The sequence below is a fragment of the Crinia signifera genome, chromosome 9 (assembly GCF_055691185.1).
Source record: "Crinia signifera chromosome 9, ASM5569118v1, whole genome shotgun sequence".
Lineage (NCBI taxonomy): Eukaryota > Metazoa > Chordata > Amphibia > Anura > Myobatrachidae > Crinia > Crinia signifera.
In genome coordinates, this window is record NC_139225.1 from 9,871,771 (window position 1) to 10,081,621 (window position 209,851).

Below are 209,851 nucleotides of genomic sequence, written 5' to 3' on the forward strand. Positions count from 1 at the left end.
ACATGCGCAGACACAAAACATCGGCGGCACGAACGCACGCGGATATTACCGCACCAACCAGAATAAGGGCCATAGTCATACTTGCCTACCTGACCCTCTCCTTCTGGGACACAATGTTCTGTTCCTGGACTTCCCTGGTAATGTAGGATTGCCAGCACCTGTGGGGAGCTAGGTAACTGATAAGAAAGGTGTCACCACAGGTGCTGTCAATCATACATTACTAGGGAAGCCCAGGAATACTGGGATACCGGTGGGATACCGGAAGATTGCCTGCTCTCATGGGACAAGGGAGAGGATCCCTAAATCATGAATCTCCCAAACATTCCAGCAGAGAAGGAAGCTTTGTAGTAGGCCCTCTCTTGCTGTTATCAATGCTGTAGTAATATTTAGGCAATGTAAACCTCAATGCCACCAATGCATACTAACCAAGCAGCACCGATTTCTCCACCTGCGCACTGGGCCCTCGTTTAGTGGTTCTACAGTCATTTATAGGCAGTGCAATATATTGTACGGTCGTTAGCAAAATTGTGTTTATTGAATATTTCTTTTTTTTTTTTCATTTTTAAGATGGCATGACCAAATGTATACAAATAAATAAAAAGTACATGAGTAACATTGACTATAAATATATATATATATATATCTTTATCAGTTAGGTTTGCATTTATAGTGTGCTAACAAAGTATTACTGTGTAGATTATTAATAAGCTTTAGAATCCCTTCTGCACGAAAATGCTGCTAGATCGTAGTTTTACCAATATTGTCATTGTTGACAGAACAGTTGTGATCCAGAAAAGTTAATTTTCATTTTATTTTCAATGCAGCCTTCTAGAGTGCTATGCAGGGCCGGCGCCACCATTAGGCAGCTTTAGGCATTTGCCTAGGGCACCGGCCACTGGAGGGCAGTACTGAGCTGCTGGAGGAGCAGCAGCAGGAAAGGTACCGCCAGCGCCGAGGAGAGCAGGAGGAAGGAATCTGAACGCACCTGCCAACTTGCCAAGTTATTGAGGTGAGTGAACCCCCCCAGGCTGGTCATCGGACACTCTTCCCCCCACTTCCACCCCTGGTTGGTCATCGCACTCCCCCCCCCCCCCCCCCCCGGCTGGTCATCGGACTCACCCACCCCCGGCTGGTCATCGGACCCCTCCGACCTAAACCCCCCCTCCCCCGCTGGTCATTGGATTCACACACACCGCTGGTCATCATTAGTCAGCAGTTGGGCAGCGGCTCCCTCCTGCATCAGCCGTCCCCGCAAGAGTCTGTGGTAATCTTCGGCGGGTGGCCGCAGCAGAACCCCACCCCCCACCCCCCGGCTAGTCAGCGGCAATGTTTGGTGGGTGGCGGGCACTCTTACCCCCCCCCCCCCCCCCCCGGAGCAGGTGAGTGTCAGGCGCTCTCCCCCCTTCCCCCCGCCTGGGGCGCTGTCGTACCAGGCACCGGCCCTGGTGCTATGACATTGAATACATTGGGTGAAATGTAATAGGGTAAGAGATTCTGGGCCAGATTCTCTAAGCTTCAAAAGTGATAAAATGGAGAGTGATAAACAACCAGCCAATCAGCTCCTGTCTGACATTTTTCAAACACAGTCTGTGACATGGCAGGTAGGAGCTGATTGGCTGGCTGTTTATCACTCTCCATTTTGTCACTTTTGAAGCTTAGAGAATCTAGCCCTCTGAAAGTGAGACATTTGGGAAGAAATCTCCAGTTTTTTTTAAATTGGCAATCATTTACACTGCAAAACCAGTTTGATTTGTGAGGCTGTGAGGGCCCCAGAGATATCAGTGTACTGGGCCCCAAGATTTTTGTTTCCGGCCTTGACTATTCCACTAGCTGTAGTGCATTCAATGACAAATATCATGGAGGACATGATCTCGCAGTTCCTGTCATGCAACACGCACAGCCAATCTACTGACAGCAGCTGGTTGCATTATATATGAACTTATTTTAAACCAAAGGGAAGGATGGGGGATGACGTAAGGATGACCGAAATGAGCATAGTAGGGATTAGAAATCAGTGTAATTTTAAGTAACATAAACATAACATAAAACAAAAAAAACATAAAAAAATAACTCATGATGAAAAGATAAAAACCGTAAAACAGCTGGATCCATAGGAGGAGGCAGAGCCCCTATAAATATTCAAAATAAAGTCATGGGAAACAATGGGCAATGTAAAATATACAGTAGGATACTGATAATTAATAGCAGTGCTAATAAATGAAATAAAAAATTAAAATATCAATAAAAATATACCCAATGATCTGACATATCCAACTATGCTATGATCTTAATAAACAGAAAAATTCACGGAAGGCCCAAACACACGATTTTGAGCACAAATTAGCAAAATTTTGGTGTTTTGAGCTACTTGAGCTCAAAATCTCCTAGTGTTTATGGCTGTACGTTGACCGGTGAACGCTCCCTCATCATCGCTGGCCGTCGGCTTGTTTTGCCGTCTCCTACCGTGGAAAGTGGTTCACCCCTGTGAAAATCGCTGGGCCAAGTATAAATCGCTCAGTGTGTATGCACCATTCGAATCGTGATAGTGTGGTAGTTTGTATTCACCGCCCATTGGAAGCTGGTTCAGAAGGTCTGTCCCATCTCCCTAATGTCCCAAACCATATGCACTGCAGGTGGGGCTGATGTAACATGTGCAGAGAGAATTAGATTTGGGTGTTTTATTGTTTCTGTGCAGGGTAAATACTGGCTGCTTTATTTTTACACTGCAATATAGATATCAGTTTAAAGTACAGCCCCACCCAAATCTAACTCTCTCTGCACATGTTACATAAGCCCCACCTGCAGTGCATATGGGTTTGTCCATTAGAGAGTGAATCAGAATAACCCCCATAGTCTGTGCATTTACACTTCACTTTATCGTATATAAAAAAAAAAAGAATAAATCTATATAAACTTATTCCATTTTGGGGTATCACAGGCTGCTTATAAGTTATAACTGCCTTTTTAGACCTGCCAGCTATTATAGGATTTTGTTTAATTAGCACAATAATGTCGCACGTTCTGTAAGTCACACAGCAACTCTCTTTATACAGAAGGTGGCAATTGGTTTTCACAGCTCCACACGCGTCTGAAATATTTTTGTGCACACATTGGGGGGGAAAAAAAACCTAACATGTGATATTTGCACATTTTAAAACGGAACACATAACGAGACCACTAAAGTAGCTTTCACATCACATAAAACATTTTGAAACGTTTTGAGAAACTGTAATTTTAAATGGTATTTTAAACGGGTCTAGTGTTCATATTGCAGCAGATTACCATTTAAAAATACCGTTTAAGTACCATTCACATCACCAGTCAAGCCGTTTAACCTCTGAACACGTTTCTACCCACAGCTTATTTCCTGGTTCAGGGAAGGGACACAAGACAAGGGACAGCCTATCACAGTGCTCTAACCTTTATTTTTTACTAAATACCATTTCAGTGCCAATCAGACAGCACAAAAAACGGCTCTGAATTGGCTTTAAAACGGGTAGGACTCTGCTTTTTAAACGTGTTGAAATACCGGTTAACTTTAAATGGTATTTCAACTATGACACTTTCACACTGCAGCCTTAAACGTTTTAAAAGGCAAAAAAACGGCAATATACCGTTTTAAAAGTGTGATGTGAAAGCTACATAAGATAGCAAGGTGTCACAATAATGGAGCTGGCCTCACCTGCCAGGACTTTACAGACCGTAAACCCTATTACGGCAAGCTGCTCACCTGTTCTCCTATTAAACTGCGACTACGTGCTCCGTCCGGCTATTATATTCCAATATAATGCACATATAACTAGAACTCCTGCAGTAACTGCATTATTGTTTTATTATACCATGACATATTGTTACAATTGAATGGAAATGCAATGGACATTCAAAGTTCCCTTTCACCTTAATTATGATTAATATTGCTCACTTAACCTTGCCCAGATTTTGACTCTTTATACTTTTGTGTTCTCTTATAATGTAAGGCTGACTCATCTGTGTTTTTTTTTATTGTGCTCAAGATGTTTAAGTAAAGAGGCATCATTAAGAAGCCAATGCTTTTTCTGCTATCCTTACCTCTGTAACTGACCTAGCAATGTCCTTGAAGAAAGGGAGCAGATGCATCTCTGTAAGCTGCTGCAGAGCAGTGGGACAAGTGCACAGTGCCGCTCCTGGTGAGGATTTCTACGCACTACGACAAAACCCTGCTGTTTGGAACCACTGAAAATTGTCAGATATTGGGGATATATGTTCTGACTATCGCTTAACGGCGTTGAGAATCTGCAATAGATAATATTCCTTACAGTAATGGAAGTTAGCTTTGCATTGCAGAAACGGTTAACAGCTAATGCTATAAAAAACAGCTATTTGACAAGCATAGTTTGATACATGAGTATACAGTAAACTAAAAAAAAACTATCAAAGAAACAGCTGTCGCTACAACATATGAGATGACCTTAGCAATACAGGAAACTAATAAACAAAATTGAATCAAGCTTCTATTCAATGAAGACAATTTTTCAGCTCCCGCAGCAGAACTGTGACCTTCGCAAATCCTCCCAATGCCGCTTCCCTATGTATCTCTATTTACCCTGAAGCTTTGTATTGTTTATCGTCTTACTCTTCCTTCAATGTGGATGTTTGACATAAACGACAAAGCGACAACAAAAACTCACGTTCTGCTGCTCTCTGAAACCTCCCTCACAAACAAACTTTCAATTCAAAACATACTAACCTGCTCTACCGGTTCCTGCCGGTCACACTCATACCTTCCAACTGTCCCACTTTCCGCGGGAACGTCCCGGTTTTTGGGGAAGTACCCGTGTTGCGCAGGGCAGTGTCCAACGACGAAGGGTGGTGGCGGTCGGTAGTCCCCCCTGTCATCAAGTGGCCAGCAGCTTACAGACTGGTGAAAAGGGGTCTAATTTCAGATACGCGCCTTTGCCGCGTGCAGCTGTGCCGCTTTTGTTGGCTGAGAATTTGGGCGGTATGCACACCTTATTTATTAGGTATCCCTCCCCCACCCCGGTAGAGTGTGCATCCCTCTGGCATTCTCCCAACTTCCTAGGGGTGGGGCCTAGTTACACAATTCTATGCTAATAGTGTCTTTTTAGTCCCACCCCTATACAAATAGGATCCAATCTTGCAATTTTGCCCCATCATCGCACACTTGCTTCTGTTTTCTGGACATCCTTTCCAGAGAGGAAAATTCGGGGAGGGTAAGTATGTCACCAACTCCAAACCTAGAACATCACACACTAGCAGACACAAAGACCAAAAGCCAGATGTTCTCAAATGCCATCACTACAATCTAGATTTGAAGGATATTCAGCACAGGTGACTTATGCCCCTTTCCTACTGCAGCCTTAAAACGATATTTTGCCGATTTTTGAGGGCAAAATACCGTTTAAGGCTGCAGTGGGAAAGCGCCAGAGTTGAAATACCGTTTAAAGTTAAACGGTATTTCAACCCGTTTTCAGAGCAGGGTTTTACACGGTAATCTATCGTTTAAGAGGCAATGGGAATGCCTCTTAAACGGTAGAGATGATGGCTGATTTTTTCAGCCATCATCTCCGTGTGTGTACGCTGCCGGGCTGAAAGATTAACCACTTTCAGCCCGGCGGTACGCCCCGCTGCCACCTCCCGCCCCCCCCCCCCCTCCTGTTATACTCACTTGTCCACGCTGCCCCGCTGTGTCCGGCTGGCTGCTGCTGCGGCTGGATGCCGTTAGCGACGCTGGCCGGGTCCGGCCACATGCCCCGCCTCCCTCCGTCCTGCTCCACACGGAGCAGCACTGGCCACCAATGTTTTATTTTGTAAGCCAGTAATATATAGATTGCTGGCACATGCCAGCAATCTATATATTTCTGGAACCACTGGGCACCAATGAGAATCCTAAGCCAGTAATATATAGATTGCTGGCACATGCCAGCAATCTATATATTTCTGGAACCACTGGGCACCAATGACAATCCTAAGCCAGTCATATATAGATTGCTGGCACATGCCAGCAATCTATATATTTCTGGAACCACTGGGCACCAATGAGAATCCTAAGCCAGTAATATATAGATTGCTGGCACATGCCAGCAATCTATTTATTACAGTCACCACTGGCCACCAATGATTTAGTTATTAGGCAGTAATATATACATAGCTGGCACTGGCCAGCAATGTATATATTACTGTCCACCATGGGTTAAATTGAGCCGACACATAGCACAAATGTTGACGGCTGCGGGATTTGTACGCACCACTGGCCCCTCCCCCTCCTTTTATTATGTGAAAACAACTGTAGGTGTGCACCTTTTTAACCCTGAAAAGCCCATTAAAGTCACAGGCACTCATTTGTGCTGTAAAAACGTTTTGAAGAACTAAAACGTGGGAATGGTACTTAAATGGCATTTAAAACTGTAATCTGCTGCAGTGGAAATGCTAAATACCGTTTAAGATTACCTGTAACTTAAAACGGGTCTGCAGTGGGAAAGCAGCATTATATCCCTTTTACACCCAAAGCCAGGTCAGATTCGGGATTTGCACCTTTTATACTGCGGTACCTACTTGCAGTGTAAACTGAGGAGGCGCTTGGATATTAAATCATCTCCAAGTGACGGGACCGCCGATCGTTGTGCTGGGGTCAAGCCCCGCACCAAGTTAAGCTGCTGGGCTGCCCCAGCCCCTGTGCACCTCCCACCCCCCCAGCCCCTGTCCGCGATGTGAATGGATACCGCACAAAGGCATCCATTCACCTCCTCCCTGCCTCTGCTGCTGTCGGCAGAGTACAGGCTGACAGGTTGATTTTGTTATGTAATTGGTTGCTGCTTTAACAAAATGGGAAAACTCTCCCAAAAGCTCACACTTTCTGATTCTCACACCCTATTACATTCGGCACCTTGTCTATGTATATAGAGGACGTGATTTTTAGTAAGGTTCCAAAATCGCACCTTATTGCATTTTTCAAAATCGCATTTTTTTTTAAGAATTCGACTATTTAATGAGATGCGAATTCGTGGCAAAAAAAATGCAATATGGTGCGATTTTTAGTCATGAAAATGTGCGAATTTGAGGACATGTGCGATATTAGAGACATGGCAATGTGCATTTTTGTGTACAAAAATGTTTTTAAATGGTGTGGGGTCCTCCCTTCTTAGTATAACCAGCCCCAGGCTCAAAAAATTACGGGGGAAACCGGCTAGGGGTCCCCTGGATATTTTAAAACCAGCACCAGGCTCAGGGGCCAGTCCTGGTTCCCAAAACACAGGGGGACACACTGAGTAGGGGTCCCCCATATTTCAAGAACCAGCACCAGGCCCAACCAGCCAGCAGAGTAATGCCACAGCTAGGGGGAGAGTTTTTATACAAGTCCCCCCGGCCAAAGCATTAACCCCCTGACCGATCAGCATGGGCAGGGATCTTGGGGAAGTGGGGACCCCCCCCCCAATGAAGGGGTCCCCCCATTCCAGAATTTACCTGGCCAGACTGAAGCCCGGGGCTGTCCCCGATGCCCCTTGGGCGGTGAGCATCTGGGTGATAAAATGTGTAAAAATAGAAATAACTATTGTGTATTGCTGTGAACCAGCATGCGGGGCATTAAAGGTGTTCGCACAGATGGTTTGCACATGCAGCTGCCCAGAGCAACAGCGGCACAGTGCCAAACCCCACCCCCGCGGCCGCACACCGCCTCCCCCACCCGGCGGGCCTCCAGCCAGGCCCGCACAATACACAGTGCAGCCTGCAGAGTGCCGAGCCTAGGACACAGAGGGGCTCAGCGCTCTGCAGGTTGCACTGTGCAGTGTGCGCTCCCGAGGAGACGTAGAGGCATGCAGGAAGAAGGGCGATGCTGCAGCTAGGTAAGTAATAGTATGGGGTGGGCGCCTGAACTGAAGGTCCTGTGGCGGCCCTGGCTTACTGGTTGGTGGTTTATCACTCTCCATTTTATAATTTTTCAAGCTTAGTACATCTGGCCCTATATTACTATAAGAAAGTAGAATATTAGGTTAATAGCTTTGTATGGTAAGTCAGAGATGCTAACCTGAATTATTGCATACAACTTTACGCAAGTAATGCATTTAGCCTGGGTGTGACTATCATATCTTATCAAAAATATTCCATATTTATGAGGACACTGTAAGAATTTATGACTGGTTAAACCTGATTGCTATAGTGCTCACAAATAATCATTTCAAACAGGAGGGGCTAGCCAGGTGAATCATTATGTAAGACTATTGCCATAGTAAAACCAGTCTGTGCAACCCTTAACCTATATACAATGCGTTCTCTTACATACTATAGATGCAGGATCGCCGACTTCATCGTCTGGGTGTGAATCCTGATTTACAAAACATCTGTCACGCAAGTGTCATCCTGAAACTCTCGCCAAACAAGTTTCATACTTCAAAAGCAATAGTAAGACACTGAAAGACAAGGCTTGTTTGTGTCTTAAGAGCAGTCTCAGATTTTAGCAGAACATACAGTATGATGTATGAAGTAACAATAGCAGTGGCAGAACATTAGACCCGCAGACCCCGTGGTAGTAGCAGGGAGGCGCTGTGTAAGTGCGGGCGCTGGGGGTCTGCAGGGCTATTGTAATGCCGCTGCGTCTGTGCAGTGGCCGGGACCCGCAGATTTACTTGTCTGCGCTGGGCTCCCGGCTACTGCTGCTTTGGAAACGGACAATCATAAAATGTCCGCCACCATACAGCAGACAGTTCTGTGAAACTGTCTGCTGTATGGGGGTGGACATTTTGTGATTGTTTATTTACTAAGATAGGAGTTTTATTTCATATGGAATGTTGCTATGGGAAACCAATTACTAGACTGTAAGCTCTTCAGAGCAGGGCTCTCTTCCCTTCTGTTGTCGAAGCCCTCTTCTCTTCACATGTCACTCACAGCTCTCCTATACTCCAACACTCAGCGGCCATCTTCGTCCGCATACTCATCTCCGTCTTTGGCCACCAACCCCTAGTAGCACATTGGTCACGTCCTCACTACTTACATCTAAGCTGTAATGTGTCTTGAATTGTGGCGCTCTTTTTACCTGTACTCTATTTTTGTTATTTATTTAATGCAATGTTAAGTTTTGTCTCCCTTTCTCTGTGTACGATGCTGCAAAACACTTGTGGCGCCTTATAAATAAAATTATAATAATAATAATAATCAGATTCTATCTATTAACTTACACCCCTTTTACACCGCCGAAAAATCCGGGTCAGCGGCGGTGTAAATGGGGTCAACCCGTGTCCATTTACACTGGTCCTCTACCCAGGTCCTGACCTGGGTAGAACACGGTTAGGACCCGTGTAGAGGCCGGTGTAAATGGTCCCGCTGCGGGTTGGGACATACAAGCAGAACGGGCAGTCAGGGGGGCTGAATCCGAGTAGCCGCTGCCCAATCAGGGGGTAGGGGGAGGTACTGGAAGTGATGTCAGAGGCGGGAGGCTGCGTGGTCCATGGTGGAGGCTGGCGGCAGAGCAGGGAGACAGCGCCGAGCAGCCACTGAACACAGCCAGCCAGCTCCAGCCGTACGCTGTGAGTAGGGAGTGGGGCACAGGTAGTTTGCTCCCATCCACTCGGGAGAGCTGCCCACCCCGCAGTGCTGACAGCCTGACACGCAGATGAGCCTTAGCGGCGTTTCAGCGTAGGGAGTGGGGGACCTAAAAGAGTTGACCACGCTGCAAAAAAGCAGCTGCAAGTTCTTCATGCTCTGTGCTGTGCACTTTCCCCACTGGCCATTCAGCTTGTCACTATAACCTGCATACATAGTGTTCCCACTAAACTATGGGGGAAAACTATTGACACCCCCAGATTTTCAGCAGCCCCCCCCCCCCTTTCTTTTTAGTGTTATCCCTGCAGAATTCACTGTTTTATTGCTTGACTTATAGTGGACATTAACCACGTCTTTCTCCAGTATATTACAATTAGTGTATCGGCTTGAAGATGCTCAGCACCCTGGGGGAAGGGGGGGGGGGGATAAAGTGTACCCTTTGGGGGCCCATTGCCACCCTATTGTAATGGGCATGTAATCTCCCTGGCAACGAGCATGGAATCCCTGGCATCCATAGGGAAAAGCAGGCTGACCCAAGTTCAGTGTAAACAGCGCAGACCTGGGTCGGACCCAGGTCGAAGTGCTGTGTAAATGGGGTATGAAGCTGGGTCTAACCCTGGATACTCCCGTGTTCGAAGACCAGGGTCCGACCAGGGATTTTGGTGTAAAAGGGGTATTATAGAGAAGGTGCTAAATAAAAGATCTAGGTTCTGATTGGTTGCTCATTGCAACATTCCATCTGAAATAGAACTCCCTATGGCTTGGTGCACTAGTACATGGTATCGCTTGGTGCACTAGTACATGCTATGGCTTGGTGCACCAGTACATGGTATCGCTTAGTGCACTAGTACATGCTATGGCTTGGTGCACTAGTACATGCTATGTCTTGGTGCACTAGTACATGCTATGGCTTGGTGCACTAGTACATGCTATGGCTTGGTGCACTAGTACATGGTATGGCTTGGTGCACTAGTACATGGTATCGCTTAGTGCACTAGTACATGCTATGGCTTGGTGCACTAGTACATGGAATCGCTTAGTGCACTAGTACATGCTATGGCTTGGTGCACTAGTACATGGTATCGCTTATGGCACTAGTACATGCTATGGCTTGGTGCACTAGTACATGCTATGGCTTGGTGCACTAGTACATGCTATGGCTTGGTGCACTAGTACATGCTATGTCTTGGTGCACTAGTACATGCTATGGCTTGGTGCACTAGTACATGCTATGGCTTGGTGCACTAGTACATGCTATGGCTTGGTGCACTAGTACATGCTATGGCTTGGTGCACTAGTACATGCTATGGCTTGGTGCACTAGTACATGGTACCGCTTGGTGCACTAGTACATGCTATGGCTTGGTGCACTAGTACATGCTATGGCTTGGTGCACTAGTACATGCTATGGCTTGGTGCACTAGTACATGCTATGGCTTGGTGCACTAGTACATGGTATCGCTTGGTGCACTAGTACATGCTATGGCTTGGTGCACTAGTACATGCTATGGCTTGGTGCACTAGTACATGCTATGGCTTGGTGCACTAGTACATGGTATCGCTTGGTGCACTAGTACATGGTATCGCTTAGTGCACTAGTACATTGTATCGCTTAGTGCACTAGTACATGGTATCGCTTAGTGCACTAGTACATGCTAAGGCTTGGTGCACTATTACATGCTATCGCTTGGTGCACTAGTACATGGTATCGCTTAGTGCACTAGTACATGCTATGGCTTGGTGCACTAGTACATGCTATGGCTTGGTGCACTAGTACATGGTATCGCTTAGTGCACTAGTACATGCTATGGCTTGATGCACTAGTACATGGTATCGCTTAGTGCACTAGTACATGCTATGGCTTGGTGCACCAGTACATGCTATGGCTTGGTGCACTAGTACATGGTATTGCTTAGTGCACTAGTACATGCTATGGCTTGGTGCACTCGTACATGCTATGGCTTGGTGCACTAGTACATGCTATGGCTTGGTGCACTAGTACATGGTATGGCTTGGTGCACTAGTACATGGTATCGCTTGGTGCACTAGTACATGGTATCGCTTGGTGCACTAGTACATGCTATGGCTTGGTGCACTAGTACATGCTATGGCTTGGTGCACTAGTACATGCTATGGCTTGGTGCACTAGTACATGCTATGGCTTGGTGCACTAGTACATGGTATCGCTTGGTGCACTAGTACATGGTATCGCTTGGTGCACTAGTACATGCTATGGCTTGGTGCACTAGTACATGGTATGGCTTGGTGCACTAGTACATGCTATGGCTTGGTGCACTAGTACATGGTATCGCTTAGTGCACTAGTACATGCTATGGCTTCGTGCACCAGTACATGCTATGGCTTGGTGCACTAGTACATGGTATCGCTTAGTGCACTAGTACATGCTATGGCTTGGTGCACTAGTACATGCTATGGCTTGGTGCACTAGTACATGGTATCGCTTAGTGCACTAGTACATGCTATGGCTTGGTGCACTAGTACATGCTATGGCTTGGTGCACTAGTACATGGTATCGCTTAGTGCACTAGTACATGCTATGGCTTGGTGCACCAGTACATGCTATGGCTTGGTGCACTAGTACATGGTATCGCTTAGTGCACTAGTACATGCTATGGCTTGGTGCACTAGTACATGCTATGGCTTGGTGCACTAGTACATGCTATGGCTTGGTGCACTAGTACATGCTATGGCTTGGTGCACCAGTACATGCTATGGCTTGGTGCACTAGTACATGGTATCGCTTAGTGCACTAGTACATGGTATCGCTTAGTGCACTAGTACATGCTATGGCTTGGTGCACTAGTACATGGTATCGCTTAGTGCACTAGTACATGCTATGGCTTGGTGCACTAGTACATGGTATCGCTTAGTGCACTTGTACATGCTATGGCTTGGTGCACTAGTACATGGTATCGCTTAGTGCACTAGTACATGCTATGGCTTAGTGCACTAGTACATGGTATCGCCCCCGTACGCCCACCACCCCAACCCCGCATTGCACCCGCATCGCAAAGCCCCCCCCCCCCCCCCCCCCCCAGCACCATCCCTGAATATAACTTGTAATATCGCTCAGTTTTTACTTTGCTTTACTATCTTTTTTTTTTCTTCGTCTTTGCTTTTCAGATCGGGGGCAGCACAATGTCTTAAGTCACAAAACGTAGCCATCAATCACTGAAGCATTGATGGTTTTCTGTCTATTTTTTAAATCGGCTGCAGATAAACGTTCATTGCAAATGGGCGTAATTTTCATTGTAAATGGGAGAGTCTAAAGTTAGAACTTATTTGTACAAAAATAAATCTGTCCAGCATTTATACATGCAAAAGCAGCCAGTATTTGCCCTGCATGTAAAAAAGCAGCCAGTAATTACCATGCATGCAAAAAGCAGACAGTATTTGTCCTGCTTGCAAAAGGAATAACTGACAATCTGCACCTTACTTCTAATTTTGACTTGCTCCTTCTTATCAAACTGTCTGTCTGACAGCAATCCATGGCCCTTATTCTAATCGGCTCGGTACGGCCCGCGTGCGGCCGTACCGCCGATGTTTTCTCTCTGCACATGCGCAGAGGTCACTCTGCGCATGTGCAGGGGAATTCTCCGTGTTAAAAATTTAGACGCCGCAAAGGGGGCGTATAGGGGCGTGAGGGGCTTCATCCCCTCATTTCCCTATGTGTACGCCCCGCGTTTCATGGGCGTTCCCATGCAAACGCGGGGCGTACGCATGGTAATGAGGGCATGACGCCACTCATGGGGGCGGAAAGCTGACGTCGCCGGATGTCAGCTTTCAGCCCCCATACAAGCTACCACACGGACGATTGTCCGTGTGGTCTCAGCTTGCGGGAGCTGCCGCGGCGTGCGGTCCTGCCTTCGATGGTCGTCGACCATCGAATGCAGGGGGCAGCTCCCAGCATGGTGGAGGCGTACGCCTCCACCATTTTCGTGCGGTTCGCCAGCCGTCCGTGTACGGACGGCCGTGGCGAACCGTATGGTGGGCGGGGATTCGTCTGGTGCGGTCGGAGCCGCATATGCGGCTCGACCGCACCAACCAGAATAAGGGCCCATGATAGGAAACACTCTCCTCTCTTCCTGCATCCCCTGTAGGACAGCTGCTGTAGGAATCTTCACAGTATAGATTTGCAACTTCTCTCTGACTGACGCACTTCTGCCTCTTATCTGTGTCCTTTCCTGACCCTGATATTGGCTCTACATACTAAGCACATAACATGACTGTGTACAGGTCACACTAATTGGCAACCCTGACACATATTTCTCCTGGGTGGCCAATTGATGTTGGAGAAATAACATTACAAAAATATTTTTATATGCATTATATACATGTTCTTTTCTCTGAATACTAACAGACTTCTTATCTTTCATCTCCCCCACAATACCACTGTCCAAAAAGGATTTAAAAAAATGCAACTCTCCTCCTTGTCCTATTCTTTCATTATCAGGAGGAGAGAAAATCGAAAATTATGTGCGATTGTCTGCCAAATAGTATTCGTTCTTCACATCTTTCATCGCCTTATTTTAACCATACAAATTGGCCCTTATTCTGGTTCACTTGCAAAGGCAAATTCCTTTTCAAATGGAGAAAACCATGTGCACTACAGGGAGGGGGGAGCAGATGTAACTTGTGTAGAAAGAGTTAGATTTGGTGAGTTATTTTGTTTCTGTGAAGAGTAAATACTGACTGCTTTATTTTTACACTGCAATATAGATCTCACTTTGAAGTAAAACCCCACCCAAATCTAATTCTCTCTGCACAAGTTACATCTGCCCCACCTGCAGTGCACATGGTTTTATTTATTTATTTAATATTTATTAACAGTTTCTTATATAGCGCACACATATTCCGCAGTGCTTTACAGAGAATAGTTGAACATTTACATCAGTCCCTTCCCCAGTGGAGCTTACAATCTATATTCCCTACCAAATGTACACGCACATACGGACATTCTAGGGTTAATTTTATTAAGAGCCAAATAACCTACCAGTAATATTTTGGATTGTGGAAGGAAACTGGAGTACCCGGAGGAAACCCATGCAAGTACGGGGAAAATATACAAACTCCGCACAGTTAGGGCCACGGTGGTAATTGAACCCATGACCTCAGTGCTGTGAGTAATTCTAACCATTATACCATCCGTACTGCCCTGGTTTGGTCCATTTGAGAAGGAATTGTCCTTTGCGAGTGAACTAGAATAAGGGCCATTGTCTATTTTCTCAATCCCACTTTTCTTCCTATTGATTCTCTTAAATCCATTTCTTCTCATGTAATTCTTCCTCTCCAAATATTTATCCTTCTTTGACTTGATCATACAATTTTTCTTGTAATGTTGTCCCAACTTGCCCCAATGTTTTATGTATTATTTTATTCCTTGTAAACAATGAAAATTAATTATTATGATTAAATAAGTGATTTTTCTATGTTAATTTTTTTTTGTTTACTATTTTTTTTACGACACTAAGGTGCATTTTACGAGCGGAGAAGCCTGGGTGCCGGTGCACCAGAGCAGCAGAAATCACCAGGAGTAGTGGCCATTTCCCCAGAGATATGCGCATGCACAGTAGAGAAGACCCCAGGAGCATGGTATTGGGGCGCATAAAGTAGAGTCTATTGTGCTGCCCAAAGGGTGTTGGCCTGCAATGAGCCTGCACATGGGCCCTCTCCTCCGCCTCATCATAATTAGTAATAATATTTCCTAATATATATCCTTTCGCTCTATAGGACTCAGAACTTTTCGTATTATTGCAGAGGGAGAGACAGAACAGTAGGGTGCATTTTGTCAGAAGTCATATAACCCACAATACCAGTGGTTTTTTGGATTGTGGGAGGAAACCAGAACCCCTAACAAACACACAAAGTAAAAAAAACTTAGCAGAACCAATTGAGGAGTGTCTGGGAAAATCCAAAAATGTGGGGAGTTTATGGATATTGAATGCTCCACCAGTGAAATGGGCGCTCCATGGATAAAGATATTTTTGTTAGAACGCATCATCATAGCCCCACCCCAGATTAATTTTTCCTGGAGGGTTTCAAGTGGGGGGTTTTCACCTACATTTTTTTTTTTATACATTTAAGTCCTGCTGGCAAAATTGCCCTAAGAAATGAAAACAGTTTTTTTTCAAACTTTTGATGCTATTAGATTTGATCCAGCATCTTAAAGCTGTGCTGCAGCGTAGAGAACCATATTATTACTATTATTATTATTATTGTTTATATTTATATAGCACCACAAATGTTCCGCAGTGCCTAACAATACATAAATGAGCAAAAAACAAGAAAATAACGTATTGCAGTACAGGGCAATTTAGGACAAATACATGGTAAATAAAAACAGTTCCATTAGGAGACAGGACACTGAAGCAATTATCAGGGTGGCATATATATACATATATATATATATAAATATATATATATATATATTCTAAGTAAAGCACATGAGGAGGGAGGGCCCTGCTCGTAAGATCTTACATTCTAATGGGGGAGGGGCAGACAGACAGGAGTGACACAGAAGGGGAAGAAGTGAGCATAAACAGAAGGTTAGGATGAGAGAAACAGAAGGTTAGGAGGAGAGATGGGTTTAATGAAGAAGTGGGTCTTGAGAGTCCGTTTAAATTTTTGAAGAGAGGAGGAGAGTCTGATAGGGAGGGGTAGAGAATTCCATAGATAAGGAGCACAAGTCAAAATCTTGGAGGCAGGAATGAGAGGCAGTAATCAGTTGGCAGGAGAGGCGGTGTGCATTTGTCAGTAGCGCACGCAGGGGGGGTTTACGAGTACCCAGAAACCCCCCCCAGGAGTCTAATGGCCCTAGGCTGAAAGCTGAGGGTCTCCTCTTTCCATGAGTACAAGAATTTTTAAAATCGGACCTTGGGAACCGGAGATATCTGACTTCAAAGAAGTGGTCCACATCCAAGCCTTTTAATTGCTCTTCCCAGTCAGATATTTCAGGTTCTGTCTGAATTAGAGTTTATGTGAGGGTATATTACAAAAGCTGGGACTCTCCCCCTATGAAGACACTAGCATCTTGTCTCTCCTGTTCCCAGAACCAGAGATATCAGCCTTCCAGCAGCTGGTTACTACTCCAGCTCCACACACCTGGTATGTAGTTTTATATACTCGTTGGCAGATTGCTCTGCCTCCTGAACTCTGATCCCCTAGTCCCTAATACCATTTGGTAGGTGGGATTCTCTAGTTTTTAATTACATTAAAATCTAAGAAATCTATTTCCGGGAACTGGAGATATCTGCAGTCAAGCAAGTTGTCCTCCTACCAGAAAATTATGATTAATAAGCCCACTCCACTATACACCCCTCCTCTGCGTATTAAACATCCTCTACCACCCTGGAAGTTATGTATCAGGGCCCCTTCATTCAGCCCAATGCCCCCTTCTCCCACCTCATCTCCCACCATCTGTGCAGTAAAGGGGTAATTAGTGGAAATTACTGATCCAGGCCCTACATGCTGAGCGGTTGATATAATACCCCCTACCACCCGTGGGACATCAAAGCATATACTGGGTCACCTAAGTGTCCATCTTCGTGCTTTGCTCCGCCCCTCTGGAAACCCCCTTCTGAAAATCCTGCGTTTGCCCCTGTTTGTGGAGCAAAAAGATACACCATGTAATACTTTACATAGTGCATTATACTTTACATTCTATCTATTTCCACAATTGTGATCACTACAGTCAATATCAGAATTACAATATTACATGAAAGTGAACTCTCTGACAGCATATTAAATCTACTTATTTAATTCTTGAAACTTTGCTCTCAGAGATCGTGTATTACAAAATACATTTGGTTGCTAAACATTATGCACTGCACTGATTCGCTGATTTTTTTGGTGAATTGGGCAGTTTTCAGGCTCTGCGGCGAATCTGATTCACCCTATACAACGATCACTGTTCACTGAAAGCGAACAGTGAATGGCGGCCAGTTCTCCATTTCATGCTCGCTGCAATTCACTGGTGTCTTTCAATGGGGTTTTGACTCTAATTCGCCGAGAGTGTTTTCAATGCTAGAATGGAGAACTGCATTCACCATAATTTTCGCAGAGATTCACAGTTTTTCCGTCAGGATGCCACTGATGCAATGAATAGGGGGAGAGGGAAGGCTGGCTGTGAATCCTCCAGCCCTCCGGATGATGGCGAATGTGCAGCGAATCCTAAACAGGATTCGCTGCACATAATGAACGCCAGCATTGAATACTGGCCTACTGTATGTATTAAACTGTGTTAAGGTAGAACATTTTAGATGTTCAAAATATTTATATTCAAACATCAAGTTACTTATTTTGTTTAGTAATCAAGACTGAATTTACACACGGGATATTTGCTGAGTGTTCTGAGCAATGCTAGATAGCTCAGCAAGATCGCTCAGCAAGATCGCTCAGCACACAGCGATGTGTAAAGCGCTGTGTGCTGAGCGATCTTTAAGGCCAGTGTTCTCCAGTGAGACCACTGGCCCTGCTGGATGATTAATTTGATTTATCTAGCATACTGGATATTAATCGCCGGGCGATAGTGACTCGTGGGTCCACCCATCGCTATGTCCCCTGCATACGGAGCAATGTCAGGCCATCTAGATCAGGCATGTCCAAACTATGGAGCTCCAGCTGTTGTGAAACTACACGTCCCATCATGCCTTGCCACAGTTTTGCTATTAGGGAATGCTAAAACTATGGCAAAGCATGCTGGGATGTGCAGTTTCACAACAGCTGGAGGGCCACAGTTTGGACATGCCTGATCTAGATAGATTGCTTAGAAAATCGTCCTGTGTGTAGTCCATTAATGAACTACTGAAGTACAGTAAATGTATTATAATGAGGTTATGAGGCTGCTGGAAGAGAGGGAGATAACTGAGCATTCTAATGCACTACAGCCTCTATTTGACTCCTGGGGATGTTCCTTATCATCACATGTTATGATACTGGAGACGGAGCTGAAGTGGAAGCTGCCAGAACTGACCTTGATAGTAACCAACCATGTAAAGATGGTGTCATTTTTGTAATGCAATACATACTGTAATGTGATAGGCTACATCCTGGAATATGCTACATACCAGGGACGATCCAAAACACAAAGCAATTAACAAGGCATCTTATTTACATTAAGCGATTGATGAAGTCTGTATAAATTACTGCACCTACTTGTAGCAATATGACTATAATAATAATAATAACATCTCCAATATGCTCTGCAATTTGATACTTAACACGGGGAAGGTTTACATTAAACATCACATAAACATATGACATATGACATATCTATATATATATATAAATCGATGTGTGTATGTTCCTTATGGACTACAAAACGGAGTGACTGATTTTGATGAAATTTTCAGGCAATCTTCAGATTAGCCCAGAGGGTGATCCTGTGAAGTTTGGTAGCGATCGGATCAACAGAAATTAATTTTTATTTTTTGGGGGGAAATTTTTACCAAAGTTGTGCAACGGAACCAGATTGACCATCAAAAAATTGTCACCAAATCTAATTGAGGCAACAATCATCGGTGGCAAATTCAAAGGCGAAGACGTACTGATTCCACGCATACTGATGATTTCCAACGATTTGCAATTCGAGCGGCTCCCGAGTTGGCACACCGAAAAATGTATACGTTTTTACTCCAAATAAAAAATAAAATAAAAAACATTGTCTATGCGCTGGCCTTAAGATGAATTAATAAAAGAAATATAATTTCCCATTTTCCTTAAATACATGTGTTTTTTTTTTTCCTTGGGCGTAGTAAGGCACTGTACCTATAGATATCTGCTAAAACTTCGTCACATGACCGCCCCCATCCATCCACCAGAAGTCATCTGGCTATAGATACAGTAATTAGTGCTTCCCGTGCGAAGCCGGGACGGGTCGCTAGTTAAGAATAAAGTCAATGGGGTATATTCAATGCCGATTAGGCGAGCTATGACGGTGAGCAGTGCCTATTGCTCACCGTCATTACTTCTTGACTGCAGTAATATTTCCATACTCCATTGCCATTTTGGGTTTAAAAAGTGACAGTTTGTAGCTGATTGGCCAGTGATAAAGTACCAGGCACTTTATCACTTCTCCCTTATCACTGTTTCATAAATCTACCCCAAACTGCCGTGTTAACACAGGGTTTTCTTTTCTGCAGTGTTAATGGGTCAACCCATGTCTCCAACCGGGTTAAAAGCAGGGATGGAGACCCGGGAATATCACTGTCCCTTATACTGTATATATATAGATAAAATGTGGTACTTCCTCACCTTTGCTGCCACCGCTTACACTATGGAACTTACGTAGCGTAACCTGCACTAAGGTGGGTCCACGCCACGCTCCTGTGTCCACGGCACCATCTATACAGGGCCGGCGCCACCACTAGGCAGCTCTAGGCATTTGCCTAGGGCGCTGCAGGGTGGCAGATTGGAGCAGGTACCCCCCCCGAATGACTAGGCGGCCGCCGCCGCATCAACCGTTCCCCCTCCCCACCCCTGGAGTTACTTGCCGCATCACCCAGCACACCTCCCGCCCCTGGAACGATGCGGCGGCCTGTCGCTGCATCACCCGGCACACTTAGTGGCACCCAACACCCCCCCCCCCCTGGAGCGACACGGCCTGCCGCAATACCCCCCCGCGCGTGGAGCTGCCGAATTGCAGCACTGGAGTGCTCTCCCCCCCTCCCCCTGCGCGCCTTGCATCGGCCCTGCATCTATAACCTTTAGTAAAGTTGTGGCAAGCGAAGTGGAGTGAGCCACCTAGCCCGTAGTGTGGCGAGCGAATGATGACGCTATTCTGAAGGCGGCAAGCTTAACTGATGAAAGCTGTGGCCACAAAGATGATGAAGTACCTAAAATTCTATATATTATAGTGTATTATACTGTATTATAGTGTCTGTATAACAATATAGAGAACACACACACACACGGGAGAGTCGGGTGTGCAGGGAACAGAGGCAGCAGCTGTGGCCCCCACCACCCGCTTTCTCTCTCCTCCACCGATAGCTTCAGGCGCAGAAGATTCAGAGAGAATCCCCGGGCACGAGCCCGCGCGCCTCAGGTGCACCGGTCCCGTCTGCGCGCCCCCGCCCCCTCTCTCTTTCTCTCAGGTGCAGTAGGAGGAGGGGGGCGGGGCCTCGCGCAGCTACCCACGGCCAATGGGCGCGGGCGCCGCGCGGTCACGTGCTCGGCGCTGGGGCTCGCGCCCTGCCTGCACTACTTGGTGTGCTGTGTGAGGAGGATAAGGAGGAGGAGGCGGCGGAGCGGAGCATCACCGGGATACCGGTAACTGCGGGGGGGATAACCGGAGGGGAGGGGGTGACGGCACCTGGTGAGGGATTCACAGGAGGGAGAGGGGAGCAGGAGCCGGTGGTGTCGGTACCAGCGGAGAACAGATACCGTATGAATAGAGTTCGGACGGGTTCTCCTCAGGGTCACAGGAACACACACGGAGCCGGGCTCGGTGTGAGGCGGGGAGACCGGGCGCCGTGCTGTGTGTGACCTGTCAGTGTCCCTCCTGCGTGCTGCAGCTCATACATAATACATGGCTCCGAGCATAGTAGTGATGCGCATGTGGTATTGTTGTGCTGCTGTCCCCGCATAGTGCTGGAGGTAGTGTGACACCGGGAGTGCTGCTGTCCCCGCATAGTGCTGGAGGTAGTGTGACACCGGGAGTGCTGCTGTCCCCGCATAGTGCTGGAGGTAGTGTGACACAGGGAGTGCTGCTGTCCCTGTGACACCGGGAGTGCTGCTGTCCCCGCATAGTGCTGGAGGTAGTGTGACACCGGGAGTGCTGCTGTCCCCGCATAGTGCTGGAGGTAGTGTGACACCGGGAGTGCTGCTGTCCCCGCATAGTGCTGGAGGTAGTGTGACACCGGGAGTGCTGCTGTCCCCGCATAGTGCTGGAGGTAGTGTGACACCGGGAGTGCTGCTGTCCCCGCATAGTGCTGGAGGTAGTGTGACACAGGGAGTGCTGCTGTCCCTGTGACACCGGGAGTGCTGCTGTCCCCGCATAGTGCTGGAGGTAGTGTGACACCGGGAGTGCTGCTGTCCCCGCATAGTGCTGGAGGTAGTGTGACACCGGGAGTGCTGCTGTCCCCGCATAGTGCTGGAGGTAGTGTGACACCGGGAGTGCTGCTGTCCCCGCATAGTGCTGGAGGTAGTGTGACACCGGGAGTGCTGCTGTCCCTGTGACACCGGGAGTGCTGCTGTCCCTGCGTAGTGCTGGACGTAGTGTGACACCGGGAGTGCTGCTGTCCCTGTGACACCGGGAGTGCTGCTGTCCCTGTGACACCGGGAGTGCTGCTGTCCCTGTGACACCGGGAGTGCTGCTGTCCCCGCATAGTGCTGGATGTAGTGTGACACCGGGAGTGCTGCTGTCCCCGCATAGTGCTGGACGTAGTGTGACACCGGGAGTGCTGCTGTCCCTGTGACACCGGGAGTGCTGCTGTCCCCGCATAGTGCTGGACGTAGTGTGACACCGGGAGTGCTGCTGTCCCTGTGACACCGGGAGTGCTGCTGTCCCCGCATAGTGCTGGAGGTAGTGTGACACCGGGAGTGCTGCTGTCCCCGCATAGTGCTGCTGTCCCTGTGACACCGGGAGTGCTGCTGTCCCTGTGACACCGGGAGTGCTGCTGTCCCTGCATAGTGCTGGACGTAGTGTGACACCGGGAGTGCTGCTGTCCCTGCATAGTGCTGGACGTAGTGTGACACCGGGAGTGCTGCTGTCCCTGCATAGTGCTGGACGTAGTGTGACACCGGGAGTGCAGCTGTCCCTGTGACACCGGGAGTGCTGCTGTCCCTGCATAGTGCTGGAGGTAGTGTGACATCGGGAGTGCAGCTGTCCCTGTGACACCGGGAGTGCTGCTGTCCCCGCATAGTGCTGGACGTAGTGTGACACCAGGAGTGCTGCTGTCCCTGTATAGTGCTGGACGTAGTGTGACACCGGGAGTGCTGCTGTCCCTGTGACACCGGGAGTGCTGCTGTCCCCGCATAGTGCTGGACGTAGTGTGACACCGGGAGTGCTGCTGTCCCTGTGACACCGGGAGTGCTGCTGTCCCCGCATAGTGCTGGAGGTAGTGTGACACCGGGAGTGCTGCTGTCCCCACATAGTGCTGGAGGTAGTGTGACACCGGGAGTGCTGCTGTCCCTGTGACACTGGGAGTGCTGCTGTCCCTGCATAGTGCTGGACGTAGTGTGACACCGGGAGTGCTGCTGTCCCTGCATAGTGCTGGACGTAGTGTGACACCGGGAGTGCTGCTGTCCCTGCATAGTGCTGGACGTAGTGTGACACCGGGAGTGCAGCTGTCCCTGTGACACCGGGAGTGCTGCTGTCCCTGCATAGTGCTGGAGGTAGTGTGACACCGGGAGTGCAGCTGTCCCTGTGACACCGGGAGTGCTGCTGTCCCCGCATAGTGCTGGACGTAGTGTGACACCGGGAGTGCTGCTGTCCCTGTGACACTGGGAGTGCTGCTGTCCCTGCATAGTGCTGGACGTAGTGTGACACCGGGAGTGCTGCTGTCCCTGTGACACCGGGAGTGCTGCTGTCCCCGCATAGTGCTGGACATAGTGTGACACCGGGAGTGCTGCTGTCCCCGCATAGTGCTGGACGTAGTGTGACACCGGGAGTGCTGCCGTCCCTGCATAGTGCTGGACGTAGTGTGACACCCGAAGTGCTGCTGTCCCTGTGACACCGGGAGTGCTGCTGTCCCTGCATAGTGCTGGAGGTAGTGTGACACCCGGAGTGCTGCCGTCCCCGCATAGTGCTGGACGCAGTGTGACACCAGGAGTGCTGCCGTCCCCGCATAGTGCTGGCCGTAGTGTGACTTCGGGAGTGCTGCCATCCCCGTATAGTTTTGTATGTAGTGTGACACCCGGAGTGCTGCTGTCTCCGCATAGTGCTGGAGGTAGTGTGACACCGGGAGTGCTGCTGTCCCAGCATAGTGCTGGATGTAGTGTGACACCGGGAGTGCTGCTGTCCCCGCATTGTGCTGGACGTAGTGTGACACCGGGAGTGTAGCTGTCCCCGCATAGTGCTGGACGTAGTGTGACACCGGGAGTGCTGCTGTCCCCGCACAGTGCTGGACGTAGTGTGACACTGGGAGTACTGCCGTCCCCGCATAGTGCTGGACGTAGTGTGACACTGGGAGTGCTGCCGTCCCTGCATAGGGCTGGATGTAGTGTGACACCGGGAGTGCTGCTACAGTGCCCTGTACCACAACTTCCTCCTGTACCCCTGTACACTGCTGCAGCCTGTGTGGCACCTGGGCAGCAGGGGGGGGGGGGGGGAGCATGTCCCGCCAGTCTCCTGTGTGGCACCTGGGCAGCAGGGGGGGGGGGTTGTCCTGACAGTCTTTTGTGTGGCACCTGGGCAGCAGGGGAGGGGGGGTATGTCATGCCAGTCTGTAGGCTCCTGTGTGCATGATGGGGGGGGTGTGCATGTCCTGCCAGTCTCCTGTGTGGCACCTGGGCAGCAGGGCGGGATGTCCTGCCAGTCTCCTGTGTGGTACCTGGGCAGCAGGGCGGGATGTCCTGCCATTCTCCTGTGTGGCACCTGGGCAGCAGGGGGTGGGAAGGGGGGCATGTCCTGTCAGTGTGCAGGCTCCTGTGTGGGGGGGTGCATGTCCTGCCATTCTCCTGTGTGGCACCTGGGCGGTGGGGGCATGTCCTTCCTGTTTGTAGGCTCCTGTGTGCGGCTGACAATAGTGGGGGTTGTGGGACTTTGCTTACAAGCACCTCCCTGTAGGTGTCCCAGGCAGATGGGCAGCTGTGGTGCTCAGTCCTGATCTCCGCAGCAGCAGCAAGCTTGGGATGCTGAGCTGACCCAGGTGAAGGTTTGCAATGATAACACTCTGCCCTATGTATAAGGATGGTGTGACCTGTATCAGTCATTCATAAACGCTGTACATGGTGGTGTTTGCCTCTGCTCCCCTGCAATGTATGTGCCTTTTGCACTCTTGTTAGGCTACTGTTATGGGATATGTTGCCATGGTGCCTGTAGCAAAGTTATTGCTTTAATCTATCTGCTGATTACGTAGGCTGACAATATTGCACTCCATTACGCTGTACAGGGAATGTGATGTAAGTGAAACTTTTTTTTCATCATTTAACATGTGCACGCTTATTTACTATTGCTTTGGTGCAGGAGGTGTTTGTTTATCTGTCCGCTGTCCTCATTGACTGGATTTCTCTTTATTATTATTATTATTTGTAATTGACTGAAGGACGCAGTGTATCCAGTCATCGGACGGCTGAAATGCCTGCAGTTACCTAGGCATGGTCCAGGCTGCTGTTTGTTTGGATTCCATGCCCTTATGCCTTCTTCTGAGTACCTCTCCATGAATAGGGATTTGTTCGTCCTGCACATGCGCTGTGCGAGCCCCCAGCAGCCCTGCCAGATGGTGTCCCTCAGATTCAGACTAGTCGGTCACGTTGCTGCAGGACAGATTGTGCTCGGATGAGCATGTAGAATGAATGGAGTTGGAAGCCCAGGTATCTGCTTTGTGATCTTTATGTATTGTGTGGAAGCTGAATGAATACTGTAGTTTTAGGGAATATTCCTGGACTTCTGAAGCCAGCTATGAAGTCAGCCATGGGTGAGGTAATGTGGCTTTTAAACCGCCCTGGACTTGTAGCGGTTGGATTAATAATTTAAACTTTATATTTTTATGGAGCTATTTGTAAATCAGCACTATATATATATATGTGTTTGTTTGTTTTCTTTTATATGTAAATGTTATGGTGCATTCCAAACTTCCATATATGATATACAGTATATAATAATTGAATTGCTTCGTATCGTGTGTACATATTCAGTATTCCCAGCATATAATTGCTTTGCTGGTGCTGCTCTTCATAGTGATAGTCCTAAAGGTGTGTTTGGTATTTAACATCTTTTTATTGTCTGATTTGGGATTCTGCTTATAGGGGGGAAAAATATTTTGGACATGCAGGTCTGTGTGACATCTGTCTGGCGTAGCACAAGGCATTACGGATCCCAGCTCGCAGTTACATGCGCCAAAGCTTAGTACATAAGGGACTATAAATGCAATTTTGTCGGAATCTCTTGTTCCTTGCTATTTCTTGCACAGTTAAATAGTTATCCAGAGACGTTTAACCTATAAAAAGCAAAGACTAACCTTTATAGCATACTATAGAAGTGGCTACATAAGATCAGCTGTAAGTAACAATAAACTTAAGCTGTTTTGAAAGTTTAATATCTGCAACTTGGAGAAGAAAAAAAATGTAGTTGCTATAATCACTTGGATTGTTCTGTCACGTTGGCTGTGGTGCTGATGTATAACTGATTAAGGTGACATGGTTTCATCAGTCCGAACGAAGTGTTCAGATGTATGACATGACGACTTGGAATGTGCTATCTCTCCGTTGTATAGTGAGGGGTGCGCAGTGTGTATTTCCTTATTACGTTCCTTACGTTTATATGCTTGTATCTTTGCCAATGGTAAATACTATGTATGTAATTGTTAAACGTTTAGGCTAATCGCCTCTTCCGTTCCTCTGAAAAATGTTTGGAGTTGGCGTTCTATCAAAACTTCCTTCCCATTAGACGTGTGTAATAGAAGCTGAGCACAGGCGGCACATCTTGGTGTAGCCCATTACACTAATATGTTCATGTCAGAATACAGCTAAATTAAATAGCTGCCTGTTTTCACATTACACTATAAAATGTGGGCTTTTTGTGTTCCTTTAATCCAGAAATTCTGTAATCGTATGGTATATAGGAAGAGAACGAGACAGAATGGCGTATAACTGAATTATACCTTTTTAGAAGCTTTGAATTTTTTACCTATTCATCATAATCCAATTACAGTTGAATGTGTGCGGAAAGGGGACCCGCTGCTAGGCTGGCCAGCTCCTGCCTCATTGATGAGGTACTTCTGTCACAGTGGGAAGGACTGAAACTTCAGATGACAACAGACGATTAAAGAAATAGAACGGCTTATCTTTATTAGGTAGACTTCCGCCGTGACCCGTGCCTTACAAAAGTCATATTTAAGTTTTTATGGTAAAGCTAATTATTGTCACATTTTAGTCCTGAAGATAGGTACTGACAATATAACATTAATGCACTATAAACCCCTTGATAGACTACTACAGCCTTTTTTATTTTGGCTTTGGAAGATACTCGCGTGTTTTCATCTGAAAGCTCAGTACTCTGGCCAAACGTCACTGACATCTTGATGGTGATTTATATTGTTTTTTTTTTTTTTTCTTGCTCTGAGAGGCTTAAGATGATTGACACGATTGTTGTAAGTGATATGGAGTTGAAACGGCTGCACAGTGCTTGTCCATGGGAGTGCGTTGTTTACGTGCAGCTTGCAATACTGTATATCCCTTTCTTCTGCTAATTTGCTGTGTTTTCTAAGGTGATCTTTTAATTATTCGTCACACAATTTTTATAAATTGAGCAAACTACGAGTAGCAGATGTATTTACTGTTGTGATGTGCAATATTATTATACCCATAGTAAGTATGGCTGCTGTGAGCACATTTTCACTTAAAAGGTTAGTAATGCGAGATTTCATGGGATACGACCTAGGTCGACCCTATTTATTATCAGGTTCTTATATAGCGCACACATATTCCGAAGCGCTGTACAGAGAATAGTTGAATATTCACATCAGTCCCTGCCGCAGTGGAGCTTACACTCTATATTCCCTACCACATGTACATGCACACACAGACATTCTAGGGTTAATTTTGTTGGGAGCCAAATAGCCTACCAGTATATTTTTGGATTGTGGGGAGCCAAATAGCCTACCAGTATATTTCTGGATTGTGGGAGTACCCGGAGGAAACCCACACAAGCACGGGGGAAATATACAAACTCCGCACAGTTAGGGCCATGGTGGGAATGGAACCCATGACCTCAGCGCTGTGAGGCAGTAATGCTAACCATTTCACCATCCGTTAGGTTGATGCCTGACAGGTAAGCGGGGTTGTAAGGTCCAACAACACAAGCATTAGATCTACAATGAGAAGGTCAACAGTCAAAAATGTTTGTGCCAACAGACGATATTTCATCCGCCACCACCCAATATGGAGAATATAATAGTGTGCTGATAGCAGCAGTACCCTTAGATGGTGTCCATGTCAACATTGGTGACAAAAAATGTGAAATTCATGTCGACCGATTGCTTGTGTTGACTGTCCAACCCTGTCGGCCTTAGTCATGTTCTATTTTAGGTGTCAACCGAGGCCACGTAGACCATTAGTGTTCGGCCTGATGTATATACAGTAGACCTTCTTTGCGTCAATCCTATTACCCATTCCCAGGTTTCCCAGTCATCTTTGCTTTGCATGTATTTCAGTGTTCTGGTGAACGAGGATGCATTAAGTGGTTGTATGTGAATCTCTGGAAACTTTGTGTTTAATATTGTATACAGGAGAATTAGTTCAAGATGATAGTGTTTGAGTATATAACCCAAACAATTGTAAGAGCTTTATAATTGATGTTGAATTGCATGTTGCTAGACTGATTCCATATTGTGTGATCATTCAAATTTAGACCAGGTAAGGTCAGAATAATGTTTAATTCCGGAATGATTCAGTAAAATCAAGGAACCAACATTGTTTGTGGAGCCAGGCAAGATCTACATCCTCTGACATCAATATAAATGACTCAATGCCGTACACTGACAGTTTTATTTTGATTTTTAACCCCTTCCCGACATTGGACGTACATTTACGTCATGGTCGGGAAGTACTTCCCGACACATGGCATAAATGTACGTCATGGGTTTAAACTGTCACCGCGTCTATAGACGCGGTGACAGTTTGGAGATGTCTGCTGTCCCTGACAGCAGACATCCCCCCTCGCCGCCCAGGGGGGGCAGGTGTGCCCCCCCCGGTCGGCGATCGCTGCGATTGGCTGTTCAAATGTGAACAGCCAATCACAGCTATTTCTGTGTTACCGGCGGCTACGCCGCTCGGTAACACAGAAATCGGTGGTGATCGGTGCTGTTAAGTACAGCACCGATCACCACTTCCCTCCCTCCCACCCGGCAGCCCTGCTCGCACTCACCCCGGCAGCTCCGTCTCAGCTCCCCCGGCAGCAGCAGCAGCGCACGCAGCGCTCCCCCCCTCCCCCCCCCGCCAGCAGCAGCAGCAGCATCATAAGCTGCTTGTACTGATAATAAACTGAATTTTATATTTTATATATATATATATATATATATATGTATATATACAGACGTGGGCGGTCCGGCACTCTCCCCTCTGACACTGGCGACCTCGGTGCCCTCCAAACAGGTAGACAATAGGAACGAAGAACAAGGCGGCACTCCAAGGATTTTCAATTTCAAATAAGTGTATTCAGGGTAACACCAACGTTTCGGAGCGTGATATGCTCCTTTGTCAAGGCGAATAAAACAGTGAATGACAAGATATGTACAGTGTCTTACCTTAAGTAAGGTGAGTTACCGCCTCCTCTTCTCCTCAGTCAGCGCGGGTTTCCCGTATCCGTCCCTGTGTGTTCACGGCGGAAGTGACAACGTGGTATCCTGTCAGAGGGCTGGAACGCAGCGGTGACTGGGCATGACACGCATGACGCTGGGACCAGGAAGTAGCCGAGGGTGGTTGCTAGGGAACCAGTTCTGAGGCTAAGTGTACACAGGTGGATAACGGGAGAATCCGGCTGCTGTAAAGAGATGGCGTATACATTAAAAAGGAGTGAACAAATATATACCAGTGCTCAAAAATTAAGACATGATCAGAAAACTAGGACATGATATACTGTGTAAATAAACAAAAACGATAGGTATATATAAACACACCATAAGTGTATGTTATAAATAAAGTTAAAAACGGATATATTACTACTATGCAGATATATATTAGATGCTAATTCATATAATTTATGAGTAGGTATTAGAGAGATAATCAATAGTCATTCGTGTTGGAACTACAGGAAAACAGTTAATGGTAATTTGTCATTAAGACCGTAAGGTTTAACCGCATTGAGTCGGTGAATCCATGTTGACTCTAATCTGAGGAGTTTGCCTTCTCTGTCCCCCCTGCGTATAGACGCTGGCACATGGTCTATGGCCATGTGCTTGAGGTCAGCCAGTCTATGATGTGCTACAGCGAAATGTTTGGCCACTGGTAAATCTGTATTTTTTGTATTTCCATTTAGGGCTTTTTTTATAGATGAGCGGTGGTTTGCCATTCTTTCTCGCATGGGTCTGCTAGTCTTGCCCACATATATTAAGCCACATGGGCACTGGATCACATATACAATAAATGCCGACATACAGTCCAAAACATGGTTGATTGGATACTTTTTATGTGTTGTCGGGTGGATGAATGCTGGTCCTGTGAGCATATCAGTGCATGTTGTGCACTTTACACATTTATAACATCCTTTTTGTTTAGTGAGCATGTGGCTACTCATTTCTTTCTGATGTTGTTCAAATCCTGTTATGTCCCCATGTACTATGGTGTCTTTGATGTTTTTTCCTCTCGTATAACATAGCATGGGTCTTTTCTTTTGGAAACATGGTAAATGTTTATCAGATTTGATAATAGGCCATAATGCCCGAGTGGCTCGGGGTAAAACTTTGCTGATGGGGGTGAGTCTGGTGACAAATGGCATTTTCTCCTGTTGTTCCTCTCCGCTGTTGGCATCTAATGTGGATTTTGGCACAAGAAGTGTTGCTCTATCCATCTTCAGAACTTCCGCTTTTTGAAGTTGTAGCTGATGAGTTGGATATCCTCTGTCCTGGAATTTAGAGACTACAGACTCCAATACAGTGGGTAATGTCTCAGTCTGGCTTGTGATCCTGGCTGCTTGAATCATTTGAGACTTGGGCAAGGATTTTTTCAAGGCGGTGGGATGAAAGCTGTTAGATTTTAATGTTGTATTTCGGTCTGTAGGTTTTGTATACAGACTAGTATGGATGATATTATCCTTAATTTTCACGTTCACATCCAGGAAGTTAATTTCACTTGTAGAGTGTTGGAATGTTAATTTGATGGGGGATGGTCTGATGTTAATTTTATTGATCAGCTGTACCAGTTCATCTTCTTGTCCTACCCAGATCATGAACAGATCATCTATATATCTGCTGAAGGTAAGGATCTTGTTGGTGGTCTCTGCACTTTCGAAAAACATGTTCTGTTCTTGATTGAACATATATATGTTAGCGAATGAGGGAGAGACTGGGCTCCCCATTGCACAGCCGGTTTTTTGGCGGTAAAACTTTCCGTCGAATAGGAAGTAGTTTTTTGTTAGCGTAAGTTCCATTAGCTCCATATATAATTCAAGTTGTATATCTTGCATGTTGTTATTTCTTAGGAATCTTCTCATAACTGCCAGTCCATGGTCCTGGGGTATGCTGGTGTATAGACTACTCACGTCTAACGTCACCAGTCTAGCTCCCTCTGGTACCGTTTTAATCATGGATAATTTGTTGAGAAATGCAGTTGTGTCTTTAATGTAAGATTCCTGTTGAATTATGATGGGTTGTACAATGGAGTCCAAGAATTGGGAAATGGGTTGAAAAATGGATTCTGATGCGCTAATGATGGGGCGGCCTGGTGGATCTTGTAGGGCTTTATGTATTTTTGGTACAGTATAAAAGATGGGAACCTTGGGTGATTTTTGGGTTAATGCTGATAATAATTTGTTAGATATGAGACCATTCTTGTGTGCATTACTCAGTAGTGTATCAACTTCCTGTTTGTAGAGGTCTGTGGGGTCCTCCTTCAGTCTTTCATATACGTTTTCATCATTTAATTGGCGGTAGGCCTCTTTTTTATAGTCCTTTAAGTCCTGGATCACCAGACCTCCGCCTTTGTCGGCGGGTCTGAATGTTACATCCTTGTATTGGCCTAATTGCTTTAGGGCTATTTGTTGATCTTTACTAAGATTCTGGTGTACAGGATGAGGGGCTTGTTGGTAACGTTTGACTGATTCGTCCATCAGTCTGAGATAAGCTGATATGGAAGCGTTATTAGATGGTGGGTCAAAAGTGGATGTGCTGCGGCTTCTCAGGAATTTGTGATAGGGGGGTGGGTTATCTTGGACTGGTGCTGGTTGATGTTGAAAATATTCTTTAAGGCGTAGATTTCTCCCAAACCGATGTAATTCTGTCTTCCATGTCAGGTCATTGTGTCTTGTCGTGGGCACAAAAGACAAGCCATGGTTTAAAACCTCCATTTCGACATCACTAAAGGTCCTGTTAGATAGATTGTACACTATGGTATCGTGGTGCCGGCTGCTTTTCGCGCTCCTCGTGTTTTGGCCTCCCCTACGGGTGGTCGGCCGCTTGCCTTTCTTGAGGTACTCTTTTTGTTGGTAATAGCTGGGCCTAAAGGGCCACTTTGTTCCGGGGCATCAGATTCCACCAAAAAATCGCTGTCGCTGTTCGATGAATGGGGGGTGGTTCTGGAGTTTGAACTGTGTGCCCGTCTAAACGGTTTTGATCTTGACCCACGGTAGGAGGAGCGTTCTGATGTAGAGCCTGTTAGCCATCTGTAGACCATATTATGCTCATAGTCTTCTCGCACTATGGAATACTTGTTGCGTTTAAATTGTATTAGCTGTTTTTGATATGCTTCAATCTGGGTTTCTAGCTTATTCAGCCAGTCCTGTGATGTATCTGCAAGGAGATTAGCTTTGTGATCGATATCAAATTTTGCCGCTTGTTCTTTGGCTAAGGCTAATTCTTTGCCGGATTCTTCCACGACCAACACCATGAGATCATGGCTACATTTATTTAGAATTCCAAAAATTACATTTTTTTACACAAAAATGCAGATCTGGCTCAAAATTTTTCATTTTCACAAGGAATGAAGGAGACAAAGCACCCCAAAATCTGTGCCCCAATTTCTCCCGAGTACGGCAATGCCTCACATGTGACCAAAAAATACCAGTTGGGTGCATGGCAGGACTCAGAAGGGAAGGAGTGATTTTTGGATTTTGCAGCACAGATTCTGGTTGAATGACCCCTGAAGCACCTATACAGTGGAACCCCCCCACAAGGGACCCCATTTTGCAAACTACACCCTTCAGGGAATTCATCAGGGGGTATAGTGTACATTTCAAACCCCCAGGGGTTTCACCAACTTTGATACAACTGGGCAGTGAAAATGAAAAATTACATTTTTTTACACAAAAATGCAGTTCTGGCTCCAAATTTTTCATTTTCATAAGGTACGAAGGAGAAAAAGCACCCCAAAATCTGTGCCCCAATTTCTCCCGAGTACGGCAATGCTTCATGTGTGACCAAAAAATGGCAGGACTCAGAAGGGAAGGAGTGATATTTGGATTTTGCAGCTCAGATTCTGGTGGAATTTTGGTGGGTGCTATGTCGCATTAGCAAGACCCCCCAAGCACCAATACAGTGGAACCCCCCCACAAGTGACCCCATTTTGCAAACTACACCCCTCAGGGAATTCATCTAGGGGTATAGCGTACATTTAAAACCCCCAGGGGTTTCACCAATTGTGGTACAACTGGGCTGTGAAAATGAAAAATTACATTTTTTTACACAAAAATGCAGTTCTGGCTCAAAATTTTTCATTTTCACAAGGAATGAAGGAGACAAAGCACCCCAAAATCTGTGCCCCAATTTCTCCCGAGTACGGCAATGCCTCACATGTGACCAAAAAATACCATTTGGGTGCATGGCAGGACTCAGCAGGGAAGGAGCGATATTTGGATTTTGCAGCACAGATTCTGGTGGAATTTTGGTGGGTGCTATGTCGCATTAGCAAGACCCCCGAAGCACCAATACAGTGGAACCCCCCCACAAGTCACCCCATTTTGCAAACTACACCCCTCAGGGAATTTATCTAGGGGTATAGTGTACATTTCAAACCCCCAGGGGTTTCACCAATTTTGATACAACTGGGCTGTGCAAATGAAAAATTACATTTTTTACACAAAAATGCAGATCTGGCTCAAAATTTTTCATTTTCACAAGGAATGAAGGAGAAAAAGCACCCCAAAATCTGTGCCCCAATTTCTCCCGAGTACGGCAATGCCTCACATGTGACCAAAAAATACCAGTTGGGTGCATGGCAGGACTCAGAAGGGAAGGAGTGATTTTTGGATTTTGCAGCACAGATTCTGGTTGAATGACCCCTGAAGCACATATACAGTGGAACCCCCCCACAAGTGACCCCATTTTGCAAACTACACCCTTCAGGGAATTCATCAGGGGGTATAGTGTACATTTCAAACCCCCAGGGGTTTAACCAATTTTGATACAACTGAGCTGTGAAAATGAAAAATTAATTTTTTTCATTTTCACAGCCCAGTTGTATCAAAATTGGTGAAACCCCTGGGGGTTTGAAATGTACACTATACCCCTAGATGAATTCCCTGAGGGGTGTAGTTTGCAAAATGGGGTCACTTGTGGGGGGGTTCCTAACTTTTAGCATCTTATGGTGCCTAGAAACCTACATGGTGCCTAAAAAATAATCTCATAAAAAGGAGGCTCCAAAATCAAGTAGGTGCTCCTTCTATTATGAAGCCTGTGGTTTGGTCACCGTGCACACTAGGGCCACATATAGGATATTTATGAAAACAAAAGAATTGGGGGAATCAATTTTTAGTCACATTTCTCTAGTAAAATCTACTGTATTCGTTAGAAAAATTTATTAAAATTGAAACTCTGCAAAAAAAAAGAAATTTTGAAATTTCACCTACACTTTGTTTTAATTCCTGTGAAACACCTAAAGGGTTAACAAACTTCCAAAATGCTGTTTTGAATACTGTGAGGGGTGCAGTTTTTGAAATGGCATCATTTATGGGGGTGTCTCACATACAAGTCCCTCAAAGTCACATCAGAACTGAACTGGTCCCTAAAAAAATCAGTGTTTGAAATTTTCTTGAAAATTTGAGAATTTGCTATTCATATTGTAAGCCTCCTAGTGTCCCAAAAAATTAAAAGGAAGTTGAAATAATGATGTCAACATAAAGTAGACATATGGTCTATGTTAGTTATTCACTATTTTGAGTGGTAAGATTATTTGTCTCACAAGCAGAAAATTTAACATTTTGCAAATCGCAAAATTTTCCATTTTTTTCCGACATTTTGGTATTTTTCACAAAAAAACACAGACTGTATCGACGAAAATTTACCACTAACTTGAAGTACAATGTGTCACGAGAAAACAATCTCAAAATCACTGGGATAAGTAAAAGCAAAAAAAAGTTATCCCCACTTAAGTGAGACATGTCAGATTTGAAAAAAATGGCTCTGTCAGGAACGCAAAAACTAGCTCTGTCAGGAAGAGGTTAAAAGCACAATCACCGGGTGACGTCTGGAATTGGTTCAGCAGTGACTTAAGATGGCTGCGCTCTGGTTTTGTTAAAGCGGATTGGTCATGGGAATCACCACGTTTGGGCTTATACGTTGATCAACTCCAGCAGGATGGGGTGAATGTTTACGTCTACATGGTTATAAAGTTTTCAGACCAAATGACAATATCTGCGTATGAGAGAGGCTTCGCTTCTGTTCTCTCTGATTTCTAGTATCTTACACTTTGGAATAATCTATTCGGTGGCCTTCACATAACTTTTTGAAATGTGATGGATTTACTTTTTAACGTGTATGGAAAAAAAACATGATTTTTTTTTTTTACAGTAATCTATTTTGTATCCCATTTAGTTATTATTTGTGAAAGTTAGTGGCTTTTATCTAGAAGTCAAGTTGAATTTTAGAGTTTTCAAAAAGGGGCTTTAGTAATCCACTTGTGGTCTGTTGCATTGTGCTCTGTGTATTGTGGTGAACATTACTTTTAAAATGTTTGTAATCGAGACCATTGATTCATTGATCTCCGCGTCAGAAGGGAAATGTCTTTTCGTGGAGGTTTTAGAGAGAATATGATCCCGCTGAAGACATATGCTTTTACTATTGGCTTGTCACCCATTGTCGTCGCACGCTCTATTCTGACATATGTTGGGCCGTTTAGAGGATACCGTGGTATTATTTATATTGTAAAACAATGGTACTGTACCGTTTAAAATGTGTTTACGTGAGTGGTCTACGTTCAAGAGATTTAAAGCTGTACAGCAAGAATTTATTGTATTTAAAATGTTACTATGGTTAAGAATCTTCACGGGCGTTTCTGTGGAACTCTGTTATCATGAGACATCAACACTTAAGTGGTCGATTTTTAGGACCTTTTGATTTGCGTGCACTATGCTTTACGGGGGGCTGAATATTTGTCATACCCAGTGCCCTTGAAATCACGGCTACATACATTAACTATTTCTATGCACGTCTCTATGGTAGCAACCAGAGGTCAGAGATGTTGGCAGGGCTAATGACTGGTTACTGTAAAAGTAGTCTGAATGGGTACATATACCAGCAGCGTATGCCCCAATACTACCGCCACTTTACCCACTAATGGTTCTCACAGCGGGGGACAGAGTGGACGGGTGGGTTGCAGTGACTGGTAAGTGACATACCACCAGCTCACTCACTCACATTCCTGTGACTCCACTTTACTTAGCCAGGCTTTGGTCTCTTGAAAGCAGCAAGTAAAAGGTGCACATGCTTGTTTACTATGATGTACAGTGCGCCTACATGCTGCTGAGCTGTGGGTATGCTGCATGTATTCTGGTGCAAGGTTGTACTGGATGACCTGAATCTAAAGCTAGGTACCTGTATTTTTTATTTATTTTTGCTCACTAATCCCAATATACAGAGAGCTGCACTCATTTTGTGGTTCACTTTGTTTTGGTATCGTTCAGAAAAGTGCAGCCTGTATGCCTTGGCTGATTTCTGTTGTATTATGGGACATTGATTGGTTAGATCTTAGATCTAAAGGATTGTCTAGAACAAGAAGTAACATACTCATAGTAAAATGTAAAGCAATAAACGTGATGTATTATGGAAGTACTCATTAATATATCCGCAATAAAGGTAATGTACTATAATAAGCCACCATTAATGGCTGTAAATATTGCATAGTAAAATGCCTTAACTTGTAGTAATTACTAATAAAATGGCGCTAGTAGTTAAGTAATGTGCCTGAAGTTGTATAGCCCTTCAGTATGCCAGCAGTAACAGTCATTCCTGAACAATTCCTGGGCAGCACGGACGGTGTAATGGTTAGCATTACTGCCGCACAGCACTGAGGTCCCACCATGGCCCAAACTGTGTGGATTTTGTATATTCTCCCGTGCTTGCGTGGGTTTCCTCCGGGTACTCCAGTTTCCTCCCACAGTGCAAAAATATACTTGTAGGTTAATTGGCTCCCAACAATAATCAACCCTAGAATGTCTGTGTGTGCGTGTACATGTGGTAGGCAGTGTTCCCTCTAAGCTGTGCACACGTGCGCGCGCACACACCTTGACGAGCATGCGCACAGACATTACAACTGAGCGCACAAAGCAGCAGTGGTCCCTTTTTGCAGTTGTGGACTCAATTAATGTGTGTTTCACCCATTAACTACATTGTGTGCTGTATTTTGAATGTTTAAATGTTTAATATAATTTTGAAGTAAAGTTAACACAGATGCTGAACGTCATTTTCCAGTGACGCACAAACATTTAAATTTCATTCCAAAGTTGCACAGCCAAAATCTTTAGCCGCACACAGCCTTCGTAAAATTAGAGGGAACATTGGTGGTAGGGAATATAGAGTGTAAGCTCCACTGGGGCAGGGACTGATGTGAGTGTTCAACTATACTCTGTACAGCGCTGCAGAATATGTGGGCGCTATATAAGAAACTGATAATAATAACAATGAGAACTGGTCATTGAAATTCCAGCAGTAATATAAATATGCCACCACAGTACTCTCCATTGATAAATCACCAGTAGTAATGCCCAATTATAAATAAGTGTCTGTGAGATTCCATTAACAACTATAGTATAGTATTGGTACTGCCACAAAACTGCACTAGTGCTCATTAATATTAGTAATTGTGACAATGAATAAATTGCCAGCAGTGCCCAGTAATAACCAGGCATTAGTATGGCATTTAATAACACTTGCTTCCTTTTGCACCATATGCCATAAAATCTGCAGGTTTCAGTGCTTCTAGTATTATTACCCCAGCAGCTAGGGACACTGACCCATCTATTTGCCTATTTATTTGCTTGCAGCATGGTCCAAGCAGATAATGACTCTTACCTGTCCACCTGCTAGTGTGGCCCCCACAGCTAGGGACACTCACCCTTTCATTTGTTGGCAGCATAGAGGCACTAACATTCCCACTTCTGGTACCATGACCTCAGCAACTCGGGGGAACTTTCCACCTACTGGCAGTGTGTGCTCAGGAGCCGGGGACACTTACCTTTCCTCCTGCTAGTTATAAGGCCCCAACTGCTAGGGGCACTCGTCCTTTAACCTGCTAATAGCATGGACTCTGCAACAAAAGGCATTCATTTATACCCGCTGCTAAAGCTGCGCACACACCTAAATATTTACCTGTCCAATCTATCTCGTGGGAACAAAAGTCTGCTAATGTGTGGGATTAAAAGAGAATTAAACATTAGCTCTCAAACACTGGAAAACAAAGGGTGTAATATGATGAGAGATTCCGAAAGTGAGAGATTTGGTAAGAAATCTCCAACTTTTTTTTTTAAAGCCGCAATCATTTACACTGCAAAATGAAACTGGGTTTGCAGTGTAAATGATTGCCGCTTTAACAAAAACTGAAGATTTCTTCCCAAATCTCTCACTTTCTGAATCGCTCATCCTATTAAATTTCACCCAGTGTCATTCAGAGAAATTTTAGTTTTTTTTTCTTGTGCATTTTCCAGCATTTGGGAGCTAATGGTTGATTGTCATATGCCCCCATACATTACCAGGTTTTGTTCCCACCAGATGCATTGTACAGATAAATCTGTAGGTGTCCAAGGTCCAGCTTAAATGGACCTTGGAAGCTAGGGGAACAAGCTTTTATTTTGCTAGAATCTGCACATTCTAGAATTGCACCAAATTTCACAAATTGCTCACTCAGATTTTACAATTCTTGTTCCTCCCATACATCTGACCCTCACTCAGCCTTGAAATCTTTAGACTCCCCGAGGACCCAACAATGCTTCTCATTCTGGTATACCCTTGCTACTACACAAATCTTGCTTGGCCCTCCCTGGTTTTGATGTCTGCATTTTCTTCTTTCATCTATGCTTTGATTTTCCCCACTGTCCCTTGTGTTGTAGAGCACTGCCTCACGTTGCAAATCAATAATAATAATCATTAATTCAAAGGGGATGATTTTAACTCTTGCACAGGAGGTTACCTGCTAGGCTAAGTGCCCGAGAGTTCTTTGGTTACTCTCTGTGACTAGGGCAGAGGCTGCACCTACCGAGAACTTCTTCTCTTTCGCTATTGCGGTACCAGCTGAAAACCGTGGTAATTAGAGATTTGAGGCTAATCTTGACCTGATCGCTGCATCGTGCCAGGCACTAACAATGAAGATTAATGCAAGAAGTAGTTCTGCCCAGGAGCTAATGCCACCTATAAGAACTGAATCCTCCCCAAAGTATGTTTAAAGTAGACTAAAGCTGCATACACAAGATGCTATAAAGGTAGACAACAATATTGTTACCGATTTCTACTTGAACTCCTCGGAGCTACAGAATAAATGATATAGTGCACACACATTGAATGAAGCAATAAAGATAAATTGTTTGCTTTACCACTGACCATCTTGTTTTAAAAAAAAATGTAACTTTATCGTTCGTACACACTGAACGCCATGCACCTAGTCATAAATGACATAGTCAAAGTTTGACTGCATGTACAGAGGAGAAAGGGGGTCACTAATGACCCGAGGAAGTCGTTAATGTTTATACATACATTAATATGCATGATGCGTTATAGTATCATCTGCCTTTATCGCATAGTGTGTACAAGGTTTAAGAGGTTTTCTTTACTGGATGGGATCATGCATTGTCCCAGATGGATATGGGTTAGTTTTTAGAACTTGTTTCAGTCCAAGATCTAGAGAAATAGATTTTCTATCTCACACAATCTGTAAAGGGGTGTACACACTGCCTTGCTTTTTGATACCTATTCAATCGGGATCGAATCGCGCGGCAAGGAAAATGCATTCGATTTTGACTATATAGTACAGATATGTACTATTCAATTTCAATAGCCTTGGGGCTGGGCATCGTGATTGATTGTGGCTGAAATCCGTTAGATGTCTATGCGATTTTCACCATATAGTCAAAATCTAATTGAAACTAGTCAGAATCACGCTGTGTGTACAGGGCATAACAGTGAGGACAGCCTTGCTCTGTAATGTTCTAGGTTACCAAGACCTATGGCTAATACTCCTACAGTGAACAATTGATTTAGACTACAAGAAACAGCTGTAGAGCCATTTACCACAGGTTTTTGGTTAGTACTTTCTATAACTGCATTGATGGCATCAGTTTAATGGAATCCTTGTAACTTTAGCATCTGCAGGAGTTGAATAATGTCAGTCATTGAGTGATGTACTGTTCAGGTGGAGGCTGAATAATAAGATGGACAATTTTGAGCTTTTAGTTTTGACTCTGGATAAGTGTGTATGTTTTTGTAAGACCATAATGTGTGAGTTAAAGAACATTGACTTTGGGCTATATCAAAATGTGTTTGCAGGTTTCACCTTCTCACACGGATAGTTTTGTCACACAGCATTTAAAGAAGTTGAGGGAAGAAAGGAAATTCTTAGTTAAATTGAACACAAATCTTTCCATATGGTAACCAAGGATTAAAGGGCAGAGTGTATGGTGCGTGCACGTGTGTTGGAGAGGCACAGCAGATGAAGTGATGGCTAAGATGATGAATGTCCAAGAAGGCTTTGAACATTACATAATAAATTAAACAAACTTAAAATGTGCAGAAAATTGTTCGAATTGATTGTTGACTCAGCGTCTGAATGATAATTGAATTTAAAAAACTGACAAACAAGCATTGTTTTAAACGAACTACACCCTTTTAATGATGACTTTATTACCTGATGACAGGTTAAATGGCTCCTGACAGAATTAACCATAGAATGAATGTGTCTGCGTGTACCTACCAGTATATACCAGCAATCACAGGGAGAATATACAAACTCCGCACAGTTAGAGCCATGGTGGGATTGGAACCCATGACCTCAGCGCTGTGAGGCGGTAATGCTAATCATTACACCATCCGTACTGCCCCGTATATATAACACATGGTGGGGATAGAACCCATGACCTCAGTGCTGTGAGGCAGTAATGCTAACCATTACACCATCCGTACTGCCCCGTATATATAACACATGGTGGGGATAGAACCCATGCCCTCAGCGCTGTGAGGCAGTAATGTAATCATTACACCATCCGTACTGCCCCGTATATATAACACATGGTGGGGATAGAACCCATGACCTCAGCGCTGTGAGGCAGTAATGCTAACCATTACACCATCCGTACTGCCTGTATATATAACACATGGTGGGGATAGAACCCATGACCTCAGCGCTGTGAGGCAGTAATGCTAACCATTACACCATCCGTACTGCCTGTATATATAACACATGGTGGGAATGGAACCCATGACCTCAGCGCGGTGAGGCAGTAATGCTAATCATTACACCATCCATACTGTCCCGTATATATAACACATGGTGGAGTTAAAACTTCATATTTATTCAAACCTTTAAAATATTGAACATCAGGTTGTTGTCAACGTTTCGGTCCGCATTTCAGACCTTCTTCAAGACAGACACATGCAGCAAGAGATCTTACTCCAATAGAGACCTAATTATTACTGGTTCCATGGTGAACTTATATACCCACCCACTCAGGAAATGCCTTATTGTGACCAATAGGCAGTCATTTAACCTAATTAGGCTGAAATCTATAGAAACAAACTTGCTTAAAACAAATCCCCAATAGATATCTAAAAGCTACATCTCCAAAAAATCGCATCACTTAATCTTAGCCTGTTAGATCACAAACTAGCGTTGTTACATCGAATAGAACATACTGGCGTGCGTTCCAAATCAGTGGAACGCACCGCCATATTGCTTCCGTTATTAACCACCAACACATATGTGTATATTATTAACTCCATTTCGCCCACAATCAATTAACCAGCGCTCCACTTAAGCTACTTACTACATCTTTAGTCAGCGCAAATATAGATGTTGCGGTATATCCCCGCAAATATACTCCGATGCTCGCGTCACATGAAAATGCCGCGAGTCTGTTTAGAGCCGGAAGCCGCCTGTACTATGTGTACAGCGGTCTCCCAGCAACACACTGAGTCCCCGCACGTCGAGTCAGACAATCGCGTCACACAGTGATGACGCGAGTCTACTCTAAACAGGAAGCCGACTGTACTTTGTGTACAGCGGTCTCTAAGCAACCTACTGGGCCTATACTTTTAACCCCCAATGTATATATCAGTAACTAAGCAACGGGCTGATCCAGCCCTGTTGTATTTCATCGTCAAGGGGTGGCACCAGTAAATACAGCGTTGCCTAGCAACGATCAATACGCTATTATGAAAGGCATTGAGTCAGTGATGATAGTAGTGGTACCTCATAGTATATTCATGAAAAATATGTATCTCTACATTGTCAAAAGTTTCTAGACACTACAGTTTCGGCAATTTTGAATGACATGATTATAAAGAGCAATGGATCTCATATACTATTGTTTGTTCCTAATTGTGTTATCATATGGCAAAGGTATATGGTTCACCATGGTCCCAGCTACATATATATAAAACAGTTCAATAAAGACACACAATATATAAACATTACAAAGACAAAAAGAGTCACCCCATGGGTATATTGACCCAAAGAATGAGAAAAATTGTTCAAGAGAGCAAAAAAACTGTATTATTTAGCTCTCCCTGCTTCATTGTGTCCACCTACAAAAAAGGGGAAGGGGGGATCAATCAAGAAAAAATATATATGAAAAATATGTTGTTTAAAACAACTTTTTATGTGGAAAATCCTTTAGTGTCCAGCATATACGGCATGAGTGTCCCAAGTCACTGAATGTGGTAACTTCCTCATCACACTTTAAATGCCATCCCAGTTCACAGAAACACACTGTAGGGTAGATGTTCATTGAGTCCCTTTGGTGAACACGTATCAAGTCGCTGTATCCATTTCAGCTCCCTTTGTTTCAGGAGCTTTTCCCTATCACCCCCACGTACTGGGGCAGGAATGTGGTCGATGATCATACTCTTCAAACTTGCCACTGAGTGACCCTTTGCTAAAAAGTGGCGGGCCACTGGCTTGTCTGAGCCTTTCTTTTCAAATGCCTCCCTAATTGACCGTCTGTGGTTGGGCATTCTTTCACGAAATGTCCTCGTTGTGAGACCAACGTAGTAGAACCCGCATGGGCATAGTAAGAAATATACAATATACGTTGACTGGCAGGATACTCTGTGCTGTATCGTTATTCTCTGGTTGGTATGTGGATGTGCAAATGTTGATCCAACCATCATAGATCTGCACGTTATACAATCCGCACAGCGGAAGCACCCCTTCTTACCCGTTTGGATCCAATTTTTTGTTTCTCGAGCCGGTATCATTGTGGGTCTCATCAGCATCTGCTTATAGGTAGTAGAATAAATCCTCCTTCTCTCATCGAAGGGAGTGGAGATGACCAATAGATTTTTGGCCAGAGGCTATAAACAAGAGATAGTGGACCGGTGCTTGGTCATCTCCACTCCCTTCGATGAGAGAAGGAGGATTTATTCTACTACCTATAAGCAGATGCTGATGAGACCCACAATGATACCGGCTCGAGAAACAAAAAATTGGATCCAAACGGGTAAGAAGGGGTGCTTCCGCTGTGCGGATTGTATAACGTGCAGATCTATGATGGTTGGATCAACATTTGCACATCCACATACCAACCAGAGAATAACGATACAGCACAGAGTATCCTGCCAGTCAACGTATATTGTATATTTCTTACTATGCCCATGCGGGTTCTACTACGTTGGTCTCACAACGAGGACATTTCGTGAAAGAATGGCCAACCACAGACGGTCAATTAGGAAGGCATTTGAAAAGAAAGGCTCAGACAAGCCAGTGGCCCGCCACTTTTTAGCAAAGGGTCACTCAGTGGCAAGTTTGAAGAGTATGATCATCGACCACATTCCTGCCCCAGTACGTGGGGGTGATAGGAAAAAGCTCCTGAAACAAAGGGAGCTGAAATGGATACAGCGACTTGATACGTGTTCACCAAAGGGACTCAATGAACATCTACCCTACAGTGTGTTTCTGTGAACTGGGATGGCATTTAAAGTGTGATGAGGAAGTTACCACATTCAGTGACTTGGGACACTCATGCCGTATATGCTGGACACTAAAGGATTTTCCACATAAAAAGTTGTTTTAAACAACATATTTTTCATATATATTTTTTCTTGATTGATCCCCCCTTCCCCTTTTTTGTAGGTGGACACAATGGAGCAGGGAGAGCTAAATAATACAGTTTTTTTGCTCTCTTGAACAATTTTTCTCATTCTTTGGGTCAATATACCCATGGGGTGACTCTTTTTGTCTTTGTAATGTTTATATATTGTGTGTCTTTATTGAACTGTTTTATATATATATGTAGCTGGGACCATGGTGAACCATATACCTTTGCCATATGATAACACAATTAGGAACAAACAATAGTATATGAGATCCATTGCTCTTTATAATCATGTCATTCAAAATTGCCGAAACTGTAGTGTCTAGAAACTTTTGACAATGTAGAGATACATATTTTTCATGAATATACTATGAGGTACCACTACTATCATCACTGACTCAATGCCTTTCATAATAGCGTATTGATCGTTGCTAGGCAACGCTGTATTTACTGGTGCCACCCCTTGACGATGAAATACAACAGGGCTGGATCAGCCCGTTGCTTAGTTACTGATATATACATTGGGGGTTAAAAGTATAGGCCCAGTAGGTTGCTTAGAGACCGCTGTACACAAAGTACAGTCGGCTTCCTGTTTAGAGTAGACTCGCGTCATCACTGTGTGACGCGATTGTCTGACTCGACGTGCGGGGACTCAGTGTGTTGCTGGGAGACCGCTGTACACATAGTACAGGCGGCTTCCGGCTCTAAACAGACTCGCGGCATTTTCATGTGACGCGAGCATCGGAGTATATTTGCGGGGATATACCGCAACATCTATATTTGCGCTGACTAAAGATGTAGTAAGTAGCTTGAGTGGAGCGCTGGTTAATTGATTGTGGGCGAAATGGAGTTAATAATATACACATATGTGTTGGTGGTTAATAACGGAAGCAATATGGCGGTGCGTTCCACTGATTTGGAACGCACGCCAGTATGTTCTATTCGATGTAACAACGCTAGTTTGTGATCTAACAGGCTAAGATTAAGTGATGCGATTTTTTGGAGATGTAGCTATTAGATATCTATTGGGGATTTGTTTTAAGCAAGTTTGTTTCTATAGATTTCAGCCTAATTAGGTTAAATGACTGCCTATTGGTCACAATAAGGCATTTCCTGAGTGGGTGGGTATATAAGTTCACCATGGAACCAGTAATAATTAGGTCTCTATTGGAGTAAGATCTCTTGCTGCATGTGTCTGTCTTGAAGAAGGTCTGAAATGCGGACCGAAACGTTGACAACAACCTGATGTTCAATATTTTAAAGGTTTGAATAAATATGAAGTTTTAACTGCGAATTGGTGAGTGCCCTCCTTACAAATATTTTATGTGATGGTCCAGTGCCTTGGAGTGAGCACTACCTGGATGAACTATTGTCTGGAGTGCGGATTTCTATGTATATAACACATGGTGGAGATAGAACCCATGACCTCAGTGCTGTGAGGCAGTAATTCTAACCATTACACCATCCGTACTGCCCCGTATATATAACACATGGTGGGGATAGAACCCATGACCTCATTGCTGTGAGGCAGTAATGTAACCATTACACCATCCATACTGCCCCGTATATATATATATAACACATGGTGGGGATAGAACCCATGACCTCAGCGCTGTGAGGAAGTAATGCTAACCATTACACCGTCCGTACTGCCCAGAACATGACAAAGAGCACAAGATGTTGATTTTGGCCACTACATTTTCCAGATCTCAGTCTGATTTGAGCAACTGTTGGATGTGTTGGAAAAACAAATCTAAGCCATGGAGTCCCCACCTCGCCACTTAAAGGATCTTCTGCTAAAATATTTTTGACAGATGCTACAGGAGGCCTTCAAAGTGTTGTGAAGTCCATAGGATATATTTCACTAAAGGTTGTTGTGTCTGTTTTTTTTTTTTGTCACTGTTGATTGCTTTAAAATCTGTTGATGTTGGACTTCCAGGGCTATAGCATACATTTACTAATGTTTAAAGATTAATATAAAAATGTCGGTAAATGTGTGTTTTTAGCCTTGGAAGTCCAACATTGACAGAGAGCGATATTAAAATCAACATTGACCCAAAATCCACCGTAAGTAAATATACTCCCCTTCCCCAACGGGTGAGAGCTCTTATGGCCGTACAAGGAGGTGGTTTGTAATGTGATGGGAGGTGGGGTGTGTTCTTTTATCATGTTATACAAAGTCCTCTTAAGCTTTATAAAATACCTTTTATTGTTTTTCTGCAGTAGATTATTAATGTTCTGGCATCATCTACTCTATGGACTAACCTCTTTTGTTGGAAGGCCCAGTTTTTCCAAGTACACATCTGCAGGATGGCTGCACTTCAAAATGCATTAGAAGAGTACAACCTTTTATTTTCCTGGAAATTAATGAAATGCCACAATAAAGATACAAGGCATGAATACCTCTCAGGGTTTTTACTGTAGTCTGCTGTACAATATGTATGAAACACTGCTCAGGAACATAACCAGTAGTGCTTCAGATTGTTTTGTACGTAATATAGACTTCATCTAATTAAATATCTCTATTGTCTCTAATAGGGGGTACACACGGTTCGATTTGGAATTTGATTCGATATGCCGTTCGATTCAAACTGGCATTTAATTTGACCAATGGGCGGCCAATCCTAATCTACTTGTGATTTGATTCGCACCCTCTGGAAGATCATACAGGATCTGATTCGGTTGGCCATAGAAACATCACATTACCTTTCTAGCACTGGGTAAGACCCACCATTGCCCTCAGAGCAGCCTGAATTCTGGGGCATTGTATACTATCTCTTCCCTCTCCCCCTCCATGTTTCACTGTATAAAAGTGAGTATTTAAGTTGACAACTCTGATAATGGGACCGTGATGTGCACAGTCCAAGGTTATTTAGACACTGCCCTGTGGAACTACTGCTCTGTATAGAGTGATGATGGGGGAATAGCTATGTATTAATAGTAGGACGACTTTTTTTTAGGAGTGCCCTACAGTATACCTGTAATGCCATTGTCTGAGTAGGGCACATCGTATGCTGGCTGACCTGGAACATGGCACCTGCTGGGCGGTTTGGAAACGATAACCATTATTTGCAGCAACCCACTAATGCCGTGTTCTCACTGCGAGCGAGAAATACCAGGCTTTTACCCGGCATTAAAATGCCGGGGACTGAAGGGACGGACCCCCATTCTCACTGCAAGGCAAATTCCCGGGTGAAGAAGTTCTACCCGTTAATTTGCCTTTTAACACGGGTTTTTATGCATTGAGAACTGGTCAACCCGTGTCTGCATACCCGGATCTCAAACACAGGTAAAAAGAAGGGTTTTACCCGTGTATGAGATCCGGGTATGCAACCCGTTCACACTGCAAAAAACCTGTGTTAAAAGGCAAATTTCCAGGTCGACATGATAGACCCGGGAATTTGCCTGCTGTGAGAAAGGGTTATTAGCATGAAATTTGGCTCTCAAAATGGAAGGGCTCGATCGTGGAAAGGGGTAAATTGTCCGCTACTGTAGCGTTCGCTCTAGCAACATGCATCTTCCTGTGTGGTCTATATTTCTGCACGGATATGCAGAGCACACCTGTGCTAGTTGCCCTAGGACAGAGAGCTACGCCCCAGGCAGGGAAGAGGAACTGCGCAGATGTTGCCAGAATGAACACCAGCTAGTAACATTAAACATACCCACTCCCACAAGCCAACGGTATAATACGTTCTATTTGTTGTATGAATTGCTTTGTGATGTAACATTAACATTGAGTTTGCAGTGATTTTTGATGACTGCACTTTTCGCACACTTATTATTTGCCGTGCGACGGTTGCTCTGAAGATAATACTATCTCACACCTGTGTTTTAGCAGATGCCTATTACTGCCACTTATACATGCTAGGAACATTTTTAAGAGCAGCTGAATGAGGCCTGCAGTGATTGTTCTCAATCTGACGAGGAAAATGCTGCTCGGAAAGTTTCTTGCTTGTCATTAACATACTGTAGAGTTTACGTTGAATGACTATATACATGAGAAGTAACTGCATTGATCAGATTTTTATTGATTACCTGATTTAAGCTGTGTACACATGGTGCAATTTTAGCTATGGATTTTAGCTATATAGTCAAAATCCGTGTTCAGACGCGTAGAGTGCGCAGAGTTTGTATCACTTGGCTAAATACACTGTGCAGGCGAACTTGATTATGTTGTCTGTATTTGTCCTAGGGCAAATACATTCTACATTCTCGATTGAACCAGGAATAGACAACCCCCCTCCCCCGCCCTTGGTGCGCCGCCTCACTCTGCAGGTGCCCGGCGGCTGCCGCTTTGCACAACGTGTACACACATCTTTTAGCAGATTAGTGGAAGCCCTAAACCCTTGATGGCTAACCTTGTCACTCCAGCTTTTGTCGAACTACACATCCCAGCATGCCCTGTTACAGTTTTACTATTTGGCCATGCTAAAACTGATGCAGGGAATGCTGGGATGTGTAGTTCAACAACAGCTGGAGTGTCAGGGTTAGCCATCACTGCCCTAGACTGGCACAGATGGAAACCCTTTTTATTTTTTTCTGAATGGATTGCTATTTGCGATGTGTGTTTTGTGTCTGTGCAGCAGCTTTCTGCTTGCAGTCCCCTGTGTTTTCTCTAACTGCCAATCCGTGCTGAATTGGGCATCATGCTCAGTACACAAATATCTGAACGATCTGTGCACAACTTGTGTGTGCGTCTCCAGATTGTCATGCCAATGTACACGCAAACCGTAGATCTGATGATAGAACTGACCACCACACACCAGCCCACAAAACACTATAGGCAAGTGTCTGTCTCAGGATAAGCTCCTTTCCCTTGGTGGTGGAACACGGACAGCAGGCAGCTAATGTGCATGTTACTTGTCTGCGAGACCAGAAGATTCTCCCTCACAATCCCGGAATGGAGACCCACCTTCTCGCCTCCATTCACCTTCGCCTTACACTACAGTAGCCCTTGAGGTAGATTTATTGGAAATCTGTCTTTCTAACACAATAAGCATTCCCTTACGTTATAAATACACTACGTATACACCCGGAGCGCGCATGTGCTGTTTCCAGTGAGTATGTATATCTGATCCACACCGTCTACATAACACATTACAGAATGTTCCCTCTGAGTTGTGAACCTGCAGCAAAACGTATCCATGAAATATTTTAAGCAATTCTAAATGGTATGATTATTGGATACGTAACTTGTTCTAGAACCACGTAGTTCCCAATTCTCATTGTTGAGATACATGGGGAGATTCTGAATTGCTCGGTGCATGTTGTGCTTCTTCACCTTTTATTGTGATCTAATCTCCAGTCTACGCGGTGTAGGCGAGGGTTAACAAATTAGTAGCTGACTGCACAAAATGGAGTAGCCATTTTAATGAAGGCCTCCTGGGTGCTGTTTCAATTTACTAGTTTCTCCGCAGCCCGACCCTGAACATTAATAACAGCCATTGTGTTTCCTTGTCCTGTTCAGACATGTTTGCAATAGGATAGACCGGAGAAGCCGACATCTCTTCAAATTTTGAGTGTCGCAGATTCCATTTGTAACAACAGCGTGCAAGTCCTTTCTGTAGTGACATGTGCTGAGCGCTTCTCTACAGTAAGTGTGAGGAAGTTCTTGTTTCTTACAGGCAGCACAACATATCTCACATTGAGGGATATTGAGAAATGGCTTTTGGTTTGTATTCATATGCGCTTATTACGATGTAGAGCATTATGCGTATAAAGGTGGCCATACACACCCAAATTTATCTGCAGATCTGTCTGGTTGGAACAAAAACATGGTTATGGATGAGAGCAAATGACAGTTGACCATTTGCTTGGAAATGCTGGAAAACTGACAAACTGTCACTCATCTATAACCATGTTTTTGTTCCAACCAGCCAGATCTGAAGATAAATCTTACTAGTGTATGGGCACCTTAAGGCTGTGTGATACACCCTTGGTGAAATAATGATGGGATTATTATCCTTAGGAGCAATATTATAGCACAATATTTGTAAAATTAATGAATGCCTGAGACAAAATGTAGGAATAGCCTTTTTTTTAACACTTCACTTTGTTTTCCTTTTACGTGAATATAATTTGATTACATAACTATATTTGTAGTATATGTGCATGTTTTATCAGGGATCCCATGTTTGGAGTCAGTATGGAGGTTTATAACTGACTAGCGACCCGCCCCGGCTTCGCACTGGAAGCACTAATTATCTATAGCCAGATGGCTTCTGGTGGATGGATGGAGGCGGTCATGTGATGAAGTTTTAATAGATATCTATAGGTACAGTGCCGATTATCAATCTGGTTCCGTTGCACAACTTTGGTGCGTTTAAGTTGCGAATAAGCATCACCGGTGATCCAACCTTCAATGTTGGATACAGGCGGTGGCATTCCGGGTGGTTCCAATGAATTCAAAAATTAAATTGGATAATTGACCGCTTGTTCTTCATCCATTACAGCATCGATTGATTTGTATTTGTTTTGCCGGGCAGTTTCAATTGAATTTGCTCATTGAGCTTGTTGACATCATAATTTTTGGGTGGCAAAATTTCACGTTCGCACAGCCGATCCGGATTTTTGTAGTTGGTTGTTAGATTTGGGAATACGTTGTCGACAACGTCTTGAATATTCAGTTGCATTTGACAGAAGTTCGGCGGGAACGAAATCACATTCGTGGAGCGATCAATTAATTGCCAACCCCCCCCCCCCAAAAAAAATAAAATGTTAATCTGATCGCTACCAAACTTCACAGGATCACCCGCTGGGCTAATCGATTTTGATGGAATTTTCAAGCAGTCTTCAGGTCAGGCTGTTTTTGGAGTCAATAGGGAGCATACACACATCGTTGTTGTTTTTTTGTGTGTTTTTTTTAAATATATATATATAGATAGATAGATAGATAGATAGATAGATAGATAGATGTCCTAGTAAGAAATATTGCATTATTCTATGGTACAAACCCAAATATAGTAAGCATTGCATTTCTTAGCATGGTGAAATGCCAATTCGCCACTGTAGACTTGAGAAAGTAAAGTTTATTTTATTCAATACTTAAACCTATTGTGTTAAGACATGTTGGCACTTTTTATAAATATGGGATAATTGTTTGACAGCATATACAGTGATGTATTCTGGCTAGTATCTCTATAAGTAAATCTCCTTTATGTTTGTCCTACAACATTGCTATGGTATGTGTTTTCTTAACCATGAGACTGGTTCTGAATAGATGGAATGGTTACATCCACGATCTCTGCAAACATGGAACCTGCGAATATCGATCTACTTCATACAGTAGATGGTAATTCCAGCTACCGATGTGGTGGTCTAATTGTATTTGTGAAGGACGAGGCTAATTCTCATCCGTTACTCTTCTTGTTTCTACATGAGGAAACATTTGCCAATTAGTGTGGGAAGAACAATTAGTCCTAATGAAAACCACTGCCGCACAGTGATAATAGGCGCTTCCCGCTAATCCGCTCCACCTTACCCAGAATAATGTGGAATTGGAGACTTTTGCTAACACCACAAATTATTATTAATGAAGATCAGATATTATTAGATTAACTGTAGTTCTTGTAGTGTTAAGCTCCCGTTCCTATGAGAAGTGCTGAGAGCTTTTTTTCCCACCAGCTTAAACTTCCAAAACCCTAAACCAGCGTATAGCCATGTATCAGACACATTCTGTTCATAGAATTTTACCTTTTTCCCCCCTCTGCTAATACAACAGTTTATAACCTTTAAACAAATCTCACTGTTAATCTAAACTTCGATGTGAATTGCATTTTACCAGATGCACAATTCCCAAAGTTACAGTATAGCTGTCTAGATTAACATTCATCCTCTTTACAGTAAATCACCCTCGGTCCGAAACCAGAGCACTGCCACGGTTCTCTTGTCATTTAAAATGAATGTTTGTTTAATCTGTATAGCGGTGTTTACTAAAGCTATCCAGCCTCCTCTTAAACAGGAACAGCGCTGTGTTCTGAGTTCCCTAAATTCTTTCCTGTTAGTGAATCGACTTGTATCATACTTGGCCTTTTCTGGCTGCTGGCTGCTGCTTGGATCAGATCCCTACAGTAACTACAAACCTTGTCCATTATTAAATATGTTCTAGTTTCTTACATCTCTGTCCGAACTCAGGGAAGCCATTATTCCTTATGTTGGGTAGTTTAATGCTGTATAGCTGTGCATACTGCAAGGTCAACATGGGTCTAGGTCGACATGGGACAAGGTCGACAGGTCATTAGGTAGACATGGTCTAGGTCAACAGTCAAAAGGTCGACATGGGGGTTTTCACTGTTTTTTTACCCGAATTTCGACACAGTTGATATGGACACAGGGTTTTTCCAACTCCGCACCTGCAAGCTGTTGTGCCCCCGGTACCCACTTATCTACCCAGTTTGCTGCTTCTTGTGGGTTAGAAAAGAATACCGTTTCCCCCCTCGCCACCACCCTCAACTTAGCCGGATACATCATAGAGTATTTCAACTCCTTCTCGCGTAGCCTTCGCTTCACTTCTGAATACTTTGCCCTTTCTTTTTGTACGTCAATTGCAAAATCAGGAAAGATTGAGATCCTTGTCCCGTTATGTTCAAGTGGGCCTTTGACACGCGCGGCCCGAAGGAGATTGTCCTGATCTATAAAATGCAATATTTTTATTATCATTGTACGGGGTGGCGCTCCTGGAGGCAGTGGTCTGGAGGGTACTCTATGTGCACGCTCAATGGAGAAGAAGGGGGTAAAGATGTCACTACCCAGTTTTTCCCTAAACCACTTCTCCATAAACATTGGAGGGTTGGCTCCCTCTTCTCGCTCCGGCAGTCCAACCACCCTTACATTGTTTCTGCGACATCTCCCTTCCAAATCTGATATCTTATTTTTCATGTCTCTCATTTGGACAGAGATACCGTCCACTTTTGCTGTTAATGCAATGTTACTGTCCTCAAGTTTCGAGATACGGCCCTCTGCTTCACCGATTTGATCTTGCACCACCTTAAGGTCTTGTCTTAGGCCTGTCACATCTATCTGAATGTCCGATATTTTGTCTGTTAACCTCTGTTCGCTTCCTCTAATTGCCTCTAACACCTGCTGTAATGTAATATCAGGCAAATCTTGAGGTTCGCTACCTTTTACTGGCGTAGAGGCCGGGGTATTGGTTGGAGTTTGTGCCCTGGTGGTGGTTTGGGAACGGGAAAACTTTTCCAGCCTAGCTGCAGCTGTTGCGTTTCCAGTCTTGCCCATGATGCACTGAAAACACTGTGCTTTTTGATATATATTTTTTCCCCTGCAGCCAAGGACTTTTCTAGCCGGAGGGTGGATATCCACAAGGAAAAAAAAAAAAAAAAAGATTTTGTAGGAGATGTTACTTTTTAATTGGTCATTTAAGTCAAGGGGGTAATACTGTATTCATAGCAGCTCCTCTTCTTCACCATAAGATATATCTGAACCTGCCCGCCTCACTTGATCTTCTCGGGCCAATCCGAGGTAAGTTTGTGGCGTTTCTATTGAGCACACTCAGGCGCCTCCGATATCTTTAAATGTTAGAGTGCGAGTAGTCGACAAAACAAGTCCAAATACGAAACAAAAAAAAAAAGACAAAAAAAGTTTCTTCAATATTGCACACTCGATATATCAAACATGGGTAGATCTCACCTTGTTCACCCACAGTGCTTATCAGGGAGTCACCAATTCTCCTAGTCTGTTGAGACTTTTCCAGGATCAGCTTGTGTTTGTTTTCCCTTTTCAGGCCTTTCCGCTCCGGCACCAGAAAAGACTGCAGGGTCTCTCACCCCTGGAGGATTCAGCTCAGCTTTGGGCCTCACTTATTTCTTCCGCCCTGCTGCACTCCTCCCGGCACAGGCCGTCTCCTCACCCGGCCCGAGTGCCCGGAGTGTACTGCTAGGCGCTCTTGGCGTCTGCCCGGTGTAATGGTGGGCGGATGGCCATCTCTCTCCTGTCTGTGCGTCTCTGCGTTATGCAGCTCTGCGTTGGCCCCGGCGTCCGGCCGTCTCGTCACCCGGCCGGCGCTTCAGGCTAACGTTTGCAGGGGAGCTATTGTAGGTTACAGCTGGCAGCTCTGGGCTTCTTCCCCCGTCACGGCTGCACTGGCGTCTGGCCGTCTCGTCACCCGTCCGGCGCTTCAGGCTACCGTTTGTAGGGGATCTATTGTAAGTTGCCGCTGGCAGTTCTGGGCTTCTTCCCCCGTCGCGGCTGCACTGGCGTCTAGCCGACTCGTCACCCGGCAGGCGCCGCGCCGAGACACCGCGTCACTGTCAGTGCCTTCTCTGCCGGCGTGTCCCGGAAGGTGCTTTCCAAGCGACTCAGCCCCCACTCGCTAACAGCTGCCGTGGGATCTCCTCAGTGCCCCGGACCGCAACAAGGAAACGGAGGAAGGGGAGGTAAGCGATCGGGCTTTGTGGTTCTCCCGGCGGGCAATGATCAGGCAGGCAGACCCGGAGTCATTTTACGTGCAGGATATTCTCCAGGGAGCTCCCCTGCTACCTCCTTACTCCCGCGCTGCCGTGGTCCCGCCCCCGCTTATTTGCTGATCTTAGTTGTCTTCCTCCTAACGCTGCACATGATGCTACTTACTTATATATTTATGGCCCTGTGCATTTTAGGACTACACTGCTGCCTTTTAGTTATTGTTATTCTCTGGGGGTATCACTCAGTACTATGCAGTAGAACTTCACCCCGAACAGATTGCTTCTGCTTAGAATAAAGATCATTTTGTGTACACAAATATGCTGATTTTGGAACAGTCTGTGCCTTCCAGAACAAGAATATAAAATTCTGCGACATGAAAAGCATTAGTTTTGTCCCGATTTCTAGTTCATCCATCTCTTCCTGAAAAGATTTTTGTTGTGAAGCTGGATTACTAACGTGCAATGGCGTTTTTCTAAAGCTTCTGCCAAAGTTTAGACACTGCTTGAAATATTGTCGTTTTCATTGACTGAGGGAATAGAAGCTGGCACTATGTCATCATAATATAAAAACTGGACGTTGCTGACATAACTATTTCATGGCCTAACACCAGCATCATAAAAAATAATTGTACTGGTTAACAGTCATGCCGCTATTGTTGGTAGCTGTGCCCCTTGTGTATATTTATTTGTCTGTTCCATTAAATTACTGACCCTATTGTGTATGTAGCAATGACTGGAAGCTCTTTAACCCTGTCTGTATCCAGAAGTATTTAATATATTTGGGAAGAATGTCACTATTTAAAGCAGTCTCATTTTTACACCAATATTTTTAAAATGTCAAAGAATTTCACATTAGTTATTGGAGACAGATGGGTTAAATTGAATATTTTTTTTTTTCAGCTGGCGGCCCACTTAACATTTAGAGCAAATATTTGAGGGCCACACTCTGGAAAAGGGGGTGTGGCCACTCAAAAGTGGGTGTTCCATTGAGTGTAGTGTACCACTCCATGTACCCCTTATACACACAATGCCCCCATTAGTTTTGCTTACACATATAATGCCCCTGTAGTGCTACTTATACACAGAATGCCCCGCTTACACGAATGCCCCGCTTACACGCATACACAACACCTATAATAACCCCTGTCCTCTTATATCTTTTGTTAATCACACACATACACTACACACACACACTTTGTATACCGTATGCCTACTACACCACCCCACTCTTATATACTTTAACCTTCTCCCCCACCTTAAATACTTATACACGATTATATAACGTAACCATACTCTCCCCTTCTTATTATAATACAAAATCCTGATGATCAATGATTATTTAAATATCATTTTTGCTTGTGGCGGTTCCTCATCTTGCAGGGACAGGACTTGTAGGTGGAGCTGGTCCAGGTCAGGCAGAACTTGAAAGGTAGCAGACACATAGTACAGCTGGGCAGCCAGCCTGTGTCAGCCTCTGCGACTGAGCTGCTGTGAGTGGCTCTCAGGGCAAGCGGCCACACTGACAGTATCGTAGGCCTTGGCCTGAATGGCCCGCGGAGCATCGTCACACTGACTGTGGGCACACCAAGCATGTGAAGGTAGAGCAAGGAGTCCTAGTTGTTGGGGAAGACCACATCATGCTGCTGCATGTACACCAGGGACGCCACTGCCACCCGGTGACAGAGCCGGAGGGGATCGGGCAGAGGCAGCTGCGAGGTGGTGGGAGAAAAGCAGCAGGGCATCTGCATAAGAATAGGGCAGCCCATCCTCGCTTGTGCCTTTTTATGAATTAAAATGCAAAGTGAATGAGCAGAAGAGAAATGCTGGTACTTGTGTAGTTTAACGGCGGCAGGCTACGCTACGTTGTCAGTGTAGCACAACGGCTGCCTAGTGTAGTCAGCGTAGTGTCCCAGCGGGAGAATATAACCTGTGGCTAACGTAGCGAACCACCGGGGCTGCAACGATCCCGCAAGGGGCTTCACCCCCCCCCCCCTTGTCGAAGAACCGGCAGTCGGCATCCCGACTGTCGGAGCCCTATACCACACCCCATACACCATGGCAAGACTGAGCACAACAACAAGACATAGGCCCTTATTCAGATCTGATAGCAGTACAAATTTTTGGGGAAAATGGGCAAAACCATGTGCACTGCAGGTGGGGCAGATGTAACATGTGCAAACTTTGCATCATTTTTTCCACACCTGCATAATACTTTTATTATTTTGTCAAGTTTCTTCTATAGTGCAGCAACTACAGTTGTGCTTTACAAATGGAAACCGTAATCAAACAGATTGGGAAGTGACAGTCAGTCATAGAGGTAGGAAGGCCCTGCTCTCAAGTTTACAATCTACAAAGATTGATGCAATTAAAAGACTGGACATCCTTCCAGTTGGTTCTTCACACTTGGTCCAGTTATAGTTTAAGTGCGATCTAGGTGATAATTGCTTGCTCTGGATTTTTCCCTCAACCCAGTATGAAGTACTGTACTATGGTGTTTAGCTTTTGCGAAATTGAGCCATGTGTTTGGATTTAATCCTCACTGGTGCAGAGGCTGGAGTGAATATTCTCCGTAAAGCTGTGCATAGTATGTTGGTGCTGTATAAATAAAGGATATGAATAAACGATCAGTTTACAATTGTTTTTGTTTACTTTCAACAACCATATTCTCATCTGTTCTCTTTGAGGATTTGAAAATTAAGATGATTCATTTAAGACGGTAAGAAGCTTTAATAATTGAATGCTTCCAGCCAGCAATTACTCTTGGCAGAAACCTTGTGAAGAAGTTGAAGTTACATTAAAGTCAAATCAAGATGAAACATCTGTAGAAAATATGCCTAGAAAATCTGTCTGGGTCTACACATCAGAGGAGTATTACCTGCTGAAATCTACTAGGGGGAAGAAGATAATGATGTCATCTGGCAAAACAAAATAGTTGACTTGGATAGACTGTTGACAAATTGTCGACGGCTAAAGTATGGGAGCCCAACCGTTGGCTATTCAAAAAAATATAAGAAAAATGAAAAATTCCCCTTTTTATTAGATCGCAGGGAGGGAGTGTACGAGAGGCAGACTCCACAGGCATATGTATACAGATGAAAAGAGAATGTGTGTTTACGTATACAGAAGCTCTTCCTCCCGTTTACTGGCATTCAACACTAAGCATAGGTTTAGCTTTACAATCCGGTCAACCAGTGCGTTTTTTTATTTTTATTTTTATTTCAATTTTATTCATCAAAATACAAGACAATACCTACCGTAATTGATAATCTGGTCTGCAGTACCTTTTTAAAGGTGCGCTAATTAATATATACTAAATATTCAAGGTCTCAAATATGAGTTGACCTAAGCGCTTTTTACACCCAGGGCTTTACAGCAGCGGGGGGGGGGGGGAAGAGGGGAGGATTCAGTTGTTTCTGCGGCCACTACCCCTGTCTGAAGTCACCAGGTAATGTGCCTGGTTCAAGCCTGCTTGCTGGGCTGTGAGTTTTTCTGAGCCCAGAGTGCAGGTAAAGGCTGCCCCACCCGAGGGGAAATCCCGCCTCTGTGCACTGCTGCAAATGTGTTCGTAGCCGTGCACATGAGGTGAAACTGTCCCACCCACCGGCCGGGGAAGCCTGCGTATTCTGGGACACTCCCAGGAAACACATGGCTACCGCCCCCAAATGGCTTCAGGGTGTCAACCACACCTCACCCTGCAAGTACCCAGCGGAGGGTAGCCTTCACTGGCTGTCTTCGCATAGACGGCTCAGGCATGCGCACAGTGCACCTCGCGTGGTCATTTGATTATCGCTCATGCTTCAAATTCGCAGCACAGCAAGAAGGTCTGAATTGGGCCCGGTTAATCCATGGCTTGTGTAAATGGGCAGGAGCACCGCAGGTGACAATTTCTGCTTACGCCCTCCTGACATGGCGAGCAGAAATACACTCAAAGTTGGGCTTTACGGTGCATGAGTGAGAAGGCGGCTGAATTCTCCGCTACAAATGACAGAGGCATTCACCGTGACTACAGATTTACTACCAACATACAAATAACTTTAAGGGTAGTTATATTTGGAAATCCATTGCAAAAAGGGGCACTAATGGCAGATTTTTATATGAATGAAAACAATGTGTAAGAAATTGAATCCATTGTTCTAATCACCAAATGAAACCATTGGGAGTTATTGAGGGAATAATGTGGTCAGCATATACTGTATATGGAGATGTGGATTCCCCCCCCCCCCCCCTATAAGATTAATTTGCCAGATGCATTGTGCTTTAGTATTCGCTTCATCTAGAGCAAAACACCAGATATGTTGGTAATTCTTAAAACGTGAGGTTTTGCAAAGGATTTCCTGAAAAGGACACACCTCTAATGTGTCACCTTTTTTTTTCTTGGTGTGAATAGATAATAATGCAGGTAATTGCCCAGATTAGCAATTCCTTTTTTGATTTAGTTATATTTGTTGTTTAGAACTTGTACAGGGCAATGTAAATTGTTGCTTTTTATCGTGTGTGTATTCTCAGAAATATTTACATTTTATAGATCTGACTCTACTATTGTGTACATTCTGTGTACATCTGCATATACTGTAGCCGTACCTGTCTGCCATATAATATAGGATGGCAGTTCATTAGAAATCAATCATCTTTACTAACTGTAATTCATTGATACCCCTTTTTTCCCCTCTTGTTTTAGAAGAAATTAGATTAATCAGAGGTAGAAATTAGATGAATCATTAATCGGAAGTACCATATTGCTCAAACACAGAATTAAGCAGGATTGTACTGATTTGATTGTTTGCAAAATAAATTACTAGAGCTGTTTATGTGGAAGAAAGCAGGCGATCATTTTATTCCCATTACACTGTAATCCTTTGATTCTAGAGCAGAGTTGTGGAGTTGTCAAGCCCATGCTTATTACTGTATATCCGCTCCATTTGACACTTGTCATATCTGACAAGGCTTTTGATATTCCCTTTGTGATATCGGGGGGTGTAAGAAAAGATTTTGCGAGCCTGTAAAATATGCTGCGCTTTATAAGAAACTGTTAATAAATAAATAATAGATAAATTCAGTAGAGTGAATGTGTGATGCTGGAATTTCACCAAAATAATGTCCATACACATAGCTGTCGGAAACGTAGATCGACTCATATTTGCCTGCTTTACGATCGATGCTTTTGTTAATTACTCAATGTAAAGTTTCTATTCCCATCCCACTTTCCACTTTTATTTAATTCCGCAAAGCTGTCAAAAACCTCTCAGCGATTTAGGAGTCAGTGAAGGTACTGTAGGTAGTGACCAATTTACTATCTACTTTTGTTTCATTTAAATTAAAAAAATAGCCTTTTGTTGGAAGTCTTCTGTTTTAGCTTCTGTGCATAATCTGACTCCCAACAGATTTGGCATTTCCCAAAAAGTCCTTTAATTTATTAGACGCATGCCTGGAGCTGATATTTTGCTTCTGCTTAAAAAGGGAGTCCTGTCTGCAGCGACTAATAAGTAGTCACTGCTGTAGACTTAAGGTCCATATACACTGGGCGACTATGCCCAGCGTGTATGGACAGCGATGATAGCGTTCATCGCTGGGGGAAAGCCGCTCAGTGCATACACACCGAGCGGCTTTCCCCCTGTCTGGCCCCGACCGAGGGGAGAGGGTGGCTTTGCATAGCACAGTGCTATGGAAAGCTGTCCACAAAGCCGCTCATCTGCTGGTATAACCAGCAGATGAACGCTTTCCAGGCGATTGATGCGGGAGCGCGCAGCAGCACTCACCGCTCATCATTGGGGCATACACACTGAGTGGCTTTGAGCTGAAAGCCGGTCAAACCTGCTGTTTTGAGCGACTTTCAGCTCAGTCGCCCAGTGTGTATGGGCCTTTACACCTTTGCCTTGTGGACCCGGGTCCGTGTCGGTGTAAAAGGTAGCTGAAAAAAAAACCACTGGTCCATTTCCCCATGATTCCTACCCTAGTCCTGACCAGGGTGGAACACGGGAAGGACCTAGGTAGGAGGAAGTGTAAACGGGTATGCCGGGTCTTCCAACATGGCACCCATTTACAGCAATGGGGGAGCCCAACCTCCGGATCCAAGCATCCTGCGGTCAGTATGGAGGTTGGCGGGGGTTGCACACAGCCTCCGCTGCTGTACTGTGCAGACAGCAGCAGAGGAAGGAAGGAGGTGAATGGATGCCTGTGTGCGGCATCTGTTCACGGACGGGTTAGGACTAGCGGTGCATGGAGGCTGGCCAGGTAAGCAGCTTACCTTGGTGTTGGGCTTGCCCCCAGCCCAGCGATAAATGGTCCCATCGCTTGAAGATGTCATTGGGTCGGCACCGCAGTGTCAACAGGAAAAATCCCGGACCCGACCCGGATTGGAATAGTGTTCCAAATCCCGGGCCGGTTATGGGATTTTGGTGTAAAAGGGGTAGCGAGGCCTGTTTCGTCTGTGCACTTTCTTTTCTCCTGGGCTTGCACACAGATGACTATTTTTTTTTTTTACGTATATGATGTGAGCTACATCAACAAATACATCCAGTGTGCACAGGCAGCGTTAACATAACTGCTTCTCATTCCTATACCAATGTTACAAGTGATACATTCTTCAAGGTTGAGCAAACTGAGGTTTTATTATCCATGTCAGAATATTGAATATTTGTGAAGAAAGGCAGCACACATGGAGAATGGAATGAAAGGTCTGTATTATTTACCTGAACAGAGGTTCCTTCAATTATGTACTGATGAAACGTAGTAGATTTGTACATACTGGTAGTTTAATATGAAAACCTATGTATGCAACCAGATTATATAATGTTCCGGCCTTCACCACAGTTTGTAAACTACCCCTGTCCTGATGTATTTGATACACTTGAGGGTACAGGAAAGGAATTGGGGAAACAGAGTTTGCTTACACTTAGGTGGAAGCATTGCGCTGTCCACTGCCGCTATAGATGCCGGCTGTGCGTCAGTTGCTAGGGGCAGGAGCCGGAGACAGTGGTCGTTAGGAGATCCATGCTTGCCCTACTCATTGTACAACACAACCTTGTGCTGTGTGAACAGTTCAGTCGCTACACATAAACACACATGCTAAACTATTGTTGTAGTGAGAGGTGATGTGTCTGACACATTGTAAAGTAAAATGTATCATTCGGTTGCTATGAAGTCCCTTGATGTCCTGTAACATGATCCCTAGGGCGATGCTGTAGTGGAGCCTGACGTTCGCAACGGTGTTGTCACGGGTGGGGTGCAGTGTTGTGGAAAAGCTGAAATTCAATGTAACACAAAAACTATATTCCATGTGAATGGTCCAACCTGTGTTCTCTTTGGCTGTTTATACCACTTACTATGTGACAATTCATATTTGTTCTGGTTCCTATCCATACACTAATGTTGCCTTTAGACTTACAGTAAGTTGCAGTGCCCCTTGTTGTATAAAGAAGGCCCAGGTCTGGGAAGCCTTTGTGTACCGACTTCTTCTGTTTAATGGGCACCAACAGTATAATGCCTGGTACACACCAGGACGACTAGGGCCCGATCCCCTCAATCTAGATCCAATTCCGACCAATTGGATGTAGATTGTGTGGTGATTGGCCCCTTTTCTGTCCTGGTATGGACCGATATCGATCCGATGCGCGGTCCCGCGGTCGGTCGTTATTGAGATCCTACCTGCTGCAGGTAGGATCTGAATGACGACCATACAGCCGGGTGCGGGTCGCCATCGGATTGGACCCGCTCACGGTGCACATCGTGAGCGGGTCGTGCCCCCCCCCCCCCCCCCCCCCCCCCCCGCGTCACCATGAGCGGGTCGGACGAGACACTGACGACCCGCTCACTATGTGCATCGTGAGCGGGTCGTCGTGGTGTGTACCCTGCATAAGTTTACAGAGTTACCAGCGGGGTAGCTGTCTGTAACCCTTAATACGCTTATTACACCAGCACGTACCTCCCAATTGAAAGAGACCCTTTAATGATGTGTGGATTTTCAGATTTCTGTTTTACACTAAGATTTCTCATGATGAATCCAACCCACTCATCTGTATCCTTAAACTTTATTTGCTTCTACCCCCCTACAACCCAGCATTGTATGAATATGATTAGCATTTAATCTTTCATACATGTAACTTGGAAGTATTAAATAATTAGGCCGGGGGAGACAACAGTTGAATACCATTATTCTACGTCCAGGTTCTTTGGGGGTTGTTCTAGTTCACTCACAAAGCCATAAACAATCTCTAAATGGACAAAACCATATGCATTGCAGGTGGGGCAGATGTAACATGTGCAGAGAGAGTTAGATTTGGGTGTCTTTTGTACTTCAAACTGATATCTGTATTGCAATGTAAAAATAAAACAGCCAGTATGAGCCCAGCCCTAAAGTAGACAGAAAATGTCCGCCACTACTCCTCGTGAATCACCTCTCACCTCTGTCTCTTTTGCATGACAAAAAAAAAATACAAGCGAGCTCATTTGTTTCCAGCTGAATTCTATGCAGATTTTTTTTCACCGATATATTGCGTTTAGTATAATTTAACGTATGCTGTGTGCACAACACATTAGGCAATATTTGAAACGATATGCATGATCGTAACCATTGTTAACGATCTTTGTACACGTCGTCTCGTGCGTGCGCACTATGGAGGTTATTCAGACCGGATCGCAGCCCTGTGATTCCGCAAGGCAGACGATTATTGAACAATTATATGGTTTGTCAGTGAGTTCTAGGGAAATCCCGAGCAACATTGCATTGTTTTGTCGTCTAATGTGCAATAATAACAACAAGAATATATTCAATTATTTTTTATTTTTACGATTTTTTTTTTTTTCTTTGAGAACTTATTTGAAGACTGAGGTTTAGTAAATATATGAGGAGTCGTTCCAAAGGTTACAGAACTTAATCTATAGAAACATGGCCCGTAGCCGCCTGATTTATTGCCTAGCTGTAAAAGTGGTATTGGCAAATGATAACACAGCAAAGATGAATGCAGTTCATGCGTTCTTTATTTATTTTTCTCCCAATATTTATGGAAGGGCTTTTTTTTTTTTTCTTCATAGATTGTGGCTGATGGGTACTTAAATATATGGGTGCCAAAGTGTTACATGAAAGATGAGCTGTGCTGTTCTGTACCACTTCCTGGTATTTATATTTTCTTCACATGCAGGCAGATTTATACATGTTTCAGTCACTTTGCGTGCTCTGAGAAAAACACGACCGTCTGCATGTACTGCATTTGCGGAGTTGCTGTCAGCAGGGTTTGGTATCCGTCATATCCCTGGCAGCGGTGCCGAGGGGTGGCAGGGTACGTTTTACCCTCTCCCAATACCACCGCTTACCTTCAGCAGCAGCCTCTATCCTCCGCTTAGCACATGCTACTGTGTTCCAGGCTGTGGAAGATCCAGGGGAGCTGCTATCGGTCTCCCTGCATTGTCTGCAGGAGGGTCCCTCACCGCTCTCAAAAGTTGTATCTTCGAATCCACTTCTATCCTAATAGTCTGCAGTTCTATCTCCAGACCCCATGACACACTTATCCTACGTGTGAATGCCCATTACAGCTCCGTTACAGACACTAAGCCACAAGTTGAGCTCCATAGGACTGAATCTTCCACAATTCAAAATTGCATGTTTAGGCTCTGCTGCTTGCTTAGTGGTTGACAGTCTCGCAAGCGATCTTCCCACATAACTGCATCCCTGAAATTACATGCAGAATTCATATTCAGACAAATCCTCGGTCTCCGGTACAGCATCCGGATAATTAGGAATCCGCTACGGGTTTATTGCGAATTTGCTGTATATTACAATTTTCATGTTTTACTAAAACGGTAGCAGTTCATGCTCCACTACAAAAGGATTTTTTTTTACTTGACAATGTAATTTGTAATTACCTTACTGCATTATTCCATTGGAAGTATTGTAAAATGTCTATTGAGTGCAATTTAAAAATTACTCACTATAGCCACCTGTGATTTCCTCTTTCTAGTGGTTTTAATTTCCAATTTTCAGGTTCCTTGCATTTTGCTTTTGCTCATTTAAAAATAAATTATTGTCCGTGGAATCTCTCTTGAGGATATATACATTTGGCAGTGACTTTTCACACTCCAAAATCTCCTAGGCATAGCTAGAGGAGATACGTTGGCATAAACAAAGGGTGCCTGGACTGGCCAATGTCAAGGGACCCATCTGGATTTCCAGACATTCTCGCGATTTCCTGTCGCGGCCATGTTGACATTGCTTTGGGCTGACCCCCTTCTGTTTAACGGAGGTGGCTCCTCTGTGGCTGGGTGTCAACATGTTGCGGTGGTGTCCCTGCAGGTATACCTGCTGCCCTTTGGGGTGTGCGTCCCCTGGAAGCGACTCCCTCCTTGTCTGCCGGTTCCCCGTTTCGCTCCTTTGGTACCTACACAGTACAGCTGCTCATGTAGGCATGAGGGTTTATAGAAATCAAATTGTAGCTGCTTTGGTGACTCCAGATGAGGAAACCCACCTGCCCGTATAATTTCCTAGTAGCGAATCATTTGTTTATCACGCCTGATCTCCCATGTAAAGTGATGCTGTTTGTACACAGACAGCCCAGGTTTAGCTGCATAAAACCCAACCAAAGTGCTGGACGCCAACCAAACGGGTCACTTTTCAAATATTTCAGCTCACCAGTACAGAGGGCTGCGGCTCCGAGCAGTCAAACACAATTGAGTTCTCTGCAGAGTGATACTTCTGTTTCCTTTATATCCTAGCAAGCCGCTCATGTAACAGAAGTAACTAGAGAAATGTGTTACTATTAAGGTGCCCATACACAAGTCCGACTTGCCTGAGGTACAAGTCGGACATGTTTTCCCTTGAACTCCCTGGGAGGGCTCCATCAGACTTGTCACTTGATGTGATTTTTTATTTTTTTTTACACGCAGTAAATTGCATGCAATTTATCGTATGTAAAAGAACTCCAGGGGATATCGATGGAAATTAAATGCTAAAAAGCACCCGCGATGTACTGCTGTTGGGTCTGATTCCAGTTTATTTTATGTGCTGCACATATAATCTTCAGGATTCGATGTGCACGGAAATGCCTATACCTCCGATTTGGGCCGATTTAACCCAATATATTGGCCCAATCCTTCGGAATCTGGTGGAATCAGTTCAAATAGGACCTGTGTATGGGTACCTTAACAGAGGGTAAGACTTTAACTACCTAATTTCATATGCTCAGGGATGGACTCGTGACAATGCATGCACTTACTGTTATAGGTTTCCTTTTTGTAAAGCAGACTTGAATTTATTTTGCTTATGTTTTCCCCATAGAGGTAACTACAACATTTCTCTGCTACGCCTTCATTATTGGTCACTGATCACAAGCAGGATTTTGCTTGTTCTTGTACATCCAGTCTGGCAACATTATTGCACACTCCTAAACGGCATATTTGACATTAATTAGGAGAAATAGTCATCACATTTTTCTGTAATGGATTTCTGTTGAGGTTCTATTGCCAACCAATTAACCAATTGTAGCCCAGACCATTTTACATAATGATTTTTATTCTGCCATGTGCACTCTAAAACTAGATCGTTAGGTGATGTCACCGGGACCTGCTGAACATGGGGGTCGTTAGATATATAGCCAAAGTCGACCTGCATGTTCAGCAGACAGGAGGGGTCGTTAACAATGCGCGGAAGGGGTTAATGATACTGAGTGCACATGCTATCGCTCAAACACCTGTGTGTTCAGAGAATATCATGCAAATATTATTTGATAAAAAGGCCGCCCCAGTATAACAGAAAAAAATAACACTATTCTCCAACCATCTGGCCAGCTTTATACCACACACCTGTGTTTGTCCGAACTCTGCAAACCAACGCTTCTTGTGCTCACATAGTCATCATAAAGTTAAGGAATGAATGTGTTGAGGTTTGAAAATATTATGGTTTAGATTTCAACTTTGCTGTGCTCCTCGGTAGTTTGATAATAAACTGTATGATACATTCTCCCATAATCAAACATTATGCAGCACCATAAATCCAAGTGTGCCGAGCAATAGGTACAGGAAAAGGAGAAAGAAGAGAAGGAGCACAGTCACCTGACACCACAGACTAGCAGTATGCAGTGTCTGGGGGGAAATGCTGCAAGAACACTGATTCTATCACACTTTTTACAGATATACACAGTGGCGGCTCTTACCTTCGTGGAGAAGGGGGGCTTATTCAGTGCCACCCCCTCCTCTGTTGCCGGACCCCACCACCGGTGCCTGCTGGTCCCCGCCGCTGCCTGCTGGTCCATGGTTCCATAACTAACGCATGCGCAGTAGCTTCTTCGGTACTGCGCATATGCAGGCCCCCAGCCTGTATGAGCTGCTTCGGCTGCAGTCCATAGAAGCATATTTCCAGGTCCGGTATCGCCCTAGGTACTGCGCGTGCGCATAACTAATTGTTATGGGCTGCCGCTCAGCAGCCCGTAAGGGTATTCCAGAGGGAGGTAACGCCTCCGAATGGGACTGCCTTGGGTGACTGGCAGGTCGGACTTCCAATAAGAAGCCACTGCCAGTCACAGTGAAGCCAGAGCAGTCTCACACACTGCATCTGGCTTCACACAGTGGCGTATTTTTCCTTGGGGGGCTGCAGCCCATAGGTAAAAAACGCCACTGGGTATACAGTATATACCGTGTATGTACAGTATATAATATACATACATACACGTCTAAGTGTGCAATTAAAAAGGCCGTATGGGGGCCCAACAAAATTCACAAGTCATGTCGACCTATTTCATGTGTTGTCCTTCAGTGATCACCTAAATGCATGCCAACCTAATATGGGTCGGTCCAATGACCCATACTCAACTGCAGCCTGCTTTTGGAGAACGTGGGTCCTGCAAAAAGCCCATGCGAGGAGAATGAGCCAGGAATGGTAGAGGCAGTCCTTCCAGCATCCTCACTACTGTAGGTGAGCTGATCTAGCCTCTGGCAGTTCACTATGCTTACTACCTGTGCCCGCTGCCAGCCTCCAGCACACCCTCTGGGCCTATATACATTGGGGGGCCTGGAGCTGCAGCTCCTTCAACCCCATTGTTAATCCGGCCCTGCCTGCATTGCCCTTCAGACAAACTGAATATACAGAGTGTCCCTGCTCTTTTCATCTTTCTCTTGTCAGGTTTGACACGATGATACAGGAAAAGTAACCCACATTCGCTAAACTGCCACCTAGCATGTGGATCAGGTCAGAGGAGCTTCATTTCTGGAGTTGAACTTGCCCCGTGCACTTCATTTTTTGTTTTAATATTTATTGGACATATTAGCAGTTATTGTGTGCTGGAGGTTTATTGTTTTCCTTTCCCCTTGTGGAAACCATTTGTTATATTTATTAATGTGTATATTTATAGAAGCGGAGATGTTTCCCAAAGGAACCAATCAGATTTGGGCTTTTGCTATCTCGAATGCATTATATCAATAAGTAGAATCTGGTTGGATGCAAGAGGCAGATCCTCCACTTCTATAAACCCGTACTTGATGTTTCTGCGTTCTACACCATAAGAGGAAACAAAAGTGTTTACACCATAAAGAGAGTATCAAAAAATAAATAAAACCGATTTACATATTATATTACATATAGTTCTCTATTACCTCTAACCTTTACTTATAAATCGTTGGGTCTACACGCCTTAGATGTTCTTTCAGGAGACCTTTTCCTAAGAAATGTCAAATGCATTCCAATTAATTTGCAAGGCACCCTTATCCCGTGATTTGCAATAATCCCGCGCTGCCGATAAGCAAGTGTTAAGGGCCTACTCTCTAAAAATAGATTTAATGCATTTAAAGCAATTTGCGTCTGTCACATTGTGTTAGTGTGCATAGCTATTAACGTCTCAGAAGCCGACTGTGTTCCTTTATCTGAGGTGAGAACTAGTCATTTTTATTGCTGACCGTTCCCCCTGCACTTTGGACATTGTTTTGACAATCTAGTGCTGCGTTAAAATAATGTTTCTTATAGTAGATACAGTTGCCCTATACTTATCTCAACAATTCTATGCCATTAGAGGCTAATTTGTATTGTGGTAGAAGTACAGTATTAACAATTTGCCTGTTGCTTTTGCACGAACACAGGAAATCCTCTTACGGATACTGTATGTTATGCTCTTAAAAGAAGGTGACCTATATATAATATTGCTTTCAATCACACATGATTACAGTTTTCTGTTGCTGACTGCTTGCTCAAATCAGATTTGAATACATCTTTTGCATGTGAGCAATGCAGTCCGGTCAGACTGCTAGAAAGAATTTCTGCATATCTATACTTACCACCTGCGTGTTGGGAAATGAAGATCATTACTGAATCTGGTTCCTCACCTTCTCGGTCCAGACCGATTCATTCTTGGTTGATTCTAGAATAGAGCTTCATTCTCAAGAAGTCCTGTGGACGAAATCGCTGCTGCTTTGGTAAAAAAACAAAACACAGAAACGGCACTTGGGGAAGCAAGATATAACGGAGTCTGTACTCTCATTCCAACGCATCAAAATATACTGTTCCAAATATTATATATATATATATATATATATATATATATATATATATATATATTATATATATATATATATAACTTTCAAGCGTTCCCTGAAAACTCACCTCTTCAGGCAAGCCTTTCATATTTAAGTTCTACAAGCATAACTCTCTGAGGCACTTATGTATTATATGGCTTCCCTTCTGGACTTGTAACTTGGTGGGACTGTTATCCTATTACTGGTGCTTGTCCTTATGTTTCCCTCCTAAATCCCTATAGATTGTAAGCTTGCAGCAGGGCCCTCCTACCTCCAAGTCTGTCTGTTGTTACCCAGTTTGTTTTATCACTGTCTACTATTGTAAAGCGCAACGGAATCTGCTGCACTATATAAGACACTGTGACGGAATCTGCTGCGCTATATAAGAAACTGTAAATAAATAAATAATAATAATAATATATATATATATATATATATATATATATATATTATTATTTTTTTTACCAAAACAGCAGAAGCGTAACATATTTTTTAGTGCTCTATACTCTGATGCCTTCCCGAGGCACAACATCTGAACAGTGTGTAATAAAATTCTTATACCCATAATCCAAACAAAATGTACTGTATCAATATACCTGCTTGTGAGTGGCTGGATTTGGTTTTTGATCCTGTCACTCAGTGCATGTGCTGTGTATCCAATTTGGCCTTCCTGCTTACATTTATGTAACATTACAAGGGTTCAGAGCTGACGGATGTAATCGGTATGTTGAAAAAAAAAACATAACCACTTTGTACATAGCTAATGAACCATCTACTAGTAAACTAGTAGGATATTTATTCAAAGAGGAGTTCTGTGACTTTTTAGAGTGAAGCTTAAGGCTCCAGATCCACACCGAGATAGGCAGTCACACAACCTCTTATTGACAACCTGACACTCACACTGATAGATGCCCTTTTAGACATCAGCTCTTCCACTTTGCATTGATGACAGCGATATGTGGGACTGAGAGAAGTTTAATCCCATGATCCTGTTACTGCAGTGGCTTAGTATGTGACACGCTGCATATAGGCAGTAACTTGGTGAATTAAACTGAATTACAGATATGTCCTCCTACATCTTTGCTGCGGTCATGCCAAAAAGCCCCTTTTGGCATGCCGGGTCGCATGAGAATCTTCTAGCGTAGGGCCTCTTTATTTGATAGTTTTTTTGCTGTATTTGCAAGAGGCAAAAGGAGACTGCACTGATTAATAGGACACTTCTATATCTGTGTGCGACTGAGGGTGAAATGTAATAAGATGAGAGATTCAGAAAGTGAGAGATTTGGTAAGAAATCTCCAGTTTTTTTAAAGTGGCAATCATTGACACAGCAAAACCAGTGTGATTTTGCTGTGTCAATGATTGCCACTTTAAAAAAACTGGAGATTTCTTACCAAATCTCTCATTTTCTGAATCTCTCATCCTATTACATTTCACCCTATGTCTCTGAATCTGGTTCTGGTTGTCAGCAGGCGATAGGTCCTAGTTTTCATTCTAGCACCAGATATGCAGTTATGCGCAGCTTGAGGAAGAAGACCGGAAGGTCTCTGAAATGCGTTGCTGCTTATCCATGCCGTTTGCACTTTGAAAATACAGCACTTTGGCACAGGATCCCTTTATTTGGACGCACCTTACTTTTGGAATCACCTGCACTTTATCCACGGGGGAATCGATTACCCAAGCCTACTGTGGTGGTGCCGCAGTCTTGATTCAAAGCATAGCCCACCGCAGTATCTACACATGGTGAGATACTTCATGCCATATATGCGCTTGTACCCAGACTATAGAGTGCACTCCATAAGTACTGGATCAGTTCCATTTGTTTTTTATTTTTTGTATTTTATCCTTCATTAAATATTCTGTTCTGCTTTATGGCAAATAAAATTTGCTTCTTATGCAATAAGTGTCATGGACAGCGTTTAAGAGGGTTGCGCCACACTATACTGTCCTCTGTTGTACAAATCTCTTCATGGTCAGGATACAGAAGAGTCCTAACAAGATCGGCCACATTCAGGTTGACAAACTTCCTACAGCTCAAGCATGGAGTTCAGGGAAGCCATGGGCGCATGGCCACCAGTCTGGGTTGTCTGCATCCTTTCCTTGATGGTCTGTCCTCAGGAACAACCACCCACCCCCTGTTGCAGTGTATGTAATACTGTTAAATAAAGTAAAATGCGCTCTCTCTCTTGAAATTATATCAACCAATGAGGTGCCTAAACACTGTGCACCCCCCCCCCCCCTTTTTATTTTTTGCAAAATCAAGATCTCCCACCTATACTTCCCATGCCACACTTGCACCTGCAGATGTTGGTTTATTTGGGCCCGCACTGGGTTCCCAGGGCAATCTCTAGTAGGCATGCATGAATTGCTGTGGCGGCCATTTTCCAATTATATTTTTTACCAATGAAGCTAGCACCGGGCTGATGAAGATGCGAGTATGGTTAAATGGGTGCAGGGTGTGTGAATCCACCCTGGACCCAGGGGACCATGTACTCCGCCCACCTTGTATTCATTATAGATATGACCGTGACCTAAACTAATGTAGAGCTACAACTGTCCAAATATCCGCTCCATCTTCCTATTCAAATGTCAGGTTCCTCTTGTGCTGGATCCACCTTGATGTCTGCATTGGTACTCTTTACCTAGAACGGTGCCCATCGCGGGCATTGAGTGCACTAAAAAATCGGGTGCGATGCGACCAACGCGATGCCCGCGATTTCCCATAGGGAACAATGTTAAATTTCTCAATTGACCCGATTTTCCTGTTCAATGCCTCAGTTGACCCGATTTTTCCATAGGAAACAATGTTAAATGGCCCACAGAGGCCAAATAGGCACCCTGAAGTGTGAAATGGCCCCGACAATTGTTAACGCCACCCCACGATCAACGTGAACCCGAAGCGTGGCGAGCGGCGGCGGTACGCGTCCTACGACCTTTTCATACCCCCACTATCCACGTCGGCGTGGAGTTGAGAATAGAATAGTGTGGCGAGCGCAGCGAGGGGACGCGGATCCCTGTGAAGCCCGCGAAGGGACGCGTTTACCTGTGAAGGTATCCGCGTCCCCTCGCGGGGCTCGCTGCGCTCGCCACGCTTCGGGCTCGGTGGCTCGCTGCGCTCGCCACACTATTCTATTCTCCACTCCACGCCAACGTGGATAGTGGGGGTATGAAAAGGTTGTAGGACGCGGGCTCGCTGTGCTCGCCACGCTTCGGGTTCACGTTGATCGTGGGGTGGCGTTAACAACTGTGGGGGCCATTTCACACTTGCGTGTGCCTATTTGGCCTCTGTGGGCCATTTAACATTGTTTCCTATGGAAAAATCGGGTCAATTGAGGCATTGAACAGGAAAATCGGGTCAATTGAGACATTTAACATTGTTCCCTATGGGAAATCGCGTCGGTCTCATCGCACCCGATTTTTAGTGCATTCAATGCCCGCGATTTTTTTACCTGCGATGACCACGATCAAAATCGTGGGCGCCGTGCTTGGTAAAGAGTACCTCTGCATTTATTGTGTCCACCTTTTGTGTCCTTTTATGTACTGTATAGATGGGTCCTCCCTCCTCATTGTCACAATATGTGCGCATGCATCTCTGCATCGACTAGTCACACCTGCTGGCGTATAATTGCACAATGCATTCTTTATGGGTTGCGAGTGCACACATGCCCATACTTGCATCACAGCGGTCACAGATGAGACTAGTCACCACCAAGATAAGGCTGAATATATCTGTAGATTTGCCTTGTTTTTGAGCACTGTGGTGCTTACGAGTATATAATAATATAATAATGTATTATTGTTATTTAACAAATGATTTAAAAATATTTAAGTGTAATAAGTTTCTACTAGTGATGATGATTGATAATACAACATTTCCAGATAAGTAGATTGACTACCATTCTACAGTACATGGTACATACAGTGCAAGCAGGCCAGATATCCAATTAGCCCCTTCAGTGGTGGGTTGTTTTCTTCTTAGCGCTCCCCACTGGGCAAGGTTTTTTCCTGTAGAGCGCTCCCTAAAAAAACAAAAAACACCTCTAACTTCCGGGTCCAGGCAGCGCCGCTGAACACTCAATCAGTCGCTGCCCGGTCCTGCCCCCGGCAATTCGGCTGTGTGCGGCCTGACGTCACAAGGTCACGCAGCACACAGTCGGGGGAAGGAGGCAAGACCGGGCAGTTGCTGAAGCTGGGCGCAGCGCTGACCAACGCACAGTGGTGCTGCCAGGCAGGAGGGAGCGCAGGCATTGACACTCCCGAGAATTTTATAGGTTTGCCAGTCTATGCACTGGAGCATAACCTGGAAATTTTGCGGGAGTGCCATCGAAGGGGTTAATGTAAAAAACAAACAAAGCATCGTCAATTTTGCTGCATTTACAATTGTCTGGAGCTGGGCCCAAGGCAGGGGCAGGCAATGTTTTTGTTTTTGGGAGCCATATGTTCAACACTACAGGCCCAAAGAATTTCTGTTTTACCACCACTGTAGTAAAGCTTAGTGAATCTGGCAAACGCTGTGGAACCAATCACTTGATGCGCAGTAATCACTGTACACCGGTCACACTGCCGAGTGAGCACTTCAAGGGTTCCTGGCAGGCCTAGCATTTACCCTCACCGATTCAGTGCGGCTGGGTCAGTTATTCCCTGCTGCTCTGTCAAGTGTCACTCATCCTCCTATCAGGGCTCAGCACAAGGTTCTCAGAACTACTGCATAGAAGATAAATTGGTTTAATAATAGGAACAATTATTAAATTGGGTCCTACTATTTCTTGACAACCCCTGTCCTAAATTATTGTTAAGAACTACACAGAATGTTTTTTTTTTTTTAAAGCAGCAACTTGGTACCATATATTTATTTTTGTAGATGAATGTAACCCATAAACTCGTATACATATCATGTCCATTAATAATTCAGGGCTGTCTATTACCTCTGCTCTTGTTTGCTATGCAGTGGCATTGACCGAAAATTCTGAATACTCTGGTAATTATGTATGTAGGCAACGGGGATTGCAGACTTGCAGATTATGTTTTCGATTATTTTGTGCCAAGATACCTCTGTCCCCCCAATAATTTACCTGATGCACTTGTTGGGTTTGTCAGTTGGTTTTAAAATCGATATCAACAATTACAAAATCCTCCCCTCGAGCTTCAGATAGATGCAAATAAACCCTCTAATAATGTGTCCCAGTTGAAGATGGCTAGACAGAAAATAAACTACCTTGGGATCTTGCTTCCAACCTCATTACAAGATTTATACAGATTTAATTACAGAACAGCGATTAGCAAAACAGAGTCTATCCTTGCAAATTGGAAGCATTTGAACCGATCCTTATTAGCCCAAAATGCAGAAATTAAAACACTTGTTTTGCCAACACCAAAGTACCCATTGCAGATGCTTTTAGTATACTTGTCCAGGACAGATCTATTCAGATGTACGTGGTTTACCAGCTTCTTTTTCCATGGCCGGAAGATATAAATACACAGTACTGTATTTAAATAAGTCGCAGAAAAGAGAGGAGAGATGGGATTCCTTTTACATTGCTGCATTAGTTTAATATATTTATCAATGGCTTTTAAACGAGACTGAAACAGTCAAAACATGGCTAAGGAACTTTTCACCCATATTCTTCAGTTGCTGTATTATACTTAACCTAAATATTTTGAATATAAGCTGTCACGAGCAGGGCCCTCTTCCCTAATGTGCTTTTGCTTCTCTTACGTAAACCATCTTTGATGGCACCAAAGTCTGTGTTTTTTTTTGCCACTCTTCTACTTATTCCGGTGTCCTCTGCTGAGGCAGTGATGTTTATCTAACCTGTACTTGTCCTCTACTGTATTTACCTGTAAGTCACTGTCTCCTGGGTTATATACTCTTTAATAAGGTGCTGCAGATCGCTTGTTATCTGATCCTAAAGGCCGCCATACACTATGCGATTTGGCCCCGATTTCACCCGATCCAGATGGATCGGGCAGTGAAATTGGACCAAATCGCAGGTTTTGACACCCGGCGAGGGAGGGGGGCGGCCGGGGGAGCCGGAGCAGGGAGCTGTCATGCTCCGTCCGGGTAGGGGGGGGACACGCGCCGCTAGTAGTGCGGACGCTGCGGGGGACACAGGCGGCAGTGACATAGAGCCGGGCGGGGGAGCCGGGAGCTGTCAGCACTGAAAAAATTATAAGTTATATACCCTGTACTTGTCCTCTATTGTAAATAACTGTAAGTCACTGTGTTCTGTCCCTGATACTTCTGTCAGTGCTGTCTGCTGATGCAGCTATGGTTATATACCTTGTACTTGTCCTCTATTGTTAATAACTGTAAGTCCCTGTGTTCTGCCACGCTGACACTTCTGTCAGTGCTGTCTGCTGATGCAGCTATGGTTATATACCTTGTACTTGTCCTCTATTGTTAATAACTGTAAGTCCCTGTGTTCTGCCACGCTGATACTTATGTCAGTGCTGCCTACTGATGCAGCTATGGTTATATACCCTGTACTTGTCCTCTATTGTATATAACTGTAAGTCCCTGTGTTCTGCCCCCCTGATACTTATGTCAGTGTCCTCTGCTGATACAGCTATGGTTATATACCCTGTACTTGTCCTGTATTGTATATAACTGTAAGTCACTGTATTCTGCCACGCTGATACTTATGTCAGTGCCTCCTGCTGATGCAGCTATGGTTATATACACTGTACTTGTCCTCTATTGTATATAACTGTAAGTCCCTGTGTTCTTCCCCCTGATACTTATGTCAGTGTCCTCTGCTGATGCAGCTGTGGTTATATACTCTGTACTTGTCTTCTATTGTATATAACTGTAAGTCACTGTGTTCTGCCACGCTGATCCTTATGTCAGTGCCGCCTGCTGATGCAGCTATGGTTATATACTCTGTACTTGTTCTCTATTGTATATAAGTGTAAGTCACTGTGTTCTGCTCCCTGATACTTATGTCCTTGTCCTCTGCTGATGCAGCTATGGTTATGTCCCCTGTACTTGTCCTCTATTGTATATAACTGTAAGTCACTGTGTTCTGTCCCTGATACATATGTCAGTGCCGCCTGCTGATTGATGCAGCTATGGTTATATACCCTGTACTTGCCCTCTATTGTATATAACTGTAAGTCACTGTGTTCTGCCCCCCTGATACTTATGTCAGTGTCCTCTGCTGATGCAGCTGTGGTTATGTAAACTGTACTTGTCCTCTATTGTATATAACTGTAAGTCACTGTTCTGCCCCCTGATACTTATGTCAGTGCTGCCTGCTGATGCAGCTATGGTTATGTGCCCTGTACTTGTCCTCTATTGTATATAACTGTAAGTCACCGTGTTCTGCCACCCTGATACTTATGTCAGTGCCGCCTGCTGATGCAGCTATGGTTATATACTCTGTACTTGTCCTCTTTTGTATTCAGCTGTAAGTCACTGTTTTACTTATTCGTTATGTACGCTATAATTGGGCGTTGCTGATCCCTTGAAGCACCATATAAATAAAGGATAATAATAATATAGTACACACACACACACACGCTTTCCCTTAGTATCAATCCTGCAAAATAATGAATTCAGAGAACCAATTACCAAATGGATAAATGTCAATAAGAAAATGAAACCTTTTCAGCGATCAACTAAATAAATTCGGGTTCATTCCGTTATAGGAGCAAAGTGAAACAGGGAGGAACTTCGCTCCCGGACAAACCATGTTACAATGACAGGGATGGAAATATATCTTTTTTTTATCAATTCAAATTAATTGTCAAGTTTCTCCCAAAAATTGATTCTTATGTAAGCCAATAGGAGAAGTTTCATTAGGAGATGAGGGTTAGACCTTAATAAACGAATTCAGAAATACTGTATGACCAAAAGGATTCCAGCGGCCAGTACACTGACATCGGAATCCCGACTGTAAAATGCCTGACCGTCCGGTCCTGACTGACTATTCATACTTGTGTGGGACTATGACCCCCATAGAGGGAGAATAGTAGCTGGGGTTGAACACGGCACTTTGTTGCACTCGCCCCCTGTCGGAATACCGGCAGTCGGTATTCCGATGTCCGTATACGGACTGTCTGAATCCCGGGTATCGGGCCAGCATACCACACCCGTATTCTTCCCTTCTTTTTGCTTTTCTTATTACACAAGATAATAGCACAAGTTAGTCTCAAGAGTTACACTATTTTTATTTTGTAAAGGTTTTATTTTGTAATTTTTTTTGTTAGTCTGTTAACTCCGTTGAAAATGTCAAACACTTACAACTGTGAAGGATACATTATAGGGGTTATTGTAATGTGTTAGGTCGCGTCTGTACATGTACTGGCGCAGGGTGACAACGGTGGGCGTTCCTATGGTAATCACCTGGTGGGCAAGCAGCTGACATCAGCTTCCCACACAGGGCGCTTGCAGGTCAGAGACCGACCATAGAGGTGTCTCAGATCTGCGAGCGCTGGAGAAATAATTTGATGTTCGCCAACCGTTGATTGATTTCTCCCCCGCATTCGAGGCTGCAAATGGATGATTATGCAAATCATCCATTCGCAGCTGTGGGGGGGATTGCGGGTGTGTGTGTGTGTGTGGGGGGGGGGGGTGCTGGCACGTCGGGCGATGTTTTGTCCAGACTCAATGCGTTGCGTGTGGACCAGAATAAGGTCCTATATGTATACCACTGTATTTATAATATCCTGATCGCCTTTTGTATATTCCAAGACGTTTTAGTAACGGTGTTGTTTTTCTTTTCCTAACGGATTTATACGCTGCATATATATATTTTTTAAACCTTTAGCTGTTTACTTGTTTATAATTGTATTGACAATTACCAAAATCTGTACCCCCCCCCCAAATAATGAATTCCACTTATTTATACATGCTTTCTGTTTTGGTGTTTTGCAGTGACCCCTAATGACAGTGGAGCAATAAATGAATGGATGCGTTTCTCCTTCTGTAACATAAAACCAACTGTGGGGAGATCGTTTTATATACAATAAAACCGTTTCTGGTAAGTACAAATTTACCATTTGTTCAGGTTTGTTATATAAATAAAATAAAAAATGTATAAAGATTATATTTCCTTTATAAGGTAAACATTACAATTCAATATGATGAAAAGAAATGTCAGCTTGCCAATTTTCGCACCTATTTTGACATTCGCTTGGCACTCAAAGGGTTAAGGCCCATACACGCTATCTGGTTGGCTGATTTTAATTTGTTCCCTGAAATTTACCAGATTTCATTCCAACAATTTGCTCTCAAATTCTGGAAAATAGGCATAAATGGATTTAACCAATCTGAATTACATTTTTTATTCTCTCTTCCATGTTTGGGAGGAAACGGTCTATTGTCATTTGCTCACAGAAATCTCCAGATTGTCATCCAAAACAGCCAAATTGGAAAGATGATCTTGTAGTGTGTATGGGAATTTACACTGTGGGAGGTTTGAGTAGTTAAAGTTGAAATGTGATATGGAAAAATAATGTATTTGTATATGTGCAGATACTTATTTTTGTACACTGCATGTTTTGTGATCGGTTTATTATTTGCTTTGAATATATGTCCATATGTATCAGTAATATAATGTACATTATCCTTGAGTGCGAATGTATTCCCGTGTTCTATTCTTCTATACTTGTGTATACGTATTGGCAGATCATCAGTCTCTGTCCAGTCTGCTTCAATCAGCATACATAAGATGTTGATTACTCTCACACCAGGAATGCACGTGCAGTTTATGAATAAATAGCCGTGGGGGGGGGGGGGGGGGGGGCTTTTCCATTTCCTGTAATGTGGTAGAAAATGTATCCATGGTCATCATCTTCAGCAATACTATATATTTTTTTTCTAGTTTACCGCTCACATGCTAATAAGTACGGTGTAAAGAGATTGAATTGTTCATACAGTGGAACAAATAGCAAAGGATGTGGAGGAATATGTTTATTTTTGCAATTTCACAATGACTCCCTTATCATCTAGTCACACATTCCTTCATTTTGTCAGCAAGGTTATCACCCTGACACCTTGTCACCTCACTCGTCAATCACACTCCTCCACAGTATTCTTGTCACTTTTAGATCATACGTCACTTTTCTACCAAACTCTCTCATAGCATCATCTTTAGTTGGGTTGTCTGTTTTTAAATCTGCTCAACAACTGATGGTGTTTATTTTATTAGTTACACATTTTTGAACAAAATCAGGTGCCCAAAACAGTCCTTTTAAATATATGGCACAACCACAAATCCTTTGTTTGTTGTATCCTGCGTTTGCCCTGGCGTAGGAGTAGTACCGTCATCGTGTTACAGCGCTCAAAGCTCTACGTCCCAACAACTATTACTACGGTATTGAAGGAATGGAAAGTTTTAGCTGCATCGTAATTTTTACGGTGCTCTCTCCTTATTACAAATGATTCAAAACATACAAAAATAAACTAAATAAAGATGCTTTTTAAACATCCGACAATATTTTGTTCAGGTACAAGCAGATTGTGGGCATGTATCTTCGCAATCTCAAGGTGGTCACAGGGGAAAAGTAAATGTGTGGGGATTTGCATGCAGTAATTTATTGTTCATATCACATCTGTAAATGTTTAAAGTAATTTCTTAACAGACAAATGGATCTTAACAACAAATAGCATAACGGCTATTTAAGATACGTTTCTGTGGATTGTTTTTCACTCTAAATACAACCTTAACTGTTTATTCTTCATTTACTAAATATTTTAGAATGTTCACTGTATAAAATGTGGGTACTTATGGAGCACATTCTCACTTATACCAAAGATTTCCAAACCAATTTATCGATTTTTCAAACATTGGTGCGTATACAAACGATGATGTTTTGAACCTTGTCAAGACCACTTGTTCGCCATCCAGCAACCCCAAGTGCAAACTTGTGCCCAAAAGATCATACTTACGCCTGTAGCTTACCTGGTATGTCCAAATATGTTGGATGTTACTGGAAGAAACATTATATTACTCCCACATTAATCTCTATTGCTCTAAACCGTTAGTTCCTGTCTTTATTTTAATCTACTTTGCGGTGGTCACCAGTACACCAGACCATGTAAAATCAAATCTAGAGCTGCTGCCTCCTGATAGTAGCTTAGCCAGGCATCAATGACACCCCCCCCCCCCCCCCTTCCCCAGTAATGCACTGGACCGCATGGCTTGTCGGAAGCCTCACTGTAGTGCCGGAACACCTCGCCAACATCTAGTTCAACACATTATTCACTATGACGCCGGTATAATACACAAAGTAGTATCATGCGTTCCATCGTAATCGCTTCAGAATAAGTAACGCCCCTAATGTAGGGCACAGAACTTCAAACGGTGTGGAGTATAAAACAGATGTTTGTTAGATCTTATTGTACGTATGATTGAAGAAGTGGAGAATGACCTGCAGAAACTACAGGCTGAATCGAAAAACTTTTCAACGAGATTTTACACCTGTGTTGGCTGCTGATTTAAATCTGATTTATTGGCGAACAAGGACTGAATCATTGGTTAATACGGTTAAAAGAAATGTGATCTCGTTCTAAAGGAAGAAATTGGAAAGTGTAGACCAAGATAATTTGGCTGAGCATTATTGTCCTGATGACGGGGACGCCGAGCCCCAAAACGGTGAATTCTTAGCACATGGATTAAAGCTAGTCCCATCTTTTCTACAAGTCTCCACGTGCCGCTTTCATTCTGTATGGCTGTATCCAGGAGGCAGCATCCCCTCATCACTGAGGTCCATTCGCACAGGGCTGATGTTTTTTGCGATTTGCATTTCTGTGCATGCGCTTGCTGCGCAGGTGCGTCCACGGCAAATAAACGGTTCACTGGATGCAGGCACCCTGGGAGCAACCATCAGCATATGGGAACACCCAGCGTTTCATGGGAATGCCCATGCTAATGGCCCGACGTCTCGGGCAGCTGACCTCACCATATGCGTGCCCGTTCCACATCATTCGTTACTCGGTGACCATCGAATGATGCGGGTGTTCCCCCGCAGGCTGCGATTGGATGTTTATGTTTGTGGGCTGGTCCTGTATCACTGGCCGGAAAAAAAATCAGGAAAATTGTTCGCGAAATTGGTAGGCACAAAGCTTCGCAACTTGTTTAAATAGGCAAAAGAGGAAAAAAAGAAAAAGTTGGGAGGAGTGCCCACTAACTGGCAGCTGCTACGAGGGTTGTCAATCCCAATATAAGGTAGTACCAAGAAAGAAAGAGATGTACCAGCTCCGGCTGCTATATAGTGAATAAATATATACAATCAATCAATATATGATATTTAATCCAAAATAAAATGTTAATACATATGGAATTCCATAAATACACATAAATTCATATAGACTATAAAAACGTGGTGGAACATATTACCGCTGGTGCAGCTGGTAATGGATAGGGATAGTTCTTCTTTAGTTGTACAGCGACGAGTAATTAACCAGGTAGCCAACCAGTTCCAATGGGTTTAGTGGGGAAGGTGGAATCAGATGGTATTGTCCACGGACCCAGTTAGGGTGTTTTGAGGTAAACCTGGATGAACGTGCGGTTCTTGTGGTCGCCTCGGATCAGCCTCCGGATACAATTGTTTATAGGAATGTGAAGGGTAAATTTCCATAAAAATAAGAGTTCTGATTGGAAGATGGAATATCCACAGGAATAGAGTCACCAATTTAGTGGCAAGGTGCTCCAGTAAAATCACTCAGTTACTTGAGCTACTACTGAGTGACTTTACTGGAGCGCCTTGCCACTAAATTTGGATAAAAGGATATCCGTGGTAGTAAAAAAAATGACATGTAATTAATTTATATGCTTTGGGAGAATGCAAAAAAATAAACACGCTTTCATTTTTTTTTATCTACTCAAACAATAATTTACACTACAGATGCCTCTCATGTCATTTTTTGGCTTTCTCTATTGGAGGAGAAGCCGATGCTGGCAGATCCTGGGAGATGCCGATGCTGCCTGGTTTCTTTAACCAGATAGCTCTAATAGGTCCATGCATAATGGATTATTTAACAAATGTATGTTCTAAATAGGTTTTTTTTTATAATAACGTTGTTCCATTATTCCGTGCCAGTCCAGAGAACTATTTATGCTTCTGTATAACACATTCATTTACATGTCAACCACACTGCCGCTTCCATTGAGTCATTTACAGATTTGTAACTTTTTGCTTTTATTTTCAAACTTGGAAAAATTGGAACATAGTCTTCTTTCCTTTATAGTTCTATATGATCCCGTTTGCTCACTAGCTAGTGAAGTGAACATGCCCAAAGTCCTTCTGGTTTGGAGTTTTTGCAGATTTACATCTGTTTTGAAACTTAATTTGTTAATGTAGCATTTCAGTAGAGCAGCAGGAACAGACATTGTAGCAAAGGGATCTAAGTGCACAAAGCTTAATATTTAATAAAGTAAAAGCATAGATTTAGTGCATCGGCCAACCTGGATTTGCAATATTTAATAGCTTGCTTTTTATATCGTTCGGGCACAAGAGTCCTAAGTGAAAAATTGTCAGGTCTGTCCCACGACAAAGTATTTATTTGTTACATTTAATGACAAACAGTCCGTGGCTTTTAAAAGCTTGCATGTTAAACTAGTTTTCTCTGTGCAAGAATCGGGGTGTAGACTGACTTACTGCATCCTAGAGACAGGTTTGCCAGAAATGGCAGAATATCAAAATACATTTTTGTCTTGTGTTTTGTGAACATAAAAAAAAACAACTCTGCCCAAAGTGCATTTAGCATTTCATGTTATTTTAGATTCAAATAATCCAAACTATACTGGTATGTATACATCCCGGATGATTTCTCGGCTACGTCACTTTGTTTTCCCCGGGGACTACCATCGCTGATCAAGGCGTCCAGGAATACTCATAATGTATTTAAGCCTGTCCCCTGGTCTCTTATTGGCCTGGTGGCGGATTTTTCTAGTGCACTTTCTCCAACAGGACTCAAGGCGCTTATAATGCACCTTGCATTATATGCATGTAGTCTAATACAATAGAAGAATACACTTGAATGCAACCTAGAATACACTAGGTTAAATTTTATAATGAATTGAAATAAGACCATTCTGGTACATAGCATCCTGGCATTTGGTGGAGGTTACTCCTTACAGAGCTCCTGTAATGATGTAGCTAGTTGTCAGCAGCCTATTTATTGTAAGCATGCTAGGAGCGAGGCCTGACTGGTTCCCTCGGGAAGGCATCTAGCTCTGGGCTGAAAGCTCTTTTATAATAGTGCCCTTCGGGCATTTTATTTCAGTGTGAAATGTTTGGGTAATTTGGCCTTATGTCATACGTGAATGACCTCAATCCATACTCGAGTAGTGTACGCTGCTGAGACACCGGGCTCAACTTGTGAATATTTCCCTTGCATGAAGTGGTATCGGATGAAATGTGAGCATGTTATCAAGGACATACATGTGACATTTATAGTAGTGCTGGCTGAAAAGAATCTCAAAGTGCATTTGATAGTCTAATCTTGTGTTATATATAAGTACTGAGAGTTCAGTGTTGTGCACGTTATTTTCCTTCTGATCGTTCTGCGTTCCACTACTTTAGTATAATACATTGCACACAAGGGAAGCAACAAAAAACCTAAACACCTGAGTGTTTCACTGAGTAGAACAGACACTTCCTCTTAAGCTCTGTAATATAATCCCGCGGTAACACTTTGGGGAAAGCTATTAAATTATTATTATTATTACATTTTATTTATAAGACACCACAAGTGGTTTGCATCTCTCTCTATCTATATCTATGTATCTATATATCTGTCTATATATATATATATATATAAATGACAGGCAGGGCGCCGCTGCACAGGGGCAGCGTAAGGGGGGGCGGACCTCACAGTTGTGGGCAGTCCCGGGCCGACAACGGCACAAAAAGGGGCGTTCCTGGGCCGCGACGTTATGAAAAGGGGCAGGGGCCCGGCCACCACCGTCAATAAAGGGGGTGGCCCCACCGAAGCTGCTGTGCTGCCGGGGAGGCGCTGGACTTCACCGTGCACACCGTCGGGGCAGGCATCAGGCTCTTTTAGCGGGGCGCTGCTAGAGGGGCAGGGCGCATATTGCCCTTTAAAAAATGGCCTAGGGCAGTGGTTCCCAAACTGTGTGCCTAGGCACCCTGGGGTGCCTCAGGACACTTGCTGGGGTGGCTTGGGTTGGTGGACCAGGATTAATTCATATTAGTTATGTGCAATGTAACAGGCAAAAGCAATGCTAGTGGCTGCCAATTATAACATATGTGGACAAACAGGAGCAAATCCTGTCCCTCACCAGATAACTGTGACAGAAAAAAACACAATGCACATAATTTTATATTTTTTTTCCTGAATTTCTCAACAAGAAACATTTGGCCTAGGGGTGCCTTGAAAACATTTTGATGCTCTAGGGTGCCGAGATTCAAAAAAGTTTGGGAACCCCTGGCCTAGTGGGAACACTATATCCACTATTCCACCTTGCGTGCTGTGTACAAATATGTATAGTACTGTATATATCAAGTAGTCAGCTGCCTTAACCACAATGTCCCCTGAGGGCTAGGGAACAACCCAACAATAATAGAATACCCAGTTGTGGTGTGGCGCCTATAACTTATAAATAATGTATATATATATATATATATCTCCAGAATTCAGTAAAGCAACAAGCAATGTTCATCCAATATTTTTATTTGGTTCTTCAGCAAGTGGAACCAGGCAAAATCAGAACCCCCCCCCCCCCCCCCCCCCCCCCTATGCGTTTCATGTAGACAGACTTAATTTGGGGGAGCAGATCTTTAAAATATAGTTGATGTTCAAAACTATTTTTGGTACTTGTTTCCTAGCACGGCCACAACGATTTAGATCGTTGTGGTCGTAAGATAAAAAATCGGATCGATCGCATCGCATGCGATTTGGTCGCATACGATGCGACCGATCCGACCGACCGATTTTTCACCCGATTTTTTTTTTTTTTCACCAGATTTGTTTCAATTGCCCCCCCAAATGTTACTAAGTGGGCTAGACCCCACGATAGACGTCAACCCGAAGCGTGGCGAGCGCAGCGAGCCCGCGAGGGGCGGCGGTGCGCGTCCTCCGACCTTTTCATTCCCCTACTATCCACTAGGGCGTGGAGTGAGAATAGAATAGTGTGGCGAGCGCAGCGAGCCACCGAGCCCGAAGCGTGGCGAGCGCAGCGAGCCCCGCGAGGGGACGCGTCTAACTTCACAGGGATACGCGTCCCCTCGCGGGGCTCGCTGCGCTCGCCACGCTTCGGGCTCGGTGGCTCGCTGCGCTCGCCACACTATTCTATTCTCACTCCACGCCCTAGTGGATAGTAGGGGAATGAAAAGGTCGGAGGACGCGCACCGCCGCCCCTCGCGGGCTCGCTGCGCTCGCCACGCTTCGGGTTGACGTCTATCGTGGGGTCATGGCGGGCACATAAAAAATGTGAAATGGGTCATATTGGGCCATTTCACCTTTTTTATCATTTTACCCTATGTGAGATGGACTTAATCAAGTCCATCTCATCTTGTGCCATTATAATGGCACAAGACCGACGCGATCCTCCCGATTTCAATGTTAAAAGTTTTTTTAACATTGAAGTCTATGGAAAAATCGGGTCAATCGGTCGGTCGCATCGCGGCCGATTTTAATTGGTCGCGACCGACCGATTGACCCGATTTCTGTCAATCAAAGTGAAAAAATTGTAAAAAATCGGCCACATCGTGAGGATCGTGTCCCTTAATTAAGAGCCACGATCACTCACGATTGTGGCCGTTCTAGGAAACAAGTACCCTATTTTTGATAGCTCTAGATAAGGATCCTGTTCCTTTAGGGAATAATTCTGTGCTCCGAACTTCCACTAAAAACTCTGGACCAGGTGCTGATAATTAAATGCTGGTAGTATATATAAACAGCAATAAAAATTGGTCTCTCTTAGACCTCTGTCTCCTACAGGGAAGGTAAGCATACATACATATATACATATATATATTTGTGTGTATGTATCCTGACGAGAAACCTTGGTGTAGTTTATACCCCCCTGCTATTGCTACAGTTGCTGAATACAACATGTTCTTCATTATAATTTCCAGCCATGTGAATGTCTAAATAGACAGTTTATTGTAAATGTGCTATAGGCCAATCTGTTAGGTTACCATGGATATACCATTTGTGAGCAAAGAATCAAATCTAGAAAATCAGGATGTCCATGTTCTAACAATATATATGCTTGTTTCAGGTTAAGGGCAAAAATACCTTTTTATATATAACAACCAGGAAAATCCATTAACTTTTGCACAAGTGTTTTCCCCCTGCCTCCATCCGCTATAGACACCCCAATCATTTTTGGATGTTGTTTCTCAGAGATACTAATGGAAATATTTATGAATCTTGGACCCCTCCCCCACTTCCTTCAGCAAATAAGCCAGATAAAGAGGTTATCTCTGTAAATGGGGGTAAAGCGGCAGCGATGTCGCTGATATTTCTAGCGGTAACCCTCTGTGCACCACTTACCTCCATCGACCTATCACAGTGACTAAACATGACTTTAACGAGCTGCTAGGTAACAGCATCTTGGGAATCTATGGCCTATTTCCGACATTGCGTATCAGATGAAATAACTGTGCACATATGTGAAGTCCTACCGCTGTAATGTTATGCTGATGATGATCGGGATAAAATCTCAGAATACGTACAATACAGAGAATCCTGTATTCTCTCGCAGCGATACACAATACTCACTGACACACCTGGGATGAATACAAATATCAAAGCCTATTTATGTTCATATCGCTGCCAGTTATCCCAAGTGTGACTGCGGCGTTCTGCAGTGCATGTGAAGAACTTGTAAGCTGGGTTATTGTGCATATCGGTAACCCTTATCTTCTAGTGTGTACGCATCTCTATATACCAGTGATTCGCACTTCCCATACCGAAGAGGAAGGTATATTTGTATCAGCCTCCTAATCAGTGTCTGATATCTTTTATATGTAGAATAAATCTCATGCTGGGAATAATGCTAAATACTCGTCCTGCACAACTCCATTCTCAGGACCCTGCTGTAACTGCTAACGAATAATGCAGTAGGTCCCACCTGAGTGCTTCATTCCTGAAGAGGTTGTCTTTCCGCACATTAAGGGCTGATACGGATCATACACCACGGCAACACCATACACCACGGCAACCACTTCAGCGTCTTTTAAAGTAGTTGTGTCTGTGAATATACTAGTATCATCCCTTCCCCTGGATTACAAGTGTGTGTCTGACTGCTCAGGTACAAAGATGCCCACGTTCACCATCTGTACTAACGCTTGGTGCACTTTTAAATCCCACGATTGTTCACATCATTGACACGTGCTCCAGCCCCGCACATATCCATGCATTTCTGATAGTGAGTCTCAAACTGCACCTAAATGCATATAATGATTTTGTGCACAAAAATCTAATCTACGAACGTCAACATTGCAATCAAATCTGATCAGTTTGTGAATGTCAGGGTTCTATTGTAAGTTGCGCTCACACTTGTCCGGTTTGTAAGTTGCGCTCACACTTGTCCAGTTTGTTAGTTGCGCTCACACTTGTCCAGTTTGTAAGTTGCGCTCACACTTGTCCAGTTTGTTAGTTGCGCTCACACTTGTCCAGTTTGTTAGTTGCGCTCACACTTGTCCAGTTTGTAGGTTGCGCTCACACTTGTCCAGTTTGTAGGCTGGGCTCACACTCGTCCAGTTTGTAAGTTGCGCTCACACTTGTCCAGTTTGTAAGTTGCGCTCACACTTGTCCAGTTTGTAAGTTGCGCTCACACTTGTCCAGTTTGTAAGTTGCGCTCACACCTGTCCAGTTTGTAAGCTGCGCTCACACTTGTCCAGGTTGTACTGGTTTGGGAGATTTGGGGCACCATTGATCGGTACAGAAATAGGTCTCTGAGCTGCTACAGGTTTGGGCCTCACGGGTCCCAAGATGTTGGTAGTGCAAAGTGCTTCCAGAAACACAGGTCCCATTCATGGTTCCCTCTCTGTTCTGTGATGTGAGAGAGGTCAGACGGGGAAATGTTACACCAGAGAATCAGTAAATTCTGTGAGCACACGAGGAATACATGATTTACTACCACATAACAGCTCCCAGTCATTTTACTGCTTTCACACATTCATTGATGTCTCCTATATTCACCCAAAAAAATCTAAGTAGGACATTGAAATCCTCTGGATTTTTAGTTAGTAAATGTTTTTTTCCCTGTAACCTAATCACTAATCCTTCTCATGTATCATTCTTCATTTTCTAATCAATGAATATATTCTACATGGCAGTAACTTTGGGCCTTATTCTGGTCGGTGCGGCCGGATCCGATTATGCGGCCAGGACCGTGCGTGCGAAACCCCGCCTTCCATACGGATCGCCAACTCCGTCCGTACGCGGTAAGAAGCTGGCCGAACGGACCGCACGTGTATTTTACACGGAATACGCCTCCTCCATCTAAGGGAACCTCCCCCATCATTTGATGGTCGCAGACCATCGAATGCAGGACAGAGTGCTCCACCAGCTCCCGCAACCTCAGACCACACGGACATTTCTCCGTGGAAAAGCAGGGATCTGGGCGGGCAGCTGACATCCGGCGATGTCATATGTCCGTCCCCTACACATGCGTCACGGCCGCATTACCATACGTACGCCCAGCGTTTGCATGGGAACGCCCATGAAACGCGGGGCGTATGCATATGGTAATGAGGCCAAATAGCTCTTCATGCCCCTCTCCACCCCCTGTTCGGAGTGTTCACATATCATGCGGGATTTGGCCGTACGCCCCGCTCGCACATGCGCAGAGACGCCTCTGCACATGCGCAGACACAAAACATCGGCGGGCCGAACGCACGCGGATATATCCGCACCGACCAGAATAAGGGCCTTTGTCACAATGTCTTCTCTGCATGTACATGTAAACAGAAGTGACCACATACACCTATCCTCCATGCAATACAGGACAGTGTTGTACTGTAAGTCACTGGTTTTTGTACCTTGTTATTGAACCCTTGTGGCATCCAATAAAAAGTATAATAATAATAAAATGAATAAAAATAATATACCTGTATACAGGAGTCAAAATGTGTTTCCACACAGGCCGATCCGGATGCCGCCGGTATCTATTCAATATATGTGGCCTGAGAGTGCCAGTATTGGCTGGCAGGGAGGGATGGCATTGGGAGTGGCTGTGCTCAATGCAGCATCGTTCCAAGATAGTAGAAATAGATTCTGCTGCACAGTCAATTTCTAAATTTGGGGACATGATATGTAACTGGCACTACTGGGGACGTGATATGTAACTGGCACTACTGGGGACATGATATGTAACTGGCACTACTGGGGGCATGATGTGTAACTGGCACTACTGGGGGCATGATGTGTAACTGGCACTACTGGGGACATGATGTGTAACTGGCACTACTGGGGACATGATGTGTAACTGGCACTACTGGGGACATGATGTGTAACTGGCACTACTGGGGACATGATGTGTAACTGGCACTAATGGGGACATGATGTGTAACTGGCACTACTGGGGGCATGATGTGTAACTGGCACTACTGGGGGCATGATATGTAACTGGCACTACTGGGGGCATGATGTGTAACTGGCACTACTGGGGGCATGATGTGTAACTGGCACTACTGGGGGCATGATGTGTAACTGGCATTACTGGGGACATGATGTGTAACGGGCACTACTGGGGACATGATGTGTAACGGGCACTACTGGGGACATGATGTGTAACTGGCACTACATATGTGTAAGAAAATGGTTGCTTGACATTCAGATTCAGTACACAAACTTTAGTACACAAACAGTAGATAGTACACAAGCTTTATTTTATTTGTGCATGAAACATACTTGTTACGGGAATACCACCGATCCTGAACCCTAACTCCGTTGCCTCTTATCATGGCGGCGGACGTGTGCGGTGCTAGGCTTCGCCTTTAACAACTGCGTTCGATGGAGCTGGTTATGCCGGCTCCGTCCCCGATGCCGCCAGGTCTTAAGTGGGACAACGTGTCCACCGAGATGGAGAGAGGACAAGGGGTGAACCTAAATAATGACCTAAACAGAATGGGGTACCCCCAGAGTCTCAAGGGTGTAACAATACACAGGACTTTGGAAGTGGTTTGAATACAGAGGATGGAAGTATAATAACAAGAATAACAATAGCGTAGATGCAACAATGCACAATAGATGACACAAAAACAATCAAAGATATATGAGGACCAAAACAACTCCTGACTTATCTCACTAGATGGTAAGATGGAGACCAGCACAGGAGTTCCTCCAAACAGGCTGACAGGCGAGCTGGAGCACTGCAAGATGGCACAGGCACAGGACCCTGAAGAGGACAGGCAACTGGAAACTGCAGAAGGGCTGTTGGGACCCCGGGAACACTCTGACAGGAGAACACTACCAACAGAACTATAACCGACATCTGTTCCCAGCAGACGCCGGCTATTTATTAAAAAATGCTGCCCCCGGCTAATGACGTCAGCCGCCGGGCAGAAGTTCGGGAACGTTGCCGAGCAACGCCCCGACGCCCGGCCGCTGTCGATCACGGGGTGGAAGCACAGGGCGTTGCTTAGCAACATCCCCAAGGCCTCCCCGCAGTGTGACCCAGAGCCTGACGCCTGTCCCTGACCTCCAGGCAGCAGAAGGAATCACAGGACGGCGGCGGCTAACAATACTTGTGTGTATATTATGTGTTTGCAGTGGCGTAACTATAGCCATGCAGCCCCCGCGGTGGTGGGGAGGCTCTCATACTGCAGACAGTTTTTCAGGATACTGGAGGAGGCGGCGGCAGTTTTTGAGGATGCTAGAGGGGGGGGTGTTTGTTAACCCTACTTTGGGGGGGGGGGGGGGGGTGCTGGCAAAATTTGCGGCAGGTGGGCGCATAATTAATAGTTATGCCACTGTGTTTGATTTGTTTCTACAACGTAAATTCAAGATACCTCATTCAAATATAAAAATATTCCAAAATACAGAATAATCTGTTAGCCAAAATTCAACCTGTCTTCCTTTTTCTTTTTATATATTACTCCATTTTTTTCTTATAGCCATCTCAATCTCTCTACAGTCATCATTTAGCTGTAGCGTGAATAATTTGAAAGGCTAGGCATACACACGTTGAGATGTGCGCTAAGTGTTTTTGCTAAGCTCTTTACAGTAGGCTATTTCCCGGTATCTAAATCGCCCAAAGAGAGCCTCTACACATGCAGCGATGTGTGCTAAGCGATTTTACTTAAGGGTAGTGACGTCGATTGCTATTACAATCGCTCATTCTGTACACACAGGGAGATTTGCAGTCACTTGCTAAGCAATTTCACTAGATTTTCACTGCATATACTGACGTTACTAGCGGGCGATAGCATCCGGCGGGACCGCACATCACCGTCGCTCGGAGGCATACACACGGAGCAATCTGTGCTTACTTTCTAAGTGATCTAGTCAGATCGCTTAGAAAAGAGCACAAACTCGCTCAGCGTATATATGCCCTTTTAACAATAAATATACATGTAAGATTACAATGCCCCCTTTGAAGAATACTACCAAAGCACAGATCTGGTAACACACAGTAACTATTACACAAGACAGGCTGTACGCTACATTTATTATTGTAACATGTTACGGTAAATCGCATGGCATGGTTAGCATTTATGTACTATTTATATCATCATAAAATGTTGCCTGATGGCGCGGCTGGCATCCTGGTCACTTTCTCTTTGTTTAAAGTGTTTCTGCTCGGGGCGCACCTTTTGCCAGCTGCCTGCCGCTCAATGGGGACTCTTGTTATACAACAACTGTTTTTAGAAGTGTAAAATATAAAAAAGTTGAGTTAACTGGACTGAAGCTTTCAATTATTTGTTATTACAGTGTTGTAAATGAGTGGTATCGGTGATCAGCTGCATCGTAAAATATAAATCGCTGAAAGGCTTGATTAATACTCATGCCAGGAGCTCTGAAAACCTTCTTGTCTTCGCTGACCTACTTATACAGTTTCCTACAGCGGTGGATGCTGTTAGAGCGAATGCTGGCGCCAAGCCAGGAATAAAATTATACCGCAATAGAACTTTGCACATTTTATTTTTAATTCTTCGGCAGCAATGCGTAGTGTGAAATATTACCTGCAAAAAAAAAAAAGCTTATGGTGCCAGCGCCAAGAGGTTGTATTCAGACTGCTTCTAATTAGCGTGCCATCCAAATATTTAAATCTAGAATGAATTGCTTTCTAGAGGGTGACGTTTAGAATGAGCAAGTTTTTTGTTTTGAAGCTGTGTGTGTGTGTGTGTTAAGTCTTCGCACAATAGGTGGATTTCCTGACTGCCTGATTGTGACACACTTGCCTCGATGGGCAGCGCATCATAAGAGGCTTATATTTTTTTACTGATTGCTTTAGAGATGCATTTCTGCTTTCCACATATACTGCGATTTTAGAACCGGCTGCCTCTTAATCTAGTCAGCACATCCCAAACGGAATGTTAAGACTATGGGTAAAAGGGAATTATGCGACCGTAAATAGGGCAGTGTGAGGGAATTATGGGACCATAAATAGGGCAGTGTGAATTCTCTATACACAGTAGCGGTATTCATTTTTTATTCAAGTAGGTCTTCTGCTTATTTTTTATAGAATATGATGATGAATGCCTGTAATATTAAACACTCTCTTTCCATACCCACATTCATTATTCCATGTTCATTCTTTGTAATCGGATCTTTATTCATTTTCTTGTGAACATTTGTGCTTGCTGTTCTGGTTTTCTCTGCTTGCGATTGTACATGACCCTTGTGATGTGTGACGCCATCAAGGTGCCCAGGGCCTGACTGAGTGACACACATACTGGCCCTTATTCGGGTTCACTCACAATAGCAAATTCCTTCTCAAATGGACAAAACCATGTGCACTGCAGGTGGGGCAGATGTTACTTGTGCCGAGAGTTAGATTTGGGTAGGATTTTACTTCAAAGTGAGATCTATATTGCAGTGTACAAATAAAGCAGTCAGTATTTACCCTGCACAGAAACAAAATAACCCACCCAAATCTAACTCTCTCTCTGCACATGTTACATCTGCCCATCCTGCCGTGCAGCATGTTTTTTTTTTCCATTTGAGAAGGAATTTGCATTTGCGACTTAACCAGAATGAGGGCCACTCTATTGCCTGCTTAAAATGAGCAAAAGAAAATTGAAGTCAAGATCTGACAGTAATCCAGATTTATTCACTATTTACAAAACTGTCCAAGACGCAAACTGGCTATGTGGAATGCACATGCCTTGTGCGCGATTGGTGCTGGCTATATGGAACGCCTATTAAGGAAGTGTAATCTATTATTTATCTGCACTTTCTTCCTTCGTGTGCCATTTATTTATTAATAATGATATAAAGACATCGGAAGGGAGACAGCAAGTCCCCTGTACTGTTAACAATAAGCTTATATAATAACCTTTGGGACTACTGCAGTATTATTGTGTAGACCAGGCATGTCCAAACTATGGCCCTTATTCAGATCTGATCGCAGTACAGTTTTGTTCTCAAAATGGGAAAAAGCATGTGCACTGCAGGTGGGGCAGATGTAACCTGTTTAGAGAGAGTTAGATCTTTGTGAGTTATTTTGTGCAGGGTAAATACTGGCTGCATTATTTTTACACCTCAATTTACTTTTTCAGTTTCAACACACCCCACCCAAATTTAACTCTCTCTGCACATGTTACATCTGCCCCACCTGCAGTGCACATGGTTTTGGCCATTTTGAGGACAAATTTGTACTGCGATCAGATCTGAATAAGGGCCACTGTTCAGTATGCAGTGCAGCAGATATGGGACGTCTGTTCGGTTATGACATTTGTGGTACTGGCATTTGTGGTATCTGCCTATTTAAGGTATAGTTAGGCCTGCATTTAAGATTATTTTACACACTGGTGACTAGATATCATATCTGCTCTTGTATGGGTACTTTTCTTAGATATGGATATAGGTAGCGCCAACATGACTCAAGTTTTGCACATTATTTTTGTCAATACTGTTGTTATTATTATTAGTATTATAGTTTGTGTTTTGTTTTTATTCTATTTATTTATATTTCAATGTGATACCCCTTTCACATCGCACTTTTAAAACGGTATATTGCCATTTTTTTTCCATTTTAAAACGTTTAAGGCTGCAATGTGAAAGTGCCAGAGTTGATTTACCGGTTAAAGTTAACCGGTATTTCAACACGGTTAAAAAGCAGAGTCCTACACGTTTTAAAGCCGTTTTTTTGGCAGTTTGAACAGCTCTTTTTCAGTGGCTTTAAACGTGTCCCTTGGGGGTTAAACGGGTTGAATGTTTGAATGGTATTAAATGATTTTTAAAACGGTTTTCACCTGCAATGTGAAAGGTCTCAAGGCTCAAACCCGTTTTAAAGTCCCATTTAAGAATACCGTGTCATTACCCATTTCTGCAATGTGAAAGCAGTATAGGTACTTATGTATTATCTGGGCTCCCATGTTAAATGCACCCCATTTTTTCATACCCCTACTATCCAACTACGCATGGAGTTGACTTTATATAGTGTGGCGAGCCACCGTGCCCGAAGCGTGGCGAGCGGACGCGGTCTCATAAGAAAAACAGGAGCCCAGATTTTACATAAGTACCGCAGTATGATACTGGGTGCACACCATACAATATTTTGGGCAATCTTGAGATTTGATATAGAACATGGTTTAGTGTGTACCCCCAATTCAACAATTATTATTTGGTCGCCTCGCCCAATCTAATGATTGGGACAATGCAATGTACAATTACATTACTCATGTTACAATATCTTGTGGCTGACATTTAGCGTGTATGCAGACGATATATTGTTGCATCAGATTGGTCTGTCACAACATTGTCGGGTTGTTTGAGTGTACTCCTCAGTCTCCATTTTGTGGCTGTATGTTACTTTGTGCTCCGGACAGTCAGGATTACAATGTCAGAGAAATGACCGTCGGAATCCCGCCTATTGTTAAGTGATACCATACCCGTTTTTTAAGCACCTCTCACACCGTTGGACACCATAATAATTGTAGATTATAAGTGAATTTGATGGTGCAAGTGATCATGTAATTACTAGCTTGAACTATACTATACATGTATACTGCGCTGTATACTATTCTACAGGTTAAGCATATCTGTTTGATCAAACAACAAAGTTTTATAACCTCAGTCTGTATCCTGAGCAGCCTCCATGCCCTGTGTTTTAAGAGAAATGCATCTGTTTTGAACTTCATCTAATCCCCTCATATATACCTATAATAGCTGCTGTTATATCAGGTCTGTAAGAGCAATTACTGTACTCCTGCTAGCAATACAGTCATGATGGCAATGAGGCACTGTCAAACACTGGCGGTAGAAAACATATTTGCATTCCATTCTCTATCTGCTTACAGGAATAGAATGTATATAGTAACTTATTTATATTGTCATTACATATTATTTAGTGCTTGAAACCTATCTCCCAAATTCTAAAACGGGAAAACAGGGAGTGGTTTTGAAGGAATGACGTGTTTGTGAGCCACGACTCCCAATATCGCCAAATAATACATTTGCCCCAAGATCCTGACTGTCCATGCTTAGTTCCAATGTAACTTGAAAAAAAATGAGGAGTTTATTAAATTAAGTCAGCATGTAGAACTAGGCACCTGTGACGGTGACATTGTTTGACATCTCTTCCTCCTAATCCTTTTCATCTCCTCCCAATTGTCTTGTCTGGTAGTCCTCTAAAAAGTGCAAATAACCTGGAATCAGCGGTCAGTTTGCTTGCGTCAGGCAGACATTTTCAATCCGTTGCTTTGTAGTAACTTTACTGTTTAGTTTTGACTTGGCATCTGCTTCAGAGACATATAGTATGTAGTGCTACTTTTACATAGTTATTTGTGACCGCTCGTGCATCGCAATCACACTGGACACACGCCAAGGTATCGCAACAATGCTGCTTTCAGTGAGAAGCTTTTCACACGGTAGTGGACCGTCAGTGACTGACTGGGAGAGGCCTTTGATCGTAGCACCCAAAATGCAGGCATGTCACAACCGTTTTTGCTACATCTTCAATCCCATACACACAAAACACAGCGCCAGATTTATTATTTTTATAATTTTATTTATAAGGTGCCACAAGTGTTTCGCAGCGCCGTACAAAGGAACAAAACCGTATTACATTGAATAAATAACAAAAATAGAGTACAGGTAAAGAGCGCCACAGTTCAATACACATTACAGCTTAAATATAAGTAGTGAGGACTAGATCAACGTACTACTAGAGGCTAGAGGCCAATGATGGAGATGAGTATGCGGACGAGGAAGGTCACAGAGTGTTTGAGTATAGGAGAGCTGTGAGTGACATGGAAAGAGAAGAGGGCTTTAACAACAGGAGGGAAGAAGGCCCTGCTCGGAGGAGCTTACAATCTAGTAGGAAGGGGAGACAGACAGATTACATGAGGCGCAAGCAAGTGGGCGGTGGCTTGATAGCAGGATGTAAACAGGCAAGGGGTCGGCTGAGAGCAGGTCATTGGTGACTTTCACCAGGGCAGTCTAAGTGGAGTGCAGTGGGCGAAAGCCAGATTGAAGGGGATCAAGGATGGAGTGGTCAGACAGGTAGCTGGTGAGATGCCTGTAAACCAGCCATTCAAGTAGTTTAGAGGCAAATGGGAGAAGAGAAATAGTGCGGTAGCTTGTGGGAGATAAAGGGTCCAGGTTGGGTTTTTTAAGAATTGTTGAGACCAGAGCATGTTTGAAGGGTGAGGGGAAGATACCAGTAGAAAGGGATAGGTTAAAGAGGTGAGCAAGGTGGGAGCAGCCAGTGGGGGAGAGGGAACGGAGGAGACGGGAGGGGAGGGGGTCCAAGGGACAGGTAGAGGGGGGAGAGGATGAGATGAGGGAGTGGACTTCCTCATCTGTAGTGGGGCTGAAGGAAGACAGAGTTGGGAAGTTGGAGGGGGAGGATGATTGGGGTGGGTGGGCAGCTGAGGGGGGATGGGAGGAGATATCATGTTGGATTATCTCTATTTTAGAGCGGAAGAAAGCGGCAAAGTCAGTGGCAGTGAGGGATGATGGGTGGAGGAGGGCGAAGGAAGTTTGGAGGATTGAGAGAGATTCCACTGCTCTGTTACTTAGTTGATTACCAAAGGATCTTTGAACACAACTGCGTATTTGTACGCCATTGCTTGGATCTGCGAAGCTGCCGGTGGGCACCTTAATAGCAATCCAGACATCTGTGGCATTTGCATACAGATGGAGTCGTCTTCAACTAGCCATCTCCAGATAGCCATTGTAAGTCATGGCTCACCCAAGGCCCATTGTTCTCAGCTGCAATACAATCCATAGAACAATACAGTAGGGGATTTGCGTAGGATTAAGTCCAACTGCTCTGCTGTGCACTTGGTCGCAACTGCAAATGCATTATTGCCCATCTCCTGAATTCGGGCCTGTGTACACCTTCTGTTGAAATGTATATAGTTTATTATTTCAGATTGTCCATGGCAAACAGATTGATACCTGTTTTCTGGGAATAGAGTAAGCAGCTCCACATGATATCTTACACACTGTTGATTTATTTACTAAGGATGCAGTAAGTGCAGACCTGCTCAGCAATATCTCCCATAGCAATTAGCACAGCGCAGTCTGTTACTCCATCTACGTGTTAGTAAACCTCTTATTTGACTCTTCACATGCATGCTGTCTGTGTAAATACAACGCCGTTTTATAGTATCACCGGGCAAATTGTACACAGAATCACTGGATAAAGGACCTTATTCAGGTAGGATCAGCTATGCTAAGCTGCATTGCGATGTCCCTTTGCAACTGCAGCCTGACTAAGGTCACTTGGGACGCAGTCCGTGGACCAGCCACTCCCAGACAATGGAGATGAGACTCCGCCGTTTCCAGAAATACATGCCATCCCTGGCCCTCGCCATGAAAGCCTCTGCGCAGAATCCCACCATAAACGCTGCCCAACAGGCAAGTACTGCGTACAACAATAATACAATACAAATCAGGCGCAAAATAATTATTTATATAGCCTCTCTCTATATTAATTGGTATAATACTTACTTTCTAGTTGAATCTGGTATAGATGAAGTACTGCGTACCGAGCTGGACCTGCTTTGAGCGTCGACTGCACTTTGCTAGTAATATGTCCGTTTTCTATGTGATCGGAGGGAAGGCTGACAAATATAATACAGTTACCTCCCAATCCTGACCGTTGAAGGAGCGTTGCAAGCCATTTATCAGCCAGAGCTCTTTCAACAGACCTGCATGCACACCTTTACAGTCATCTTGCCCGTTCATCCAATGTTGGGTGAGCGGACCATGGATTGTTCAGGTGTGTACCCAGCTTAAAATTCCTGTACGTTTTTTGTCTCCTCTTCTTATGATTTATTTCCATACAAATTAGTTAACCCCCCGCATCGGTAGCAATCTATATTATGAAATGTGTCTATACAGGTTATATTGTCTGTAGACAAAGTTTGCCAATTATTGTGTATGTACGCACATGTTAAATTGCCGTTATAATTAAAGCTTACCCTGTGTAATTTGCTGTAATCACGTATTGCTCATTTTCACTACGGCTCTTCTGTTTATCAGAGTTTCTCCGCAGGAAAGTGTTCTGCTGTCATTAGTTGCAGCTTGCCAATGCAGTTTGCTTGGGAGTAGTTACTGATGGAAACAGTCGCTGAGGTGCTATAAGCAAGGCTGTGTGATCGATGTGTGCAATAAAGCTGCAGTCCAGCTTCTTCACACCCAAAAAGTAACTGGGAAGAGGAATTAAAATAAGGATATTATAGTTAAAAAGGCTTTTAGTTACATTTACATTGCTATTCTGTGGTAAGGTAGTTGTGTGTCAATAGGGCAGTATTCAATGCTCTGACGGCGAACAGTGCCGATAACTCGCCGTCAGGGAATTCCATGACACCCCCCCCACACCCGCAGAGAGGTGGAAACGCCATTAAAACTGCGACGCTCACCACAAAGTCCGCATTTGCAGTGAACCTCGCAGTTTAAGGGAATACTTGCCGTCCTCTCACAGTGAGAATTTCCTTAAAACATTGAATACAGCGCCCAATTAGAGTACATAAAGGAACAAGCAAAACTGCATTGACTTGCAGATGAATACAACACAGCAGTGGTTCCCAAACTTTCTTGCATCGCAGTGACCTAGAGAATCAAAAATACAATTTTGAATTTTGGCACCCTTATGCCCTTTTTTTTGGGGGGTGGGGAGGAATTTGAAATAAAATAAATAAAGTAAATTGTGTTTGTAGGTTATCCTTTGCTTATGTGGTAAAGGGTCATGACTGTTTGTCCACACATTCCATGATTGGAAGCCACAAGCACTGGATTTGCCTATTACATTGGACCATAAATAATTTTAAATTGAACCTGGACCAAAAACCAGGGGCACTCCTCCAATTCCCTGAGGTACCCCAACCACTGCTATAGAGGACAAGTACAGTACATAAACATAGCTGCATCAGTATCGGGATGGCAGAAAACCATGGTGGGGATGGCTTTTCCTCACAGAAAATAAGCCATTCTCTCCTTATATATAATTTTTTTTTTAATTCAGTCTAATATGTTTTGCCAAATCATGTGGTGCTGTTTGGGGATAACCAGGAATGTCAGGAAAAATAAACTGTTGTACTGTATATAAACTGTATGCGCTAAAGTGGAGTAAAAGTGTAAAAGGATTGCGGAAACAAAACAAAGGTGTCCTAAAGGAGTGCGTTTGTAGAAGGAGAGGTGTAGCTTCTCATTGGGGGGGGAGGAGAGATTTACTAAATTGGGATGTTGCTGTAGGAGACCTTTCAGAATCTACTACTTCTTTTTTTAACACCTTCTGAATCTAGAAGATAATAGTATCTGATTTGGTTGCCGATAGCAACATCCCATGTGGAATAGACCTCCCATCTTAATACATTCCCACCAAAGTGGTGAGAGACTTCCGATTGTAATGCTTAGAATGAAATTGTCTGATTTGTATTGCAAATAAAATTTGAGGGATCGCAGACTTGAATATCAGAAGATGTTGGAAAGAGCGAGTTCTGTGTAATGTCATTTCAATGACTTATCCCACTATTCTGCCAGCAAATAGAATGCAGCTGAGTGAGGATGATCAAATAACGGCATAAGAGGGCTACGATGTGAGGCAATGTTATAGTGTCCGTTATATCCCAAGTATCCGACGTAAGAGAAATGACAGCGTGATGCAGGACAGCCTTAGGAATGCCCGATCTACGGAGCCAAAGTAAAGAGGATCTGGAATATAACGTAAGCACATTGATTTCTAGTGGGACCCATACTCGTTCAGATGTGGATCCGGACCAAAATACACACTGTACTAGATAGTAACGTTTACAATTTTGGATCCCTATATTTGGTGTGTTCAGGCCTAATAACTGTTCACATATGTCGCTTGTTGAACTGTAGTGTTTTATGGCATGATGTGGTACAGATCTATGGCGTATATCAGTGATTTTCAACCTTTTTACCTTGCGGCACACTAAGTAAGATTTTAAAATTGCCAAGGCACACCATGAGATCCCCACAGGGCAAAACACATAGGCCCCCACAGGAAAAAAACAATCCTATTGGCCCCATATAAAAAACAATCACACTGGTCCCCACAGGTAACAAAAATAAAATATATTGGCCCTTTACATGAAAAGAAAAGACCAGTAAATAACAGTTGAACTGGTGGTGGCTGTAAAGTGGTTTGGGCATCTCTAGATCTGGGGGCACATTTGAGAACAGCTCAAGGCACACTAGTGTGCCACGGCACAGTGGTTGAAAAACACTGGCGTATATCGTAGCTCTCCCATATGGTATTGAGCACTTTGAGCTGTATTGCTGAAGACTGGACATTCAGGCTTTGTCACCTACTCCATTGGATTTCCTTACTTTTCTAAAGGCCCATACACACTGCCCGATTTTGAGCTGAAAGCCGCACAAAACAGCAAGTTTGAGCGGCTTTCAGCTCAGAGACTCCCAGTGCGTATGGCCCGGCGGTGAGCGCAGCTGCGCGCTCCTGCATCATTGCGGGGAAAGATGTTCATTTTCTGGTAATACCAGCAGATGGATGACTTTGCATAGCGCTGCGCTATGCAAAGCCGTCCTCTGTCCGCGCCAGGCAGGGGGGAAGCCGCTCAGTGTGTATGCATTTATACTATATGGAAAGTAGAGGACTTTTAATTTAGTAAGGAATAGTTGATTCTGCATGTATAATTGTTATTGTATATGAGGGATTTGGTTCATTGTGCCGACTTGCAAAATACCACAAAAAGTTCAATGTGGAAAGAACCGACACATAAAAAGGTCAACATGACTCATGACTCAGCATGGACTCACAACTAGTGCACGGAGTTCACTCTCCAGGCTCCGAACAATGTGACTCGCTCCACTACTGCTACACTTGTCACGCTTTATGTGGAAAGTATGGAAAAGTATAAAAAAAAAAATTGAATTTGTTTTTTTTTTACTCTAACAAGTCGCCTATATTCAGGGCAATGCACTTTTTTTCCAACAACATGCATGAGGTTATAGGCTGAAATAATAAAGGTGCAACCTAGTAACATTGGTTTGGTGGCAGAAAGATTTGTCTTTGGGTTTTAAACAGAGGCAAGTTACAGCAGCAGTGAGGGCAATGACGTGAGCGCTCTCTGCGTCCAGTTAGATTTCCTGACAATCCATGTTCAAGATTAACAGATGTCATGATTGCCAGGCTGTCTGGAGGAATCCTGGATGGATGGCAACCCTAAATATATGGCATAAAATACAAAAGTGCAGGTGCATTTCTATTTCGTATGTTTTAAATACATCCGCGTGGTTTGGAAAATAAAGATAGATATAATTGGGTTTAATCAAAGTTGGTAGCAACTCGGACCTAAAGTACATTTATAAAAGAAGCTGCATTTGCAACCAGTCAGCAGAGTAGCAATTACACCAGACATACATGTCACATACCTCACGTGTTACTTGTGTTCTATTTGCACCTTTGTTGTTCATCATTTTATTTTATAGTGAAGAAAACTAATTAATTATTAAGAATTAGTAACTGCAAAAAGATCTCTAGCACAGTAGAAGCAACTTTTCATCTTGTGTATGGAGAAATAAAATAATCGGTATCAGTGGATTTTGTAAACAGGCGATAATCGGCCGTTCCCTAGTGCTGGGGGACCATCATCACTACCTGCTATCTGAACGTACTCCTGACCATCTTTATAGAATATAGCTTTCTCAGACACGAATGTGTCTCTGACCCCACTTACATGTATTTATAAATGCACAATCATGACCTAAAGTTGAATGCTCCTATCCTGGCTGTCCAATTCAGCACCCTAGACTTAGAACCTTAGTGTTCGGGACCCACCAGATTTGGTCACCTGGACGTTGGTTGGTGTGGCCAAAATTGTACCAACCACCTTGATTTTGCTCTGTTATGCTGCTTTCAGACCGCAAAACTGGCTTTGACCAGGTATTTTAAAACATTTCTAAAAACGGGTCTGCCAGCTAAAACCCCTTTCACACTGCATGTCTTTAAACGGTATTTCAATGCAGTTTTTGTCCCTTCACAACACTAACCCATAGAAAACAGTGGATGAAATAAAACGGGTCTGAAACGGGTAGGACCCTGCTTTATTACCGTTTAGAAACACCAGTTCAATAGAACCGGTAAATTCACGGCACCTTTCAGACTGCACAAATTACCGTTTTAAAATGGTAAAAAAATGGCAAAATAACAGGTAAAAAGTGCGGTCTGAAAGGGGCATAAGATTTCAGAGTCCAAATAAAAGCAGGTAGAATTGGTAGAATCGCATAGATCTGTTGCTATCCCATCTCTGTACATGTGCCATGCGCCATCACTCATGTAATGATAACCGACTTGCTGTAGTTCTCATTTTGGGCGGTATTCAATGTGAATACCTGCGAGGTGCAGCGAATCCTTTTTAGGATTCGCTGCACATTCGCCACGTTCTGGAGCCTCGCTGGCTCCGGTATTCAACGAGTCAGGGGCTCGCTGCCCCTGACCGGCGAATATGAGCTCCTGCGGCGAACGCCGCAGGGAGCCTGAGGACGGAGGCAGGCAGAGAGATGGAAGTCTCTCTGCCTGCCCCAGAGCGTATGTGGGGGGGGAGGTGGGCTCCCCGGGTGCCAGGCAGCACAGGCTGCCCCCCGGGGGTTCCAGCAGGGGACCGCGTATATTCACTACACCCGATCGTAACGATTGGGTGCAGTGAATATATGAATATGTAATGCGCAGCTCGGCTCCGGCGCCCCCTGCTGGCTGCTGTGTAAAAAAATAAAAAATATATATATTTTTTTAAATTAAATATATATTCATGTGCTTACAGCACATGAATAAAAATAGCATGCCCCTCCTCAGAATAAAATTCCTGATTTTTTGACACCAAATGTAAAAAACAAAACACTTTATTTTAAAAGTTCACATTCCACTTCACCATAAAAAGATAGCGATTGCTACTCGGTGAATCATGGCGAAAAAAACCTTCAAATGTATTCGCCATGTGGTCATTGAATAGGGTGATCCACCGTTTTAGTCAAAAATTCGCCAAACAGCACAAATTCGCCATAAAAACATGGCGAATCAGGCTCATTGAATACCGCCCTTTGTCTCTGCCCCAATTTTTCCTATGTTTATCACCTTTCAGTCGCCATGCATTTCAAATGTGGCCACTTCTTTGTCGCGTAGCCTCAGTTATTTTTTTCAATCGTTAAATGTATATGTTTCCAAAAATAACTTACAATGTCAATGATTTCAGTATGTACTGACATACAATGTGAAAAGCACGTAGATCACGGGAATAAATGAGCATTTCTTTCTCCCTATATATAGACTCGTATAACATGCTGCAGACACATTGAATCGGCTGCATGAGCATTTGGTGCGTATGAGGACCGGAGACGGATGTGGAGTTTGTGCTACACAGAGGCTTTCCTGTGGATACCTGCAGAGAAAAGTGTATTAGAGAGGCAGCACTGAAGCCCATTCACCATGGTGAGTCATCGTTTTGGTTATTAGTTAATAGACAGTAAGGATTTTATGACTGACACCAGGGTGTTATTTTTAAACAAGGTAGGTCAGTACACTGCACCTTCACAGATTCATTTTGTATGAATCATTACAACTTTTACTGAAAACTAAGGACCACTGATAAAAAAGGGTGGGGCGCTTAATACGGGCTGGTTTGCCAAACCGCAGTTAAAAAAATATGGGTTTTTTAATACATGGACACAAGTAAAACCAGAAAGAGTTGTAACTGCGCTAAAGGATAAGTTGTAAAATATCTTTGACATTTATTATAAAGTAAAATGAATATAAATTAAGGAAAAATTCCAAATAATTAGAAAAAGTGGTACTTGTTTCCTAGCACGGCCACAAATCTTGGCCATCGGGGGTAATTTTAGTGGCCTGCGACGCGATGCCCCCGATTTTTCCATTGAAATGCATTGAAAACAGTGAAAAATCGGGTCGGTCGCGTCGTGTGCGGCTAAAAATGCTTAAATGGTCCACCCGCGATGGCCGCAATTTCCCCATAGGGAACAATGTTAAATGCCTCAATTTACCCGCGATGACCCCGATTTCCCATAGGAAACAATGTTAAATGGGTCAATTTACCCAAATCATCATAGGGAAGAATGGTAAATGGGCCAGAAAGCCCAAAAAAAAACCCTGACCAGTGAAATGTCCCCTCAAAAGTAGTTCACGCCACCCCGCGATAAACGTGAACCCGAAGCGTGGCGAGCGCAGCGAGTCCGCGAGGGGCGGCGGTACGCGTCCTCCGACCTTTTCATACCCCCACTATCCACTAGGGCGTGGAGTGAGAATAGAATAGTGTGGCGAGCGCAGCGGATACCTTCACAGGTAAACGCGTCCCTTCGCGGGCTTCACAGGTATCCGCGGGGCTCGCTGCGCTCGCCACGCTTCGGGCTCGCTGCGCTCGCCACACTATTCTATTCTCACTCCACGCCCTAGTGGATAGTAGGGGTATGAAAAGGTCGGAGGACGCGTACCGCCGCCCCTCGCGGGCTCGCTGCGCTCGCCACGCTTCGGGTTCACGTTGATCACGTGGTGGCGTAAACTACTTTTGGGGGGATATTTCAATGTTCAGGGGTGTTTTTGGCCCATTTACCATTGTTCCTATGATTATTTGGGTAAATTGAGCCATTTCCCATTGTTTCCTATGGGAAATCGTGGTCATCGCGGGTAAATTGAGGCATTTAACATTGTTCTCTATGGGGAAATCGCGATGGCCCCGATTTTACCCCCGATGACCGCGATTATGATCGTTGTGGCCGTGCTAGGAAACAAGTACCGAAAAAGTAAAAAAACAAACAAACAAAAAAAAAAACCTATGGTTGGCACAGTGGTATTGTAAATAGATGTGATAGTCACCCATTACTGGGGATGTCCGTGTTACTCCCTCATAGTGGAGTATTTGTATGTATGATGGAATAGTGGTAGATACAACAGTTTGTTGTATCGGTGTCTCCAATAGTAAAGCGCAATGAAAACACAAACACACACACAGAGCAATGGAGGAAATGGCGGCACTCACAGTGAAAGTTGTTGTCCCGGAGGCTCAAATGTAGCTCAACGCTTCCATTCTATTGTAAGAATTTGCTGTCATTGCTGTGTATTGTGGACGGCACCCAGGCAATTTAACTATGTGAGAGGCGAGTGCCGAGTCATTGCTGACTATATGGATAAGCTGGATGGCACTTGTGAGTCAATTTCAATAAACGAAAATCACAACGTTGATTGTGATCATCATTGTGATCGTCGATTATTGAAATTGAGTCACGAGTGCAAACCAGCTTATCCTACACACACACAGACACACACAGACACACACACACACACATTTTTGTGTGTGTGTGTGTCTTTGTGTGTTGTATGGGTTTGCAAAATAAAATAATGTATTTATAGGGCGGTTTGTGCGGCGAGGATGGGTTGTTTTCGACGAAGATACCAAAAATAAGCCATCCTCACTGTTTAACCCCCTCACAGGCTACTCGCTGAATTTAATGTTCCATGCGAGGATTCCCCGGAATGGCGAGGTTCGACACAAATGCATCTAGTCCGCTGCATATCGGTGAGCCCTGCCGTTTTCTTGGCCACACTCGCTATTTCCACCTCGTTGAAAAGAACCAGCGAGGTGGAAACGGCGAGTGAAGGACGAATACTGTAACGGCGAGCTATCAGCACTGCTCGCCGTATATTTTTCGCCGTCAGAGGCTCGCCGGCGGCATTGAATATACCCCATAATGTCTACGCAATAGAATAAATCTGTTCTTTCTTTTGATCTAATTATTCCAAGGTTCTGTGATCTTTCATGTGTTGCATTCATGCTTTTTCGTTCCAATGTGAGATTTGAAGAAAGCTGTAATATGATCCAGGATTTGGGTGTTTTTATTTTTGCAGATGTTATTAGGAAGAATTTCCACATAGTTAGGTATAATTAATATGATTTTAGCACCAGCGCTCCCTGACACTAGAGATTTATCCAGTCTTGTCGTAAGCCAAATAAAATTGAAAAGGATTTATTTATTTTTCGCATGGCACTGAGAAGTGCAAGAACGAGCTTTCACTGTCTGGGGAGCATGAATTATTAAACAGAGCTAAAGGAGATTTTAAGATGAATATTTTCTGATCACAACATCACTAGCACGCAGTTTCAAAATTCAAGGTGACTTTGAAACATTAATGCTGCAGTCTGCTGGTGCAGTGGTGAGTTTGGGTATTCTCATTGTCCTTTCCTGTGTTGTCGAGGTGGCTCAGCAGTTCCGTGTAGCATACATTAGGAAAATGTGCAGGTCCTGCTGTTACACAGATATTGTTATGGACACTGTGACTGATTTAAGACCTTGGTAGGGAAAGAAAACACCAAGGCATTCGGTATATAACTAATTTCATGGCTTTAGTATAATTTATAATAAAGGATTTACGCGAATATGTAAGTAACCAGCAAGAATAGACGTTTAATCCAATTTCAATATATTGCCTAATAAAAAGGAAAGAAGAAAAGGAAAGAATATTATGGTTTCTAAACAAGCGCTTGTCAGCATTTTAGTGGTCTGGGAGAATATGCGCATTGATTGTGTACATATACAGTATACACACATTTGTAGTCGGTGTATTTAGGTTTATGGATATTTTTCTTCTTGCTGCAGTTCTGTTATTGGATATTTTCTTATTGCTTTATGACTAGAAAACAGCTTTACTCCTCTCTGTTCTACATGTCCTTATGGTATATGGTATTCGGGTAAATCATTTGCTAACCCGCTAAGACTGCTAGAAGGCTGTTCAGTATGGGAACATGTTTTGTACGTGCATGTACCACACAGGGATATGGTCATTTGGTGTACAGCATGATGGTCGACATGGGAAAAGGTCCACATGGTTCTAGGTCGACAGGTCATTAGGTCGACAGTCAAAAGAAGGTCGACATGGGGTTTTTCGAGCAGTATTTCATGCCCTACCATCCACTAGGGCATGGTGGGAGAATAAAATAGTGTGCCGAGCGTAGCGAAGCACCGTGCCCGACGTGCAGTGAGCCATGAGAGGGGATGCGGTGTGCTTGAAACTGTGTCCCATGTCAACTGTTCTGTCATTCAGGTAAAAAAACAGTGAAAAACCCCATGTCGACCTTTTGATTGTCGACATAGACATTGTCGAACTAATGACCTTTCGACCTAGACCCATGTCGACCTAATGGTCTCGACCTAATGACTGTTGACCATTATGCTGTAGACCAAATGATCCCAACCCACCACACAGTACTGGGGATAATAATCGCACAGGATGAAATTCACCATCAGTAGTATCTATCTAAGAGGCTTTGCACTAGATTGTCTTAAGGGCCCCATACATCGATTTGGACGCAATCGGACCAAATCGTCCCTCCCTGACATGCCTTCGGGTCCGATGCGCGTTCCCGTGCGCATCGGACCCGACCAGGTGGTCAGACCGGCAGGCCGTCCGACAACCCGTTCCTCCAGGCGGTGAGGCGGGTGGGAAGCAGGGATGCATGCGATCTATCACAACGGATCGCATGCGTTCCTGCCGCTGGGAAGGTCCCGGCGGCTCGCAGGGTATCGGGTGTCCGTACGCTGCTGCAAGACGTCACAGGCAGTGTATGGGTACCTTTAACCTGCATTATTGCAGACCTCTCAATCATATAAGTATCAATAAGTACCAGCGAAGATGTTTATTACATTGGATAGTCTTAGAATTAAACTATATGCTCCCTGTAATTCCTATTGTGGTATGTAGTCATTATGAATGTCGACAGTCTAAAAGATGACATTCAGCCTTTATTATATCCTATATTTATATGGTGCCACAAGGGATCCACAGCGCCCAATTACAGAGTACATGAATGAATAAGCAAAACAGTGACTTACAGCTGAATACAACAGGGTACAAGTACTGGGTACATAACTAGTGTTCCCTCTAGGCTTCTTTCACAGGGCGCTGCACCCTGCCCGTTTACAAGCCGGCGAATTCCGCCCTGCCCGTTTTCGGCCACCCTGCAAAGTTAATAGCCACAATAAGAATTAACTTTTCCTACACGCCCACTGACATTGTGTGTGCGGCGGTGGCAGCGTGTGGACACTCCCCCCTGCAATCTGTATAGCCAGCACTGAGTGGCGGCAGCATGTGGACACCCCCCCTGCTTGCTGTATAGCCAGCGCTGAGTGGCGGCAGCATGTGGACACTCCCCCCTGCAATCTGTATAGCCAGCACTGAGTGGCAGCAGCATGTGGACACTCCCCCCTGCAATCTGTATAGCCATCGCTGAGTGGCAGCAGCATGTGGACACTCCCCCCTGCAATCTGTATAGCCAGCGCTGAGTGGCGGAAGCATGTGGACACTCCCCCCTGCAATCTGTATAGCCAGCGCTGAGTGGCGGCAGCATGTGGACACTCCCCCCTGCAATCTGTATAGCCAGTGTGTGAACACTCCCCCCTGTAGTCTCCATAGCCAGCGTGTGAACACTCCCCCCTGCAGTTTCCATAGCCAGCGTGTGAACACTCCCCCCTGCAGTCTCCATAGCCAGCGCTGTATAGCCAGCGCTGAACGGCGGCAGCGTGTGAACACTCCCCCCTGCAGTCTCCATAGCCAGCGCTGTAAAGCCAGCGCTGAACGGCGGCAGCGTGTGAACACTCCCCCCTGTAGTCTCCATAGCCAGTGTGTGGACACTCCCCCCTGCAGTCTCCATAGCCAGCGTGTGAACACTCCCCCCTGTAGTCTACATAGCCAGCGTGTGAACACTCCCCCCTGCAGTTTCCATAGCCAGCGCTGAACGGCCGCAGCGTGTGAACACTCCCCCCTGTAGTCTCCATAGCCAGCGTGTGAACAATCCCCCCTGTAGTCTCCATAGCCAGCGTGTGGACACTCCCCCCTGCAGTTTCCATAGCCAGCGCTGAACGGCCGCAGCGTGTGAACACTCCCCCCTGTAGTCTCCATAGCCAGCGTGTGAACAATCCCCCCTGTAGTCTCCATAGCCAGCGTGTGGACACTCCCCCCTGCAGTTTCCATAGCCAGCGTGTGAACACTCCCCCCTGCAGTTTCCATAGCCAGCGCTGAACGGCCGCAGCGTGTGAACACTCCCCCCTGCAGTTTCCATAGCCAGCGTGTGGACACTCCCCCCTGCAGGCTCCATAGCCAGCGTGTGGACACTCCCCCCTGCAGTTTCCATAGCCAGCGTGTGAACACTCCCCCCTGTAGTCTCCATAGCCAGCGTGTGAACACTCCCCCCTGCAGTTTCCATAGCCAGCGTGTGAACACTCCCCCCTGCAGTCTCCATAGCCAGCGTGTGGACACTCCCCCCTGCAGTTTCCATAGCCAGCTCTCCATAGCTCTTCCAGAAAGCATCCCTCCTCTCCCCTGCTGCGCTGACACGCCGGTCACCAGGCTCTCTCAGGTGCCTTCCCACCGCGCCTCCTCTCCCAGCCCAGACACACGAGACACACGCTGTCAGTCTGCCTAAATGCAGTTGGGGGGGAAATAATCTAGTGAGGTAGGAGGGCTGGGTTTGCCTTTTGCGCCTTGGTAAAACCAGCCCTCCTGCTAAGTGTAAAATTATATAAGGGGGCTTTAAAGTAGGGATTGCCATCGTTGCCTTTGCCATCGATGCCAAAAGTGCAACTGGACATTGATAGTGTATAACAATTCAGTGGATGACCATCAATGTTTTTGCATATCGATGGTCATCCATTAAGCCAATCGAAATGTGAGGGCGGGTCTCCGCACCATAGTGCCCCTGTATGCACACTGCACCACCGTACCCCTCCATAAAGTTCCCCCATATAACGCCCCTGCCATATACTGCATACTCTGCACCCCCTCTTCCATATACAATGCTGCTACACCAGGTTACTTGCCACCCCAAGACTGCTACAAGTAGCAGCAGTAACTAGGACAAGATACATGAACCACCGGACTGTCCTGCAGCGCTCAAAGCAAAGGCACCTGGGACACATGTGGCAACCGGTCAGTGGGAGGGATACTGGGCGAGATGTACTAAGCCTTGAAAAGTTATAAAATGGACAGTGAAAAACCACCAACCAATCAGCTCCTACCTATCATTTTTCAAACACAGCCTGGAGTATGGCAGTTAAGAGATGATTGGCTGGTGGTTTATCACTTTTGATTTTGTCACTTTTGAAGCTTAGTACATCTGGCCCAATGTGACCAGCAGGAGGAGGAAATGTTGCTGGGCAGCAGAGGAGGAGGCAGATTAGTCTCTGCTAGTGTGTGCGTGTGTGTGTGTGTAAATACTGTGCGATTGTGGAGGGGCGGAGTCCTCTACTTACCCCTCCCACACCATGCCCAGATCCCTCCGGACAGCTTTTGTTGGCTACTGGTGTCCTCTACACCCCCCCGGCTAACCCATAGCTGTGTAGGGACCAGTTTAGCTAAGAGCCCTGGCTACCAGCAGGCAGGAGTAGCGAACCCCCCTTATAATCCAACCCTGGCGCCTGCCATATACTTTGAACTAGTAAAAGAATAAAAGTATATGCACAAAGAACACATTAACTTGGGATATCTGAATGTAATTCACACCCGCACAAAAAAACCTGAAAAAAAGAGAATCTAAATCCTGAATCAATCCTGATCACATCTCAGAACATCAGATAACTGCAGCCTTTCCTATGTGAATAGCATTAAACCTTGATGAAATCCACCTGCAGTTGCATCTGCTGAGTCTTTCTGTTACAATATTCAGCTTTTCAAAAAAATAATACATAAAGACTTCCACTGGGATGCCCTAGATTAAACCTCGGATTCTAAAGAACTTTTATTGTCATTGTCTTGACCTTTAGGTGAGATTTTTCTTTTCCGCGGTTAGCAGTCCATGATGTGCTGGAGAGAGGAGAAAATAGCTGACCTGCTTTTAACGTTATGGTAGTTTCAAGTAAAAAAACATACTGACGATAGCCAAACTGCGTACAGTGACAGCGCCGGAACACGGCACCCTCCTTTTGTAAAAGAAATGTAATAACAGCTGAAACAATACTTTAATATATTGTGGATTAATTGATAGACAGAGTTCTATTCCCATACAGGCTGCGGTGGCCATGCCAACAGAAATGGAATCTAGGCGTTCAGTGTTAATCTAAAACGATCTGTGCCCTCTCATTCTTCTTCCTTTTGTTCTGCTGTTTTGCACAAAGCATGTGCACTGACATACCGAGAGCCGAAAACAATTTATAGCCCGTGCCCTATTCTAAAAGTGCATTCCGAGCAAGGGTATAAGGACATCTGTCTCCAATACCGAGCAATCGGAAATGCGGTGCATCCACTACAGTACCAGCAAAATGATGCACACAGCACATTTTCTAACCAGCTCAATGTCAGCGCGCAGAAATGCACTGTGCTGGAATATTTAACCGTTTCTGTTCTGTTCGTGTTTTCTTGGAAAATTATACACATATTTGTAATCAATTGAAAGGGAAAATATAGCGAAGGAAGAAATTAGAGGACGTATTCCCACATTGGTTAAGTAAAACTTTTTAAAGAAATATACGCTCATTGCGATAGAGGGCATTCTCGATCTGCTTCATGGTAATGGTTCAAATTGGCCTAGAAGATGAAGGAAACCATAGAGGAAGCGGTAGAGTTGTCATCTACAGTCATGTCCTCATAAACTTTGCGCTAGGTCCCCTGTGACACAGCTTGTGGCAAGTGTGTTTTTTTTCTTCTGGATTTGCATCTTTATTAACATTGTCATATGACAAAACCATGTCACGAGACTGCACTGATTTATTTGATATGTGAATCTTGTACATATGTGTGCGACTGAGTCCCGATACAGCAGGCACAACTTTTTTTCTTTTTTTACCGCAGATTCAGACTCACGGATAGATAAGTTATATATCTAATAAATCTCAGTCTTGAGAAGCGTTTCTATAGCATTGCGACTAAGATGGAAATTCGGGCAAAAAGATACCATAAAGACTATTGAGGCGTATTGAGGCTAACTTTAGGTACTTATGTAGTATCTGGGCTGCCGATTTTTTGATTGTATGCCTTAAGTTAAGGCATACAATCAGATGCGATGCGATGCGATATCGCATCGCATCGCATCGCATCCGATATCGGATGCGATGACCCGATTTTTCCATAGGAATCAATGTTAAAATGATTCCTATGGAAAAATGGGTCCTTTTCATACCCCTACTATCCAAGTGGGCATGGAGTTGGATATAAACCTGTGGCGAGCGTAGCGAGCCACCGAGCCCGAAGCGTGGCGAGCGAAGCGAGCCCCGCGAGGGGACGGTATTCGTCCCCTCGCGGGGCTCGCTTCGCTCGCCACGCTTCGGGCTCGGTGGCTCGCTACGCTCGCCACAGGTTTATATCCAACTCCATGCCCACTTGGATAGTAGGGGTATGAAAAGGACCCATTTTTCCCATTGAATTCCATGTTAAAATGGACTCAGTCCATTTTAACATTGATTCCTATGGAAAAATCGGGTCATCGCATCGCATCGCATCGAATCGCATGGTCGCATGCGATGCGATGCGATCTCCCGATCCGACCCGATTTTGAAATCGGCAGCCCAGATACTACATAAGTACCTAACTTTATTACAAAGTATTTTAGTAAAATGATCAAAAAAAAAGTATTTCTTTCTCTGTAATGTAAAATCTTCAGGGTGCACCTTAAATATCAAAGCTTTACGTTGTTTGTTTGGCCGCAATAAGGTTACATTATTGATGTTCTGTTTTTATTCTCTCCATTATTAAAGCGATCCATCCGGTCATTTGCTAATGACGATCGCCATGTTATGGCAAAGCACTCTACAATATACCCATCTCCAGAGGAACTGGAAGCTGTCCAGACCATGGTGTCTACAGTGGAAGGTGCCCTAAAGCAGGTCTCCGATTGGATGGATGAGCACCATCAATGTGACACAGTGGAGAATGACCTTCAACCTAAACAAGAGGACCAGGACGAAAGCTCCAAGTAAGACATGATTAGAGGCGGTTGGGTTTTATAGGCCACACATGCGGCTGCAGTTACAAGCTCGCTGGACGCACAACCGCTACGTTTATGACCATAAATCAAGTCACTATTAAATCCTGTTACCGGGGAGATCCCTTTATACAGGTTTGCAATCAAATGTTTCAAGCTGTTTTTATTGCATTTGTAAGTCTGTGATGCTTGTTTGTTTTGTGAGCTGCTATGCTGCAGTTTATTTCAGTTTGGCAGTGCTTATCCTCTGATGGCAATAAACCCAAACTTAAAAGAACATTTCCAACTTTACTAATCTCTGAGCACATGAACTAGAAATAACCTTGGGCAGAGTTTCCCAACTCCAGTCCTCAAGGAATCCTCACACATTCTCAAGGCACAGGTGTATTAATTACTTACGGACACATTTTAAAAAGTTCCACAGGTCAAGCTCATTATTTCACTTGTGCGTTTGGGAGAAAACCTGGAACATATGCTCAGTTAGGGAAGTCCCTGAGGACTGGATCTGGGAAACACCCTTAGAAAGTGAATTCAGTGTAGAGGGATGCAAACCCGCACACTTGACTGTGTTACAGTTGGTAATCTTCGTTAATTTTCCTAAACACTTCGTAAGGGCTGGGAAGAACATATAATGAAGATACATATCCTGTAGCTGACCTACTGTACATGGGGAATCAACTGCTTTATAAATAAGAGGCTCTGTAATGGACAAAAAGTTGCACGCAAAGACACTTGGCGCTACCCTGTCATGCTATAGAATGGTGCAGCTAGAATGGCTTTTTGACGCACAAGGTATGTAGACACATCTGTACAGTATTACATTTTATGTACAAGGCGCCACAAGTGGTTCGCAGCTTCATACATATGGTGCAGTTAGTAGTAGTAGTAGTGGTAGTAGTAGTAGTTTGTTTATAAGGCGCCACAAAGTGTCCGCAGCGCCGTACATAGCAAACAAATTACAAGATAACGTACAGGGTGTGAAGATAAAATACAGCATAAATAGGGGTATAAGAAGAGGTGAGGGGAGATTGCGCAATTGAAGACAGAACAAGGAATTATAAAAAAATGTAACAATAACAATTTATTTAAACATTTGATATGCTAAAAAATGGTGCAATGCATCAAAGTTAAAATCTGAATAATTGAAAAAGGGGGGGCTGTATCCAGTGGTAAAAGGTGTCACCTTATTATCTGGCAGAAGGAATAAGGGAGAAGGGGACGGTGGACCTTTATTCATCAAACCACTGTTCCAGGTACCACAATCTGAGGGAACGCCACCCATCTAAGGTACCCATACACGGTCCTAAGTGGAAAATTCAATTATACAGAGAATCCATATCTGGGACACTACCACCACAGTCCGATTTGGAGGACACTCTGTAAAGGAATCCCTGCCCAAAGGTCTGGAGGACAATTCCACCGTCCCCTTCTCCCTTATTCCTTCTGCCAGATAATAAGGTGACACCTTTTACCACTGGATACAGCCCCCCCTTTTTCAATTATTCAGATTTTAACTTTGATGCATTGCACCATTTTTTAGCATATCAAATGTTTAAATAAATTGTTATTGGTACATTTTTTTATAATTCCTTGTTCTGTCTTCAATTGCGCAATCTCCCCTCACCTCTTCTTTTGCCATTTAGGGACTGACAATCCCTGTTATTGATTGCTGCAGGCCTTACAACCCATACGGGCGCCCCACACAGACACCTAGGTGTCTGTATTTTTTCTATAAATAGGGGTATAGCTGGTAGAACTAAAATCAGCATCAGTTCTGAAGTAGGTGTCGAAATTGTCGAGGAGACTGAAGATGAAGTAGAGGAAGGGAAGAACAGGACAGGAGCACAGGTGAGGTAAAGAGGTAGGGTGAGGAAGGAGGGCCCTACTTATAAGAGTTACCAGACTAAAAGGAGGTGGGTGGACAAACGAAATAATAGGATAATAGGACAATAGGATAAGTAGGAACGGATAAGAACAGATGGAGGGATAGGGGAGGCAGGATTAGAGGAGCGAAAGCGGATAGGAGGAGGAGGGATAGGCTAGTCGGAAGAAGTGGGTTATGAGGGAGCGCTTGAAGGAGGGTAAGGGTGGGTGGCGGGAGGTTGTTCCAGTGCAGGGGGGCACCACAATTTTCAGTACACAATACTGCTGAGAAGTAGGGAAGCAAATGAGTTGTCCTCATGCTACTCGGGGCATATTGCCTTGTGAAGAGATGAACGATTATGAGTCAGAAGAAACACGGGTATAGACTGTCACTGAGTCGAGTAGGATGGAGCTCTAATTGAAGTGAGAGAGAAGAGGGCTGTGAGAACAGGAGGAAATAGGGCCCTGCTCCAAGTAGCGGACAATCTAGATCTGGGGTAGCCAACTCCAGTCCTCGAGAGCTACCAACAGTGCATGTTTTGCAGGTCTCCTCACAGAATCACAAGTGCGCTAATAAGCTCCATCTGTGGATCTTTTAAAATGTGTCAGTGATTAATGAGTGCAGCTGTGCAGCAGCTAGGTTGTCTGGAAAATGTGAACTGTTGGTAGCTCTCAAGGGCTAGGGTTGGCTACCACTGATCTAGATCTTACACCTTCCACGTCATTGGTTTCAACCTTGTGGTTGACTTTTTTTGAGGATGTTGGTGTCCACATTCAAAGAGAGAGAGACAGTTGGCCATTGACAGACAGGTGGCCTGAGGTGCCGGCAAGGAGGCCTAAAGGCAGGAATTGAGCATAGCAGGGATGGTCTAGACAGGAGTTGGCAGTTAGGGAGGCACTAGGTTATGTAGAAGGGTACACTTTGATGAGCAGGTGGTTTTTCAGTTCCTGTTTGAAGCTTTGCAATGTGTGGTAGAGTCTAATAAAATGAGGGAGTGTGTTCTAGTGAAGAGAGCAGCACGGGCACAATTTTGGATACGCACATGGGATGCAGTGATCAGAGTAGAGGGGAGGCGGTGGTCATTGAGTGACCATAGAGGTTGAAGATGCAGGCAGTGTAGTTAGAGAAGGCCTTGTATGCGAGAATAATGGCTAACCTTGACACTCCAACTATTGTTGAACTACACATCCCAGCATGCCCTGCATCAGTTTTAGCATGGCCAAATAGCAAAACTGTAGCAGGGGATGCTGGGATGTGTAGTTCAACAACAGCCATCATTTGTGCTATTGTTGCTCACCACTGCTTGATGTAAATTATAAAGGTAGTCTGCTAAACCTGTGATGAGACACTTTAAAGCAGGGAACTGTATATTAGTAAAAAATAAAAAGATTGCTTGGTACCGCCTGCTGCCATTATTGCCAGATTGGCTAAATTAAAAGTTTTGTTTGACGCATTTTAAAAACCAGAATTGGCGTAACTTTCTATACTAAAAACGGTACCCCTTCCATAGCACGGCGCCCACGATTTTGATCGTGGTCATCGCAGGTAAAAAAATCGCGGGCATTGAATGCACTAACAAATCGGGTGCGATGCGACCGACGCGATGCCCGCGATTTCCCATAGGGAACAATGTTAAATGTCTCAATTGACCCGATTTTCCTGTTCAATGCCTCAATTGACCCGATTTTTCCGTAGGAAACAATGTTAAATGGCCCACAGAGGCCAAATAGCCACCCTGAAGTGTGAAATGGCCCCCACAATTGTTAACGCTACCCCACGATCAACGTGAACCCGAAGCGTAGCGAGCCCGCGAGGGGCGGCGGTACGCGTCTTACGAACTTTTCATACCCCCACTATCCACGTCGGCGTGGAGTTGAGAATAGAATAGTGTGGCGAGGCGAGCGGACGCGGATACCTTCACAGGTAAACGCGTCCCTTCGCGGGCTTCACAGGTATCCGCGTCCCCTCGCGGGGCTCGCCACGCTTCGGGCTCGGTGGTTTGCTGCACTCGCCACACTATTCTATTCTCAACTTCACGCCGACGTGGACAGTGGGGGTATGAAAAGGTCGTAGGACGCGGGCTCGCTGCGCTCGCCACGCTTCGGGTTCACGTTGATCGTGGGGTGGCGTTAACAATTGTGGGGGCCATTTCACACTTCAGGGTGCCTATTTGGCCTCTGTGGGCCATTTAACATTGTTTCCTATGGAAAAATCGGGTCAATTGAGGCATTGAACAGGAAAATCGGGTCAATTGAGACATTTAACATTGTTCCCTACGGGAAATCGCGGGCATCGCGTCGGTCGCATCGCACCCGATTTTTTAGTGCATTCAATGCCCGCGATGGGCGCCCTTCTAGGTAAAGAGTACCCCAAAAACGCTAAAAGCACAGTTTTTGTGCTCTTTAAATATTTGGATGGTTTAATGTCCTTTTAAGGCAGGGCTCGACAAAAATGTAGGAGCCAGATAAAATAATAGGGACAGTGTGCACCGAAGGCACACACGCCATAATGCCCATTACATATACCACACGCCATAATGGCCATTACATATACCACATGCCGTAATGTCCATTACACATTATGCCAAATATCGCAATGTTCATTACATATAAAACCACATGCCGTAATTACATATTATGCCACATAAGTTCCCTTACCTACATGGTCCTCGCTATGGGTTTCATGCTTGATGCCAGGGGTTAACATGCTCATTGCCAATGGGGTTAACATGCTCTGCCAGGGCTAAATGCTTGTTGGGGGTTACCATGGTCTGCCAGGGGCTAACATGCTCTTCCAAAGGCTAAATACTTGTTGCTATTTATTTTATTTATTTATTAACAGTTTCTTATATGTGTAGAAAACGCACACAAGTACGGGGAGAACATACAAACTCTGCACAATTAGGACCATGGTGGGAATGGAACTCATGACCTCTGTGCTGTGAGGCAGTAATACTAACCATTACACCATCCGTACTGCTATGGGGTTAACCTGCTCGTTGCCAAGGGGTAAATGAGAGCCTTCTCCTCCACCCTGCCATTACCATCCACGGCAACAGCTGGGCAGAGTGGTCATCCAGAGCGGCTCTTGTTGCCCCCTCCTCCTCAATGTGTAAGAGCAGGTCTGTCGCGGCACGGCTATTTCAAAACTCGCGCCAGATCACGAGTCATTCGGAGCTCGGTCCTGATTGGTTCCAGAACCGCAAACTACAATTGGCTTGTGATGCTTTGTTATAGCTGCACCGCGATGGACCTGCTCTTGCCTCTGGCTACTATACAGCTGGGGGAGGTTGACGGCAGCACCGCACCACAAGCCCACCCGGCCAAGACTAGATTCTGCTTCCTCCGCCCAAAAATCTAGTCGCGAGGAAGCAGAATCTGGTCGTCGTGGCGACCTAGCGCCCGGGATTTGCCGAGCCCTGCATCAAGGAGGCTTGATATAAAGGTTAAGTTGGATGCCTAGATCACCTACGAGACTTGCTCCTGTTTAGTGTTGTAGAGAAATTTGAAAGCAAGATCACACTTCGCTGATCTTGGTGTCAGATTCTCAAGATGGACTAACATTTTTGGATGAGGGCCACGTTTGCGCGTTGCAAATGCCACATTGGGAAAAGTTGTTCGGGAACCTAAGGACTTTGATAATCAATCTCTTAAGCTCTTCTCAGGTCAAGTGAAATAGAAGTGTAGAGGTTCAGTTTCTCCAAAGAAATAGTTCTACAACTGGGTTCTATCTAGTGGAAAATCAGCGCATATATCTCGTGTCTCCCTACGAGTGTTGGCAAATGGCAGAAATAAACTTTCCATTATTTTATAAGTGACAAAATGCTGTCTCTGTATATAGCGGTGACATTTTTATTAATATCCCCTGGGACTTCCCAGGGGAGGATAGGTCAGCAGCATCTGTTCTTTTGTTGACCCCCAACGATAACTGAGAGCACGGTGTTTTTAATTGTATATTGCAACTACTGTGAAAATAATTTGTATTGTCTAATGGCGACGTATAAATATTGTGTGTGTGTTTTATATAGGTGTTTGATTTATTAAGCAATTAAATAGCTGGAAAAATAATTATTTTGTGAGGAGTCAAGTTTCTAAATCTATTTTTGTCTGTCGATGATCACTTGGCAAAATATACCGGTAAAATAGTGTTTTTATTTTGGCCATATAATCAATCGCTCTTTTTTTGAGTTTTTCCCCTGATGTGTTTGCTGTGTATTTGATTAATAGGTCAACGGTGTCCAAATAGACTGTCCGATAGGTTGACATGCACTAGATCAGTGGTAGTCAACTCCAGTCCTCGAGAGCTACCCACAGTGCACATTTTCCAGTTGACCTAGCTGCTGCAGAGGTATACTAATTACTCACTGACACATTTTAACAGACCCACAGGTGGAGCTAATTAATTTCACTTGAGATTCTGTGAGGAGACCTGGAAATCCTGAACTGTTGGTAGCTCTTGAGGACTGGAGTTGGCTACCCCTGCACTAGATTGACATTGACAAAACGTTGTCACAAGCAAAAATTTTTTAGGACTTTTCCATACTTTAACATCTATGTAGGCTCCGATTGGGAACGGTAAAGCAAAAGCGAGCGTATGTGCTACACTAATTCAGGTGCTGAGGTGTTGGCATTCACATCTCATGTCAACATTTTGTAGGTATCGACCATTTCCACACTGACTTTTTGCTTGTGTAAACCTTTTGTCACTGTCGCACTTGTGCACAAGGACCTTTTGTCGTCAACTTATCTAGACACTGTTAACCCTTTAATCCGACCGGACCTGTTTGCTTTTGGCTTTTGAGATGACAGAGACAAGAGAGGGGTTTTCAAAGGTAGCCTGCATTGGTTGTTGGGGGGGGGGGGGTTAAGCTTTAACCAACAACAGCATATAACACTTTGTGAATATATGCAGCCTTTATTAAATAAAAAAGAGGGTTACTGCTTTGGTTTAGGAACACTGAGCAAAATGACATCATTATTTTTTCCCATTTTCATCCGGACGGCCTGGACCTATCCATTAGGTTTACAAAATATGCATCATGAATTCGGAAATTGCTTCTAGAACATTTGCTGCAGGTGTTATTATTACGTAAAAGTTGGTTTCACAGTTGGATATAGTAAGGTTTTCTTTTATCCTCGGTTGCCTGGGGTGATCCATGGAAATTATGGTATAGCATATTAAACTTTTAATGTGTGGCTTAGAACAGTATATTTCAAATATCACACGTGTGATTCTTGCGATACTGATGTTGGGGTCGTTGATGACGTAATGTCAAACCAAATCTTTCTGTACTACAGTCAAAACATTGAGTTTACAAATTCGCAGTTTTGACGATCCTGCGGTTATTTACACTGCAAAACCACGTAGGCTTTGCTGTGAGTGTTCTGAGCAGGTAAACGCGGCCCCGCTGATCTCCCCCTGCCCTGTGTGCGAATATGTTCACAGCCATGCACTCAGGCGGAAAACCACTCCCCATCAAATGATTTCCCCCTGCTCGCTGTGCGCTGAGAAGGCTGCGGGGAGAAGTAGGCCGCTGCTGATGTCCGTGTCCCTCCCCTCCCAATGGCTGGGGGGGGGGGGGGATGGATCATTGGGTGCACCTAAAGATGGTCAACGTACAGGAAGGTCGACAGAGGTCTAGGTCGACATGGCATAAGGTCATTAGGTCGACATGGTCTAGGTCGACAGTAAAAAGTTCGACATGGGGTTTTTCACTGTTTTTTTACCCGAATGTCGACATGGACACAGTTTTAAGTGCACTGCGTCCCCTCGCATGGCTCGTTGCGCTCACCATGCTTCGGGCACACTATTTTATTCTCCCACCACGCCCTAGTGGATGGTAGGGCATGAAATACCGCCTGTCAGCACATGTCGGCTCAAAAAACTGTGAAAAACCCCATGTCGACCTAATGCTTGTGTCGACCTAATGACCTGTCGGCCTTTGCAGTATGTCGACCCAGTGGTGTCGACCGAATGACTGACCATCTTTAGGTCGACCAACCGACTGTATCCCGGCTGGGGAATGCCTGCTTTTTCCGGGATGCTCCTGGAAAATGCCTACGTTATGCCCGTTGCCTGTCAATCATCTAGCTAGCCTGTGCATGGTCTGTTTGTGAGGGGGCCCCATACATGCACACCGCATACTGCGTACATGCTCCGTCTTTCGATAAACTTCAATACTGGGAACTCGCAGCCTTTTGTACGGCTCAGAATTGGGCCACAAGACTCACACTACCGGCTTCTGGCAAGCTATTACGTCCCCCCTGATAAGTCTAATTTTTGGAAAGTTTGCACTGCTTGCTTGTTCCTCTACTGCGCCTGGAAGGTAATCATAGAAGAGCAGCCATGAAAACATATGAGATGATTTTTGGTAGAAAACACAGTAATGACACCTCTAGAGACCACTGTGTCCAGTATGATGTCGTCTTACGGGAAATAGCCCTTTTTTATGCCCAGTCTGTTCCTGGCTGCTCAGTAGATTATTCCTTTAAACTGGAAAAGGGTTAAATGAATGATTAATTTTAATTGCCACACAGTTGTTTTCCTGGGTGGGTTATTATGGTTTTTTGTGTGTGCGTTTTTTTATTTAGCATTACTAAATTTTAATATGCCTGGTTGCAAGTCCCCCCCCCATCTGCGTGCCTAAGTGAAAGGGACAATGCTGACACAGCAGACGCGCGTCTTGTTTTAGTGTACTTAGCGACATGCTCACGTACAGTTTCCTGCAGGCTAAGCACTATCCACGTCTGTGAGCAGCCTATTATTCAGAGCTCAGGTAGAATGATCTTCCCAGTGGGATTCTGTAACCCACTGCAATCTCTTGAAGTGAAATAAATAATGGCGCCACAGATGGCGCGTTTCTCCTCGCTGTTCTGTTTTTCTGTTTTGTTGTTATCTGTGTAGAAGACCAACGTTCCCTTTAATTTAATGTTACCTCTTGTGAATTGATACTTACGGAGCATTCAAAAGAATGTATATGTTCGGTAAGAAGGAGGAAAATAACCAGTTGTTTTACATCTGCGATACTTTGTTTTTCCATAAACTCTAATACAAAATTAATGGGATATTAATGTTTTAGTCTGTTTCCTGTGCTAATGTTTCACTCAACCAGCACTTCATCTTATTTAAACAATTAGCAGTCAGTAGTGATATATATCTCCTACGGGTGCGAACAACATGTTTAAACGCGGAAAAAAAAAGTTGGCTTTGATTGCAGCGTGTGTATATTTAGCTCGTGATTTTTTTGTGTTTTTTTTTTTTTAATTTCTAGGTTGTTTTTTTTATTATTTTACAGTTCCTGTAAAGCTGGGTACACATTATTCAATATGCAAATGCTATGATATCGATAATGATTTCCCTGAATCAAATGATATACGACTCCCTGCCTGCACCCCCCACCACCACCGCATTTATTATCACTTAAAAAACATTGCCGTTTAGAGGATTATCGCAACCATTGGTCGCGTGTGCCACTTTGTTTTATTGCAGCCGGAGTTAAGTATACCCTACTCATGCTTGCATTATCAGGTTGGCTTGTGTGGACAAGGAAGCTACACCTCGCGGTGCAGTCTTTGGCCCAAGCTTTTCCAGAAAACGGGTGCCACCCACGGCCCTTCCCACGAACGCCTCTGAATGTGAATCAGTCAGAAGCATTTGCTGTTCTGCACTGCACAGAACCACACCATCGAGCACAATGCGGGTTTATATCGGTTATGCAGTCCAACCTGAATTATCCCCATAGTGCGTACACACTGCGATCTTTCAAAAGACCAACGAGATACATATAATCAGTGGCCATGTCTAGAAACATGCTGTCGTTGACGACATCCTCCAAATGGGCCAGCAGAGCTAAAGATGTCCACACCGGTTTAAAGTCGCCGCCACCACCAGTACAACTGTTATTCACTGGTCTCATGTTTTCATATGTGTGCTAATGTATTTTATTTTCGTTACATGTGGGGACCAGTGTGATTTAGTTTTTTTCATATGGGGGCCAATGGGGGGGGGGGAGGTTCCTATGGGAGTCCGATGGTAGGCCTTGGCAATTTTTTCTAAATCTTGTTTGGTGTGCCGCGAGTTTGAAAATAACGGCTCTGAGCTGTACTGGTGCTTGTATCCGTGAACGGTACGTTGTGTTTTGTAGTAATTGGTATCCACCAGTGTTGTGCTTATATTCACTAATGCATGGAATCTTTTTATGTTGCGCCTATGATCATTTAAATATATGTGGGGTTTGATGTTCTTATGAAATCTTTGCCCCACTGGGTTTTTGAGTATCTCTGAAATCTATTGACACAATGAGATAACTGCTGATTAAAATAGTTTATTTTATTAAACCTCCGAGGGCCTCCTGTTTTTCACAAGGGTAAGGTTTTTAACCCTTTGAGTGCCAACGTTGATGTGAGAGATGCTCGATATATCCACTAAAAATCCCAGCCTCTTTAACGGTGACTTTTTTTTTTCTTTTATGCGGGTGCAATACTTTAACTAAATTTTAAGTGACTTGGTCGTATTTGTATTTATTAATACTAAGCGAAGAGTCTCTGTCTGTATTGTGAATGCTCTAATCACGCATCCCTTTGTCTTTCAGGGACGAGAGTGGCCGGGTGTTATGTGGAGTCATGAGAATCGGCCTGGTTGCCAAAGGTTTGCTCATTAAGGACGATATGGAGCTAGAACTGGTGCTTATGTGCAAAGAGAAACCAACAGAGAGCTTGTTAGTGACTGTAAAAGACAACCTCCCTCTACAAATCCAGGTGAGATTCAGCCATAGACTTAACTCATAGGGGCTTGTTCACAGGGGCTTTGGAAGAAAATGTAATCGAAGGTGTATGCAAAGCCTTGCCTTAGGATGGGGATTTCAGATATGACAAATGATGTATAGTGACATTTTTACATGTACAGTGTTCACTCGAAGCCCTTCTTTTGACGCACCCTGCCCATTTCTTAAACCTCAAAATGCACTGTGCCCTTTTTGTGTGCGCCACTGTGTGTCCTTATGCTGACCTCCACTGTGCTGACATGCCTCTGAGAACTTTCAGTGTATGCCATCATGTGTCATGGGTATTACGGTGTGTGGTGTAATGTGTAAGAGGCATTACTTTGTGTGCCATAATATGTAATTGTTATGACCATGTTTAATGGGTGTAATCCTTTTTCTATATATGTTTTTGTTTCTAATGTAAATTTCTAATCTAAAATGTGCCCTCCCGATTGAAAAAAAGTGCCCTGCCCGGTGGTTAGCACCCTGACCTAAAAAAAAAATATTAGAGTGAACACTGCATATATAGTGACATAAGGCTCATTTTGCACTTAAACAGTGTTGCAATGCAGTGGGTGCAAGTACTTTTATTTCCAACTCTAAAACTTTTTGCACACTTTGAATCTACCCCACCTGCATTGCAACATGGTTTGCTAAGGCTCAAATATGCTGTGGATTTTCTCCCAAATAAGTCTCATAGTTGCAAAGCCTGTACTCTAGTTAGGAGTAGGATCTTTGATTTTTTGGTACTTGTTTCCTAGCACGGCGCCCCCGATTTTGATCGTAGTACATCTTATACAATCGCATCGTATGCATTATAGCGGCATGCGATGTGATTCGATTTTTTATTGTACAAGCACCCTGATGGGTGCTTTCAATGTTAAATGCACCCCAATTGGCAACGCCACCCCCACTATCATCGCCAACCCGAAGCGTGGCGATCGTCATTGGTACGCGTCCTCCGACCTTTTCATACCCTCACTATCCACGTCGGGGTGGAGTTGATTTCAGATAGTGTGGCGAGCGCAGCGAGCCACCGAGCCCGAAGCGTGGCGAGCGGACACGGATTACTTTACATGTATTCCGCGTCCCCTTGCGGGGCACGCCGCACTCGCCACGCTTCGGGCTCGTATTCCGCGTCCCCTCGCGGGGCTCGCCACTATCTAAAATCAACTCCACGCTGATGCCGATATTTAATTGTACAAGCACTCCTGTTAATTTACAATGCGCATCGCAAACCACGAAGTATGGTATGTGATGGGCGCCATGCTAGGAAACAAGTACCATTTTTTTTTATTTTCCAGTTTAGTTAATCGCTCACTGTTGCTTCTTATGTGACCATCATATCCCAATATACTGTCACAGCTGTTTCATTCTATCCTGGCTTTGTCACGTTTTCCAGAAACTTACAGAAGAGGCGTATGAAGTGGAACAGTGCATAGAAGATGCGTCAATAGTCATACACAATTCAAAGGAACCCAAGTTAACCCTTAAAGTTATACTGGCATCCCCACTGTTTAGAGAAGAGGAAGATCAAGCAGGTGGAGGTACTTGGGTTTTCATCTGTCAATTGTTGTGAGAAACCGGTTGTTTGGCGGTGCACGCCAACCCTCTCCAACGTCTTGCCATGTTATAAAGATGTATGCCATGTGTTGTAATGACTCTTGCCTGCGGTTTCTAATCTGGTTAATGGTACTGAAATGTATAATTGCATATTTGGAAGATAGTAAGTGTTACTTATTTTTAAGTCTCTCAGTTTGTGGTATTGAACAGATTCTGTTACACAACCTCAGTGCTGTTCCCTGACCCCCTAATAATGTATAAATTTGAGTCTCTTCTGTGTGCGGAGTACAAACAACCTCACAGGTAGTTTCGAAAATTGACTGTCATTTGTGGTTCGGACCAAATTACACCAGTCTTTTTCACAAAGTGTTTATAGCGGCTATGAGGTTGGGTAAGTCATAAGTAACATAATACTAATGTGCTCATGATTTTCTTTATTTTTTTATTTCTCTTGTTTTTTTGTTTTTTTTTCCTTCCCTCTTCATTTTATGGTCTGTAATATTTGCTTCAGCTTCCCCCCGAGCCTGTCCCTACAAACTTGCCAAGCAATACTGGACCAAATGTCAGACCTTTGACCAACAGGCCACACTCTGTCATGTCAACTGAGGCAGCCAGCCCACCTGGGCAAGATGGACTCCCTGTCGCTCCTCCCATTTCTAGCCCCACCCTCTACTTTCTGTCCTTCCCACAAACATCAGCTGTACAGTGTCAAATGTTGGTCAGTTAAAAAAAAAAGTCAATGGGACCATCTGGGAAGAATCGTAGCTAATTATAGAAGTGAATTGTTTACATTCTTTCATGCATCAAATAGAACACATTGGTGACATTCTATACGTTATATACAAGACTATGGGAATGCAGATACTACACAAAATAGGCTGCTTGGAATAAAATGCATAGACCAATTTGCAGGTTTCTAATTGATGGCAACCGAAGCCCTTTAAAATATTATGTCAAGTACGTTTGTCCTTCCGTTACTTTTAAAATAAGAAAACAAAAGCAAATAACGTGTATTCCTATATATCCATAGGGATGTATAAATGTACACTGTTTACTCGCTGCTCAAAAAAATATCATTTTGTCAAGTTAGAGTACATTTTATTTTGACCCGAGCAAAGAAAACTTACATACTGCACCTATATGAAGAGGCAAATTTAAATGTGAAATCATTAAAGGGGAACTTGTATTTTTTTTTTTAGCCGCGACATGGTGCGTCAACAATTCCAAGTTATTGTGATTGCAATACTTAAGTTGCTTAGCAAAGTGTATTAAGTATTTGCACACACAGCTCTACCCCTTTTTTCATGAATTGTATCTGTATTCCCTTATTATATACCTGTTTAAATCATGCATCTATCATAAGGGTATAACTGACCAATATTTCCCGAGGTATGGTTTTTGACTATGCTATTCTATATCCTAACAACACCAAGCAGCGTAGGTGCGGTGGACCTGTCCTGTGTGTATTTCATGCAGCCAGAATGATGCTTGTGTCTTCATGGGCTGATCTCAGTAGTATATCATTTAGCTGTGTAATGGGACCATGATGCACATTTTCTGTTACCTCCCAAATATACGCAGTCTCTTCTGCAGGCTATTGCATGTCTGCTTAGTGCGCAGTCATACAACATATAGTACAATATATACATTGCTATAGGTTCAAATGATCGGGGTATTGTTCTGTGTAATACATAACATTCTCATATAATACGGTTTCTGTTATTGAACGGAATACATTATGGATAAACACTCATAAAGCATAAATAATGATATCACTGCTAATTAAAGTTTATATAAGCTGACCAGACTGTAAATATGGGTGCCGGACGGGCTCCCGACAGCCGGGATCCCGACAGTCATTTACCCGAGGTCGGGATCCCGACTGTTAAAACACCGACAGACGGGTTCCCGACGGCCACCGGCTATTCTCCCTCGTGGGGTCCACAACACCCTTAGATGGAGAATAGAATAGGTGGCGAGCGTAGCCATCTGTCCGGCCAGTCGGGCTAATGACTGTCGGAACCCTATACCACACCCGTAAATATATAGCATCACTAGAAGTCACCAAAGATGTCTGTGGCCAATCAAAACAGCGCGATAGGTCAAGTGTTGTGGCTGTTAATCATCGTAATATTTTGTCTGCAGTTCTCCCTGATTTATGACGGGCAGATTATCACATACAAACTATCACACTGCGAAACTCCATCTGACAGTGATGAGGAAGGGTGAGGATATATACTGTATCTGTGAGGAAGGTGGGGCATATTTGTGGGAGTGGAAGTTCGAGGTGGGGCGCATATATATGTGTGTGTGTGTGTGTGTGAGTGTGAGTGAGGTTGGCGGCTGAGGGATATATGTGTGTGTGAAAGAGAGGTGATTGGGGCAGGGTTGGGGTTAATGTATGGGAGGGAGGTGGCTTAGGCAGGTGCATATATACATAAGAATTAAGGGGCTGTGGTGTGTGTGTGTGTGTGTGTGTGTGAGAAAGAGGTGGCTGGGGTAGGGCAGGATATTTGTATGAGTGGATGGGGGCTGGGGCAGAGCTAGGTGTATGTGTGTGAGCGGAAGTTGGCTGGGGCAGGGCTAGGTATATGTGTGTGTGTATGTGTGTGAGCAGAAGTTGGCTGGGACAGGGCTAGGTGTGTGTGTGTGTGTGTGTGTGTGTGTGTGTGTGTGTGTGAGCGGAAGTTGGCTGGGGCAGGGCTAGGTATGTGTGTGTGTGTGTGTGTGTGTGAGTGTGTGTGTGAGAGAAGGAGGTGGCTGGGGTAGGGCAGGATATTTGTATGAGTGGATGGTGGCTGGGGCAGAGCTAGGTGTATGTGTGTGAGCAGAAGTTGGCTGGGGCAGGGCTAGGTGTATGTGTGTGTATGTGTGTGAGCAGAAGTTGGCTGGGGCAGGGCTAGGTGTGTGTGTGTGAGCGGAAGTTGGCTGGGGCAGGGCTAGGTGTATGTGTGTGAGCAGAAGTTGGCTGGGGCAGGGCTAGGTGTATGTGTGTGAGTGGAAGTTGGCTGGGGCAGGGCTAGGTATATGTGTGTGAGTGGAAGTTGGCTGGGGCAGGACTAGGTGTATGTGTGTGAGCAAAAGTTGGCTGGGGCAGGGCTAGGTGTATGTGTGTGAGCGGAAGTTGGCTGGGGCAGGGCTAGGTGTATGTGTGTGAGCAGAAGTTAGCTGGGGCAGGGCTAGGTATATGTGTGTGTGTATGTGTGTGAGTGGATGGTGGCTGGGGCAGGGCTAGGTGTATGTGTGTGAGCGGAAGTTGGCTGGGACAGGGCTAGGTGTATGTGTGTGAGTGGAAGTTGGCTGGGGCAGGACTAGGTGTATGTGTGTGAGCAAAAGTTGGCTGGGGCAGGGCTAGGTGTATGTGTGTGAGCGGAAGTTGGCTGGGGCAGGGCTAGGTGTATGTGTGTGAGCAGAAGTTGGCTGGGACAGGGCTAGGTGTATGTGTGTGAGCAGAAGTTGGCTGGGACAGGGCTAGGTGTATGTGTGTGAGCGGAAGTTGGCTGGGGCAGGGCTAGGTGTATGTGTGTGAGTGGAAGTTGGCTGGGGCAGGGCTAGGTGTATGTGTGTGAGCGGAAGTTGGCTGGGGCAGGGCTAGGTGTATGTGTGTGAGCAGAAGTTGGCTGGGGCAGGGCTAGGTGTATGTGTGTGAGCGGAAGTTGGCTGGGGCAGGGCTAGGTGTATGTGTGTGAGCAGAAGTTGGCTGGGACAGGGCTAGGTGTATGTGTGTGAGCAGAAGTTGGCTGGGACAGGGCTAGGTGTATGTGTGTGAGCGGAAGTTGGCTGGGGCAGGGCTAGGTGTATGTGTGTGAGTGGAAGTTGGCTGGGGCAGGGCTAGGTGTATGTGTGTGAGCGGAAGTTGGCTGGGGCAGGGCTAGGTGTATGTGTGAGCAGAAGTTGGCTGGGACAGGGCTAGGTGTATGTGTGTGAGCAGAAGTTGGCCTGGGACAGGGCTAGGTGTATGTGTGTGAGCGGAAGTTGGCTGGGACAGGGCTAGGTGTATGTGTGTGAGCGGAAGTTGGCTGGGGCAGGGCTAGGTGTATGTGTGTGAGCGGAAGTTGGCTGGGACAGGGCTAGGTGTATGTGTGTGAGCGGAAGTTGGCTGGGGCAGGGCTAGGTGTATGTGTGTGAGCGGAAGTTGGCTGGGACAGGGCTAGGTGTATGTGTGTGAGCGGAAGTTGGCTGGGGCAGGGCTAGGTGTATGTGTGTGTGAGTGGAAGTTGGCTGGGGCAGGGCTAGGTATATGTGTGTGTGTGTATGTGTGTGAGCAGAAGTTGGCTGGGGCAGGGCTAGGTGTATATGTGTGAGCGGAAGTTGGCTGGGACAGGGCTAGGTGTATGTGTGTGAGCAGAAGTTGGCTGGGACAGGGCTAGGTGTATGTGTGTGAGCGGAAGTTGGCTGGGACAGGGCTAGGTGTATGTGTGTGAGCGGAAGTTGGCTGGGGCAGGGCTAGGTGTATGTGTGTGAGTGGAAGTTGGCTGGGGCAGGGCTAGGTATATGTGTGTGTGTGTATGTGTGTGAGCAGAAGTTGTCTGGGACAGGGCTAGGTATATGTGTGTGTATGTGTGTGAGCGGAAGTTGGCTGGGACAGGGCTAAGTATATGTGTGTGTGTGTGTGTGTGTGTGTGTGTATGCGTGAAGGAGGTGGTTGGGGGTATGTATGAGTGAGTGAATATCTCTCCTGAAGATATTTATGTATGATGCCAAAGCAGGGATAAGGGGGCAGATGTATCATAGCAGCGCTTATCGCGCCGCTATGATACTTCCTGCTTCGCCTCAATAGCGAGGCGAAGCAGGAAGGGACATCGACAAGATGTATTAACATCTTGTCTGCCGAAGCGGGGGAGCGTTAACTCCCCCTTCGGCGATGTCCCTTTCTGGAGATAGCGCATCAGTTAATACTGATGCGCTATCTCCTGTCCCCCGGCCGGCCGCACTGGGCATGCGCGGGATCTCGCAAAAACCGCGAGATCTCCAGCGCAGCCCAAGCCAGACGCAGGGCTAGCGTTGTCCCCATAGTGGGGGATAGGACAACGCTAGCCCTGAGCTGGCGAAGCGGCCGGGGCGAATTAACACCTTGAAGGCTGTTAATACATCGCCCCGGCCGTTAATCCCTGGGGGGGATTGCAGGGACAGCCCCGCCGAGCGTAACTCGGCGGGCTGTCACTAGCGCACGTTAGGTGCGCTAGTAATACATTAGGGTCAGACGTAATCCCCCCCCAGTTAACCAGCGTTAAGTGCATTTTTGCACTTAACGCTGGTTAATACATCTGCCCCAAGATATCAAATAATTTGTATAATACATGGACTATCCCCGCAGCCCAACTTTTAGAACTTTTTACAGTTTACACACCAATCTATTCCTCACCGCTGCTGTAGCTCCACCCACAGACCCTCCCACCTCTCAGGTGACTCTCTTAAGGTGCCCATACACTAGTAAGATTTATCTTCAGATCTGGCTGGTTGGAATAAAAACATGGTTATGGATGAGTGACAAGTTTGTCAGTTTCCCAGCATTTCCAAACAAATGGTCAACTGTCATTTGCTCTCATCCATGACCAGGTTTTTGTTCCAACCAGCCAGATCTGAAGATAAATCTGCGTGTGTATGGCCACCTTAAGTATACAGGGTACTTATGTAGTAACTGGGCTGCCGATTTTGAAATCGGGTCCATCGCATCGCATCGCACCCGACCATATCGCATGCGATGCGATGCGATGGACCCGATTTTTCCATAGGATTCAATGTTAAAATGGACTGAGTCCATTTCAACATGGAATTCAATGGGAAAAGGGGTCCTTTTCATACCCCTACTATCCAAGTGGGCATGGAGTTGGATATAAACCTGTGGCGAGCGTAGCGAGCCACCGAGCCCAAAGCGTGGCGAGCGTAGCGAGCCCCGCGAGGGGACACAGAATACCGTCCGCTCGCCACGCTTCGGGCTCGGTGGCTCGCTACGCTCGCCACAGGTTTATATCCAACTCCATGCCCACTTGGATAGTAGGGGTATGAAAAGGACCCCTTTTTCCCATTGAATTCCATGTTAAAATGGACTCAGTCCATTTTAACATTGAATCCTATGGAAAAATCGGGTCATCGCATCGCATCGCATCTGATTGTATGCCTTAACTTAAGGCATACAATCAAAAAATCGGCAGCCCAGATACTACATAAGTACCGTATACAGTATTGCTGACAGTAGTACAGGAAGGTTGTTATTTAGGGTAGAACTATATAATAATATAATTGTAGGGTGCTTACCTAAATCTTGTTTAGTATAGTGATATAATTTGTGCCATGCCCTAAACTTGGTGACACCAAGAATAACATTATATCTATATCTGTTTATTTTCTCTTAGCAAAAAAAAAAACTAGACCAATGTATTTGACGTCTAACTTTCAGATTATGTGCAACTGGTCCTTGATCACAAGAGCTGATAATCAAAATGTAAGCCCGTATGAAAAAAAATCTGGGCCAAACGTCCAAGCAGAGCATGAAGACACTCCATTCTAATGATGTTAATGTACAAGACAGTCTGATGCAAGTCTGTTTTCTTCCTTCCCTCACCCATGATCCTCTCATCTGTACTTCTGATAGGATTCTGCGCACAGGTGCTGACTGGCTGCACAACAATGCTCAGCTCGGCCGTGATAAGTGCAATCCACACTAGATGCGATATACCTCTGTACATTGGGAGACAGAACATACTTTGTTTCACATCTGCCGGAACTACTTTTCTAGGTAGATGTGTAGCCAGCTGACAGGAAACGGAAGGGGAGGGCTATGCCTGCCAATCACCTCCCAGCTTTACGTTGGCTTTTAATCCGTATTTATCAACACTTCAATTGTGATGAAACTAAATCTATGCAGCAATGACCTGTAGCAGTAGGTACAGTAAGCTTACAGTCTACAAACATGCTGAACATTTCCCCTGACTGATTCTATTTATATTTTTAGCCCCTTCTAAAAAATAATAGAATCTGCATGCTTCCCAACGTTGTTTTGTTGGGGATCGGGATGCTTGCGTAGCCAACAAGGGGCGTGGCCTCATTTTTGTTACTAAGTGGGCATGGCCAGCGCTTTTTGAGCTGCTGGCCACGCTCCCAGCCCCCCTGTTACACTGAATAGACACTGCAGGATGCGGGACAGTTGGGAGGTATGAATCTGATTTGTTTTGCTATAATCAGCATCAAATCTTCAATAGAACTCACATGTTTGTAATACCCCTTTCAGACAGAGAACAAAATTACCGGGTGAAGCCGTTCTTTTTCTGCTTGAAAGGGCACACCCGTGTCGTAAATCCCGTGTCTCCAACCCTGGAGTTGACCAGGGTCGAGGACACGGGATTTATGACCCGGGTTGACCCTTTCACACAGAAGAAATACCCGTGTTATTCAGCAAATTACGGGTAGAAATTTTCAACCCGGTATTTTGTTCTTCTGTGTGAAGGGGGTCAGGATGTTCCCAGCAAAATGACACGGCATTTGAAATGCGGGGATTTTCAGACTTTTCTGTCTGAGAGGGGTATAAATTTACCCCATACAGTTATAACAAATAGATATTAAAGTGTTGTCGGAACTGTCAGTCGGATTATAATTCTGACTGTGTATGCAAAACACCAGATAACTGGAAATGCTGAGATGAGACCTTTTTACATGAGCTAGTTCCATCCTCTAGATGCTGCGATCCTCTGAGCAGTGTAGAAGTATATTCTGTGTCCCAGCTGCCTATAACAGAGGCTAATATGGTTAGCAAAGTATGTTGTAGCTCTGCAACTCCCAGTGCTGCTCTGGATATCTCTATCACGTTACCATGACACTCTTTCCTGATCTCACAACACAAAGGCTATTGAAGCTTTACCCGAAAATTGTGATTTCTAGCTGTCTGGAGACTTAGCACATTCTGCAGCCTTTCAGTCTGTGTGTTCAGTTCTTCATAACCACTCATTTACTGTAGTTCTTTCCAATTTATATGTGAACTTATAGCAGATGTTCACATTGACATGTAATGGCTAAATCCATGCGCTTTGCAAGCTTATCCCTCGGACCTCCCATTTAAAGGTACAGTCCTACAGTGTATTTGTATTTTCCATACCTTGATGCTTAAGTGGGTTAAATATAAAAAAAATGAAAGAGCATAATTAAAATCTATATAGTCAAAACATCAACTTTGAAAATGAGCTTGCCGCCTGAAGCGAATGCCGGAGAGGGCACTGCTTATATTAATGGTAAAATATATATTGGCACCCTAATGGGTCAATATAGGAGCATTCAGCATCAATAACTACAGAAGCTAGGTATTCATGGTCACATAAAATATTTCAGATCAACAGGCGCCTGACACCCAGCAGATAGGGGGAGACCTTTCTCACTTCCTCCTCTGTAAAGTGTTGGTTGGTTGGCCCATGTGTTCCATAATAACGGACATACTAGGCAATTCGGCATGACATAGGGGCAGATGTATTAAGCTTTAACAAGAGATAAATTCGAGGGTGATAAGGAGAGATAAACGTCCAGCCAATCACCTGCTAACTGCCATGTTACAGGCTGTGTTTGAAAAAAAAGTCAGTAAGGAGCTGATTGGCCGGACGTTTATCTCTCCTTATCACACATTGCATTTATCTCTTGTTAAGGCTTAATACATCTGCCCCACTGATCCATATGTTCAGATTGCTGGTCACATGCACAGTGTTCTTATCTGGGTGATCATCCAGATAATTGTATAATAGATGCCAGCATAATAATGAGAGAGCCCAAAGAAATTGGCAGTTTCTGTAATTACCTCTTTGTAACTTTTAGAAGCCAAGAAAGTGATGTGGTCTTTGCAGGTTAAATTGCTGATTGTGTCCGTACTAGGTACTTGTTATTACTTCAGTGAACGTGTGGCTTCAACAAACCATTGTTCTGCTTGTGAATCCCTCAAGCAAGGGAGTAAGGGCAGGAACTAGGCTAATCACATCCCCAACCATAACTTATATATACAGTATATGTATGTCACAAAGAAGGATTCATTAGAGGTGCAGGAGTTTATATTACAAGAATGCGCATCACTTGTACAACCAATGACACCTATGATGTACACATATATATATAAACCTTTATACAATACATAGCATCAGTGTATTACACAGCTCACGTAATTCAGTAACACATAAAAAAAATATTTGATTGACGTAAGATGTCCGAGCACCTGGATGTGCACACACCTTCACAAACATTGGAAGAATATACAGAGTGATACAGATAGGGAACGGTGCAATACTAGCCACTGGGGAGAATACAAATATGACCCACTTGAGAGCTAATATCTTGTTTTAAAATGAATTAAACACCCTGCACTGATTCATATGTGGAGTTTAACTGAGCTCTGGTTTCCACCAAGTCTGCAGTTAGTCTCCTGTATAAACGAAGATGATTAGACTGGTCTGATACTGTTATTAGTCACGGACCATAAGATGCAGCTCATCACAATAGCTATACCGTTTTTAAAGTTGATGTTTACAATTTATACATTTTGCTATAAATAATGATTAGACCGATCTATAATTGCAGCGTAACACTCCGTAGCATTAATTAAATCTTTTGCTTGCGGCCCGAAGATAAATTTAACCAAACTCCAAACGTTCTTTTAGAATCTGTTTTGGCTTTACTGTGACAGATGGCAAGTATTCCATATATCACTATTAATGATCACAGTGACTTAGCCGCACGTGACCGTAAATCTATTCCACTTACCACATGCCTTTATGTGGCCTATCCGTGGGACTGTACCTTTAAACGTTTGCTGGTATCCTTTAAGGATAAAGAAGAGTTATCTTATCGGAGCTCTGTGACGTCTCGAACATGTTAGGCGAGAAATAATGCAATGCAAACATCTGCTGTGGAGTTCGTCAGGATGGAAAATATGTCTGTAGCACTTCTGACGATCAGAACCCGGGGCGAATATGTATGAACAATAAAATACAAATATAGACGAAGGCAGACGGCAAGGCTCATTTTCTGCCTGGCACATTTTTAGTTAGGAGTGTGTCTTGGAGTTCTAAACAATGCAATATTAATGGACTGAATCTTTCAGCACTTGATCATTTTTAGAACGCGGGATTTCATTTTGATGTTTTAGCTATCAACCTGTGAGCTTCATTAATGAGGGAAAATAACGAAATACACAGACTTATTCAAAGCTAGACTTCAAGAAAAAGAAAAAAAAAAGATTACAGTCTCAAATAAATGAACACATTTTCAGACCCCTTTTAAGTCTACACACATTGTTTAAAGCTTCCTTCCTTTTGTCGGATTGGATTTGATTAGAGACACGTACCCTCTGTCTAGTCTGTTCTGCTTTCCCATGTAGAGTTTCTATTTTATGTTTCTGGCTGTGTTTGTGTTCGGCTAATCTTCCATCAGGTGGAAAAGAAAGTAGCCGATATTTCTGACAGTTGGAAATACTGGGTTTTATTCAGCTTTTTTGTCACTTATGAAGATTTGACTTTTTAAACAGTCGAAACCTGCATTGTCTAAGCTAAATTGTGACTTATGCAACAGTTTTTCGACAATCTGCAGCCATTTTCACAGAACCTTTTAGTCTTTCCGACCATCGGAACATTTCCAACAGTCTGATCTGACCATCGAGGAATTTCCAAAGGTCGGATAGATTAAATAGGTAGAGTGTAAATTCCATCGGTCCTTGTCAAGGAGTGCCCATACTGTATTTCCAACTGTCGGAAATATGGGCAAACGTTGACTACCCCTACATTCTATCTACTACAGCAAAGAGGCCATAAATTCTTTATTTTAATAATATGACAAATAAGCAGAGTGATTCACAGATGGTATCTTAAATATTCAACACACATACAATAAATGCACATGTAAAACAACACAGCCTGGATGTCCCGCAGCTTTCCTGAATAATATAATGCACAAATGAGGCAGAACTACAGTATTTTTAAGGGGGGGGGGGGGGATGGACTTAAAAGATTGAAAAGATTGTGTGGTTTAGGGCCTGTTGAAGAGTTGGGTCTTGATGATAGTTGAACATCTAAGAACGTCTGTTATATCTACACATACTGTACTGCCCTACGGACAGACAGTGAATACTATACTGCCATTACCACGGTTAAAGCCCTGTGTTTCCTCTAGCTGTAATGACTGCTCACATTAAGATGGATAAAACATCTTTATGAAAACACTGAGAATGAAAAATCGGTAGAGCCAAAGGTTTTACGCCTGCAATCTTTACCATTTAGATTTATAGCTTTCATTTCAACGCAGCTAAAGGGAATAAAACTAAGTGTATAATATGATATTAATGTGCTGCGGCTGTAGAAGTGTATAAATGTGCTTCTACGACGGGTCTTTTTTTCCTTATGATCTTCCCATCATCTTTTTCTTATTTACATTGGCGCACCATTTATTTAAACCCACATTATAGGTTTACACTTTTTTTTTTTTTTTTTTTAAATCAAATCCTGCATCTGGACTCCTAGGATTGCAATGTACCATTTACAGCGACTGGTGCAGGGAGGGTCAAGAAGTGCTATGTGCTTATTTTTACGTCCTGAGATATGTTGTGCATTTATAATAAGATCCCAGATGGTACATAGCTGTTATCGATTTGTAAAACTGGAAGTGAATGCCTCCTTTGCTTTGTGTTGCACATTACTACTTGAATGGCCTTTATGGATAATATAACCGCCGTGCACTTTTGTGAACCATTCAGTTTCTCTGGGAGTCTTATTAGCTTGTTCAGATGCTGCCGTACTCTTCCTGTGACAGAATCCCCTTGGTCAAATTGTATCTGTCTTTTTTTTTTATCCCATCTTATCAGTAGAAAATGTTGCGATGAAAGATCCACCGGACATATTGGACAGGCAGAAATGCCTGAACGCCTTGGCGTCTCTTCGACATGCCAAATGGTTTCAGGTTGGCTATTTGTTCTTACCTTATTGTTATTGTAGCCTTATGAGATTTATTTTTATTTTGACTTTGATTTTCTTTATGACCTCATGAAATTCGTGCACAGTAACCCATTATACTAGACCTGAGTCGTGTATATATATATATATATATATATATATATATATATATATATTTACTGTCCAGTCATGCTTGCCTAGCAACTGTGCCATGTACGCGGCCTACTGGAGATTGTTCATTGGTTCCTAGTTGATGAGTTGTTGATCGTGTCGATGACACACAACTGGAAACCATTTTGTCCAGTCACAGTTGTGCACGTGTTCTCCCTGCCAAGTGGCCTCCTGACCACTGGCAACATGGATGCCGTTCAGAAATGGGTTTAGATTCAATAGTCTTCCCTGACACATCATTATCATGAGGCTACAAAAGCAATCTTTACACAAAGCTTTTCAGTTCTATTTTTAAAGCCCGACCTTTCTAAACATGGACGTTTCGTCATTCTGTAATTCTCTTTGCATGAACTTTTAATCATTTACTACTCAGTAATCACATTAAAGAATCTGTCCGAGGCCTTCGTAGGTTGGGGTTAGGAGTGAGCTAAACCGCAGAACTGGAACCATTTTATCTATTACAGGCAAGAGCAAACGGATTAAAATCTTGTGTAATTGTTCTACGCATTCTGCGAGATTTGTGCAACAGAGTACCCACCTGGGCGCGGCTGAAAGGATGGGTGAGTTTACCTTCCGATGACGGCGCTTATACTTCCTGTTAGCCGCAAACAGCTATTATAAAGTGACACAATTTTCCTATGTACTGTGTGCCTTGATAGTAGTGCCTTGTTAATAGTCTAGACCAGGGGTGGCCAAACCTGTCCTCAAGATCTACCAACGGTGCATGTTTTCCAGGCAACCTGTGGATCTATAGTGGGAATGAATGCAGCAGGTTTTAAAATGTGACAGTTAGTAATGACTAAAGCTGTGCACCAGATAGGTAACCTGGAAAACGTGGACCGTTGGTAGATCTCGAGGACCGGTTTGGCCACTCCTGCTCTAACCGTTTCATGTTCACTTTACAGTACGTATGCAATTTTATAGTAACTTGGAACTAATAAATATAAATGACAGACATACAGTAGTAAAATACAGCATTACGTGTTGAAGATATTTGGACTTACCTTCTGCCTCATATCTCTCAGCCGTTGGAACTTATATGTGAAAAAGCCATAGGAACGTCGAACAGGCCGTTGGGTGCCGGTGAAGCTTTGCGCAGAGTCATGGAGTGCCTGGCATTTGGCATAATTTTGCCTGGTAAGACATTTAGGACTTACACAGCTTAATTATACTGAGTCTTCATCTTTACGGATTACTAAACAAACCGTTCTGCGGCCAGCAGGGACACACACACACACACACACACACACAATGGACCAAAGCACCTAGTTTTAATTGCTCATTCGAGCAATGGTTCCCTGATTTATTTTTTTATTTTTTTTTTTGCGTTTGTGCTGCCATTCTTGTGCCTCATAAATTATTTAAATTCATTAGGACAATCCATCGTAACATTATTTGTCCACAGGAGATTATGGTAATTATGGTGCCCATACACTTATGCGATGGGATTCGATGCGACATCGAAGTACGATGTCCATCGAATCCGATTACATTTTTGGGTGCACAAGTCAGCACCCGATGTCGCATGCCATTTTCCGATGGCACATCGGGTGCTGGCAGGGGGCGGCGGAGTAGTGTAGTTCTAGCAGTAGCGCTTGCGGGCGGTGGGAGTCAGCGGTGGCGGAAGATATGTTTAAAACACTGGACTGCCCTGTGATTGGCTGAGCTCTCTCGACCAATCACAGGGCAGCCAAGTATTTTAAACAATTCTCCCAACACCTCTGACTCCCACCTCCCGCAAGCGCTACTGCTAGCGCTACACTACTCCGCTGCCCCCTGATACAAGACGCAGGTGCGCCGCCAGCGGTCCCTAGGGTCCCCAAACCCCACACCGCTGAATGCGTCCCCTCCGCCCCCCAACCCTGGATTGTATTCGAGCGATTGCATGTGGTTTTTAACCACATGCGACTGCTCCTACAATTCGATAGATACTATGTGCAGCACATAATATCTATCAACGCGACTTTTGACGGCGTGCTCGCGCATCGCGTCGAAAAGACCCTTACAAATGCATACAATCATTCGATTTATCGCCCAGAATTGGTCGAAATCGAATGATTGTATCTCACAAGTGTATGGGCAGCATTAATTTTAGGAAGTTTCCTAAATGAAGAGTTTATCAGACTTAAAATAGACGCATCTTATGTGGAAGTCACTGTAGTCCGTTTTTGGAAGAATGGTTAATGTCTCTCTCTTACTTCACTGCTATACTTTGTAAATTGATGTCGTTTTGTCACAGCCAAGGTTACTTAAAAATAATAATAGTAATTAAACAAAAAATGTTTTGTCAAGATTGTATTGTATCCCATTAATACCCCTTTCACATCGCAGACACGTTTTAAAAACCGGTATTTTAAAACGGTAATTAAAACGGGTCAGAGCCTTAACAGTGACCCAGATTACCGTTTTAAATACCGGTTAAGTGTCATTCACATAGCACTTGAAACGTTTCATCCAGAACACGTTTCAAGGCAGTGTGTGACGATTGCCTGTCATATGAGTATCAGTGCCAGAGGAAGTGACGCCAGGGGATTGGCTGTTGTTGGGACACGTGACCCGTCGGCCCGCAGTACAGATAGTGTTGTGTTGTTGTGACAGTCGGGTGAGAGACTGAGGAGGGCGGCGGGTGACAGGAGCAGGGTAGCCGGGCAGCAGCGAGTCCCGGGCAGACACTTGTCCTCTGACCCTGCGGGCACGTTGATGCGTGCAGCCTCCCGAGTGTCCCCCAGCTGCCTATGTCCCAGCGGGGCTCTGATGGTTCGGGCGGTCGCGCTGCGCAGTGAAGCCGGGGGTAGAGGGGGACAGAGCCGCGGAGGGGAGATGGAGCCCTGGGACGGCGTGCGGCAGAGCCTCGGTTACATGTAGCGGGCGGGGGTATGACGAGGAGCGGGGTGACGATGCTGTAATACCAGTCGGGGAGAGGGAGGATGGCCGTGGGATTAGCTCGGGAGGGCAGTGAGCTGAGTGACTGCTGAGGGGAGCGGGGGTCGCGCACGGTCCTGGGGGAGGCGGCGGCGGCGAATCAGCCCCCTGTGACCCCGCGGCGGCCGCGACCTTGCTGATCGCATATTGATTAACCGGAGTGACAACAATGTGTCAGCTGTGAGCCGGGGGAGGGGTCAGCTGTGTGGATGGCACCGAGGAGACGTGGCTGACTGGCGGTGACCCGATCCGGGTGACTCACCCGCTGATCACACAGCCCCCGGGCTTTCCTTCCAGTCTGCCTGCCCCCCCCCCCCCCCGCCCCCCGGAGAATGTACTAGGCGAACGGGGATGGCAGTTCGCAGGTGAGCTGAGACAGTTTTCTGCCTGCCTCGCCGCTCCTGGCCACAGTGATCAGATAGGCTGTCTGATCACTGTGGCCAGGAACAGCGCGGCTGGTGGAAAACTGAGCTGTCAGCACGGACGCAGTAAGCAGGGAGACGGGGGAGAGGAGAAGAGTGGAGGAGAGAGATCTCCAAGCCCCAGCGCTCACCTCCGCTGGCTATTTGCGTCCAGCCTACCCCGCTCGATCCCCGGTGCCTGCTGACATATAGGAGGGGAGGGGGCGCCACAAATTGTGCTTGTGCTTGTGTTGTTTGCCTGAAATACCGTTTCAGACAAACTGTACACATTCACATTGCACAAAAAACGGCAAGGAACCGTGTAGGACTCTGCTTTTTACACGGTTCGAAATGCCAGTTAACTTGAAACGGTAAATTGGCTGTGGTGCATTCACAGTGCAGGCTTAAACGTTTTAAAAAGGGAAAAAAACGGCAATATACCGTTTTAAAAGTGCGATGTGAAAGGGGTATCAGCCTAAATGTTTAAATAATACAAGATAGCGATTTTTTTTTTTTATCATTATATCTTTTTTTGTTTAGTACTGTGAAAATGTTGCTTTTCTTAAATGCCTGGGAGAGTGTATACTATAAATATATTGTATTGCATTCATGTAGGAGGGCCAGGTCTTCATGACCCATGCGAACGGGAACCTACAGATGCCTTGGCCTACATGACCGTAAAAGAGAGAGAGGAGATCACACAAAGTGCGCAGGTAACAAGATGCACGAGCCAGAGCCGAGGGTATAATCCAATGAACGGGAGAAAATGTATTGTGATAGAAATTTTTAGTTGTTTTGCAGCTTTCAGGTCTTTGCACGTTGCCCCAGGGTACACACATCACCATGAAGCTCCAGATTTCTCAAAGGAGCAAAATCAGTCTAGCTCCAGACTTCTTGCCCACGTTTCCCCTTCCTCACCATGGGCCAGTTGTACTAAGCTTGAAAGTGATAAACCCCCAGCCAATTTGTCCAAATATAAATGTGTGTGATGAGGAGGGATCATAGTAGATCATTTTAATTGGGGTTTATTATCATATGGTGGCAGGAACTCCGCATTTATACTGCATGCAATGTGCAGAAAAATGGTGCCGGGTGTCTGGGGCTGAAAAGTGAAGGTGCACAAAGTGGTACCATGCCACTACCCTTACTGCCACAGTTACATACCAATCATAATAACATGCCATGAATTTGAAAAAGCAGTGATTTGCCATTGGATTTCAGTGTATATGCTTATGAAGGAGTCGCTCGTTTGGTATTGGCGTAGTATGTAATGTATAGTAGAAACCTTACCTGATCTCAACCGCAGATTAACCGCTCACTGGTGGAAGCGAGGTTGCACTTCCCGTGTTTGTACTGAAAGTAGGTTCATCATCAACTCTTAAGAAGCATACGCACCGGGCGCATTTATGACCAGCGTGTATGGACGGCGACGACGGGGAAAATCGCTGGGCTGAAAATCGCTCAGTGCATGAACACTGAGCGATTTTCCCCAGGGTGGACGGCTTTCCACCGGTCATCTGCAGGTAATATGAGCAGATGGGCGGCGGTGGCCGACGATGATGCAGGAGCGCACATCAGCACTCACCGCCGGACTGTACACACTGGGTGGCTTTTGAGCTGAAAGCAGCTCAAAGTGTAAACGGGAGCTGCTTTCAGCTCAAAATCGCTCAGTGTGTATGGGCCTACAGACATCAAAGATGAATGATACATAGACATTTCCCCATATCGTACAGTACAGTGTGGATGAGGTTGTGTGGGTTCTGCTTGTTTCCATTTTACAGGGTGCATTTCAGAACAGCCTGGAGGGTCAGCTTTCCCAGTGACGGTTATCTCATCCTGTCACCCTGAACTGTGATATGAAGCTGGAGTGTAATGCAGATGACTGCCTCCATTCCTCTTATTAATATTCTCTTAGTTCACTGCTTCTTGTCAATGCTTTTCACAACACATTAAGTATGTCTGACATGCAGTGTGAAGCCGCTTCATTCTGCAACTCTCAGCAGCAGCCAAACCCTTCCGCTGAGGAATGTGCTGTTGTATTAGGCGGTGTTGTGTGTTTAGTAGCGCTTATAGGCTGAAGCTCAAACACACACGGACAGGCCGGGAACCCCCATAGATTAATATCAGTTCAACATTTTACACTCTAATGTAATTGAATATATTCAAATATATTTTATAATATAAGGTTGCTGTTATGTCACCAGATGTGGATGGTAATTTTAGCATTATATCTGTAAAGGTGCGTTTGTGTCCCATACAGTATTGCTATCATTATGAAATATACGGGGCAGTACGGATGGTGTAATGGTTACATTACTGTCTCACAGCACTGAGGTCATGGGTTCTATCCCCACCATGTGTTATATATACAGGGCAGTACGGATGGTGTAATGGTCAGCATTACTGCCTCACAGCACTGAGGTCATGGGTTCTGTCCCCACCATGTGTTATATATACAGGGCAGTACGGACGGTGTAATGGTTAGCATTACTGCCTCACAGCACTGAGGTGATGGGTTCCAATCCCACCATGGCCCTAACTGTGTGGAGTTTATTCTCCCCGTACTTGCGTGTGTTTTCTCCGGGTACTCCGGTTTCCTCCCACAATCCAAAAATATACTGGTAGGTTATTTGGCTCCCAACAAAATTAACCATAGAATACAGTAAATGTGTACATGTGGTAGGGAATATAGATTGTAAGCTCTAAAACCCCCGAAATATTCTGAAAAACCACGGTTTTTGGATATACAGATAAGGGATACTCAAACTGTACATGTATTTAATATATGAATAAACAGTAGCCATAATCGTCAATGGCTAATATTGTATGCAGCACTATGCCTGTTATTATATACTTGAGATGTAAATAGATGTATAGTACAAGGCAGAACATATACCTCATTGGTAAAGGCAGCCTGTAATGGTTAGTAGTACATTCATTTATTTAGCGATTAATACTGATATGATGGATTAACAATGATGGAGCAGTATTAGATTGAAATTTTCTTTGAATAAACTTAGTGGCTGTACCTCAAAGAAATGTGTGATGGTACAAGAGCTGACTATTAGAGACCTTCACCTTTCCTAAGCGCTCTCCCAGACCAAAATGCATCTCCCAGTCTGAGTTGACCATAAGAACGTGTGCCCTTTCACCACAGCCTAATCTCCCAGGTGATTTAGATGCCTTCGCCTGTACAGCTGGGTACAAAGGGACACAGAGTAATAGACTCCATTGCACACGCTGAAATATGCAACATGCCAGACCTAACGTAGGGAGGAGAAATGACAGATAATTGACTAGGACGGTGATCGGGGATAGTTGAGGGCTACGCTAGTGAGGAATTGACTAGGATGGCCGTCTGAGGGGAAAAACTGTTTTTGTCTAGTTGTCCTTGTAGGCCTTTAAAGGTGGCCATACACACGCAGATTTATCTGCAGATCTGTCTGGTTGGAACAAAAACATGGTTACGGATGAGAGCAAATGACAGTTGACCATTTGCTTGGAAATGCTGGAACACTGACAAACTGTCACTCATCCATAACCATGTTTTTGTTCCAACCAGCCAGATCTGAAGATAAATCTTACTAGTGTATGGGCACCTTTAAGCTGTACCGTCTGCCAGACGGTAGCCTCGGAACAGGTCAATGATCCCGCCTGCGGGCTTCATGACCCTGGCATGATAGATGTCCTCAACTGCAGGGAGGTTTGTGCCTATGATTTTCTCCGCTGTTTTCAGGATGCGTCGTAGTCTATATCGGTCTTGAGCTGAGACCGAACCAGACTGTGATTGAGGAACAGAGAACGGATTGAATGACTGCCGTGTAGAATATACTTGCTCCTTAAATTGTGGTGGTAGCAGCTGCTGCCACCAAGGATTCCATACAGATCACCAGTGCAGGAGCAGAGGTAGCATCAGCACTGACAGTGGTTTCTTACCCGCAGCTTTGGGGGTCCTCTAAACGCCACCTGGTGCCCGCGCGAATGCCCACCTCCCTCGCACTCAGACTTTCCTGCACCATAAACATGCATTCGCAGCCTTGCTTGCGGGAGCAAAATCTTGCCGACCGTCGAATGCTTTCTGCAGCATTCACAGAACTAAGACGCTTCTCTGAGGTCTTAGATCTGCAGGAGCCTGTACAGGAAGCTGCCTGCACCCGGGTTTCCTGCCGAATTTCCATGGGAATGCCGGCGACCTCCCCCCATGCCCCCCACCCGCAGTGCTGTGTGTGAGCAGCCGGCGAATAATCAATGTGCTGTGACCGCTCGCATCAAGCAGCTACACATGCGCATCAATGTTGATGCGTATGCACAGTCGCTAAACATGGCTCCCTTGTGCGAGCGTGCAGGGGAGCAATGAGACCAGAATCAGGGTCTCGGGTGTAGCCGCTAAACTGAGAGAGAATTCCAGTCGTTGGTGTGATGACGCTCCACAGATCTACTCGGTCACTACATTAGGAAGAGCACAGAGCTGATTTAAAGCGATCTCCAACAGTCGCCAACATATTACTGAGGTTCTGTGTGAACAGCGAAACATTGTTGTGTCAGCAATTACCCAGAATAGAAAAGGATTTGTGGGCGTCAATAGGAAGTTGCTGTCTAGGAGGCATCAGATCATATACTATTACTGGAACCTTTGCCCTGCTCTGACCCATCTTTCATTTGTGCAACTGCGAAATCCAATGAGACAGATCTGGTGTCACTCTCATTTTCTCTGAATCTTGTGAAGGGGGTGTTTGGAGAGCGATTAAAGGAAATGACTGAAAGATTTAGTATGGGATTCGATGATACAAAATACTTTAAGCTATCCCCCTACTATAATGCTCTGATGAGATGGAAAGATATTTAATTATTTTTTTTTTTTCTTATTTTGGCTAGTGGTTTAACTTCGCCCAGAAGCTGCAGGGTAAGACGCCGTTTGCTTTGGAGGAAAAAAATCCATTCTGTGATCGAAGTTAAAATATAGATAGGCTAAAAGATAAGAGAGCACCTGAAGCATCGGCTGGGAAGGAAGTTCTGCTGCGTATATGCCGTATACTCCATAGTGCCGTAAATCTCTTAGCTTTTAAAAACTTCAAATGCCAACAAAATACCTTTCTTCTTCTGTGAGATCTGTGGACTCTGATAGTTTTACGTGTCACTGGAAATGAGCCAGAAAGTCACAGGAGGACAGACTGAGATTAAACGTTCAGAACTGTCCTATAACGTTAACTGGTTGCTTAGTTAAGTTTTCTTGGAACTCTTTATTATTATTATTATTATTATAATTGTATTTATAAGGCGCCACAAGTGTTTCGCAGCGCCGTACAAAGGAACAGTACAGGGAGACAAAACTTGGCATAACATTGAAAAAATAACCAAAGTACAAATAAAGAGCGTCACAGTTCAATACACATTACAGCTTAAATATAAGTAGTGAGGACTCAACCAACATACAACTAGAGGCTTGAGGCCAATGATGGAGAGGAGTATGCGGACGAAGATGGTTACTGAGGGCCTTATTCTAGGTCACTCTTTCTGACAAAATCCTTCTTAGATGGACAAAACCATGTGCACTGCAGGGGGGGGGGGGGCAGATGTAAAATGTGCAGAGAGAATTAGATTTGGGTGAGTTATTTTGTTTCTGTGCAGGGTAAATACTGGCTGCTTTATTTTTTACACTGCAATATAGATCTCACATTGAAGTAAAACCCCACCCAAATCTAATTCTCTCTGCACAAGTAACATCTGCCCCCCTGCAGTGCACATGGTTTTGTCCATCTAAGAAGGATTTTGTCAGAAAGAGTAAACTAGAATAAGGCCCTGAGTGTTTGAGTATATGAGAGCTGTGAGTGACATGTGAAGAGAAGTGGGCTTTGACAACAGGAGGGAAGAGGGCCCTGCTCTGATGCGCTTACAAATGTGTCTTCATACACTATTGAAGCCGTCGCCCCAATACAGCCCTCATCGGTGCGCCAGGTCCTGTGTGATTTGGCTTTGAATGTATTGAAAACTAATTCCTGTGAGGTAAGTCACCGCCCAGAGTCTGTAGTAAGGTTTAGTGGTGTTTTCCTGCCGCTGTGTTGTGAATAAGACATTCTCTGTTCACTCATGCGAAGCTGCTTGGGTTATTGAGGACACATCTATATTTGTGTCCTAATGATGACCTAGCAGACATACAGGGCCCTTTCTTGCTAATTTTTCCTGGTTTCTAAACTCATATTCCAAGTCCTATATTTTCCATATAATTTTCACTAATGAAGAGCGTTCTTTTATCATTAATTATTATTTTTTAATGGACCCCTGCATTAATCGGCAATAAATAAACTCTAGTTTGATGTTGCTCGGGTCTAGAAATCACATCTGCAGGGAGCATTTAAAGGGGTCTCCAATATGCAGTGGACGCTGAGTGAACCTTTAACCCCTTCAGTGGTACTCCTGAGAATTTCCCGGGCTATGATCCAGTGCCCAGTTTGGCAAGGCCATAAAATTCTCGGGTTTACCACTGTCTAGACTGTTTAGCGCCGGGCAGCACCGCTGAGCTGAGTGCTGAGCTCAGCTTCAGCCGCTGCCTTGCTCCGGCTGCCCAGCCCCGCCTCCTTTGCCCCGGGTTGCTAACGTCACAACGCACACAGCCGGGTTGCCAGGGGCAGTGCCAGGCAACGGCAGATGGAGCTGCTCCTGGCGATCGTCGCCTTTTGCCATCTGCCACCAGTCTAGCAAACAGGTCTGAATAAGGCCCTCTTCACTGTGTGTGTAATACTGTAGTTACATTCTTTACTCCATTTGTCAAAATAACAATGCCTATGGTTCCATTCGGTCATCTGATGGGAGCACGGGATCACAAAGTGAAATTCATTCACAAATATATAGCACATTTGGGGATAAACGTATAAATTATTTTCCAAAACCCGTACATAATAGCAATAAACAGTAAAAAAAAAAAATAGGAACCAGCGGTTTCTTTATTATCCTTGCCGAGGGTTTTCCTGTTTGTATTCTTTGCATATGTAATATGACTGACTGCTTATCAATTATTCATGATTCCTAGCAGGGATAATAAAGGGTATACAGTACTTAGAACTGCGCTACCACCTGGGATCTGTTTCACTATAATGCCTGCTCACCCTCGCTGCAGAGCCCCTGAGATTGATAGAGCGTACACACGGTGAGATATAGCACTATTTTTCTATTCGATTTTGCTTATAGAAGCAAAATCTAATAGAAAATCGTATGGGCATCAAATGATTTTCCTACAGTACATTCCATGCAGATTCGATCCCAATGGGCACTCCCTCCTGTGTGGTGTAAATCAAATAGAAAAATAGTCTTGGCAGGCAAGACTATATAGTACAGATCTGTACTACATAGTCCAAATCTAATGTGAACACTGTAACCAACTCCGATCCAGACACAGATGGAATAGGGGTTGAATATTAAGGGCAGTATTGAATGTAAAATATCGCCGTGTTCAGCGAATCCTGTTTAAGATTCGCTGCACACTCGCTGTGTTCCGGAGGGCTGGCTGCCACTCGCTCTTCCTGTATTCAATGTCGGAGGGGCGAGTTGCCCCTCACGGCCAATCTTAACCCCTGCAGCAGACGAACGTCCGCGGCAGGGAGCCGTGGGACTGTGGCAAGCAGGGAGATTGAAGTCTCCCTGCCTGCCCCAGAACTTTTGTGGAGGGGAGGAGGGCTCCCCGGGACCCAGGCAGCACAAGCTGCCCCCCCCCCCCCAAGAGCCAGCAGGTAACCGGGTATAGTCACTGCTCCCGATCATGCATATGTAATGATCGGGTGCAGTGAATATATGAATATCTAATGAGCGGCTCGGCTCCCGGCCCCCTGCTGGCTGCTCTGTGTAAAATATATATATATATATATTTTTTTTTTATTAAATATATATTCATGTGCTATAAGTACATGAATAAAAATAGCATGCCCTTTCACAGAATAAAATTCCTGATTTTTTGACACCAAAATTAAAACAAAAAACCTTTTATTTTAATAGTTCACATTCCACTTCTCCATGAAAAGATGGAGAATTGCTACACTGAGAGACACTGCGAAAATCACTTAGAAAGACGGCGAGAAGTGCACGTTGAATAGGGTTGCTCGTTTTTGAGAGCAAAATTCTCCGTCCAACGCGAGAAAAGCACAGACTCGCCATAAAACACGGCAAATTTTTTTAATTGAATACTGCCCTAAGTGAAAGCTCACCGTGGGTACGCACCTTGACTCTCCTGCTTACAACTTGTTGGAGCTGCAATAGGTGCTGTTCCACACAGACGTTTTCCACCGGTTACAGGAAGGGGCGTAGTAGTATAGCTGTAATGCCATCACTGCAAAATAAAGTCAGACAAAACAAAGAAAATGTATTTATGGCTACAAGTTACAGGGCCTGCAAGCAATACAAAAAAGCCATAAGCAGCCCCCACTACCCCATCCTAGTAATCTGCAACTGCCTTATACAGTACTATGTGCGTGTTTTTGTTTCTCTTTACACTATTAACGTCATAGATAACACAAATATGTCCTCATACATCTTTGCTGCAGTCACGCACAGAGAATCTTGGCACAAATGCATCTGCACAAACACAATGTGACTAAAGGTCCATACACACTGGGCGACTATGCCCAGCGTGTATGGACAGCGATGATGACAATCTCCCTGCCTGGCGCCGACGGAAGGGAGTAGGACGGTGTTGCATAGAGGAGCGCTATGCAAAGCCGTCCTGAAAGCCGCTCATCTGCTGGTATAACCAGCAGATGAACAGCTTTCCCAGCGATGATGCGGGAGCGCGCAGCAGCGCTCATCGCCGGGCCGTACACACTGGGCGGCTTTGAGCTGAAAGCCGCTCAAACCTCCTGTTTTGAGCGACTTTCAGCTCAAAGTCGCCCAGTGTGTATGGGCCTTAAGACGCACAAGGAGACGGTTCTGATTAATTTTATTCTACACTTGTATATCCATTTTAGACTATAGCACTTCCTATGCCAATTCAAAGACTCCATGTAGAAGCCGCAGCTTTTTTTTTTCCAATGCAAGTTCTTTGTGCACCAAATTCAGATTCCATCACACACAATATACAAGTTACATATATTATCTCAGTGGTTCCCAATCCTGGTCCTCAAGTACCCCCAACAGTGCACGTTTTCCAGGTCACCCGGCCAGTTCACAGGTGTACTCCGTATTCAGACACATCTTAAAAGATCCACAGGTGGCGCTATTTCACTTGTGATTCTGTGAGGAGAACTTGAAAACGTGCACTTACTGTACTTGAGAACAGGGTTGGGAACCACTGTATTAAATTATCATCACCGTCTCCTTGTGAGTCCAGGAGTCCCAGTATCATTGTGTTACAACTAACGTATGTGTTTGCCCAAAAAAAACCCACCTGACAATAGCAGCTTTGGAAGGGATGTGGCAGCTCTCTTTGCCCTACATGTAGTATAAAGGCTGGATGTAGGAGGGCACATCTCTATGAACAATGATATCAAATATGCTTTCTGTAATCTCCTGTACATTCCTCTGCACAACACAGCAGATTTTAAATCCATGGTGTTCTAAAACGTCAGAATGTAGGGTCAGTTGCCGTCATGGCTGCACCAAATCAGACCGGATTACTGAGCGATGCTTTTTACTGACTCAGATTATAGTTGATTTGAGTGTGTTCAGGCTGCATGTTACCCTATTTATATTAACACAATTAATACATTGTATTGCCACTAATGTGACAAATGTTTAATCTGTAGAACACTGTATAACACATGCCGATCTGTCACCTTACACTGCTGTTTCTGTGTGATCAGCATGCTCGTGCATGGTTCTTCCTCTGCAATCCAGCGGTATACACTTCTCAGACAAATAGTGCCCTTCGTGCAAATTAACCATAGACACAAAGTAATCTATCTACATTATTCCGTTTCATAAATTATATTTCTGCTGTGTACACGCGGTACAATTATACATTCGATTTTGACTATATATCGGGATCGAATGGAGATAGAACATGTTTTTTAAGATTTCTGTCCCGATTCGATGCCGATGTGCGCCCATTCAGCTGAAATCAAAAAGCCAAATACAGGGCAGCAATGAATAGTGCACATCGAATGTCGATCGTATGAATTGGATGTAAATAGCACATGAGTTAGCAAAGATTGCATACATTAGCAATCAAATCTTATGGGGTGTACAATTTGACATTAGATTTTGACTATATAGATGTAAATGCGTGATCGCATTTACATCGAATGGAGATCGGATAATATTTAACCTTTAGATCCCGATTCTATGCCGATGCGTGCTCCGATTCAGCAGAAATAAAATAGTGAAATAGACAGTGCAGCCAAGACGATATACTGTAGTGCATATCGGATGTAGATTGTATGAATGGAATGCTGTTTTAATGCCATGCAATTTGACCCCGATGCCATCTGCGTCACACAGCCAACAACTTTTTCTTCAAATACAGTAAAGTCAAAATCGAATAGTCTAATTCGCATGTAAATTGCAAACGCATAGTCAAAATCGCATCAGGATCGAAAGTACATAAAGTCAAAATCGCAAAGAAATGGCACATGAGTTAGCAAATGTCGAAACCGCAAAAAACCGTAGGGCACAAATTGCATAGCAATCGGGATCAAATCGCAAAGGAATCTCAGTGTGTACACACCGTAAGAGGAGCCATTATCTGTTCCAGCACAAATAAAACATCTCTACTGGGTACGTAACTTATGTGTACTATTAAATAATAATAATAAAAAAGATCCTCTCACTTTCCCCGAGACACACTAATTCGCACACACCTGTACACTTGTGTTTTTACTATTTGCCAATACATTTTCATATTCATGTAGCCGCTTTGAGTTAATTTTATATCGCTTCATTCCTCCATCTCCTCTCACTGCAACTCGTCGCAATAACAGATGCAGATTTAGGACAAAAATGTCAGAAGGCCTTAAATAGACCCCAATGTCTCGGAATGCCTGGTTCATGAATGGAGGTACGGTCAGACAAGCAGTTACCATTACAGAATCACACAAGGGATTCCTGGTGCTGCAGGTCTGACCGCTCATGCCGAACTGAGTATTCCTCTGTCCCTGCTACCGTACATAATAATAATACGATTTCTTATCTGAATAGTCCCAAACAAGTACTATAAACGCTGCAAAGCGGCTGATCTAATCTGCGACATCATTCTGCAGTGAATCAAATGTAATTTTATCTAGACCCTGTTGTGACTGTATGCTACACTTTATTAATTTCCCATCAGATGACCTTGTAGAGCCATTGTGCAGTGCTCCTATGCAGCCCTTCCTTACAGAGAGTGGTTTCCAGCCATGCTGCTGATTAGAATTCTTCAGTGTAATTACATTTATAAGAGAAGTGGTCTGTCGCAGGCTGCTGCACATTGTGCTCGCTGCACAAACACTGGGTAACAGCATACAACAGCTGAATGCCTACAATTGTGGTTATGTATTTGTGTTCAGATGCTTTGTGCAGTTATGACTAAGGCTTATCGTTCATATTTATGTAGTGCAAACAGCTCCTACGTGTTAATGACAGCAGAGAATGAAAAGAAACAACATTCTGTGGGCAGTGCAATGTCCCTCCGGCTTACTGAGTGTTAGTAAATAATTGGGTTTTTATAGTGCTGCGCTCTGCCTAAGTATTAAGGTGTGTGTGTGGTTAGTAAATAAGCATTAGTGTCGCACTAGAGAGTATGCGCACAACAGCAAACAAAGCGAGTATCAATATATACATAAATATAGTCCTAAAAATAAATATATCTTGTTATTCGAAAACTACAATTCCAACTGCTTCGGGTTCTGTTGCAAATTAACTTGTGTAACGTCCCAGATAAAAACGTAACGAGGTGTGGCTTACCTTACCTCTCCCTGAATTCATCTGCGGGTCGAGCTTTCAGCTTTGTTGCTCCAACTCTATGGAACTCTCATCCTCGCACAGTGCAAGAAGCCCCCACTGTAGAATCCTTTAAAAATAGACTAAAGACTTATCTATTTACTCAAGCATTTCACTGACCTCTACTGTTAAGCTGGTTTTGTATTTTGAGCTGTAAAGACAATGGTAAAGCACTGAGTCCTATTGGGAGAAATGTGCTATATAAATATTATTATTATTATTGTTTATGTGACTTTTCTCTCTGTTTTTATGTTACTTTACTTCTAGTGTACAAAGTATTTAGGATAAGTAGTTTTTAGCAAATAAATTGGTATGGTCACCGGTTAGGTATAAGAGCGGTATTCAATCCCGGGTCACGACTGTCGGGACATGCCGTGACCCTGGCGTGTTTTCGTTTTTTACGACAGCATATCGCCAGGTGGGATTCAATGTCCTGCATGACGATCGGCGAAAAGGGGGCGTGTCCACGTAAATGGTCATGGACTGTTAAAATTCAGCCGTGATCGCGACAATTCATGGCCGTAATCGACAAAACGGGCTCGACAGCTTTCAAAGTCGGGCCCGTTCTGTCGATCTGCCTCTTCAATGCTGTCGGGCAAGACAGCATTGAATAGGCGTCCGCTGATATTTCCCCCGTTGGAAATAGCGGTGGGGATTGAACACCCTCCTAAGGATGCATTTGTATTGGACAAGTCTTTTGCCCTAGATTGTGGACTTTCCTCAATTTTGGGCCTTAGTTTGCTATAGTTGGTGGTAGGCAAGTCTGGACTACATTAACTGCACTTGTATTTATGATGAGTGTGATATTTTATGCTCGTAGATCTTCAATGCAGGGTCGGACGGCCCATCTGTCACTCTTGACCAATGCCAGAAGAGCCAATGGGCCGGTCCGGTCATGCAGGGAGGCCGCAGCTGGCCGAGTCGCTCAGCCTCTCTGCACTCTGCTCAGGTGCTGGGCTTACATGGACAGCGGCTGTCCCAGAAGACTCTCCTCCCGTAGCTCTGCTCTGCCAACCGGCATAGAGAGATGAGGAGCGCCTTGATGCCATGATCACACGGCATGCCCCCATAAGCTATGATCAGACGCCCTTTTTTAAGGCACACATAATGAATTGATATGCCGGGCCTAGTAAAATGTCCATTTTGATCCCTGTAACACTTTGTCACTCACTATTGAGCCTTGATTACACTTTTTTCTATTACAGCATGCACTGCGTTTGTTAGCCTTTGGACAAATATACAAAGTCTTGCAGATGGACCCGCTACCATCAAATAAACCCTTCCAGAAATATTCCTGGTCAAGCACAGACAGGGAAGGTGAGTTAACGTTGGACTAATGTTTGTCTTTTTTTTTATGTAATTTGACCTGTATTTATTCACATCTAATATTATATTGTGTGTATACAACTTGTTTAAAGTTTGTACTGTTTTATTGTTAAGGGGTACACACGTGGCGATTCTTCGAAGCGATTTTAACTACATTGTTAAAATCACTTAGTAGGTTTGCCTGAATCACCCCGTGTGGTGTACACAGCAGGCAAGAATATTCTTGCTACACGGTGTATTTAAACCACGGCTTGCGGGATGTAGTTCGCCTTCTCTCTGACGGCTTAACTACATCGTGATACACACAGGGCTCTGCCGAAATCGCAGTGACGTCGTCCGGTGTGTACTCGCCTTAAGAGGTAATGTAATCTTTAAACTTTTTGCCCCATCTGCCTCAGTAGCTTGTATTGTTCTACTGTCCTGCAGGCAATAAGTATCTGCTTTATCAAAGATGCTGATATTTACTATAAACTATTGTTGCATATGTTACAGGCATTATTTTTTTATTACTGTGTTTTATGTTATAACTGATTGATAGTCATGACTGGGAGTGTAAGTGCCACTTGGCATAGTGTATATTCAGTGGGCAGTATTCAATGACGCTGATTCGCCGCTTTTCACGGCGAATGTGTCCTATTTTTGTGCTCCCTGGCAAATTTTTTGATTGCAAAAGTCATTTGCCCTAATTAACACTCAAAATTCGCCGACGGCGAACAGTGAATGACGGACAATCCACGGTCTGTTAGTCGCCGCAATTCGCTGCTGTTTTCCAATGGGTTTTTCACTGTGATTCGCCGTGAGTGTATTCAATGTTAGTGAAGGGGCATGCTATTTTTATTCATGTGCGTGCTGCACATGAATATATATTTAATTTTTAATTATTATTATTTTTTTACCACATAACAGCCAGCAGGGGGTCGAGAGCCGCTCATTATATATTCACTGCTTCCGCTCATTATATATTCACTGCTTCCGCTCATTACATATGCACGAGCGTGAGCAGTGCAGCAGATCCCTACCCGTGTCCCCTGCCAGCTCTTCCGGGTGGCAGGGACTGCTGCCTGTTTCCCAGGGAGGCGCTTCCCCCCCCCCCCCCCCCCCCCCATTCCGGTACAGGCAGGGAGACTTCCATCTTCCTGCCTGCCTGTAAATCTAAACGATGATGCATTAGTGGACCGCTTGTTTTTCAACTTATGCAACAACGGGATTTGCTTCTGCTGCATCAGCATGACGTTTATGTGATGTTTTATTGATGCCCAAGTGAATGCGTTTGTCGCTGATTTAATCAAATGGGGGCATAAGTCTGTGACTTTTACCCAGCATGAAACTGTTGTAAACCTGAATGCATTTCAGGTGCATATGGGTGTAAACATGTTACCTTTTGGTATTTTTTTGTTTGTTTTAGAAACTTTTAATGATGGTTATTGTGCCTCAATGTCTTGTGCACATTTACACCACAGCTAGATCCTGGTAAAAAATGATCTTGGTTAACCATTTGTGTGCCAACATCTCTGTGAGAGATGTTTAAAATATCCGCTAAAAATCCCAGCGTCCCTCACATTTGTTCTATAAATTCAAATAAAAAATGTTGTGTATTTTTTTTTCTTATATAAGGTATACAATACAGGTCATTATGTTGAATAAAAACATTTGCCAATTTACACACCTATATTGACAAATGCACTTGGCACTCAGAGTTCAGCTTTGCCTTCTTTTTGCAATGGTTCTACATTGGTTCCATATAGTCGAATGGCTGTAAGATGATTCCTCTTATTGGTCAAGCGCACATTTTTACATAGTGTGGTATAGGCTTTACATTTCCAATAATAGACTATAAGCAGAAAATACTGGAAAGAAGAACAACAATAGACAGTGACATACAGAACTTCTATAGAAACCATCCTGCTTATGAGGATGATCATATACATATACGTGTCTGAGAAGTCCAATTCACTACATATAGACGATCCTTTCATTTATTATAAACAATTTGTGAGTGACAGCTGAAGAGGTTTTTTTACAGTAATGTTCTTGAGTCCATGATGATCTGTGCAGGCATCCCAAGCACCAGGATCCTGATACCATCTCTATACATATCTCTATAGAAAAACTGTGTATGCACAGATCATTTACATTGATGGTTTTTAACGATGATTTTTGAAGGATACTTATTAGCTAATTAAGAACCTACATTTAGCTCCGTAACTCTGAATAATGGTTTATCATGCAGTAGCTGGTAGAATTGACTGCAGAATAAACAGGCTGTAATTGAAGAGCCTGGTTAAAAAACAAACAAACAAAAAACATTGTGATTAATGGGCATTTTTTAGGATTGTAATTTACCGCAATAAATTGAATTCCCTCCAGTACAGTATGTGCAACAATTTTCTGTCTGAGGCTGGAATTGTCAGCAGATTCAGAGAACCACCACAGGCTTGAATGGGACCGAAGTTGTGTTGTGGCAAGCAGTGTTTCACTCTTTATTATTATTATTTTATTTATAAGGCGCCAAAAGTGTTTTGCAGCGCCGTACAAAGGAACAGTACAGGGAGACAAAACTTGGCATAACATTGAATAAATAACAAAAATAGAGTACAAATAAAGAGTGCCACAGATCAATACACATTACGCCTTAAATGGTGAACCATTACACTCTATGGTTCATTTAACATTGCTACTTTTTAATGTTTTAATGGTTATTTCTTTACAAAGAGTAGTGTTGCATCATTTTATGGTGTGTACACGGAGAGATTACCTTGCTATTTGACTTAAGATTCGAGTGCTATACAATCTTTGCGATCTCTGTACTATTTACATACAATTCATGCTATCTACATTCTATTTGAACTATATAGTCATTGCTGCCCTGTCTATCTGGGTTTCGATTTGTGATGTCAGGGGAGCGCACATCGGGATCGCAAGGTAAAAAAAAAACCTGTTCGATCTGCATACCATCTGTATGCGATTTTGACTTTAGTCAAAATCTAATGTCAAATCTAACTGTGTGTACACAGCATTAGTATTACGGCAAACTGCAAAACCCCGCTGATGATTTTCAAAATGCAATTTAGAAGCTGAGCAGCATAGTAACCGTAAAAACACGGTTTGCATTGTTAAAGTAGGATCATTTTGACTGAGAATAAGAAAAATACACAGCAGCAATTATAAAACAATCATTGTTTACAGCAGCAATTTAGACATTCGGGTTCGCTGACCCAATTAATAAAAGTTATTACATGACGGAATTACTTCAGGCATACGTTGTTGCATTTTATTCAACTTGGAATTGGTTCATGAAATCAAGAATGCAAAACGCTCGTCCCTTGTAGGGAGACTTTAGAGCGATGTGCGACTGCACCTTGGCTGCTCATGCATCTCGTGATTGGTGATTCAGCAGCATCGTGGTGCACAGTAAACGCCTTCTCATACAGTGGTGAGTGTGCTGTTTCTGTTACGGGCAGGACTAGCTACCGCATCCTTAGCAATGAAGGTGTATTATTGTCTTTTTTGTTTGAGTGTCTTTCCACCTAAATTGAGAGGTCTGTCTCTATGAAGCAATGCTTTTACCCCTTTTACACCACCTTAATACTCCAGGCGGGTAAGACCCGGGTCAGAGGCGGTGTAAATGTGACACGCCGTGTCCCTTTACACAGGACTTCTACCAAGGTCCTGACCTGGGTAGAACACGGCTAGGACCTGGGTAGAGGGCGGTGTAAATGGGTACGCCGGGTCAGATGACCCGGCTCCCATTTACATGAAGGGGGGACGTCCAACCTGCGGACCGCAGCGTCTGCAGGTTGGACGGGACACACACACACATCCTGCGCTGCTGTCTGCTATACTCTGCAGATAGCAGGGCGGCAGCGTAGGAGGTGAATGGATGCCTGTGTGCGGCATCCATTCACCTCCCCTGATCCGACCCGGCTTGGATCCTTCTTCCAAATGCTGTGTCGGATCCGGGATTTTTGGTGTAAAAGAGGTATAAATGTGCAGCTCTGTATTAGGTGAGTAAAGCTACTGGTAGACCCCAATCGATTATTTTATGCATGTAATGGGCCTTATTCAGAGTTGGCCACCAGTGCGTGGCCCAAATTTAAAGCGCTACTTTAAACCCCAGATGCATTCAAAATGGTACATTTCACAAGATACTGTATATGCAACACAAAATACTGTGCAATGATGCTGCCCAATAAAGCTCCGTAATAAAGTTACAGCAGCCAATAGCTTTAGGCAGCTGCTACGGGCTCCGGAATCTGGCCCTGAGTTTGGACATCACAAAATTAGGGAGGACTTTATAGAGCGGAATCCTTGTTATGCTGCCCATACATTAGGACAACCAGCATCTGACCCAAACTATCCTATGATTTCCCATGAACTCCCCCGCAGGTCCCGGGTTCACTATCTGATGCATTGTGACACACAATGTGCTAACGATGTAACGGGTCTCGACAGATCATATGTGCACCTGAGGTTCTGAAAAGTTGATATTGGTCATAGGGAGCAGCGGCGGAAAAACCTTCTACCGGCCCTAACGATGACTACAGTTTAAACATCTAGTTTCACAAATCTAGTAAAAGAAATGGAACCGGATACTGCAATTCTGTAAAGTAAATGTTTACAGCATTCTTGTTCTTTTAGGGGGCACATGAAATTAAGCACACATCGCCCCGTGTGTATTACCTATAGCGATGGCAATGCGCTGTCCTGTGAGTCTCCATCACCCGTTCAGATCTTTAGCACATGCAGTCAAGTTCTAGATTGAACGCCTAAAGAAAGGACTGGCTAGCACAGATCGCTTAGCAAATATCGCGGTGTGTGCTGGGTGATCGTGCCAGCGATGTGTAAGTAGATCGCTCAGCTGCACAAACATGGATGTGTTGTGTAGTTCTCCCACTAGCCAGCAGGGGGGTCATAAACTCATGGAGGTCACACACACACTACAGACACAGACACTCTACACACCTCACATACTCTGGAGGCAGAAGATCCCGCTCCTAAAGGAAATTACAGCCTAATTAAGCTACTTGGAAATTGCCTAATTGGTCCCAAAGCAAATGCTGCATAGTTTTCCTAAAATTAACAATTTCAGGAATAATCAGATTTGTTGTTGTGGTGGTGATGTGTGGAATGCAGAATGTCACCCCCTGCACTCAGGCAGATGAGCACCCGGTGGGGGGAAGCTGTACTATTTATCACGCATTGTGTACAAAGGAGAACATTGGTAAATGGCTGTGCCACAAAACCGATCACCTGACTTATGTGTAGGCCACAAACCAAGCCCTACTGTATGTGAGCCCTGCCTGCTGGTATTGCCGCACGCTACTTCAGGCTTCTGCTGGTGAAGGTTTTAATGCCAATAGTTATCAAGCTGGGATAATAACGTCATGGCTCTGCTTTCAGCCTTCTCTAGAATCAGGTCTTTTCTCATACAGATGTGTAAACTTACATCTAGGCTCCCTACACCTTAATCAGTCCCTTCTAGTTCTGCCATACCACAGTTTGACTTGGTAGCGCCAAGCACCTTTTTTTGCAAAACAAAGCTTAAATTACTTAGTTTTTTGCTGCTTGCAATAATATATGGTATACCTATATTTTAATCAGCAATGTTTGCTAGTGTGTCTTCACATAGTGACGCGTTTTTGACAAATAAACTCACTAACGCCAGGCCACACCTGCTGTGTGTTGTGTTGAGGCAATATCTGGACATATCTGTAGGAACCTTGCCCTTCCATGCACAATAAGACTCTCCGCTAGCCTCCAAACTTTCAAGCGTTCCCTGAAAACTCACCTCTCAGGCAAGCCTATCATATATAAGTACCACAGGCATAACCCTCTGAGGCACTTATGTATCACATAGCTTCCCTTCTGGACTTGTAACTTCGTGGGACTGCTATGCTATTACTGGTGCCTGTCCTTGTGTTTCCTTCCTATATCCCTATAGATTGTAAGCTTGCAGCAGGGCCCTCCTACCCCCAAGTCTGTCTGTTGATACTCAGTTTGTTTTATCACTGTCTACTATTGTAAAGCGCAACGGAATCTGCTGCGCTATATAAGACACTGTACGGAATCTGCTGCGCTATATAAGACACTGTAATGGAATCTGCTGCGCTATATAAGACACTGTAATGGAATCTGCTGCGCTATATAAGACACTGTAACGGAATCTGCTGCGCTATATAAGACACTGTAACGGAATCTGCTGCGCTATATAAGACACTGTAACGGAATCTGCTGCACTATATAAGACGCTGTAACGGAATCTGCTGCGCTATATAAGACGCTGTAACGGAATCTGCTGCGCTATATAAGACGCTGTAACGGAACCTGCTGAGCTATATAAGACCCTGTAACGGAATCTGCTGCGCTATATGACACTGTAACGGAATCTGCTGCACTATATAAGACCCTGTAACGGAATCTGCTGCGCTATATAAGACACTGTAACGGAATCTGCTGCGCTATATAAGACGCTGTAGCGGAATCTGCTGCGCTATATAAGATGCTGTAACGGAATCTGCTGCACTATATAAGACGCTGTAACGGAATCTGCTGCGCTATATAAGACGCTGTAACGGAATCTGCTGCGCTATATAAGACACTGTAACGGAATCTGCTGTGCTATATAAGACACTAACGGAATCTGCTACGCTATATAAGACACTGTAACGGAATCTGCTGCGCTATATAAGACGCTGTAACGGAATCTGCTGCGCTATATAAGACGCTGTAACGGAATCTGCTGCTCTAGAGGAAACTGTAACTGAATCTGCTGCGCTATATAAGACGCTGTAACGGAATCTGCTGCTCTATAAGACACTGTAACGGAATCTGCTGCGCTATATAAGACGCAGTAACGGAATCAGCTGCGCTATATAAGACACTGTAAATAAATAAATAATAATAATAGACCAGGGATGGAATTGCAGTATTCTGGATGATGCATTGGTGCACACAGATGTTTGCTTACCTATCTGTCACATGTTTCACAACCATAATCTTCTATTTTTGCAGGTTTGAAGAGGCCATACGATGATGGTTCTTCCGACGACAAAGATCCAAATAAAAAGATGAGACGCAACCTGCGCAAAAGTAAGAGCCTCTGCAATGTCATTGGAGAAACCAGGCTTACTGTATGCAGTGTGTAACTGCAACGACTCTTTGGAGGACTTTTTAAAATGTATTGTTACATTACATTGCTACATTATTGTATTGCTGCAGAAAATGTGGTTTACATACATATATATGTATAGATGTGATTAGTGTTGTGAACAGACTCTTGGCGGGATCATTGAAGGAAGTGCAGTAATATGTAACTGTTGCACTAGAAAGCGAGTGGTGGAAGTACTGCGCAATAAGGCGAGGAGTCAATGCTGCCGTATTGGGAAAAAAGGGGATAACGCCTTTTTCCCCGAAAGCAATAGGTACAGACAGTAATACACAAAAAGGCGCGTTTTTGTGCATTACTGTCTGTAATATATACATGTGTTGGACGGGGACTTATTTGAATGCTGAAACTTTATGATTCAAGTTTATTGAACACATTCTTCAACTTCAGTTTTAGACAGCAAAGCCATAGATTCCAACCAGCCAATGAATGCACTGATGCGACTAAACCAAATTCGGCCTGGCCTGCAGTACAAACTGCTATCCCAGTCAGGTCCAGTACACGCGCCTGTCTTCACCATGTCTGTGGATGTAGATGGAACAACACACGAGGCCTCTGGACCATCAAAAAAGACAGCCAAGCTTCATGTAGCAGTAAAGGTCAGTGACTTCATATTGTTATCCTTTGTATGGCACCAGTGCAGCAACTGGACACTTTTGTGCCCTGTGCCAGAAAATGAACTGCCTTTTTTCATCCACTGTTTTTCTATGGGTTAAAACGGGTTCAGTGTTGTGAAGGAACAAAAACTGCACTGAAATACCGTTTTAAAGACATGCGGTGTGAAAGGGCAGACCTGTTTTTAGAAACGATTTAAAATACCTGGTCAAAGCCAGTTTTGCAGTCTGAAAGCAGCATGATTGTCTTGACACTGAATTTCTAGTTTTAGGGTTTCCGTATTTCATGATGGAAACTGACCTATAATCATAGAAAATACTGTGTTTATATACAGTTGCCTGGCACTGTTTTTTTTTAGGTTGGGGTGTAATGTTGTAGAAGCTTTATAGGCACGGAGTGATTAGCGATACAAAAAGCATTTCCATGTTGGCATCGTGTCCTGTTTGTGTGAAACCTATATTATGCTTTTACTCTCGAAGGTTCTGCTTCTTGCTCAGAAGTAAAATAGGTACTTGTTTCCTAGCACGGCGCCCGTTGCAGGTGATCGCATACTAACTTAAGGTATGCGATGGACGCGACCGACACGATTTCAGGGCTATTTTTAGCAATTAAAAAATCGCGTCCATCGCATGCCTTAAGTTAACGCATGTGATGCGGTCGATGCGATAGACGCGATTTTACATAGGGAACAATGTTAAATGGGCCAATGGACCCGATTTTTCATTGTATACCCACCCTTATGGGTATTTTACATGTGAAATGCCCCCCCCCCCTCATTGTTAACGCCACCCCACGATGAACGTCAACCCGAAGCTTGGAGAGCCCGCGAGGGGCGGCGCTACGCGTCTGCCGACCTTTTCATACCCCCACTATCCTCTACGGCTTGGAGTTGATTTTATATAGTGTGGCGAGCGCAGCGAGCCCCGTGAGGGGACGCGTAATACCTGTGAAGTAATGTGCGGGGCTCGCCACGCTTCGGGTTGGCGTTCATCATGGGGTGGCGTTAACAATGGGGGGGCATTTGACCCATCAGGGTAGGTATACAATGAAAATTGGGGTCTGGGGGGCATTTAACATTGGGCCCAATGTAAAATCGGGTCTCAGGGACCATTTTACATTGGTTCCGATGTAAAAATTGATTTGGTTGCATGCGATGCGATCAACGGGATTTTTTTTGCACCCGATGGATACAATCAAAATCTCAGGCGCCGTGCCAGGACACAAGTACCGTAAAATATTGTTTAAATAGGTTTCTGGGCTGTACAGTACTTCTACAGTATATCTGACATGAATAAGACCTTGTCCTGTATATGTGGGTTACGTATATTGTTGGCGCTGCTGTAGGTGTACTCATAACATGATCTAACATTTTCCCCAAAGGTATTACAGGCCATGGGATGCCCAACTGGTTTTGACACTGATATGGAGTGTCTTAGTTCCGATGAAAAGTCAGACAACGAAGGGAAGAATGAGACGGTCTCTATAAATTCCAGCAATAACACCGGAAGCTCTAGTACTGATAGCTCCAACACACTGGAGGTAAGAGGGGGGGGGGCTGCGACGTGACACCTCAAATGATTGTCGCAATATTTTTCTTGCATACAAGTCTGTTCTAATATAGTATTGCAGAGTAAATTTGCACTTTATTATTTTATTTCTATCGTTTGGATAAAGGTTCCTTGGCTCGTAAAAGGATTTTGAAGTCTGCTTTTTTTTTTTATTATTGATTAAGACATGCTGACCTCAGTGTGGTTCTAGAGGACATTAGCGTTGGCTTTGACTGGCGCCGAATGAACTCAGTAGGAGGGATAGCCTGCGCTGTAAAACCTCATGAATGATTCCTCCAATAACAGCACACTGTGACTTGCATTACGAGCTCCGTGCTAGGGTTTCTAGGTAGTGACAATTCAATATCAGCTAAGTGCTGCCTTGTAAGACAAGACCAGGATAACCTGTTTATGCTGCAGCTACCGAACATATATTTTTCCCATCATTACTCGGCACAGTGGTATTTAATACTTATAGCTTTCCAGCTGAACTCTTCTCAGAGCAATAGCAGCCTAATGTTGGGAAGTTAATTTACGCAGTTTACATTTCACTTTAATCCAATCATATGCATCCTCTTTGTGACACGCCTGACTGATATTTCAACACGAGACACCTCTCCATACGCCTATAACTTACATATCGCAAACCTATATACTGTAGCTATAGTTTAAAAACAATCATTAAAATATTTTATCGTCTGTATTTTATGTTGTTTTATGGTGTGCTAACAAAGCGTATTTGGCACTTAAGACGTTGTAAGGCCATAATCCTGCATCAAACTATATCTACTAATGTGAGTGGCTTTAATCCTTAAAGGGGCATTGTACAGATAAGCAGGGCCGGCCTTAGGCATAGGCACACTAGGCAATTGCCTAGGGCATTTGGAATTCCTAGGGGCATCAGCAGCTTCTGCTGATTAAAATGATATGCAGCATGCCTATATTCTGTGTGAGTGAGGCTGTATCTGCATATGAAATAGTGTATTCATGGAAATCACTGTAACATAGCATTCTGTATGCAGGTACAGCCACAGTCGCACACAGAATATAGGCATTCCACATATCATTTTAATCATCGGAAGCTCATTGTGTGTGCTGGTCATAACAATGCAAATAAGACAAATTTTCAGCAAAAAAGGCACCCAACGTTAGCAGAAGGGCCAGGAGCTGCATGGCCTATTGAGACAAGATGTATGAGGAAACATCTGAATCCAAGCAGAGGCAGAGGTCACAGTATTAGCGGCTGTGCGAGTGCGGTCTGCGGGTGGGTTGGTTGTGCAATAGTGTTCGGCATATGTGTAAGGGGCATTATGTGTGTCATGTATAAATGCATTAATAATGTGCGACATATGTGTAACAGGCATTATGTGTGTCATGTGTATAAGGGCATTAATAATGTGCGACATATGTGTAACAAGCATTATGTGTGTCATGTGTATAAGGGCATTAATAATGTGAAACATATGTGTAAGGGGCATTATGTGTGTCATGTGTATGAAGGGCATTAATAAAGGTTGGCATAATGTGTAAGGGGCATTACGGTTATAAGGACATAAATAATGTGTGTCATGTGTAAGGGGCATTACTGTGTGGTATTATCAGGGGTGCCGAGAGAAAGGGGTAGGGGGTACAAATTACCCAGGCCAAAGCCTGATGGGAGGGCCCAGTGGGGGCCCTGGGCCCCCTCCCCTTAAGTGACAGCAGCAGCTGCAGCTCTTCTCCTCTGCCCAGCACACACTGCTTTGTGCTGGGTTGCAGTGTGGCCATGGAGGTGGTTAAAATACAATATTTTCTCAGGATTTTTTTCGAAGGGTATAATTTGATGAGTAATGTATATAAGGTAAAGTGGTACTACAATGTGATGTAACATGAATAAGGGACACTCTCACATGATATAATGTGAATAAAGTTGCACTACTGTGTGGCATAATTTGAATTTGGGGTAAAATTGTGTGGCCATGCCCCTTCCCAGCAAGAACGCACCCCTATTTGGGCTGCGCACCAAATGTGTGCACTGTTTCTATTTAAAATATTGCAGGTAGGAGCACCAAAATGATGACTGCTATGATGAGGGTTGATGGTGCTGGGAAAGGGGAGCAGTGTCAGAGGCGGAACTAGTGGCGGTGCTAGGGGGCACCAGCCAAAATCTTGCCTAGGGCATCATTTAGGCTAGGGCCGGCTCTGCAGATAAGACACCCGATTCTAAGCACTAGCGAAGGAAGGGATAGAGAAGATGGCACGTTGTGTAATCTTTTTGCATTGTTCATTTGTTTACATTCAAATATTTATATATTTTCACTTCATATGTAAAATTTCAATTCATTTACAGTATAAGAAACAAACAGAAAGCAATTGAAATATAAAATGTATAAGCAAATATCTAATACAAATGCAAAATTGGTACTTGTTTCCTAGCACGGCCACACCGATTTACATCGGGGTGGTCGTGTCGGAAAAATCGGGTCGATCGCATCGCATGCGATTTGGTCGCATGCGATGCGATCGTCGCGACCGACCGATTTTGGACCCGATTTTTTTTTTTTTAATTAAATGTAAATCGGGTCCCTGGGACCCGATTTTACATTGGATTCAAATTAAAATATTCCCAACCCCCCCAAATGTCACGGCGTACACCCCACCCCACGATAGACGCCAACCCGAAGCATGGCGAGCGCAGCGAGCCCGCGAGGGGCGGCGGTGCGCGTCCTCCGACCTTTTCATTCCCCTACTATCCACGTCGGCGTGGAGTTGAGAATAGAATAGTGTGGCGAGCGCAGCGAGCCCCGCGAGGGGACGCGGATACCATCACAGGTAAACGCGTCCCTTCGCGGACTTCACAGGTGTCTGCGTCGCCACGGACACCTGTGAAGCCCGCGAGGGGACGCGTATAACTGTGAAGGTATCCGCGTCCCCTCGCGGGGCTCGCCACGCTTCGGGCTCGGTGGCTCGCTGCGCTCGCCACACTATTCTATTCTCAACTCCACGCCGACGTGGATAGTAGGGGAATGAAAAGGTCGGAGGACGCGCACCGCCGCCCCTCGCGGGCTCGCTGCGCTCGCCACGCTTCGGGTTGGCGTCTATCGTGGGGTGACGACGGGGACATCTAAAATGTGAAATGGGTCATATTGGCCCATTTCACATTTTTCACATTTTTTCAGGATTTCAATGTTAAAAAATCTTTTAACATTGAAGCCTATGTAAAAATCGGGGGCATCGCGTTGGGACCTATGTTAATGGTCCCGACCGACGCGATGCCCCCGATATTTTACCTTTCCCGACACGATTTCAATGTTAAAATATTTTTTAACATTGAAGCCTATGGGGAAATCGCGGGCATCGCGTCGGTCGCGTCGGGACCATTGTTAACGGTCCCGACCGACGCGATGCCCCCGATATTTTGTCCTAGCCGGCCAAATGGACCTGATTTCAAAGGAAATCGGGTCCATCGTATGGATCGTGTACCTTAACTAAAGGTACACGATCCATAAGATATGTGGCCGTGCTAGGAAACAAGTACCGCAAAATTTTATTATTTTGAAAATATTGAGTTTCAATTTTATTTAGATTAAAAGCATTCGATTTAAATAAAAGCTCCGTAACAGGTGTGCACAGAGCTGTGCTGCCCGGACCTGTGACCTCCTCCTCCCTGCACTGTGATCCTCTTCCGGGTGCAGGGAGGAGGAGAGCCTGGCGCAGCAGCAGCAGTGCCGGCTAAGGGAGGGAGGGGGAGCCGCCGGGACCCGATGGGACCCGCTGACTCACCGCAAAGGACAGCTCTTAATGCAAGAGCTGTCCTTTGCCATAATTATCGCATATGTTAGAGCATATGCGATAATTATGTATGCGATGGGCGGCGAAGGGGGGTGGAGCTGGGCTGCGGATGTTAGAACATCCCGCCCATTATCTTTTGCCGCACACAGCCTTTGTAAAATTAGAGGGAGCACTGATAGTAGGAGAACCAAATACAACTAGATTTCTCAAGTTGTAAACCTATTGGATTTTATATACTTGGATACAAAGTAATAAAGACTGTGTGCAGTGAAAACAATTGATTTTGGGTTTTTTAAAGAAAACATTTTGTGAAGGAGTTTCAGAACATGAAGCCATGTGGGTTTTTTTTGTTTTAGCATAGTTAAATATAATGAGCACAGTGAAGTGTAGTCTGTGATAACATCCCTTTAAATAATAGCATGGAAGCAAAATGTCACCATTTAATGAAATAAAATAAATGATTTTGCCAGAATAAAAAGGAAATACTGATTATTACTTTAATAGCGACACAGGAAAAAGTATTATAGAGGTTATTGAGGCACAGAGAAAATTCAGCAATCTATATCAAGAATCAGCTGGGCAAAACTAATTGCTAATTACATCAAATATTGTACCTCCCATCAAACATCTTATGGCGCAAAAAAACTGGTCATTTGATTGGATAGTGGATATATCGATGGAACAGGGTATGTACTCGTGATATATCCGTGAACAACATCACACCCATATCGCGCCGGCTTTGCCATGCAGTCGATTGCCAATATAGCAAAACAAATATCTAGCATCGTGCTATGTGTACAGGCAATCCGGTGACCGCCGTTCAGCTGCTGCAGGAACCACCAGCGATTGACAGCACAATGGATGCAGATGCAGTTGTGATGTCAGTCCCATGGATCGGGCATCATGTATGAAGAACGCTCTACCCAATCCGTGTGTAGATAAATCAGCAGATCAATTCATCTGCAGATATATCTTCAAGTGTGTACCCAGATGGGTTTACACAGTAAAGCTAGGCACACACCTAAAGATATCTGCTCAATATCTGTCCACTCTGTTTGCTGAGAACAAAGATCTGGTAACGTATGGGAGCAAAGAACAATCAACCATTTGCTCCCAAATACTGGTGAAAATAAAGCATATGTGTAACATACTGTTCATTCATTTCATCCGTGTTGAATGATCGCTTTATTGATTTAAAAGTAGACAATTAAATATGACTAGTCTGAAGCTGGCCATGCGTGTAGGGTTAAACAAGCCAATTTGGTCAACCATTGTAGGAAAATTAGAATCTGGATGAGTCACATTGAAATAAATGTGTTCGAGTTGAAAGCCAGGTTTGCAATTACCTAATCGGTGAAGTGTGTGCAATTAGTCCACCTGTTACAACATACGTTGTTGATGAAGACAAAGAAGTGAAGGAAATAATATATTTTAACTACTAGGCAAGATCCAGGACATTGTTTGGTTTCTTTTGTAAGTTAATTGTTTATTTTATTATCATAGTTGTTTCATGCTGCTGTTGCATCTGCTGAGGCGTTTTGTGTTTTGGCAGTTACTGTGCAATGGGAGTTGCCCTATTTAACAATCGCTAAGAATGACATTTGTTATGCCTTCTGTATGACATCAGTATGTTTTGTACGTTCTCAAAGTAATGTCGAATCACCAGTTGTAAAATGTATACAGTAGATTGTGGTGGTCATATAACTACTGTACAATAAGAGGTGTCCTTGACAAATTTTGCACAAACCGCTTGTACGTGCATATTTTTGATAAAATATAAAGCAATCCCATGTAGATTTTTTTTTTCTTTAACTAGCAATTTAACGACCTTTCTAAAGATGCACCTGATTGACAATTTGGAGGGAAACGGGCAATGGCCACTAGACACGTGTAAATTTACTACGATGGGCGTTCTGTTGACGATGAAATGTTCCCAAAAGCAACCAATCCGATTGTACGATTTATTTAGTAACTTCTAGAAGATACTAGATAGCATTTGAAGAGCTTGCCTAACTAGCGGACACATTTAACAAATATCCTTTAAATATATGGTGCTATGCTTTTTATATTAATATAGTTACTTACATTGACATGTGAATAAGAGGAGCCAAGTTCTCTAGATGTACGAAATGTTCAGCTGTAATGTGCACATATATTGTAGGAGGTACTCCCAGTTTTCAAAAAAAAAAAAAAACATCATTGCATTGAAACATCAAATGAGATTTCTATGATTAGTCTACAGTCACACCTGGGTCGATGATGCCTTTGTCTTTGCTGGCTGCACTGGATGAGATTTGGCTGTTTAGATAACCTACAACTTCTCAGCTTATTAATCTGCATAGAAAAGACCATGTACACAGATCAATACTTTTGTTTATCTCATTACATTCACCAACCTACCCATAATAATCAAATAAATAACAGTCATGTTATCATTGGGAGCCAAGGAAGTTTTTGCACCAATTGGTTTGATAATAGGAAAATAATAAATATATTTTTTATGTCCCTAATACCGCTTTCACACTGCCAAAATGTTTTAAAAAACTGTATTTTTAAATGGTATTTAAAACGGGTCTGAGCCTTCACATTGCAGTAGATTACCATTTTAAATACCGTTTAAGTACCATTCACATCAGTCAACCCGTTTAATGCCCTGAACACGTTTCAAGGCAGAATGCAGGGACAGCCTTTCACAGGTCTGTAATCTGTTGTTTTTTACTAAATACCGTTTCAGAGCCATTCTCACTGCATAAAAAACGGCTCTGAAACGTGTAGGACTTTTTTAAACGTTTTGAAATACCGGTTATCTTTAACCGGTAAATCAACTCTGGCACTTTCCCACTGCAGCCTTAAACGTGTTGAAATGGAGAAAAAAAACGGCAATATACCGTTTAACAAGTGCAGTGTGAAAGGGGTATAAAAGAGGTCCCTATTTTGGGGGGGGGGTTTTGTGTGTTACTGTGCTTTTTTTTTTTCTGTAGTTCATTGCTCGCCTGTAAAGCTGGGCACACAACTAAAGATTTATCTGTCCAAACTGTCTGCATCATGGAAAATGGACAAAAATAATCGTCCAGATAAATTTAGCTAAATCAAATTTATTTAACAAATTTTTCTCAATGGCCATTATCGGTTTTCTGGCACATGGGAGCAAATGGATGCTTGTCCTTTGCTCCCCACACATTATCAGATTTTTGTGCCCACCAGAGAGATTGGACGGATACATTTTTAGTTGTGTAGCTTTACACTTATCCCCAAAACTTCAATAATAAATAGGGGGCGGCTGGCCTGAACGTATCACATTGATCCAATACAATAAAATATGTACATACATCATACCTCAAACTGATTCTTAAATCAACAATTGTAATATTGTCCTAAAACTACAAAATGAATGTACAATTGTAATTGTACATACAATCTGACAATGCACACCATAACAAAATATGAAACAACCCTTAATTACAGCTATTATAATAGATCAATGGTTCAAAAACTGTGCGCCTAGACACTGGGGGGTTCCAGAAGGCTCTTGCAAGGGTGCCTTGGGTTTGTGGTCAAGGACCAAATCAAATTTTGGTACTTATATGTTAGTTGGGTGCCCACTAAGCTATTTGCTTAGTTTTCCGTATACATTATACCATTATGGTGTGTGGTATAATGTATAAGAGGCATTAGTGTGTGCCATAATGTGTAATTGTAATTACAACAGACTATGTCAGGGGTTCCCAATCTTTTTTGAATCAAGGCACCCTAGAGTATCAGATTTTTTTCACGGCACCCCTAGACCAAATTAACATAATTAGATTGGGTTTATATGCGATTCTTAGGGTCAGTTATGTGGTAAAGGGCAGGATTTGCTTCTGTTTGTACACATTTTATGATTGGCAGCCACCAGCACTGGTTTTGCTCATAAATAATTAACCATTAATAATTTGAGTTGGTCCTGGACCACCAACCAAGGGCACCCCTGCATGTATCCTGAGGCACCCCTGGGAGCCACGGCACACAGTTTGGGAACCACTGGACTATGTAATGGACACAGCAGAGTATGACTATGTTTAATGGGTGGAATCCTAGTGCAGTGTGCAATTTTTTTATATATGTTTTATTTTTATCTATTTTTTTTGTTTCTAATGTAAATTTCTAATAGAAAATGTGCCCTCCCGATTGAAAAGTGTCCTGCCTGGTGGTCAGCACCCTGCCCTAAAAAAAATCCTTGAGCGACCACTAACTGTCCACCACCACATAACTGATTCATCATTTATCACTAAAGAACTTTTATCCTAGGGGTGCCGTAAAAATGCTGATACCCTCCGGCGCCCTGAAGAAAGCTTGGCAACTATTGCAATAGATAATAAAAGAACACTGGTAGTATAGACTTAATCAGGAACAAATGTCCCAAGCAGAAATACAAGTATTGCCAAAAAATAACATTAGTAAGGATCAGCCGTCTAAATCAGAACTGACAAATCTCTGCAGATGAATAGATAAAAGTTAGTGATCGTGATACAGGATACCAGAAATCCAGAGTAAAAGAGGATTAGCAAATAAATACTTACTAGATGTCTTCTGCTTCTACAGCCTCTGTCAAGTCCTCCTTATCCACTCGCTGGCAGCTTGTAATGAGGAAATAAAGTTCTTAAGGAACAGATGTGTACTGTCCTAAATCCAGCAGGTCAAAGGATAACGCTACAGTATAAACTTTCACGTGTTTCATCATTTTAAGCAATAACTTTTTTGATACAGTATAGGGATGGCGTTTTTTGAGGCATGTGTGGATATATTTCATTTTCTTTTATTTAAATATAGATGATGTATTTACAGTTATTTATACCCCTTTTACACCAAAAATCCCGGATCCGACCCGGCATTTGGAAGAAGGATCCAAGCCGGGTCGGAACCGTGATTTACTCCATTTACACTGCCGCAGTGTAGACGGAGGCGGCGCTTGGAGATGACATCATCTCCAAGCTCCGGGACTGCGGTGATCCCCACCGGATACACAGATCGCCGTGCTGGGGGCAGCCCAGCACCAAGGTAAGCTGCTGGGCTACCCCCAGCCCCCGTGCACCCCCCAGCCGCTGTCCGGGAGGTGAATGGATGCCGCACACAGGCATCCATTCACCTCCGCCGCTGCTGTCAGCTGAGTACAGCAGACAGCAGCGCAGGCTGTGTCTCCCCATGGATGCTGCGGTCTGCAGGCTGGATCATCCGACCCGGCTTACCCATTTACACCGCCCTCTACCCAGGTCAGGACCTGGGTAGAAGTCCCGTGTAAAGGTACACGGCGTGACAGATTTACTCTGACCCGGAGTTTTGAGGCGGTGTAAAAGGGGTATTAGTGATTTTGGGGGGGGGGGGGGGGGGGGGTTACTGACGTTGGAAGAGAGATATGTAATTAATGTATATACTGGCTTAACTTGGTTTACTGCTAATGAATAGTGTTAATCTAGTAATAAATCATACTGATCCAAAGGATGTGTATATATCCTTTTTGTATTTTTACACAACACGATAACATTTGATAAAAACCTAGTCGCTGAGTAAAGTTGAGTGACACATGACCTAATCGTACAGATCTTCAGCGAATTCTATTCGTATGTTCCCCCCAGGGTGCCCATATATGGTTTGTTTCTGCTGTCAGTTGGATCTCTGACTCTCTTGTAGCCTGGTAACGTCAGAAATTGACTGCACGCACAGCCAATCTCATCCGTCCTCTGTCAGCATTTTCAAGCATACCCAATTATGACCCTATCAATTAAAAAAAAAAAATTGTGTCACTACATTCATTTTGGGGTCCCGATGTTGGCTGCTATATGGTGGTGTAGGTTTTCCACTTCGCATAGAAGAACAGGGTATAGTGGTGGACATTTAACTAAAAGAGCTCTCCTCTAATTGAATTACTTGTACATAGAATTGTACATCCTTCCGAATTGTAAAGAAGTGCGTTCATACAGACACGCTGCATGCGTCAGTGCTGAGAAGTCTGAGCTTGTTGATTTGGTGTCCTTCATTTGGTCAGTCTGTAGCTGGGCAGGATGTTGGAGAGAGTCACCATGACTATTCCAAGACCATGTGTCATTGTGTAAAGGATCAGAAGGGATTGTCTCCATATCAGAGATATAAAAGAATGACTTGTGCTTGATTGTTCATGTTCACGGAGGGCTAAGTCTCTGTGATTAATTGAGGTAATGGCTAAACTGATGTTGGGTAGACACTGGGCTGCTATATCTTGCTAACGATATGGACGGATAGCGTTATCATTGATGTTATCGCATGCACATTGGCCAGTGTGTACACATATGGTTAACGATATGTGCTCCCGGTCATCCTTAATGACCGCCCCACTGCCGTCTGTACATGCAGCTCATTCTTAACTATCTAGTCAATGGCTGCATGTACAGAGTGGGGGCAGGTGGTGTCACTGACCGATATACTTACTGATATCGTACAGCGTGTATGCAATCGACTAGTATATAACCACTCTCAACAATGCCAAAGGTGCACGCAATATTGGGTGGTTGTGAAAGAAAAGTATCATTCATCCATAGTACAGGGATTATGTCATCAGTGGAAGTCCTTTCTTGGGCCTATATAAGCATATAAGCATGGGATGGAACATTAGTATTTAAGGGTGGCGATGAAGGAAACGGAGAACTGATTTTGTATTACTATAATTAGTATATGGCAACAGCAAGTTTATAAAGCTGGGTTGTAAAAGAGTCACCAGAGAGAAGGAGAAATGTATTACCCTAACCGTAGCTGGGTTGTATTTCTGTCTAAAGGTGCGTATATAGGGTGTTTTACCCCGCGTGCATGCAGGTGTGCGCTATGGAAAGCTGTCCACCACTGCACTCATCTGCCCCTTATACCAGCAGGTGAGTGGCGGCATCACCGCTTATCTCTGGGCCGTACACACTGGGCGACTTCTGAGCTCAAAGAAGCTCAAACGGTAAAAATGAGCTGCTTTGAGCGGAAAATCGCCCAATGTGTACAGACCTTACCTAAGCAAAGCCACCTTTTTTCTTTTGTAAATATAATAAAAATCACATTGACCATTTATAGTTGGATTTCTCTTAATATATTAGTATTAACCTAGTGTACTGCGACTGTAACACATAACCAACATGGAAACTACAATCTAGCAATATTACTTGAAAATGACGTTTGCAGTTTGATATTAGAACATGAAAATACTCCTGCAAAGTACAAATCAATAACATTATCTGGATGCAAACAGTGCTGGATACAGCGTGACATGAAAACAATAAAGTGCAAAGTAAAAACCAATAATGACACGCAGGTGAGTGGTCGCTATAGATCTGTAATATTACATAAAACAAGTAGATTGCAGATCGGAAAGGAAAAACACATTACGTGTGTAATGGCGCTAGCATTCGTCCCCAGGTAACTGGAGGTAGCATTTGTCCCCATTAAAAAAAAAATGTAAAAATCATATTGGGCATAGAATAATATATTTATTATAAAATGTTATCAATGTTAAGATGGGTTGAAATTCCATTAGAACATTCCATTTTGCTCTGGGACCCCATCAGACAATAAAAATTACAGGACCCCAGCAAGTTACTGCAGAAGGTCATCACATCACAAGTGTAGTCAGCAGACAGCACATACATGGCAGCATTGTGGAGGCACAGAGTGATGGGAGGAGTCTGATATACCATAACCCATCACATCACACGTGTAGTCAGCAGACAGAACATACCTGGCAGCATTGTGGAGGCACAGAGTGATGGGAGGAGTCTAATATACCATAACCCATCACATCACACATGTAGTCAGCAGACGGCACATACATGACAGCATTGTGGAGGCACAGAGTGATGGGAGGAGTCTGATATACCATAACTCATCACATCACAAGTGTAGTCAGCAGGCAGCACATACATGACAGCATTGTGGAGGCACAGAGTGATGGGAGGAGTCTAATATACCATAACCCATCACATCACACGTGTAGTCAGCAGACGGCACATACATGACAGCATTGTGGAGGCACAGAGTGATGGGAGGAGTCTAATATACCATAACCCATCACATCACACATGTAGTCAGCAGACGGCACATACATGACAGCATTGTGGAGGCACACAGTGATGGGAGGAGTCTGATATACCATAACCCACCACATCACAGGTGTAGTCAGCAGACAGCACATACATGGCAGCATTGTGGGGCACAGAGTGATGGGAGGAGTCTGATATACTATAACCCATCACATCACACGTGTAGTCAGCAGACGGCACATACATGGCAGCATTGTGGAGGCACAGAGTGATGGGAGGAGTCTAATATACCATAACCCATCACATCACACGTGTAGTCAGCAGACGGCACATACATGACAGCATTGTGGAGGCACAGAGTGATGGGAGGAGTCTAATATACCATAACCCATCACATCACACATGTAGTCAGCAGACGGCACATACATGACAGCATTGTGGAGGCACACAGTGATGGGAGGAGTCTGATATACCATAACCCACCACATCACAGGTGTAGTCAGCAGACAGCACATACATGGCAGCATTGTGGGGCACAGAGTGATGGGAGGAGTCTGATATACTATAACCCATCACATCACACGTGTAGTCAGCAGACGGCACATACATGGCAGCATTGTGGAGGCACAGAGTGATGGGAGGAGTCTAATATACCATAACCCATCACATCACAGGTGTAGTCAGCAGACAGCACATACATGGCAGCATTGTGGGGGCACAGAGTGATGGGAGGAGTCTTATATACTATAACCCACCACATCACAGGTGTAGTCAGCAGACAGCACATACATGGCAGCATTGTGGAGGCACAGAGTGATGGGAGGAGTCTAATATACCATAACCCATCACATCACACGTGTAGTCAGCAGACATCACATACATGGCAGCATTGTGGAGGCACAGAATGATGGGAGGAGTCTAATATACCATAATCCATCACATCACATGTGTAGTCAGCAGACAGCACATACATGGCAGCATTGTGGGGGCACAGAGTGATGGGAGGAGTCTAATATACCATAATCCATCACATCACAGGTGTAGTCAGCAGACAGCACGTACATGGCAGCATTGTGGAGGCACAGAGTGATGGGAGGAGTCTGATATACCATAACCCATCACATCACAGGTGTAGTCAGCAGACAGCACATACATGGCAGCATTGTGGAGGCACAGACTGATGGGGGGAGTCTAATATACCATAACCCATCACATCACAAGTGTAGTCAGCAGACAGCACATACATGGCAGCATTGTGGAGGCACAGAATGATGGGAGGAGTCTGATATACTATAACCCATCACATCACAGGTGTAGTCAGCAGACAGCACGTACATGGCAGCATTGTGGAGGCACAGAGAGATGGGAGGAGTCTAATATACCATAACCCATCACATCACAGGTGTAGTCAGCAGACAGCACATACATGGCAGCATTGCGGAGGCACAGACTGATGGGAGGAGTCTAATATACCATAACCCATCACATCACAGGTGTAGTCAGCAGACAGCACATACATGGCAGCATTGCGGAGGCACAGACTGATGGGAGGAGTCTAATATACCATAACCCATCACATCACAGGTGTAGTCAGCAGACAGCACATACATGGCAGCATTGTAGAGGCGCAGAGTGATGGGAGGAGTCTAATATACCATAACAAATCACATCACACGTGTAGTCAGCAGACAGCACATACATGGCAGCATTGTGGAGGCACAGAGTGATGGGAGGAGTCTGATATACAATAACCCATCACATGTGTAGTCAGCAGCCTGCACATACATGGCAGCATTGTGGAGGCACAGAGTGATGGGAGGAGTCTAAAATAACAGACAATTCAACTTATTTTTCAGACTCTTAAGTCACTGGTTAGAAAAGTCATCAGCCTGATGGTCGGCAATATGGAGTCGCGACCCCATGCTGAGACAGTCGGGACCCACAGTTTGAGAACCGTGCATTAGAACAATACTGTCTTTCAAGGTTTCCATGTCAACTGCATATTTTATTATACCAACATATTCTGTAGCAACTAACAATCAGGGGACATACAGTGACGAACAAATACCATAACCAACAATGACATGAAGATGACCTACACTCACCATTGCTTACAAAATAAAGGCTATATGGAAACAGATTGAATATGGCACATGACAATAGGGTAGACTAGGGATATACAAGGTCTGTATCAATACTCACCTTGGCTTTGGCAAGTAAACAATTTCCAGTGTGTAATGTCTGGCAAGGAAATATGAACCGCACCATTACAACGCCCTAGGCCCCAACTATTGACACATTGCTGCTGTAGGGTGACAGGAGCAGATCTCAGTGTGGTCTTTATTTACTCTATCTACTTCAAGGCATTGGTGTCACTAGACTGGGTGTCCTTCGGTTTACCTAGTCAGCTTGTCCTACACCTGCACCCCCAATCCTGGGATTCTTGTGCTTACAGAAGTTGTTTGACCTCGTGTTCATGAACTCCGAGCCCTAAATACATTATGCTTTGGGGATGTGGCTTCATGAAACTCCAACATGTTCTTCATGCTGGGGAGAAGATAGCAGAGCACCTTTGCTATTTTAGTGTTACCCCCTTGGATGGTGTTACCCAGTGTGGCCACTGCTTCATGGTTATACATGTTATTAATTCAGAAATGCTATTCTGCATGCCATTGGATACAGATGCAGTCACATAATCTATCCTCCATCGTCTATCCTCCAAGTCGTGTTATACATAACGGAGCCCATTCTAGTTTCCATTCTCCCCTGCGTGTATTTGAAGGAGAGCCATTTTTTGTTACTGCACATAGTCATTTATGCACATGTGCAGCCACTGGATTATTTGCCAGGTGCTCGCACACAACAGTGCAGGTGGGGGAGCGGCGAGGCGGGGGGTGCACCCATGGGAACGCCCAGATCAGCGGATGTCAGCTGCCCACCCGCTTCCCGCACAGGGAGACGTCTCGGATCTTCGATCGCTTGCAAAATCATTTTATGATTTTGTCCCCGCACGCAAGGCTGTAAATGGATGTTTATGCAAAACATTCATTCTCCTGCCTGCGGGGGATCCCGGCGGGCGGCGTTTGGTGAACTCACAAGTCTGCGAAATTATGTTGTACAGAATTGACTGTTGTTCAGGTAACTACAGATCCAGTTAACAAAATACCTACATTTTAGATTGTATTTGTACATATTTGCTTAAAAATGTGTTAACGGTTAACATAACTTGTTTACAAAGTGTAAGATATGAGGTTTATTATACTGCATTATTTGCATGAAATAAAAAAAATTTTACTACACACTGTACCGTACATACTTATTCTTGTAGCTCTGTATGTTCTGCCTGATTCATTTGTACAGTATGTTCATAGTTACAGAATCGATTAGCACAGATCTGTATTTAAGTAGTCTGTGCTCACAATTTTTCTGAAATATTATCTGTTCACTACAGATGGATGCGTCGGTTGTTGGTTTTTATACAGTAATTCATGAGTTAAACACTGCAATATTTGCCCGGGTTCTAGTAATATTTAGTCTGTGATCAACTTTCCAGGTCCGGACGCAGGGCCCTATCCTCACAGCGAGCGGAAAAAATCCAGTTATGGAGCTAAATGAAAAGAGACGAGGGCTTAAATATGAGTTAATATCGGAGAGCGGGGGAAGCCATGACAAGCGATTTGTAATGGAGGTGAGTGCGAATTACTGCAGCACCATCATTTATACAGCTTACCAAATGTATTTATTCTTTATTCTACTGCTGTTTACTTTCTAAAATGTGAGCCTAATATTTTGAAGCACGTAACATCTGAAGCATTTGTGATGTGTTTTTTTTTTTTTTTGCATATTCTAGATGCCCAAAGATTTAAACACCCCAAAATGTTGCAAGCAATAAAGGAAGTCACATAATGTACAATCACTCCTATTTTAGAGACTCTTGAGGCTAAACCTTAAAATAAAGACTTCTTGTTTGTTTCTCGAGAGTGGAGAGTAAAAGACTAAGAGGGGTATTCAATCGCCGGCGACCATCTACCTACGGGGGAGATGGCCGCTGGGCCCTATTCAATGCTGTCTTCTCCGACAGCATTGAGCAGGTTTTCTTGGCAGAACGAGCCCGACTTCAGAAGCAGTCGGGCTCGTTCTGCCGGGAAGTGACGAGCTGTCGGCTGCTGCTCGCCTCTTCCCGGCCGCAACTCACGGCCACACCCCCTTCTCGTCCCACTGCCGGCGGGACATTGAATCCCTCCTGCATGTTCTCGGTCGAGCTGACCGAGAACGGGACAGGGTCACTGCGGTCGAGCAAGCTGGACCGCCGTGACCTACACATTGAATACCCCCCTAAATCTTTATTTTCTATTGGTGTGTCTAAATTAGGGGTCCTCAAACTATTTTGCTCTGGGATCCCATCAGATAATAAAAATTATTACGGCACCCCAGCAAGTTGATGAAGAAGGTCATCACATCACATGTGACAAAAAAGTGAACAACCACATGTCAACCTTGCTTGTGTCGACCTAATGACCTGTCGACCTTAATGTTTGGAGAGCTAATGTATGTCTATCCAATGATCCCATTCCTCCCTGATACATTTTTATTTCTGAGCTCATCAAGATTGCTTCACATTCCCTGGATTGAATTGAATGTTAGTCTTCTCTTCTGCTTCGGAATAATATCTGGAATGTTTAGAGCCGGTGCTTGTTAAGGTTTTAGAGATGTTTCCGATGAGTTGGCTAGCGTGAGAGTTCTGTATTTGTCACCCTGAGTAGGGTATGAGAGAGCTCTCCTCATTAAGAGGATTATTTATGGGATGAATCAAATATTAAAGACTCCTCGCAGTTAGAGAACAACTCCGCTACATGGCATGGGGTAAATAAGTGTAGGCACGGCATATCCAGGATATGAGACTGACAAAATATAATAATTAAAAATTAGCTCGGAAGGTGTATAAGTCTCCAATACATCTGATGGGGCATCTTTTGGGATGTCTCCATGATTTGAATTTTATTTTTTAACTTTTTTATTAAAGCAAAGATACAGTAGACAAGTTTGCAAGACATAGGCATACGAGTCAAGCATAGAAAACATTGCATGCAGTAATAAGTAAAATACAATGAACATATCCCAGAAAACTCCCATGGGCATTATTTTACAATACATAAATAATGCTTGGAAATGTAAATTAAAGACACAAAAGTAAAAGAAAAGGGTGTCTGGCACTCACCCATTGGCCACCGTACTGGGAGGATCTCACAGAGTTTCATCCTATTGGGTCAGACACGGATTGTGATAGATCTGGGATTGCGTTGAGGTTGGTCGAAGATGCAATAATTCTATTGGATATATCAAAAAGGAAAAGGCCTTCTCTTTATCAAATATAATCTATACCTAGTCCATTCAAAATAAAAATTAAGTTCTCCATAACCTGTATAATTGGATATTGGTAGAGGTTGAGTATAACCATTCTTGTAGAATGGTCTTTTTTTGCCACAGCACTTATAAACAAGCAGTAATATCCTACTGCCTAAAGTAAGCCTCAGGGGTACAAGGCACACAGTTGACTAGGTAGGTATAAGCCAGGGATTCCGTACTGAATCTCGGCGGTCGGGATCCCGGCGTTCAGAATCCCGACGCCGGAATCCCGACAGCCGAAATGCCGACAAGGGGGGGACGTGGATCGCCCCCCCTTGCGGGCTCGCTGCGCTCGCCACGCAGCGGGCCCGGTGCCTCGCTACGCTCGGCACACTAATTTATTCTCCCTCCAGGGGTGTCGTGGACACCCACGGAGGGAGAATGTGTCTGTATTTCGGCGGTCGGGATTCCGGCGTCGGGATTCTGAACGCCGGGATCCCGACCGCCGGGATATTAACTGCATCCCATAAGCCAGGGGTGGCCAAACCTGTCCTCAGGATCTACCAACAGTTCATGTTTTTCAAGCCACCTGTGGATCTATAGTAGGAATGACTGCAGAAGGTTTGAAAATGTGACAGTTAGTAATGACTACAGCTGTGCAGCAGCTAGGTGATTGGGAAAATGTGGACCGTTAGTAGATCTTGAGGACCGGTTTGGCCACCCCTGGTCTAAGCATTCTGCCTTACCCACCTCCAGGTTCCCTGGATCACTGCACACAATGATCATGATAAAGGTGTAAAAATAATAGTTAATATTACATTTTTCTAGATCTATTGAAGGCACTTCTCTTGCTAAGAATTTTCCAATTATAAAAATCCTTATTTTTTTTTATATATATTGAGTGATGCTGTTTCTCTTAATTAGTTCTTCTGTGGTTTTGGTCGTGTAGAGTTTTATTAGAACAATAATGTAGGTCACTGCAGGTTCGGGATATTGATTATTTTAAAGTGCTATGGTCCCATTGTCCAGTTCCCCCCCAGTGGAGACATAAAAAAAAAAGGGATTTAACGTTAAGTATAAAGCTCTCGTAGCTTATGCAGATTATAAATCCCTTTTATTTAAATTGCTTACAGTTTGTAATTTTTTTTTTTTATTTTATTATAACAGGCTTTTTTTTTTTTTTTAAGTTTGAATTTAACCGGTTAGTAGATTGTTTTCTTATATATGTATGAAGTGAATATTGAATTAATCCGTTTACAAATCTGCTTTCATCCGACAGGTTGAGGTAGATGCACAGAAGTTCAAGGGTGCTGGCCCAAACAAAAAGGTAGCAAAAGCCAGCGCAGCACTCGCAGCCCTTGAGAAGCTGTTTTCTGGGCCAAATGCCGCAAATAACAAGAAAAAAAAGATTATACCACAGGTGAGGCATTTGTGTGATCGCGTAACAACATCTCCACAGCTAGTAGTCCAGCAGAACTTAGAATTACTGTATGTGTAATGCTTAAACCACAGTGAGTACCACGGAGCATTAGCAGGGGAGCCCTGGGTTGGTGGTTTCGGGACCAATTAGGATTATTTGTGGTCAATATAATCGGCAAAACCAAAGCTTGATGCTTCCAATCTTAAAATATGTGTAAAAACAGAAGTGAATCCTTTCCCTCACCACATAACTAAACCTAAAGATGACAATTTATTTAATGTAATTTTTTTCAGAATTAAAAAATTTCAAAATTGAAAACTTACCCAGGTTTTTCTGTGGTGTGAAAGGGTCTACACTGGTCTTAAATCCCGGCTCACTGACCCTGGTCAAGGAGCAGGGTCAGAGTGCCGGGATTGAAGCTTCGTGTTGACCCTTTCACATAAAAGAAAATTCCCGGGTTTTTCAGAAAATTCCTGGGTTGAAAAGCTTTAACCCGGTAATCTGCTTCTGGTGTGAAAGGGGAATCAGTAGAGCAATGGTTCAACCTTGACCCTGAAGTTTTCCCAACAGGTCATGTTTTGAGATTTCCTGCCTGTAGCAGCAGGTGGGATAATCACTTACCCAACAAACTAGATGAACTCACCTGTGCAAGATTAAAGAAATACGCAAAACATGACCTGTCGGTGACACAAGAGGACTGGAGCTGAGATCTCCTGCTATAGAGAATATGTAACGATTGTGTCATTTATTCCCACACAAATAAGAAATACTGCTTCACCCTCCCTAATGAAGAGATCGCTTAAAATGGGGTGTAAATCGCATTTAAACCCCTATAGAGCTCATTCACACTGTCGCATTGTAAATGTGCCTTCTGTGCACTAATTATAAGTCTGTGTGCTGTCAGATCATAATGCAGCATCCTGAACTATTTTTTTTAAAGTGCAAATGTGCATTAATTTTTAAATAGGCACAAAACCCACAATGAAACTGCATTATAAGAAAAATCAATGTCCTCTTAACACATTTTTATGCATCAATAAACACGTTTTATGAATGTGTTAAAACTTGTTTTTCCCATAAATGTTTTGGTGCATCACGCATTATACTCGCTCCTACTGAATTGTAATGACCTTTGTTTGACATTACGGTTATTAATCAGGGATTGGTTTGAAATCCCGGCGGTCAGAGTCCCGGCGGTCAAAATCCTGACCGCCGAAATCCCGACAAGGGGGGACGTATATTGATTAATGTTTAGGTTGGCAGTCAACTGGTCGACCACTAATGGTAGTCAGTGATTGGGTTGACACCTCAATATGGTCAAAATACTATAAGCCGACATGGTCAACACTCAAAATGTTTTCACTTTTTTTGTGTGTCTGTCGAAATGGACTCGGTATAAGTGCGCTGTATCGCTGTGCTCGGCTCACTATTGTGTTCTTACTCTATGCCCACATGGATAGTACCAAGTTGGTACCCCCCCCCTAAAAAAAAGTGGTTTGAAGCTATGTACTAATAGCATAATGCAGGAGATTTCACAGAAACCTCATACAGAATGTTAATTAGAACTACAGCTCGCAGTCCCCATTATTATCAATATCAGTCAATATCAAAGCTAAGGTCTTCCAATAATTACCAGACCGGTATACTCCTTTGACACTAGCCTGAATTCCCGGGTTGGGCCCAGGAACAACCTGCCCTCCCTGACCCCCCTCAATCCCAGGTAAGTCCCTGCATTTTCTGATGTGAAAGGGGTATTCGTTGCAAGGCTAACCCTAAGGCTAATTGAATACTGTATGTCTCAATATGTATCATACAGGTACGGATCAGCCAGATAGGTTATTAGTCCGTTACTAGGGAGAACATTGTTATTTTGTGCCTTTTATACTTTAAATAAAGAGTTGTGTGTTTTTTTAATACTGTGTATTCACTAGAGTCTGGGGTGCAGTGAAATTCTAGCCACATAATGTATTTTCTCTGAATGCAGAAGCAGATTCACTACAAAACCCCATTGGGCTTAGCAATAAATGCAGCAGGTGCTGAAGTTCCGTGTACACATTTCCATGAAAAGTCTGACTCACTGATACATTGTGTTGACTGAACATTTAATACGTTACATAGCGAATACTGAAATCATTTCTTATTATAACGTGGATGCTTATGTGCCTTAGTTCATTCTTATTTTTGCTGTGATTCGTTCCCAGACTGTACAGGAAGTAGCGGAGCTTGTTCTCTCCCTGTCCAGCTGTTAAAGAAACTAGTAGGAAATGTGAAGTTTTTATGCGTTTTCAGGAAGCGAGATTTCCATACAGCTGTTTTTTTATGCACGGCATTAGCAAAGAAAATAGATTCCAGAGTACGGAAAGCGATTTCACAGATCATGTTTTCTCAGCAAGCTGCAGTGCTGTAGGTTTAAATAACCAGCTTAAATCAGCAGTGACCCACATTTCTCATCCAGTGATTAACGATTTCATTTTCTCTCCCTGTAACCTCAGAGTAAAGGTGTGGTGAGCACAGCAGTATCGGCAGCTGTACAGGCGGCTCGGGGACGGGGACGAGTGGCATTGACACGGGGAGCGTTTGTGGGGGCTGCAGCTGCTCCTGGATATATCACTCAAGGTACAGATGTCCGAAGCATTAAGCTGTGCACGGAATGATAATATTACAGTATGCCGGGCATCCTCTTCCCATTCAGTGTCGTAACACTTCATGCTTTAACTTTTCTTCATTATTTCCTGCTAGACTTGGTGAAACACCACCTTCCCAATCCCATTTCAGGAATTTCCCTCTTCATTTGTCTTTCTACACTGATAGTTTGTACTTATAGTTATGGCAAATTTCTATCATATCATTTTACCCTCCACATTTGTATTTACTTAATTTACTTCTGTTTTCTCTCCTGGCCTACTTTATTTGTTCTGTCAGGCACTGCTTAAAGGCTGCCGGTGTACATAACACTTGAACCCCCCCCCCCTCCCTTAGTATCGAGGAGTAGGGTTAGCCTTTTACTATATAAGATACACATGATTTTTATTTCCATATCACCGTTTCATATTTTTTGCTCCTTCTATTTACCATTTATGTGATTTTGATTATTATTGTCTCTTTCCTTCAGGTATTTTTTTCCCTTCTGTTTATCCTTTTATTTGATTTTCTTTATTCTGTGGCAACTATTCAATGCTAATACGCCAATTCCCACTCGCCCCGTTTTGGGAGCGAGGGGGAATCGGCATATTTGAAATGCAGCTGATTCGCTGCAGTAGCCGCGGATTTCGCTGCTTGGAGGAATCCTCGCCGTCCTGTGACGACGAGGATTCCCCCAGAACGTTGAATAGAGCCAGTGGCCGGCGAGGGGGTTAATCCTTGCTGTTTAACCCCCTCGCCGGCTACTGCGACCATCAGTGAATACGGGCCTGTATGAGGGGGGGGGGGGGGGGGGTTGGAGACTTTTAAAATATAGCAGTTATATTGTGCAACAAGCAACTTTAGAACGGATCTAACCAAAAAAAAATACTGGGAAACATTTGGCGGAACAGAGGGGTAAGCCGGTCGAGAACATATTTGACATATATTTACATACAAATAAGACTACCCTTATACTGGCACATGTAGGGCATTTGCTCTCCACTACACACTGTCTTTATGATGTCCAGCATATACACAGCACTTTACAGCGAATATAAGATAAAAGTCGGAGAAGCTTGGTCTTTTTTAATTGTACTATTTTTATTTATAGGTTATGCAGCCCCCTATGGGTACAGTGCCGCAGCACCTGCTTACGGTATGTACATTATATACAAGAATATTTGTAGGCATAGAAATGTTTGTAGTTGTAGTGATCTAAGTTTTCCCAGTTACTTTTATATATCCCAAGAACTGAAAGTCACCAGTTACAACCAGGAATAATTCTCACTTCCCTTGGTATTTTGCTAATGTAAATATTACAGGTTATTTGTATATAAAATATTCTTGGTTTGAAGATTTTACCTCGTGAATCTACTGATGCTAGCCAGCCTGATTGTATGTCTTCTCTAATCCTGTATGATCATTATGGAAATGAAGGCATTGCGAGCTGTGACCAGGCACAGACCTCCATAAGGTTGCCTAGCCTCACAGAGTAGTAATATAAACTTATGTTTAGTTTGTGTTTCTGTATACACAGGCAAGAAAATAATCTCCTGCCCCCAGTGGGACATGCCTATGTGGCACGTAGATGGCAGTCCTGATATGAGTATGTATTAGGAAATACTGTCCAGTTGCTTATGGTTTACTCTGTGATAAGTAGAGTGGGGTTATCATTATTTTATGCAAATACAGACATTCCTCACTTAACGACCGGGTTCCGTTCCTATGACGGTTGTTAAACGAACGTGTGTTAAAATACATAATACAAGTACAGTACACTTCTAATTAAAGAAACGTCATGCTTCTCTACTCCTTCTATTCTCTGACATGTTGCGGAGACGCTGTAAATTGTGCGCGGCACGAGTCACTAAACAGTCTGGACGGGTCATAAGTACGAACTGGTAGGCGGGACGCAAGGGTGGGTCTTAAGTCCGATCGGGCGTGGTCGCAGTCCCAGTGCGGTCGATAAAAGAAGGCCGGGTCGATTAACAGGAAGGTCATTAAGTGAGGAATATCTGTATACCATACACAATACAAACCCCTTGTTGGAGTACCAGGAACATAAGGAGTGTTTGGGTTCAGCAGCGGAGAAAGTTCTCCCAGATAAGGGTTTAAACCGATAAGGGTTGTACACACACTCGCTAGCTATGTGGCTGATGTATTAAGAGATAAAAGTGTACAGGTGTGCCCATACACGGTACAATTACGGTATACAATATCGCATCTCGGTTTTGCGATGAGATCTAGTACAAGAAGTATCTCCTGCCTTCCTTTTGTACTAGATCTCATCGCGAAACCAAGATGCGATGAGATGCGATATTGTACACATTATTGGGTACTGGTTTCCTAGCACGGCGCCCCCGATTTTGATCGCAGTCCATCTTATGCAATCGCTTCGCATGCAATATAGCAGCATGCAATGCGATTTGATGTGATTTTTAATTGTATAAGCATCCTAATGGGTGCTTACAATGTTAAATGCACCCCCATTGTCAACGCCACCCCCACTATAAACACCAACCCGAAGCGTGGCGAGCGCGGCGAGCGCAGCGAGCCTGCCAGGGGCAGCGGTACGCGTCCTCCAACGTTTTCATGCCCCCACTATCCACGACTGCATGGAGTTGATGTTACATAGTGTGGCGAGCGCAGCGGTTGGCGAGCGGACACGGATTGCTTTACATGTATTCCAGGGTGCTTGTACAATTAAAAATCGCATCGCCAGCCATTTGCTGGCATGCTATGCGATATTTCATTGTACAAGCACTCCTGTTAAATTAACGTGAATATCACATCGCATACTACTAAATACGGTATGCGATGGGCGCCGTGCTAGGAAACAAGTACCCATTATTGTATACAATAATTGTACCATGTATGGGCACCTTAAGGAGATAACGCACCAGCCAATCAACTCCCAACTGTCATATTTCAAGTAGCTGATTGGCTGGTGCGTTATCTCATTCCACTTTATCTCCAGTTTATCTCTTCGCCAGGCTTAATACATCTGCCCCTATGGTATAAATTGAGAGATACGTTATTGCTACCGTTGGGTCTTTTTCCTGTTCCAGATTAAAGATTGTCAAGTAGAAAATGAATAACAGTTTATTTAATTTGATTCATTTATCTAGATTATTATGTTAATAAGCTAAACACTGTTAATGTAAATGTATATTTTTGTTTAGAGGTGGCGTACTCCGTCACTTACAAGCTGCGATGTTGTGAACAGGGGAAGCCAGCATTAGTATTCCTCTTGCTGTGTTGCACATATAATTGTTTTCTGTAGACAGATGGCCCCAGTACACACTGCAGGAAGACTACACCTGGTGTTGCTCTGTGATTGTCAAGTACAATATATGAGATTTAAGATAAGACAATGACATATACTAGGAAATACTAGATGTTCTATACCGAATGTTTAAAAGCCACAAAAATATAAAACCCATAATGTAGCGACAGATCCCAGACTTTATAGAATAGATGCAAATTATTTATTTCAATGATGAATGAGATTACTGCTGTTTGAGAGTCATTTCATGATGAAATATAAAATGGATGCATTACGGCTACTGCGGCATGCAATCACACCTAATGCAGCAATTCATCAAAGTACCGAATATGTTTTCATTCTGTTCCTATTATGGCATATTGGTAACACTCTTGATTTGTTTACAATAAGTGTGTGTATTATCCCTGCAGCTTGTGTTTTCTTCTGTCTATAAAGGCCTCTCTGTAACTTCTCTGTGTGCTCCACAGTATGAAAGGGTGCATTGGTATAGCTTACCCATGGGATGCAGACCCTCTCCAACATTAAAATCTGCCACATTGCTCAGTGTCCGTGAAGCCAGGTGCCGTTTGTGAGGCTGCACTGCCTTAACTGACTGGCAGTTATTTATTTTGAAAGTCCTACCGGCCAGTCATATGCATTGGTAGGTGTTCCATCCGACCTGGGACTGCCAGTCTGGGCTGTGATAAACTGATAACTGACTTCCTGTAGGAAGCCACTCCCTACCTTTCACGCAGTCCTAGCTGGCTTCTATGAGCTGCAGCCCTTAGAAGCTAGGCTTTTGCACATGCCGCTACTGTGCATGCCCCGGGCTCGGCATCTGTCATTTACATTGTACTGGTGCCAGGACCGGGCAGCGCAGCTGGGACTAGGCGGCAGGAACCTGGCAGTGCAGCCATCCTACACCTAGGTAGTAGGTACCTAATTATATGTAATACTACAAAACTGCAGATATAGTAGCAAAGACCAAAACTAATGTTCAGTAAAAGATCAAGGCAACACAGATCTTTCTGGGAAAGTTACACCTGAGTGGACATTAGGAAAGTGCTATGATGTCATAGATGCAGGGCCTTTATCAGCAATGCAAGTATACCATGGATAAGTGAATTAATGCTTGGCACTCTCACACCTGCCATCAAATTAAGAATGTTTAACTACTTAACATTTACTAGAGAAGAACCATCGCACAACTAACTAGCTCAGTTTTAGATGGGTAGTATTCAAAAACATGGTAAAGACGAGAAGAAATAATTTACATGCTAAAAAGCTGTAGTCTTATGCATGCATCTTGCATACATATCTGCATTTCGAAATAGGGCAGGAAGATTGTTTTGTACGAATGGAATATGGCTGTTAACGGATAATTTTCTGACCACACTACTTGGTCCCCCTTCTGGACCAGCCAGAGCTTGTCAAGGCCAGATCCTATTCTGTGTGGGCATGAAAGGTGTGTTGGCAAATTGGAACAGCGATCCTGCAGGATGAGCCCACTTGCGGCGTGTGATTACCTGGGAAACTAAAACTAATGAGCCTACATAACCGGCTTCCCTCTCTTTAGGTATCCCCAAGAGGATGGTTCTACTACCAGTTATGAAATTTCCAGCATATCCAGTTCCCCACTACTCTTTTTTTTAAACAAACGCATTGGACCACAGACTGTCCAGGATGTCGAAGACGGAGCTTATTTTTCTTTGACCGCGGGATTTCCTTTGTAAAGACCCTTTTTTTCCTACTTTTTTATTTTAACAAGAAAAAAACAAACAAAACAAAACTGAATTTAGTTCTTTAAAACTTGAAGAAAAATTGTACTGTGAAATGTTACCTCATTTACAGATAACTTAACTATTTTACTGCCATTAGGCACAGCCATGTATAGAAAGTCTTATCTGGCAACAGAGGTAGCAAGCCTCCTGTCCTAGGGAAGATGTAGGCTACATGCATATCTTTTAAATGAAGTATGAAACTGTAAAATTAATAAATAAATTTGTGAAGGATGTATGATATTAAACTGATAACAAAATAAAAATGTTTTGTCCTACATTGTTGAGTTTTTTTTAATTTCCTACCAGTGACTTAACAGAACACCCACTTAATACACATGACATCATCGGTCCTTTTTAATGCTGCTGTAGCTACAGTATTTAATACTGTTGCAGGAAAGAGGTGTGCACGAAAAGATCAAGTTTACTGTAAAAAGAAAAACTACGGGTCACACGACCTGCTTATTAAAAGGATATTAATGAAAAATTAAAGAAGCATATAAACTACATCAGCAACCATTGACATCACTGAGGTATTTAGAGGTTGGCATATCAAGCGGTAAACCGAGTAGAAAAGTGGACTGGTGGAGAAGATACTCATCGCAACCAATCTGCTTCCACCTATAATGTTTAGCATGTACTGTATATGATAAGTTCTACCTCAAAGCTGATTGGTTGCTTATGTACACCTTCTCCACTGGTCCACTTTTCTACTCTGTTTACTGCTCGACATGCAAACTCCGAAGTACCTCCGTGATGTCACTGGTTGCTAATGTATTTCCACTGCCTGTTAATGCCTAAAGGGGCATACACACACAGGGGCAGTAATAGCCTGTTTTCTAAGCCATCTCACTAGTCTCCATCGCCGGATCAGATCTTGACTACATGTAGTCAAGATCTAGACAAATCACCAGTGCTCTAACCAGAGAACACTGGTTAGCACAGATTGCCCATACACACATTACTACGTGTGTATGGGCGATCAAGCAAGCCATGTGTGCTGAGCGATCTGACAAGCCTAGATTGTTCAGCACACCAAGATGTGTACATGAGCGTTTAGTGCTGGTTTGTAGAGATTTACATACATATACATAATATAATATTGAGTTTTTGAAAGAAAACCTAGAATAAGCAAAAAATAAGTCAGTTAGCATTTAAATGGGGATGCAGTTGATTTGCCGGCGGTCGGGATCCCAGCGGTCGGAATCCCGACACTGGAATCCCGACCGCCGAAATCCCGAAACTTTCTCCCTCCGTGGGTGTCCATGACACCTATAGAGGGAGAATAAAATAGCGTGCCGAGCGTAGCGAGGCACCGGGCCCGCTGCGTGGCGAGCGCAGCGAGCCCGCAAGGGGGGGCGATCCATGTCCCCCCCTTGTCGGGATTTCGGCGGTCGGGATTCCAGTGTCGGGATTCCGACCGCCGGGATCCCGACCGCCGGGAAATCGTCTCGGATCCTTTAAATGCCATCCAAAACCAGTCTAAACACTCATATACCAAACAAAGTAAGTAGTCAAGTCTAAATACTATATGAAAAAAAAAAAAAAAACATTGAAAAAGTGAAAGCCAAAACAACACAGGGGGGGGGGGGGGGCATACCCATTGTGCCCAGATTTTAAACAAAGACTGCATTATATGCAATGGACAATTTAAAACTCAAGCCAAGAGCACCAGAAAGAACAAAACTCCTGATTTTCTACACACCTAGGCAAAGAACCTGCATATTCATGTAGAAGTCAGGATTGCTGACTCTTTTAATCTTCTCTCCGGGAGAAGCCCGGAGAGGAGACTTTTTTTGCAGGAGTTCGGGGGTGGGGCTTGTGCGTGTCATTATTAAGCCCCGCCCAAATGGTGGTAAAACGACCCCATCTCCGCAGAGGGGGCGGGGCTAAAATGATGCGATTGTGACACTTTAGCCCCACCTCACCGGAGATCGGCAATTCAGCATATCATTAGGTTATTTAAATGGCGCGGGGGGGGGGGGGAGTGTCCACCAGAAATCGGGAGGGTTACCCACCTTTCCGGGGAACTGGATTTTCTGGACCCTTCTGGCCATTCCGTGAGGGTAGGCAACCCTGGTATAAGTGTACCCTAGAACACCATTCCTTTTTAATAGGATGAGGCTCTGAATTGAAGTGACTTCCTTCTCAACACGTAAAAGAAATTTAAACAACATTTTTTGTTCATATCTAGGGGGCCCAGGATACAAGTTTAAGAGACAAAAGGAAGGGTCAGAGGGGACTGCGCATCCCAGTACATATGTGGAGAAGGTGGTAACTTTTTCCCAGCAAATATGTAAGGAGCGTGTCTTCGGCAGAGTTGCATTGCCAACTATTAGAAACTTTAGCAACTGTTTTTGCCAAAATCTGGGAACACCTTTACCAACAAGAAACCCAATTTGTAACTGTATTTCAATAAGTGAGCTAGCAGAGGATTTTACAAAAATCTTATTATAATCCAGAGACGTAAAGCAGACCTTCAAGTCATGTTCCCATTCGCTCAAAAACGTATGAGGATCAGAATAGGTATGTTCAATCAATAACGTGTAGTACGGGGAAAAGGATGATTGACCGTTTTTTTTCTGTGGCTATTAGTTTGACATATAAAGTGGGTGCCTCAGTGTACTAAAAATATGGGTACTCTTTACTTAGAAGGGCGCCCACGATTTTGATCTTGGGCATCGTAAGGGGAAAAAATTGCGTCGGTCGCATCGCATGCGACCAAAAAATCGCATGCGCGATTTCCCATAGGGAACAATGTTAAATGTCCCAATTGACCCGATTTTCCATAGGGAACAATGTTAAAAGGCCCACAAAGGCCAAATAGCCACCCTGAAGTGTGAAATGGCCCCCCCAATTGTTAACGCCACCCCACGATCAACGTCAACCCGAAGCGTGGCGAGCACAGCGGTACGCGTCCTCCGACCTTTTCATACCCCCACTATCCACGTCGGCGTGGAGTTGAGAATAGAAAGTGTGGCGAGCGCAGCGAGGCGAGCGGACGCGGACACCTTCACAGGTATATACGTCCCCTCGCAGGCTTCACAGGTGTCCGCGTCCCCTCGCGGGGCGCGCTGAGCTCGCCACGCTTCAGGCTCGGTGGCTCGCTGCGCTCGCCACACTTTCTATTCTCAACTCCACACCGACGTGGATAGTGGGGGTATGAAAAGGTCGTAGGATGCGTACCGCCGCCCCTCACGGGCTCGCTACGCTCGCCACGCTTCGGGTTGACGTTGATCGTGAGGTGGCGTTAACAATTGGAGGGGCCATTTCACACTTCAGGGTGGCTATTTGGCCTCTGTGGGCCTTTTAACATTGTTCCCTATGGAAAATCGGGTCAATTGGGACATTTAACATTGTTCCCTATGGGTAATCGCGTCGGTCGCATCGCATGAGATTTTTTTGGTACATGCGATGGGCGCCCTTCTAGGTAAAGAGTACCAAAATATGTGCGTTACAAAGCCTCCAGATTAATTTATTTATAAGGCGCCACACGTGGTGGCACACATTAGAACAATACAGGATACATAAAATTAAACCTAGCAGTAACAGAAAACTAAAACCGAGCACAGATAACATGAAGAACCACTCAGTACACAATAGAGTTCAGATGTTGGGAAGCAAACTGAGTAAGAGAGGGCTGTAATTGAAGTGAAAGAGAAAAGGGCCGTGAGAACATAAGGGAAGAGGGCCCTTCTCCAAGGATCTTACAATGTGGATCTATATTATTTTGCCAATTAATGAACACATCAATAGCTATAAATAACACCAGAACGTTCCAAAACCATGGGCCTTAATATGCAGTTGGTCCACCATTGATTGATATAAGGATCCGCAAAGGCTTTCCATTAGATTTTGGAACATTGCTGTTAGAATTCAAATCCATCTGGCCGCAAGAGGATTGGGGAGGTTGCGAGTTCATGTTAATAGGTCAGACTTGGCTGATAATCTACACTCCAATTCATCACATAAGTGTTTACTGGGGCTGAGGTCAGACAAGTCAAGTTCATCCACAACAAGCTCATTTTCGATGGTTCTTGGGGTATGTATGGGGGCATTGCCATGCAAAACCAGGAAAAATGCCTATGCCAAACTTTTTCCTTAAGGTTTGAAGCACACAAACCTGTAGAGCAGAGGTTCTCAAACATGCTACCACAATGGTTCAGGTTATGAGTATATCCATGCTTGGCAAGCCCCCCCCCCCCCCCCAGACAAATCTGCCCCCCCCCACCCTCAGCATCTATTAACGGGGGGGGGTAGAGGGAAGCTCACTGTCTCACCTGCTCCCCGCTCCCTGCTTTCTATGGTACCTCTCCTCGGTGGCTCAGGTACCGCCCTTCAGTGGCCGGCGCCCTAGGCAAATGCCTAGCTCTGCCACAGGTGATTCAATCATCAGTTCCTTAGTCAATTTGATTTAACCTGTGCTGGGGCATTCATATACTTAAAATCTGGTCCATTGTGGTGCCTTGAGAAACGTGTTTGGGAACTTCTGCTGTAGAGTATCATTGTATGTTGCAGCGTTAAGATTTCTCTTCTTTGGAAATATGGGGCAATAATGAAAAACCGTTTCAGACAGCCCTCCACCTCCAAACGTACAGAAGTAATCATTCCCTTCAGAGAAGGCTTTTCCACTGTCCGCCAGTGTGCCCCGCACCGAACCAGCTAAGGATGTACATTTGCACGGTGGTGATGTGAGGCTGTTGGTGAACTGTACGGGTATTAGATCTGATAGCTTAGTAAACATTTCCAAGTCATTACTACACATGCAATCAACAGGATTCAACTCTGCACAGCAAGACCACACTGCAGGACATCGCTGCCAAAATCTTTCCATACCATCTGTTCATTGCATTATTATGCAGAGTGTTACGCTAATTATATTGAAGCACTCTTATTAATGTCTGATTTTTTTTTTTTTTTTTTTTATTTAAGATGTTCTAATATTCATTCAAATAACAAACTACAACAATCTAGGAAATAGGTTGTTTATTTCTAAACGGGAATTGTTTGAACGGTTTGAAAGCTGGAGGCAACTTAATCCCCTCATTGCACAGGTTACGGAGGGACATGAGGTCTTAATTACACACCACAGCGTTTCACCTATTGGCAAGCAGCCCATTATAAATCTAAGATGGTATTTCCCTATGCGCAGACTATATTAACCTTGCACTGAAGAGGCGCCATCCTTCATTTGTGGTTTCTGACACATTTAGTTAGTCTGTGTTACAGCCAGTGTTTTACAATTAAAGAGAACAATCCTCGAGATTCATCATCGGTCCTTCCAGCGAGGCTGGTTCCTGTTACAGATTTCTTAGGTTTTCGTGAGATAAATAATACATGTAAAACCCTTCAGCTTCTGCGTGGAAATGGATTGTCTGCATCTGTGGGAGTCTGTCTATTTATCAAGGGTAGAATGCTCACCATTATTTTCTTTGCGTCTGTGGTCAACAGATCAAGCTGCCTGGCGGGACACAAAGGGAGATTTACTAAAGTGTGATTCTAGTTATTATCCTCTAGAACAGGGGTGGCCAAACCGGTCCTCGAGATCTACCAACAGTCCACGTTTTCCAGGTTACCTAGCCGGTGCACAGCTGTAGTCATTACTAACTATCACATTCTCCAGATCACCTAGCTGGTGCACAGCTGTAGTCATTACTAACTGTCACATTCTCCAGATCACCTAGCTGGTGCACAGCTGTAGTCATTACTAACTGTCACATTCTCCAGATCACCTAGCTGGTGCACAGCTGTAGTCATTACTAACTGTCACATTCCCCAGATCACCTAGCTGGTGCACAGCTGTAGTCATTACGAACTGTCACATTCTCCAGATCACCTAGCTGGTGCACAGCTGTAGTCATTACTAACTGTCACATTCTCCAGATCACCTAGCTGGTGCACAGCTGTAGTCATTACTAACTGTCACATTCCCCAGATCACCTAGCTGGTGCACAGCTGTAGTCATTACTAACTGTCACATTCTCCAGATCACCTAGCTGGTGCACAGCTGTAGTCATTACTAACTGTCACATTCCCCAGATCACCTAGCTGGTGCACAGCTGTAGTAATTACTAACTGTCACATTCCCCAGATCACCTAGCTGGTGCACAGCTGTAGTCATTACTAACTGTCACATTCTCCAGATCACCTAGCTGGTGCACAGTTGTAGTCATTATTAACTGTCACATTCCCCCAGATCACCTAGCTGGTGCACAGCTGTAGTCATTACTAACTGTCACATTTTAAAACCTGCTGCATTCATTCCTACTATAGATCCACAGGTTGCCTGGAAAACATGCACCGTTGGTAGATCTTGAGGACAGGTTTGGCCACCCCTGCTCTAGAAGGTGCCATATAAAAAAGTAGAATCTGATTCTAAATACTCACACTTCAGTACATTTACCGGTACTTATATGTTAGTTGGGAACCCACTAAGCTATTTGCTTAGTTTTCCACGCCCCCTCAGTCTGTGGTGTATTTGCTGTGGTGGGGATAATATAGTTTCTGAGAGGAAGTGTTTTGCCGTAAACCCTTTGAGCTATATTGCTTAAATACCGGTAATAAACAGCAATCTGTTCTCTTACAGTCCTGTCCAAAACTGGAGTCAGGAGGGCAAAGGTTGCAACCTATTGATTGGGATTTGTTTGTTGGCCCTCCCAGTCGTGCTCCACTTCCATTTATTGAACTAAATTAATTTGCTTGTTTGAACCAGGAGCCCGAGGTCCTCGCTAGACTCAAGGCCGCTATTGTATAATATGTAGTTAGGTGCTTTATGCGGTTTTGTGATAGTTTGTTACAGTGTGCTTGCACAACTCATACCTTAAAGATCCTTCTGGAAAAAGTTTGTTTGAATCCAATGAATCTCTTGATTGACGTTACACCATTTAGCACAATCAATCCCTTTTTCCTTATTGATGAAATTATCACTGATCCCACATGAACCTCCCCTCCTTAATTTCTTCATGCTGGGTTTGTGCATGTCATCCTGTTATGTTGTGTGTACGTTTCTTTGTTATTGATATATATTTTCTCTTCATAGTGAATAATGTTTATTGGAAACTTATTATGTTGTCTTTACAATCCAAACTTTATGTTCAGGAGTTTTCTTGCCTAATACATTTTTTTTTTTTTTTTTACATTTTAATCATTTGCTCTCTAACCTCTATGGTCATTACTGTTGCCATTCAATACTTGTACTGTTTTTTATAGTTTCTATTGAAAAGTCAATAAAAAGAGATCATCCTTTCAGCTAAACTCCATCCTTTATCATGTTCAAAACCAGAATAAACTGCTGGCAAGGTATTTACCTATGCCATACCACCAGGGCCGGCTCTACCATTAGACAGCTGCCTAGGGCGCCGGGGGGGGGGGGGGGTTGCCAATGCAGATCTTTGTTGTACTTAATGCAGGTGGTTGCTGTGGAACTTTTTGAGACCTCACCTCCATACTTTCCTTTGAGGCATACTTCCCTAGTTTGCTGCCCCTCTTCCTTGTGGATGACAAAGGGGGGCATCCAGGGAAAGCAGGGGACGCTCACCTTCCTGAGGGGCTGGTTGGACCACCCAATTAATGGGAACCTCCCTGGCATTCCGTAATGTTCGGCAAGTATGCAGTATGGGGGGGGGGGGGGGGGGGGGTGTTCGGCAGTAGGTTGAAGTTTTGCCTAGGGTGCTGAGAGCCTTACACCGGCCCTTCATGTCACCTAATGCAGTCCACCAGGACAGTAATGAATGTCTGCTTCCTTTTTTGCTATGTGTTTTATTGCATCAGTAAAACCTTCACGCGTTTTCTACAAAAAGTCTGTACTTTCATTCTACAATTTTTATAAAAAAAAAAAAGGTACTAGTGGGATTCGGCCTTGTAGAATGGTAATCAAATGTTTTTTTGGGGAATAAATTGCCTTCATTGTTTGTGTTCTTATTTACAATAGTACATTAGCCATATGCTGTACACTGGGCTTTATGAAATGCACAGTGTGTGAGCGCAGTCCTGCTGTGATACTTCGCAATAGTTACGTCTTGAATTGTTTTTTTAAGTCCTTTTTAGGATGCGGTGCTGTAGCTGAAAACAACAGCGCCGGAACACCTCTTGTGCCAGTTACATACTGAGACCTGCGGACGAGTACTGAGACGGAAGGTAGAAATATGGAACATATTTGGGAAAACAAAGTTATTTCCTTGTAACCTTTTTATTAGCATTTTGAAAGTCTAACCAACAATGACCATAATAAAATGAATGTAAATACCAAGTTAAATACTATCTAGTTACCTGGTCGCCAATTACCATGTCGGAATTTATAATGTCAGCACTGGAATATTAACCAGCACTAGGTCGGCGTACTTGGAAACGTTGTCATGTTCACAGTGTCGATATCTGATACGATGCTGTATGAAATGATGACAGTCTCTGAATGCTGAACATTAGGGTCAGGTTGCTGCGCGAGGTTAGGTATACAGTATGACATGTAAATTTATTGGAATGCTGGTACATCAAGTCACTGTGCTGGAACTGATGGTCAAAGACTGGGACCCGAAAGACAATGCTGGAGATTCTAAGACCAGGTAAGCAACCGCAGGGCCAACAGGGGAGTTAGGACAACATTCTTACATTTTATCCGTAAATGTGTAATAAATGCCAACATTCACTGTCGACATGAAAGCGGTCAACCCGACATACCAAAAGTGTTAATTCACCTAGGGCAAAACCGATGCTAAGCAATGCAACTACAGTTTGGAGCCTCCTGTAGGCAACATTTTACATAAATGCACATTGATGTCTACAGGAGCACACAAGTTTGCAAAAACAACTAAAATGTATGGACCCAGATTTTCCCAACAGGAGAATGTTCTTCTGGATATGGGCGGCTGAACATGGACACGTACACGTGGGACATTTTAGACATTTCGAGTTTTTTTTTTTTTTTTCCTGTTGTGAAGTGTAAAACGTGTTGTTATAGTGTATTAATATACTTACATTTGTTAAAGTAATAGTATAAAATAAATTCAATATATTATGTTTGTTAAATATAGAAATATGTGATACATACTAAACTTTCAAGTATGATTACCTCAGCAAATAAGCCAGTTTAGCCTTTCTGTATGGTGGGGAAGTTTTGAAAACCAGCAAGGCTGCAGCTTGATGCAATCCTATCCCAGGCCAGATCCAATGAGTTTAAAATAACGTACCCTCCTGGGCTGGAATCCCAACTGCTCCAACAAATGAGTGCTTGGGCTCCAAGTCTGTAAATGTAAAGCATCTGGTTACTTGGACTCTTTTTTTCTTTTTCTTTTTTTTTTTACCCCTTGGAGGTAGAAAACCTTAAACGTTGTGACCAAATACCTGTGAACCCTAACCCTGCTAAAACCAAGCTTCCAATAGGATGTATTTATATAATTGAAACTGTATCCTGCCTGTACTTCACCCTGATCACTGCTTTCCATGCTAGAGTACAGGACTTTGCCCGTGCTGCACCCCTTCAGTGGAACGCACTCCCTCACTCCATTAGACTCCCCGACCTTGGAAAGCTTCAAACGGGCAGTGAAAACTCACCTATTCATCAAAGCGTATCCTCATGCCTTGTCCATCTCTGCCTACTTACATCCTGCTATCAAGCCACCACCCACTTGCTTGCACCTCTTGTAATCTGTCTGTCTCCCCTTCCTACTAGATTGTAAGCTCCTCCGAGCAGGACCCTCTTCCCTCCTGTTGTTAAAGCCCACTTCTCTTCACACATCACTCACAGCTCTCCTATACTCCAACACTCAGTGACCATCTTCATCCGCATACTCCTCTCCATCATTGGCCACAAGCCTCTAGTTGTATGTTGACTGAGTCCTCACTATTTATATTTAAGCTGTAACGTGTATTGAACTGTGGCGCTCTTTATTTGTACTCTATTTTTGTTATTTATTCAATGTTATTTAGTCTCCCTGTACTGTTCCTTTGTACGGCGCTGCGAAACACTTGTGGCGCCTTATAAATAAAATTATAATAATAATAAAGTATTTGCAAAAAAACTGTCCAATGTTCTTTGCATTTTTCCTGTATGCAAAGGACACATTCAGATTCCATAAATATGCATAGGCATAAGCTGCTTGTGTGTCGTATTAGAATAGGGATGCAAATAAGACGCATTTTAATTAGTCGCACTTAAAGGTGATCTGTTCTACCAAGTTATGCCAGAGCATGGCTCAATCAGAAGAGCTTTTTATTCAAAATATTTTTTTATTAAGTCAAGCAGCAAGATGTACAACAAGTATATTGTAAACTTACAAAGATACAGTACATATTAACATTAAATTACACCTAAAAACAGTATATTCTATTAATACATTCTGATAACTGATAGGCTTATATTTATAGAGAGTATTAGGGGAAAAAATAAAAAGACAGACAGGAACATAAAGAATCAGGAACACAAAGACAAGGCGTATGCCTCAGATTCGTGATACAGATATAAACAGAACATCAAAATAGAAACCGTTCACTTATCACTGTCTCCGGTTTTCTCTCTACTCCATTTGATATGGATTGACGAAGCACAGGAGGAGTACTTAGCCATTTCAAATACACTGCCTTCAAATGCTTGCCAAATGTTATGAAATAAAGTTTTGCTCTCCATACTGAACTACAAGCAAGCCCTTTGCTTGTTAAAAGCTGGTTGCCCGATTGTTCTAATCAATTATGCTGTGTCATGTATTTCTATCTTTCAATAACTATGTTCTAACGAAGTGGAAATGCTGAATTATTTACATTATGAAAAACTTTGACAAAATTGTGCTAACACGCTGGAACCCTCTATGGGAAATGCTATCCGGCTAAACTATTACAAACTGATTTACAAAGGATTCTCAGAAAGAGTAATTCAATCAGTAAGATTGCTTTCATTACTAAACAATAGACAATCTAATCAAAATTTAAAAAAAAAAAACTTTCACAAATGACTTCCCAAGTTTAAACCAGGACGTGTTTCTACCATCAAAAATTCAAGAACAAACACAAATTATATATAATTTAGATCCCGTAATCTAACAAATATCCTTGCTCCAAGTTTCCAAAGACAAACACAGAAATACTAACTTAAGGGGCATACACACTGAGCAATTTAAGCCCCATTCCGAAGCGATCTGACTAGGGGGGTGATTCTGATGAACTCGCAGTATTGCGAGTTCAGCCCCTGGCTTGCATAGTCGCCGAGCCATTCACATACATTGGTGCGGGGGCTGGCGGGGAACATCGGTGCAGGGGGGGGGGTGGGAATCAGTCCCGGGACCCAAAATTCCTAATGGCAGCCTCGAAGGTAGATATCAATAATGCTTCTGATTTAGCCCTGATGCCGATCTGAAGTTGAGTGACAGGTGCCGGGCGTTTGGGGGCGGCACGCCAGTGTTTTCTTGGAGTTCCCCTGTAAAAAACACAGGCGTTGCCCAGCAGTTGGGATGGAGGGTTGTTGTTGACGCCAGCAGCGGCTTCCTTCTCACCATGGCCATCTTCTAGACTCACTCTTTGGCAGCTGCGAACGGGGAAAACTATAATGGTGAGTGATTGCAAATGGTTTCCCCCCTGTGCGCACGGCTGTGAATGTATTTGCAGCTGTGCAAAGGGGCGGGGAAACACTCTGGTGGGGCGGCATTTGCCTGATTGCTGGGTTCCGAAGATTCGTAGCCCAGCGATCTGGTCTGAATTAGGCCCAACTTGATTGCTGGGCTGCTAATTTGTAGAGCCTTACGTTAATCACCGTCCTCCCAGAGTTAAATCCTGTCCTGTGCAAACCTCGAACATGTCACAGCCCTGTGATTAGCTGCAAATTCATTCATAACGCCATGAAACTATATTTCCAGCATCTACAGTCTGTGCGTAACCCAGAACTGACTCTGCCCGTGCGATAGAAACCGGTCGATGGAGGCCGGAGATTACGTCACACACCCTCCCTGAAAACGCCTGGGCACGCCTGCGTTTTCCCTGACACGCCCCGATTAACAGACTGTTACCACCCCCCAAACACCGGCTTCCTGTCAATCTACTTGATAATTTAAGAAATGCTGGATTTTAACACAGGCTGGCCCCACGCATGCGTACTGCGGCCAGCGAATTCACCTCGGTGCGATGAGGTCTGAATAACCCCCATAGTGCATACACACTGAGAGATTTCAAACGATAAAGATACATTTTTGCTTTACCACTGACCATCTTGTTTTCTGGAAAAAATTATTTTTATTATTCTTACAGGTGAGAAAGAGGGTCAATAACGACCCGTGGGTGCGCACATTATTATAGTTTGTACACACTGAATGATATGCACGATAATATGGTTATCAAATTTGTTCTCAAAATGGGCAAAACCATGTGCGCTGCAGGTGGGGCAGATGTAACATGTGCAGACAGAATTAGATTTGGGTGGGGTGCGTTGAAACTGAAATCTAAATTGCAGTGTAAAATAATGCAGCCAGTATTTACCCTGCACAGAAACAAAATAACTCACCCAAATCTAACTCTCTCTGCACATGTTACATCTGCCCCACCTGCAGTGCACAGGGTTTTGCCCATTTTGAGAACAAATTTGTACTGCGATCAGATCTGAATAAGGGCCAGTGTGTATGGGGCTAAAGACGGTACAGATGTAACAGAAATGCCCGTCTGCTTTGTAGATAATTTATATTCCATCCTGAGTAGACAAAAGAAAATATTTTGTTAAACTACTGTATGCGCTATATAAGAAACTGTTAATAAAGAATAAATATATATGATTGAGTATCGTTATACATATAAGGAGTTGTATACACTGTGGACTTATTATATTTTTAAAAAAGATCAAGAACAACCAGAACATTGAAAGTCATATTTTTGGAACAAAAGAGAAATATTTATAGGATTTCCACAAATAGCCAACACATTTCCAGTGTGTGACATTCCCAGAATAAGTTATGTGGGGATATATATAGATGTTAGAAGGAGGACTTTTGGATTCAGTTTTGACTATTGCTTCCCTCTCTTGTTTTTCATTTTGCTTATATATATTATTTATATAGGTATCTGCTAAATAATGTTTATATTTGTTATGTTAAATTTGAATATCACTAAACACTATTTTGATCATCAACACCTCAACAACAATCTGTGATGATTTTCTGTGTGTAATTTTTTGTATTTTTATTACATTAGGATCACTATCTCACCTTCCACTGCAGCTCCCCCAGGTAAAATCCGCCACCTTTTGAAGCCAGATGCAGTCTGTTAGACTGTACCGCCTTCCCTGTGACTGGCAGTGACTTCCTATTGGAAATCCAAGCTGCCAGTTACCCAAGGCAGTCCCATTGGGAGGTGTTCCCAAGACCCCGGGATGCCTTTGTGGGCTGCTGCACAGCAGGGACCAGCGGCAACAGGGGAGGGGGCGTCATTATGGGAGCCCCCCTCCCCCATAGAGCGAAGAGCCCCCGCTGCTGCTCATAATTACTGAATTAAAGTGTTGCGTTCATTGTTTGTTTACTATATTAGGATTTCAGCATCCATTTAAAAAAAAGGTAATCATGTGTACACAATTTTTAAAGTAAACTACATACATAGTTTATCACACCATTAAATTATGCCTCGACACCCCTTTAAATATAAAAAAAAAAATACTGTGTGTGTTAAACCACGATTATGTGACTGCACACACACATTATGACGGCATCAACCCCACACAGGCCCTTATGTAGAGATTAGTATCAAGGGAGGGGAAAATCATTACAAATATGCACATACAGATAAATGACGCTACAGCATTACATACATAATATAATGTGAGTACAAAATAATCACCTGGACTCGGGGCATCTGGGTCAATGACACCAGGGGGAATGAGGTCCTCACACTCAGTAAAGATCTGGCCTCCTTCGTCATCTTCTTCTAAAAAAGCTGGTTAATGTTATAGAACCTCTTGCGACATGTTTACACGGTCCTGCGCGTGGCCCCTTCAGCATTGACTTCCATCCCTGCCCTCTTCCATAAGCAATTCTTCCTACATACTGGCACTTTCCCAGACTCACACCCAAAGAGCTCATTATGGTGCCTCATGATCTCTGTAACAATGGCCATATTCTCCGCATGGGTGAACTTAATATTCCTCACCTTCTTAGTCTTGTGCACCCTCACCATCTTACTCTTGTGCACCCTCACCTTCTTAGTCTTGTGCACCCTCACCTTCTTAGTCTTGTGCACCCTCACCTTCTTAGTCTTGTGCACCCTCACCTTCTTAGTCTTGGAAAACCCTCACCTTCTTAGTCTTGGAAAACCCTCACCATCTTAGTCTTGTGCACCCTCACCTTCTTAGTCTTGTGCACCCTCACCTTCTTAGTCTTGTGCACCCTCACCTTCTTAGTCTTGTGCACCCTCACCTTCTTAGACTTGTGCACCCTCACCTTCTTAGTCTTGGAAAACCCTCACCATCTTAGTCTTGTGCACCCTTACCTTCTTAGTCTTGTGCACCCTCACCTTCTTAGTCTTGGAAAACCCTCACCATCTTAGTCTTGTGCACCCTCACCTTCTTAGTCTTGTGCACCCTCACCTTCTTAGTCTTGTGCACCCTCACCTTCTTAGTCTTGGAAAACCCTCACCATCTTAGTCTTGTGCACCCTCACCTTCTTAGTCTTGTGCACCCTCACCTTCTTAGTCTTGTGCACCCTCACCTTCTTAGTCTTGTGCACCCTCACCTTCTTAGTCTTGTGCACCCTCACCATCTTAGTCTTGTGCACCCTCACCATCTTAGTCTTGTGCACCCTCACCTTCTTAGTCTTTTGCACCCTCACCTTCTTAATCTTTTGCACCCTCACCTTCTTAGTCTTGTGCACCCTCACCATTTTAATTTGTGCACCCTCCCCTTCTTAGTCTTGTGCACCTTCACCTTCTTAGTCTTGTGCACCCTCACCTTCTTAGTCTTGGAAACCCTGAACTCATTACCCACATAGGGACAGACACAAAATAATTAACAGTAAAGAACACACAAACAAAAAACGCACAGAAGTCTAGGTATATAGAACCTGGCATATTTGGCATACATGTGGACAGATACTCCACTGGAATCTGGGGTAACAAATTGGATATGAGTGCGCAATCCCTACTGCTAAATAACAAATGACATATGACCACTCTCTGGTAAAATAAAAGTATTTTATTAACTTGTGCACAATAACACAATGTTTTGAGGGGGTATATAATTTATAAAATATACTTGAAAAAGGTAAAACGGGAGTGTCTCCTAATACCGGTATACATAAACTGGACAAACATACATAAAACCTAAAAGTCCTCTGGGGCCTGATTCAGCTCCAAATATTGGGGCAGATGGTATAGAAAAAAAGTCCAGAGTCGTGCCCAATTGGGTAAGAACAAAGTCCTGCAATCAGGATAGTAGGGTCCTGTAAATCAGGGTATCGGCTGTATAGAAACTGGTATGAGGGTCTTGGAGGGTTTGGAAAGGGTTTACCTTGTATCCAGATGCTCACTCATGTTGATATTGATATCGTAGTGCACCTCAGGATATTGTGCAGCAGCCCTGTTCCACACTGCAGGTACAGCGCAGTCTTATATTTCTTTTTTCACTCCACTGGAATCTGTAGCTTTCGTCCCTTGGAAAAGAGCGAATGGCCAGATCAGTTTCTTCAACTGTGAGAAGAGCATGTAGAATAGGTTGAGCTTCCGCAGACAGGGAGAACAAATGCTCTTGAGATAAACAGTCAATGGCTGATCATATTACATCCAAGAGCTCTACAAGGACTTATGTACCAAGGCAGCAATCTCATATGTTGGGACAGCTCTAGGGGCATTATCAACAAAGTAATCCTCCCAGCTTGCTTCTAGCTCAAAGTCCTCCAGAATCTGAATAAACCAGATTTGTTTATGTTTCAATAATAATGTGGCCACATATAAAAAAAAACATCCTGGGTTTTTCTATTAGGATAGAAAGTGCTAGAAGTATGAGAAAAGCAAGAAACGTGTTTCAAACATGGATGCAGTGTCTCCACACATTAACCAATCCCAGCTTCTACACCAGCCTAGCAAAATCCCTCCTACCACGTCTATCATAAACCGGTCAGCACGCCAGCAATCTAAAGAAAGGTCAATGACGTTATTGAAGTATCCAAAATACAACGCTGGGTTATCTGGGGGTACAGAAATCATTTTAGCCACCTTTTTAAGGTCCATCCCTGCTGTATGGAAGTGGATGAACACATAATTGCCCCAATGGTCTGTGTGTACTGCTTCACAAACAATGTAATCTGACTTACTGTATGTTTAAGTAAAGAGACACCCGAGAGGCCGATGTGGGTCACGACAAGCACAAGCAACACAAGGTTTTATTAAGGGACAAAATATATCACCTCCCTCCAGGTTTGTCTCAGCCAAACAGATAAAAGGAAATTAGTAGATGGTATGCCGTAACACCTGATCACTCATGCTATTAGCTCCGCTGGTGAGAAAGTGACATATGCTTCTGTGGTTTTCCTCTGGGAACTACGGTTCCCTCCCAGAATCCATAAAAATACTGGTAGGGTTTGATTTTCTTCCAACAAAAATTAACCCTTGTGTGTAAGTGTCTGTATATTTGGGGCAGTCTAGATCGGCCAAGTGGTTCCTATCTGCTAACAGATCCTAGTGGGATGCAGTTATTTGATTCTGGCTTTGGCTGCTGTCACAGTGCTGCCAATTTTACCCTACCAGCACTAATAAAAACTAATACTCAGTAATCCCTGGGCACGATATACAGTATTGTATCATCATTCTGAGGATTGCCAGAAATCATATGGTGTGGGATACAATGACTGTGTAAAAGTGACATTGGGGCAAATGTATTCAGCCTTAACAAGAGATAAATGCGAGGGTGATAAAGAGAGATAAATGTCCAGCCAATCAGCTCCTTACTGAATTTTTTTCAAACACAGCCTGTAACATGGCAGTTAGCAGGTGATTGGCTGATGTTTATCTCTCTTTATCACCCTTGCATTTATCTCTTGTTAAGGCTTAATACATCGGCTCCATGGTTGTTACATCATTTAGACATCTATACAACTACTACTACTGAAGTAGCTAAGTCACAGTCTGGAACCTCACAACAGTACAACCTCTATGACCATCTGTAACATATGATTGACCCTAACAGCTGGTCTCACAGCTGATTGACCCACAATGATGCTGCAGTATTATAGTATCCAATGAAACTATGTTCTACAGCTGGACAAATTGTGGCACATTCTGCTATATTTGGATGTGATGCTCGGCCAGCTGTGTATATAATCTAGGGATTGTAGTCCCAACAACTGCCTCAATATAATGGTATAGTTTCAGCTTCTGGATACCTGTGAGCACACATCCGGTGATCTTGATATATATTGGCTATCATTGGAATAGTTATACTATACCGGCTTTGGGGCTGTTAATACCCCCATTTCATCCAGTCCAAGAGACAAAGTGTGTCCGGGCATCATCTATGGCTTAGCTCAAATTTGTTGGCGGCATATTCGTTTTTATACTACCAGCTTATGTGAACACAGACCTCACCATTGCAGTATATATGAAATTTCCTCTTGTATGAAGTGCCAATTGGTTTACTTTAATTCAATGCTTTCTAAGCCCCTGATGAAGTCAACCTTTTGACAAAACGCGTTGGGCCTATTTTTGGAAAGACCAAAGCTTTGAAGGATTCTTATTCCTCGTATTGAATGTGTTACTGTGCTTTTTATGTTGCCCATGGGAATATTTTTATTAAATATACATTGTTTTAATCGTGTATAAATATTCTTAGCGCACTCTGAACTCTCCCTATTTTCATCCCTAAAACTCTCTTGGGTCCCATCTAACAGGGAATCCCCAGAGGTGCTGCTATCAATTCAGTTTGGGTCCCTTTGTATTTGCATATATATATATATATATATATGTGTGTGGGTGTGGGTGGGTGTGTGTGTGTGTGTGTGTGTGTGTGTCACAAGCTGCTATTCCTTACCATACAGGTAGCTATATATAGGTACCTTGAAATGTCTGAAAGAGCTTTTAAATTCTACAGTGATATTTTAGATGAGCTTTGTGCAAATGTATTCTTGTTCTACAGAGAGATTTGTCATATTTTCTAACTTAGTCATCTTCATGTCCTTTAGTTCCACTGACGTCTTGCTATTTTTTTGCATTCATTAAATAAGAAGTACAGCTGTTAATATAAAGAATGGCTCTTTAAATTATGACGGATACTTAGGAAAAATTTGAACACGCCTTGGACACAGACATTATTTTTCATGGTTATTTATCAGATCAGCTGCTCTCTCAGGGATTCTTCTACTGAAACAAATATTATTTTGCAAAATATTTTTTGACCCTGCATCAAGTTCAGAGTCCAAATCGGAGATCAGGGCTGCTATGAAAAATTTCCGGGCCCAGGACTGGCAGTATATGCAGGCGCCACAGAGCGCACCACACGGCGGCCATCTCACCTTTTACATGCTCCTAAATGTCACCACAAAACAGCTTCAGTTGTACACAATTGACTTCAGAAGCATCAAAAATATCCAAGGACTTTAACTTGTACTACATTCCACAAGAACTAATTCTGGACCATCAAAGATCCTTGGGGTTTCAATGCACGGGTTGATGATAAGCTCTCATTGCTTTGGCCGAGACCTCTGGTGCACAATGTATGCTGTGGACTCCAAACAAGTCATCCCCTCTGCTACACAAATAAGTGGTAACACTCTTGATCTTGTCTTCCAGATTGGATTAGAAGTCTCTGACCTAAAAATGAGCCGAATCAAATGGCCGGAGGTACATAGGCGAATCTAAGGGGTGGTCCAGGGGTGCACCAGACCACCCATTAGACTGCCTGACAGTTCTGTACCTTTACATACAGATTCACCGCCGCTGCCTGGGACTTTACACCAAAAAGTTGGCCACGGGAGGGCTGCGCGCATGCCCGACTGCACGCAGCTCCTCCTATTGTCCTTTGCAGATCGCGAGCGCCGGGCGGCTCCCTCTGTCACCGTTAGTCCTCCTCCCTCCTCCACTTGCTGTGGCCAGCGACGGCATGTGTGTGCAGCAGCAGCGGGTCTGGGTCACGCGGCGACGGGGATCAACAGAGTGACAGTCCAGTCCTGAGGCTGAGACTCCGAGTCCTGACTCCTGTGGGCGCCGGTAGGAGAAATTAGTGCATCAGTGTAATATGCGCCTCAGTCTCCCTCCTCAGACTGCTTTGCCCTGCCCAGCCTTAATTTAAAAAAAAAAAAAAAACGCGGAAATCTGTTATCCCCCAGCCCTGCTTTTTTACTGTACACATGACATTTCAGCAGCAGTTTGAGAAAACAGTTTTTAATTGCGGTTTTGTCCCTTTTTGAGGACATAATAGTTAATATTCAGTTGCTCTCAATCAAAAATGCCTGTAAATTTGCATACAGTTGTACTTTGGTGTGCTTTGTAAAGGCATGTTAGTATTACTAACATGCCCTTACAAAGCATATCAAAGTACAATTGTATGAAAATTTACAGGCATCTTTGATTGACAGTAACTGAATATTAACTATAATGTCCTCAAAAAGGGACAAAACATTACTAACTTATACCCCTTTTACACCAAAAAAAGGTCGCACCCGGGTTTTTGATAAGTGCTTCAAGCGACCCGGCGTTTGCTCCATTTACACCGCCCGCAGCCCCCCGCCGCCGCTTGGAGAGGACGTCATCTCCAAGTGCCGATTGCTGCCGCCGGGACCCGGATGGCTGCTCTGGGGGCAAGCCCAGCACTAAGGTAATCTGCTGGGCCGCCCCCAGCCCCCGTGCACCCCCAAGCCCTTGTCCGGGAGGTGAATGGATGCCGAGTATAGCAAACAGCAGCGCAAGCTGTCTGTGCCCCCCCCCCCCCGTCCAACGGTCCCATTTACACTGCCGCTGACCCGCCGAAGACCCGGAGTTTTGCGGCGGTGTAAAAGGGGTATCAGTAAGGGGGCAAACAGAAATTGTCCCATAAGCAGATCTCACACTGTTGATAGGACCAGTACTTTTGGCTGTGGCTAGTTGTGCATATATAGTATATATGGAGTTGACTTGCCCCTGTTACGCCACACCCCTATTTTTCCGGGCGGCTTCACCGCGCACAAATCCATTGTATGTGGTCTGGGACCATCCATTAGCATATTTCTAGATTCGCCTATGCGGAGGTACTGCTCACACCATCCGTCTTCTGCCTGATGTTTGA

General features: G+C 44.0%; 1 protein-coding gene across 6 annotated transcripts; it reads left to right on the top strand.

Moving 5' to 3' along the window:
* The first annotated feature begins 20,675 nt into the window (after positions 1 to 20,675).
* STRBP (spermatid perinuclear RNA binding protein) lies at positions 20,676 to 189,923 on the top strand. 6 transcript variants are annotated; one of them, XM_083161016.1, is made up of 20 exons: positions 20,676 to 20,819; positions 77,651 to 77,756; positions 103,623 to 103,784; positions 113,045 to 113,262; positions 123,726 to 123,891; positions 125,299 to 125,443; positions 137,284 to 137,378; positions 138,007 to 138,102; positions 138,568 to 138,679; positions 141,481 to 141,578; positions 153,969 to 154,080; positions 161,101 to 161,178; positions 161,645 to 161,853; positions 163,250 to 163,408; positions 178,768 to 178,902; positions 181,840 to 181,980; positions 184,473 to 184,596; positions 185,714 to 185,758; positions 186,140 to 186,208; positions 189,444 to 189,923. In XM_083161016.1, the coding sequence occupies exons 3-20, from the start codon at positions 103,782 to 103,784 to the stop codon at positions 189,518 to 189,520; spliced, it is 2,082 nt and encodes a 693-aa protein (XP_083017142.1). In that variant the 5' UTR covers positions 20,676 to 20,819; positions 77,651 to 77,756; positions 103,623 to 103,781; the 3' UTR covers positions 189,521 to 189,923. The 6 variants fall into 6 exon arrangements, with proteins under 6 accessions (XP_083017142.1, XP_083017145.1, XP_083017146.1 ...); XM_083161019.1 differs by having other exon boundaries at positions 137,287 to 137,378; XM_083161017.1 differs by lacking the exon at positions 20,676 to 20,819 and adding an exon at positions 24,991 to 25,025.
* Positions 189,924 to 209,851: the final 19,928 nt, after the last annotated feature.

Bases quoted from the DNA above. Each gene is read 5' to 3' on its own strand.
- STRBP (XM_083161016.1), top strand. The intron at 137,379-138,006 runs GTTGGCTATTTG...TATCTATTACAG, and splicing joins GACATGCCAAATGGTTTCAG to GCAAGAGCAAACGGATTAAA. The intron at 185,759-186,139 runs GTATGTACATTA...CTGTATACACAG, and splicing joins TGCCGCAGCACCTGCTTACG to GCAAGAAAATAATCTCCTGC.